Source organism: Cryptomeria japonica, chromosome 10 (assembly GCF_030272615.1).
Source record: "Cryptomeria japonica chromosome 10, Sugi_1.0, whole genome shotgun sequence".
NCBI classification, from domain to species: domain Eukaryota; kingdom Viridiplantae; phylum Streptophyta; class Pinopsida; order Cupressales; family Cupressaceae; genus Cryptomeria; species Cryptomeria japonica.
The window spans coordinates 429643205-429931562 of NC_081414.1; the positions used below are offsets into that span (position 1 = coordinate 429643205).

At 37.8% G+C, this 288358-nt stretch overlaps 1 protein-coding gene across 6 annotated transcripts; it reads right to left on the reverse strand.

Annotated features, from left to right (window-relative positions):
* Nucleotides 1-118288: 118288 nt before the first annotated feature.
* On the reverse strand, nucleotides 118289-221481 carry LOC131075666 (uncharacterized). 6 transcript variants are annotated; one of them, XM_058012523.2, is made up of 6 exons: nucleotides 221134-221481; nucleotides 175960-176183; nucleotides 175619-175705; nucleotides 154680-154752; nucleotides 119853-119979; nucleotides 118289-118633 (listed from the first exon to the last, which is right to left on the reverse strand). In XM_058012523.2, the coding sequence occupies exons 1-6, from the start codon at nucleotides 221356-221358 to the stop codon at nucleotides 118539-118541; spliced, it is 831 nt and encodes a 276-aa protein (XP_057868506.1). In that variant the 5' UTR covers nucleotides 221359-221481; the 3' UTR covers nucleotides 118289-118538. The 6 variants fall into 6 exon arrangements, with proteins under 6 accessions (XP_057868506.1, XP_057868497.1, XP_057868522.1 ...); XM_058012514.2 differs by having other exon boundaries at nucleotides 175619-175708; XM_058012539.2 differs by having other exon boundaries at nucleotides 119853-119955; nucleotides 221134-221477.
* Between the last annotated feature and the right edge of the window lie 66877 nt (nucleotides 221482-288358).

Below are 288358 nucleotides of genomic sequence, written 5' to 3' on the forward strand. Positions count from 1 at the left end.
ATGAACACCAACTCAAAGGAGCACCAACCCCTACACAATTAATAGGCTACAACCTAAAGGAGCTGTTGAACAATATATTTGAATTTAAAAAAATCTTCCCAAAGGCGCGAAAGCTAAAAGATCATCGGCCAAAATATCATGTCGAGCATCTTAGAATGAGTTTCACCGAAAGAATAGTTTCTTCGAAATAAAACACAAACTGTAAAATACTAAGTTAAGATGTCTTCGGCAGAATATCTCTTTCGGTAAATGAAGGAAGTCGCTCATCGATATCCCAGTTTCATCGAAAAGTGAAACGCCAACAAAAGGTGAAGTCGAGGAAATGAAATTGCCAAGGAAGCTTGAAAGGCATTCATCGAAAAGCAAATCTTATCGATAACAATATGTCGATAAAAGTAGAGGGATTTCATCGATAAAAGAAGGACATCGATGAAAAGAATATTTCGGAGGGCTCGCGTGAACTTTCACCGAAGTATAAAACTCATTGAAATATGATTTCGATGAGACTCACGAATAACTCATCGAAAAAGACTTCATCGAGGAAAGGATGATTTCGAGGAGAGTAGAGGATGGTTTTTTGACAAGGGCCATTCACTGATGAGTTGATATCGAGGAAAATGAACTTTTGATGAAAGGATAAAGCATTCAACCGAAGAAAGGGGTTTCATCGAAATCTCTATTCACACTCTTTTCAACTGAACAGTACTTCCCGTGAAGGAATTAAAAGCTCAAGTTGAGGATGTCACATCTGCAATTAAGTTTAAACATTTGAGTAGCCGTTATAAACACAGAGACATTAACTATCGCACAAGTTGCCCACACAGTTACAGTTGAATTGATCTAATTTTCATAAGAACCAGACTTTGGTGTAGAAGACGGAAAGTTACAAGGAGTTAGCTGAAGTTCGTAAACAACAGTCAGAAGAGCTCAACAATTCTCCAAGTAAGTGTGATATCTCTCATTGATTGAAATTATGGAACCATCTTCTTCTTCTAAAAGGAGTAGGAAAGGAAAGGAATTGAACCCTGAAGAGAAACCCAAATGACAGAAAAAGGAGGGTAGAGCTTTAGCTCAGGATCTGTTAGAGCTTTAGCTCAGGATCTGTTAGACCAGTGCCCGGCATCCAGTGTGAGGTCTAAAAAAATCAAAAGTGAAGAGGAAGGGTTGGAAGATAGATTTGAACATTTAGGAGACATATGGACTGAAATCAGAGGACATGAGTTGTTCTTATTTGGTTACAAGAGAAGGGATGCTCCTGAGCCCGTGAGTAACCTGTGGAAGAAAAATTTGGGGAAATTGGCAGTTCCAAATGTATTTGTGGATGTCGAATTAATGAAAGCCTTAGTAGATTGTTATGATCCAAAAACCAAAACCATATGTGACTACCGAGGGAATCCTATGGTGGTAATTAACAAACAGACCATTGATATGGTGTTTGATCTAGACTAGGATGTGGAAGAGAAAATTGACATACAAAAGCTATCGCAAGAGTTCTTCAATTTAGAGGACATCTATAGGAAATGGAGACTGCCCATTCACCGGCCAAAAGTGGAAAAGTCCTTAGTTCCATTCAGTAAAGATGACAAGGTGCCATTTGATGTCAACCAATTCCATCCGTATTTCAAGTATACATACTATGTTGCGGCCCAAGTATTAGGCTTAGAGGCTCACCCTCTCATGGATATTGGGGTTATGGTTCTATGTGTTGATCTTCAATCAAAAGACCCTACGTCGTTTGACTATGCCACTTATGTTGCAGAAGCCCTAAATCATGGGTTGGAAAAGTTAAAAGGAGATCTTGTAAATGTTCATTTCTCATTGTACTCCTTATTAATGCACATTATTCTTTATTGTGGACAAGAAATCAATTTCTGGTCAGACGATTTTAGCATCAGAACTTATGATAGAAATTGTTTGAAGAAACCAGTCCAGTTGTGGGTTTTTACATGGGATCATAGATTTATAAACAACCAATATTGGCACTTTCAGGAATATTTTGTAAAACCACTTAGCGCAGCCTTCGGACAACATAGAGATTATACTTTATCTCCTGAAATTAAGAGATTCCTCAGGCCAAAAGACTTCTCTCTAGAGTCTCAGATTGATCACAACTGGGGTGACAGGTATTGCCACCTTAATCATACAGAAATCAGGGTATTCAGGTATGAAGGAAAGCCATACATGCTTCCAATTACAGTGCCAAACAGGGTGGCTAGCCTAGAGATTGTAAGACAATTGTCTGCTGTCAGTGCCAAACATCTCACAGGTTTTGGTAAACAATCTATTGTGCCAGGGTTACTGGTGTTTTCTGATTTCATTGTTAAAAGTTCTAAAAGTTATCATTTACTTCAAAATAAATTAAATTATTATGGCATGACTCTGGGTGATCCTAGAGAGAACTTTGATCCTGAAGGATATATAAGAGTTGCAAGGGCATCACAGAAACTAAAAGCTGGAATACATGTGGCTCAAATGCCAGACGATTTAATCAGGAACCTTGAAAGGGAAGAGGCCAAGGTTTTGAGAGAGAGAAATGAGATGACTTGGGAAGCCTTCAAGTGGAAGAGAGCGAGAGGGATGGTGGATGGAGATCTACTTGGAAACCTCCAAGATCCTTTGGAGATAGCAAAAAAACTACTTCAGCATGAGGTAGAGATTATGCATAGAGTACCCCCACAGTTCCTCCATTTTGTCAACACTGGAAGAGATAGTAAGCCATTGGCTCACATGTCACCAAAATCGACTACTAGTAGCATCCCTGCTGACTCCCCTAGAGAAGATTATCTACCTGGTTTTGAAGTAGAGGTAGATGTGGAAACTGGTGATTTTAATATTAGGGATATAGTTGATATAAGGATGACAGAGCATGAAGACTTTGTTGTGGATGATGGATTCGCTTCCTCAAGAGAATTCCTTTCATTCTTATACCAATACAAGGGGGCTCATGTGAAACGAAGTATGGCTGGGAAATCAGAAGAAGAACAGATGAGAAGGCTGCAAGATGAGATAGATGCTCTCATGAAAGATATGACCCCTGAGAAGGGGAGGAAAATACTAAAGGAGGCTGGAGTTATCATATTTTCAGGTTGGGATATAAATTCAACACTTCTATTTGATGGATTCTTGAAGAAGCAAGACACAAATCAACAGGTATTGCCTCAAGAGATAGATAAATTGTTCATGGGCTCGGGGTATGATCCTGATCAAAAGGCTCTCCTACAATGGGCACTATATCCGAGAGGAAAAAGACCAATTATTGTGGATGTTGAAGAAACCTTTGGACACCTTATGGTCCATCAGGTAGGAAAGACTGACCCTAGGGTCACTGCAAAATTAAACTTGGATGTAGCCAAATTAAATTTGGATCAGACAGAGTTTTTAGTCAGGGAAAACATTACCTATAAGGGTTTATATGAAAGAACTAAAGAGGAGAATCAGAGGCTACAAACAAGGATATTGCAATTTGAGACAGGGACTCCTTTAAATGAATATGCTGCATATCCCACAGGATGAAGCTTGGATGATGTCTCTGATGTTTGTGGAAACTCAACACACATTGAAACTTAGCCTTTCTACTGGTTCTAACTCTACTTAATCTTCTCTCCCTTTGTTCTACTGGATTCAAATCACACTTGGTCACTCTCTATCAGGTACTGCTTCTTTTAGTTTGTCACCTCTACATTCTATGCTCACTCTATCAATTTGTTCCTTACATCGGTTTACCATGTTTCTCCTTGTCGGTACAATCTTCATTCACAAACACTTCAAGTATTTATCTCTTTGGCTCTCAGACAGTAATTTTACTCTCTCCTTTACTCTTCAGCAATAGCACTATTTGTCTTAGGTCGCCATATTTAAACTGAATCTTTCCCACCAAAAACCAATTCAAATAAAGGGTGGCAAGGGTTTCCTTCTACCGACCAAATTTGCATCCAATCTAATCCGATCCGCCTTGGATTTCACACCTACTTTGGAGGAATAAGCCATCACAGGTTTTCCATCTATCCAAAGTATGTTTGCCAACAATAACAAACCCGACCATGATTTTTGGCCTTGAAATATGTTGACTCATTTATAATCTAGTTGTTTCCTTCTCAAGGTCCTTTTACAATCTTATTTCCTTACTTCGATCCAGGCACTAACAGCTCCCTAATCTTTCTCTATCATTCATTCTTTATCAAGCCACATCAATCTATCATCGACCTATGATTTGTGGTTGTTTCATTTAATGTCTATTAACTGCTCCAACAACCATGTCGATGGAAAATTCACCGACCTCTGCATGCTCACCAACTCAGATCCACATGGCATCACATTGGCATACACTCAGCTCACCGACACAGGGTCAATCTAAACTTGAACATTTGACAACTCCTCATACCGGCACAAACCCTTACCGATAAAACCTTATCTTGCTACTATCGGCAACATACACTACACCGGTAGCTCAACTTCACCTCCAGTGGTTTGTCATCTCTTGGTCACTCTGCCTCTTCATCAAAGATATTAACACAAATAAACATCCAGCCTACATATCGGTTACAACTTTCCATGTGAACACACAACTTCTTATCACCTCTTACTGGTTATGTCACTGACAGTCTCAATACCTGCTTGTCTTCCATGCCTTCATACCGGTTTTGTCTTCCACCATACTGGTTGACAAGCCTTCATGTTAATATTCCTTATGTCGGTTTCATATACCCTATCGGTAGCCTGCAATACCGGTTGACATCAATGACAACTCAATGCCAACAATCTCCCCCTTTGGCATTGATGTCAATATTATCTATTTTGGTTTCTCTCCCCCTTTGACAGCAATGGCAAAGGGAACCTTAGTCTGACACCAGTAATCTCTCCCTTGTCTACATCTGATTATGACACATTCTCCCCCTGTCTCCATGCTTCATGATTCAAGAGTCATAAGATAGTAACAATTGTTGACTCCCCTTGAACCATACATCCTTCTACACATTTAAGTGATGTCTAATGGTGGGACTACTCCCATCTTTTGCCTCAAGTACTCAAATGGGCCCAAAAGAAGTGGCTTGGTAAATATGTCAGTAATCTGCTCACCAGTGGGAATGTATTCAACAATGACCTCCTTGTCTGCTACCTTCTCCCTCAAGAAGTGTTACTTGATTGCAATGTGTTTTGTTCTTGAGTGCATTACTGGATTCTTGGAGATGTTGATTGCACTTTAGCTATCACACCGGATTGGAATAGGATCCGGTATCTCCACCTGTATGTCCTTCAATTTCTGCTTCATCCATAGCACTTCTAAGAAACAAGTAGCAGTAGCTATATATTCGGCCTTAGCAGTGGATAATGACACTGAGTCTTTCTTATTGTTGTGCCATGATACTAATCGGTCTCCTAAGTAGAAAGCACCTCTACTTGTACTTTTTCGGTCATCAATACTTCCTACCCAATCTGCATCAATATAAGTCTGCAAAGAGAAGTCTCCTTTCTTTGGATACCACAGGCCATAACTGATAGTTCCTTGCAAATACTTGAGGATTCTCCTTACTGCATTTATGTGAGGTTGTTTAGGAGCAGCTTGGAATCTTACTACCATGCAAACAGATTGTACAATATCTAGTCTAGATGTTGTTAAATATAACAGACTACCAATCATAGACCTATATAGTGTTTGCTCAGCTTACAACCAGTAACCATGCGAGTACTTACCGGTTTGTTGTCCTCCATTTGAAATTTATTCAACATATCTTTCACATACTTGGTTTGGGAGATGAAAATTACTTCCTCCTGTTGTGAGATCTGCAAACCAAGAAAATAGGACAACTCACCTAGCATGGACATCTCAAATTTTGTCTTCATCTGATCTTCAAATTCTTTGCACATGATTTCCTTGTCTCCACCAAAGATAATATCATCCACATATACGACCACTATAATCATGTGATCTCCATTTACCTTGGCATACAAGTTACTGTATGCATTCCCTTTGTGGAAACCTTGCTCCTTCAAGTATTTATCCAACTGGGAATACCATGCTCTGGGAGCCTGCTTCAAGCCATACAATGAATTCTTCAACCGGCATACAAAACTCTCATCATCATGTAAAAGATAACCCTCTGGTTGTTCTATATACACCTCTTCTTCAAGGTTACCATTTATTAAACCAGATTTGACGTCCATTTGGTAAACCTTGTAACCTTTATAGGCAGAGAAAGCTATAAACATTCTTGTTGCCTCTAACCTAGCAACCGGTGCAAAGGTTTCTTCAAAGTCAATACCTTCCACTTGAGAATACCCTTTGCAAAATAACCTTGCTTTATGCTGGATTATCTTTCCTTCTTCATTCATCTTATTCTGATAGACCCACTTTGTACCTATGACATTCTTATCTATTAGTCTAGGAACAAGTTCTCGTGTTTTATTTTTCTCAATTTGTTTCAACTCTTCATCCATGGCATCTACCCATTTCTCACTTTTGCTAACTTCATCAAAATTTTTGGGTTCTAATTCTATCATGAGGCAGAAATTTACCTGCTAATCATTTTGGGTTAGTCTTCTTCTAGTCTGCACACCTTCATTTTAATCTCCTATGATTTGTTCTTTTGGATGGCTCTTCAGCACATATCGGTTGGATTTCTTTCTTGGTGCTTCTTCTACTCCTCCATTGTTAGATTGATCTTCATGCTCATCATCTGAAGCATCAATATAGGGTGTCAGTGTAGATTATTTCTTATGTAAGGTCTTCATCTATTCTCACATTTATTACTATCAACCATTTTTCTTAATTTCTTGTTGTAGCATTTGTAGGCTTTTCCCTTGGTTGAGTAACCCAAGAAGATTCCTTCATCACTTCTGGAATCAAAGCTTCCTAATCGATCAACATCTCTCTTGATGAAGCGCTTACTTCCAAACACTTTAAAATGCTTGAGTGATGGTTTCCGGTTGTACCATAGCTCATAAGGAGTCATTCTACTGTTCACTCTTAGTTGTACCCAGTTTAATGTATAGAAATTAGTGTGAACTACTTCCTTCTAGTATGTATATGATATGCTAGCCTCATTTGACATTGTTCTAGCCATTACCTTTACTGCCTTATTCTTCCTTTCTGCCACATCATTCTGTTGTGGTGTTTTTTGTTGTCGAATACTCTCTTCGGATTCCATTTTTCTCACAGTAGTCAACAAACTCATTTGAAGAATATTCTCCACCCTGGTCACATCTTAAACACTTTAACAGGTGTCCATTGTCATTTTCAACCATCCTTCTAAAAGTATTGAATCTTTCAAATGCCTATTATTTTTCATGCAAAAATGTCACCCAAGTCATCCTTGAGTAGTCATCAATGAATAGCATGAAGTATCTCTCACCGGTTAGAGCCCTTGTCCTTGATGGCCCACACAAATCTATATGCACTAATTCTATAGGTCTTGAGGTATTGTACTCTTTTGTTTTGCAAGTTACTTTGATTTGCTTGCCTCTGATACATTCATCACAAAAATTACTTGTTGGTTTTGTTATTTGTGGAATGTTTCTTACATAAAAGTTCTTGCTTATCTTCACTTGATTGTCATAGTTTACATGGCCTAATCTTTGGTGCCACAACTAGCTTTCATCAATATGTCCCATCATGCATTGGGACTCATAGCATTCCTTCAGACTATAGACATTACCATCTATTCTATTTTCTTTTGCCACAACCTGATCGGTACTATGCTTTCTTATCTGACAACCGGTAGAGTCAAATGTGAACTTGTACCCTTTGTTGCACATCTGACTTACACTCAATAGATTGTGCTTTAGTCCTTCCACGTAATACACATCATGAGCCTTAAGCTTGCCATCAATATTCAATATACCACGACCTTTAATCTTAATGGAGGAGTTGTCACCAAATCGGACATAACCACCATTCCAATCATCAAGCTTGATAAACTTTTTCTTGTCTCTGGTCATGTGATTTGAGCAGCCACTATCAACTACCCATAAATTCTTCCTTTCAGCATACAAAGTAGTCTACACAATAAAGCTTGACTCTATCTTGTTCTTCTCCTTCTCTATCCAGACCTGTTTCTCTTCTTTCTTCTCCTCTTCTGTCATCTTGTGTTCTGGTTTAGTCTCTATATTCTGATCTGACACTGTTCTATTTTACTTGCCAGTTCTCAGCTTACAATGCCTTGCTATGTGGCCAAAATTTTGACACTTGTAATATTTTACATTAGCATTGAAATATGTGTCCAAATCATTCTTGTAGGACATCTACACATTTCTCCTACACTAATAACTCTTATGACCAAACTCATTGCAATTATAACAAGTGACATTGGTACCTTGTAAAGCAGCAAATGAGTTTCTACTCTCAAAACTGGCGTTGACATTCATTTTCCTACAGTCTTTTATTTTATGACCAAACTTATTACACTGGTGACAATAACCATTAAAATTTGGAACATACCGGTTAGATTGTCTTGGTCCTGCAAATGACTACCTCACCAGGGGTCTTCCTTTCTTGCTACTGACTCTAGTGAATCCCTCATGATCAGCTCTTGCATTTCTCCTTGGATCTACATGTTGGTACATTTAGTATGGTCTCCGGTTCATTGATTGTGTATACCAGTTTGTGTGGTGGTTCTTAACAGCATCTGTATATGTCTTCTTACTGGTATCTTTACTTACCATGAATGTCTTCTTCTTTTCACCTTCATTTGAGGAAGTAAACAATATCTCCTTACTGGATGTGTCTTTTCTATTTGAACTTTGACCCTCTTCAAATCCTAAGCCACCGATATATTTGGATTGCTTCTGTTTTCTCAAAATCTTGTCTAAATCTTTGATGTTTCCTTCATATTTGCTTCTCACTTTCATTTCTTCCTTGCTTTTCTCTAATTCCTTTCGGAGCTTGACAATTTCTTCTTCTAGGTTCTGGTACTCCTTCTCCTTTTTACTCAAGCCTGTGCTAGTAACTTCATAGATCCTCTTGGCTTCTTCCAACTGAATTTTTAGATCTGCAATTGTTTTCTTGGAATCTTCAAGAGATTTATCCAACATCTCTTGTTCTTCAGCTGCAACCTTTTTCACCTTCTTTGGATCTCTTCTTGTTTTCTTCAGCTCTTCCAAGGCATTGATGAGCTCTTCTTCAAGATCTACTTCTCCTTCTTTCTCCCCCTCTTCTTCCTCTTCAGGTACCAGAACCTCTTGGGCCATGAAAAGGGTTGAATTGACTTCATCTTCACTCCTACTGTCATCTGAGACACTCTCCTCATCGGTGGTATCATTTTCATGTGTGTAAATATTGTTTGCTTCCATTTGCCTCTTTTACCATGCCGGTAGACATTCTTCTTCATGTCCTTACCATATGATCTACTACCACTTGATTGATCATCTTCATTCTTATCACTATAGGGACATTTGGCAGAAAAATGTCCAATACTTCCACAGTTGAAACATTTTAGGGGCAGCTTGCCTTTGTATTTGCCTGAACCCATCTTGAGTCTTCTGACAAAGTTTGCCATGATATCATCAAAGTCTTCACTGGTTCCATCATGAGAAGACTCTTCTTTTCCTTTTCTTGATGTTTTGAATGCAAATTCTTTCTTCACAACCTCAGTACTGGTAGTCCTCATTTCATAAGCAGACAAGGAACCATAAAACTCATCCATTGTAAAGACTTTCAAATCTTTTGCTTCTTCTATTACAGAAACATTTGTATCATACTTAGGTGTAAGGGATCTAAGTAGTTTCTTCACTACCACCTCATATTTTATCTCTTCTCCAAGCCCTCTAATGGTGTTTGTTGTTTCATCAATTCTTTAGAGATAGTCAGCAATCTTCTCTTCATCTCTCATCTTCAAACCCTCAAGCTATGCTCTCAATGTTTGTAACTTGGCTTCCCTTACTTATCATCGCCTTCAAATATTTTTTGTAACTTATTCCAAGTTGCTTTGGCAGATGAGCAGTGCATGACCTTAACAAACTCATTATTAGATAGCCCACTAAGAATAGAATTTTTCGCCTTAGCATTGTTCTCATATTCTTTCTTAGCATCTGGATCAGTAGGGAGATTATTAGGGATTGTATACCCATTCACAACCGACATCCATACATCACAACCTAGGGAGGACAAATAGGTTACCATTCTTCTACTCCAAAAGGCATAGTTGACACCATCAAACATAGGGGCTTTTGAGGAGGTTGATTCATTTCTTGCCATTGTGAACACTTAATAAGATCTACCCAAGCTAGAGAACTCTTTGACAAAATAGGGTACCTAGTCTTTGATACCAATTGTTGGACACAATGGATCACTGAGAGGGGGGTGAATCAGTGATCAAAATAATTTGCACTTAATCAGAGCTATACCAGTTTCTATATGGAATAAATAAAATGGAGACCAGTTATCAAAACAATGCAAACAAGGTGTGTATAATAAATGTCTAACAAATTAATACAACACACACATGAAGATGCAACACATAACATGAGATGTAAGAGGAAAACCCAATGTGGGAAAAACCTTGGTGAGAATAATTGTTGGAGATCTTCTGCTCTAATCCAGCACAATAAAAAGATATGATTACAAATTTTAGGGCACCAACCCTTGATTTATGAGCACCAACCCCTACACAATTTATAGGCTACAACCTAAACGAGCTACAACCCTTGCACTAAGAACCTACTTAGTAAAAACCAATATGAAAACTTAGATACACAAATGAGATCCATGTTGCAAATGAGGTTTTGTAACCCTTCAAAGCTTTACACTACTGATTTTTATCTTACCGGTTTGTGGCAACTCAACACACACTGCAACTTAGCCTTTCTATTGGTTCTAACTCTACTTAATCTTCTCTCCCTCTATTCTGTTGAATTCAAATCACACTTGGTCACTCTCTATTAGGTATTTCTTCTTTCAGTTTGTCACCTCTGCATTTTATGCTCAATTTGCCAGTTTGTTCCATACACCGATTGACCCTGCTTCTCCTTGCCGGTAAAATCTTCACTCACAAACACTTCAACTGTTTATCTCTTTGGCTCTCAGACAACAATTCCACTCTCTCCTCTACTCTTCGGCAGCAGTACTATCTGTCTTAGGTTGCCATATTTAAACTAAAGCTTTCCTGCAAAAAACCAATTCAAACAAAGGGTGGCAAGGGTTTGCTTCTACCGACCAAATCTGCATCCAATCTGATCCAATCCGCCTTGGATCACACACCTGCTTTGGAGGAATAAGCCATGATGCATTTTCCATCTGTCCAAAGTATGTTTGCCAACACTATCAAACCTGACCATGATTTCTGGCCTTGAAATATGTTCTCATTTATAATCCAATTATTTCCTTCTCAAGGTCCTTTTGCAATCTGATTTCATTGCTTCAATCTAGGTGCCAACAACTCCCTGATCTTTCTATTTCATTCATTCTTTCTCAAGCCACATCAATCTATCATCGACCCATGATTTGTGGTTGTTTCATTTAATTTCAAGTAACTGCTCCAACAACCATGTCGATGGAAACTTCACCGACCTCTGCATGCTCGCCACCTCACCTCCATGTGGCATCACATTGGCATACACTTAGCTCATCGACATAGGGTCAGTTTAAACTTGAACATTTGACAACTCCTCATACCGGAACAAACCCTTACTGGTAAAACCTTCTCTTGCTGCTATCGGCAACATACACTACACTGGTAGCTCAACTTCACCTCCGGTGATTTGTGATCTCTTGGTCACTCTACCTCTTCATCATAGGCATTAACGCAAACAACCAGCCTACATACTAGTTACAACTTGTCATTCCAACACACAACTTCATATCACCTCTTACCGGTGATGTCACTAACACCCTCAATACCTTCTTGTCTTACATGCCTTCATACTGGTTGACAAGCCTTCATGTTAATCTTCCTTATGCCAGTTTGACATAGCCTATTGGTAGCCTACAATACCGGTTCACATCAATGACAACTCAATGCCAACAGTTAAAACTTGTGTTACAGTTTTAGAGTGTGTTTAGCCATAGGAAGTTACAGATCCGGACCCAGTTTAGTCGCAACACACATGAAGGCTAGTCGAAAGTTACAGATCCTTGAGGATGTGGCTAACCTTCATCCTCGAGGATCTATAACTTTTGACCAAAGAAGAAAGTCTTGATTATTGCAAGGGGAATGGCCTTCTCGTCAAGTGTAAGCACGTATGGAACATTCTCTAAAAAATAGAGAAGACTGTAAATCTTAAAACCCTAGAATACCCATTCAAATTTGTTACACGTGCTGTGACTGTTGTTGATTTGGAGCCATTTAGCTACGGGAAAGTTACGATCGTGACTAAAATGGCTCAAAAACTGTATGTTAAAACTCGTGTTGCAGTTTTGGAGCCATTTAGTCGCGGCTTTGAATATTTGATAAACTCAATAACAAGCAAAAAGATGGATTGAACCCAATTAGGCATCTGACAGTGAGTTCTTTTAAGACTGCATATTTTATTTTCATGTCACCAAGATTTAACAAAATACAAAAATTAACTAACTTCTTTTGAAACCCACTTACGTACAGAGAAATAATAGCACGTAAACCCTAACATGTGAGGAAGAAAGGAAGAATTCCAAGATTTCTTGTATACGTACCTAAATATGGATTGGTGAATTCTCTTTCTGCCCTTGCCCACGTCCCCTTCTCCCCTTCGATCCCTTTCCCCAATAGCAGTTGTTGGCAATTGACACTCATTTGGTGATTTCTGATGCTTGATTGATGGTTTAGGGTTGTCATTGATGGAAACTCTTCTTAGAGATTTGATCTGGTGGTCATAATTCTTCTTATCCAGGAGAAAGTGTTAACCGATAATTCAAGGGTATTTCTATAGAGTTTTGGTCCCAAATATTTCCAATGATTGCAGTGATTTGTGGTGACTAAGTTCAAGGTAGAAATGATGAAGGCCGACATTGTTCAAGATTTTTGGGATATTGTTTTGGTTAGATGCTATGTTTTGATAGTAATTGAAGTCGACTTGTAGCTACACGTTCTATTTTTGGAAGCCGACTTGTAGGAGATTATTTTTTATATGACCGGATATATAAGATTGAATTGGTGATTAGTTTTTGATATAATAGGCATAATGATTTGTTTTGATGTGATTGAGTGTAGTTTCACATGCGCATTTTATCTAATAGCTGATTGAGATAAAAATAGAGCATGTTGTAGAGCGATTATAGTTAGAGAACTTGCACTTAACTGGAACTCATTCTTGCATTATTAGATGCTATTCCAGAGTTCTTTTATTGTATTTCCTTATTGTAAATATCTGTAAGGTAGTGAGCCTTCCTTGGGGTTGTTTCCCTTATTATAATTGAGCAGTGAGCCTACAAGTCAACTTCCATAAATGTAACGTATAGCTGCAAGTCAGCTTCAATTACTATCAAAACATAGCACAAGACCAAAACAATATCCCAAAAAGATTCAATAATGTCAACCTTCCTCATTTCCACCTTGAAATTAGTCACCACAAATCACCACAATCATCGGAAATCTTCCAGACCAAAACTCTACAAAATAACCCTGGATTACCAGTTAACTGGCTACCGATTAACACTTGCTTTCGGATAAGAAGAATTACGACCACCGGATCAAATCTCCAAGAAGAGTTGCCATCAATGAAAACCCTAAACCATAAATCAAGCATCAGAAATCATTGATTGAGTATTAATTGCCAACAATTTCCCCCTTTGGCATTGATGACAACACCTGTGGAAAAAAATGGCTAAGTGTTGAAACCTGTGAAACTTGTACACTAGATCAAGAATGAAAGAATTCTAAGGCTCCCCCTTAGATCAAAAACCCAAAAACCTATAGAAATCTGTACACTCCATTCACACTATACATTTTTCACCTTATCTCTCCCCCTTTGACACTTTGGTGTGCCATAAGATGGAATGTATTTAGAATATGACTCAGGAGACACCAAATGAGTTGCATGCAATAGAATTCCATGCTTATGTTCTAAACGGTTTTGTCTCAATTTTGGAAAAATTGCGGGAAGGTTGGAATACCTATTTTGGATTTCTTAATTTTTTACAAGTGCGTTTGTTGTTGCACCAAAAGATTGACCTTGTAATGCCTGATACAACCACTAGACTTATAGAATCCATAGGAAGCAGTAAAGCCATGTCACAAACCCGAGCGCTATGTTGCACAGGACAAGGAGACCAAGGGTGCACACCTTGCAACAATCACCCCAAACACAAGCGAGGGGTTTGAACTTGTGACCAAGCTTTGATACCACTTGTCAACAACAACCAAGAAGGAAGACTAAGAGGTGGGGTGAATCTTTAGATATTTTAGATATGGTGGCCAAAATTTTAGCTCTGATACCACTTGTTAGCTCTAATATTTTAGATATAGTGGCCAAAATTTTACCTCTTGTTTCTATTCTGGTTTTCAAAAGATCTTTGTTTACCATTAGAGCCACTTTGCCTTTATCTATCTCAACCATTAACTATTCTCCCCTTGTAGCACGCCTCCTCATTTGAACTTATTAGACTCATATTTTATTATTGTTTACTTTCAGTGGATACATTACCATGATGTGTTATTCAGACTTATATGACATTATTTCATGCTTTATCTAGATATGAGATGCATAATTTATTTGCAGTATTTCAGTACTTGTGATTTATGGCATTTTACGGATTATTGCTATGTACTAACACTTTACTTTATCTATGCAATGTGTAATTATATGTTGTCTGTCTGCGAGTACATTGGATGCAAGGGGACGATTTTCCCTCACTCACTCCAGTGAGACAGGGAACATTGTGATTCTCCTTCATCGGTGTGTATGTCATGTTTTCTATATTGTATACATGCATGTGTGGTTCGGTGATGCGGGATATTGCAGGTACAAGTATAGGGTAGGTACAGGGTATCGTCTCCACCTGGCTTCACAGGTTTGAGAGTGCCTTATATTTGTCTAATGGAAGTGGAGGAGGTAGTATTTGACCCTATTTTTACCCAGTTACACTCTTGTGAGTGTCGTCAGTTGGTCGTCCTGTCAGTTTGTTCGGCCTTCGTATTTTGTTGTTTGACTTTTTTATGAGTTTTTGCTTGGGGTTTGCTCAGTTTGTGTGTTTAGTGGATTTAATTAATTAATTAAATTTATGGAGTTAACTCATAGTTGGTATTTTTGGAATTATGTATTTTATGCATTGAGATTTTAAATTTAATTAATTAAAAGAAATTATTAAATTAGATTGAAAGTTGCATTGTATTCGAATTATATCTTATTTAAATTTTAGTGAAAAATAAATTAGATTAATTTCATTTATTGTTTCCTAGAATTTAAAATAAATGAATGAATAAAAGAATAAATAAATGAATAAAAGAATAAATTAGAATTAAAGTATTTCTTTATTTTCTTTGTTTAGAAAATTAATTATTTAGCATGAGAAAAGAAAAGAAAAACAAAAAAATAAAGGATTATGGTTTTTGCATGTTCATTTAATTATCTTTTTAAGTGGGAATTAAAAAAAATAAGAGAAAAAAAAATTATTACTAAAATTAAATATTAGGGTTTCTGACAGGGCATTACACCCTTTTTCTTCTTGTAATCTCTTTCTGCCAAAGCATGAGCTTCCTCTTCAAGTGATTTTAGTTGTTCACCAGCATCAACAACTAATTGTCCAATCTTTGCAATAGGGGTGGATAGATTAACTGTATCAGTCTTTGGTAGGAGACTTGATAAAATTTCAACAACAATTTGAATGGTCTCTATATCTCTTTTTTTCTCTTTCAATCTCTTGTTTTGTGCTTGGGATTGCATAGCAATAGCAATCTCCATTAATTCATAGGAACTCAGATTGTCCATGTCTATTGGACCTTTAATACTCACAGAGTCCTCATCATCATCATCGATCTTTGTTTTCTTCTCTTCATCCTTTTTATCTTCTGACTTCTTCTTAGGTTTCTCTTTCCCTGACTCTGGTTGTTCCTTCTCTATTGTTGTAGTGACCGGTGGTAGTTGACTTTCAACATGATGTGCCTTTACCGGTGGTGGTTGCATTTCCACACTTTGTTTAGTAGTCGGTGCCTCCTCAGCCTTCTTTTCCTCAGCCATATCCTTCTGGTTGTCATTGATAGCATCATTTACATTTGTATCTACGGTTGCATTTACCGATGGAGTTTGTGTTCCCTGTGGATTGAGCATTCACTGGTTAATCAATTGAGATTTTGTTTGCTTCTATCTCTTCTCCTTTATTCTCAACCTATTCCTGCTGAGTATCCAACATCTATACATCAACTTCAAAAACATCTACATTATCAATAGTATTCTCAACATTATTTGTGTCATCATTAACTGCATTACCGATGTATCATCATCTGGTATATTTATAGGGTTTGTATCAACAGGGTCATCGTGCAAGTACTTATTATCTGACTCTAAATCTATAGGCTTAACACCCTTAGGAAAATCTTCTCCCTTTAACTTATCAGGTGTATCATCCTTATCTTCTTCATCTTTTTCTTCTTCTTCAAGGATGAGACCTAAAGATTTCTTTATCAAAATTTCAGTCTCCTTTTGGACTGATTCAGTATCACCAACAAACATTATTTTTAATCTCTTCTTTGATCTGAACAAATATTTTGCATTTACCTTTATCTGTTCAATTTCCTCTTTAGTTGCTTCTGGTTGCAAGTGTTTAAGTGTATAATCAATAAATTCTTTATCAAGGCTAATTGCACCTTTCCACCTAGCACCAATCAAATTATATAAGGAATTTGGAATTTTCCCTTGTAATTCAATGAGGGATCTACTAAAATTGTTCATACTGAAGATGACTGCATCTTCAATCTCCCTTCATTGATTTTCAGACAAATGAGGAAATAGTATGTTTAAACCTTTGTAAATACCATACTCCTTAATAATCTTAATCATTCTAGTGAAATAATCTTCAAGTGTTAATATTTTTGTAGTTGCTTTACCTTTTTGAGTAGTCTTCTGCTTCTTAGCACTTGCCCTTAGTGCTTTCTTATCTTTTTCTTATTTTGTTTCATCTATATCCGTCACTAGTTTGTGAGCTTTCTCCTCCTTTCTTTTTCTGGTTTGGGTAGGCACAACAAGAGGTTCAACAGTTTTACCTTTCCTCCAGAATTTTATTTTAGAGGGTTTCCCTCTTTGAGATTCAACGGGCTTCACCTTAGTTTCTTCTGCTTTATTCTTCTTAGTTGCTTTAGCTGCTCTGGTCTTATCGATTGGTACACTGGAAGCTCCACCTTGTTGAGCCTCATATTTGGCTCTTGCTGCAACTATCTATTCTTTTGCGAATCCGTCCTTCTTAACAAAGGCCTCTACCTATTTTCTCACTTTCTTTGCAATCACCGATTTCTATAATTCAGAGTGCACTTTCAGTAGTTTCTCCTTGTAGGTTCCAAACCTCTCATCGATGGTATCAACCAGTTGAGCTAACAAATGATCAACATAAGAAACAAGTAGATCTTTATGTACTTCATAACCTATGGGCATTACCCATGTGGTCCTGGGAATAACAACTTCCATCAAGCATGTGTCTGTGTCAACCATGAAACAGATGGAATCCTCATATTTCTTTACAACTTCAGCTGGAATTCTCTCTCTTGCATGTGTTTGCTTTTGGAATTTCTTGAAATAACCCCAAATAATATCATTAAACTTTTCTTTGATCATCCGAATATGATTCTTTATTTGCAATAGTGCTGGAGTACTGGATATCCATTGAACATCACCAATATTGGGGAAAAAGTTTTGGAAATAAAAGGATAAACCCATGATAAGCTGTCCAAACTTGAATCTCAGTTTCTTGTCCTTCCTGACTGCTTCCAAATTTTCCATTAATTGACTTCTCATTGCTTCATAGAGATCAATATCAACATCCTCCTTAATCATTCAGTAGGCAATGTGAATAGCTGCTACCGTCATGTTGTTCATTCTTCTAGAGTACAAAACTTTGTAACCAATTACCATTGATGCATACTTAATAGCAAGATCATTAATCTCATTCATGGTCATGGCTCTTCTATCCCATCTAGATCTAGTTAACCTCACAACATCATCATTAGGTATTGACCTAAGAAATGGCACTTTAGTGGTTGAGCAAAATCCAGTTACAACATGGATTGCTTCCTTAGTGATTTTGTGAGGTTTGTCTAATCACATAAACTGATCATGAATACTGCTCAAAACAAATCTCACCAACTCGTCATCAAAATCATCAATGAAATTGATCGCATGATGAAAATCTTTATCGACTACACTTCTGAATTGTTCTTTCACTCTTCCATGTTCATTACACAAAGATCTATATTGCTCATAAATAAATGCAACTCCCAAGTCTTCAAGTTTGCAGTGATAAAAGGATCTTACATGCAAAACATCATTTGGTACACCGGATAGGGCACCGACAGGATCAGTTTCCTCTGACTTATATGGATGTCATTTGTATTCAGGTCTTGCCCTCTCAGTCACATCAACTAGATGTGGAGTATCCATACTACAATATGAAAATCACCAAGCAAAGAGTAGAATTTCTTCTACTTTGGTACTAGGGTTTCAGACTGTCAAAAACTTTCAATACTCGATCACCAAATCAAACTTCACTTCGATCACCGAAGATTGCTAGTAAATGATTTGAATGCTTCTTACACAAACTTACTCTCCTCTGCTCACTTCGCTAAGAGTTATCAAGATGCAAAGGGACAAATAAAATTCAAAAAGTTCTAATTATTTGCACTTTAACTACTACAATAAATGCATTTACCAACAAAACCCTAAAACGCCTTAGCAAACTCTAAAGCATATTACTGGTAGCAAAAAATCAATGGTTTTTACCGGTTTTGATCCACAAACACATCAAAACATAAAAGTGCATCAGAATATGCAGATTTAACTTACAGTACATCATCTAGGGGTTCAACTCAATATTTGGCAATAAGCTCACCCCAAGTTGTAGAAACAACTTAGTTTGCCAGAGAGGGATTCACCATATTAGGTGAAGAATCTAATTCCTCAGATCATTTCTCATCACTCTTCTTCTTCCAGGTCTTATTCATCTCAGCTCTGGTTTCTTCAATATCAACCTTATGCTTTCCTTTCCGGTCTCCCAGATGATTCATCGATTGGTTCTTCTTTGTTCTACAAAACTTGGCAATGTGTCCCGGTTTGTTGTAATGATAGCATGCCATTCCAGATGCTCTCCAAGGTCATGCATTTCCTCTCCCTATTATCCTTTTTCAGTTCATTGCTAGATGTCCAAAAATGTTGCAGATTGAACAAGTCACATTGACTCTCTTTTCCATCTTATAAGGACAAGACCGGTCAACATAGGGTCTTTGCCAATTTGTTTTTCTCCGGTCGATGAAATTCCTTCTCTAGTCACCAATAGGTCTTGGCTTCATGTGAGGTGTTGGATAATTATCTCCATACCTGCATTCAACTAATCTATTTCCATACATGTTGCATGTATAACAATATCCTTCAAATCTCCTAGGTACATATCTAGTATTAGGTCTATAACAAATGTTAGCATCAGATTTGCTTCTACAAATATTATCAATATGTCCTAGTTTATGACAGTTAAAGAAAATAGTTTTGTAAGCTTTCTTACTGGTAGGCTTCTTAAACTTAGGAGTAGTTATACCTTCATGCATGTCGCTCTTGGTACCAGAAGGTTCTCCCTTCTCATATGTATTGTATCCTAACCCAGATGTATCACCGTTCATCCTCTGAGATTGGATATGTTCATCCAACATAGTAGAACTCTTGTTGAATTTTGCAAGCTTCTCATTAGCTTCTATAAGTTCCTTTGAAAGATCTTCATTCTTTTCATGAGGGTCTCTCTAAGAGACATTGTTATTTCAAGATCTGACTTGATTTCTTCTTTCTCTTCTTTCTTCTCAAGCCAGTGTTCATACAAAGTTGCACTCTCCTTCTTGATTTTCTCCACTTCCTCAACTAGTGTATCAATGTTCGCCTCATCTGAAGAGCTTTTTCAGAGATTTCCAATAATTGCTTTGTTAGTTCTTTCCTTTTTGCTTGTGAAGCCTTGAATTTACCTCTTAGGGTTTCTAGCTCATCCTTAGTTTCATCAAGTTCTCTAGCCATCTCTCTATAGCTCATTCCTTCACCCATATTTTCCTTAGGATTAGAGATCCCTTCCAAACAGTTAAGCCTTAAGGAAGTTAGGCTCTGATACCAATTGATGAACTTATAAGGCACTGAGAGGGGGGTGAATCAGTGATAGTAAAAACAATACAAATCTGAATATCAATTTCACCAACTTAAAACTCAATAAACATGTAAGAAATAACACCGATTATGCAATCACCACATAAATCATAAACAACATGACACAAGAGTTTATACGTGGAAAACCCAAATGTACCATGGTGGGAGTTAGTCCCCACAAGATCCACTAACTATTGTATAGAGATCTGACCAGTTAAGAGCATTACAAAAAGGCTTGTGAGGACCACCCTATTATAACACTCGGTTAGGGGCACACCCTATTATAAGTGTCTAAGCTCGGTTAAGAGCATTACAAAAAGGCTTGTGAGGACCAACCCTATTAGGAGCTACCCAAGTAACTGGGATTTCCAAACACAAGCTAATGTGTCACCTAGTTAGAGGATTTAATTATCAGAACTGTTAGGATCTGACTACACCTTGTTAGGAGTGACCTTGTAAAAGGAATTTTTTGCTACAACTATTAGGAAGACAACAAGTAAAAATGATCTCAGTATAACACTTTTTGTGTCTGATAAGATCCACTTCAAAAAATTACATCACAAAGACTTCATCTCACAACTCCTCTGATCTTTGCACTCAGAAATACAATATTTTCTCATCATATATCACACTATCAAGCTCATGTATATATATCCTTTCATACCTCATCATAGAATAATAATTATCATAAGGTCAGCTAGAACTTTATTAAAATTCCCTAGGTTCAATGCATCTAGACAATCTTGCATTGCATGCTTTAGTTATGTCGGCCACCGACATAACAAATCCAATTTTGTGTCGTGTTACCGATTAGTCGTGTTTCTTGGTCTCTGCCTTGTTGGTCAAATCCCATTCATCTGATCAAATATGTGCATGCGGTCATGAAGTTATCTTCAACTGCTAGTCATCAACATTGCTGCAAAACCGCATTCCTTCATCCTTCATAGATTTCATGTACCGGTTGTCGATGTGAGACTCTGTCATTCATTTTACTGGTTGAAGTCCTAATTACCAGTTCAGATAAAATTGTCTCTTCTTTATCAGATAAGTCTAGCCAGTTGATCAGTAGGGCTTAGATGACTTAAGAAACATAGTTGCCATCAATGACAACATACAAAATAGTCATCATACATAAATCATCATCAAGCCAACAATTGTTTGTTTTAGTTCCAGTTGCTTCATAAGTTGGGTTTTCCAATTTGTGATGTTTCTATTTGCGTTTTTGAGTTCAACCTCAGAAACTCGAGTTTCCGAGTTACTGGGTTGATCTTTGTTTTATTTTGTTCTGTTGTAATTTAGAAACACAGGTTCCCAAGTTACCGAGTTGTGGATGGCCTGACAAGTTTAAGGAAGTGTTTGACATCGGGAATTCGAGTTCCCAAGTTTTCGAGGTCGCATTAATTGTTGTTTAGGGGGGGTATATATAGTGGTTGATGGCCCTTTTAGGTTCATTTGTGCACCCAAGCAATAGGATTCTGAGCTCTGACCCCATGATTTGGCTTTCCCAGGCTTCCGACTTCCTGATTTTGTGTGTTCATTCTGCTAGGTTGGTATAATTTCTCTTTCCTCGTCTTTTGATTTTAGTGCTTAGATTTCCTAGTTTTTCATAGATTAGGGCTTTTTCGGTTTGTTTATTGTTTCGTGCCCTAATTTTGAAACTCGGGTTCCTAAGTTAGAGCCCTTCTTTGCTTGCCTCGTTACTTCAAAAACTCAAGAATCCGAGTTTCTGAAGTAACATTTCTTTTTGTTTATTTTGGAGTGCTTTTGTTTTCCTTATCTTTGTTGTTGTTTTTCCTTCAGTTCGGAAACTTAGGTACCTAAGTTCCTGAGTTGAGGGTTTATCTTCGTTGTTTGTGTTAGATAGTTCAAATAATCAGAAGACAACTAAGAGGGGGGTGAATCAGTTGTCACAGATTACCGAAACCATTAGCAATTTAAACTTTAATACTAGAACCCAAAACATTAATACTAGAATAGCAGTTAAACCAATTAATCATAAACAATAATCACATAATAAAAGTCATCCACATAACACCAAGATTTGTATGTGGAAAACTCGGTAAAGGTAAAAACCATGGTGGGAAGCCTACCCACAGTCAAATAATACTTATGCAGTAAGTATGTGAATTAGAATTGAGGGGTCTACACTTGCAGGAAGGCCAACAGCCTAGAGCACATTGCTCATCACAAAAGGAGCCTCACTGACAACATAGAAATCCATACTACAATCTGGAGAAGTGTTGAACTGCAAAAGATAGCATCTCCTATGCCTGAGTATAGTTCCAGTTAAGCTCAATAGTAGAGGACTAAATCCTCTTACATACACCCAATTTGATCTCCAATGATCGACCAAATCCTTTGCCTGAATGATATTCAATTATTTGCACATTACATTCCTTGACCATGACCTCTAACCATAATCATGATGATCTACAATGAGATCTTACATCTATATATACAAACCCTCGACCATAAACAATCAGGTCGGCCACCAAATAATAAACCAATTACATAATTATAATCCATTTCAGCCTTAGACCAAACAAATAATATCCAACACACAAGATATCCCAGAAATACATCAAGAGGTCCAATCCACACGTTACATTAAAGCCAGTCCATAACCTAGATCAACTGAGACCCAATATAGGTCCACATGCTACAGTAATGATCTCCATCCGCCAAGTCTCAAACATGATCACCAACAGCATCCTGAAACTCAACTAGAAGTTGCACCAACACCACTTATGCAATTCATCAAAGATTTTCATCAAAAGCTCTATCTATCAAACCCTCGCCAGAACTAGAAACCAAGCTTCTAAGCAAGCAGGATAGCATTTGATCCCCAGACCAAAACCAACTGACCAAATATGAGCATGAGTATAATGAACAAGCCAATTTCATCACCAAACTATACCGAAGCCTACTAGATCATGTCGGATCCAAATCAACCAGAAACCACTCATCCTATCGGGACCAGAAGGGTGTCGATAAAGCATCCAAACAACTAGTGTTGGTATCAATGACAAAACATCAATGCAACACATAATCAATTCCACCAAATGAAAAATAGTTTGGTCAATCCAAAAATTCGGGTTTTTAGTTCCCGGATTGCCATTTTTGGTTTTTGCTTGTTTCACCTTGGAAACTCGGTATCCTGAGTTCCCAAAGTGGTGTTTTCCTTTGCTTGTTTTGAAGTCCCTTTGTTTTTCGTGGTCTTTCCTTCAATTTGGAAACTCAGGTTTGCTAGTTCTCGAGTTGAAGGTTTTATGTGTGTTTTGCCAATTCAGAAACTTGGGTTTCCGAGTTTTCGGATGACCCTTTTCAGGTTTGTTTGTTTCACCTCGGGAACCCAAGTTCCTGAGGCTCCTTTTTTTATTTTGTTTTTGAGTTTTAGCTTTCCTTTTGTCAAACCCGGGGACTCAGGTTCTCGAGTACCCAGGGTTGGTTGTTTTCTGAGTGGTTCCTCATCCCAAAAACTCGGTTTCCCGAGTTCCTAGGGTTTTGTGTTTTGTTTTTCTTCCCTTATCACTTTTTTGTTGGTTTTGTAGTTTTGTTTCTAGTTTAGTTTTCAACTTTGGTAACCTAGGTTCTTAGGTTTCCGAAGTTGCATTATGTCTTTTCTTTGCCGAGCTCGGTAACTCGGGTTCCCGAGTTCCCAAACTCAACTGTCGTATCTTAGTGAGTTCTACCTCGGGACTTCAGGTTTCCATGTTCTTTGGTTTGTTTTTTTTATTTTTATGTTTTAGCTACATCGGGACCCCAAGATCCCAAGATCCCAAGGTGAGTTTTGCAGTGTTAATTTTCTATGAAGTATGTGGTCTAATCCAACTTGTTTTCCCTTACAGGTTTAGTTATGTTGATGGAGTTTTCCCACAAAGCAAAATATCTTGAGAAGTTGTAAATCACCATGAAATATCAATACCAAGGGCGAACATATGCCTCCAAGTTGGAGGATACCATCCAAAGGGTTATAGATACCGAGATCGGGCACATAGAGATCGAAGACATCGAAAAATAGTTGGAGAAACCAGGGTTGAGTGCAGAGTATAGGCGGATTACAAGATTTGGCTTGGTAGAGGCAACCATCTTTCCACGATCGGTGCAAGCACCTAAGTTTATCATGCAAGGGGCGATTGATAAGTTGCTCGACAAGTGGGAGAAGGCAAAGAAAATTTTGAAGAAGTCTGAGTTTCAAATATCATATGTTGTTCATCCTCCTAAAATCACAGTTGTATGTTTTATCAGCAATAATAAGAGTTATAAAATGAGTAGAGGATGAACATATAGTTCCTACACATGTAGTTTTGATCTCTTTTTTGAAGATATTTTTGATTACCACAAAAGTTGAGAGTTCAACTGCTGCACCACACCGGCTTCAATTTTGAGAAAATTTTTGCATGGTTGTGATGGCCAATTTCGGGAACACATGTTTTTGATATTAAAAGAATTCAAAACTAGGGGATTGACCTAGGTACAGTCGAGATAACAACAGATAAACAATTGTTAGCAAAGAAACAACAAATTCACAGCCTCCTAAACTTTCCTCTATCAAAAAATTTAAACATACTATGCATATTAACAGAGTATATTACAGTCTTAGTTAAAATATGAAATGCGAGGAAAAAGATAGTTAAGTCCAGGATTAACCAATAACCATAACTATAAGTTGTAAGATCATTAGGGCCATTCAAAAAACCAAAAAACCAATCCATAGCGAACAAAGCTACTTATTTTTTTTATGGCTCCTCTTGGGAAGGAGCTTCCTTTCCCATTCCTTGGTGAAGAATTTGAAGAGGTCTTTCTAGTCGTCATCCTCCTTTCCTTTTCCTTTGAGGGTTTTTTCCTGCAAGAGACAAAGAGTGCCTACAGATTTGTGCATGACATTAAGCGCAAACCTAGAAACATCATGCAACTTATTCTCAATGGCATCTGTTCTGTTGGCAATTTCCTACAAGTTCTTGATCATGTCGTCCACTTTCTTCTCCAAATCCATTAGTTTTCCTTCCACTTCCTCCTTGATGCTGCTCACTTCCTCCACCACCACCATCTTTTCAAACCTGAGAGTAGGGGACAAAGAGTTTGCCTAGGATTTGGGACCAGCATCCGGGCTCATGGAATGTTTAGGGCTCTCAGACATATGGGTGGAGCTCGCAGAATGAGGGGCCGAGGTGGACTAAAACGGGGCCGTATTACCAGAGGGGATGGAATTCCTAGTATCATGGGATAAGGAGTCATTTAAGGGTTTCTCTTGGGGTTTGGATGTAGATCTCATAGAGCGACGGGGAGTGTTAGCTTCATTAGTAATCTCTACATCGAAGTCGATTTCCTAGATTCTCACTTTCTTGGGGTATTTTAAATCCTCTAAGTGGTAGGCACGCTTTTTATTTTTCTTACTGGAGGAGCCAGGTTCACGCAACCGAGGAGGTCTTATGTTAGGGTTAGCAGTGGCTATGGTCAGAGAGTGGCTTTCAGGCACATTTTGGACCGAAATCATGCGGAGAGGACAAAGGCCCAAGTGGAAATCATAAAGGTGGAGGATAAGGCCTTGGTGGAGAATAGTAAAGTCCTTTCCTTTCTTCTTGGATTTAGCAATATCTCTCACATTAGAATCCATAGAATGCAGCAAAAAAAAAGGGATGGAAAGAAGATCCTTATTCCTAAGATGGTTAAGGAAAGGGAGGTGATAGTAGTAGAAAACCCCATACCATCCTTCCAGAGTGATATACTTCATGATGATGTAGCAGACCTCATCCTAAGGTGGCGGAAGCTCTTCGCGGTTTCTTCCATTTTCTACCCTCCATGGACAGACTCATTGACTAAGAAATCACATCTTCGTTAACTTTGAATGAGATTCCACCCATAGTGACCCTTTTGTCCTCCTAGAAAACCACAAACTGCTTTGACAGTCTCTCATCATTTCCTTTCATGCTCTCCATGAATTTATCGATTCCTTCTTCCATGCACACAAACTAAACCGTCGGCCTGGATTTGAGTTCATATGTTTTATCAGGTTCAAGTCTCATTCTGTCACCCCCCATAATCATTTCTTTCATCTTAGAAGTGAAAAACAAAAATAGGGTAGCGAGATTATAGAGTCATTCAAGAGAAGAAGCAAAGTCGAGAAGCAAGCTCAGCAAATTTTAGAATAAAATCATGCAATAATCACCGTAATTATTGCAAGTTGTGTTTAAACAGATTTCGTGACAGATTTCCCCATCACAAAATCTATTACGCTCATGTGATCCATCAATCTGCCCAATGTGATTTAGCTAAGACCAGCTATTGCCTTCATCACCGCTAATGACATTCATCTGGATGATTAATAAAAAATTGCCTTTCCCAATATGGGTACTTTGCCCATAAGTATCATCATTATTTAAAGCCCCTTGAGACTAATGACAAGGCCATATGTAACTACGTGGCATACCCAACCCATAATGGGTGGGTTCCTACTCCAAATTCAAATTTTGAAAATTAATGCTCTTCATCAAATTACATTTAGAAAGACTCATCATTAAGACTTAGTTTTTTCTTTCTCCAAGATCTCCTTGGTGAAAACTGGCAGCAAATTAGTGTTCCTCCAACACCGCAAGCCATCTTGTAGCCTACCAACAATAGCCATAGAGTCAGCAGTTGCATTCCCTTCTCTGAAAAATGTGGTGGATATTAAAACTATCAAGGTTAGCAAGAAACATTCTTGCATCCCTCAAAATAGATTCCACTTTCCAACCCGCTACAGATCTACCATTGACATCTTCCACAATTACTTTAGAATCACCTTCAATTTCCAATTGTCTAATACCTATAGCAGTGGCAAACTTTAGACCCCATAGTAGAGCCATTCCCTCACCTTGAGTGATAGTATGATTCTTCAGGCTACTCGCATAGGTAGCAATAGTAGTCCCCTCATGATCACGAACAACTCCACCTCCCACTTGCTAGATATTTTGTGTTGACCCATCAAAATTTAGTTTATGCCAAGAGGGACTTGGGGCTAACCATTTGGTCATTTTTCTGTTGATCTTTGAAGTGTTGTTGAAGATCTTAAACTCTGAGGGGAGCTTCCTATGTTCAGCAATTATTCGATCAACTGGGTTAGGAGGATTGGAGGGGATTTTCCATCTAGTCATAGAGATATTATCCATAAGCATTTTGAAACAACTAATAAAAACATTATCAAGGGAGGTTTTAGCATCTCTGAAGATTTTGTTATTTCTTTCTTTCAAAACACTCCAACAAATATGAGGAGGGATCTGCCTCCATAGCTGAATAAGAAGTGGGTGGTGGGTAGGAGGTGACCATCTATTAACAAACTGGTGAATTTTATCATGAAAAACCCATTGTATACCACATTTTTCAATGGTAATGGCCCACAGGTACCAAGAAAAAGGGTAGTGGATAAAAAGATGACTAATAGATTCCTCCTCAGATTTACATAAGACACATATGCTGGGAAGTTAGAATCCCCTCCTCAAATTGTCCTGAGTCAAAAAAAAAATCATGCATAAGGGACCACCAGAAGAAATTAATTTTTGGAATAAGTTGTAGGTTCCATATCTTTTTCTAGCATTGAACATCATCAATGGGTCTCAAGAGTTGTCTGTAAGCAGACTTGACCGAGAACTCCCCCGACTGAGTCCCTTTCCAAATGAATTTGTCATCATGGGGAGATAGAGGTATCCTGCACACAAGCATAAGATCCTGGAGATCAAGGGCAATAGGCAATAGGTTAGGTTGATCAGTAGAGACCAGGGAGATGTTCTTCCACCTTCCTCTTCCCGACACAATGTAGTCCGCAATATAATCACCAAAGTGAATCTTTAGGGATTTCATTTATCATCTAGTCAAGAGCCCTCCCAGAACCTACTCTTTCTACCATTTTCAATCTACCACTTTAGTCCCTCTTTGATAACAGGTCTAAGCTTCAAGATGTTGTTCCATAATTTTGACCCAAGAGGTAAGCCACAGGAACTCAAATTTAAGAAAAATTGTTCCCTATCCAAATACTTAGCCCTGGTAGTGTTACACCAGTCTGCCTCACCTTTAGCTAGGATCCAACCCACTTTAGTAATTAAGGCCTTATTCAAGGAATTTATCTTTCTAATAGCAAGACCCCCCATGGTCTTGGGTAAGCAAACAATATCCCAATTAACTAGAGAGAGGTGTTTCTTTTCCTCCATACTCGTCTAGAGGAAAGTTCTTTGGATCTTCTCAAGCTTGTCCCCCATAGCTCTAGAGTTTTTGAACAAGGAAAGGAAGTGCATAGAGATGCCTTGGACGGAAGCAACAAAGAGTTGGAGCTTCCCCGCACTACTAATGAATTTCCCCTTCCATCCAAAAAATTTCTTCTATATTCTTCCAAGGATAGTATTCCAAAACATAGGGGTAACCTCTTTGACAGTCAGGGGGAGACCTAGGTAAGTCCCAGGAAGAATAGAAGACTTACACCCAAGGATATTAAGAATTTTAGTTTGAAGGTCTAAAGGGGTGTTGAAGAAGAAGAGATTACTTTTATTATAGTTGATACATTGCCCTGTAGCAGAGGCATAGTCAGCAAACAAATTATTCCAGTGTTTATCCTCAATCACGGAGGATTTACCAAAAAGAAAAGTATCATCCACAAATTGTTGAATCACAGAGGGGGGAATAGTAGAAGCCTCTTTGAACCCCTGTAGTCTTCCATTGACCATAAAATCTACCACATTCCTACCCAAAACTTTAGCAATCATAATAAAAACATAAGGGGATAGGGGATCTCCCTATCGAATACCTTTTCTAGCTTTAAAGGGGCCCCTAGGAATCCCATTGATCAAGATGGAAAACTGAACCGTAGAAACACATTCTTGTATCATATAAACAACTTTTTGATTAAATCCCAATTTTGAGAGAGTTTTGAATAGGAAGCACCAATTGACTTTATCATGAGATTTTGAGATGTAGAGTTTAAAGGCCATACCTAGATTTTTGCTTCTGTCAATGGAATGAATAATTTCATGAGTGGCAATGGCCGCATCCAAAATTTGGAGACCTGGGACAAAGCCTTTTTGGGAGGGGTTGATAAACTTAGATAGCAACGACTTAATTCTATTCGCCAAGACCTTGGAGATGATATTGTAAATAGAATTCTAGAGGCTTATAGGCCAAAAATCTGTCATGCAATTGGGATCTGGAGAGTTGGGGACGAGAAAAATGTAGGTGCTATTCATCTTTTTCAATAATTTACTAGTCCTAAAGAAATCCTTCACTTCTTTACTAACAATATCCTAGAATTCCTGGAAGAAATTTTGGGGGAAGCCATCTGGACCCGGGGTCTTGTAAGCACCCATCGCAAAGACACCCAAATGGACCTCCTTTGAGGAAATAGGAGAAAGAAGCTGACATTTATCCTCCACCCCAATGGGATTAGGAAGTTTTCTTAGGAGCTTGTCCTTTAGGACCTCATTACCTCTTCCAGACTCAGTATACATATGGATGAAGAAGTCAGTAGTAGTTTGACCGATTTGGGCTTCGTCGGTGATCTCCTGACCAATGTCATCTTTTAGGCATTTGATCAAGTTTCTCTTTTTGTGAGTACTAGCTGAGCGGTGAAAGTAAGCCGAGTTTCTATCACCCTCTTTCAGCCACTGAATTCTAGATCTTTGCTTCTAATAGATTTCCTCCTTAGAAAGTATTTCCTTCCAATTCTTTCTGCATTCTTCCTCCTCAATAAGGAGAGAGGGAGGGGGGTCACCAGAGGCCATAATGCTTTGGAACTGTTCAAGTCTGGAGCATAGATCCTTCTTCTTTTTGAAGATGTCACCAAAGGTTTCTTTATTTTATCCTTTCACTTCCCTTTGGATGAGGTTCAGTTTCTCAGCAATTCTAAACATTGCAGTCCCTTGGACAAAGGTGGCCCACCAGCCCTTACCAGATCTCTAAAATCTGGGTGGGAGGCCCACATGATCTCATATCAGAACAGCGGAGGACCCAAGGGGGGTCTATCAGTCCAATGGCAGAGAAGAGGGATATGATCAGAAGCAATCCTTGGGAGGGTCCTTAGATAGGAGTTGTGACCAATATCCCATTTGGCAGAGACTAGAAATATATCCAGTCTGACTTGAATTAGGTGGTTCCCTTTCCTATAATTTGACCAATTGAAGGGGACACCCTGAAGATCAAGATCAAAGAGGCTAGTAGCATTTATAAGATTAGCAAGATCTCCCATGCTATCAGAAAAATCCAAAAGTCTCCCACATTTCTCAGAGGGGTAGAGAGAGAGGTTGAAATCACCAGCCAGCATGTAATGAGAATTTTGATCCTCAAGGATGTACTCATAAATTTCCTCCCACACCATACGCCTTCCCACTTTGGAATTGGGGGAATATATATTGAATAGGTGGCAACAGAGATCACCATATTGAAAAGTAGTCGATGGGAAGTTCTGAGAGCTTACATAAACCTTTCTTTGGAACTTGCAAGGGTTCCAAAGTGTAGCAATTCCAGTAGACACCCCCAACGCCTCAACATACAAAAAAGAAGCCCTCGGCCAAAGTTTGCCAACAGTGGTTGCAAAAGTTTGGTAGGACATTTTGACTTTCTAAAGTAGACAAATATCTAATTTCATCTCTATGATATATTATTTTATATAAAATTTCTTTTGGGAGCTGTTGAGTCCCCTTATGTTCCAGGAGAGTAACTTTGTTTCTTAGTTTTGTTGATTCCATCAAGGGTCAACTGTCTGCCCCTTGCAATATCCCTTGCCATAACTTTATGTCTTAGAACTCTCTTGGTTGGTCCTCCAACTTTGCTATCAATGCCCACATCTACCTTCTTAGTCCTAGTTTTTTTCTTATGTGTCAACTATTTTTCCCCTAGGGGTGTGTGTTTCAATAGTGCATAATAGTATAGAAATGTAGTAAATATGACAGCATACAGCAATGCAAGTAAATAGAAGAACTCGGATGTATGTATTCATTAATGTCAAATGCCAGCACATTCAAAACATCACTTTGTTCCACAATAAATTCACCCTGAAATAGGAAACCAAGTACATATATAGGTGTCGGTGTAGGTTGTCTAGTGCCAACTGTCAACAATTATCACATAACCACTGACCCTTAACACACATAACGTTATAATTACAATAGTACATAATTACCCGACAACATCATCCCCCCAAAAAAAGAAGGTCGTCTCCTGACGACATACAACAAAATGGGCAATGACACTAACACCAAACATGAAAATCAAAGATGAGGGGGTACAGAGGGCGTCCCTGATGAAGAAGGGGCTAGTGGTGATGTTGCCACCAACTACTACCTCAGTTGATGAACCTATTGTGTCCTATGTTGGAGATCTCGCTCAGCTACCAACTGCCTCTCCCTGGGTCATTTCACCATAAAAACTACCTCCATCAGCTCCTTTTGTTTACCATCCAACGCCTCCAAAGTAGATGTGAGACGCGTCTCAAGGGTTGCTCATTCTGCTACCTCATGTGCACGCCCCACCGTCTCCTGGGCCAAGTTTGTCCTGGCACAAGCCAGCTCCTCCTCTAGGCTAGTCACTTGGGCTCTCTCTTGTGCCAGCTCCATCTCCATCGTATGCAGGAGAGTGGCAAGGTCCTCCTAAACTGTGATGGTCACCACCCGCTCTGTCTTTGGTGTCGAGGAACCGTGTTGGGTACGTCTGAGCTAGTAGTACCCATCCCTAAAAGCTTTCTCTACCCATTGTAGCAGCAAGTGTACTCCACCAACCTCATTCATCTCCTCATGCCTCCAATCTGAAAACATCTCAAAATTTTCCATAGCAGGCCAACCCCTACCCTCAAAACATCACCCAAACTCCTTAGCACACCCGTTGGTGGCAAAGGCAAGGAGTCCCTCAATGACAAATTGCCGGACAGTTCGCTCCTGAATAGAGACTGACAATCTCCATGCATTGGCCTCGACCTTTGTTGCCATCGTTCGCGCACTGGCTCCCATCTCTACCAAAAATACCTCTATGCCCTTCGATTGGCTCTCCATAGTGGCCTGCTCCTGTTGCTGCATCTCCGCCATCTCTTCCTCAAACTCAATGGTGTCCTGCAAGAAATCTATTGCCAACTCCTGTTGTCTGACCTCCTGATGAAAACTACCCTCATCAAGGTCCACAATCTCTGGAAAAGGACATGGTTGGGGTGAGGTAGGCGGGGGTCCCAGTGGTGTCATGGGAGGCATCTCATAGCGACCCAACCATGCATCCATGGTGGAATCATCATCTTTGGTCACCATACCCTCTACTGTCGAGACCTCAGTATGTATAGGTTCCTTCCGTATGGTAGATCCAATGCAAGGAGGTTTGCTTGGAACCAATGACACTGCAAGAATGTCCTGCGTGGTAACTGCTAGAACTGTTGTGGCGATCCTAGAAGGTGTAGGCATTGAAGGTCGAGGTCTCAACTACCAAATCCTTGGATGGGTACAGCTAGTATGGCTCCTACTATCACCCCCAAAGTTTGGAGAGGTGTCAATCCTCCATCCCGAGTCAATACCACTAGTGCATACACCAGTTGGCCTCCTCCTGCAGGTCGCACTCCACCTGTTGGTAATCCTAGGATTCCTCTCGTCACGTGTCCAAAAGAAATTGCATGGCCACTACTCTCCTCCGTACTCGGGGCTTTCTCTACTTCCTTCTTGCTGGCAAGGCAGAATGTGTCATGACTCTGACTGCTCTGAGAAGAAGTGTCCTCAGAATCATCCCCTTCCTCGACACTACTATCAGCCTCTTCTACAGCCTCTTCTTCTGCATCCTCGTCAACTATTTTCATCTCCTATTTTGTGTCTACCTGTGGTGGTCTTCATTTCTTCCTGCTAGAATGGGCTTCCCTGCTACCTACCATGGTATCTAGGTGGGTCCAATAAAAAATGAATGGTTGTGAAGGTTCCCTCGTCTCCTGAGGTTTCAAGACATGCTTCTCTGGCGACACCTGTGTGCGTACTACGTTGAGGAACAACCCTATGGCATGAAATGACATATAGAAAGTCTTGTGTCGCAGCATCAAGAATTTGTGGATTCTGTCACACAAAATTTTTGCCCAGTTATACCTCATCCCATTTCTCAGACCGTTCATCAGTGTAATCATGGGTACCATCGTGTCGGATGCCCTATTGGCTCTTGTAAGTCTTCTCTTCATAACATCCAACAGACACTGCCAACCTCTTGGAATGATGTAGGACTTATTCAACCCTCTGCCCTTGGGTGCCTTGATCGTATCCCATTCCCGGTCTAAGAGATCACTTTGAAAAATTAACCGCAGTAGTTGTTCTTTCCTTTTTGGTGACATCTTCATGGCATTCTTGTCTATTTTCTTGTCTTTGTCTGGGATGCCAAATACCCTAGTAAAATTGTCAGGTGCAAAGGAGACGATCACAGTGCTCTGCTGGTATGAGAAAGTAGATGCCCTGGTCGCCCTGTCATATGTAACCACCATCATCCGCAGACATGATTTGAAATCTCTAATGGAAAAGATGGGCATTTGGATTGCCCAATGTGTAATGCCCCACAAGGAAACCTCGAAGGGATAAAGCTAAAACATAAGAATAGAGTGCAATAATTTTTTTTTAAAGATAGACACAACATTAAGATACAACGAGATATCAAAATTCAGATTACATAGCGGAAACCATCAACTAACACCTACAGGGTTTTCCAACGTGATTACTTAATCCCACATTTCACTTAACTCACACTAATAAATCCAATAAGTTGATTATCTTATAACGAGAAAATTCTTAAACAAGGATAATTTCTTTCAGAAGATGAAAATATAATTCACAAACTAAAGTTCATCCATTAAGATTTATCTATACCCTTCTTTCATACTTTTCATTAAAATATAAGCCATGCATCTAATTTAACAACACACTTGAATTTTATCATAAACTAATGAGATATTTCCATGCATACTTAATTTCCTTAACAATAATTGAATATATTCCATTATCCTAAGTTACATTCTTTCATGATCCAATTTACTGCATCTAAGAGAGGACTACATACATGCATTTACAATAAATCTCGTCTAATCCATTTATACATTCTATCAAGATGCCATTCATACATGCTAAAACTGAAAAGGGAATCATAAGAGCATAAGCATCACATAACACCAAATTGATCTTGGAGTTCACCCCTAAAGGGCTACATCTTTGGGTCTGCTCAACTGCAAGACCCCTCTGATAATTAATAAAGTTAAGAATACATCAGGTTCTCATTATTTACAATCCTACCATCAAGGCGAAACATAACCAATATACAAACGACCACATCAGTCAATAAATACATAAATGATCCCTGAAAAGGAAAGGATCCAACTAAACATAATCAAGCAAATACAAAGGTCCACTAGACCATCAGAAAAACTAAGTCATCACCACCCAAGGTCTAACATGAAACCAGGTAGTCGCAAGGGCATAGACAACAAGATGATTCCACAAACGTGCTCCTATCAAGGCAATACAACCACAAACTAGAGAACGTAAGGACAAGTGCCATCACACAACTTGGTATGGTTACCATGGCAGGTCTTCATAGGTTCTAGCCCCATACACTGGGTTACCCTGGCAACCTAATCCAAACCTCTGGCCCATCCAAGCCTCATGTGGACCCACACACCCTTTCGTGAAGACAAGAATGATGGTTTGCCATTTCAGGCCTTCTCATAGCATGTCGAGTCTGTGTTAGGACTCCTCCCATGTGTGAGGCACAATTATCTTACTTAGAGATTAACATTCTAATCTACAATTAGGTTATCACTTATTAGACTCACTTTCAATGGGTTACCCAACAGCCACTTTGGGCGCGGCCACCAATCGAAAGCCACTTTCCCATACAACACTAGACTATACTCAACCGACCTCAGAAACCAAGGAACACACATGGTCAAGCAAACGGAGTTCAAAAAGGAGGGAACATCCATCTGGTCAAACATGACTCAAAAGAGGTACACTTACTGACGGTACTCTAACCAGAGACCTGACCAACTATGGTCAACCACAAATCATCATTCGACACCCGCATAAAGGATATGACCAATTACGACACCACCGCAAAACAATAGTCAAACTCAAAACCGAGGACTAAAACACGTACCCATAATCAATCATACGATAGGGTCCAATCAAACAAATCAAGGATTGCCATCGCATAAGCAAAAGCGAATATAGAAATGAAATTTGCATAGTCAATAACCAGCAGATACAATCTTTTTCGAATTGGTTTAAACATTAAATGTCGATCAAGTTTTCTAAATGATCTAAGTTTCCATTATACACTAATAGGAAATCATCATTACTAGGTGAATACAATACCACAATAGCAATAGTACCATTTGTCTATTTCTCAAAATAGAGGAAAAATATAATTAAACCATTTATTTTACTAAATGAAAATATCAGTAACTTAACAATTTTTCCAAAAGATGCTTCATTACATTTCCAGTAATGCCAATAGCATATCGTTTTAAATTCATAATATCCAATGATAAAATATCTCATTTTCAATTATTCAAATACCATATTATTTCATCTCTAACATTTGTAGATGACCTATTAACATTCAATTCTTCAAATAGAATATTCCTGAATAATATATTTTATCTCAAAAAAATTCCAATTAAAGTAATACTCTATCTTTTTCCAAAAAGATATTTTCCCATGATTACAGATCCAAAAATTAAATATTAATTCATATATATTTATTAATCCATGGTTAATAAAATATACACAATTAATAATTAATAATACACAATAGCCCAATTAAATATTAATTAATATATATTTATTAATCTTTATTAATAAAATATAAATTAATAATAACTAATATATTGCACAAATTTCAAACTAAATATTAATTAGTATATATATATATATATAAATATTTCCATTAATAATATATATTAATAATAATTAATAATTAATAATTAATTAAAAACTTTTTTAAAAAAACATTAAATTTAATAACTTTATTTATTTTTTAAAACCCTAAAAAAAATAATAAAAAAAAACTAAGGGCGGCGAAAAGGCAGTCGGGCCCACCTCCCTTTCACGGGGGTTTGGGGACGGTTGTGCCCAAGCCGCGGGAGGCGCCACCGCGATGGACGCAGGTCCTGCGGTGCCCCTATGGTTACCGCGGGGGTCGCAGTTCCTTGCGTCCACTGCGGGGGTCACAGTTCCTTGTGGCCACCGCGGGGGTCGCAGCTAGCTGCGGCCGCCACTGGTCGCAAACCCATGCAGGGGGAGGAGGCGGCGGGTTGAGCCTCCGCTCCCCGCTCCTCCAATCCCCAAATTAATATATTTTTTTTTTTAAACAAATATAAAATTTTGATTTTAAATAAAATTGATTTGTTATGCAAAAATATTTCTTTGTTTTATATTTTCTCTTTTCCTTTAACAACAAACCCCATTTTGTTTAAAACGGTCTCATAATGAGACTTAGAATAAAAATTTCCAGCATGATAGAGGTTTTCAAAATTGGAAGAATCTGTGGAATAACCATCCAAATAAATAATCTTTTTGGGCATAAGGAAGCTCATTTTTCATACAAGATACAAGCAATCAACCAATCTTAACTAATTTCCACAATAGTTCTTAATCTTGGGGCAATCAATGGAGAATATGAAACCAAAATTGCATGAAGAACATTCAAGCCCATTTTTTTAAAATTTAAACAATAACTAAATTGATAAACAAAATTCCTACCTCAATAAGAATTCTTGGAAAGGATCTGATGGAGAGCCCCAACCTGCAGCTCAAGAAATCCTTCTCCTTCCAAAATCCCCAAATTTTCCATCCAAACATATTTTCCAAAAAATAATTTTCCCCAAAAAATCCATCTCCCCAAAATAATTTTCAAACCTAGGTTAAATGGGAGAAGTTTGACCAAAAATTTTATTTTTGGATTTAAAATTTGAATTTAAAATAAATCACAAAAATCATTCTTTCAAACTATATCAATAAATTAACTTGCTTTTCAATTTAAAATTGATTTTTCCAACTAACTGAATTTAACCTTTCTATTTCCAAAATGCCAAGAAGATAAAATTAATTCTATTTCAATTAAATCTAAATCTTTCTTTTCCAACAGCATAAACATATTAAGTTTAACATTAAAATTAACTATTTAATTGAACTTGCTCCCAATTTAAATCGAGCAATTCAATTTAACGATAATCGCATAGAGAAGCCCTGTTTAATTTAGTCCATTAATCTTTAATGCACAAACACATTTTTAATCAAATTAAATACTAAGGACTAATTGCTCAATTTAACCATACACACAAAATATGCAACCCAAGAACGCCAAACAAACAGATGACCCACAACCCAACCAAAAGGGAAAACTGACGACGACTGATGATGCTCACTTGAGCACGACTATGGTCGAACGAGGATCTCATGACCACCTAATACAACTCTAAGGATTAAAGAGGTACACTCAAACCTACGAATCCAGGTGGAGATGAACCTTGCACCCATGTGGCACTATACCTGAAATCTCCTGCAACCAAGAGTCATACATGCATACATATATAAATTTAATGAAAGTGTTAGCCCGAGATAATAACACGAAATAGGAGAATTAATAACTTGCATACAAATTGGTGTGAAAACCACATTAACAGGTATGCACTAAAATCAAAACATCCGACTATAATCATTATATTATGATAAACTAACCAAGGTCAAACCGAGATTAGAAATTGATTAGGGCAGGGGTACTACATTCTTCCCCCCTAGGTTTTGACTTACTCCTGGAAGTCGTAAGGCTAGATGGAGAACATGTCGCACGCATAAGCCCTGAAACTCATTCAACAAATATTAAATTGCACATAGGAATCTTTCCATAAATAAATGAAACATTATTGCTAAATCATTTACGAATGCCATTACCCATTGGCAAGATACATCTAAATCCATACATTTCTTATAACATTATAGTAATTATCCACAATCATAGCGGAGAAACAAGAATTTTCTCCCTCCTATTACACCAATTTAATGAATTACAAAGAGGTAAGCAAATATTACCATACTCATCTATCAAACATGACAAAAAAACATGCCATCATGATCAATTTCTTTTACCAATCCATCTTTATCATAAAAATTTATCGCATAGAACTAGCTTCAAATATCAATTTCTACAATCAAATTAACTTTCATGAATAAGAGCAACGTAGATAACTCAATTGTTTACACTTGCCAAGCACACAAAAACCTTTCCAATGACTATGTCCCATAACATAGTGACAAGTTAACACAATTTACTCCATGATCACCCATAATAACCATCCACATAACTGGAAAGCACAACTCAAAAGGCCACATGTGAGCATGTCTAATGCTCGGTCAAAGATAACATGCATGATCAGCATCTCTATGCCTGATCTCATAACAAAAATATGATCATAAATATCCAATATCTCACTCAAGGCTCGATGGTGCTAGGCACACCATAGCGGTGCTACCTTCCATACAAGACCTTCGTGAACATCCCTTGTTGAGTAAGGTAGTTAGCCTCCAAGAGATAGTCACCACACATAGGTAGGTAGTGGATCCTAGCTGCATCACAGCCTCACATACCCCCATCATCAAGGTTCCTTACGTCTACTTCCTCGTACACACTCTACCAAGACCATCTCATACGTCCTTGGAGAGGAATTTCACATTTCAACACAAGACCAGCATATGAAAACAATAAGGATAAATCGGTTTAGCCACCAAAGTACAGATGAATAAAGATAATAAATCATCAATTCCAACAGTAAGGCAAGAAAATAATCCAGAATTTGCAACACCAAATCAAGAATGCAAAAGATCACAAGATCGTGGCTAAACCTTCAAAGTAAAAGTAGAATAAATTGCTGGTCCACAAAGAAATAAATAAGAATATCACAACTGCACATAACATCACTATGTGACTAGCATCTAGCCACCAATGAGGAAGGAAGGAATAATCATCTAGCCATCATAGTAGCTCATCATGTGGTGCGACATAGTCACACTACACTCATGGCATGGCGGTATGCACCTCGACATCACCCCACATCACGTCGTCACGCAGCATGGCAATACCCCAAGTGGAGAAGACATGCAATGGACGTATCCCGCATGGTAGTGTACCTCGCAGAAACAAGCACGCACATGTCACATCCCACATAGAGACGTATCTATAAGTATACTCATCGTAAGTCAGAGGTATACATGACTAAGGTCCACCCACATGCCCACCAACACATACTAATTGGAAGCTCATGTGGATAAACCTACCTTTCATGAAGACAAGGCAAAGGATCCTCCAAAATACACCATCACTATGCTCAAGAATCACCATCAAAATACTCAAATAAAGGAAAGGAATAGGCTACCACACATAAATCGATAAATAGATTCATCAAAAGGGAAAGTATTGAGTACACCTTTGATATAGTTTTATTGTATAACTATATCATTCCTCGAACTAGAGAAGCTAAAGTCGCTTCGCGCTGACATTACTCGTACGCCAAACCATACTATTCAAGGAATGGTGACTTCGAATACTACCCCTTAACATACTGAATTACCCACAACAGAGGTTTGGTACTCAGTAGGGAAACAAATAAACAACATCACATAAACAGTATGGTTTCCCATAGTCATAAGAAACATATCCTCCATGGTTGATTACTTCACTAGCCCATGGGCACATATAATAAGTACTGGTTTCTTACAATACACATGAATACACCAGTACTAGTTTAGTCACATTTACGAGGAGTACTTTTCAGTATGCTATCATCTACTCAAGGAAGATTTTAATTATGCTTCCCACATGAATAACTGAATAAAGGTTATTCTAGAAATAGGTACTGAAATTATTAACAATTCACAATTACAAAAGGAAATAACATCGTTCTCATATCTTTCTCAAATTTCACTAAGCATTCGAACTAAATTACTAACTATGCAAATTATTTTTGAAGCTTAAGACTTTCATCTTTCCATAAGAAGTCCAAAAGCAAACATACAATTTCATATGTGTTATAAACATTCTATTTAAATCAATGCATTCTTAGTAGCATTTCTAAAAATCTTATGATTTAGACAAAGAGAAGGGAAAGAGATTTTGATAACCAAACTATTTCCTACAAAGACACAAGATCAACAAGATCACGCTATATGCTAAAATTTCTCACTATAAGCCTATCATTTAAATGCACGGTTTTCATTTCACTACCGCTTTTTTTTTTTTTTAAGAAGAATGCCAAATAGCCTAACATGACGTTTCCAATAATTATGGTTGCAATAGAATGTTCTATTTTTCCAAACAACAGAGATCAAAACAGGCAATCTTTCAATAATACTAGACCTCTTAAGAACACTCACTATTTTAATACAACACAAACACATATCACAATTTGCAACCTATCTTTGAAAATCAAATTACGATCAGAAGGTAAGTGAGGAGCTATCACCAAAATAATACATATTAATGCATGCACATCAGACAAGCTTTTCATTCGCACTTTCTAAACATACTAAGGTAATTACATATACCCAAAAGCAAGTTCAATGGAGCATTGCTAAAATAAATCCTCAACCAAATTGGTTTAATGAAATACATAAAATAATCTTTCGTGGAACACATTAATACACTTTCGAAGCTACCATAATATGTTCCCTTTAATACCTCTTTTACAAACAAAGTAGTTTTCACATAACGGCTATTCGCATACTAATGCACATTACTTAAGATAGAATTTAATTATGTTACTTCTACAAAACACAAGGAGAATTATTTAATGTAAACATACAGTTTTCTCCCAACAACCAATATTAACTTTCAACCCAAAGCCCTTTTATTATCGAAACACATAAGCGTCATAGGGTTCACACAAGGGTTCAAGAAGTCACAACCTTTCTCTCGCACAAAGAAAACTCAAATCAAAGATAATTACACATATCCCAGACATTTTAATTTCTAAGGAGAGAGAGAGAGAGGAGGAAGGGTGATAATCATTCAATTTGCTACAAAATAAGCATTAAATACTTACCAGACTAGTCCTTCAAGAGAACAACCCTAAACTAGATCCTAATCTTAAACAAGCACATTTCACACTTTCGGATTCAAGACAAGCACGAACCAACCCCAAATAGATTAGTCCAAAGAGTACAACACTCAATAAGGAAGATACATACGGCTCTCTTTCAGAATATGAGTAATCATAGACCAAGACATCAATAAGCACATATAGCACAATCAATCACTCAAAACACCAACATCATGAAGGTGAAAACAAGGTGTGAACACACGCGTTACACACAAGTTATGGTCTGCTCAATCACTCACATACAAAGAGGAGGACAAGCATGCACATAAGGTCGATACAGCTCACACCAACTAAGGGCACACACGACACCAGAGATCCCAGTGTTTGCATCATGGGCTCTGATACCAAATGTAATGCCCCGCCAGGAAACCTCGAAGGGATAAAGCTAAAACACAACAATAGAGTGCAATAAAAAAATTTTTAAAGATAGACACTGATGAATACTAAGAGGGGGGGGTGAATTAGTATGTCAAAAATCTTTGCACTTAAACACTTTGCAAGACTGACAGTAAACCGGTAAAACAATTTAGCAGACAAACCGGTTAACAAACATGCAAACCAAATAGCTAATAATGCATTCACCCACATAAGCACAAACACCATAACACAAGAGATTTTGACGTGGAAACCCAAATGGGAAAAACCAGGGTGAGATGGAACTCACAAGTAACTATCTGCAGAATAGAAACCAAACCGGTTAAGGTCTTACAACATTCTTTACCAGAACAGATCCTATTAAGAATCTCAATCTCTGTTAGGAGATAAGTCTGATTAAAGACTACCTTGCTAGAGGATTTTAGATCCACAAATGTGAACCACCTTGTTAGAGGATTTACAAAAAGGCTTTTGGGCCTACCCGGTTAAGGGCTATAGACTTGTCAAAGATGTAAGTAATCAACAAGTGAGTGATCTAGCAAATAGCACAGATTGCTTGGTTAGATCCTTGATAGCTCGATCTTAATGCATTACAACATTACTTCAGTCTTCTACACATTCATACTCTGTCTAACTCCTCAGCTACCTTGAACCCTAGCAACAACATCGACCTCAACAACAACAACCTTAGAACCCTAGACATGATGTCCTTATAAAGGAATCTGATTTCATGTCGGTCCAATAGGATTACAATAAAATTTCCTAGGTTCAATGCATCTGGACATATCTAGTAACACGACACAAAATGCACCACTAGAGAGTCGGCATCGTCAAACAATCGGTGGATGGTAACTCATCACAAAGTGTTGGTTGGTAACTCATCACAGAGCGTTACCGGTTCATACAAAATACTGGTTGCCGATTTGTCAAAATGAAGACTGGTAAAAATGTGTTATGCCGCTTTAATCCCTCGTACCGCTTGGTATCCATAAACCGCTTGGGGTTGACATGCCACTTTAGACTGGTAAACACATTCTGCAAAACATCAATAGTCTAAAGACTATAATACAACATACCGGTTGGAACAAATATCGGTTGTGCTATAACTCACACATATAAAGAGGATCTTAATGCAAGTGTGTGTCCATCAATGACAATCACAACATGAACATCAAAAATGCCAACAGACAAGATACAACGAGATATCAAAATTCAGATTACATAGCGGAAGCCATCAACTAACACCTACAGGGTTTTCCAACGTGATTACTTAATCCCACATTTCACTTAACTCACACTAATAAATCCAATAAGTTGATTATCTTATAACGAGATAATTCTTAAACAAGGATTATTTCTTTCAGAAGATGAAAAAATAATTCACAAAATAAAGTTCATCCATTAAGATTTATCTATACCCTTCATTCATACTTTTCATTAAAATATAAGCCATGCATCTAATTTAACAACACACATGAATTTTATCATAAACTAATGAGATATTTCCATGCATACTTAATTTCCTTAACAATAACAGAATATATTCCATTATCCTAAGCTACATTCTTTCATGATCATAAACTCAGAGATTAACATTCTAATATACAGTTAGGTTATCACTTATTAGACTCACTTTCGATGGGTTACCCAGCAGCCACTTTGGGCGCGACCCCCAATCGAAAGCCACTTTCCCATACGACACTAGACTATACTCAAGCAACCTCAGAAACCAAAGAACACACATGGTCAAGAAAACGGAGTTCAAAAAGGAGGGAACATCCATCTGGTCAAACATGACTCAAAAGAGGTACACTTACTAACGGTACTCTAACTAGAGACCTGACCAACTATGGTCAACCACAAATCATCATTCGACACCCGCATAAAGGATATGACCAATTACAACACCACCGCAAAATAATAGTCAAACTCGAAACCGAGGACTGAAACATGTACCCCAAATCAATCATACGATAGGGTCCAATCAAACAAATCAAGGCTTGCCATCACATAAGCAAAAGCGAATACAGAAATGAAATTCGCATAGGCAATAACTAGCAGATACAATCTTTTCCGAATTGGTTTAAACATTAAATGTCGATCAAGTTTTCTAAATGATCTAAGTTTCCATTATACACTAACAGGAAATCATCATTACCAGGTGAATACAATACCACAATAGCAATAGTACCATTTGTCTATTTCTCAAAACAGAGGAAAAATATAATTAAACCATTTATTTTACTAAATGAAAATATCAGTAACTTAACAATTTTTCCAAAAGATACTTAATTACATTTCCAATAATGTCAATAGCATATCGTTTTAAATTCATAATGTCCAATGATAAAATATCTCATTTTCAATTATTCAAATACCATATTATTTCATCTCTAACATTTGCAGATGACCTATTAACATTCAATTCCTCAAATAGAATATTCCTGAATAATATATTTTATCTCGAAAATTTTCCAATTAAAGTAATACTCTATCTTTTTCCAAAAAGATATTTTCCCATGATTACAGATCCAAAAATTAAATATTAATTCATATATATTCATTAATCCATGGTTAATAAAATATACATAATTAATAATTAATAATACACAATAGCCCAATTAAATATTAATTAATATATATTTATTAATCTTCATTAATAAAATATATATTAATAATAATTAATATTTTGCACAAATTTCAAACTAAATATTAATTAGTATATATATATTAATTTCCATTAATAATATATATTAATAATAATTAATAATTAATTAAAAACTTTATTAAAAAAACTTAATTTAATAACTTTATTTATTTTTTAAAACCCTAAAAAACATAATTAAAAAAAAAACTTAAGGGCGGCGAAAAGGCATCCGTGCCCACCTCCCTTTCATGGGGGTTTGGGGGCGGTCGTGCCCTAGCCGCGGGATGCGCCACCGCGATGGACGCAAGTCCTGCGGCGCCCACGCGGCCACTGCGAGGGTCGCAGCTTCCTGTGGCCACCGCGGGGATCGCAGTTCCCTACATCCACCATAGGGGTCGTAGCTAGTTGCAGCCCCCGCTGGTTGCAGACTCACGCAGGCGAAGGAGGTGGCAGGTTGAGCCTCCGCTCCCTGCTCCTCCAATCCCCAAATTAATATTTTTTTTTTTAAACAAATATAAAATTTTGATTTTAAATAAAATTGATTTGTTATGCAAAAATATTTCTTTGTTTTATATTTTCTCTTTTCCTTTAACAACAAACCCCATTTTGTTTAAAACAGTCTCATAATGAGACTTAGAATAAAAATTTCCAGCATGATAGAGGTTTTCAAAATTGGAAGAATTTGTGGAATAACCATCCAAATAAATAATCTTTTTGGGCATAAGGAAGCTCATTTTTCATACAAGATACAAGCAATCAGTCAATCTTAACTAATTTCCACAATAGTTCTTAATCTTGGGGCAATCAATGGAGAATTTGAAACCAAAATTGCATGAAGAACATTCAAGCCCATTTTTTTTAAATTTAAACAATAACTAAATTGATAAACAAAATTCCTACCTCAATAAGCATTCTTGGAAAGGATCTGATGGAGAGCCCCAACCTGCAGCTTAAGAAATCCTTCTCCTTCCAAAATCCCCAAATTTTCCATCCAAACATATTTTCCAAAAAATAATTTTCCCCAAACAATCCATCTCCCCAAAATAATTTTCAAACCTAGGTTGAATTGGAGAACTTTGACAAAAAAATTTATATTTGGATTTAAAAATTTTATTTAAAATAAATCACAAAAATCATTCTTTCAAACTATATCAATAAATTAACTTGCTTTTCAATTTAAAATTGATTTTTCCAACTAACTGAATTTAACCTTTCTATTTCCAAAATGCCAAGAAGATAAAATTAATTCTATTTCAATTAAATCTAAATCTTTCTTTTCCAACAGCATAAACATATTAAGTTTAACATTAAAATTAACTATTTAATTGAACTTGCTCCCAATTTAAATCGAGCAATTCAATTTAACGATAATCGCATAAAAAAGCCCTGTTTAATTTAGCCCATTAATCTTTAATGCACAAACACATTTTTAATCAAATTAAATACTAAGGACTAATTGCTCAATTTAACCATACACACAAAATATGCAACCCAAGAACGCCAAACAAACAGACGACTCGCAACCCAACCAAAAGGGAAAATTGACGATGACTGATGACGCTCACTTGAGCATGACTATGGTCGAACGAGGATCTCACGACCACCTAATCCAACTCTAAGGATTAAAGAGGTACACTCAAACCTGCGAATCCAGGTGGAGATGAACCTCGCACCCATGTGGCACTGTACCTGAAATCTCCTGCAACCAAGAGTCATACATGCATACATATATAAATTTAATGAAAGTGTTAGCCCGAGATAATAACACGAAATAGGAGAATTAATAACTTGCATACAAATTGGTGTGAAAACCACAATAACAGGTATGCACTAAAATCAAAACATCTAACTATAATCATTATATTATGATAAACTAACCAATGTCAAACCGAGATTAGAAATTGATTAGGGCAGGGGTACTACACAGTGCACCTGTGCTTTTCTGAGAGATTCTTTTATTACATAATCATCTGGAGTTTCCAGCCACCAGGTCCTACAAACATTTCCACTCAATCCTTCAAATGTAATAGTGTCAGGTGTGATTTTCTCTGGCATTGCCTTCTTCTTGGATTTTCATGTATCCGCCGACCCTGCAATTTTTACTTCCGACTGCAACACTCACTTCCCCTTGTCCTTGGCTGCCATGCTTCCCTCTGCCATTTTCCTTGATTGCGACGGTTGGTCTAGCTACTGCAACCGTTTTCTCCAGTCTAGATTTCCTAATTTTCTTTTTCCTAATTCCATTTAAATGATTTAATTATTGGCACCAATACTTTAATATTTTCAAATATCGTTACTTCACCTTTGTATTTTATTTTTTTGCCAGCTACAGTGATGTTGGTATGGCGTTGTACTTCCTCATGGACTGTACGAAACCCTTGCCTTCATATTCGATTCTCTTTACTGACCACGTGTACGGATTTGGTTATCAGAGTACGGATTCCCCCTATGTAATGTATGGATTAACATTGTACGGATTTAAAACTTCGACTTTTAGGAGAACTCTTCTCTTTGGTCGTACGGTAATCGTGATTGCCTCCACTGTATCCCTTCAAGATGTATGGATGTTTGTTTGACCGTATGGAATTCCTCTCTGACACTAATAAGAATGTATGGCCCAATTTAATGCCTATCGTACGGTTCCAGTCCTTCGTCCATACGATGCCCTTCGTCATCTTCTTAGTCGTATGGGCCCTTCCTATTGATTGTACAGATTATTTCTTTGGATGAATGCTTCTACTTATTACCATACAGATTTCAAGTACGGACTTCAGAAGATCACCTAGCCGTACGGATTAGGCGTGGTCTCTTCTCATGTGTTGTCGTACAGGTTTTCTCCATAGTCAATTTTGCCAATGTACAAATTTTAATGGTCATACAATGTTGCTTAAACCATACATATTTTTGTGTCTGACGATTCCATTTTGCAATTTCCATATGGGTTTTTTTTTTCCTCCTGTCCTTCTTGGCGTATGGCAATGTGCGGTTGCTCCATGTACGGTTTTTTTTTTAATGAATTACATATGCCTATTTAGTACTCATTGTACCCTCCACCATACGGTGTACAACTTTTTTCGACTATACAGTATGTTAATTGTTTTTTGTTTTTTTTGTTTTTTTTTCAACTAAAAAAATCAAATAATTACCTTTTCAATTTGTCTAGCTAGGCCCCGCCTCCAGACGAACTAGATCATTCTGCTGCTACCTGTGGTGGTAAATCTTCAACTTCGAGTCATTTACCATCTCCTTTATCGGTTGGTCGACCAATGTTGACAACTTAATTGCTCCATTCGCAGCTACTTCGTGGATTTTAAATGGCCCCAACCATCAGACTTTAAATTTCCTAGGCTTAATCTCATTCCTCCTATTATACTTCAACACCCACTGACCTGGATGAAATTCCATGCGTTGGATGTGCTTGTCATGCCAAAAATTATGTCTTTGTTGGGCAGCTTCAGTGGACCATTGAGCCATCATTCTGTGTTCATCCAACTTGCCTAATGCGTACAGCCATTCCCGCGGGCTTTCCATATCTTCTAGGCGATTCTCGATCACGATCCTTAAACTTGAAACCATGAATTTTGTCGGCACAATAGCCTCCTGCCCGTACATTGGCTGAAAAGGTGTCTGGCATGTGGTGACTTTGTAGGTGGTCTTGTATGCCCATAGTACTAACGACAACTTCTCCTCCCAATCTTCCTATTCAACTCAGCAGGACTTATAGATATTTTGTTGCCACCACAATGTAATGACATATCCGTGTTCTGCTGACCTTCAAAGGTCCAATGAAATCCAAACCCCAGCGTTCAAACAACTCTTGGGCATGGGATGGATTGAGGGGAATAAAGTCCCATTTTAATGGTTTCCCTGCCCTTTGGCACATATCACAGCCCATCACCCATTCCCATGCATCATTATACAGGGTGGGCCACCATAGTCTGGCCAATAATACCTTGCGCGCGGTAGTGTCTAGACCCATGTGACCTCTTGAGGGCCCTTCGTGTGCTTCCCAGAGCACTCCTAGAATCTCTTCTTCCATCACACACCTTCTAAGGACTTGGTCAGGTCCCATTTTATGCAGCAGCCCATTAATTAGTTGAAATGTCCTGCTTCTCAAGACCATCTTCCTTCTCTCACTCGGTAACATTCTGGTTGGGAACCGAGAGGTAGACAAGTATCCCCCAATGTTCGCATACCACGATGGTAGTGTCATGATTTGGAACAGATGTGCATCAAGAAAATCATCATTAACTCCCTCTAGCGGCTCTCCCAACCTAATCCAGGACAACTAATCAGTGATCACATGGCTTTTGCCTGGTTGTACAATTATTGTGAAAGTGAACTCTTGAAAGAGCAATAGCCACCTTCTTATCCTGCCTTGGATAATGGGTTTATTTACCAGGTACATCAATGCCTAGTGATCCACATAGAAGGTGAAGGGTGTTACCAACAAGTAGTGCCGAAATGTTTTTACGGCATAGACCATTCTGAGGGCTTCCCTTTTGGTGGTATTGTAGTTCTTCTCGGCTTTCGACATCAACCAACTGGCAAAATAGATGGGATGATCCAACCCATGTTCCCCTTCTTGTGCTAGTGTAGCCCCAATGGCATAGTTCGAGGCATCCACGTGTACGTGGAATTCTCGATCCCAGTTTAGATAGGCCAGAATGGGTGTTGCCACCAATCTCCTCTTGAGTTCCTCGAATGCTTCCCCTTGTGTTATTTCCCATATGTACGATTCTCCCTTTCTTGTCAGTTTTTATAGTGGGAATGAAAGTTGAGAAAAGTTCTTGATGAACTTCCGGTAGTATCCTATATGTCCCAAGAAGGAATTTACTCATGTTACATCCATGGGAGACTCCATCTCCACAATTACCTGTACGTTATCGGGGTCCATTTTCAATCCAGCTTTACAAACGATATGGCCCAACAACTTCCCTTGTGGTACCATAAATCTGTATTTCCACAAATTCAAGTTCATCCTGGTCTTTCAGCATCTCTCCATGCACTCTCTCAGTGCCACCAAGTGAGTGTCTTTGCTACTGAAAAATTGACCAGTCATCCAAAAAGGCTTTAAAGTTTCCCACAGATATCTTATCGAAGATGTGAAGGACTATCCTCTAGAAGATTTCTGGAGCATTGCACAACCCAAACGGCATCCGGTTGTATGCATAGACTTCATCCTCCACCACAAAGGTGGTCTTCAACTTTTCCACCTCAGCTATCAAAATTTTATTGTATCTGTAAAAGTCATTCAGAAATGAGTACATTTCATGGCCATCCACCTCCTCCAGGATGTTGTCTGTGAAAGGTATAGGGAATGGATCTAGTTAGCCTCCTTCTTCAGTGAGATCACAATTGGTGAGACCCACTCACTTGTCTCCACACGAAATATGATTTCAACCTCGAGCATCTGTTCAATCTCTTCGTTCACCTTGGTCGTGTATTTCTTATTCATTCGATACGGCCTCTTCCACACCGGATGGGCTCCCAAAACCAATGGTTTCTGATGGATGCACAAGTCTGGCGGGACCGCTTTCAAATACTTGTAGGACCAAGAAAACACGTCCTTATATTTGATAAATATTTTAAATGTTTCGGTCTTCAGCAGCGGGCTCCAATCGCCTCCTACCCAGATATTTTGAGGGGTGGAAGTGTCTCCTAAGCTCATCTCCTTCACGGTGGGGTATTTGTACCTCATTGGTCTGTTCTTTGAAAATTCCTATGCCGGAACATCATTTACTTTGGCATCTTCCTCCTTATACTCCCTATATTCTAGCAAGAACTCTTCCTTCTCGCCTGGCTCTTCTTCAATTTACAGCATGTGACAAGTTGGGTGAAACACTTCATAATCTTCCATTTTCCAGTGGAAGAGTCCATTCAATGAGCAGATGTCATCTTCCAAGCAGCCATCGATTTCAAGCACTCCTTCATTGTTTGGTTTCATCTCATCTTTGCCTTCATAGGAATCCCACTCCCATCTATTTGAGTCCTTTGAATCAGAGTCGAATGATGCAAGCCCCTCATCGATAACCTGTGTCCTCAGGTTAATGATGTACTTCCACCCCCTTTCTCCATGGACAGGGTGTTCTTCTTCTAGTTGTGGTTCACTTTTGTTGAAACCATCCACCCTCTCCCTAAGATGGCATCATACCCCTTCTTCTTAAGTGGGATTACCACAAAATCTAGTAGGAAGGGTTGTGTGCCAATGGTCACGGGTTGGGCCATCAGGGTGTCGAGTGGCTTGATGTCGTGATGATTTGCTCCCACCAGATTGAATGTGGGTGGCCATAGTGTTGGCTTCTTGAGCTTCTTCCATGTATCCTTTGGTAGCACATTCACCCCAGAACCTTCATCCATGACGGTGTCCTTAAGGATAGCCCCGAGGATTCCCATTTCCACTACCACAGGATGCCGACCACTATTTAAGGCCAACAACATTGAATCCATTGAGGGGCTGATCAAAACTTTCGTCTAGGCCGCACCTAAAGGTGCATGTGTGATGCTTTGCATGGAACTGAAAATGGCGGTCCTTAGCTATCGTATTGTGTCTAAAAGGTCCTTCACCCTTATTGGCACCTCCATCTGCAAGACTTACCCAATTATTTTCTTTTCAGCTTCAATACGGGATGATGTACTCACCACCTCTACATTGTTCTATCTTTATGTCATCAACTCACACTCAATGTTGTCCTTTGCATCCCGTAATCTCTCCTTCTCTATATGAGGGTCGGGATAAGTGGCCTTTTTGGTCTGAGCACGGGTGATTTCCAGTACTTCTTTATCACTAGTCTTCTCAATATTCAAAAGATTAACCCCTGGCTTGAGGCAATTTGTCTCATCGTGGTCTCCAGGACCACACCATCTGTACAAGTTTTGTGATGTCTCCTCTTTCTGGCAATCCCGCGCAAAGTGTCCCTACTGGTTGCATGCCTAACACTGAATCATCAGTCGTCCTTTGGCATCATACTACATTCGACTCCGGTTATGTCTATTATTATTGTTTTCTCTTCCTCCCCTTCCGTTACCTCTGTAATCGCTAGATGATGTCATGGTATTGGCTTGAGGTTGTGATGTACCTGCTGTCGTGGAGGGTGATGGCTGCTCCTAGGTGAAGAGCACCCAATTTCCCCGTGTCTTCATGTTGTAGGTACATTCTTTGGTGGAGTGTCCTAACACTTGGCAAATGTTACAGAAGGCCTTTTTAGGATAGGAGCCTTTTGTGTGGCCTTCCTCCTTACATTTTGCATACCACACTTTCTCATTTTTGTTGGTGCTTCCCTTCACACTTTTGAATTCCTTCATCATGTGATGTATATCTTTGTCAAGGGCTTGCACCTTTTTACTCGACTTTTCGTCGCTACTACTTCCGTCGGAGGAGTCCTCCTCTCTAGAGGATATGTCTTTCTTCTTCCTACATGTCTTCCCTTCACTTTCCAGGTCCATTGCCTAATTATAGGCATCTTCATAGGATGTGGGGGGTACAATTTTCATTTTCCTTCTGAGTGATGACTTTAAACCCTCCACGAACCACCTTTTCTTTAATCCATCACTGGGCTGGTTGTCCATTTTTCCCAGCAATTCCTTCAGGCATCGGCTATATGCTCGGATGGTCTCTCTTTTCCCTTGCTTGGTGCTCAATATTTCTGCCATGATTTCATTATCATCTCTAAGGAGTCGAAACTTTGTTTCGAAGGCTTTGTGCAATTCATCCCAAGTTGTCAGCTTGGTTTTATTAGCATCTGAGTACCAATCAATGGCTACTCCTCATAGGGTGACAAGGAATTGCACCACCCATTCCGCCCTATTGGCCATACCATTGGCCGACCAGATTGTTTCACATGTACGACAATGTTGTACCGAGTCTTCTTTCCTGTCTCCATTGAACAGACAATTTTTGCCGATTCGCCATCACATTCCTTGGCGGCGGCCTAGTCTGTCTTCTGGAACTTGAACTTGACCCTCCAGGAACTCCTCCTCTAGAAACTAGTCCTCCCGAAGATACTCCATTGAGATTTGGTCCATTGGGTCCCACCAAGTTTCTCTGACTACCAGGGTGTGAGGAGACTGTACCAAACAGGTTGCTTCAACTATCGTGACCTTGTGTCCTCCTGACACCTTTGGTCGCACCGGTATCCTCTGCCTCTCTGTTCTTGGTCTCTATCTCCTCCTCCCTCCTGGTCTCAGCACCTCTGTATGGCATGTACGACTCTCTTGTACTCCCATCACCAATCTCTTCCAATGTTAGGGAAAGGTCCCCCAACCGCTTCTTGGTGGTTTCTATTAGTATTAAAACTTGGCCCTCAGCACCCAAGCCATCATTGCCAGTTGTGCTTTCTTCCACAAGTTTCTTCAGTCATCGCTGACATTTTGCATGTTGTTCTAACCTCAACGTTCTCATTGCTGCCTTGTGTGCATCTTCGTCCTCCCTCGACACATAGTTTCTATCCTTATTTATCATCATGGGCATCAATTCCTTCTTTTCATGGGGTTGAATGTTCGTTGATGTCTTTTGTCACATTCCTCCTCCTCTCGTCGACTCCTTTCTTCAAATTTTTGCAAAATATGTTGTCAACGGGTCTCACGGTAGGTTTCTTCCCGACAAGTTTGGAGAGCAAGGAATGCTTGTGCCAGCAAGCTTGGAAAGTTGTTTATCAACCGATTTACGGTTGGACTTACACCAAGGGCACTCCACACTATGCTCTTAGGGACATCCTCATTCGTGGCCTCCCTCCGTATGTAAGTTTCAATGGATGCTTGGAGAATGCAGATGAAATACCTTGTTAGTGCTCCCTCTCCTTTGAACAACTCTGTCAACTCTTCCTCGGGATTCTTGTTGGTCCCCTCGCTCACTAGTTGCCCCATTATTGTCGTGCCATGTAGTATTTTCCCATCATTCCAAGTTCAATTTGGCAATGACACCAGATGTTTTCCCCCGAGGGGTGTGTGTTTCAATAGTGCATAACAGTACAAAAATTTAGTAAATATGACAACATACAACAATGCCAGTACATTCAAAATATCACTTTGTTCCACAATAACGTCACCTTGAAATAGGAAACCAAGCACATATATATAGGTGTCAATGTAGGTTGTCTGGTGCCAACTGTTGACAACCGTCATGTAACCACTAACCCTTAACACGTAATGTTCTAATTATAATAGGACATAATTACCCAACAACATCAACCAGTCCTCATTATCCATAGAGGGGGAATAGGGTGAGGATAACTTCACATTAGATGATAGCAGGGGAGATTTAGCCACTTCCTCCACAATCCCCAAACTTCTAGGTGGACAATGAGGGGCTGTGAAACTTAACAGATTAGTTCCACTTGGGGAAGACTTAACACCACAGAGATTAAAGGGGGCTTGGGGATGCATGGGGTTAGCTTCAACAAAAGGCTTATGGGAGAGGTAGCCATCAACCATAGTCAAGGAGGGGGAGGAAGAAGGACCAAGGGATAGCCGTAGGCTAATCACCGAGGGAATTTCTCCATCTTCCAGAGGTGCCATTGGACTAGATTTTTTCACTGGATCAACAAGGGTTTTAATAATATCCAGGATCTTATCAGTGTGGGGGTAGTCTTCAGATATCTCACAGACATTAGGCAATACTAAAAGGGCTGAAGAAGAGGGTGCACTTGGGCTAATAGGATCATCCACAATAGCTTTCTCTTTAAGCTTGGGTTCAGTAGTCATCGGGGCCTTACAATCAGCAAACGTATGCCCTTACTTAGCACATTTTTGACAAAAAAGAGTAGCATTTTCATAGACAATGGCCTTGGACCATTTTCCCCACTTTGAGTTGAGGGAAACAAAGTTGGGAAGCGCTTTGTTAATAGCAACATTAACACAGAAATAGGCATAAACCGACCTAGATTTAGCAAGGGTGATCTAATCCACTGTAATATAGCTTCCAAATGAATTCCCAATCCAGTGGAAGATTTGTTCATCCCAAAATTCCAATGGGAGGATACGGAGCCTAACCCAAACAAGAGCCATACGGTTGAGTTTAGCTGAGGGGTTGAACCCGAGCTTCCATTTAGCAAGAGTTAGAATATGCTTACCATAGGCCCAAGATCTTGAAAGGATGAACACCAGGTCTTCCTCTGTAGTAAACTTGAAAAGGAAGAGACCTCCTAGCATAGCTGAGATATCAACACCTCCCTTTAACTTCCATCTTGCCTTAGCCCATCGCCTAACCATGCCAATAGATGGTCTGAAGGAGATGAAACATCAAACAATTTCTAGGTGAAGGGATGAAGCGATTTTATCCATGAAACTATCAGGGAGCTTGATCTTTATTCCCTCAACGTTTTGGGTAAAGTTAGCCAAAGCCATTTCCAGAGTCATATAAGTGGAACCAAGTAGAGCACCTTTCAAGTTGGATTTGGAATGTTTTTGCCTTCCTCCACATTCTTCTGACCGAAAACATTTTCCGATTCAGAAGAGGGAGGATTATTCATGTTAGCTTCAAGGTTATCCTTACATTTTTCCTCATCCCTCTGACCAGATTCCATCAGTATCGAAAATGAAGATCCAAAAGGAACACCATTCTTGACAGTCTTTTCCAGAAAGACCCGCAGATAGTAGGGTCCCAAAAGTGGAACCAAGAGCATGTGGAGCGACTGTGGTATTGGGAGGGGGGTCCGATTGCAAGGAGGAGGGAATCTCCCCAGAGGAGGCAGACATACAGGTGATTCAAAATTCGAATGATTGTAGAGGCGGGAAGGTTGCAGAGCTCTCATGTAAGTATGGTTCATTGGGGAGCACATGTTTCTTAGTGATAGTTCATTGGTAGTTTCGCTAGAGCTTAAGAAGAGACTTGCATATCAACTGCAGGTCGTTGTTTTTGTAGCATTTAGTTTGAATAGCTTTTAATTCCTAGAATTTAGGACTTGAAACTCTATAAATGAGAGATTTTGATTCATTGTAACAGTCTGCGAATTGATGATTTGAGGTCCAATTTAGAGATTCTTTTAGAGATTTTGCTGTAGATTTTTATAAGTTCAGAAGATTTTGTGATACTCTATGAAGTTTAATACAAAAAGCAGCTTGTGGATTGCCTAATCTACTTGTGTGTTCTATATGGTTATGTTCTTCATTATCTGGTAACTTCTATTATTTGGATCAGCAACTAGTTCTTTTGGATACTTTGTTATTTTAGGAATCATATTGCACATGTAAATGGTATATGAAGATTAAATTGATAGGGTGATTATTGGTTTGATGATATTCATTTCTGTTGGTATGTGAAGTTGTTTGACTTTATATATTTTTGGAGTTTGTCATTTGAATGTTGGTTTAGTGATATTGATAATACTAGGTTATGAAATTATAACCATGGATCATTCAGTTGTTATTGTGTTGATTTCATTCTTATTTCCTTGTTCCCCTGATCTATCTTTTGTTGTTTATTTTTTAGAGAATTCAAATCAAAAAATACAAAAAAAAGGTAATTTGAATTTGTTTCAACCAGCAGGCCCCTTGATAGGTACAATCACATCAACCATTGAGTTGTCCATCACCGTCGAGAGAGACCTTGGAGTAGTTAGTTTCCCAAAACTTACTATTTTTCAGGAGAGGTGGTGAGTGTTCACATAAACTACCTGATTGTTGGTGAGTGTCTCAAAACACTCGTCAACACTTTCCAATGAAAACCATTTGGCAAGCACCAAAGATGGCGCTCACCATATTTGGCACTCACCAAATCAAAAATTGTACTTTTTACATTTGGTGAGTGCCAAATTTGGCACTCACCAAATTTGAAAAGTGCACTTTTTGGATTTGGTGAGCACCAAATTTTGTGCTCCCCAAATGTTTTGCATTTGTAAATTGTAGATGTCGTGAATGGGCAAATATTCTAGTTTGAACACAAGTTATACCCAATCCTTAAAGAAGAATGTATACATGAAATATAACATTAAATTATGTATTTTTCTTATACTTTAAGTTATATTTCATGTATATATTGGTAGGATGTTTGAGAGTGGTTTCAGATCTCTAGGAGTTATAATGTAGATTCTAGGTTTTAGAAGATCATATAATTTTCAAACAGTTAAAAAACAGTAATCGGCATGCTCCTATTAACTTTTTCTCACTCTCTATCTCACTCTATCTACCCTAAACTGTAGACCTATAGATCTCTCTCTATCACTATTTCTATGTCCCCTTTCTACCTCTCTCTACCTCACCTTCCCTCCTTACCCCCATATCTATCCCTCCCTCCATCCCTCTCTCTTATTCCCTCCTTGCCTTATTGTTTCTCTCCCCTCTCTCTCCATTCTCTTGATCACTACCTCTCCCTCCCACCCTCTCTTTCCCCATACCTAGGTCTCTCCTTCCATCAATATTTACCTCTCTACCTCTCCCTCTCTATCTCATTATCAACCTCTCTCTCCCCATATCTCTCTCACTCTATCTCTCCCCTAAGTCTCTCGCCCCTCTCCCTAGGCTCTAGGAATTATATATCTCCCCTCTCTATTTATTTATGTCCCTCTTTACCTCTCTCTTTGCCTCATTACCCCTCTTTCTCTCTTTGTAAACTTCTCTCTCCTTCATCTTTATATCTCTCCCCTCTCTAGGTCTCCCAATCACTTCCTATATGTACCTCTCCCTCCCTCCTTATCCCTTCTTTTCTCTTTGTGCTTATATATCTTATTTTATCTCTCCCTTCCCTCTCTCATACATCACCTCTCCCTCCCTTGTATAGTATTTAGGGAATAGAGAGTGTGATATAAGGTTTAGGTATAGGGTTGATGATATAGAGTTTATGGTTGAGGGTATTGGTATAGGGTTTAGTGTACAAGATTATTGGTACAGGATTTAGGGTACATAGGGTTGAGGGTATTTCCCATATTGATATTTCCTCTCTATCCCTTCTCTCTCACCTTTCTCCCCTCTATAGGACTCTCCCTCTCTATCTCCCCCTTCCTTATTACCCTCATATATATATATATATATATATATATATATATATATATATATATATATATATATATATATATATATATATATATATATATATATATATATATATATATATATATATATATATATATATATATATATATATTGTAGCGTCTTAAAATTGCGACACTTGCAATTTCGACTGCATTTCGGTCTTCACGATGGCGACGCAACACGCAACCTGAATGGAGACCCTGAAACTTGCTCACAACACCAAAAACTGCATTTTCTTGCACCCTGGCCTGAACCTCCTTTGCACCCTGCTGTCTCGGGAGGTGGGACCAGAGCGCCCAGCGCGCCCAGCGCCCTGGTCCCTGGGTCCTATTTTGGGCCCGGTCTCTTTTGGACTTCGGGTCTTTATGTTTGCAAATTGGAAAATTATCTTTCCTAGTCGGCCTAAGGTTGAGAAAATCAATCTATTAACCCTAATTGACAAGTATATAAACTACATTTTCCTCTCTCATTTGGGGTAGATGGGAAAAAGGTGAAAGCAAGATTCAAACATTCAAGCATTCAAGCATTCAAGCATTCAAGCATTCCTTCTAAGTCTCCATTCAAGGCTAAGTGTTGCATTCAAGACAAGGATTCAACCATTGAAGAGGAGATCACTTACTACATACTACTACAACATACATCATCTATACCTTCACACATAAGGATACAAACATCCTTACAACAAGGTATTAGTACTTGTTTTACATTACAGACATTTACATTTACAGCATTGCTCATTTCTTGGTTAATTCCAAAACTGGGGTTTGACCTAAAGGCAAACCCCTAATCCCTAACCCCCCATCGTCTTCGCTTTTCTATGTGTAGGTTGCAGGTACGCGGCTGAAATTGAAGATCTGGAATCCTTGTGCAGAGACGAACAAATCCCCCTTCGTTTCGCGGATTTTTCGGAGGACCGTGGCACTCGGGCGCCACCGTCCCAGTGACTTTTGCTCAAATTTGCAGGACAGCGCCGTATCGACATTTTACTGCTAATTCCAGGTCCGCAGCTTCATCCTATATCCCTATCTCAGTTTATAAGTGAATCTTTCTCACTTTCTATGCATGCCTAGCTTAATTCTTCTATCAACATTCTTTACAAAAGAGGGTAGCCTTGCTTCCTTAACCCTTGAAACACATTTAGCATCCAATCTTGCATTGTGTGGGATTGGATCTTGTGGGTTTCAACCCCTCTTTTGAATGTAAAGTCTCTCCCCTAAGTGAAAACCATCAACCCTAGTGAATCTCCCTTCTCTCTCCTTGGAGTTGGAAGAGGGGAGAGCAACTAGGGTTCGATCGCGATTTTCCGCTTTACATTTTGGTGAACCCGATGTGAACATCCTTTCTGATTATTCATAGTTAGATCTGAAAATTGGATTCCTTGATTACATTTCCATGTTTGATCTTTTGCAAAATTTTAGAGGTTAATTGCATAAAAACCCTAAATTTTCTTTTTAAGTAATTAAACTTGTGAAATGTTTAATTGTTAATGCTTGTTTCAGATCTGCCCTTCTATTACAAATTGTCAATTCATATTTGTGCTTTGATTTTGAAAATTAAGTGGTTAAGTGTCAAAACCTTAATTTTTGAAACCCTCTTGATTCAACCTTTGTCCGACAATTTCACTGATCAAAACATTTCCAAATCAGCTGTAACTTTGGATTCCGCAATAAAATCACAATATCTTTCATCCCTAAAAATTTGGAAAAAAGTTGCGAGGACCGTGTGCACTCCGAGCGCCATCGTCCCCGACATTTTTTCCGAAATTTCGGGAGCTAGATCTTACTGTATTTTCCTGCTAAAATCCAAAATTTTGGCTGATTTTATCAATTTTAACACCTTCAAAATTACAGTCAAAGTTGGTCTTGTGATTGCTTGGATTAAGGCTTCTAAACATTCAAAAATCATCGAAATTGAAATTTTGTGTCAAAATTGTGTTCTTACTGTCCTAAATCTGAAAAGTGTGTTTGCATTCATTCGAAATTTCAGTGCTTTATTCAAATTTTTGCAATTTGTGACTTTTGAAATTAAGTGCTTGATTACAACAACTTTAATTTCCGCTTTCAAAATTGAATTTTGCGTGAAATTGAGTCAATTTTTAAATTTCAAAATTTGCATTGCTCTTGACATTCCCTCTAAAATCATAACATTCAAAATTTCAGTTTCCCTCTCTTTTTCAAAATTCAAATTTTTGCATTTTTCGACAATCTTGGTAGGGTTCAATTTCGAGATTGCAACTTTAATTTGGCCTATCTACAGATCGTAAAATCACTCAATTTTTTCAGATTAGCTCTAAAATCATCATAACTTTCATCCCTACGAATTTCGAAAAAAGTTGCTGGGACCGTGTGCACTCCGAAGCGCCACAGTCCCTGACATTTTTTCTGAAATTTCGGGAGATTGTCCTGATTGTATTTAACAGCTTAAATCCAGAAGATTGGCTGATTTTATTGAAAATTGCTACCTCTAAATTCAAAACTTTCTCTCTCTCTCTAGTGCATGAGTTTTACAACAATAAGCCCTACTTACACTATTCCCGTTAGACGAAGCCGTAGAATTAAGTCTTTCTGAGGTTTAACTACTGAGGAGATGGAACCGAATTTGAATAGGCTTTTTAACGAGGACATGGGTAATTCCTCTAATCCTCCTAATGATGAAGAAGCTCTCCATGAGGTTTCTGAAGAACAACTTTCGAAATTGGATAACCAATTTGATGATTTTCGACAATGGATGTCTCAAGAATACCCTGATAGTCAAGCTCTTCCTTTAATTGAGGGTCTAAAACGTATGCTTCAAAGTGATAAGAATGGAATTGATATTTTGCGTGGTATTGCACACATTGTGGATTCGAATGTGATGCCTATGAAGAGTTGTGCTGAAAATTTGGGTTATACACAACCTCCTACTCAAGTCAATCATTCTATTCCTTTGATGACTTCTATTGCTAGCATACCTACCTTTACATCAAACATAATGGCTACTTCTACACAAGACATTCCTCCTGTGATCACCAGTCATGGGGGAAACCCTTCTTCTTCAATTAACCCTCTTCCTTCATTTAATCCGACTTCTTCATTCATTCCTTCAATGAGTGTCCCTATTATATCTCCATAAATGAACATGATGCAAGGGGGCAATTCATTCAATCATTCCATTCCTCCTTGTAGTGTTCCTCCTGTCCAATCATCTCCTATGACTAATTATCATAGAGTCCCACCACCTTACTCTTTACCTTCTTTCAATAACATAACACCTTCATCACAATCCAACACATCTAATATGAATTCTTCGACTGAAGCGACCATTAACAATCTTGCACAAACTGTCTCTTCTTTACAGCAACAAATTGCCTCTATGAATCAATCTAAGTTTAGTGTGCCCACATTTGATGTTGCAAGCCCACTTTCTCTTGACATTGTTCGAGCTATCCCTCCTAAACATGTTGAAATCCCACATTTGGAGCTTTATAATGGTAAAGGTGATCCTCTAACACATGTTAAGACTTTTCAAACAATATGTACTGATTTTGCCTATGACCAAAGGTTGCTTGCAAAACTGTTCACTAGAACACTAAGAGACAAAGCCCTACAATGGTATTGCTCGTTGCCTTCTTATTCTATTACTTCTTTCGAACAACTTGCAAATGCTTTCATTCAACAATTTCAAAACAATATAAGTCCTAAAGTTACTTTGATTGATTTAATGCATTGTAAACAAGGTGTTAAAGAAAAAGTGACTGATTTCATTGGTAGATATAAGCATTTGTATGCTCAAATTTATTTTCCAGTGCCTGACAATGATATTCAAAGAATCTTTATTTCTAATTTACAAAAAGATATTCGAGACAAACTTCTGTTTTCTGAGTTTACTTCTTTCCAACAGTTGTGTGCAACTCTTCACAATTATCAACTGACTGTGAGTCAAATGGAACAATCACATCCTATGGCTCCGAGTGATAAGGGTGATAGCAGTCAACAACCATTTGGGAAGTTTAAACCGAACAGAGATTCCATCAAATTCAATGAAAACATCATCAACAACAATGTGAATGCAGCATCAGGTGTGCCTCCTATTTCTAAATTTTTCAAGAAAGAAAGAAAGTATACTCCTTTGAATGAATCATTGCATAGTATTATGAATAAGTTATTGGAACAAAATGTGCTTACTCTTCCTCCTATAAGGCAAATTGATCCTGCAAAGATTACTTCACCTTATTTTGATAACAAAGCTTTTTGTCAATTTCATCGTCAACCTGGGCATGATACTGAAAAATGTTTTGCTTTAAAGGGGAAAATTCAAGATTTGATTGATAATAATACTATTTCTGTTTCTGGAGTGAATGATAAAGGCAATACATCTGTAGCTCCTCCTAATCAAAATCTTCAGATTTTCACTGATCCATTACCTTCTCATACCTCTAATGCAATTGAGGCTAATGATTCCTCTCTCTCATCTGATGGTCTTGTGTCTATGACTCCGAATGTGATTAACTTTGTAGAGCAGCAAGAAAACCCTAAAGAACCTTCCATCACATTTGATTCCAGTGAAACCATTAGGGCACCTGATGGTCCTTTATACATAGTTGCAAAAGTCAAGAATACACCTTGCCGTGGAGTGCTTATTGATCCTTCGTGCATGGTTAATGTTATTACTAAAGAATTTCTTTTTACTTTGCAATTGAATCAAGTGATTTATGACAAAACAGATGTGATTGTGAAACTATTTGATGCATTTTCTTCTCCTGCAATTGGTTCTATTACATTGCCTATTGAGGTCCATAGCAAATCCCTTGATGTGAACTTTGCTATTATTCCTTCATCCGAACAATTTCGTGTGAAGCTTGGCTATCCTTGGCTATCTTCCATGAAAGCTATTGCTTCTCCTATTCATAAGTGTTTGAAATTTCCCCATAATGGTGAAGTTGTTACTGTCAATCATAGTCTCTTTAAACCAGCTGAAAGAACCTCTAGTGTTCCTCTTGATTACTTTTGGCCTAAACAATTCCAATCTCTTCCTCCGCGAAGTGATCATCTTTTCAAATCTTATCAAAAGTGGAAAACAGATATGATCTTATCTCTAAGTGAACCTAGAACACCTAAACTTGATATTCCTATCATTCTTGAGAAGGAAGTTTTTCCTTTGAAAGATAAAACTAATATCTTTCCTCAAGAAGATTCCCAACCCGTTCCCATGGATGTGATTATGTCTATGCCTAATAAACCTTCTAAGAGTAGACCTATACCTCCTCGTCATGATGGACTTGGTCTTCTTCCTAAACCAAATATTCCTCCTTTGTATGGAGCAGTCCCTCCTCCTTCCTTCTATAGAGAGAAGAGACCTTCTTCTTCTCCTATTATCCAGCCTAAGAGACCACAACCTAAACACCCAAGTGATAAGGATGAGAACATTCCTCCTCCTCAATCTCCTAATCTTCCTACTAAGACTAGACGAAATCGTTCTGCACGTGAACACCGACGAAAGCGTTGTCTTAGAGCTCAGGCAGCTGCTTCTCAAACTTTGCAATCCCCAAAAACACCTTCAACAAGCATTATTCCATTTTCTCCGAAATCTCCAAAACATAAGATGCATGATGGTCTTGATCCTGTGCGAATTAAAGACCCTATTTTTATAAATCTTGATGATGCTATAGATGAAAATGTTATTCATGATGAAAATGTTACTTCTCTTGCTTCTGATAGTGAATATGAACTTGTTGATATTGATAACCATTTATCTAATAAATTTTCTAAAGCACTTATCCTAGCTCCTAGACAAGAACAATGTGGCTCGGAACATGAACACAGCCCTTGTTTGGATCTTGTGATAGCTCCATCTGCTGTGTTGGATGTTCCTCCTCTAGCGTGTTCCCTACCTTCCCGAAACATTGATCAGCAAGATCGGGGGGTAGATGACGTGCTAGACTAGTTTCATTAGCATAGCAGATTCTCTCCTCCTCTCTTTTTTTTTCACTTCTTCTATATGTTATTCTCATTCTTCTATTTGTTGTCCTTAGTGTTGTCTACTTGAGGACGATGCAAAGCATTGAGATCTCTTTTGGTCTCTCTCATGTTGACTCAAAAGACACATGTGTTCCCTTCTTCTAGGTGACCTTCCTTGATTGGGGAATGAAGAACAATTATGCATACATACATATGATATACATGAATTATCATACAGCATACTGACCCCGAGGAAAGCGAAGTTACCTTGTGCTTTGTGTTTTGTGTCTATTATCCTTGGGTTTATCTCACACTTGGGGGCTAAATCCTTGCGATAACGTGCTCCTTTCCTTTCTCATTTCTTATGTGTGTCACTACGTTAAAACAATCACCCCCGTTGAGGCATGTGCAATCGCTTTAACGTAGGGGGGCATACACCCTGTCTATCCCTTCAAGATACTTGAAAATTTCTTGACAAATTTAGCTTTGCCTCAAAAAATTTTGATATCTTTCTTGCATGACTCATAGTGAGGGAACCTTACTACTGACAGTCATGGTTCTCCCTCGTGATCTTCCCTTTTACTTTGTCAATCGAAGTCGTAAGATCCTTAGTCCACTGGAGGCTTGGTGTGTCTTGCCTCCTTGATGTGGTGAAAGTTTTTCAATGTTGTTTCCTTGTACTTTACCCGAAGTATGAGCATACATACTCCCGCTAAAGTGGGGGCTAAATGTAGCATCTTAAAATTGCGACACTTGCAATTTCGACTGCATTTCGGTCTTCACGATGGCGACGCAACACGCAACCTGAATGGAGACCCTGAAACTTGCTCACAACACCAAAAACTACATTTTCTTGCACCCTGCTGTCCCAGGAGGTGGGACCAGAGCGCCCAGCGCCCTGGTCCCTGGGTCCTATTTTGGGCCCGGTCTCTTTTGGACTTCGGGTCTTTAAGTTTGCAAATTGGAAAATTATCTTTCCTGGTCAGCCTAAGGTCGGGAAAATCAGTCTATTAACCCTAATTGACAAGTATATAAACTACATTTTCCTCTCTCATTTGGGGTAGATGGAAAAAAGGCGAAAGCAAGATTCAAACATTCAAGCATTCAAGCATTCAAGCATTCCTTCTAAGTCTCCATTCAAGGCTAAGTGTTGCATTCAAGACAAGGATTCAACCATTGAAGAGGAGATCACTTACTACATACTACTACAACATACAACATCTATACCTTCGCACATAAGGATACAAACATCCTTACAACAAGGTATTAGTACTTGTTTTACATTACAGACATTTACATTTACAGCATTGCTCATTTCTTGGTTAATTCCAAAACCGGGGTTTGACCTAAAGGCAAACCCCTAATCCCTAACCCCCCAATCGTCTTTGCTTTTCTGTGTGTAGGTTGCAGGTACGCGGCTGAAATTGAAGATCTGGAATCCTTGTGCAGAGACGAACAGATCCCCCTTCGTTTCGCGGATTTTTCGGAGGACCGTGGCGCTTGGGCGCCACCGTCCCGATGACTTTTGCTCAAATTTGCAGGACAGCGCCGTATCGACATTTTACTGCTAATTCCAGGTCCGCAGCTTCATCCTATATCCCTATCTCAGTTTATAAGTGAATCTTTCTCACTTTCTATGCATGCCTAGCTTAATTCTTCTATCAACATTCTTTACAAAAGAGGGTAGCCTTGCTTCCTTAACCCTTGAAACACATTTAGCATCCAATCTTGCATTGTGTGGGATTGGATCTTGTGGGTTTCAACCCCTCTTTTGAATGTAAAGTCTCTCCCCTAAGTGAAAACCATCAACCCTAGTGAATCTCCCTTCTCTCTCCTTGGAGTTGGAAGAGGGGAGAGCAACTAGGGTTCGATCGCGATTTTCCGCTTTACATATATATATATATATATCCCCTACTCTCTCATATACTCTCTCCCCATCTACTCCCTCTCTCCATTGTCTACGTCATCACTTCTCCCTCCTACCCACTCTCTCCTTTCTAGGTTTCTCCCTTCCTCTCCACCTCTATAGCTCTCCATCCATGTCTCATTAGGAACCTCTCTCTATGCGCCTCTATCTATCTCTCCCCTCTCTCTCCCATCTAGGTATCTAACCATTTCTCACCCTCTAGGTATCTCACCTCTCTATATATCCCCTCTCTAGTTATCTCCCTCCCTCTCCATCACCCCTTACCCCTCTCCCTCTATGAACTATCTCCTTCACTTCTCTCTCACATCACCTCTTTATCTCCCCTAAACTCTAGACCTATTACTCTTCCTCTCTTCTCTCTCTTTATCCTCTCTCTCTCTCCCCTAAGTCTCTCCTATACTCTCTTCCCCTCTCTCGCCATCCCTCCTTATCTCCATATCTATCCTTCCCTCCCTCTATTTATCTTCTCCTTTTATTGTCTCTCCACTCTCTTTGTGTTCTCTTGATCACTACCTCTCCCTTCCATCATCTCTCTCTCTCTCCTTCCCTCCATCTTTACCTCCCTAACTCTACCTCTTTTTCGCATTACCCACCTCTCTCCCCCCTCTATCTCCCTCACCTCTATCTCTCCACCCTAGGCCTCTCACATATCTTTTCCAAGGCTTTAGATCTCTCACCTTTATATCTCTCTCCTCTCTAATTCTTTCCTCTCTGCCTCCTTACCCCTCTTTCTCTCTTTGTGAACTTATCTCTCTACCTCTCTACCTCTTTCATCTCTAGGTCTCTCAATCACTCCTTTCCCACCTCTCCCTCTCTCCTTATATCTCTCTTTATCTTTATTATTCATTCTCTCCTCTTCTCTCTACCTCCCCTCTCTAGGTCATCACCTATCCCTCCCTTGTATAGGATTTAGATAATAGGTTGTAGCATATAAGGTTTAGGGAATATGGTACAAGATTGATGGTACACAATTTAGGGTACATAAGGTTGAGGGTGCCAGTCATATTGATACTTCTCTCTATCTCTCCATCATCCTCTCTCTATATCTTCCTATCTCTCTCTCCTCTGTCACCTCTCTCTCCCGTGTCTAGGTCTCTCCCTCCCTTTCTTCCTCTCTCCCTCTCCATCTCCCTCCCTCCTTACCCTCATATCTATATAGCTCCCTACCCCACTCTCTCTTATTATCTCTCTCTTATTCTCTCTCTCCATTGTCTAGGTGATCACCTCTCCCTCACAACTTCTCTCTTTCTACTCTTTAGGTTTCTCCCTTCCTCCCTCACTACCTCTCTACTTATCCATCCTTGTATAATTACCCACCTCTCTCTATCCCCTCTATCTCACTACTCTCTCTCCCTATCTAGGTCTCTCACCTTTGTCTCCCCCTATATGTTGGCATTTTTTATGTTTATGTTGTGATTGTCATTGATGGACACACACTTATATTGAGATCCCATTTATATGTATGAGCTAGAGCTCAACCGGTATTTGTTCCAACCGGTATGTTGTATTCTAGTCTTCAGACTATTGGTGATTTTGCAGAATGTGTTTCCCGGTCTGAAGCGGCATGTCGACCCCAAGCGGTTCATAGATCTCAAGCGGTACGAGGAAGCAAAGCGGCATAACACATTCTTACCAGTCTTCATTTTTGTCAAACTGGCAACCGGTATTTTGTATGAACCGGTAATACTCTGTGATGAGTTACCAACCGACATTTTGTGATGAGTTACCAATCCACCGATTGTTTGACGGTCCCGACACACTGACGGTGCTTTTTGGGTCATGTTACTGAGTATGTCTAGATTCATTAAACCTAGGAAATTGTAATGAAATCCTATTGGACAGACATGAAATCAGATTCCTTTAAAAGGACATCATGTCTACGGTTTTAAGTTGTTTCTGAAAGGGTTTATGTTGTGCTAGGGTTTAAGGTGTTGTTGAGTTGTTGTAGGAGCGATCTTATCTGAGAAGATCGAGTTGTGACTGAGAGAGAGAGAGAGAAGACTGAAGTAATGTTGGAATGCATTAACAGTGAGCAATATTGGATCTAACCAAGCAGTTTGTGCTATTAGATAGATCAAACACTTGTTGATTACTCACATCTTTGACAAGTCTATAGCCCTTAACCGGGTAGGCCCAAAAGCCTTTGTAAAATCCTCTAACAAGGTGGTTCACCTCTATGAATCTAAAATCCTCTAACAAGGTAGTCTTTAATCAAACTTATCTCCTAACAGAGATTAAGATTCCTAACAGGATCTATTCTCGTGAAGAACATTGTAAGACCTTAACCAGTTTGACCTTAACCAGTCTGGTTTCTATTCTACAGATAGTGACTTGTGAGTTCCATCTCATCGTGGTTTTTCCCATTTGGTTTTCCATATCAAATATCTTGTGTTATGGTTGTATTGCTTTTGTGGGTGAATGCTTTATTTGCATTTTGGTTTGCATGTGTGATAACCAGTCTGTCTTTTAAACTATTTTACCAGTTTATCTTCAGACTATTTAAGTGTTTTAGTGCAGAGATTTTTGGCATAGCAATTCACCCCCCCCCTCTTAGTATTCATCAATTGGTATCAAAGCCTACCTTTCTATAAGTTTGACCACTTGGAAAGAGATATGGGGGAATACACCTTGAAGGAACTTACTCAATTGCTCACTCAGTCTGAGCAAGCCTATGATGATCTTATGGTCAAATACAAGGCATCTCAAGCAAAAAGGAGAGAACATGTAGAGAAGCTGATGGAGCTATCTGAAAGTAGTTCTGAAGATGAAGCAAATATGGAAGCCATGATTGCAGAAGTAAATAAGCTGAATGATTCAAACTCCAATCTGAGAAAGGAGTTGGAAGGACTGACTATCCGGTTTAGTCAAGAGCTTGAGAACAGGAGGAAAGCTGAAGATCTGGTAAAGGACAGAGATCATGAAATCTCCAAGTTGAAACAAGAGATTAGTGCACTGACTACTCGCCTTCATGAGAGCAAAATGGAAAAATAAGGAGTACAAGATGAACTGAACATAGCCATCTCTGAAAATGCAAGCCTAATGGAGTCAAATACTGCTATTTCCAAAGAACTCTCTGAGTCAAAAGAAATACTTGCTAAGTTTAGCAAAAGTACTGTCAAGCTAGAGAAAAATCTTGAGTCATCTAGACCGGTAAAGAATACCAATGGACTTGGTTTCTCTAGACATGAGGAAGGAGAATCCTCAGGAACAAATGTTGAAGCATCAAAGAAGCAACCGACACTCAAAGGAAAAGCTAAGCAAAAATTCAAACCTGTTTGCTTTAACTGTCTTAAAGAAGGACACACTGCCAATGTATGTAGGAGCAAAGCCTACAATAATTTTCCTTATTTTATCAACAATGTACCTAGATCCAATAAGTTCAATGGTCATTGTTATGCATGCAACAAGTTTGGGCATAGAGCATCTAAATGCAAGTCTATCATGAACAATACCGGAAGAAATCCTCAGAGGACCCAAGGAGCTGGTCCGGAATCTTTTGTGAACCGGAACCCTATCCGGTTTAATGCTTACAATTATCAGTCAGGCAACAATGGTTATCAACCGGCAACCGGATGGAGAGCAAACTGTTGGATTTGTCATGGACATGGTCACACTGCTGCTACATGCAGAAGGAAGAATGGAAACATGAACAATGGACCTTGGAGAGCACCTGGATTGGTTTGCTATCACTGCAACAAACCGGGTCACATTGCAAGATTATGCAGAAGCAGAAAGAGTATATCTGATGATATACTGGTCACTTAGAAAGGAGAAGTTGATGTTGAAAAAGTTCAAGTGGACATGAACAAAACCTGGAGGAAGAAACCAACAATGTTCGAAGAGGAACCGGTTTCTGCACCTAGTGTGGAAATATCGGAACCGGCAAACTAAGCTCCAAAGAGGCTCAGGGGGAGCAAATGGTGAAATGATTGTGAACCCCCGGTTACACCAGTAAAAGACCTTAACCAATATGTAATACCTGTCGCTTGGCAGAAGACCGGAAATGGTAAAAGAGGCAAATTAGGGTTTATGCCCTAATAGAGGAGCATTAATGGCGGTAGGTGGGAGACATGCATAAAAGCATATTTCAAATCATTTCTCACTATCTGTTTTTGAGCGAAGAAAAGTTTTTCAAAGTGTAGAGCGAAGAAAAGGCGATTTGAGCTAAGATTTCAAGAAATTGACAAATCTTGAAGGAGATTCAAATCCAATTTGCAAGCGGTCGTGGAGAACACATAGTGGTGATTTGGCAACCGACTGAGAGTGGAGTGAAGCAGAATCAGGAAGCCCTAAATTTGCATTTTAAAGGTATTTTTCGTGTTCTTGAAATACTTTACAATGGCTTCCGCATCTCATACCAGTTCGAGTACATCAATTGAGTCGAAAAGTTTCATTCAAAGGAAGTCCAAATATAATGCCTTATCACAAGTTCCGGCTGGAGTCATAGTTGAAGAGGGAATTTCAGATTATACTGATTGCAAAATAGAAGACCTAGGGTCTTTAGTGATTCACACCCAGTTAGGTTTATTTTGCGGCAAGGACAAGAAAATCAAACCGGAGTTTAGTATCCTAGAGAAGAAGAAACTCCATAATGCAGTATACTTTCTGGAAGACTTTACGGAGGATCATATCAGGATCATTTTGAGCAGAGTCCATGGTGACAAGATGTACCTGGAGAGGATGCATGATATCAAGCCTAAGGCAATTCATGCAGTCACCGGTTTCTGTAACACAGGGGAAGTGTCAGCCCTAAGAACAGTAAGAAAAACGGAAATGGCCAAGCTCACCGGTTCAACAAGTGACTCACGGGGTATGACAGTTAATCCTATCAAGGATGATCTGGGGAAATACGCCTGCATGGTGATAGGCTACAGAACATTCTCAGCCAGCAGGATTAATTTTGTATCTACTGCAGTGGTAATTGCCGCTTACCGGATGATTAAAGAGGACGCATCATTTGACTTATGCACCGGTATGCAGAGGCAACTCCTGTCTAATCTAAAGTCGATTAAACAGGATAATGCACTGAGATTCAATTTTAGACAACTATTGGTTGGGTTGTTCTTCTATTTCCAAGGCTTCTTTCCTGGAGTAGGAGATGTCCAATGGTCTCCTGACCAACTGGTAACCAAACATATTAAGGAAAGCATTCAAGCCATTGGAACCGGTTACCCTGATGTACTGAACAAATATTTTCATGAGTTCAGAAGGAAGATGAGTCAAAGGGTAAGGATCTCAGGTGACATCGTTAAGAAATACGAAGATGACATCTATTTCACCATCTAGGTGGACAAATGCTTAATGGAGGTTGTTGAGCCTAGAATGGAAGAAGTGGAGTCAATGGGCTATGAGGTGATGTATGATATGCTGGAAGGGTATGCCTCAACCCTTATTGCCTCGCCTCTTGATCCCAAGGCTAAAAGGACCGAAACCTATTTGGAGAGGATTGCACCGGTTGAGGAACCATCTGTTAAGAAAGGAAAAGAATCGGCAGCAAAGAAAGTAAAGGCAGTCCCTGCAGCATCGGCACCGGCTACCACTGCAACTCCAAGAGTGACCAAGTGGTCACCTACAAAAAAGAAACTGGAAGTGGCACCGACAAAAGTCTTTGAAAGAAAAAGAAAGACTAAGTCAAATGAACCGGACTCTGAAGAGACTGAGTCTGATGAAAAGCCAAAGAAGGACAGATAAACAAAGAAAATGAAGAAGAATGAACCGACAGCATCCGCACCGGTAAATATTGATATCTCCTCATACAAACCTTTGACACATTATCAAAGGACAATAAAGAATATTAGGAGAAAATTACTTCATGATTTAGTAGATTATTATGATGATTTTCGTGATGAGGAGAAAGAAGAAGTATTACAAGAAATCATTATTTATTTGTGTAAAAATGACCGGTCGCCATCAGAGATTAAATCTTAGACACCAGATTCTTTATATAAAGCATTAGATAACAAATGGCGCATTTCCATTGAAAAAGAACAGGAGATTAGGGAGAAAGTCTTTGCACAGTACTTTCCTGACCTCTCAAATTCAGAATTATTTGATGTTTTGGATCAGAATAAAGGACTCTTCTTCACAAGGAGAAGAAGACTCTGGCTGTTAGAGGGGAGAATTGATGATGTTGAAAAAGACACTCATCAGCATATGGACTATGCTATCAATTCTCACAAAGCACGAATGGCCAACCTCCAAGCGGAAAAAGAACCAGTTGTATCCAAACCGAATGAAGTTTTTGATGAAGAAGGAAACCTGGTGGAAGAACCAATCGACACTATTGATGTCGATGCACTAGACATAGAAGATGTCACTCAGGACATACCTTCTAAAGGAACAGAACAGGGTCAACAAGCTGAATAAGGCAGTGAGCAAGCCAAGGACACACAAGAAGCGGCTAAGGAACAGGAAGAGAAGAAGAAGAGGGATGAAGATGAGAAAAAGAGAAAAGAGGAAGAAAAGAGAAAAGAGGAAGAGGAGAAATGAAAAGATGAAGAGAAGAAGAAGCAAGAAGATGCTAGGAAGAAGAAAGAAGAAGAGGATAAGGAAGAAAAGAAGAAGAAGGAAGAGGAAGAAAAGAAGAAGAAGGAAGAGGAAGAGAAAGAAGAGGAGAAGAGGAAGGAAACAGAGAGGCAAAAGAAAGAAGAGCGAGACAAGAAACAAGAATAGAAGAAGGAAGCAGAGAAAAGGAAGAAGGAAGAAGCAGACAAGGCAGCGGAAGCAATGAAGAGCACACAGATGGAGACTCTGAAGGCAACCGGGAGTCAAGCCAAACTGGCTGATATCTCCAGTCTGCAAGTGAGTCGGAGCTTATGCAGAGCATTAAGGTTGCTCAAGAGCGCCTTGAAAGCATTCGAAGGAAAAAGGAGCAAGATATCATTCAAGCGGCTATAGACACCCTTACCGGTTGGATCCCCGGTACCAATCTTCCTAACACTGAATCATCACTAGCACAGCTCAAATTACTATGTGTTGTAGTGGATGATCAGGTGCAGAGTCTGGAAGAAGCAACTGAGGCAAATGTCAAGAAAGAGCATCAAAAGGCTCTTAATATTGCTCTGGTGAAAAAGTTGAATGAGCTCCGGTCTGAACTTCTGAAAAACCAAAAGGATATAAGGGACACTTTGGATGAGGGAAACTTGCTACTAAGCAAAATCTGTCAACCCCATCTATTTTGCGATGATGTGCTAACTCAGAAGCAAAAGCTTCAAACGGACTTAGAGTCCTACTTGAGCACATTTAAGCCACCTTATGATTCCTTTGCAACTTATGGGCAAACCGTTCACTGGTTTCAGATCCAGTCAACCAAGATGGAACAAGAAATCAGTACACGGTCTAGGGATTTGCAGGAGCTACAACTGGTTTTACTTCCACGTCTGCAAATTCTTCAGAAGTGTTATCTGAACCTGGATGCCTTGACAGTTATGCAGAAGCTGAGCACAGTTGATGCCATGGAGGAACAGGTATCCCAGATGCAAACAAAGAAAGAAGTGGCCACCTCCCTACTTGAGTCCTGGTCTCTATCCATGAAACAATTTTTGCAAGACTATAAATCAGTTTTTGACAAGTATTATTCATTGTTGTCATAAACTTTTATTATTTCAATATCAAATGGAAACAGGGTTGTTCAGCGGTACTTTGTCATTGTTGGCAAAGGGGGAGAAGTACTCTATCTATTTTGGAGACAAATAGGGAGAAGTATCTGGCTTTAAAATTTTGATATATGTTTTGATATATGCTATATGCTCTGATATCTCAATTTTTATGCTATATATGCAAAATTGCTATACATTGTATTGATTAAGGGATAGTGTATATGCCTAGGGGGAGCAATTTTGTTAAAGGCATGTTTTTGTTGTAAAACACTTAGATGTCAAAATTATATTTTCCTAAGTGTTGCCATCAATGCCAAAGGGGGAGATTGTTGGCATTTTTTATGTTTATGTTGTGATTGTCATTGATGGACACACACTTGTATTGAGATCCCCTTTATATGTATGAGCTAGAGCTCAACCGGTATTTGTTCCAACCGGTATGTTGTATTCTAGTCTTTAGACTATTGGTGATTTTGCAGAATGTGTTTCTCGGTCTGAAGTGGTATGTCGACCCCAAGCGGTTCATAGATCTCAAGCGGTACGAGGAAGCAAAATGGCATAACACATTCTTACCAGTTTTCATTTTTGTCAAACCGGCAACCGGTATTTTGTATGAACCGGTAATACTCTGTGATGAGTTACCAACTGGCATTTTGTGATGAGTTACCAATCCACCGATTGTTTGACGGTGCCGACACACTGACAGTGCTTTTTGTGTCATGTTACTGAGTATGTCTAGATTCATTGAACCTAGGAAATTGTAATGAAATCCTATTGGACTGACATGAAATCAGATTTCTTTAAAAGGGCATCATGTCTAGGGTTTTAAGTTGTTGCTGAAAGGGTTTATGTTGTGCTAGGGTTTAAGGTGTTGTTGAGTTGTTGTAAGAGCGATCTTATCTGAGAAGATCGAGTTGTAACTGAGAGAGAGATAGAGAAGACTGATGTAATGCTGGAATGCATTAACAGTGAGCAATATTGGATCTAACCAAGCAGTTTGTGCTATTAGATAGATCAAACACTTGTTGATTACTCACATCTTTGACAAGTCTATAGCCCTTAACCGGGTAGGCCCAAAAGCCTTTGTAAAATCCTCTAACAAGGTGGTTCACATCTGTGAATCTAAAATCCTCTAACAAGGTAGTCTTTAATCGGACTTATCTCCTAATAGAGATTAAGATTCCTAACAGGATCTATTCTGGTAAGAACATTATAAGACCTTAACCGGTCTGACCTTAACTGGTCTGGTTTCTATTCTGCAGACAGTGACTTGTGAGTTCCATCTCACCATTGTTTTTCCCATTTGGGTTTCCATGTCAAATATCTTGTGTTATGGTTGTATTTCTTTTGTGGGTGAATGCTTTATTTGCATTTTGGTTTGCATGTGTGATAACGGGTTTGTCTGTTAAACTGTTTTACCGGTTTATCTTCAGATTGTTTAAGTGTTTTAGTGCAGAGATTTTTGGCATACTAATTCATCCCCCCCTCTTAGTATTCATCACTATAGGTATCTAACTCATCCCCCCTTACCTCTCTCTCTCTTCATCTGGTATAGGGATTAGGGTATATAAATTCTTTAGGGTGTAGGTTTTAGGGAATAGGGTGGAGGAAATGAGAGACCTAGGGAAGGAGATAGATAGGTGGGGGAAGAGAGATAAGAGAATAAGAGAGTACATAAAGGGAGAGTGGTAAGGGGGGAGGGAGAGAACTAGAGAGGGTACAAATAGAGAGGTGGGAAACCTAGAGGGGGAGAGGGAGGTGAGAGACCTAGATGGAAGAGAGGGGTGAGATAGATAAAGGGGGATAGAAGAGGAGAGTTGATGAATTAGGAGAAGAGAGAGAAGAGGAGGGAGAGAGAACAAAGAGAAAGAGAGAACTAAGGAGGGAGGGAGTTAGAGGTATACATGGAGTGAGAGACCTAGAGAGGAGAGAGGTAGATAGGTGAGGGAGAAAGAGAATAAAGTGATAGAAATGTTCAAGAGAAGAGAGAGAGAGAGAGAGAGAGAGAGAGAGAGAGAGAGAGAGAGAGAGAGAGAGAGAGTTGGAGAGGGAGGGAAATAACTAGAGAGGGGAGAGATATAGAGGTGAGATACCTAGATCGAGTAAGTAGATAGGGATGAAGACCTATAGAGGTAAAGATGGAGGGATGGGGAGACTTATAGAGGGGGGAGAGAGAGAGGGTGGGAGGGAAAGGTAGTGATCAAGAGATTGGAGAGAGATGGGGGAGATAAATAATAAGAGAGGGAGAGTGAAGAAGAGAGAGGGAGGGATGCAAGGATGGAGATGGGGAAAAGGAGGAAAGAGGTAGTGAGGAAAAGAAAGGCAAAACCTCAACCATACATCATCAATCATAAACTCTAAACTCAAAGCTTTAATAGAGATAATGAGATATGAGACAGAGAGAGGTGGAGAGGTAGGGAGAGAAATGGAGAGGGGTTAGAGGAGAGAGAAACCTAGAGAGGGGGAGAGAGAGTATGATGGAAAGCTAATGATGTAGATAGTGGAGAGATAATAAGAATCAGTAGGGAAGGGAGAAAGTGAGAGAGATGGGGGTAAGGAGGGAGAGGGAGATAGAGGGAGAGGGGGAGAAAGGGAGGGATATACCTAGAAATGGGAGGGAGGGATAAGAGGAGAGATGAAAGAATAAAGAGAGAGAGGAGTAAGAGGGGATTGAGGGAGAGGTAGATATGGAGGGAGTGAAAGACCTAGGGAAGGGGGGATAGAGGAGGAGAGAGGGGAGAAATATATAGGTGAGAGAACTAGAGGGGAAAGAGGGATGAGAGACCTAGATGGTGAGAGAGGATTGAGATAGATAGAGGGGGATAGAGAGAGGTGGGTAATGAGACCCATATGCAGAGTTAGATAGGTGGAGAGGAAGGGAGGGATAAACATATAGAGGGCAGAGAGAGGTTGGGATAGAGAGGTGGTGACTTAGACAATAGAGGGAGAGAATAAGAGAGGAAGAGATAATTAGAGAGAGTGGGGGTGGGAGATAGAGAGGGAGAGGAGAAGAAAGGAAGGGAGAGACCTAGAGAGGGGGTGAGGGAGAAGACACGAGATAGAAAAATAAAGAGAGAGGAGTAAGAGGGGATGGATGAAGAGGTAGACATGGAGGGAGTGAAAGACCTAGGGAATGAGTAGATAGATAGGTTTGGAGAGAGAGAGAGAGAGAGATTTCATAAATGGATAGGGGAGAGGGGGGGAGAGAAACATGGAGAGGGAGGGAGAGAACTAGAGAGTAGAAAAATAGATAGGTGAGAAACATAGAGTAGGAGAGAGAAGTGGGTAATGATATAGGGAGGGAGAGGTAGTTAGGTAAATAGGGAGGTAGGGAGAGACCTATATATAGGGAGGGAGAAGATGGAAGGGATGGCTAATGATCAAGAGAATGGAGATAGAGGGGAGAGAAACAATAAGAGAGTGAGAGAAGAAGAGAGAGGGAGGGAGTCAAGGATAAAAATTGGGGTAAGGAGGGAATGAAAGGTAGAGAGGGTGGGATATACCTAGAGATGGAAGAGATAGATGAGAGAGACAAGAGAGGGAGAGAGATAGGTCTAGAGTTTGGAGAAGATAAAGAGAGAGACATACAAAGCAAAAGAATGCTTATAGGAGCATGTTGATTACTAAAATTTAACATGCTAATATCTAAAATTTGACTACTGATTACTAAAATTTGACTATCTAAGAATTTATATGATCCTCTAAAACCTAGAATCTATAGTATAACTCCTATAGAGTTGAAACCTCTCTCAAACATCCTACCAATATATACATCAAATATAACTTAAAGTATAAGTGTCACATTTCAATATGTCTTTTTTCTCTTATACTTAAATGTTATATTTCATTTATATATTCTTTTATAGGGATTGTGTTTGGAACATTTTCCCATTCAAAACCTCTCCTACAATTTCCAAATGTAGAATAAATAGGGCAAGCGCCAAGTAGGGAGAGTGTCAAATTTGATGTGCGCCAAATAGGGAGAGTGCCAAATTTGATGCGCGCCAAATTGTTTGCATTGGAATACACCAATTTAAAGTTTGAGATGTGTTTTTATTAGACGATTAAAAAATTTCACATATTTTTGTTTGTGCTATCCAAGGTTTGCATGTGTTTCAATGAAAATTTAAAAAAAAAACCATAGTGACCTTAAGATCTCTCTTAGCTATCCAACCATGTAATTTTTTTAAAATTTTGATTTTGTTAAGGTTTTCATCTTTAATTTCCTTTGTCTGTGTGTCCATTTTTGGTCAAAAACCAACATGTACTATTTTAGGTATAGTTTTTTACACATTCATTAGATTTTGAAACAACTTACATTTTTAGAAACTAGACTCCATTCTGCACACCTTGAAAATTAGTAAAAAAGAATATACTCATTAAAAAATTAGTCAATAAATCTGGCATAAAATACAATGTGTTAGCTAATTTCTCTCTAAAGCAATTTTAAAAAATCTTTTAAAAAAGTTAACATTTTAGGGGGGCACAACAAATGCTATGTTATGTTTTTGCATAAAAATAGGAGCACTTTTTGTGGCCCCCTTTTTGAAACCCTTAATCTCCACCATTTTCAAAACAAATTAGTAGTTTAGAAAGTAGACTCAAGGCACTTTAACTCTTGTTCTTGTTGCATCTTCAAATTTGGAGTGTAACTGTGTTCAATTTGTCATCGAAGTTTAGACTTTGTTGATTTCAGTAAAAAAAAAATGTGGCACCTTAAGACCCCCTTTTGGTACCACATCTTGGTGCATATACCTTGCTAATATAGTTTTTTTTTCATAATGTAAACCTTAAGGGAGGGTTGTTATTAAAATAAGGTTTACATTTAATAAGTTTAGTTAGTTAGTTAGTAGGATGTGAAGTTATTCCTGTAACAAGAAAATGAGACTATTAAAGCCAATTCAAATTATTGTAAAATCATCAAATTGAATCAATATAATTTCATATTTTGGTTTCATCTTTATATGAGGCGATGACTTGATTTCATTTAATTTATATTGGCTCTACCATTTCAAACAGATTTTTGTGAAACTCTTCAACCAAAGTGAACAAAAAAGGGAAACATAACAATAAATACTTCTTGGATCTCTTATCATTATTGAGGCAATAAATATCTTAAAATTGACAAATCATTTTGCAGATGATTAGCTAAATATGTTTCATATTCAAATAATGTATTGACATAGATGTTCTAGTTATTTACACAATATTACAATATTCCCATGTTCAACTTGTCATCTAGGTGCCACCCCAAGATTCAACATAAACCTTGATAAATGTCTTGGAAGTAACACTCAAATTGGTTGGATCTAAAAGGTTATACCTCTTAATGGAGAATAAGCACAAGTGGTGTATATCTTTTCCTAGGCTTGAAGCATGGCAACTTGCATATTTATAGAAATGATAGTCTTTTCTATATATAGTGGTCAAGATTTGCATGTTCAATGATACAACAAAATACTCCCTAAGACCAATTTCTTGTTAAGGGTAAATAATACATTTCTACAATTATCTTTAATCTATCTATGTTTTTCATCATACACCTTGCTAGCTCAAATTATAATATCTACAAAATAGTTTAGTATAATTGCCTTCGATAAATCAAATTGCAAGGTATTACTAATGGGTTTACACATATTTCTCATTTTAAACATCCTCATCAACAAATTTCATCATGAAATGGTTGTTAGCCCATCTCTTTATACCTTACTTGGTGTCTATAAAATATTTTGTGAGGATGGCTCCCTTAGAAATTTCTTTTTTATATTTCTTTGAAGCCCATGTGATGGTTTTAGTGGTGAAATCAATAATAGTTCTCTTATCCTTAGAGACAATTTTTACTTTTTGATTATCCTGTTCAGACCTTTTGACAACATGAAACAAAGGCAGTTGACAATGAAAAGCCGAACAATGTAAATAGTCATACAACCTAATGTTCCTATCCACATAATAGGGTTATGGACACCAATGTATTGATACGACACCCAAATAATTCAAAAAAATAAAAACAAAGGCCTTGACACATCATTTGGACTATAAAACCATGATTCTTGAAGGCATTTAAAGTTATTTTGACATATAGAGGTTTGGAATGGACTTACACAAAAAGAAGTAGTAATTAATACAACAACAAAAATTTGGCACTTGATTGGAATTATTTTCAAAAGACTTAGTTGCTCATAAACAAAATGCTCAACTGACACATACTTCTTTAAATAAGTCAAATTCTAACTAGTTTTTTTACATAGAGTTCTCTTCTTCAATCAAATTTCAATTCTAGAACCTTTGCTTGAAATATTTCACAAAAGTGATAGATAAATAGAGTTTTCAAGGACATGAGCCACTTCAAATGAATCCTAAATTTATAAGGAAATAATATTACAACATACAATAGTAGATTTTTCATTTAAAGAATGTGTACTTTATCCATGTGGAAGTCACTTCAAATGCCAAGGATTTTCAATTACCATATTTGATCAACATCCTATATTTTCTCTTGAAATGGCCCTTTGATCTAACAGTTAGTGCATAATGGTCATTCCAACCATACTAGGAGTAATTTAGTCGCTAGCCAATTACTTTAGTCAACAAAAGTATGCTTTGATTACTTGGACTTTGCATTTCAATCAATTGTTGAAATTACAATTAACATTGGTGGCAATTTATTTTTCATTTTAGACATGAAGCAACCATGATGTCATTTCCTTAAGAGCCTTGACCAACATACAGTGTCCATTTTATTTGCCAATAAACCTTGTCAAGCCCACAACATGTGTAACCCATGACTTAATGTAAATTGGAGCTCAACTCATAATAAGCTTTTAGAAATTGAACCTTCAATATTTTGTTATTATATAATGGTCATAGACTAATAGGAATCTCATCTTCCTCTAGGCAAAAGAGTAGAATTTGTTAAAATGAGCCTACCACATAGATAACATGGACCAATAGAATATTGACAACATGGAACATATAAGTGATAAATGTTAGGTAACATGTGATAGAATCAATGATAGACACAAGGGGAGGAAAGATTAGATAGTGGATGCACAAAAGGGAAAGAAAAGTAGAACACAAGAAAGTTTACTATCAAGGGAGGATTCCCCACTATCAAACTAACATGTCAAGTAATTTAGTGCTTGAAAGATATGCAACATGATAAAGAGGTAAGTGAGGCAAGAAGACCTAATAAACAAGTGTTGTAAATTAACACATGTTTTCACTTATGTTCTAAGAAGGTTAACAAGTGTCTTCGGGCGTGTAGTGTCGTGGTTAAAACACTTCGTTGGTGAAGCGGCCACCAAGGTTCAAGCCCCTGTTGGTCCACTGTGCTTGCAGGCCTTGTTTCTTTGCTGGGATATTGTGCTCGTGGGTTTGAACAAGTGAAGTGCGGGGATGAGGTCCCCCGTTTGTGGCCTCACCGGTTCATAGCTCTAGGTCAAAAGTATTTCACGTGGAGCCGAAGGGCGTGTCATGCCAACATCACCAGTCACCTTAAAAAGTTTACCAGACATTATTTTTTTTTAAAAGTAGGTTAACAAGTCAACATCAAATTATAAGGAAAGTACAACATTATTGACATAAAACCATAAAGAAAGGATTTTCTAGGGTTTTTAGCAAGTTTTATACATAGTGAATCTAATTTTGCACTTGAAAAATGATCTCAACACATGATAACACAAAAATTATAGGCATCATTGGTGGGAGTCCAATAAGTTCTCTACAAAATTAGCCTTCTTTTTCTATGGTTAATTTTCTGATTATTTTTTTGTATTTCTATTTTGTGTAAACCTTAATTGTATGACTATTCCCTTGAAAAGTGCATTATGACTAGTTTCTATAAACTCATCAAAAAACTCTAATGATGTCTAAGCATTGTTTTGGTTGTTGGGAAGGTTTTAAGAATTTGTTCTTGGTGTTTGGAAAGATTTATTTGTATTAGCTTGGTTTTCCTTGTTTGTATGTTTTGCAAGGAAGAAATTAATTGAAGTAAATTATTTGATTAGAGATTTTATGTTGTAATATGGTTTTGTTTCACTTGCATAATTCTTCGTTTATGCTCAAACCTAGTAATCAAATAATGAACTTTTCATTCTACTTGTTCTTGGTCTATATGTCTCAATGATGGGTGCAAGTACTTGATCATTGATGTAAGGTGAGACAATATCTTCCATACCAAACTTCATGACAAATTATCTTACATTTTCTTAAGTATTTCACTTGTGAAGCAATGCATTATTATCATATGTGACAACATTTTTTGTTGTGTGTGTGCATTATGACATGATTATGTTACAACTGTTAATGCAAAAAAATGTTGGCTATATTTCAACCCAATAATGTCCTAAGTAAAATTTGGGAATTACATAAACCAAATGGATAGATATTAATTCCATTGAAAAATCAATAGATTCGCAACAAAATTTTACACAAGTACCAAGAAGAAGAATAAAAAAAAAGTAATGAAATTGATGCATTTAAAAAAATGAATGACACGTCATAAGATAAAGCCACATTAAAAAAAAATCAACAAAACAAATTGACTTAAAAATAGTTTTGTCCATTTAAAAAATGATATAATACTAATACTATAGAAAAAATAATAAAACATGTTTCTCCTATAGTTCTAAATAACATGTTCCATAAGTTTATCTGGCATTCTAATGTCGTATTGTTCACTAAATGGGATGACATAGTATCTTCTTTAGAGTGTGTTCATTATTCTTTAAATTTTTATTAGAATATACTTTTTTATTAAGAAAATAAAACATACTCACGATTTTTTATTGGGCTTGACGTACAAACCTTTACTTTTTTTTTAGTAAATGGATATAATTTTATTATCCTCCACAACAAAGTAATCATGGCTCAGAGGACACTTGTGTTTTACATTCAAAACAAAACCTCAATAACATCAAAATTGTTCAATAGTTGGATTTTTCTATAAAAAATGCAATTTTAAAAAATAAGGCACCTCATTTGAGTCTATAGGCAAAAGTTGTGGCTTTCAAAATAAGAGCAAACTTTCTTAGAAAGTGGTGATTTGTTTTTCCTTAAAGGTTGTTTTGTAATAGCTATTATTGAAAAATAAAAATAAATTTTTTTTACCTATAATAGAAAATGATTCATTGCCTTTCATTTCCCTCAATTTTTTTTGACTTCTTTTGCCTCTTGTAATTTCTTTCTACATTTAAAGACAATAATAGATCATTGCAAACCAAAATCATTCATTTTGGGCACATTTTTAAGATCTAAAAGAGTTGTATGTAATTTGTGGGTTCCAAAATTGATTGTGTTTAAACAAGAACAAGACATTAACATGAGAGTGTTGTGGAAATAATAAAAAGCTTAGTCAAAATTGGATTAATCTTTGTAGCAAGTCTAAAAGGATTAATCTTGTAATATCCATTGGAGTGTGGATTCGAGTGAGTGGTAGCTCACGATTTGTTGGAGCTTTATGCCACATAGATTTATTTAGGTTATACTCTTTTCCATTCTCGTGATAACGTTTTAGTTCTCTTTCTTAGATATCTTGTATTCAATAATGCTTGGAATTGTTCTATTCGTGTTTATTGTCAAAGTAAATATCTAGTTTGATGTCTATATAAGGTATAGTAACCATAGTTTATGAATCAAAATTATCATATGTTAGAGTATAAAAGTATTTACCTAATCAATTGTTTAGTTACTTAGGTCAATTTTCACACTAGCAACTCAAGCTTAGGTTATGTTTTTTTTGTGTGTCTCAATTCATGTTATGAGGACACGTGTCATGATCTATTTTTATCCTCACCTAGGGTTTCTATACGGTTTTTTTTATATTCTTCTTTTTATAAGGATTCTTCATTGTAATCATATTGTGAGGTGGCACATTCATCATGATTCATGGTTTTTGGGGTTAATAATTCTTGGCCTGCATAGCTTTTATTTTTCTCTCTTTGTGTGGCAAGTATTTGGTTGCAGGTGACGCTTGGGAGCTGTATGGTTGAGGGATCAAATCCAACATGGCAGTAAAGCTCTAGATTTATAATATTTTGTTTCTTTGAGGGATCCATTCTTGAGAAATCAAATGTTGCATCGTGGAGCCAAATGGATCTCACCATTTCATTCAGAAGGCCCAAAAACTTCAAAATTGCCTATCCAAATGTTAAATCAAAGTAGTTGAAAATTTTGTAATTTTATTTTAGGGACACAGGTTTGAAAGATAGTATTTCTATACAATTGTCATACAAAACCTTTTGAAAGGTCCCTATGTCTACAACATTTCATGTACAAATTTTTGTAGTGATGAGGTTTTTTTACAAATTTTCAACATCATTTTCTACAACAATTTTTGTTTGGTTTGGAAGCTTGATATTTTTTTGATCCATTTATTCACCTAGTCATTGTTTGGAACTCCTTGATGGTGTTTTCTACGCTTTCATCAAACCACTTCACTCGTTGGCAACATCACATAGCCCAATCGACTTTTTTCTCATCCTCAACGATAACATCAATGACCTTCAAAAGTTAGTTGATAACCATTTCAATTCACATAATGACCAAAAACCATTTTTGAGGACTAAAAACTTTTTCCACCTTTCTAAAGTTTTTGGCCATTTTAGCTATTTTCTCACCTAATTTGTGATTTTTTTGCAACCACATTTTTTTTAAAATGCAAAGAATATTCTAATGACTCAACAACATATTTTGACACATAGTTTTGTTGACGTCAACTTGACATTAGTCTGTACGCGTTGTCCTCCAAACCTTGATTTTGTCTAAAGGGGCAATTTTTTTAATTTTTTTGCATAACTTGAACATACAATGTCAAAATTTGACAAATGAGATATCATAAAAAAATGGTTTTGAGTACTTTCCAATGGTGCAAGTATTTGTCTCATATTTTGATGTTGGTACATTTTATTGCTTGTTAAAGTTAGATCTTTATTTTTGGCTCTTGAGTTGATAAATGTTGAACATCCAGAATACTGAGAGGGGAGGGGTGAACCAGTATTCCTTTGAATTTATTAAAACTTTTAAACAACCATCTACATAGCATGACTAAATTACTTAAATGAAAAGAACAATAGCCAAAAATAGGATACACCACATGACATCAGCATTTTATACGTGGAAAACCCAAGATGAAAAACCATGAAGAGGATTAGCTCTCAATATTATGTAACCGGTTACAGAGTACAAAAAGAGGCTCACTACCGAATGGACTCACTGTCTAGAGTATAACGAATCACTGTTGGATAATGGCTTAATGCCAATATTACAAAAATTGAACTGTTATAATCGCATCTATCATATGCATGAGGTGCATAATCACTTTCACATTCGTTGTACATAATCACTTTCACATTCACTATATACATTTGCTATGATTACTTCTACATTCATTGTTCATACCAAAAAATGATCAAAATATCATTACCCTAATCATCACTAAGCAACTGAATATATACCAAGTAAATCTTCATGAAGTTGGCTTGGTCGAGGTAAAGGTTAGCCCAAAAGTCCTTTACACACTACTACAAGAACACATCTTCATCATATTGAAGATGTCAACCAAACACAAAAATACTTTCTCTATAACTTCAAGGAATAAGTAGGATAACTAATGCTAACATATTGTCGTAGATTCTGGAGGAAACCAAACCAGAAACTTCATATAGTACTAAGCCGAAAGATAGGGTACTTCATTACCGGACCCAAAACAATGCCACAATAGAAACATTACCACCTTAAATCTTGAATGTAGACATTACATAAGATATACAACATGATCTTGAAGCCTTGCAAAAATATTTGATAGAGTGGAGTGATGTGGACCCAAAAATCGGAATGGGTTGGACTAAAGAGAGTACCAAAGCTTGAAGAACTTGTAGCGGAGTATGTTGGACTCATTTTGCCGAATCATAAAACATCAATGACATCAATGACAATAATCTAACAATCTCCCCCTTTGTCATTGATGGCAACATGATAACTAATATAGCATATACAAAAAAGGTGTAATATACAAAAATTGTCCTTCTATACAAATTGTTTGTACTCTATACAACTTCTACATATTCACTCCCCCTTTGGCATCAATGACAAAGGGTGCAGGAAAAAAAAAAGTATTGTTACACAAAAACTCCCCCTGAGAGAAGAAACGGGAATTAACTGGAAGATTCCTTGAGCTTTTGAATGTGGGCAACCAAAATACCTATATTGTTATCCCATTGTTGAATGGCATATGTGACTAGTGCAGACTGAAGTTGGAGGGAGACAACAGTATGTTCTGCTTCTTCAATGGAGCTAGGCTTGGAGAAGGTGAATTGGTGTGCCTTGGATAGAGCACGATCCATCAAAGAGATGTAGTCACCGCACCTATATCTTAACTGACCAAGAGGGGGAATGATATTTTCCCTTTGTTGTTGAAGTTCAAAGTACCTCTTGTGCAAATCTTCAATGACTGATCTATTTGAGCTGGTGAGATCCTGAGCTAGCTAGAACAAATGAAATGCTTGCTGAATTTTTGACTCGATTGAGTCAATCTCCTAATGAATGCTTTTGGTGGCCTCTGACCATTGTAGACTATAAAGGTACACAATATTTCCAGCAGATTGACATGCTTGACCATGAGCAATGAGTTGACAGAGATTTCCATGTGCAGTTGCACATTTGCCTTTTAGATCCAATAACAATTTTTCTTTCTCATCTTCCTTTTCATGAGGCATTCTTGATTCCAAAGCATAGGAATAGTTCTTCAAGGATTTTATCAAGCTTTTGCATTTATCCAAACTAGAGTAGGATGGATCTACAGAGCTGCCTGGAATGACACTTTGTAGTGCAGACATTGCATCCTCAATTACCTTGTTCTTTTCCTTTAGTTCCTCAAATACATCCTTTTCGGTTGAAGCCTGAATGGATTTTCCAGTATGAAATTTCTGAGAAGAATCAATTTTGGTGAAGTCAACAAATAATGTGGAAGAAGCAATAGGTTGAAATATTAATGGAGCAGCAAGCAAATTTTTCAATGAGTCATTCAGTGTGTCGGAGCTGGTACTGGCTTCCACCCTTCCAGTGGTGTCAGCCAGTGAGGCACGTTCCTCAAATGAAGCCTTTTCTTCTGCTTTCTTCTCTTCCATTTTGTCCTCTTTTTCGTTTTCCTCTAAATTGTTTGAGGGGACATCAACAACATTAGGTGCATTTACCTGAAGGATTTCTTCCATTTCAATGACATCAAGAGTAGTGTTATCAGATACAATATCTTCAGAAACAACTTATTCATTGGCAATGTTGTCAATGACAACTTATGTAGATACATTTTTTGGAGCTTCAACAACCAGTAATAATCCAAGTTTGCTAGTGACGCCTTTAACATATTCTACAGTTTTTGTTTTTAATGTTTCTACATCTTTCGTTCCTTCCATAAGAATATCTAACCTTTTCTTGGTACGGAGCTCAATTTTACATCCTTGTACAAGTGTGGCCTTATCTTTCTTGGTAATGGTATTTCCAACAACTTCCAGAGCATATTGCCAGATTTCTTTATCTTCTTCTATTGCCTTACTTCTAATCTCATTTAGAATTTTCTAGAGGTCTTGTGGGATATCTTTCTTAAAATCTTCTAAAACGGCATTTAGTCTAAAGCAATACTGAATGAAGGCTTTTACTATTGTTTCTTTATCTTCATCATCAACTTCAATACATATTTATCCTACTTGCTTGAGCTATCCTTCTTCAACTATCATATTATACACAAATTATAATTCAAGGGGATCCATAACTACATGCTTACCTTTTCCTTTCTGGACCTTGATTCGGAATCCTTCTGCTTCAGATCAATGATTTTCCTTTCCACTTTATGGGCTTTCCTCGCTTAGATGGAGAAGGTGTGGGGATATCCTTCTTCCTCTTAGCTGGTTTTTCCTTCACTTCACTTGGAGATGCTTTCTCTTTAACAGGGGTACTGGAAGAGGCAACGATCCTGCTAGATCTTTTGACTTGTTCAATTTTCTCTTCAGTAACGCTAGCTCGCTTCATAGATTCTTTAACAACTTGTTGCACATTTCTCTTCCTTTCCTTTTGGGTTTGCTCCATGTGGATTTTCATCGATTTCTCTTAATGTGTCCCATACCTTTCTTGTGATTCATCAACGGGACTCTAATAAGACTTGCAATTCCTTCTAGCATTTCCCCAGAGACCTTGTAACCCAAAGCCGAAATCCACTTGGTTCTTGGAACAATGACTTCCATGATGCATTTATTAGTTGAAATTACAAATGTGATGGCATCCTTGTATTTCTACACAATGGATTTGGGAATCCTTTGCTTGTTATGCATCTTCAATTAGAAAACAGAGAAATATGCAGTAAATGCTTCTTCTTGTGCAGCATATTCAGAAAACCTCTCTAGACATTCTACAATTTGATGTGCTACCGGAATGTCTTGTAGCTAAAATACTTTCCCAACTCTGGGAGTCTCCTACGAAAAATTGAATAGAATGCACAGTGCTAGGGTTCCATATTTGAATGGATGCTTCTTCTATTGGTATTTTGGTATGGTTTTGTCATTGATGTCAAGACCTACTAACACTTATCAACTCTGGCACTTTGGAGAATCGGCAACATTCACCGGCAAGCAAATGACTCATGCACAGTCACCGGTATCTGGTACACCGGCAGGATATAATGATCACCGGCACTTGGAATGGCATGGAAAACACTTGGTTATGTCGAAGACATCGTTTGGACACTTTGTCTTGGAGATTTGATTATTGGTATATTCGTATTTGCATATTTGCTATTACCGGCAAATAGGTCCAGGTTATACACCGGCAAGTTTATCTTTTCCAGATCAGCATGGCACGCTATGGAGATGATTTATTATTATTGTAAATGCATTAAGATGACATGTTGAATCAGTTATTGCATCGGGCATTAATTTATTTATAAATTGAATTTATTGTAATATCCTTTAGAGCTGACCTACTAAAATTGGTCCTAGGTTATGATATAAATGTAAGATCTTATTTGTAAGATCGAATGTGGAATGCAAAGAAGAATTGTGAGAAGGTATATGCGAGAATAAGCAGAGCTATACACATAGACATCATTTGAAGGTGAAGCAACGTTTTTGTGAAAGCATATCAGAACTACATCGGTACTGAATCTAGCATATGAAGATGCTATTTTGAGCAGTACATTCTTATTGGATTTAACCATCCAATTGTAGTCAGTGTGACTCCTATTTTGTGTTTGAGCAGTGAGCTCTAGGCGCTTGGCCTTTCTGCACGTGCAGACCCCATTTGTATACACTTACTATCTGCAGTAGTATCATCTAATTGTGGGTAAGGTTTCCCACTGTGGTTTTTCCCCTTACAGGGTTTCCATGTACAAATATTGGTGTTAAGTGTTGTGGATGACTTTGTCTTTTTTGTTTCATGCATTAATCTTTACCGGTATTGCAATTATCTATTAAAATTGTCCACTGGTATAAAAGACTGGTTTACTGGTATTAAGCAGTAAGTTGGTTAAGTTGTTTTGGTTTGAATTTATTTGACAACTGATTCACACCCCCCCCCCCTCTCAGTTGTCTCCGGGACCTAACATCTTCTCCTTGCATTGCTTTAGAATATCAAGAAATTGTTTTCTCAAAATTTCGCACAAATCATAATCAACATTCTTCTCCACCATTTTATAGGCCACATTGACCGCAGTGGCTGAAATTGATTTTTCTCTATTGGTGTAGTAGACTTTGTTCCCAATCATCATTGGTGCATATCACATGACAAGGTTTGTAATGGTATCAACTTTCAGAGAATGGCCGCCATAGATTGCTTTGGTCATCATTTCAACCTCTTTATTCTTCACCAATTTTTGGTGTTGGGATGCCTCCTAAGTCACACAATCCGATAACCACCTTCATTACATTCTTAGTGATCTAAAAAGATTCTTCAAGCCATGTGAATTCATCATGGAAATGACTCATCGCTATTCTGACCCATTTGTTGTCTAGACATAAATTGGGGAAAAGATTCCATGTATTCAACCTTTTGCCAACTAGGGTTTCATACTCTGGTTTGATTTTAAAAATGTCACCAATTCAATGATCATTTCATAATTTTTGCAATTTCCCATGGTCATGTTCTTCCAATTTCACATGGATATATGCCCTAATATCCTCAGTGAACAGAAATCAAAAAGGAATGATTGAAAGCACACCCATCGGATCGTTTTCATGTGATTTGTTTGGGTATTTCTTTAAAATTGGATGTTCTTGAGTACTAACATCAATGACAGTGGGAGTAGCCATGGATGAAAAGTACTAGAAGTAACAATTTTGCAGTGAAGATACCTTTTGTCACTTCACCTATAAACCCTAACCCTTGATTTGCTTTTCTGTTGCTTGAATTCTCTTTAGCTTTGAGTGACAAATGACTTAGCGAGTTCTCCTTTTATCCTTCTTCAATCCACTCACTTGCAATAAATATGATAGGAAATAAAATATAGGTTTACCAAATATTCTTTTTGTCTGAGTTTACTGAGACCTTCCAGACTTCCACATTTTATCATAGTGCAATGTTTTTGTTAGAGTTTCCATCAACACACACCTCTCAACATGATGTCATCATAGCCTTGCGCTCTTTGGCGGGAGAAAGATATTTCTTGATTTGATCCCCCTAGGCCAAATCCCCTAACTCTTAATTGTCGAGACAAATATCTGCACCAAAGCGGGGTGCAACTTCAACTTCTTTCTTTCTCCAAATCTTCTTTATCTCTACCTTTACATCTTCCTTGTTGATTTTCTTTACTGGTCTATTTGACTTAGCTTCTCCTCTTATCCAATACCTTGCAATGTGTCCAGGTTTGTTGCACTTGTAACATTTGTCATATCCTCGACCTTTTCTTGACCTGCATTGGTTAGCCATATGTCCAAATATGTTGCATGTATAGCATCGACCTATAAAATGACTATTTCTATGATCTAACATTCTGTTTCATTCTATTTTTACAAAAGAATGCTTTGTGACCTAATTTATTGCAATTAAAACAATAGCCATTAAAAGAAGTGTTTCTTTTGCTTACCTATTGCTCGACTGGTGACTTACCTTTGTCATCTTTCATTGACTTATCGGATTCAACTTCCTTTGTCAGAGATGATCTTTACTTTCTTTCTGACTTGCTTTGCAAGATTTCACCTGTCTCAAATCCTAGACCACTTTTGTTTTCCAGAGACCTTTGCATAGCTAACATCTGATCAAGCTTACCTAAACTTACCTTAAGTTTTTCTTCTTGTTTCTTTGACTTTTCCATATCTGATTTCAAAGTTGTGACGTCTTGTTCAAGCTTCTTGCATTCCTCTAATTTGCATTTCACCATTTTATTCAAGTACTCAGTTTTTTTATCTTCTTCACTCTTGGTTTTTAGATATGCAATTGTGTTATTTGCCTACTTGAGTTCTTCATTAACTTCCTTGTGTTTTTTGCTAAATTTTCTGATTTTCTCTCCTAGCTTTCTAATACACTCATTTTCTAATTGAACATTTTCTCTCAAATGTTTGTTTTCATTCTCAACATTCTCAAGATCTTCGAGAGAAATCATAAGTTCTCCATTTGCATCCACATATCTATCATAATCTAAAGTAGACTTAGGCGACATATGTTCAACTTTTGGGATCTCCTTCGAGTTATTAGGCTCTTCTAAAGGAACTTTCTTTGATACCAATTGTTGAACATCCAGAATAGTGAGAGGGGAGGGGTGAACCAGTATTCCTTTAAATTTATTAAAACTTTTAAACAACCATCTATATAGCATGACTAAATTACTGAAATGTAAAGACCAATATACACCACATGACACCAACATTTTATACATGGAAAACCCAAGATTGGAAAAGCCACGGAGAGGATTACCTCTCAATATCATGTAACCGGTTACAAAGTACAAAAAATGGCTCATTGCTGGATGGACTCACTATCCAGAGTATAACAGCTCACTATCGAATAATGGCTTAATGCCAATATTACAAATATTGAACTGCTATAATTGCATCTATCATTTGCATGAGATATAGTTCCACTAAGGTGCATAATCACTTTCACATTCATTGTTCATAAGCACTTCCACATTCGTTGTACACAATCACTTTCACATTCACTATATACATTTGCTATAATTACTTCTACATTCGTTGTTCACACAAAAAATGATCAAAAGATCATTACCCTAATCATCACTAAGCAACTGAATATACACCAAGTAAGTCTTCATGAAGTCGACTTAGCCAGGGTAAAGGTTAGCCCAAAAGTCCTTGACACACTACAAAAATTGATCTTCATCATATCGAAGATGCCAGCCAAACACAAAAATAATTTCTCCATAACTTCAAGGAATAAGCACGATAACTAATGCTAACATATTGCCACAGATTTTGAAGGAAATCAAACTAGAAACTTGATATAGTACTAAGTCGGAAGATATGGTAATTCATTACCATACCCAAAACAATGCCGCAATAGAAACATTACCACCAAAAATCTTGGATGTAGACGTTAGATGCAATATACAGCATGATCCCAAAGCCTTGCAAAAACATATGATAGAGCGGAGTGATGTGGACCCAAAAACCGGAATAGATCGGACCAAAGAGAGTACCAGACCTTGTAGAACTTGCACTAGAGTATGTCCGACTCGTGTTGTTAGATCACAAAACATCAATGACAATATTCTAACAATAACTTGTTTGGATAGACCTTCATTTTCACTATTCTTACTATGTTGAAAAGGTATTTCAAAGCTCCTCATAGCTATCCATGCACATTTTCTAGATTCTACCCCAAGTACATTTTATTCAATTTGTCATTATTTCACATTTTGCTTGATTACTTGGATACTTTGACACTTGAAAACATTTTGTTTGCATGATAGTATTTATTTTGATTTGTTTTACATGTATTTACAACATGTTGTCCTTTCTAGGCATTTTGAGTATCTTTTGAATGCACTTTTTCATATGTAAATGCACTTAGATAAAATGTCACTATTGTGCATTCATTTTGAGGATTTTGTGTATCGTGTTGTGCCATATTCCATACTCATGCTACCTTATAAAGTTCCATGAGGGGTTTCTTGTGTGTGATTTCTTATTTGCAGTCACAACCTTCTCTACCTCCATGTGTGTGTCTTGTTTTGCACACCCTTTTTCAATTGCAAGGACTATCTTGTGCACATTTAAATGTTTCTTATTTTATGCACTACATTGTGACACAATTTTAGCCAATCTATCATCCCTCTCCTTTGTCAACATTATGGAGGGTTTCTCCTACAGTTGATGCTAATGCTTCATTGGATTCAATTTGGAGTGAGCTATATATCTATCTTTTGTTCCTGTATACTAGGTGAATGCAACAACTAGTTACCATTGTATTTTAGTGAGATGGAACATTTACCATATAGACAATCTTGCATTCTTATTTCATGGAGACAACCTTCCATCCTTAGTTGACTGATTTTTTCAAACTATTGGTCCTTGTATTTTTGACTTGGAATGTTATTTGAATTGGTTTAGTGTCATTGGGGCCACTTGTACATATTAATGTGCCATTTGTATCTTCAACTATGAGATTGTTGCCTTTATTTGGTATCTAATCATCGTTCAAGTAGTGTCAATGGGAGCACTCATTTAGGCATTTGTTCTTTTGATCTTGGTCATCATCTTGATTTCAAGGGAGGTTCTTCAATTTTAACTCTATTGCAATCATTGTTCTACAATTGTTTTCCCATGAGATTTTCTGTTTTTTTTTTCTCTAGTTATGAAACATCTTTTTCATTTGTACACTAGTACCTCATCAAACCTAGTTATCAAGACCCTTGTATTTTTTATGCATTCATCATTTAGAGCTTTTAGCTTCTTTCTAAGTTTCACTTGCGAGGGGGTGTTCGAGTAAAACAATATTTACCTAGTTAATTGTTTGATTACTAAGGTCAATTTTCACACTAACATCTTAAGCTTACTTAGGTCATATATTTTTTGTGCCTCAAGTCATATGATGAGGACACATGTCTCATCTATTTGCATAATCACTTATGGTTTCTCTAAGGTTGTTTTTATTCTTTTATAAAGATTCTTTATTGCAATCATATCATGAGGTTGTGCATTCATGATCTATTTGGATCAATAGCTCTTGGCCTAATATAGCTTTTTGTGTGGTAGGTGTTTAATTGCAAGTAATACTTGGGAGCAATAGGGTTGAGGAATCAACTCCAACATCATAGTGGTTTCTTTTATTTTGAAGTTGTAAATGTTTTATAGGTTCCAAGGTCACAAAAAGATCAAGTGGGTGAGATTTATTACCTTTACAAAGATACATTAAATTCCACTAGTGGAAAAGAAAATTGGGAAGAAGAAATTCTTGATGAATAAGAAAGGTTCCTCAAGGTGGAGTTAGCACTGCAAGCCTATCTTAATCAATGCAAATGATAAAGAGCCTAATGGAGAATTATGGAGAAAATATGTTCTTTGGAAGACCCTAAGGGCGAGGGGAATGCCCACTCCAATGAGGAATAAGAGCCTTCCAATGATGAGACAAGTCTTTCAAATAAACCTCTATTACAAGACGAGGCAATGATTAATATTATGCCATTTTAAGGAAATGTGGATACAAAGAAGCTTAATTGTCAATCGTCCCAACTAGAAGTGTACTTTAGCATTCTTACTTCAGAACAAAATACTTCCTTTCCTAGGTTGGGATTAGAAAACATGATTTAACTTGGTTTTACAGTTTCTTGTATTCTATGGCTTTGAGAAAGAAACCTTCAATTAGTTCATGAGATCAATCTAAAAACTTGATTAAGAAAAAAAGTTATCCTACTTATCATTGAGAGGAAAAATGTATGGAATGATAATTTTTGTAATAGAAAGAGAGACAGTTAATGTCAAAGAGTACACAAGTGAATTTAATAGAAGGATTGTCTAATTGGATAAAGATGTGCAAGATGATGCCTTGATAAAGTACATTGGAGACCTTCATAACCATCTCAGAGACTCGTATTGGTATCCAAACTAGTCAACGTTTATAAGGCATCTTTGCATGCTCCTTATCTTGAAGTAGATAGTCATCCATCCTCTCCAAGGATAAGTGGAGCTAAAGGAAAGGCAAAGAAAGTAAAATCTACAAGTACCAAGAAGAACCATGCAAGTCATTATGACCATTGTGCTAAAAATGCTCATTCAAATTCATGTTGTTGGAATTTATATCCTTTAAAAACCCCTCATAAACAAGGTAAGAATAGTAAGAACTATATGCCTACTATACATGAAGAGAGAATAATAATGAATAAGATTAAAGAGATTGATTGTACTCAGAAGGTGGATTCAAGACTTGCACAACTAAGAAAGTTGTTGGTTCAAGAAGCATTATTTAATATCAAAATACATGTCAAGGATATCAAGGTTTGTACAATTTTTTTACTCTTTTAGGTATGCTAACCTCGTTTATTAATATTTGGTTGAAAACCTTGGCCTAGTATCTTATCAACATCCCAAGCTTTGTGTTTTGGGTTGGATCAAAGCACGTGTTAATTTTCTCTAGTGTGCAATGTAGAATAATGTTTGTTGTTAATTTCAAGTTTGTTTATTAAGTAGTTGATGTTGCTTCTTGGGATGTATGTGACGTTTTGTTTAATAGACCCACATGTATGGAAAACAAGTACCATCTCATCAAGTGAGGAAGCTCTTCATATTGTGTGTTCATAAAGGCAAAGAGCGACATAGAGGTCTCATGAATCTTCATGAGGGAAGGATGTTGAGAAAAAACACCAAGATCATTCCCTTGGGGAAGGAAACAAATGTTGGTCAAGTCCCTTTGCATTTAAGCATTTTCATGTTATCTCATCATTCAGATAGTCAAAGACAAGTTTTCAAAATTTTGGTTAGTTTTCTTCTATGTTGCAAGGTAAGATGACATTTATGTCATCAATTGAGAGGAGTGCTCCTCTCTTATTGAGTCTAGGGACCAAGAGCCTCCATATTTGGGAGGTTTGATCCATAATGGATTCAATTTTGTTTTAGACATTATGGCAAAGTGATGACAAGTTAAAGGAACTTGTATTTCAAGTCCAAAAATAGGACTTTGAGGGCACCAAAATATAAATATTGTTTCACATTTGAATTCTCAAAAAATTGTGTTATTTTCTAAAATGGCACCTTGCTTTGAGTTTACATGTAAAAGTTATAGCTTCTAGATGATGGGTGAAAACCATAAAAAAAAATGGCAATTTCATTTTTCTATGTGCCAATTTTGGTTTTGTTAGGTGGCAATTTTGTTTTCATGAGGTGGCAATTTTTTTTTTTTCAAGATCAACAAGTTTGAGAAAATTCAATTTCATCTGTAACAAAATGGTTTGTGTCGTCCATTTTACTCAAATTCTCAACTCCATTTCTTTCTATATTGTAAGCTACATTAAACCATTGTAAACCTGAATGACTCATTATGGTGGCAAGCAATTGATCTAAGGTAGTTGTATGTTCTAGGTTCCAAAATTCGATGTGCTAAGACAAGTGTAGGATAGTGAGATGTAAGAGTGTTGTAGGGCTGGTGAAGAAACACAAGACAAAACGATGGTAGAGAAACACAAGACAAAACGATGGCAAACACTAGCGGTTGAATGCATACGACTTATAAATTTTACTTCAGAATAACTTATAGATATGTTTGACAGGTAATTTACAAGCATTTTCAAGATTAGTTCCTGATAAGGCACCTATGATGACAAAAGTGTTAACCCAAGACTATATTAACTGGTAGGGATCATCAACATTGTACTAGGGCTATATAGAATAGGTAGTTCTCATCATCACGAGGGAGTTTGAAGATTTTTTAGCTCCTTTTTCATGAGATTGTGGAAATTTAGGAATGACAAGGGCAATGGATCTAGACTTTTTCTCCTGATTAACAAGCCAATCTATTGACGTTGTAAATCATTCAAAGAATTATCTATTTTATCAAATCTACTAATAAAAGAGATATGACAAGTTTTTGAAGGTTGGACATAGTCAACTATATTTAGAATAGCATTCCCTGATTTATGTAGATTAATTAATATTTGTTCTTATTAAGTTTTGAGTTGTCCTAAAGACAGTTTGGTATCCTTCAAACTAATATGGTTATCTACAACAATGTTGCTTGTTTTTTGTACATTATTATGGACAACAATTGGATGACACTAGTGTTGGGGAGTCAGGGGGTGAGGATTCCAAATCAGACTCTGAGGCAGACTTTCCTCCCCCTCATAAAAAAGCCAAATCTGAGATTTCCCTAAAGGCCAAATCTTCTTTGGGTAAGGGTAAGGTTGTTTCTTCTTCGTCCACCTCGACTGGCAATGATTCCCTTGTGTCTAGTGGTAATAAGGCTAATTCTAAAGGCTCCACGGGTGGTAGTAGGGCTGGCATGAATCCTGATAGCCAAAACCTTGAGAAGCCCCCTTCGTCACCCCCTTCGCCGCCTCTGTAGAATACCATCAAAGACCTTATGCGAAGAGTGCAGAGCTGAGTGATAAGAGGGATGACTATGAAGATGTTCTTGGTATGGCCAGTGACCACGCCATTGATACTTTCAACATGTTTAAATAGCTCTTTCATGAGCTTAAAGAGGTCAGACTCAACCAGAGGACCTTGGGTAGCAAGATGGAAGCTATTCTGGTGGTCACTGCTCAAGATAATCTCAAAGGTAACAAGCAATGGACGAAAGATGAAAAGAAATTTGTGGTGGATTGCATCAAAAGAGTAGTTGAGGGCATTGATCAAATGCAAAAAAGATTTGAGGATAGGCTCACCCATGTGGAAGAGAACTATAAGACAATTCAAGCCACTCTCATCACAATCATGACCAGCAGTCACAAGATTGTCAAACAAATGGTGGATGAAATGAAAGCTATGGTGAATAATCTTGACAATGAGAAACAAGAGAAAGTTCTGATCAATATTGGTGATGATAATGAGAAGACTCGGGCTGATCAAGGCCCATGTAAGCGGACCCGGAGCAACATGAAGAAAAAAGTTGCAACTCAAAGTGTGGATTACAAAGAGATGAGGATGGTTGCTGACAAAATGAGCCTGCTAGAGGCTAAGGTCAATAAGACCCTTAAGAGCCCCATGTAATTGTGTTGTCATTTCTATATTTTTGTGTTTTGTGTTCTGGTTTCTTGCAAGTTTTTTGTCTGCCTGTTTGGGTGTTTGTTGCTGCTCTATGTATTGTCCTATCTCTTGTAGCTTGTTTTGTTTGAATCTTCTAATGCTTTGATTCTAAGTCTTTTAGAATCTTCTATGTAAAGGGTTTTAGGGCCCCTTAAAAACTTAGTTTTGCCTTTATCCAAAACAATTGAATCTTTTAAAGCTAAAATATCTACACAAAAATCATCTATATTTTGTTGTAAATGTTCACAGGAACCTTGAAATATAATCTTTGTTTAAATTTGTTAGATGGTTTTTTTTTTCTTCAGTCGTGCTAGGTTGAAAAGCATATTGGAAAAGAGAAATTGTCCCTTGTTTTGACTTATAAGTTCCTCTTAGAGGAGGCTATCTTGCATTCTTGTTATAGGATTCTACTTGCTCCTTATACCATTCAAGAGACTTTGCCCTTGGTAAAGTGTAAACCATATTACATAATGGATTATCTTTAGCAATTTTCTTTCATGTATCTTTGATTGGAGCTAGTTCTACCACATTCTAAAATGTATCTAGTCCTTTATTAATGGGGGTATCATTGACTGCAACAAATAATTGTGCTTTTCTTCGACTACGAGAAGAACTAAATGAAGTTCTAGCACTATGGAATCCTCAAGAGGATTACTAGATGTATATCTATAAGACAATGATCTGGGTAGAACAAGATAAAAAAGCAAAAGAGAGAAGGCTACATTATTTATTCATCAACGAATTACAACTATGTATATTTGTTGTAGACTCAACCATCTTCCTATAACATAGTTAATATACTTGACAACTCACTAATATAAAACTTTCATGATTGACATGTAACTAGACTCTTGACCATAGAAACAAGACTCAGACTCAAAGCGAACTTGACGAGGGTGACTCGACTTGAGAATCAGAACTTAGCAGAAAAACTTCGCGTAGACTCAACAAGTGGAAAACCCAAGAGATTTAGAGATTTTTAAGGATTTAAAACTTGTTTCATGCATCCTTTATTAAATAAACCTTGAAGACACAATAACATCATCAAGTAGAAACTAATTTGATCACGTACTCAAGTATACATTGATCACATAATTATAAATGCAAATTATAGATGAAGGAAATAGCACACTTAGATATATAAATATCGTCAAATGTATACAATACTCATGGAATATGAAATCCATGACATCAAAAGTTCCAAACAAATATCAAAACAATAACTAGAAGTTTATGACTCAAAAGAGATTGCATCCCTCCAACAAAGGCATCTATGGTAGGTCCCACTAACTAGTGGGGGTTTGGGAGTGGTTAGTGGAGGTGCTAATGGGTTTGAGGGGTAGCAATGATAAGTTGCACAAGGTGTTAGATGTGTGAAAAACCCAATGACAGAAGAGGTGTCGGCAAACGCACTTGCATTTCCACATGGGTCGGAAGTGCGTGTTTGAGGGCTATGCCCTCGAAAACATTTTTTAAGAGAAAAACATTAAAACATGTTAGTTTTTGTCATTTTTTGAGATTTAAAAAAAAATTGAGTTTGGCCGAGTTTGGGCATCAAGACTCGTCGGGTTCGAGCCAAGTCCATAAGTCCTAGGACTCACCAAAACTCGCCCAGAATTTGGACGAGCCTAAATCGGGACCCCTATGTAATGTCCCCATTTTAGCAGTTAGGAGGCGAGTTGTTGTTAGCCCGTTGTACCATGGTTTTGAGGGCTAACTAGGACTTCGCAGTGATCAGTGATGGATTTGGCCTAGGCAAATTCAGTTTCAGGCCAATCGAAGTTGATTTGATAGGGTTTCCAAGAACTTACTATTTATAGTAAGTCGGTTTGGGCACAATGTCTGGTAAATTTTGATGCAATTTTGGTAAGCGATATTTTGGTGCATATTATTCTTCACCTGGATTGCAATTTTAATGCGCCATTAATTTATTTGGGCATTTAATGAAAAGTACTAAAGTTAAATTTAAATATTTAACTCTAATATCTTATTTAATGTGGGGGACTATAGTTTAAAAGGAAAAATTAAAAGTACCCTCTCAAAAGGGAGACATAAGGTTTATTCTTATTTTATTATAACTTTCTATTATCCCACATTCGTGATGCATTGGGATTGGAGCCCAAATGAAGTAATAAATGAAGGCATTGATTGTCGGAAACTCGTCTGGGAATTTATGCTTTGATATTGGTGAAATTCTAGAAGTTAATTCTGGAGATTTTCTTGGCTTTTGAGGATGTCCACCCTCAATCACAGCAATTCCTATGCTTGTGAGAGACCAAGTTTGGGAATTTCAAAACACAAACAGCATGGGAAGAATCGATGGCATGTTCATATACAGAAATGGTTGCTTATACATGGATTGGTGAAGGTCATAGTTAATCTACAAGTAACACGTTATAGACATGCCTTATGAGTTGATATTATAGTGCTATTATGCGTGGATAGATTTCCAATAGCAGTGGAACGATTATCTTTTACAAGTACCCAGTAACAACAAGTCGCAAGGTTTAATATTTGTGTCAGTGGTCATTAGTGAGAGTTGGGCATGAGTTACTCCCTTGGGCTGAAATACAATGAACATCGAATTTCCCTTTTGCTGGGCGTGAACACTTCTTGTGGTTGGGCATGTTTTGTTAGTGCTAAAGAAGAGCGGACAGGTTTAAGTGAAGACCTCTTGGTTAGGGAAGCGTGGTTTGCACTTATTTCTGAGCCGTATTGTGTTGGGAGCAAGATACATAGCTTGTTGTTGAAGTTTCGACTATAGAGAGCAGTTCTGGACACACATTTGAGTTGGCAGCATGTCGGATTGAGAGTTGTAGCAGAACGAGCCAAGCACACACTGACATTTGGGCGTGGTGACTTGTATTTGACCACTTCAATAGTTAAACCAAGTTCCTTATCGTATCAATCTAAAAGTTGAGATTGTGTGTTGTATTTTGATACTTGCACATTGTATACACTATGTTATTGACCGTAAATTCTAAAAGGGAATTCAATGTTATAAGTCAATGCGATTTTCAGTTTGGTGTTAAATGAAAGTATAGATTTGTTCATGTATGTCAATATATTGTTTGTAAGTTGGCAATATCCTTGAATGAAACCCCCCAACATCAAAACGCACCAGGTTCAACTAAACCATAGCCACCCATAGGAAAAAGGAAAACAATCAGTCATTCATTTCCTAAGACAGGGCAATCTATTACAATGATATCAAAGCAGAAGATTATGCCATCCTGAGGGGTTAAGAACTCATGCATCATCAATATTATTTGAGGAGAAATGGATCCAACAATAACCTCAACAATCAAACTGGAGCAAGGCCAGCAGATCCACCTGTAATTGAAGAAATAGGTGATCATAACCCTATTAGAAATATGGGTGAGAGAAGAGACCCAAGTGAGGAGAGATTTTTACAGTTACTAGACATGCTGGTACAAGGGCAGCAGTTAGCAGAACAAAGGGCACAACAACAAAATCAACAATTGGATTTGTTGACACATATGATAGCAAGACAAATGGGTATAAATGTGAATAACTTAGGTGGTGGTAATGATAGTAATAATCAGCAAGGGGGTGATAATAACAATAATAACCAGCAAGGGGGTAATAATGGGCAAAATGGAGGTAACAATGGTGGGCACAATGGAAATGGAAGAGGACATGTGGCAGATAATTTTGGTCATGCAGCACAGCCCACTAGGACAGCGAGTTCTAGACCTCTCATACCCACCTTTCCACCTAGAGTTCCAGTTCAGCCAATTGTTGAGCCACAGATTGTGGACTTACAGGATCAGTTTCAGAGAGATTGCGAGAGTGGAGGACAAGATTTTTAGGCAACTATAACTCTTCGGGACTACATTGACATGAGGATGAGACACATGCCTCGTGCAGGTGATAGGAATCAAAATTATGAGCTAAGGAAGAAAGTGGGAAAGTTATCTTTACCTTATTTTGATGCTTCAAGTAAGACTACAACACAAGCTTGGGTCCAAAAGGTGGATACCTACCTTCAGCTTAATCCTATGCTTGAAGAAGAAGCTATTAAGTATGTTGCTATACATCTTGACAGAGTTGCACATGAGTGGTGGCACCACGGTATGGTGACTATAGGACATGGGCAGATTACTTCCCATGTGGAGTTCATAGAACGATTAATTGAGAGGTTTGACACCAAGGATCTTGAGTTGCATTTCAAAGAGCTAGCACAACTTAGACAGTGGTGATCAATAGATGTTTATATTGTAGAATTTCAAAGTATTTTAGTGCTAGTGACTGATATCTCAGAGATGAGGCTTGTTGTTTTATTAATGGATGGTCTTTCAGATCCATTACATGGTTGGGTCAAGGGACATGATCCTTTGACACTACAAGAGGCTATTAAAAAGGCTAAGGACTTGACACCATCATCTTACAAGAGCAAATTCAAGTCTAAGGACTCTTATTATAGGAAGGATAAAGATAAGAAAACATATCATAAGGATTCACATCAACCACATGAGGGTACTAAGAAACTGGATAATGACCAACTGAATGAACTCAGAAGGAAGAAATTATGTTTTCACAGTACGAAACCTTGGGATCCTTCTCATAAATGTCCCCTTAAGGCTAAGGCCAAGCAAATTGCGTATTTTTCAGCTGAAGAGAGCCTATGAGAGTTCAGAAAGTTCATCTTCTTCAGGGAACAGTGATAGTAAATCAGCAGCTGGTGAGGATAGCAATGATGATAGGGTGATAGCATGCTTGGCAGGCACTTAGAAGTCTATTACCTTTAAGGTGTGTGTTGTGATTCAGAAGCAGCGAGTGATATCTTTGATTGACACTGGTGCTACCCATAATTTCATTGATACTTCAGTTGTGGCAAAACGAGGATTACAAACGGAGGAGCACGATGGATTCAGAGTTATGGTGGCCAGTCGGCATAAACTCGTGTACACAAAAAATTACTAATTTGCATATGAGGATTGGTGATTATGAATTGGTTGATGATTTCTATATTGTAGACATGGGAGACTATGAAGTCATATTAGGCATGACTTGGATGACTTCTCTTGTTGATTTTACTTTTGATTTGGAGAAGGTGGAAATGAGATTTGAGCATCAGGGCAGGAAAGTGGTACTTCGTGGGTTATCGGATGGTGGTCTTAGAGTGGTATCACTTAGATGGATGGAGCAGTTGATTCATCATGATCAGGTGCAATGGGTTGCAGAGATATTGGTGATGCCAAAGGTGATAGGACATCAGAAGCAGGAGTATCCTCCACAGGTTTAGTCTTTGCTAAGTGTTTGGTGATATACCTTCAAGTAGACCTCCTGATAGAGGCATCAAGCAGGTTATAGAATTAGAGGGGGCAAAACCTGTTATTACTACACCCTACAAGCATCCGAAATGTATAAGGATGAGATCGAGAAGGCTATCAGAGAGCTTCTCAAGATGAGACACATCGGGCCTAGTAAGAGTGTTTGCTTCTTCAGTTGTGTTAGTTAAAAAGAAGGACGAGACTTTCATGATGTGTATTGATTACAGGGAGTTGAACAAGAAAACAATAAAAAACAAATATTTGATTCCCCGTATTTATGAACTCATAGATGAGTTGCATGGAGCCTGTTATTTCTCCAAGATAGATTTGAGATCCAGCTATCATCAGATTAGGGTCCAAAAGGATGATGTGGAGAAGTCAGCTTTTAGGTGTCATTATGGACACTTCGAGTTCTTAGTCATGCCTTTTGGCTTGACTAATGCACCAGCTACCTTCCACCCCTGTATGAACAAGACATTCAAAGATCAGTTGAGGAGGTTTGTGTTGATATTCTTTGACGACATACTTATTTACAGTAAGACTTAGGAGGAGAATTTGAAACACATAGATATTGTGTTGAGTATTCTTGAGCGTGAATCCATGTACACAAAGATGTCCAAAATGTGCTTTTGGAATGACAAAGTTGTTGTATTTGGGGCACATCATCGGTGTTGAGGGTGTTCATGTGGATCCGGAGAAAATCAAGGCTATTATGGATTGGCTGGCACCAAAGAATATTTCTCAGCTGAAGGGATTCCTTGGTTTGTGTGGATTTTACCGCCACTTTGTGAGGGGTTTTTCTCAAACTATTGCACCCCTTACAGATTTGAGTAGGAAAGATTCTTTTGAGTGGTCAGACAAAGCTCAACAATGTTTTGACAGGTTTAAGGAGTTGATAAGCACATGTCCAGTGTTGGCCATTCTTGACTTCAGTAGGCCTTTTGAGTTGCATTGTGATGCCTCGAGTGAAGGCCTTGGTGCAATATTGATGCATGATAGACACCCCTTGCTTTTGAGAGAAGGAAATTGAGGGGTCTTGAGAGGAGTTACAACATTTATGACAAGGCAATGTTAGCGAGCATGCACGCCTTGGCTAAATTCAGACAGTATCTGGTGGGCAATAAGTTTACAGTCAAGACAGATCTTCGAACTTCTTGGATTTGTTGTTTGGAGATAGCCGAGTACCTAAGGCTAAGGATCTCTTACAGGAGAGCTAGGATATCATGAGATCATTGAAGGAAAACATGTAGAAGGCTCAGAATCAGTAGAAACAATATGCAAATCAGCACAGAGTAGAGATATCTTTTGAGGTTGGTGACATGGTCTATCTTATGTTGCAGCCTTACCGTCAGTCCACTCTCAAAAGGAGTGGTGCGGAGAAGTTGAAGCCACGCTACTACGGACCTTTCAGAGTTGTCAAGAGGGTTGGTGAGGTGGCTTATGAGCTTGAGTTGTCGACAGACGACAAGGTACATAATGTGTTTCATGTGTCACTCCTTAAAAAGGTGTTGGGTCATAATGTGGTACCTTCAACAGAATTACCTCCTCTTGATGATGAGGGGAAGCTTATCTTGGTTCCTGAGGCCATTCTTGAGACTAGGGAGCGTACTTTACGGAAACGAGTCATCAAGGAGTATTTGGTGAAGTGGAAGAACTTGTCAGTAGAGGATGCTACTTGGGAGGGTGACCAGGTCTTACAGCATCCAGAGCTGAGATTGCTTGAGGACAAGCAATTTCAAGGGAGGCAGACTATAATGTCCCCTTTTTAGGTCAAGAGGCGAGTTGTCATTAGCCCATTGTACCATGGTCTCGAGGCCTAACCAGGACTTTGCAAGGATCAGTGATGGATTTGGCCTAGGCAAATTCAGTTTCAAGCCAATCGCAGTTGATTTGACCAGGTTTCCAAAAACTTACTATTTATAGTAAGTTAGTTTGGGTGCAATGTCTAGTAAATTTTGATGCAATTTTGGTAGGCGATATTTTGGTGCATATTATTCTTCACCTTGATTGCAATTTTAATGCACCATTAATTTATTTGGGCATTTAATGAAAATTACTAAAGTTAAATTTAAATATTTAACTTTAATATCTTGGGGACTATAGTTTAAAAGGAAAAAATTAAAAGTACCATCTTAAATGGGAGATGTAATATCCCAGTTATTATTTTTTTGTTTTTAGGCTAATAATAATCATCCACAAATAGATAACCCGTTAAGGTTAGAAAGCATAAACTGAAAAGTTGCTGAAAAATGCAACCCTTCCACTTTCTGATCACCAAGTGCCCAATGTGGGAAGGTGAGAGCATACGATGAATAGGGGATCATTAGATCTCAAATCTGTTGAAAGATGAAGTGGAATACAATACCGAGCGACAAGCCAGCCCCTTCCGCTTATCCAACGGGAATGCAAGAAACTTGGCGGTGAACCAGCCAAGAGAAACACACAAATCACTCTACCACGATATTTCAGCGGGAGGACTGAAATTACAAACAAACTCAACTCAACTGCTTATGCAGCGGGAAAACCATTACAATCAATCATCACTCAACCGCTTATGCAGCGAGAGGACTGAATTACAATTCAATTAAGATAGGCGGCAAGCCAACCTCTTCCACTTTTCAGCGGGATGAGAGTTACAAGCCAGAATTGGTTAGTAGTACTACTACTTAACCTTACAATAATCAATATAGGGAGAGAAGAAGAGTAATGTTGAACATCCAAATAATAAGCATGAAATTTCTGCTAACATCCAAATCTGCAGGCTAGAAATGCAAAACCAACAACCTATGGATTCACTAAAACGCTCATAACTCTCTCGTTACTCACCCAATTCACCCAAAATCAGTTCTAAACTAATGCTACACCAACCACAATGAAAACAAACCCAAAGGAAGCTATCAAAACACCCATATTTATTTTGCACTCTTCCCAATGCAATCACTAAACCCAACGCCTAACCTAGGAAGTTCGTTTTTCATTATAAAATTCCACACTCAACATAATATGTTAAAAACTTACAAAATGCATCGCCAATAGTAGGAAAGATGGATTAGCCGGTACCCAGAATGATGGAATCGCCTGGCCAAGAGGTATGAGCAAAATACACTTTCAATAGTTCCGCAACCAACAACCAGAAAACACTCCAATCTCACACAAAACACTCCACAATCTGCAACTCACTCACCAACAACACTTGAAATACATGGACACAGCTAGGTACTATCTTGCAAGTACGAAACTGAGACTTAGCTAGGAAGCCACACTTCAAAGCTCAGATTTTCAATCGCCAATTCGGCAACATAACGACGCAAATTCATATGATATCAAAAAAGGGAGCCCAAGGCTCTTATTTAAAATCTCCAACACCACCAAATCCAAATGCAAATGCTCACAAATGCGCCCAAATCCACCTTTTCCATTTGCATTTCATTTACCGAATGGACCCAAGGATGGCGTCCAAGCCATAAGCCACAATTCACACCAAGTAAGCATAAAATAACGATTTTGACTTAGCAAAATATTTTTGGTGAATGAAATAATATCTCCCAATATAAAATGGCACCCCTTTCTAGACATAATAAATCGCCTAGCACTTAGGAGACATTATGTGCAATTTCCATAGTCATTAATCAGTAGCAAAAATAATCAAATTAATTAAATATTAAACCTTAGGATAAGGAAGAAAAAATATTAAATTATATCACTTATGACTCCAATACTGATTATTGCCAAAACCAGGATCAAGCTGAGCAAGGAAGACCACAGAACTGCTGCAAGATCAGGACCCTATCCACTACCAAAAATAGAAATACGCCATACTGCCACTTACTAAAAATAGTAAGTCATGAACTACTGCTTCGAAAAGCATGATCTTCACACCCAGTGACAGAGCATGGAGAGCTCAGTAGGACAGTATCACCAAAATGGCCAACCCCTGACTTACTAAAAATAGTAAGTTCCCGCCTCATCAATGCTTGACCCTCATTCTTCATTCCACCTAGCCTACGGGTCTCAGGAATAGGCTAATGGACCACTGGAAAGACATCAACGAGAAGGGGACATTACAGTCCGCCCTCCCCAAAATTGCTTGTCCTCAAGCAACTGTAAGGCTGGATGCAGTAAAATCTCCTCATTTTCCCACGTAGCATCCTCTACTGGTAAATTTTTCCATTTCATCAAGTATTCCTTGATCACCCTTCTCCTCAAAGAACGTTCCCTGAAATCAAGGATAGCTTCAGGAACCAAAACTAGCTCTCCCTCCTCATCAAGCGGGGGTAACTCAGCTGAAGCAACAACGTTGTGTCCCAAAGCCTTCTTGAGGTGTGACACATGAAATACATTATGAATCCTACTGCTTGCTGGTAATTCCATCTCATATGCCACTTCTCTAATTCTCTTGCTGACTCTGAAAGGCCCATAGAATCATGGCTTCAATTTCTCAACCCCACTCTTCTTGAGAGCAGACTGTCTATAGGGCTAGAGCCTCAAGTAAACCATGTCGCCCACCTCAAAGGTGCGCTCAATTCGTTGTTGATCAGCTTACAACTTCTGCTGATTTTGTGCATGCTGGAGATTGTCCCTCAGAATCCTCAAAATATCTTGACTTTGTTGCATCATATCCTTCGCCTAAGGAGTTCTGCTATCACCAAATACTAAGTCAGCGAAGCTAGGAGCTTCATAACCGTATAGTGCCATGAATGGTGACATTCGAATGGACATGTGTTAGGAGGAATTGTAGCAATACTCTCCCAAGTCAAGCCATCTCACCCATGCATTCTGCTGCTCCGAGATAGTTTCTAAGATACCCTTCCAACCACTTATTCACTATCTCGATCTGCCCATCAGTCTATGGGTGATAACTTGTGCTTGGAGTGAGCACAGTACCACATAATCTGAAGATCTCCTACCAAAAGGCACTTAGGAACTTGTTGTCCCTATCACTCGCAATGTTCTTTGGTAACCCATGCAATCTAAACACATCCCGAAAGAACACCTCAGCAACCTGAGTTGATGTAAAAGAGCTGGTGATGGCGAAAAAATGAGCAAACTTAGTTAGCCTGTCTAACACCACATAAATACTATCCTTCCCTTGAGCCCGTGGCAACCCAGTGATGAAGTCCATGGAAATACTTTCCCATTTTTGACCGGGAATAGGCAAGGGTTGTAACAAACCAGCTGGCAAAGTGTGCTCATCTTTGTTTCTCTGACATGTATGACACTCCTTAATGTACTTCAAAACATCATTTTTAAGTCCCTTCCAATAAAATCTCTCTCGCATCTGTTGTATGTTTTGAAGTAACCTTGGTAACCAGCGAGGGGGATGTCATGGAAAGTCTTCAAAATCTTCTCTTTTAGCTTAGATTCAGCCACTGTGAAGATCTTTCCTTTGTACAATATCAACCCCTCAACCAATTTGTACCTTTCATCATGAAAAGTACCTTCTATAATGTTGGTTGCAAATTGATTTTTGGCATAATCAGCAAGCAACAACTCCCTCCAATCAGCAGTAAGCTCGCATAGTGAGCTTAAATGGGGCCTTCTGGATAAGGCATCCGCCACAACATTGTTTTTACCCTTAACATCCTCAATATCGAAATCGTAAGCCTGCAGCTTACTCACCCACTTCAATTGTCTTTCATTCAAATCCTTCTGATGCATGAAATGTTTAAGACTATTATGATCAGTCTTAACAATGAACTTACTCCCCACCAGATACTGCCTGAACTTCGCAAGGGCATGCATTATGACAAGCATTTCCTTGTCATAAATCAAATACAACCTTTCAGGACCTCTCAATTTCCTGCTCTCGAAGATTATAGGATGTTTATCCTACATGAAGACTGCACCAACACCTTCTTCAAATGCATCACACTGCAGCTCAAAAGGTTTGGTGAAATCAGGCAACGCCAAACAGGGTAGGAACTCATGATCCCCTTAAACCGCTCAAACACTATCTGTGCCTTTTCGAACCATTCAAAAACTCCTTTCTTCGTAAGATATTTGAGTGGGGCAGCCAACTGAGAATATCCTTTCACAAACCTCCGATAAAAACACAGAAACCCAAAAATCCCTTCAAATGTGTTATGTTTTCGGGAGGAGGCCAATCAATGATGGCTCTAATCTTTTCAGGGTCCACCTTCACACCACCTGCACTGATAATGTGACCAAGGTAGAGCAACTCTTCCATTCCAAACTCACATTTGGACTCCTTGGCAAATAGGGATTCAGATTCAAGTATGCTTAACACCTCATCCAAGTGTTGTAAATGCTCCTTCCAAGATTTGTTGAATATGAGTATGTCATCAAAGAATATCAAAACAAACTTTCTTAGTTGTTCTTGGAAGATTTTGTTCATACATGACTGACATGTAGCGGGTGCATTAGTCAAGCCAAAGGGCATGACTAGGAACTCAAAATGCCCAAAGTGGCATCTGAAAGCGGTCTTCTCCACATCTGAAGCTCTCCTATTCTAATGATACCCCGACTTGAGGTCAATCTTAGAGAAGAACACTGCACCATGTAGCTCGTCAATGAGCTCATCAATTCTCGGGATAGGATACCGATTCTTGATAGTTTTCTAATTCAGGGCTCTGTAATCCACGCACATGCGCATGGTCCCATCCTTCTTTCTCACCAAAACAACAGCCGAAGCAAAGGGGCTTTTGCTAGGCCGTATGTAACCCATGTCAAGCAATTCCTGGATTGCTTTCTCAATCTCATCCTTCTACTTCTTTGAATACCAGTAAGGAGTAGTCATAACTGGCTTAGCTCCTCCTTCAAGCTCAATGATGTGTTGGGCACCTCTTCCAGGGGGTCTACCAAGAGGTGGGTTTTCAAACACCTTACTTCTCTTGGTTATCAAGGCTTGAATGTCTTCAGGATAATTTCGATTTTCTTTTTGTGGCACTGAGGGCATTACCATGACCGACCTTCTATCCGTGATCATTGCTTGAATGTTTGTGGAATAGCTGCCCTTGTCTACCAATGGATTTGAAGGCATTATCAAACACTCTGCTGCCCACTCCACCTAATTATGGCGGATCAGCCTTTCCATCCTTTTCAAAGATACAACTTTAAGTCCACCATGAGGCGTTCCTCTCAATACTACCTTCTTCCCCTCATATATGAATTTCAACTCCATGGTTTGCAAGTTTAGTGTGATCTCACCAAGAGATCTCAGCCATTGAATCCCGAGGACTACATCATCAGTCCTACCAATGCTAACCACAAAGAAATCATCTCTGATTTCATGATTTCCCAACTTCAGAGACATGTTGGAAATTATCCAGTTGCAGGATATAGTGGAGCCATCTGCTACCATGACTTTGAAGCCCTCAACTTCCTTTGCCACTAGTCCCCTCTTAGCAACAATCCTTTCATCAATGAAGTTGTGTGTCGCTCCTGTGTCAATGAGAGCAATGACACGATGCTCTCCAATCACACCCCGAACTCTAAAGGACTCATTTTTGTGAATGCTTGAGAGTTGAGCAACCACTCCTCTATCTTCTGACCCAAATTCAGGCCCTTTGGGAGCCTCTTCATACTCGATGTCCTCAACTTCAGTTTGTTGTTCTGAAATTTTAGAATCTAATCCATCCGCAGAATCCATCTGATGCAAATTGCCCTTTTCATGACACTTATGTCCTAGGGCCCAAGGTTCTTTGCAAGAATAACAAAGATTCTTCCTTTGAAGCTCTTGACGGAGCTCATCGTCCATTCGCAGAGGGAACCTCTTCGTCTGATTTGTGAACTTCTTCTTATCCTTTCTGAAAGGAAAAGGCCTGGACTGAATTTTATTCCTTGGGGCAGTAAACTCCATGCTTTTGAGATTTCTTAATAGCTTCTGCCAAGGTGGGCGGATCAAATGCTTTAACCCAACCTTTCAAAGGTTCCTCAAGTCCTTTAGTGAAAAGGACAACTAACCGCTTCTCAGAGATGCTACTTACCATAACTAACAGGTTTTGGAATTCAGTTACGTAAGTGTCCAACGAACCTTATTGCTTGAGTTGTGCAAGTTCTCTAAATTTCACCTCTGGATCCTTGGTGTCGAATCTCTCAATCAACTTGTTGGTGAAATCAGCATAGGTGGTGATCAAGTTATGACCAAGGGTGATCAACCCATGGTACCACCATTCGTGGGCCACTCCATCCAAGTGCAAGGTAGCAAACTTGATGGCATCGTCTTCCGGCATAGGCCTCAAGGACAAGTAATTGTCCAACTTCTCCACCGATGCTCTAGTTGTGCTCTTAGCGCTTCCATCAAAGTGTGCTAAGGTCACTCTTCCAAGAGCTTGTTGATAATCTCTTGGGGCAGCAAACTTATAGTCATTCTTCTTTCCTCTCTTCATTTTCTGATTCATAAACTGATCCAGAGTTAGGATATCTCAGATCTCACCAGGGAGAGAAGCATACTCCATGTAGCTATTTCTTATTTCATCAGTTGTATGTATCTTTGTTTCAGCTTGTTGTACTTCTGTTGGCAGAAATACAGGTTGTAAAGGTCTTGGAGTTGAACCTCCATTGTTGCTCCCGTTGTTACTCCCATTTCCATTGCCTACCGGAGCATTAGAAGTGTTGGCTTTCGGTCCATTGTTGGGTTGGTTAGGGGTCCCAACAACATTCTGGATAAGTTTGGCTAGTAGTAGAGACATCATGTCCATCATGGCATTGAATTGTCTCTCAGCCTTCTTATCAGGTGCCTCATTTTGTTCTGTAGTCTTGTCTGACATTGAATCCACTGAGTCTAAAGAATCTAAATCCTTCCCTCTGTTCCTCGATACTTCTGAAAATGTGTCCTCTTCCGGCACTATCGGAATCTGAAACTGCTGCCTCTTTTGTTCTCGGTTGTAGTATCTGTCGTCTCTGTCACTCATGGAGACTTATGAACCCACTGAAACTCACAGCCTAGCAGGAAAACCAGCTCTGATACCACTGTAATATCCCAGTTATTGTTTTTTTGTTTTTAGGCTAATAATAATCATCCACAAACAGATAACCCGTTAAGGTTAGAAAGCATAAACTGAAAACTTGTTAAAAAATGCAACCCTTCCACATTTTGATCACCAAGTGCCCAATGTGGGAAGGTGAGAGCATACGGTGAATAGGGGATCGTTAGATCTCAAATCTGCTGAAAGATGAAGTGGAATACAATACCGAGCGGCAAGCCAACCCCTTCCGCTTATCCAGCGGGAATGCAAGAAACTTGGCAGTGAACCAGCAAAGAGAAACACACAAAGACACAAATCACTCGACCGCGATATTTCAACGGGAGGACTGAAATTACAAACAAACTCAACTCAACCGCTTATGCAGTGGGAGGACCATTACAATCAATCATCACTCGACCGCTTATGTAGCGGGAGGACTAAATTACAATTCAATTGAGATAGGCGGCAAGCCAGCCTCTTCCACTTTTCAACGGGATGAGAGTTACAAGCCAGAATTGGTTAGTAGTACTACTACTTAACCTTACAATAATCAAGATAGTGAGAGAAGAAGAGTAATGTTGAACATCCAAATAATAAGCATGAAATTTCTGCTAACATCAAAATCTGCAGGCTGGAAATACAAAACCAGCAGCCTATGGATTCACTAAAACGCTCATAACTCTCTCATTACTCACCCAATTCACCCAAAATCAGTTCTAAACTAATGCTACACCAGCCCCAATGAAAAAAAACCCAAAGGAAGCTATCAAAACACCCATATTTATTTTGCACGCTTCCCAATGCACTCACTAAACCCAACGCCTAACCTAGAAAGTTTGATTTTAATTATAAAATTCCATATTCAACATAATATGCTAAAAAAATTACAAGATGCATCGCCAGTGGTAGGAAAGATGGATGAGCCAGTACCCAGAATGATAGAATCGCTTGGCCAAGAGGTATGAGCAAAATACACTTTCAGCAGTTCCGCGACCAGCAACTAGAAAACACTCCAATCTCACACAAAACACTCCACAATCTATAACTCACTCACCAACAGCACTGGAAATACATGGACACAGCTAGATACTATCTTGCAAGTACGAAACTGAGACTTAGCTAGGAAGCCACACTTCGAAGCTCAGATTTTCAATCGCCAATTCGGCAGCATAACGATGCAAATTCATATGATATCAAAAAAGGGAGCCCAAGGCTCTTATTTATAACCTCCAACACCAGCAAATCCAAATGCAAATGCTCACAAATGCGCCCAAATCCACTTTTCCATTTGTATTTCATTTACCAAGTGGACCCAAGGGTGGCATCCAAGCCATAAGCCAAAATTGACACCAAGTAAGCATAAAATTACGATTTTGACTTAGCAAAATATTTTTGGTGAATGAAATAATATCTCCCAATATAAAATGGCGCCCCTTTCTAGACATATTAAATCGCCTAGCACTTAGGAGACATTATGCGCAATTTTCATAGTCACTAATCAGTAGCAAAAATAATCAAATTAATTAAATATTAAATCTTAGGATAAGGAAATAATATTTAATTATATCACTTATGACTCCAATACTGATTATTGCCAAAACCAGGATCAAGCTGAGCCAGGAAGACCACTGAACTTCTGCAAGATCAGGACCCTGTCCACTACCAAAAATAGAAATACGCCATTCTGCCACTTACTAAAAATAGTAAGTCATGAATTACTGCTCTGAAAAGCATGATCTTCGCACCCAGTGACAAAGCATGGAGAGTTCAGTAGGACAATATCCCCAAAACGGCCAACCCCTGACTTACTAAAAATAGTAAGTTCTCGCCTCATCAATGCTTGACCCTCATTCTTCATTCCACCTAGCCTACAGGTCTCAGGAATAGGCTAATGGACCACTGGAAAGACATCAACGAGAAGGGGACATTACAAGAGACAAGGTTTATTCTTATTTTATTATCTTTCTATTATCCCACATTCGTGATGCATTGGGATTGGAGTGCAAATGAAGTAATAAATGAAGGCATTGAATGTTGGAACTCATTTGGGAATTTGTGCTTTGATATTGGTGAAATTCTGGAAGTTAATTCTGAAGATTTTCTTAGCTTTTGAGGACGTCCACCCTCAATCGCAGCAATTCCTACGCTTGTGAGAGACCAAGTCTGGGAATCTCAAAACACAAACAGCATGGGAAGAATCGATGGCATGTTCATATACAGAAATGGTTGCTTATACATGGATTGGTGAAGGTCACAATTAATCTACAGGTAACACGTTATAGACTTGCCTTATGAGTTGATATTATAGTGCTATTATGTGTGGATAGCTTTCCAACAACAGTGGAAGGATTATCTTTCTGCAAGTACCCAGTAACAGCAAGTCGTTGGGTTTAATATTTGTGTCAGTGGTCATTAGTGAGAGCTGGGTGTGAGTTCCTCCCTTGGGCTGAAATACAGTGAACAGTGAATTTCCCTTTTGCTGGGAGTGGACACTTCTTGTGGTTGGGCGTGTTTTGTTAGTGCTAAAGAAGAGCGAACAGGTTTAAGTGAAGACCTCCTAGTTAGGGAAGCGTGGTTTGCACTAATTTTTGAGTCGTATTGTGTTGGGAACAAGATACATAGCTTGTTGTTGAAGTTTCGATTGTAGAGAGCAGTTTTGGATGCACATTTGAGTTGGCAGTATGTTGGATTGAGAGTTGCAGCAGGACTAGCCAAGGACACACTGACATTTGGGCGTGGTGACTTGTATTTGACCACTTCAACAATTAAACCAGGTTCCTTATCGTATCAATCTGAAAGTTGAGATTGTGTGTTGTATTTTGATACTTGCACATTGTATACACTGTGTTATTGACAGTAAATTTTGTAAGGAAATTCAGTGTTATAAGTCATTGCAATTTTCAGTTTGGTGTTAAATGAAAGTATAGATTTGTTCATGTATGTCAATATATTGTTTGTAAGTTGGCAATATCCTTGAATGAAACCTCCCAACATCAAAACGCACCAGGTTCAACTAAACCACAGCCACCCACAGGAAAAAGGAAAAAAAGTCAATCATTCATTTCCTAAGACAGAGCAGTCTATTACACCCTAGGACTTGCCCAGGGTCACCTGGCTCGGGACTCACCGATTCCTAGCAAGTTCTGGTGAGTCTCGGATTTCTACTCTTGATAGCTAACTAGATCTGAGAGACATATCTACAGTCAATCATTGTTTATAATTAAAACTCTTTGACACATAGCTCTTAATCAATACATTTTGACCTATACTAACACTCGCCCTTAAGGAATAACCGAATTGAGATGGACTCTTAACATATCTCTACATCTACAAACTTGAGACTAAACTAGCTAGCAACATAAACAAAACAATATATTTTATATAAGCTATTCTTCGAAAATAGTTCATAGACCAATCAGACTTCTTCAGGTTGCTCCCAACTACTAGTATGGTCATGCAACTATCATCCAAGTTCCCAACATCATTGGACACCATTTGCAGATAAGTGTCTCATCACACTCGCAAAGGTATGATACTGAACTTCCAGATTTTTGGATCTCCCCTAAACTATTAGACACCAATCCTCACATGTACGTCTCATGAGCATCTATCTAGCCTCTGTTGCATCCTTTCCCATCTTCAAAGCATTGGCCTCTTCAAAATAGAATGTTCTTCATCTTCAATGATGCCATCATCACTAACAACATTTGGTGGTTCCCCAACAATAGCTATATTTCCTGGTTCCTTACATTTGCCTTTGAGAAGGTCATTTGCACAAATTTCACAATTAATTGCAATATGACCTAATTACTTGCAGAAGTAACATTCAATCTCATTCTTACCTGACATTCTTTTTCCCATCCTTTTCTTTGAGTATAATGAAAACTCAAGTTGAGCATCTTCTCCTGAATCTCCTTTAATTGCACTCTTTTTTTCAACTAAAAGCATTGAAATCACATCTTATATAGTTTGTTACGACATCTAACTATGAGTAAATATAGCATTGTTATATTTTGAAGGCAAACTATTCAACAAAATAGCTTTAGCATCTTCTTTATCCACCACAAAACTGACTTCTACTAGCTGTTTAATGAGAGGTCTCAGATTGCTTATGTGGTTAGACATAATAATATTATCAGGCATCTTGAATCTAAATAATTGCAGCTTCAAAGAGAACTTTGCATTTGTTTCTTTTGCTCCAAACAACTAATTTATTCATCCCAAATTTCTTTAGATGATTTTTCTAAATCAACATGATGTAATTCTGAATCTGAAAGAGCAAGACCAATAATGGACTTGGCTTTCTCATCTCTATTTTCCCGATCAATCTTCTTTTTAGCATCTGAAGGTACTACTTCAGTACCATTAACTATACCCCAAAAACTTTTGTACATCAATTGCATTTGCAGTTTCACCTTCCATGCATGAAAATTATGACCATTATATTTTTCTAGAGGTACATCCATTTCCAAATACTTCTATGATGAAAGACAACAAAATACCTTTGAATGTTGCACAACAAGAAGATTTACATAGCCGCAAATTTACACCCTCACTGGCAGCAGCATCTTCTTCACCTTTGAAGGCTTTTCTTTTCTTCAATTGTGGCTCCTCTAAACACTAACAACATCACTTTTAATTGGTTTTGCAGTTTTCTTTTCTTTAGTTTGCAGCAAATAAATTGCAGACTTTTGTTTGATATGGTAGTTCTTGACTGAGGCTTCTCACAAGAACAGATGCAATTGCTCAAACCTCTTTTCACAATCAGCCTTTCGTACAAAATCAATACACTCTCTACAGAATGCACATGGACTGATATTCTCTAAGGACGATATGGCTCTGATACCAAGATAGAAAAGCAGAACAGAGAAGGCTGCATTATTTTTTCATCAACAGATTACAAGTATATATATATATATCTGTTGTAGATCAACCATCTTCCAATAACACAGTTAACAGACTTGAATTCTGGGAAACATTGTGTACTGGTTTGGTTGCTTGCAACAGCCTAGGTGCAACATATTGCATCCAGTCAAGTCTCCATGCTGCTGGAATATCTATTGTATTTATATGTCCTTTATGGAGTTGAAACACTCTTACATTTAGGATGCATTTTGAATTCATGCTTTTAGCAAACCTGAGAGGCTTAGACTTTTATTTTCAATTTAAGTATGGATTTGAGTGAGTGGTAGCTCACAAATTTGCTGGAGTTTTCTCCCATATGTGGTTTCACTAGTGTATGTCCTTTTTAATTCTTGCGGTGATGTTTCTGCTCTCTATTTCTTAAATTTCCTGAATTCAATTGTAGTCATGTTTGCCCTCAAGGAAATTTATAGCTTGATGTCTAGTGTATGGCATAGGCATCCTAGTTTACGGATCATTCCTTGTTCTCACAAATGACTATTTAAAAGCTATTTATTTTTATCTTGATAGTTTGAAATCCATCGAGAGTAAAGTTCTTTTTTCACCTACTTTATTAGAAAAAGGTTGAGACCAAAAACATCACTACTTCATGCCTTTCTTGAAAAGTGAAAAACAGGAGTGTTTGACAATTTCCATCATTAATTGATTTTGTTTTCCAACAATTTCTTATTTAGAATTGTGAATGAAACCCTAATTTGAATTGGTTTCTTTATACTCTTCCTACAACGTATTTTCCTTCTAAAAGGAATCTATAAACATGTTCTTTTACTATGTAATTTTTTTCTTGGTTTCCTAGTATGTGCATTTCTTTGACTTCTCGGTGTTTTCTCTAAAATATAAAATTTTATAAGCTGGTTTTCTATGCTTCTCATTCATACCTTTGCATACACCATTAGAAGATTTAAAATCTGTAATATAGAAATTACATCTTGCCTTGTAAATTTTAGCTTGACGCTTAATGTAAAACAGGAGAGATTGCAGAACTGAAGCAAGAGTCCTGCACTTACACACAAGTTGAAAAGAGCATGTCAAAATGCATTGGAGTTAATAACATGTTATTTCTTTGTTAGGTCATTAATAATGAAGAACACTATTTATGACCAAGTTGGCATGAGAAGTATGCTAAAAGAATAGAACTCCGGTAGAATCAGACAGAAAATATGTCTTAGATACTTCTAATCTGAGTTACCAGGTTCGCCTGTTTTGGTCCATGCACCTGAACCAGATTTGCTTGGGTTCGGGTTCGCCCGGGGGTTCGTCTGGGTTCACCCTAGGTACGTACCCAGGGGTTTGGGTTCGCCTAGTACGAACCCGGGCGTATCCAAAGGCACTAAGCACCAAAACATAACAAAAATAGACATTTTTGACCTTTTTTTGCATCCAAAAACTCTAAAATGACCCTAGAAGAACCCCTTTTATCATTGGGTTTTCCTCACTCATTGATCAATGATGAAGTGGCATACTATTAAATGTTGCACCCCTTCTATCGTTGGGTTTTCCTCACTCATTGATCAATGATGAAGTAGCATACTATTAAATGTTGCACCCCTTCTATCGTTGGGTTTTCCTCACTCATTGATCAATGATGAAGTAGCATACTATTAAATGTTTTTCTTCTGCCATTTTGCATTGTTCCATCTTCCAATTCAATTCTGAACTATCAATTGGCATTTGGCATTGATCAATAATGAAGTATCATACTATCAAATGTATTTAGTTTTATAATTTTGTATATTTCTTTAAATTTTGGTATATAATATAATAATATGTATATATATATATACATGTATGGACAAACCCAACCCACGAACCCAAAGGGCAAAAAAACATTTGCCCGAACCCACAAACCGGGTTAGCATGCTCGAACCCGAGCCCGAACCCGAACCACTAACTTAGCTTTTAATTATCAACGTCTCTCTATGAGGGCTGCTAAAACTCAAAAATTAGCAATGCCTTTCCATGATGCATTATTGTGATTTCAAATGAGTGCATTCATGCAGTTTTGATATATTGAACAACAGAAAGGGCTGTAGCATCTTAAAAATTAAACCACCATTACCTACCAAGCATGGTATGGAGGGTTGATAAGGAATTTGTTTAATCTCTATATCGCACTGGTTTTTTCTGATATCCATTTAATATATTTTAAATTTCATCAAACTACACGAACTATCCAGGTACATATTGAAGAAACCAATAATTTTATTCTATTTTTGAATACATGGTATGCAAATCATTACTTACTGTAAAATTGACCAGTCCCTGCGCTCTTGTCAGCAGTTTTATCTTACATCTTGCTCTTTCCCATAAAAACAAGCATATTCAAATAAAAGATGCAAGGGAAATCTAAATAAAATGATCAGCACAATTGATGGTATATCTCAAACTAGTTGGTGGTAGTATGTCCGCCAATCCAGCATTTGCTTAAATACTATCACCGAACATCACCAACTTGGGCCTTAACATTGAAAGAGAAAGAACCTTCTCTATTGCACAGGGCTTTGACTTGGAGGGTGTCGTCTATCCCACCTGCAAAGGAAAAGATAATATTGTTTACAAGAAAGAACGAATTAGATTACAAAAATGTGATTCAGCCCAGTTTTAATGTTCCTTCCATACTTTCCTATTCTTAGCCAACAAGCATGAGAATATGTGATTAACAGATATATGGAGAGCAGTAACAATATCTTTGTCACTGACTACATTTATAATAATTATCTAAGGAGAACTGAAATATTCCAGGCATTTGTAGTAATGGAACATTCTTACTCTTTGAAGAGAGAAAACAAAGGACAAAAAAATTGAATTCCTCCCAAACAACATTTTGAATAAGAAATCAGAAACACCTGAAATCTCACCTCTTTTTATCGCTAAGCATAGATTCAAAAAGGATGCTGAAAGGATAAATCCCACTGATATGGATCAAAAGCATATCATTGCAACAATTGTGATAAGCTGTCATAGAGTATTATAGTTTGTAACAACACAAATCTTTGCCAGTAGTCAGGAAACATTAAAGTTGTATATTTCAATTTTATCTGGAATGCTTTCCTAGGAATTTAAACATTTTACCTTCCAAACACAAACCTTAATTAATAGGATATAACAATTTGTTGATGGTCACAGACTTCGCTATTGAAGGTTGAGTTGATACTAGTTTTGTATGTTCCCAACTTCCCATAGACATATCAGGAACTGTAGTGTAGCTGCTTTAGGTTTACTCCCTTGAGTTATATTTTTAGAGTTAACGTATCCATCGCTTAAGAGATCCGTCTATAGTTTCTTATCAGAAACTAGCTTATTTTTACCATAGTACTTACCTAATATAACTGAATGTACATTTGAGTCCCACTGACCTAGATTGGTCATTTGTAGACATTGATATGATTAGTTTCGGTCTTTTACAAGCATTTCAGAAGATTATAGTTTCTTCAGCTTCTGAAAACTATGTCTGAAATAAAAAATCTGAAATGCTTGCTATTAAATCATAGCTGCTCACAAGCCTCTGAAATATATTTCGAGTTTCGACTAACAGAACTAGAGAAACAAAACATAACAGCAGAAATTTGTTGACACAAATTAAACAAAGCTTCCAACACCCACATAATATTTCACTATGAACATAAGGGCAGAACGAAAAAAGACAGCAGCAAGAATTGATAGAGTCAGAGCTTCCATATGCATATTCATAACTTAACAGGATATTCTAAGTATTTAAATAGGCAAAGAAGAATCTCAGTATAATTACTGTTGAATTGACGTGTCCAACTGATACCAGCTTGAAGTTGGTTTCCAAGTGTTACAGCACAAATAGGAGACAACATGTTTTTGTCATTGATTTTTTGAACCGCCTGCAAATATCCAAGGCAGCAAACCTGAGCAAAATATTTAGCAAATAGATTGATTTTATGCCTAAAATACATTACTTGGCAATTATAACTTCAGAAACAGAGATAAAATTATCCACTATCCCATCCCATAAATGGCCAACTTTTATAAAGTAATAGATCTAACAACAAGGGGTTCCAAATGAAAAAACAAGGCCAGAAAACAGGCGATTGTTATAGGTTCACAATATCATATTACTTGCTTGGAACGGTAAATTAATTCAGTGAAGGGGTACAAAGGGGTTGCCTTGTATTTCTTTCATTTCAGTTTTTGCATTTACTATGGATTATGTCATTGTGATGCTCAAAACAATATAACCTTAGTAACCCCACCTGTTAATTTCTTGAACTTGAACAATTTTCTTCTTATTCCTAGACTTAAGGACCAAGAAACACATAATGCATTAAATTTCATAAAGAATCTAAGATCCCATATGAAACTCAAATATTTCCTGCTAAGTTTAAAATCCCTTGGAAAACAATTATACATAACAGAGTACTGTCACCCAACAAAAGCAGGATATCTTTCACTCTCTCTCACTATACAATACAGCTGCAACCTTCACTTATATATGCATTGTGGCATCGGTTAGCCGTATTTAATATTCATTTTGAAGAACTTAGATGGAAGGAAATGTTTGGAAATGGAAGTGCTTGGTTGCAGCAGAAACTACTATGAATAACACAGCATGTTTCAAGTCACTCCACTGTTGGATCTTGTCTCTCCTTAAGAATCAGGTCTCCAAGTCCTCAAATGGAAGGTGCTCTCTGTAGGCCAGTTAATTAGTAAATAAGGCTTTTGTAATACTTTAAAAGAAAACAATAGTACTAAGTTATATCTACGGGTAGTTAGTTGCCTGACGGTTGATGGCCTAACCAACCGCGAACTCTTTATATTGTAAACTCGTAGCACATTTTGGACACATTGGATTGGAAAGGAATATAATATAGAAATTTGTGTTACATGAATATATCGTGGTATACTGTATTGTGTGTTCTTGATTCCGTGCTAATGTGTTACTATGCTCTGGTGTTATAATTTGGATATTGATGTTCTGTATACTACAACCTAACTCACTTAGGCTACTTACATTTTGGCGCCGTTGCCTAAGTCGAATCTGAAGGTCTCAAGAGGGAAAGCTGGCAGGATGGAAGTATAATGGGTCGTCCATTCGACCAAAGCATCCTGGTGACAGACAGTGACGTAAAGGATAATACGGAAGTAACTAGGGAGGATCAGTTGACACAAGACCTGATTCACACGTGGAACGTTTCCGTGGACCGGTACGTACAGAGAGAAGTGGAATTGAGCGTTGTCTCGGCTGGTACGGTACGGGCAGAACTCAATGTGAACCAGGCCGTGCACGATCTCCTGGGTAGCCTTCCACGGTTGTTGGCACGTGTACTCGTGGAACGTGAAGAGGAACGAGAGAACACAAGAAGGGAGCAACGGAGGCAACAAGTGCTTCAACGGTATAGAGAAAGGAACCGAAGGGAAGAAGAACAGAGGGACTTCACTCAACGACGAAATCACCGTAGTTCCAACAATTAATGCCAAATACACTCAATAAAGATCGAAGCCGACAACCCCCAGAGGAAGAAGAAGGGAGCCACGAAGACATAGTGAGAAGGTCCCTGCACATCCAGGAGCAACTGGAGAGGCACCTGAAACTCTACCGAGACAAGAGCCACAACAGCCCACAGGGAATAGAAAGTAGTGAGAATTGGGAGCAAACAACCACGCCGACCGAGTCAATCAACAATTCCCAAAGTAAAGCGGGGAGTACGAGAAAGATGGCACACAACCCCGAAAAACAAAAACTTCCCAAGTTCAACGGACTTGGATCAGAGGAACCTGCTCGCCACTGTAAAACCTGTGTCACCATATGGCAGGCCAATGGCGAGGATGATGAGGATAACTGGCTAGAAGCATTTCCGGCCACCCTCCATGGAATTGCCATTGACTGGCACACGGACCTGCCCACCACTTCAAAGGATACCTGGAAAAAACTGGCCAAAGCATTTGAGGAGGAGTTTTGGCTACTTAGGGACGATGACGAGATCGTCGCAGAAATATACAACACTAAACATGGCAAGACTGAGACCGTACGGCCCTATTACCGCAGACTAAAAGAATTAATTGGAAAAATGGACAATACGCCAGCCGATGGGTTGAAGAAGCGATGGTTCATCGAGGGTCTGCAACCATCCCTGCGGAAAAAGATGAAGGTAGTACCTCCATCTACTTTCATGGATGCTTACAATAGAGCCATGGATATTGAAAGCGAGAACAAGACATCAAAAGGCAAGAAGCACACAAGTGATGAGGATAGTAGTGATTAGGAAAGTGAGGAAGAATCACAAACCATACAAGCACTTCGGAAGGATATGAGACGGATGATGCAAGAAATACGGACGCAAAAGGAAGAAAGTAGGGAGGGCAGGGACCTCTGGTGCACGGAGTGCAAACTGGAGGGACACACAAAAACCAACTGCCCAAAGAAAGCTTTCTGTGACATCTGCCAAGTGTTGGGGCATGCTATTAAGAAATGCCCCTACAACTTGAGCGCCCAAGTACTATATACCCAAGAACAGGCAACACCACCAACTACACCCTCCAAGAACGCAAACTCAGACACATCACTAGGTGGCTATAGGAGTAACAACAACAGTAATAATAATACCCCACAGGGTCGCATCCAATACGATGCAAAAGGCAGACCAATGATACAATGTCGACGATGTAATGAATGGGGCCATTTTGCACGCGACTACCAGAGTGGTGTCGGACAAGGGGGAGGGCTACTCTGTAAATGGTGTGGGCCGGGCAATCACGAAGATGCGGAATGTCCAAGACAGAAAGGCGTGAACATGCTGGAGGTAGTACGGTCGGCACCAGAGGTACTGGCCATTACCCGATCCCATACAAGAAAACTAATATACCCTGACCCAGGTACATAAAAGGAAAGACTAAAGGAGGCGCAAGAGGAAGTAGAAAGGGAAATGAGTGAGGAACGGAGAAAGACAGCATCCTACAAAACCACCAACACCATACGAACCGACTCCGAAGCAACCATAATGAAACAGCTGCTACAAACCACCGTGCCGGTCCGCGTAGTGGATTTGTTGCAGACACTACCACAACTGCGGATAGCTATAAACCAAGTGGAGGAGACCAAGAAGGAGGGGAAGATGCCGAGCCACGGGGAGGGAATGGAAGAAAGGAACCACTCAAAGGAGACCAACGATCCTATGTTGATGACAGTAGGGGTAGGCAGGACACCAGCTGTAGTAGAAATGGAGATTCTTGGGTACAGACTTACTAACACCATTGTAGATGGTGGGACTGTTGTAAACGTGCTACCTGAAGAAACATGGAAAACCTTGGGAAAGTCGACGCTGTGGCCACCTACCTTCTGCCTAGTAGGAGCTGACCAGCATGGCATCAAACCATTGGGCACGCTTATGGGCCAAAAGGTAACCATCGGGACACAACACTTCTTAGATTTCATGGTCATATCGTTGGAGCGGAAGGGATATGATGCACTCTTGGGAAGAGGATGGCTTATCACAGCCAAAGCAGACCATAAATGGAAGAAAAGTACCCTTTCCATTGAAAGTGAGGGGAACAAATATGTCATTGACCTTCGAAACCAGCAGGTGAAACAAGAAGTGGCCTCAGATTCCCGATCAGAGGAGGATACCACAAGGGAAAAAGGCGAGATAGAGCCGAATGAAGAAGGGGCCTCGGCAATTGCTCAGAAGATGAGACAAGTTCTCTCAGTGGACTATTCCACTGGTAGATGAAGGACTATGAGATCTTCCAGCCAGAGTGCAATGTGTTAGAAATTCTCGAGCTGGAAAACGATGACACCTACCCGCCACAATTTGCTGAATACGAGGAAGGAGGGGCAGAGGTAGACAGAAACCCGGCACATCAATTTGATAAAGAGGTGGTACAATACGAGGAACCAAAGGTCCAAAGCACCAACCTAGGGGATGAAAAGGACCCAAGAGTAATAATGGTTGGAGATGACTGGGACCCTGTGCTAAAGACGGCGACATTCAAGATATTCTTGGAGTATAAAGATGTGTTCGCTTGGACTTATAAGGATCTGAAGGGAGTACGCCCAGAACTATGTGTTCATCGAATACCTTTGATGGAGGGGGCGAGGCCTATGCGGAAACGCCCCTATCGCATGAATAAGAACTATGCGGCCAAGGTGCAAGAAGAGATAGAAAAAATGCTAGAGGCTGGGATCATTTTCCGGGTGCAAACTAGTGAATGGGTTTCCCCCATTGTTATTTCCCTGAAAAAGGAAGGAAACCAGATCCGCATTTGCGTGGACTTCAGAAGCTTAAATGCTGTAACCATTAAGGACCCGTTCCCGATACCATTTACTGATAGTATCCTTGAAGAGGTAGCGGGGCATGAGATTTACTCCTTCATGGATGGCTTTTCCGGCTATAACCAGATCAGCATCACGGAGGAAGACAAACTCAAAACCACATTTATTGTAGAAGATGGAGTTTTTGCATACAACCGTATGCCATTTGGGCTATGCAACGCCCCAGCCACTTTCTAGAGGATCATACTCCACATTTTTGACAAAATGGCCACGGGGAACTTCAAGGCCTTTCTGGACGACTGGTCAGTATATAGTGATAAGGAGAACCATTTGAGGATACTGGGGGAATGCATGGACCGGTGCCGACGAGCAAGACTTGCACTCAATCCCAAGAAATGTCGGTTCCTGGTGCCACAGGGGAGATTACTCGGCCACATAGTCTGTAAGGCGGGGTTAAAAACAAACCTAGATAAGATCAGAGTTATCCTCGACATGGATAGCCCAACGAATGTTACAGGGATAAAATCCTTCCTTGGCCATGTTGGGTACTACCGACGGTTCATTAAAGGATTTGCAGAAGTGTCCCTTCCACTTGAATGCCTAACAAGGAAAGGGGAACCATTTGTATGGGACAAGGAGCAGAACGAAACCTTCGAAGAACTCAAAACCAGATTGGTAAGTGCACCTATTTTGGCATACCCGAATTGGGAGAATAAACTTCATGTACATGTGGACGCTTCTAACTTTGCAATTGGAGCCACCTTGACGCAACCTGGATCCTCAGGCTTGGACCACCCAATATATTTTGCTAGTAGGTTACTCTCAAAGGCAAAAAGAAATTATAGCACCACGGAAAGGGAAGCCTTGGGAATGGTATATGCAGTACAAAAGTTCCGCCATTATCTTTTAGCCACACCATTCACATTCTTCGTGGATCACCAAGCACTCATGTACCCGGTGAACAAACCTGTTATTCAAGGACGGGTAAGCCGATGGTTGATTTTGCTTCAGGAATTCACTTTCAATGTCGTGGTGCGACCAGGGAAAAGTCACGTAATGGTTGACCACCTATCCAGAATAAAATCCGGGGAGCCAGCGGAAAGAGTGAGCGAAGATTTCCCTGATGGCCATTTATTCAAGATAGCCGTGTTACCTTCCTAGTACGAGAAACTCAGGCAGTATCTTTCTACAGCAACATTTCCAGGCGACATGGCCCCAAGCGAGAGAAGGAAGCTAGCACTAAAAAGCACCACGTTTCAATTGATCCAAGGGCTCCTATATAAACTGGGCCCGGACGGTATCCTATGAAGATGTGTCCTGGAGGAAGAAATTCCTGGAGTTCTAAGAGAATCTCAAGAAGGACTAGCGAGAGGACATATGGGGCCGGATACCATGACACGGAAAATCTTGCTAGCAGGGCTCTGGTGGCCTACACTCTATGCAGATGCAAGGGAATGGGTGACCAACTGCGACACATGCCAAAGGGCAAGTAAGCCACTCAAACGAGACTTCATGCCTCTTTTCCCGTCCCAACCACAAGAATTGTTCGAAAGATGGGGACTGGATTTTGTAGGACCACTTAGGACGAGCAAGGTGCATAGATGCCACTACATTGTGGTGGCTATAGAATACCTCACTAAGTGGGCCGAGGCCAGAGCTTTACCCGACAACACAGCCTTGAGCACCGCCAAGTTTCTCTATGAACACATTGAGACCCGGTTTGGGATACCCCTACAAATCACGAGTGATAGGGGGTACACTTTGTCAATCAAGTGATACGCAATATGACAACAGAATTCAAGATCTTCCATGCATTGTCTAGTCTGTACTATCACAGGGCGAATGGCCAAGCGGAGTCCACCAACAAAGTACTCGTATCTATTCTCTACAAGACGTGTGGAGTAGAGCAAGGGGATTGGGAAGAGTGATTGCCTACAGTATTGTGGGCCTACTGGACAACGTACAAGGCGACAACGACACACACTCCCTTTCAGCTTATGTATGGACAAGAGGCAGTGATGCCAATAGAATACACTGTGCCAACCTTGCGGATAGCGGTACAGAACAGATGGGGGGATGAGGAAAGCCTAAAGGAACGACTCATGACCTTGCAAAAATTAGATGAGTGTCGCCTAATGGCACAATGGGCCATAGAAGTGGCTCAGAACAGAAGAAAAGCTTGGCATGACAAACATCTAAGGCGGATGAAGTTCTCACCGGGGCAGTTGGTACTCAAGTACAATGGCCGTAATGAACTCCGACCAAGTAAATTTTGACTTCGATGGCTAGGACCATACAAGGTAAGGGAGGTGGGAAAAAATGGAGCTATTAAATTGTCTAACCTGGATGACAGTCCAATCAAGGATCCAGTAAATGGATCAAAACTAAAAATCTACAAAGAAAGGGAATCGATAGCCATTAATAAAATGGTGGAACCCATAGGTGGTCACAAGGACAAAGTGATGGTGATGGAAAAAAATAAAGTAGTCGATTTCCACAAAGTCCAAACAGCAATATGGGAAGGTAGATTAAAGTGGGACAAAGAAAAAACGAAGAGAGAAGAGGACAGAGAGAGAAAGAATAAGAAAAAATACAAGGCAAAAATATTTAAAAATAAAGGGACAAGGCAAAATATCAAAAAATAAAGACAAAACATTAACAATTAAACCAAGGAAAAAACATAAGAAAATCGTGAAGCGCTTAGTGTACGCTAAAACCAAAAGAGTGAAGGAGAGCAACAAGGAGACAAGGCGGCACATCAGGCATGCCACCGTATGCACAACCGGGGGAAGGAACGGGAGAAGAACGCAGGCAGGAAGCGGAGCAGCGAAGGCCACACGCGGCATACGCGGGGTAAGGGAGAGCTGTGGTGTGCAGGGACGCAGAGTGAGCGTACGCGGGGTGAGCGTACGCAAAGGAAGCGTAGGCGGGGTGAGCGTACGCGAAGTGGGGGAGAGCCGCGGCGTGGAACAAGGACGCAGCGTACGCGGCGGCACACAGAGCAGCAGCGCGAAGGGGGAGAAGGTGACGCGAAGGGGGAAGCGTACGCAACCATCAACCGGAGGAGTGGCGTAAATAGGCTACGGTGTACGCAGCTTTCCGCGTGCGTAGTGTTGACGTGTTTTTTATGACAGCGTCGAACATAGAATAAAGTTGCCTAACGGTCACTTCACTCTCTCTTGATCAAAGTACGATTGCATGCTAAGATTGCAAGAAGTTCAAACAATCGACTCCAAGGTTCCTTCGATGCGTGGACGTGACTCAGTTGGCTGATGTGATTGCTGGTAATCCAAGGGGCCTTACGTGTGCATCGTTCTTTCACTTCTTTGTTGTGGCTGGAACTCCATCATCGGATATGGCAATTCTGCGATGCTGCTGCTTCGAATGAAATAAAATGAACTGAAAGTAAAAGGGAAAGGGTTCAGAAGGATCTAAATCTATTCCTAAGGGCAATGATAACAATGAATAGTGCTCTGGTGGACAAATTCCAAATAAACCAAGCTCTTCTTCGCCAAGATAAACTACAACTCCGCAGGAACCGGTGCAATCTTCTGAGGATGTTGGAGGATTTTCATATCGAGAAAGTACATTTGAATACCCAACACGGCGCAATCCAAATGACTATCCACAATCGAACTTAGCACGAATTTAGGGGGCTCAAACTAACTTTACACTGCAACTTACAATCAGCAAGATGCAAAAAGTATGAACCATGGAAATTCATCAAACACCATTACATTCTCCATTGAAATCAAAGCACTTTACTATTTCTAATCTAAGCGAGGAAGGTGAAACCATGCAAGCTTTGAAAAAATAATTTAAGTGGACACCATCAGAGAACAATGTTTCACTATTATTTTCTCAAAAACTTATCGCAACAATTTCATACAAAGCTCCCTCCTTTACAAATGAGGGGGTCACCCCTTTATATAGGCCTCGAGCCATGATTACATGCAAACCCTAATTAGGGTTTTCCCTAAAAGATTCTCCACACATGATGCAACAAGGTGGGAATCTCCAATTAATAACCCATCATGCCCATATACAATAAATTCAAAAGTACCCAAAATAGCATCCACTGTGCATTAAATGCACCACCCCCTTCAAATTCGCCCAACATGCGTTGAATATTCATCCATGCAAAAATCACCCCATTATTTCATAAATGCTCCATCATTTCCACATGCGGCGGCTGCATGCAAAAGTAATCTGCCATAAATTCAACATGCAATGACCAGGTTGCCATTTGGTCAAATATTCCGGCAATGAATGTGCCACCATACTGCCATGCGTTCAATAGATCCTCGCCATGCAAATGGACTCTGTCGTCGTATATCCGCTCCTGCACATCTGGAATTGTTGGAGGGAAAATTCGATTCAGGAAGAATTTTCTTGAAGTCTCCTCAACTTTCTTTGCTTGAAGAAGGTTTTTTTATCAATTCTGCACATTTCCTATTTTTTAGGAAAATTTCCAAATTAGGGTTCCACGGTCCAGGAGAGAGAAAATTCTCCTACGAATCCAAATCTGTAAAACTTTTGAAATTTGGATGTGATTTGATGCCCGAGAATGGATTTTTCAATTTTTTCCCTGGAGGGGAAATTTCTTGTTCAATTCATCCCAGATTCCTTCCTTGCCTTAGAAATTTTATGTTCAATTCATCCTTGGGTGTATTTCTTCCTTGCTTGGAATTTTGTCCCGAAGGAAGGAATTTCCAATACTTAGCCAAATTTTCATCTTTCTTGGAATTCTGCCCTGAAGGAAGGAATTTCCAATACTTAGCCAAATTTTCACCTTTTTCAGGAACTCTGTCATGAAGGAAGGAATTTCCAACACTTAGTCAATTTTTTACCTTTGCTGGAATTATGTCCTGAAGGAAGGAATTTCCATCACTTAGCCAAATTTTCACATGTCTCCTTTTCAACATCCCTATTTTTGGGGATCCTCCTAAAATTTAGGAGCCAGGTTCATTGGATGAAGAATTTCACCCCGATTCTGAATCTATAAAAATTTCCATATTTGGCCGGGATTTGATGTCTAAAAATAGCATAACTGAAAATTCGCCCGAGGGGAATTCTTCTTTTTATTCCTCCTTGACTCCTTGGATTCCGTGCCTTAGGCAGAATTTTGAATTCTTTGCTTGGATGAATTTTTTTTTTACCACGCCAAGGATTCATGAATTTTCTCTCTGTGAATGACTTCTTGGATTCAACGCTCCAGCCCAGACCTGGGCACATTTTGGCTCTATCCATGGAGAGGTGGATTATTGCACTTGTGAATTCATTCTTGGTTTTAGCGCCCCAGCCCATACCTGGGCACATTTTGGAGATGTCCATGGAGAGGCGGAAAATTGTACTTGTGAATTACTTCTTGGTTTTAGCGCCCTAGCCCATACCTGGGCGCATTTTGGAGATGTCCATGGAGAGGTGGATTTTTCCACTATTCCAGGCTCTTCGTCAGGATATATATATGAAGTATAAGTGGCATCTTCAATATGTCTTTTTCCTTTCTTATACTTTAAGTTATATTTCATATATACTTTCAGGATGTTTGAGAGTGGTTTCAAGTCCATAGGAATTATAATGCAAATTCTGGATTTTGGAAGATCTTCCAAATTTCCAGACTTAGTCAAATTTCAGGCCATTTTCGGATCAGGATGACATTGGTGGATTGATGTGAATTTTTGGACTTGGATGATCATGCTTGCTTTCGTCTTCTGGAATAGGAGATCCAAACTTAGCCAAATTTTGACCACTGTCTGTGCTGAGATGCCACTTTGGGATTTTGAAGGTGGATTTTCCAGACTCAGAACAATTTTGTGCCTTCCACTTCAGGGATGATTCTCATACTTAGCCATTTTAGACCCCTGCCTGTCTACTTTCAACTTTCCAGATTTAGAAGTGATTGTGCATGTTGATTCTTCGCTGTCTGCTAGCTTGATCCTGCCACAAATAGACTTTCCCGAAATAGAAACTTTCCAAAATGTCAGAGTTGGAGCCTAAAACAGGACGCAGGAATGACTTACTATAAATAGAAACTTACTAAAAATAGAAATTACTAAAAATAGTAAGTTTGATTTTTGGCAAAATGGCAACATTCCAGGACTCGGAAAAATCCCTAAAAAATAGGGACTTTCTAAAAATAGAAAGTTGCTCCGTTTGGGCTCAAATTTTACTGGGAGGTCCCTTGAAGGGTCCTGATTCCATTCGTATGCTTAGTTTTCCCGAAACCCTAACAGGAACCCCTAAAATCTAGGACAGAAGGCAAAAACCCTAAAATTCACAAAACGAGTCCTAGACTTAGCCGAATTCGCTCAAACAAAAAGCAGATTTAATCAATATGACCCCCAAACACTTGCAAAGCAGATAGACTGACGAAACTGCTGCGAAAAGACCACAAAAACGCAAGCCAAAAAAACCGGGAGGGCCTAAAATGAAGGGGGTCCCCATTTGCAATGGGGCGATGTGTGAAAACGTCACAACACGTAGCCCCCAGGCACAGTGTATACCTTGGGCGCAGGGTGGAGTTTCAATCACAGCGTACGCGGCACCTAAAGTACGCAACACCTCAGCCACAGAGTATACGTCCACAGCCCTCGGGTACAGCAACATACACGCACGAGATGGTGAAAGGGAGTCACAGCAACCCTAGAACGGGAAGTTACAACATAAATTACAAGGCCAGTACCTCTAACAAGCAAGCAATGGCCATGCCAGGAACCGGCAAGAAAAGCCAGGAGAGGGCATCAGAACAGGTGAATGTGGAGAATGTCATGTTTGAAGGAGTGCTTGGAAGCAAGTGCAGGAGGTGGTGGGAAAACAATGAGGACCACCCCCTAAAGAGTTCACTGAAGAAAGCAGAGGTTGATAAAATCATTTTTATGCCCATCTTCAACCTAAAAGAATTTGAGCCTATATTGCGTGCCATGGTCCATGGGTATGAGCAGGGCAAGCATAGATCAGTAATTGACTATTTGGGACAGACAGTGGTCAGTTCTTATGCACCCAAGGAATTCAGCAAGGTTTTCGGAATTCCCAGTAGCGGTGATTCAGCTATGAAACCATCAGCAAGGATGCCTATAGATGAAAAGAAGTGGCTGCTGGAACACATCTGCGGCGATACACTCACAGAAGAGCAATGAGGCAGTTTATGGTAGAATAGCAATAGAAGGGGCCTGAAGAAATCTTATCTCACCTCACCAGAGTGGAGATGTGTCATGGATATCCTGAAGAGTAAGCTAACAACAGCAAGCCGAGCATCCGATGTTGCAATATGGATGCTACGCCTCATGTACGGACTGAGTAATGGCAAAATTTACAACTGGGGCCGAGTCCTTTCCAGCTGGGTAAAGGAAGCCATGCTCCTCAAACACAAAACTCTATATGTGCCCCATCACCTCATTGCCCTCTTCTTGGAAACATTGAGAACTCAAGTGGCGTTGGAAAATAGAGGAGGGTTTGTGGCCTCAAGTCGGGTGGAGCCCTACAAGCCAGCCATGTATTATTGGCTACACCTGGACACTTTTACAGTAGTAGCCACAAAGACAACACCGAGGAAGAAAGCAAGGCAAGAACTAGCAGGGAGCATAGAAGATGAAGAAGATAACAACTCTGAGGAAGAGGAGGAAGAGGTAGAGACAGGGGAAGAAGAAACATACATATCATCTTCAGAGGAAGACGAAGGAGAATTTCGTATGGAGCAAAGCCACGGACCAGAAGGTGATAAGGAGGGTAGGACAGGACTTCCAACATTGGAGCCAATGGGCATGGAACAAGAAGGAGGACATGTAGTAGGTCGGCGGCAAGTAGAGACAGAAAGCCGTATGGGGGGCATACCAACCGTACCAGGATGGGGAGTAAGGAAAAAGGTACTTTTCAAGCCAGCACAGATTCCCACCACGGCACAATTGGTACCTGGGGTCACAGGGACCCCATCTCAGTTAATAGACTTGAGGAGACACAGTGCAGGGGCCCACACTCTCCATATAAACACACCCAGGGGCGTGGAAGCGGCTAGAGCTATCGCATTGGTAGTGGCACCAATAACAGATCTGCTCGCAACCGTGGAGGTAGGAAATACAGAAGAGGAAATACAACCGGAAGAGCTAGAGGGAGACAGAGGAAAGGGGACCAAGGAAACAGACATGGAGACAGAAACAGACAGCCTATTGGCCAGATTCCAGATGGACATAGAGGTTCCACCTCCTTCACCATGGCTGGGGCCTGACCAGCAGGAGGAGAGCCTGAGGATTGAAGAAATTGGGAAAGGGCACAGTATGTCCTCACTAGCAGAGGGGATCCGAGAGTGGGAACCAGTTGCGCAGCATTTTCTTTCCGAGTTGGAAGTAATGAGGACAGCCATGGAGAGGATGATAGATCATTCTCGAGGATCTGATATGCTTGCTATAGTAAGAGCAACAGAAGCACTACTGGCGTTTATGACAGAAGGCTGCGAGAGGGAGTTCTCAGAGAAAATTAGGAACCAAGGTTGGCCCGATACCAGAACTCCAGAGATAGTAGTAGAATGGGGAGTACCACAGATCCTTAGTGGGCATACAGGAGGTAATCAGGAAGTAATGAGAACCCTCACTTCCATGGAACGGACTTTCCGTACTACATTCTTACAGCTCCAAGGGATGACCTGGAAAGCGAGCAAAATGGAAGGAGACCACACCTTAGCCCTACAGCGCGAGAGTGAGCTAAAAGAAAGGATCAATGCTCTAGAGCAAGAAATGGTTCAAGAGAGAACCACGCGACTGGAAAAGGAACGGGAGTTGGCTGCCTTTGAGAAAGACCGAATGGATGCACTCAGGCTTCTGAAAGCAACTCGGGAGAAGCAACTCATTGCTGAAAGGGATCTGAAGATACTCCGAGAGCGGACCACTACGGGAACAGGGACGTCCTCTTGTCCCTCTACGTAGATAATTTTTGTTATTTTGCTCTGGTGTTCGTCTGGAAGACGAACAAGTTTTGGGGGGGGGATGATGTAAGCCAGTTAATTAGTAAATAAGGCTTTTGTAATACTTTAAAAGAAAACAATAGTACTAAGTTATATCTACGGGTAGTTAGTTGCCTGACGGTTGATGGCCTAACCAACCGCGAACTCTTTATATTGTAAACTCGTAGCACATTTTGGACACATTGGATTGGAAAGGAATATAATATAGAAATCTGTGTTACATGAATATATCATGGTATACTGTATAGTGTGTTCTTGATTCCGTGCTAATGTGTTACTATGATCTGGTGTTATAATTTGGATATTGATGTTCTGTATACTACAACCTAACTCACTTAGGCTACTTACACTCTCATTCAATGTGAATATCCAAAACTCAATTTTGTTGGTTGTCAAAAGACATCTTCAAAGAACTTGTTTTTGTCCTACAGCAACCATTTTAATTTGTAGACAAAAGACAAACTACATAAAATTGTTAAACTTTACATGAGAGCTTTGAATCATTTGAAGCTGAATTGAGAAACACAGTGTGCAATGTGCTATTGCATTTGAATACCTCCCTAATTCTGAACATTAAAATAACTTATAAATATATAATTCCTTGTGATACTTTAAACCAAATTACAGTATATTAAAGAATATTGAAGCCAAAAATGCTCTAGCACTTAATTTGTACCACTTTGTACTGCAAATGAAAATATTTACAATCAAACAATATGATCTTTAATATTAGCAATTTCCTGAAAGGTCATATTGTTGACCATATTGCCAGGAATGGGCCTGAAATGAAACTATCGATTCCTTCCTCCTGAGTTGCACAATTTATTAAATCTACTTCCCTATCATGTGTCTGTATCAGATGTAATGCTGATGCACCTTGATGACCTTGGTCCTTGATAAATTGGATTTTTAGTGAATACTGAATTCTATAAAATATTGATTTTCACAGTACAGAGGTTTACCCTTCCCCTGCTGCAGTTACATGTTGCCAAGAATTTTCCCGAGACAAACTGCCTTGCATCTTGTGCTGTTGCTGCCAAAATTTCCACTTTTGTATATTAAAGATCAGCTTGCAGTTTTAATTCATTGATTCATGACACTGCACCCAAACCAAGACTCAAAGTATTCCTTTCCATTGATTTTCTATTAATAGGTGTTGGCCCAATCAGGATGTGTATCCTACCGACCTAACTTAATTACTTTCGACAAATTCAAAGTCTATTTCAGATACCTGAAAATTTCTTTTGGTTACCCTCCCACATGAAACCCTAAATGCAGTTATGAACCTCCAAACCGTACAATAGAATATAAATCATGTGGTACTATTTAGATGAATCAACCATCGAACCATCCATATTATATTTAAAATTTCATACACCTACTTAATATTATCATTGGCTAGTTGTTTTATATCCCCAGAGACACATGAAGGACATACCCTACCATCATAAACTTCTCTATCAGCTCTTATTCACAATTGCAAAATAAAACCAAACAGTAATATAATAGATTGAGATGTCTCATGCAAATACTATAAGAGATTCTGCCTTCAATTCTTCTATTAATATCCCTTTACTACCTATAACAATAAAATTGTAAAAGGAAACCTGGTTCAAGCGGGAAGGGGTGGAATTCTAAGAGACTTGAGGGGTATAATGATATTTGCCTATGCTGTCAACCTAGGAATTCAATCTTCAAACTATGCTGAGGCTGCGGCCATCTTCCATGGTATTCCAATTGCCATAAATAAAGGTATAATGAAAGTGATAATAGAAGGGGACTCCAAAAATGGCATCAATATGTTGCAAGCTAAAGCCAATCCTAGCTGGTTCTATCAAGATATCATAAGGGAGACACTTTATAACATGATTAACTTAAAGGATCACTAAGTTCAGCATGTGTATAGAAAGGGGAAACTTGATGGCAGACCTACTTGCAAATATGGGATCCCAAACTAATTCGATCATGATGTGGAACGATGCCAATTTTCTCCCAGACCATGTTAAAATTAATACTCAGAACGAGGCGAAAGCTTTCAAAGTCCTTAGTATTAGAAGAAGTAATGGAACGCCCTATTGATATGATGGATCAAACACTTAAAAGGTTTCCTCATTATAAAAGATTATAGAAGGAGATTGATTATCCCTTCTCGAACTATCATGGCAAATTAAAATGCTGCCTCTACCTTGTTTTTGTCACAAAGAAAAGAAGTTTCTAGTTAGCTGCCTTACTTGACATTTGTTGAACCTATTCTCCTACCATCATCTTTCTGTTAACCATGGGAGGAAACCTGCAAATTGGGTCGAAAGACTGCAAAAGTATAAAGAGTAATCAAGCAATTTGGACTATTCTTCAAAAAGGCAACCTTGCATCATACACAGAAGCCATGAATAGCTATGACTCTATTCTTTTAGCAGAATTTGCCAATTCTTGGAAAGCTGGCACCATTTATGTTCACATTATTTCCTTTCAAGTTTCTATGGACTTGATTGCCACTACAACGGGGCTGTCTCTAGTTGGTGTCAAGATTCCAAAAATGGTCAAAGGTAACTACCGATAGGCGACGAGTAGGTTCATGAAATGTGGGGAGAGTGAATATGTTGCAGAACAGCTTCAATAGGGATGATCTTCTTGGCATGTGGAAGAAGATAGCAGAGGTGCTAATGAGGTACAAAATCCTTGAGGGCCGCTATAAGTGGTTCCATGCTTATCTCTTTCCAATGCTGAATCATTTTCGTCATAAGGTCAAAATGAAGTTTGCTTTCTGGTTGTTTTCTTTGCTTGAAGAATCTATCCAAAAGGTTTTGATCATTGGTAAAACCATGCCCCCTCGCCAAGGGTTTATTTAGTGTCTTTATCAGTATACCCTGGCCCTTACCCCAGCCAGCTCTGTTCATCCCTGCACTTAAATTCCTTCCTTAATCCAAAAGGAAGAGGGCCCTGCCTTTAAGAAATGGAAATCTAATGCTGCCTTCCCCTTCTGGCAATCATAGTACCCCCCATGAGGAACCTGAACCCATTGTTGAACCTTCTTCCTCGTTTAGGGCCAAAAAAGTTTCTCGATGAAAATGGAATCCTTGTCTTTAAGTCAATCTCATTCTCTTCATTAGAATATAGACATGAAATATAACATTTAAGTATACGAAAGGAAAAAGTCACATTTCAATATGTCTTTTTCCTTTCTTATACTCCAAATTATATTTCATGTATATATTGGCAGGATGTTTGAGAGTGGTTTCAGATCTCTAGGAGTTATAATGCAGATTTTAGATTTTAGAAGATTTATAAATTTTCAAACTTAGTCAAATTTCAGTAATCAGCAAACTCTTATCAACATTCTCTCGCTCTCTCTATCTCACTCTCTTTATCTCCTTTGAACTCTAGACCTATCTCTCTCCCTATCACTCTTCCTCTATCCCCTCTCTCCAATTCTCTCTATCTCACTCTCTTCTCTCTCTCCCCCCAAATCTAGACCTATCTATCTACATCTCTCTCTCTTAGCCCCTAACCCCTACAAGGGGTGCTACCATCAACCTCGTTTTGGTGTTGGCCCCAAACCCCCATGAAACTATAAATCTAAGCAACTAATAGGCCAATGATGAATCATGATCATAAAAGTCTACATAATACATATCCTTTGGTTGCAAATCTCTGCATGTTCATAGTCAAAGCAATAATCAAGACCCCCACAAGGGGCACTACACCTTGACCCCAACCTTCACCCACCATTCTTATTGTTTATGCAATCATTTCCACATTTTTTTATGTTTTTAACTTTTTTAATTATTATTTTAAAACTTTAAACTTCACTTAGTAAGCCAAAGTTTCATTTGCAATTCTTAATACTTTTCTTGGTTTGTAGTTTGCTGCCAAAGTTCCAAAACTCTGCCCATCATAGTTAATGTTCAAATTTCAAATTTTCAATGCAATCATTTTCATGTTTTTAATGTTATTTTCATGACCCCCCCCACACTAGCATCCCCCCATTGTCCCCCAAACATAAGGCCCTTACTACCCCTGTCCCCGCGCCCCCCTGTCAAGAAGCTCCATGGAACACTGTTCCAGCAACATAACTGTGTCTCTGAAAAACATTTCTCCTAAAATGCTCTAACACTGCAAGTATATATAGAACTCAAGATTGGGTGCCCAAGACTGCCATGTGTCATCTCCACAAACTCTGCATGCATGCAACTACAGAACGGAGAACATGCACAATTTCTAACTACACCTACTAATCAAATGACTCAATCCTCAACAAGTAAGGCATCCAAATATTTCCTTTATGCATAAAATCAGTTTACATGACATGAAAGGACTTTAGCCTTCACCTGCTAAGTCAATACTGAAGTATAATCAACATGCATAAGTTCTAACTCAACTTGCAAAACAAAAATTGAGCTTATCCTTATCCTAGGTGTACCTTCCCATGCAAATAGGATCTCATCCATATCTTGGACAGCTAAAAGAGATAAGACTAAAAAATTGCTAATTCCAACTCCAATCCTATAATAGAAACCTACACAACCAGACTCTTCAGTCAACGTAAGAATTTGCCAAATCAATTTTCGGTCCAAAATGGAAACATGTGACAACATCATCCTAAAATATAGCATCTTTGAAGTGGGCGCCAACTTCCTAAAAAATACATATTGCTCAATATCTCATCTCTCAAAAAATAGAAATAATGCCATCTCATCACCTATCATATGAGATGCCACATCTCCAAGAGGACCCACAAAGTGAATGACAACTTAGGAAGTTAATAACTTAGGATAAACAATTATGCACCAAATAATTAATTAAATCCAATAATCAATATTATGGCTCAAAGGTTGACGCACTTTAATCCCAACACACTCCGCACTTCTCAAAGAGGTTTGTCATTTTTGGAGAATGCCAAGTTTCAAATAGACATTTGTCATATGCACTTTTGGTGTTGGTGGTGAGATTGAAAATCACATTGGGCATATTTTAAATATTTTCCATAACTTTGATGGTTGTGTGGAAAATACTTAAAATACTAAATGATTAAGTATTTAAGTTGTTGAAAACTGCAAAATTAAAAGACAGTTTATATTTAATTATTTAGAAGACAATTTATCAAGTTTGGAAGTAAAAGTGTATTTCATTTTTCTTATTTTTGCTGATTTTTTTTTTTTTTTCCCCTGATCCTAACCCATTTTTTCCCCTAATCCTAACCCATTTTTTCCCCTTTTCCTATTTGATTCAATATATCTTTACGTTTTGGTTTCATGATTGATTCCCAACAAAGATTTTTGCTGTTATGATATATAGTATTGAAATCCTAAATATATTATACATGTATTCTTTTTAATCAAGCCAAAATTCATCATATTCGTATTGAAAATAAAAGAGGATAACATTATACCCATAAGCAAGGATGAAGCTCTAAAATCCCAATAATTTTTTGAAACATACTTGGAACATCAAGGTTTGGAATAAACCTTGAATAAAGAGTTTAGCTGCAGGTGCTCAGGAATCAAAATAATGAAAAAGGGTAGTTCATACACTTTACTAGGAAGAAGAATCTGCCAAAGAGCTAGCAATATTCACAAGACAAACAAGCACCAAGAATAAAACAGTGTCAATGACAAAAGACAAAGGACTACACCCTCATTTATTGCTCATCAATAGACAAGGGAGTCCTTTGGCACTGGAACCCCACCATATTATGTAAATGTAGATATATAGAAAATGTGGAATCAGAGGAAAAAAAAGATAACTGCTAGTGTGAATAGGGTTATGAATGTAACTAGTCATTAGTGGGAACCTATTCACATGTTAAATTAGGTTCTAAGTGTCATTCTAGAAGTTAGTTATGATGAGGCCATGTTCATCTCGTTTACTTTAGTTTCCTAGGCATTTAATGTTTTTCACAAGGTAGTTTTCCATACTACATCTTACCTTGCATTTATAAGCAGGGTCTCTTATACATTTGTAACATATCCCATATCTCATATCTCAATATTCAAGAAATCTCATTATGCATACCCTCTTGTGGAAGGCATCTTTGCTTTTGCTAGTGAACCTGGAGTTTGCAGCTCCTACATGGTGTAATGTCCCTTATTGGAACTGTTATCACAAAAGCTTGCACCCTTGCTGAGCTATCAACTCAACAACCTTGTGAAACATGGAAACAACCCCGAAGTGTGGGACCTTGCGCAAGGGGGTTGAATCCCCGAAGAAGGCCGGCTTCCGTCTCAATCCAAGTGCAAGTGTTGAACCAACTCAACACTCCAAATCTTACTTCTAAACCTATCCTAACAGCTTGCAGAGGAAAAGGGAAGAGAGAAATGCTTAAAATGAAAGGAGGTGATGCACCAAGATAAGAGATGTTTCTCTCCCACCAGAATTGGCACAAAGAATCAACTGAAATACCCAGGAGATGCACAAACTTCAGTTGCATGAATCAACACATGTATGGAGGTTAGAACTTGCTGAATGTCAAGAGGGGAGAAGGTTTCCCACAAGTCACACCCAAAAACAAGTTAACACAGCATATATGTGAAAGAAAACCACAAACATACACTTACAATGAAGGTAAGAACACATACACAACATGCATAAGTTGAAGAAGGCAAGAATGATGATTTCAATTCATTATAAGGCCAATGGCCAAACTTACAGTTGCAGAAATGCAAGATAAATACAAGTCTTTAAGATAAGTGAAAGAGAATAGAATAGCTCAAACCAGCAAGGAGAGAACCCTTTACAATGAGGCTTAACAGCCTTTATATAGAAAATTGGTCGCAAGGGAGAGACCATTGGTCAAGGAAGAGAAGCCTTGACCCTTGTGTGTGCAAGGAAATGTCAGTCAGGGAATGCAAGGAAGTGGATGCACCTGACATTGTGTACATGCAAGCTACCCGGCCATACTCTGACAACGCAATCCCAAGAAGAAAGGGACTTCCAGAAGGTGGATTGCCTGACATTCCAAAGTCAAAGCATGCAGGCATGACATAAGTAACCACAAATAAGCATGGCCATGTACTCCACCTGCAAAAATCATTAAATACACCCCTGTAGCTCCATGAAAGGTGTACAAGTCGCAAGAGCTGTTGGAGCATTAAGAGCTTTGAGTGTTGATCACGCCATCTGGAAGTGTTGCAAGCCGGAAGGAAGTTGGAAGACTTCGGAAACACAGGTTCCCGAAGTTGGGAAGACTGAAGACTTCGGAAACACGGGCTCCTAAAGTTGGGAAGACAGAAGACTTCGGAAACACAGGTTCCCAAAGTTGGGAAGACGGAAGACTTCGGAAACACGGGTTCCCGAAGTTGGAAAGATGTAGGCTTGGGATTTCGGGATTTCGGGATTCCGGAGTTTCGGGGTCAAGGACTTAGGAACTTGGGAACCTGGGGGTTCCGGAGTTCCAGGGTTGAGGAGGAGAAGACTTAGGAACTTGGGAACTTGGGAACCTGGGAACCTGGGGTTTCCGAAGTTCCAGGGTTGAGGACAACACTTCATGATTCCATTGTTTTCTCTTTGATCAACTGAGGCAGCGCTGGTCCATAGAACATATCTCTGATCGGTTCTCACTGATGGACCAAGGGTGTCATAAAATGACAACAGGAACATTGAAAGATATTCACTAAGTTACAATCTGTTGAACAGATGAACAATCAAAGATGAATAATAATCTATTAGATAACTAAGAATGAATACAGCTTTCTTGAATTTCTGATATAAAGTCTGATTTATGTGCACAAGAGAATAAATTTGATCCTTATTAGGATCTGATTTCTGTTACAGAATAATGTCCTTAAACTCATGCATCAATTTGATTACACATCTGCCTATATGGTGGTTTTCTGTTCGTGATTTTATGACTCTAAAATCATGCAATATAATTAAGTATATATCTGCCTTTATGTAGCAGATTTAAAGGTCTTTGATCTGGTTGCTTTTCCTGATTAGAATCCTTATGAACATACAAGCTATTTTAAGAAGCCATGTCTGATATAATACTAATTTTTTATGCTTCTAGGAATAATTCCTTGCTGCTCCTTGAGCGCTCCCCAATGGGAATATGGTAAATAAAGTAAATTCTTCACACACACCTTCTTCACCACTCCCGATCTTTATTTATACCTTCAAATCTTTATGAAGAGATTATTAAGAGCATAGGCTACGGTTGAATTCATTGCATTGGAACCGAATATTTATACAATAGAATAGGAGAAAACCTGTGGAAATTCCAGTATGACGGGTTCAACAATATACTAACGAATTCCTAAATATACCATCAAACAATAACAAACTTAAAACATGCGAACAATAAAACAAACCACATGGGTAATGATGGAGTATGCCAACATTCCCTCCTTATTACATCATTGCTTTAAAGTACTAATGAGAGAACCCTGAAAACTTTCAAAATTCACACGTGCAAGAGGCTTGGTGAAGATATCAGCACGTTGTTCCTGAGTTGAGCAGAATTGGAGTTGTATGTTGTTTTGTTGAACATGTTCTTGTATGAAGTGGTAATCAACTTCAATATGCTTGGTTCGTTCATGAAACACTGGATTACGAACAAGCTTGAGAACACTCTGATTATCACAATAGAGGACTGTCGTTGGTTTTGAGGTACCCCCGATCCTTCTAATATGCGACATAGCCAAATTGCTTCACAAACTGCTATATTTGCTACACAATATTCTACTTCTATTGAAGAACGAGCAACTGTGGCTTGCTTTTTACTTCCCTGATAAATAGGCCCTGAACCTAGGAAGAAAACAAATCCAGAAGTGGATTTCCTATCATTAATAGAACCTGCATAATCTGCATTATGAACCCTATCAAGAGGAATTGATCATTCTTTTTATGTTACAAACCATGATTCATTCTACCTTGGATATACCTTAGTACCCATTTTGCTGCTTTCCAATGACACATTTTTGGTTCTTGCATGAATCTTGATAGATAATTAACAACAAAACTAATATATGTTTTGGTGTAAGTCAAGTATATCAAACCTCCAATCATTTGTCGATAGAGAGTTGCATTCACCTGAGGAGATGTATCAGATGTAGATAACTGCAATGCTGACTCCATAGGTGTAGACATGGGTTTGGAATCTATCATTCTGAATTTCTCAAGTAGTGTCTTGGCATATTTTTTCTGACACAAAGATACGGTGATTTGTTTGCCATACCTCTTAGCCTAGACAATAATGTAGTAGCCCAAGATTTGTCATATCAAAAGCCATCTTGAGATCATTCTTCACTGATTCAACCATTGCTTCCGAGCTGCCTATGATAACCAAGTCATCAACATATACATTAATAATCACAATATCCTCCCCTTGATCCTTGAGGTAGAGATTTGGATCATATGGATGCCTATTGAAACCATGTTGTAGCAGATGTTCATCAATTTTAATATACCAGGCTCTAGGAGCCTGTTTGAGACCATATAGGGACTTAACAAGCTTGTGTACCTTTTCTTCTATACCAGGTGCAATATATCCCTCTATTTGGGTCACATAGACCTCTTCCTTAAGGTCTCCATTGAGAAATGCACTTTTTACATCCATTTGATACAATTTCCATCCAAATTGTGCAACTAAAGTAAAAATCATTCTAATTGTTTTAATTTTTGTTGTGGGAGCAAATGTTTCCTCATAGTCTATCCCTTCTTTTTGGGCATAGCCCTTGGCTACAAGTCTAGCCTTACTTTTATCTATACTACCATCTGCTTTATACTTAGTTTTGAATATCCATTTACATCCAACTGCTTTCTTCCAGGTGGTAGATCAAAAAGCTCCCAAGTGTTGTTTTTCACCAAAAATTGATAGTCTGCATCCATAGCCTCTTTCCAAGGCTTTGATTCTAGTGCTTCCTGAACATTAGATGGCTCAAAATTTTCAACAACTGTAATCATTAGAGCTAAGTTTACCTCATTGCGAGCCATGTTGCGAGTCCTGGGACCTGAAGTGGAAGTGTCTGGAACTCCATCTTGCTTTGCATCTTGAATGGTACTAGTATACCACTTTGGTAATGGTTTTGTGATATTGGTGGGTGTTGATTGACTATCAACGTTCCCATCATTTTTTACCATCCATGTTGAATATAGGAGCACTATCTAAAGTAGATGATGATATGGGAGGAGAACTTACATCATTCTTCTCATCAAAAACAACATCTCTAATGATGTAAATCTTCTTTGTGATGGGATCCATAAGGCAATATGCCTTAGATTCATCACTATATCCAAGAAGAATACATTGCATTGATTTTTCATCAAGTTTCTTCCTTTTTTGTTCAGGAGTATGCATATAGGCTATGCATCCAAACACACGAAGATGAGAGATAGAAAGATTTACCCCTATCCATGCTACTTCTGGTATGATGCCATCAAGAGCTTTGGTTGGTGCACGATTCAAAAGAAAAACTTTTATGTGAACAGCTTCAGCCCAACATGCGCGCTCTAGTTGAGAATCATCAACATACTTCTAACCATCTCCAAGATGATGCGATTTCTTCGTTCAACAACTTCATTTTGCTGAGGTGTACATGTTGTAGTCAATTGATGTCGAATTCCACTTTCCTTCAAGTATGTGGAGAATTTTGTGCTGGTGTATTCCCCCCCTCAATCTGAGCAGAGGACACGAATATGATGATCCATATCTTTCTCCACAAGAGAGCAAAAGTCTTTGAAATAGCACAAAGCTTCATCTTTATGCTGCAAACAATATATCCACATTTTCCTTGTGTGATCATCAACAAAAAGCTGAAAATACCTAAATCCATTATGACTAGGTGGCATGGAACCACACAAATCAGTATGCACCAGCTGTGATGGATGGCTTGCACGATGCTCACTAAGATAGAAGGGTGCACGATGTTCTTTTCCAGCAATACAATTGGAACAAATAGCCCTCGACTTCTCAAGATAGGGAAGCCCTTTTACCATGCTTTTCTTACTTAGTGTCAGCAAGTAATTACTGCTCAAATGACCAAATTTGTGAAGCCATAACATAGCTACATCACCATCCTTAGTCACTAAGGCTTGATGATTAGCAATTGTATCAAGCCTAAACATTTTTCCAATTTCAATTGCACTTGCAACAATCTTTTCATTTTTAGACTTGTCTTTGATAAGACATCTTTTTATCCTTATGGCTATCAAACTCAATCCTAAGGTTGTGATCAAGAAATTGATTAATAGAAAGAAGATATTTGGTAAGTCCTGGCATGTACAAGACATTAGTAAGCCTACAACAATGTATGCCGAACTTCAAAGAGATGTCACCAATACCTTTGATGTCATTATCTCCAAGAGTGACTATACCGCGATGGGGTTTCAATGTGACAAACCACTCCTTCTGTCCAATCATGTGCTTTGTAGCACCTAAATCCACATACCAAATTGAGGTTGATTGTGAACCATTTTTTGAATTGTGGGGTGAAAGCACACATTCGTCGTCTGGAGAATCTTTCACTTCAGCAACATTGCTTTGTTGTTTTTGCTTGTCCTTTTGCTCCCATCGTGGTTTGCCACTTTGAAATGGCTTCTTTGGAGGTGGTTTGTTGAATGATCCTTTGTTGAAGGAGGTGTACCAACAATTTTTCACATCATGTTCAACTCTTTCACATATTGGACACTTCTTTGGAGGGCTAGATGAATTACCAAATTTGGGAGGTCCACTGAATTGTTTCAAAGGCTTCTTGCCTTTATAATGTGTCGTCATGGCATGATCCTCCTCACCATGTTCCTGGCTTATAGACTCTTCCTTTTGAAGGAGATTCACTAGCTTCTCAAAAGTGGGTATTGTCTCTGTGACATTCAAAATTGTCACAAACACCTTGTATTTGGACGGTAGTGCCCATAGAACAATAGGCACCAAGAATGCATCATCAATTGTTTCTTCCAATGCTTGCAGGGAAGCTCTCAACTCAGCAATCCTTTGGAGAAAGGATTCCAACTATTATTCATTCCTCAGCTTCAAGCTGTGTAGTTGACTCTGCAAATTCAGGATCTAATTCTGATTCTTCGCCTCATACACCGTCTTAAGCTTGTCCCATGCATCTTTGGCTGTGGACGAGTCTCAAATGAAAGGCTGAACTTCATCAGACACACTAAATAAAATGATCAAGTTTGTCTTTTTGTCAGCTTGATCAAATTTTCTTTGATCATCAACATCTATCTTGTGGCATATTGTGGTACCACTCACCACATCCCAAACTTCCTCAAACTCGAGTTGAGTTTTGAGTTTGGTTTTCCATGCGGAATAATTATTTCCACATAGCAACTGAGAGTCTGGAAGTAGAAACTTTGGAGAACTTCCTGTCATTGTGGTAGAGAAGGAAGAAAAATAACACCCCCTTGGAATAGTTAAAAAATACACTAGTTTGTTTAAAGCATAGGCTTACAACTTTATTTTTATTTTGTTTTTCAGACTTCCTAAATCCAATAATATGCTTGGCACATTCCTATTAGCGTAATGACCCTATGCAAGAAGATAGAAAAATCTAACTACTGCTAGCAACAAGTATGAATGCATGTTGTCATACCACGGTGTAAATCCTGTGGACCTATTGTATTCTCATACATTTGACAGACTCTAGAAGGGAAAAAATAAAAATAAGCCACAAAATCTAGACAATGAAATAATATTACAGATCTATCCTCTTACATAGTCAAGCTGAAGAGGCCTGCCACTGCAATTGAAAAGAGTCGCCACCGCATTCTCTCATGCGGGAATGTTGCCAGAGATACCACCCCTACCGATTGTATCAAAGAAAGAAACCACAGGTTATTCAACCATAGCACATCCAATCGCCATGATAATAGTTACTTCAGGTAAAAACTTTGAAGACAGCGACAAACAAATCGATGCCTTCAAACGATGAAGGTACCACTCAGCAAATCGTCTCCAGAATGATTCATGGATGCTAGATAAAAGAGATCGTGAATGTTGCAACATAATGCAACAGGCTAAAGAGACTTCAAAGAGATCAAATGAATTAGAAACTAGCGAATCACCATAGTAGATTTGGTAGAGTAATGAACGGTAGGATACTGAGCAACTTGCAGACAATTTTATGTTCGTTGGCTGTGAAGTTCACCATCGATCGCGAAGAGGAATGGAGGAATCCAATTCACAATAGCTAGATCATAGTATTGCTAGCTTGTGCTTGTAACCAACCGTCTACAAATGTGGTGGTGGAGCCGTAGATGTGGTGGCCTTGTCCGTGAAGGTCAACCATCCACAGACGCGCGCGAACTTCGGGTCAAGTGGTGATTCTGATCAATCTACAGAGAACCCAAAAGAATGATTGCCACCAAGTTAAATATGTTAAACGAAGGCCACCAAATAGAGAATACACAGCACATGAGTACCTCTTTACACAGTCACAACATACACCACAACCTCCTCTTCTTCAAAACATCCTTTGGAAACGCAAAACGAACTGCACATCGATCGGTAAATTGATAATTCCAACATGGGCGACTCTAATGCAGAGTGCACCTCTGATGACTAGGAGTTCAAAATGAGATCCCCATCCCTGAGATTATCAAGGCCAAACAAATAATCCAGCACATCTAACGTCAAGGAAATGATTTAGCTTGTCATTACTAAAGAATAGGCACAAAAACGTTATCGCTTTGATACCATATTAGGAGCATAGGCTCTGGTTGAATTCATTGCATTGGAACAAAATATTTATATAATAGAATAGGAATAAACCCGTGGAAATTCCAGTATGACAGGTTCAACAATATACTAACAGATTCCTAAATATACAATCAAACAATGACAAACTTAAAACATACGAACAATAAAACAAATCACACGAGTAATGATGGAATATGCCAACAGAGATGCATCTCTTAAGAGAGTGATGTCTTTATTTAAAAGACATACCTTTTCATTAACACAAATCACATATTTTTTTATTATTCTTCCAAACTGAAACGTACTTCTTGTATTAGCTTTTCTTTTAACTAAATCATACCCCTTCAAATTGCCTCACTTCAAAGGGAATATTTTATCTATTATTATACTCACACCCTTTAGGAATCGCTACTGACTTTATTTGCATATACAAACTGCTTAGAGGACTTTAAGTCATAACTAATACATGTATCGCTTATGACAAGCCGCTGCACATTAATGGCTTAAATAAATCATTGTTTTGTTTGATAAAAAGAATGCTTCTCTTATGACCCTTTGCACTTTCTGATCGTTGCCTTTTGTTTACAATAATTACTGCCTTAATATCATATAACTGATTAACATGCTGATCACCAGTTGTCTTCCATCGATGGTTTGTTGTTTATAATTAAATCAATGTAATCACTTGTTCACTGCCTTTTATAGTTCGCTGTCAAAATAATGTCATCACTGATCATATTCTCTTATGAATAGCTACTACCTTAATACTATGAAGTTGCCATTCTTCATAAGACAATTGTTGCACCTTTGTAAATAGATTCGCTGTCCCATTACATGAATACCAGCCACTGATTTCTCTTTCACATTCTTTGTAATGATCATTATTACCAGCATCATGTTCGCTGTCATATAAAGTGTAATCGCTGCTTATCAATTTCTTTGACTTGGGTGATTGATATTTACTTAGTCGCTGCTCATCCTTTTTTTATTGTTGATTATTGTACATCTCCCATTTTGACATTCATAGAATATCTTCATCTCTTTTATGATATCATTAATAACCTTTTCAGTATTAATCACCAATGCAGCAATCATATTTTAATGATAAGAATGTAATGCCCCTATACTTGATCTTAATCATTTGTCCTTCATTGTATTGGCTATTATCATTTATAAAGATAGTACAAGGAGCTTTCTCAAAACAATTTGCTTGTTTGGTTTTACAGATTGGATGGGGACATCACACATGGTATCAAAGTCATGACCATACAAAACCCTTCTCAAATCTAAGGATAGAGCCATTGCCAAATGAGAGATTTTTTGTGGGTTTCATTGCAAGTGATTTTGGCATGTGTTGTAGGAGGAGGTCTAAGCTCACCGTTGAGTCCAAGACGGTTGATAAAGTCAAGATTGTCTTTCATTTCGTCTCAATCCAACATTTTTTGCTAAAGTTACGGGGGTTTAAAGTTTGGGCAAGTTGCCACATCTGGGAGGCAGCTTATTTTTTGGAGCACATTGGGCCAAAATATACTTGTCGGAAAGGCTCAAAAACCCTAGGAACGCATGTAAAATCATCAAAATACGAGACTGCCACCCATGGCATCAACGAAAATTTCAACATCACTATCATCATATAGAATCCATACAGCCATATGGATCCGTACCGTACAACTCCATAGTGTGCAAGCGTCTTCTCTATACAATCAATAGAATCTGGCACATTTTCAAGCACATTCCATTCTCCTACACAATGCTTGCACAATCATTGCATCACCTTGCATTAGTTTGTACGATTTTTGCATCACTATTGCATCACCTATACACTATCTAGTATGTGGGCCTATTTTTTTCAATAAAATAAAATATTTTATTTGCAGGTTTTTTAAAAGGTTGAGCGCTTAGTTCTTCTGACACAATCACATAGTGAACAAGGGCGTAGTTGTGTGTGTGTGTTGGGGGGCAGGTACTCGACACCCCACTGCCACCAGTTTTCCACCGCTCCACTTGGCAGTGCCGCCACCGACAAGCAGCACTTTTTTAAAACTCTCGGTCATATGTGTTGGTGTAACCACCCAGGAACAACAATCTACAAGCACAACCACCTTCACAATGCATAAGAGGAGCAATAACGCTATTTCACCAATGAGCAAATAATTGTATTGAGATGATAAACATGTACAGACACCCTATAAAAATAGCAAAGGTGTGATGAGGTAGAGATAACCAATATCCAACTACCAGCTACAAATATTAAAATGCACTATGCAATTATGAAATATTATGCAACTAATGTCTTATAAAGTATTATTTCAGCCACCTAAGTAAAACTTAAGCCTATGTAAATGGGAGAAAACCACATTTACTCCAACAATATGGACCTACCATGAGCTAAGTGCGATGAACCCAATTTGGCCCCCTTGAGCCTGAAATTGGACCTTTTTTTCAAACTATAGTGTCGTAAATCATAACCGATCTAATTTAAACCTCATGTTTGTGCTCCTACTTTAGTGTGTCCTATCTCCATCCCCTCTCTAGGTCCAGTTTGACCCCATTCTCCAACTTTCATGTCATGAACAGCATTTGGTGGGTCCCATCTTGGAGGTCCTGCCCCCATTTCTCTTTGTATTGGTCCTATTTGTTGGAGGACCAGGGCGTGGAGTGCTCTGGTTTGGACCAGGGAGCCCCAAAATGCCCTAGGCCCCCTCAAACAGGCCCCAATTTGAAATGGGACTGGTCCTTCACATCTTCGATGGTTTCCAGTCCCCTGGGCTACACATGACCGTTGGAGGTCAGCCTAATCGGTAATTTACCTAGGGAACCCTATATAAAGACATCATATCAATTCATTTTAGATCTAAGACTCCATCCATATTATTTGTGTGTTCGTGAAGCATTCATCATCAAGCATCTTCAAAGATTCAAGGCTACATATTCTGTTGGCATTCTACACTCAAATGAGAATAGTTGATGTTGTCATTGATGGCAACCAACTGGTAACACGGTTCACAGCTTACACCAGCAACAAACATCATCTACCGGCACCGGCAGGCACAACAAGATTATTCTCACCGGCACCCAGTCTACACCAACAGAAGATCTTACCAGCACCCCAGCCAACATGTAAATTCTATTGTTTTGTATTGTAATTATATTGTATAGCCGACATGATGTATTGTAAAGACTCATATGTATGAGATCTTATAGGTCATTTTGTAAGTGTGATAGGTATGCGAAATATGTATGGGTAATTAATGCAAGCGGTAAATGAGAGCAAATACCTGTATATGCATTTTGATGTAATAATTTTGATGAGCGAATAAGAGTAGAGCAGAGCGAAGAAAGGTTTATGACAGAGGTATTTGACAGAGCTTAACCCGGTACTGAATCAAGCATTGTAGATGCTATTTTGAGTAGTACATTGTCATTGGATTTGATCATCCAATTTTGTAGTCAGTGTGACTCCTTTTTGTGATTGAGCAGTGAGCTCTAGGTTGTTGGCCTTCCTGCATGTGTAGGCCCCTATTGTATCAGTAATATTTGTTCATATTGGCCAGTGAGTAAATATTGTGGGTCACAAATCCCACTGAGGTTTTTACCCTACCGGGTTTCCTCGCCAAAAATATATGTGTTATGGTGTGCATTGATGGTTATACTGTTATTTCTCTTTATTGCTTTATTGCTTGTTTACCGGTACATTAATTTGGGTTGTAAAGTTGCAAACAAGTTTAAATATTTCATTTACCGGTTAGACATTGATTCACCCCCCCCTCTCAGTGTCTTTGAGACTGATCAAGTATCTAACATATTCATCATTCAAGCATTGTGGAGCAAAGTTATATCAATCTTCATGCAAGCATGTGTGTGTGATTAGGGTTTTTCATGTTCATGTGTTTGTCATGTCATTACATTCATCATTTGTGATTACATTCAAAGAGCATTGCATCATCCTCAAGAATTGCAAATCTGAGGTATATCTCCTTAACATTTATTTCAATATTTGCATTATTTCATTCAAGGTTAATTCCTAAACTAGGGTTTGACTTAGGCAAACCCCTATCCACAACATCTTTCCCTCTCTTTCTATGTGCAGGAAATAGGTGCAGGAGTTGTACTCGAGAATTTCAGCAATGTCGACAATGACGAATACGTGCATCTTTTGACGACAGAAAATTTGGAGCACCAGGGTGGATCTATGCTACCTGGTCTTGAAAAATCAGGCTGAAATTCTGGGAATAGGTTCCAAATCTATTCTTTCGCCTAGATCTCAGTCTGTGGCTCCATGGGACATCTGTAGCATTTCGTATTCGTCAAGTTACTTCAAATATCTCTCATTTTGCCCTAATTTCGTAAATACATTCCAAATTCAACTAAGAAAGGGGATAACCCACAATAACCAGTGAATCCAATCAAAATCTCAACCCTTTCCCCATTGGGATTGAACCTATATCTATTGGGTTCAATCCTCTTTCAATGTATGTTGTGTTAATTGGGTTATTTAGTGGATGTACTTGGTGAAACCCTAATTCCTAATTTCCACCATTTCCAATATTGATCATATTTGGGAGTTTCTATATTCATGTTGAGAGTTCTTTGTAATTTTGAAGAAATATCACAATTTGTAATGGGTTTTTCATTTCATCCTTCTCTAATCATCCTAAGTAGAGGAAACTATAAACAATGGAGGGATGGCATTATTAAACATCTTAGATGGCTTTATTTGTTGCCACATTTGTATAATCTTATTCCTTCCTCTAACACAACTAGTAAGAAATTTGCTTGGAATTGTAAAAGGGATAATGTCTTAGGAGTTATAGCTATGCATGTTGATGATGACATATTGAAGTCTATTGTTGATTTTGAGTGTCCTCATGCTCTTTGGACTAAAATTTGGGAGCTATATGGAGATCTTGATACTCAACCATTTCCAGATGATCCTGTTTCAGATTGTGATGTGCCTCTTCACTTTTCAAAAAGGATACCCTATAATTGTGATGCTATTCAGGAGTTTGATTCTTTAGAGTACTTTGAAACCTCAGAAGATGAGAACGAGGTTGCTTTTAGAGACTCTTGATTCTTATTCAGAGATAGTTAATGTACCTTCACATTCATTGATTCTTTAGGCAAAGTCATCTATTGAGAATTCCATCATTCTTGTCTACCAAAACCATCTTTGTCTTTCAGTTTGGAAGACGCATTGGAGGGGTTAACACTCCTATTTGATGACAACCACTACACTCCTTTTGTCAAACCATATTCATCTTTGGAGCTTGTTCAATATCAATTTCCGTAGAGTTCCAGCTTGTCACCTTCTTCATTGATTGGGAAAGTACCTAATTGGATTGTGGAATCATCATCATTCATCGACAAGGAGACACATGAGCAGTTTTTAGAGGCATTATCATTCTTCTTCATGCTTCCATATTTCAATTCATGTCATGAATGGGAAACGTTCCTACATTTATACTTGGTTTCATTTCTACCTAAGGGGAGACAAGTTGCTTGTAAGCATTGGATCATGTTTTGCCTTCAGACACTTACCATTTTTTTAGGAGATTAAACATTATTGGGGGGCTTCTTAGTCTCTCTCTTTCCCTCTTATGGGGGGGATAATGATTGTATCTTCGTGATGAATGTACTTCTTGGGGGGTATTGATGAGACCTCCATACATCACTCATTCTATCAGTTGTATATGATCTTCTTTTTGCATTCTCTCTTTTGGGGAGGGGATTTTTCCCAAGTGGTTTTTCTCCTTTTCTCTATTTTTGAAAGATCATTTATACATGGGTACCTAACATGGCCTAGTAGCCAGGACCCATATTGCATCCTTGAATTTTGCATCATTTGCATAATAATTTCATCTCCCTAAGTTGCACATAAGGGGGGATCTTAGTCTGAATAAGGTTATGTACCTAACTAGTCATTAGTGGGGACCTATTCACATGTTAACTTAACTTAGGTCCTCGGTGTCATTCTAGAAGTTAGTTATAATGAGGCCATGTTCACCTTATTTACTATTAGTTTCCTAGGCTTTTAATATTTTCATTAGGCATTTAATGTTTTTCACAAGATAGTTTCTCATACTACATCTCACCTTGCCTTTATAAGCAAGGACTCTTGTACATTTGTAACATATCCCATTTGTCATATCCCAATATTCAAGCAAGTTCATTATCTTGCATACTCTCTTGTGAAAGGCATCTTTGTTTTTTTTGGTGATCCTAGAATTTGCAGCTCCTACAATAAATTCTTTATCCTCTTAACTTTCTCCCAATAGGCGCACCTACCATCCTATACCTAGGACCTTAATTCTCAATAAAGCATGTTTCAGCTCTTCCTCGAGTCCAGTAAAGGGCTGATAAGATAGATATTACATGAAGACACTTGTTACTTGCATATATATGCATGAATCCACCATGTATACAATGCACGTGTTTACATCCATGTATAAGGATGAATTTATACATTTCTACAGCATAAATCAAAAACAAGAAAACCACCAATGCTCAGACCCTACCCCCAGACAGAGAAAAAAGGAGCTATATACTCATTCAAAATCCTTATATAATTTTTTGTATACATCAGAGAGTTCACAAATATAGCTCAAATGAGCATCTAAGCCAACTAATACTGATATTTAGCTTCTTATGAGCAATAAAAAACTTATCTCCTAAGAGAATTAACATTTAGATAACAACTTTTGAAATCACCACAGAAGCCAAACAATGGAAAACCAATAGTCACCAATTACTTAAAATTTCACCCTAGATGTCACTATTTGGGGATTTGAGTGGGTCTCAACAATGAGAACTCAATTCTTTAACCACTTGATCTAAACCTCTTGGACATTCTTTATATTTTTAAGAAATTTCAAGTAGCCTAATTCAATTTTGAAACAATATTTAAATAAAAGTAAAATATTGCAATGTTATTTTTTTGCCATAGATATGGATTCTAGTGTTAACCACAATATTGAAAATAAATTTCCTTTTTGTGCATATGGTGAGCCCCTTTGTCTCTCTCTATCCAAAAATAGAATTGTCAATCATAAGTATAACTGAAGACGAATATCACATATTTAAACGCATATATACATGTAGAAACATGGCTCATCCAAAGTACTTGAACAAATTTTATTGGCCAAAATCAATAGATGAAAATTTATTTGTTTAGGTTGTACAAAGAGTTTAAGTGAAAGAAATGTCAAGTATTTTACAACCTATAAATATCACATGTGGACTCAGACAGAGAAAATCTTATATTCTTTAAATTTCTAATGATGTAAGTGCAGAAAGATTATTTTTTGTTCGATTTAAATCATATTCACCTAGAGATGTATAGGTGTGGATATGGGGACAGCAGCAGGAACGAGTGTATGGATACTTGTACAGGGACAGGGACAACATTTCAAATCAAGGTAGCAAGAATAAATAAATAAGGGAACAGCTATATTATATATAAATAATCACCAGAAGATATGGAAGCAAGGATGGGAACAAAGTCCTTATCCCAATAATAAAGTTTGCTGAGTCCTATAATGCTTTAAACATAAGCTTCAAAGGATGTTGTGTGAATAATGATGAGAAAAGGCACTAACCATCAACATGTAGATGCATAGATTAGAAGAAACCACTGAAGAGATTGTCTTAGCATCAATAAGTATTTTATAAAGGTGAGGTACTATGGTATATCCTCTGATAAAAACATTCACAGTGTTCAATCAAGTGACCATAAATTAGACTGTACCTGCAATATTATCCGTTTTCCAGAGGTCTCATCACAAGTGAATCTTGTGAAAAATGTCGACTTTTTGAATGGCCTACAAAATACACCAACACAGTCAAAGCTTATTCAATATCACACGTAATGATAAAAGAGGGAATCTCAAAACCAAAAGTGATCATTATCTCACAAATGTTACAAATTCTTACAAATATTACTTTTCCTAAGCTATCGATCTATCACGATTTTGTAATTGTGCACACACCAGCACCAACACATACAAAGTGATTAGAAAACAAGAGGTATAGAAGCATAAAGAGAACAAGTCTAGTTCTAACAATAATACAATCTATAAGCTGGCATGCAAAGAGATAAAAAGTTTTTTGATTTGTTAAAGGAAAAAAGAAAATGAAAAATATCTACACAGGGTTGAGAATGGACCAAATTAAAAAATAGGTAAAAACCATAAAAGGAAACAGCATCTCTAAGAAAAAAAACCAAACGCACATGATGCAGCACACAAGGGCGGATAAGCAAACTGTGGAGTTTTAAGACAGTGGGAGCACAGAGTGATCAATGATGGTATACACTTCAGAAAGCAAGATGACAGGACAAAATAGCTGTGGTAAAGGGGAAGCGAGAAGGATACAAAAAACAAACCTTAAAAAAGGGGAAGCATTTCTTATCAAAGTTAACAGTCCATGATTGTAGGCAGCTTGGAAAATATGCTAGCATTGACAATGGCCCAATGCGTTAATTCTGTGGATTCCAGCAACCTTTATCCAAAACACAAGTTAAGTGGCACAAGCTCTTAAGAATCCAAATGCAGGATAGTGCAGATTGGCACATTAATTCTTGTCTGGTTTACAAATCCTATTGTGACTAATTATTCTACCATCAAGCATTACTTCTACTTTTATGCACCCATAAGAAAGAATCATATATCAAAGTTAACAGTCCATGCTTATAGGCAATTCAGCAAATTTGCTAACCCAAGATACTAGCCCAACGCATTAGTTATCTGGATTCCATTAAAGTTTAGCCATAATACAACTGCAATAGCACAAGCTCTTAATAGTCTGCAGGCATGATAGAGCAGATTAGCAAGTGAATTCTTATGTCTGGTCTATAATTCACTTTGTGACTAATTACTCTATTGTAAAGCATTAGTTTCATTCACATTTCATTTTTTCATAAACCTACCTTGTCCAATTGATAAGGGGTCCTCAAGAAAGAAATTGTAAAAGTATGCCCTATTGTATCTAATTATTTTATTGTCAAGCATTAGTTATGATATAGAGGTAGGGCCAGAAGCTATAGAAAGTGGTATTACATATAGATGCCTAGGTGGTGGGGACTCAATGATGGCCAGAAAAGAAAGGGGTTTTGGGGGCCCATTAACTCGAACTCGATGCAATCATCTTTTTCATTCTTTTTGGGTGTGATATAATCTATTAATGTTCACATTGCGGCAAAGCCTGGAATTAAAAAAGAAAATGCAATGCTCGACTGCATCTACATGGGCGTGACTTTCACGGATATGCTTCCTAGGATTTTACTTAGGATGCTGCTCTTACTTAAACTGCCTTCACGTTTCATTCTGCCTTCCTCGAGAAGTACCCCTTATTCCACTCACAATCAATGTGTGTTTGAACTAAAGGAATTCAGAGTGCATACAATAATATAATTTCTATTGCAATGTCATTTTCCGTTTAATACATAACAAACTTATATAGGAGTTTAATCTCCTACATTATAGGAACCACTCCCTAATAATATGAGTTGTTCTAACAACTCACATACCTATAATCTCTCATACAATTAATAATATATTATCCTATAATATTCTAACAAACCACACTTACAATATTATATTCTAACAATAATATTAAGTTGTTTGTCAACAACTCTATAGCTAACCTAAACACCTATGTGAACACTAATTCCCAACACCCCCCCCTTAGTGTGAAAATGGGGAGCAAGTACATCACAATACTTGATGACCACATTCATTAGCTCATCAAAAATATAAGGTAAGTGTAGGGCCATACACATTTGTTCAGGACAAGTAGTAGTGGAACTAGCCTCACTATGGTTGGTGTACTTTCATCCAAGGATAGGGACAAACACATCTACCCATGGAACCAAGGATAGGGACTAACGCATCTATCCAAGATCTCACATCAAGTTTGGATAAGGACAACCACATCTATCCAACATCAAGGTTATGAACAGGGGCACTAATGCAGGAGCATCCCCGGTTCAGAACAATCTTGCATCAACCAAAAACATTTCCTTTATGTTTTGCTTTTTGTTTGCAGTTTCAGTTTTCCTTTCTATGTGTCCCGGTTTTGGCTCACCGGATCCTGTGGAGTTGGATTCTACTTGAAGACTTGATCATCTTTCTTGCTTTCAGACGACATCGCATTTGGATCACTTTCCGGCAAGATATCGCTACCAGTTATGACAGTTTCTTGTTACCGGTTGTTCCTTTGTTACCGATTGCCTGAGACCTATTCTGGTGATCTACCGGAACCCATTTCGAAGCTTGCGGAGCCTTGGGCGTTGATTTCGATGTTCCTTGGCGTGTGGCCGACCTTCTACGTTTCATCCTTTGGATTTTCTGGAGGAATCCCTTGGCGGAGGCCGACCTTTGTTATTTTCATGTTAGATCTTGTTCTTCGTGTTTTGATCCCTTTTGGGCCAACTGGATCCTTTGGATCGATATATATATTTGTAATTAAGCTTTAGAATGTAATCAATTTGAGAATAAATCAGAGAATCAGATAGCTAGTTTGTACATAGAAGATAGATCCTTCGATTCAAGGTCCCCGTTGTGACCTATTCTACCAGGCCTGTGTGTCGGTATGTTGTAACCGGGTTGTTACCGGTTGGATGTAATCAAATTTCATGCAATCAAATAACCTGTTCTGCATTGCCTCCATCATATTTGTGTGTTTTCGTTGTGTTTACTCTTGCTGACTGGTCCGGATTGATCTGTTTGAGATCCCTCCTTACCGGTGACTGCTTCAGGCACACACATGCTCACAACAATTATGATTGGAGACACACACATCCAATCATAATCACTCAACATCTATGAAAGGGGACAAGCACATCCAATCACTTACATCATCCTATGAATGGGGACAAACACATCCATTCAAAAACAATCAACAATTGTGATTGAGGACAAACACATCCAGCCACAACATAAAAAGTTTGAGAACCAAGTCCTTGTTGTCACATATGCAGAAAACATTATAGATCATTGTCACTCTGATTACAAATGATTTGAGACGGCTACCACTACCACTTGGAAATCAATCCTGACTTTAGTCATTTTGGCACAATAGTTTTGTCACGAATGTAATTTCACAACCCCGTCACTAGTGACTAACGAGAGGATAATCACTCTCAGGGAACCCCTACCGAGGCAAAAAGTGAAAACGAAGAAGAGAATTGTTTCCTCTTATTTGATGAGCTTCCTTTCTTCTTTAAGAATGAGGAAGAGGACATGTCCACAACTGATGAGGTCTTGGATCATCAACAGATGGAAGTCAAGGACGTTGAGGAGCTGCAACATGAGCATGAGACTGAGTTGAAGGTGGAGGAGCATACGGACAGTCTTGTCCTTGATGACAAAGAAGCTGAAATACATGAGGTTGTTTCCCAACCCATGTATGATGCTATAGCAAAGCCTACATTTCAAGAGAAGGAGCCTTTTGTTTCTTCAAGCTATCATGAAGACTGTTGTGAAGTAGAGACATTACATGTCATGGGAGGAAACAGTGGAGAGATTGATGAAGAGTACAACTTTTGCGATGAGTTGGAAGTCTTTTGTTCATCCATTGATGTCAAGTTACCAACCCCTAAATCAAAGACTCATGAGTTGCAGCAACAGCAAAAAGCGGTCCACATACCATCAGTTGAATCGTTAGAGCTAGCCTCTGCTAGCCAACAAGATATCAAAGCATCAGAGCATAGCACTGAATCCAAGGTTGCTTGCTTTGATTCAACATTTTCAAGAGGGTGTCTAATCAGGCATCTAGCACAGATTGAGATCTGTAATTCGTCCCTAGTCATGCTTACCTCTGAGCATGAAGTTGAGCGTCATGGAGAGCAGTTTCAGTTCACCCATTCATCTCAAGAGGATAAAGTTCAAATGTGGGAGAGCTTCATTGTTCTCAATCTTTGGGAGGCATCCCAACAACTTGTTGGGTGCCTATCATTTTTCTTTTTCTGGTTGGTTGTCCAAAAGCATGAAGAGCATCAAAAGCTAGTCAAGAAAGGCAACTATTTTGATAAGCCAGTCAATGGCTTTGTTTAAACTCTTTTCCATATAAAGCAATGTAAATATTAGATTAGAGGTTGTTTCTTCTTTCATAAGTGTTTTTGCACTTGTTGCATTCTCCTTAAGAGGGTGCTTGCTCTAGTTTCCAGCTTCCCTCCAAGTGTTGACACGCACATGTTGTTGGGTCCTTCTAGTGACTCAGTGCCCAATGGATGCCTAAGGCTTCTGGATTTCATGCTTAGCAGGCAAGCATCACGCAGAGGTCGTCAAAATGTTGTCATTTTATGACACCCTTAGTTCATCAGTGAGAACCAATCAGAGATTGTTCTATGGACCAATGCTGCCCCAATTGATCAAGGAAAGAAATAAGGGAATCCTGAAATGTGAATCGTTGTCTTGTAGGGAGGCGAAAGTCTTCCAACACCAGAAACCCAAGTTTCCCAAGTCTTCCAAACCCCAGAAACCCAAGTTTCCCAAGTCTTCCAAACCCCAAAAACCCAAGTTTCCCAACTCTTCCAAACCCTGGAACCCTGGAATCCCGAAATTCCCAAGTTCCTAAGCCTTTTCCTCCTCGGACCCCGAAATCCTGAAATTCCCAAGTTCCTGAGCCATTTCCTCCCCGAAATCCCGAAATTCCCAAGTTCCTAAGCCTTTTCCTCCCCGGAATCCCGAAATTCCCAAGTTCCTAAGCCTTTTCCTCCCCAAAACCCCAGAATCCCGAAATTCCCAAGTTCCTAAGCCTTTTCCTCCCCGAAACCCTGGAATCTTGAAATTCCCAAGTTCCTAAGCCTTTTCCACCCCGAAACCCCAGAATCCCGAAATTCCCAAGTTCCTAAGCCTTTTCCTCCCCAGAACCTCGGAATCCCGAAATTCCCAAATTCCTAAGTCATTTCCTCCCCAGAACCCCGAAATCCCGAAATTCCCAAGTTCCTAAGCCTTTCCTCCTCGGAACCCTGAAATCCCAAAATTCCAAGTTCTAAATCCCTTTTCCTTCCAAACTTTGGAAACCCAAGTTTCCCAAGTCTTCCAACTTCCGACAACTTGCAACAATTCCAGATGGCGTGATCAACACTCAAAGTTCTTAATGCTCCACAAACTCTTGCGACTTGTACACTTTCTTTCATGGAGCTACAGGAGCGCATTTAATGATTTTTGCAGGATTTCCATCAAGTGGAGTACATGGCCATGCTTATTTATGGTTACTTGTTGACCTTCGTGTTAGGCTTGCATGCTCTGACTTTGGAATGTCAAGCAATCCACCTTCTAGAAGTACTTTTCTTCTTGGGTGATGGGAATGGGTATGGGATAGACTAGCCTAGTCTATGCTCTTTGATCCCTTCCTTGGATCACCAAGTGTTCTAGCTACACCCTAGGGTCTCTATGACTTCCCTTTCTTGTGGAATCCCCTGACCTTGCCCAATCCACCCACCAACAACTTGCAATGCTTCTCCTAAGGTCTCACCTACTCATGAGATTCAATAGAACCCTTATTTAGGCTCATAAGGGTTTGGCTTGTCCTACACCTTCTTAGGTCCTAGCAAGGATAGGACAGGTTTTAGGCATGGTTTACCATCCATTCATGTGCCCCCAAGAGGTTTAGGCCTTCCTATTTGTTACCGATCTCACAATTTTGCCTCTATCCTGCAAAATAGGGCTACAAGGAATGAGCCCAATTAGGCCTCCATTCCGGACTTTTAGGGCTCCCTCTTGCAAACGATGACCCAACTTGTGAAACTCCCCAAAAGGACTGTTGTTCAATTGGCAAAAGCTCAAAGATTTTCCAGGTTTTGGGACTCCAAGTGTCCGTACACTGCCCTGGGTAAATTTTGGGGTTTTTAAGGGTTTTTAAGAGGGTTTTTTAGGCCTGCCAGGGTCACAGTGAAGGTTTAGTGTTTTTACCACCTTGTCTGGATTGGTGGAAGCTCCTCCTTCTCACCAATGGTGCTCCACACACCCCTCTACAACTGCTCCAAAGGGTGCATCCTCCTCTGACCTTCCTTGCTCTCACGGACCTCTGCAACCTTTACCCTTCCTAGCCGGGCACTGTCCAGTCTCGCCTAGGAGTGGGTCTTTGGATGGCTTCCCTACATCTTCAAGGGCCTTGCTTGCTCTGAGGTAATGTACAGGGTCTGCACTCCTATTCCCCATGGTTTCATGGTGTTTCCACAATGGGGATAGGAGTTGTTAACCCATAGACTCAAAACAGTCCAAAACTGGACAGTGAAAGAGTGTTTTACAAAATATTTACAAAAGACTCAAAACCTGCACAACACTCTAAAACTAAATGCTCAAAATGGAAGAGTAAACACAACACAAAGCTTTCAACACAGTTTAGTCTGCAAATCAATCCATTATCACTCTCTGATGCTCCATTTGTGCCGACTGGCAACCAAAATTACAGTCACAGTCAAGGTCTCTTTTCTTGGGCCGTACAAAACTAACATCCAACCCATCATTTTAGGGTTTGAAACTATATATAGTATCCTTTCCTCGGTCTGTGTGCCAAAATTAGGGTTCTCCACGCTAAGCTAAGGGTTTTGACCTATTAGGTGGAAAAGTTGCTTGACAACTTTGAAAAGTTGTCATGCAACTTTTTGCAACCTTTGAGCAACTTTTGCAAAGTTGCTTTTCTTGACTCCTAGGCCTACATTGGGTTATCCTCTGGACACCACTATGCTAAAAGGACCCCAAACTCATCAATGGCACACATAACCTCTCCTCCACAAGAAAAGAGAACCTAGGACCTATTTAAGACTAATGAGCTCATGGCTCTTATTATATTTACAATGGCTTCTTAAAGAAGCAAAACACCAACAAAAACCAAAAGGAGGAGGACCTTAGAAGGGTGCTCCTGCACCATTGGGATTGCCTTGTCAAGGTATGGTCGGGTTGCTTGCATGTACACCATGTCAGGTGCATGCACTTCCCTGCATTCGTTGACTAACATTCCTCTGCACACACAAGGGTCAAGGCTTCTCTTCCTTAACCAATGGTCTCTCCTTTGCGACCAGTTTTCTATATAAAGGTTGTTAAGCCTCATTGTAAAGGGTTCTCTCCCTGTTGGCTTGAGCTATTCTATGCTCTTTCACTTCTCTTGAAGACTTGTATTTTTCTTGCATTTCTGCAACTGTAAGTTTGGCCATTGGCGTTATAATGAGTGTAAATCATCATTCTTGCCTTACTTCAACTTATGCATGTTGTGTATGTGTTCTTACCTTCATTATAAGTGTATGTTTGTGGCTTTCTCTCACATATATGTTGTGTTAACCTATTTCTAGGTGTCACTTGTGGGAAAACTTCTCCCCTCTTGACATTCAGCAAGTTCTAACCTCCATACATGCATTGAGGTCATTCATGCAACCGAAGTTTGTACATCTTCACGGTATTTCAATTGATTCTTTGTGTCATTTCGGGTGGGGAGAGGAACATATCTTATCTTGGTGCATCACCTCCTTTCATTTTAGCATTTCCTTCTTCCCTTTTCCTCTGTGAGTTGTTAGGATAGGTTTAGAAGTAGAATTTGGAGTGTTGAGTTGGTTCAACACCTATACTTGGATTGAGAAGGAAGTCGGCCTTCTCCGGAGATTCAACCCCCATGCACAAGGTCCCACACTTCGGGGTTGTTTCCATGTTTCACAAGGTTGCTGAGTTGATAGCTCAGCAAGGGTGCAAACTTTTGTGACAACAATAATCAAACACTCCAAATATTCACCAACAGCTGAACACCGCTTCTAAAGTATGTGCACTCTCCCTTATGACACTCGAGCACAACATGAATGATAACACCTCTTAATATAACAACACACTATTTAGCCTCTTCTTATGCCAAATTTTGTGTGGAGAATCTTGTCCTTCACTGAAATTGTCCTGCCAAGCAAGAGATGTGCATCAACCACAAGCTTATCATCATTATCATCTAAATTTGTGAGAATGATGGCAAGTCTAATGGCGACCTCAACAACTACACCTTAACGTTAGTCCCGATCGCTCAAAATAATCTAATCTATCACAAGATTAGGATCCAGTCCTTGCATGCATAGTTTTAATTTATGCGCTAAAACGTCTAGCATAGATCAAGTCCAACATCCCCAGGGAAGTGTCGACCCAATGGAAAGTGAAAAATCACAGATAATCTTCGCCATTGGAACTTTAAGCTCTACAATTTATTTCTGAATACAAAGATGCAGAGCATTGAGATAGTGTCTTCGATCACATTCAACACAAGCAAACACTTACATCACCTCTGATATATGATACCTCTCTCCACCACTAACTTGTGAATTTCAAATGCTAAGATTTTTGGCCCAGCGCTATACGGTTTGCTAGTGGGCACTTATATTTGGTAAGATGGCATCATTTTTGCAGCAGCAATCACCACATTTAGTAATTAATAGCTCTGCAGGTTGTGGCAACGACACAAATCTAATATATAGCTGCTCCAATAGAGTCAATCTAAAATGTACTTGGCTGTATATTTCAAAGTAGGAGGGATTGTTAGTGGGATCCAGAAAGCACAAGATATTGTGATAAAAGAACAACTCTTCTTCTCAAATAACAATAGACGGAGCCTCAAATAAAACAATGGACAGACAAAAATAACAATGGACTCTTAATAGCTAAACAACATAAAAAAATTCAATACACTCACCTAAAATATCAGCTATCAACTATCAATTACACTATCTTGTAAAAGTTACATCTTGCATACTCTCATCTTCCCGAGCATTCCCTTGAGGGAACTAACCTAGTCCTGCTCTGATCCCATATTGGATTTTGGAGTGCACACGATAATATAATTTCTATTTCAATGTCATTTTTCGCTTAATACATTACAAACTTATATAGGAGTTTAATCTCCTACATTATAGGAACCACTCCCTAATAATATGAGTTGCTCTAACAACTCACATACCTATAATCTCTCATACAACTAATAATATATTATATCATAATAATCTAACAATAATATTAAGTTGTTTGTCAACAACTTTATAGCTAACCTAAACACCTATGTGAACACTAATTCCCAACCTGAACTTCGGGCGTACTTTTATAAACCTACCGTGTCCATGTGATAAGGAACACTCACAAAAGCACTCATCAATATAAATGCATACTAGCAATTGCATGTTCCTGCCATGACAAATTGAAAATTTAAAAGAAAGTCAATTACCTAGGTTTAAAGTGGTAGAAACCTATAAAAAGCTCTCAAAATAAAAAATTACAAAATATTCTTAAAAAATAGAAAAAAGCCTCGAGATGTTGACAAACTAATACAATAGAATCGAATTTATTATATAATTTCAATCAAGCAATCTCAAGTCTAGAGTATAGACTTTAATGTGCCTCAAGGATATATCCCTTAGGTTTATATGCGTCCCCCAAAATGCAAACATCTCATGAACAGCATGACAAGGACAAAATGTCTCCTTGTCATTCCTACCACCTAGACCCCAACAAGGGGACAACCCTAAGGACATCTCCGAGAGATGTTCGGGGATGCTTTTCCATTCTTGGAATGGTTAGGGGACCTTGAAACATCCCAAGGAAATCAAGGCATACCCAATGTCCAAAATAAACAGCATTTAATTTATTTATTTTAAAGCAAAATATTAATTATAAAATCCTACGCTACACCTAAACCTAAAAGGAGAGCCCACCAAGGCCCCTCAACCTAAAAAACCTTTAAAAATCCCAACCAATATTCCTTTGCAATCACAAGAGAAGAAAAATAGAGAAGAAAAGTATAAAGAAGGGAAAGGAAGAGTAAAAACACAAAATCAACTCCCTCAAGTATGTTCCCCATTCCCATTGATCACTCATATTCACATTTTCGGGAATCCAATTCAAAGTTCCAATTAATTCATTTATGAGGCCCTTTTTTTGTTTTTCTTTTCAATTTCCATAAATACTAGATATTAAATAATGCTAGATAGAATTGCGACTTTTCAGTATCCTTTGCTTCTATTCCTCATGCAACCTTATGTAAGAAATACAAAAGGAAAATCCTTGTGTTTGTAGCAACCAGTGATTTTTTCTTTACTGATCAGTGGGTTTTATTGAGACCTCATCTATAAAAAATGAAAAAAGATGATTAACTAACTGGACAAAATTAGATAAAAGCCAGAACAAAACATACAGCTTTGACCAAAAAGCTAAAGAAGACCTGACTAGGCTATATGATTGAAAAAATGAATAATACAAAACACAATGATGACCTGGCCAACAAAGACAAAAACAAACATTAGACTGCATTCTAGGGCTTTTACAGCCCAACCCTACGCACCAACACCTTGAGTACAAACATCACCACCACTGTGCGCATAGCCACCAATCCCACCTACAAACCCACCAATGCCTTCTCCCTACCCTAACATAGATTTATGCTTGCAATCATCCAAATGCCTGAATTATACCATCGACATTGTCTCGGTTCTTTTAGAGGTTCAAACTCCTTCTGTTAGAGAGGGCAAAGATAACAGACTAGTGATCACTAGCTTTCCATGCTTGTGCAATGCCACAAGATTTTTAACCACCATTGCTAGGTCCATGTAGAAGTCAAAAATGTTCCCATGGTTTCTCAAAATAGCCAACAACACCTGCTTGAGCACACTGGAATCAACATGCCAATGATAGGAAGTTCCTCAGCACTAGAAGAAGATAGAGGTACTTCAAAGTTAGGAAGCAAAACCTACAGCACAAAATCTTTGATTTGTTTGTGCAGCAACAGCATCATCAATCTCTAAATGAAATCAGAGGCAATTGATACCTAGGAAAGAAAATACATGAGTTCCATAAATCTTTAGTGCCCAATCCAAATTTAAGCAATTTGCGAACCCCCATATCCAAACAACAGAAAATGTTGCATAAACACCTCAAAGATCACACCTATAGATAGACAGGATTGCAAACTCACCCCAAAGTCCTCATCACCATTCTTACATCCACCGTCAAGAAATAAGGTAGATTTTAGCAAAGCTACCTAGTTTGTTCCTTTCTTTTACCTCATCATTTAAAAACACATTTATGGTTATACAGTAAGATTTTTAGTAAGATAATTTTTCTCCTATTCTATAAAGTTTATAAGTAGATATTAAGAAATAATATTTATATTATTAAATTATAGTAAATAAATGACTAAAATTTAATATTTTGTGGCACTATGAATTGAATATATTTGGAAACTATACAAAATTTTGTTATTTTTACCCTTTAACTTTTTGGCCCATATTTGGGGAAAAAGATAAGCATCTATTTATTTACAAAAATAAATTAAAGCATCTTTAATTTAGAAATTTTCCACAAGTATCTTCTTCATTTTGAAAAAGTTTTAAAGCATCTTATAATTTAGAAAAATGTAAGCAGTTGGTAAGACGATCTCTATCCAATGAAATTTTTACCAAAATAGTTATTAATTAGAATTTTAAAAGATATTGTATTAGATTTACGAATAATAATTGTTTGAGGGACAATTTTAAACCATTCCACATTTAAAAAGAACACAATTTAAAAAAATTTATCATAACAAAGATTCAAATTTTTTTGGTATTAAAGTCGGATGCCATAGGCTCAAAGTTTAAAGTATTTAGAATGTTTGCATTTTTAAAAAATTATTATAAAATAGTAAGTTTTTAAATTTATCATCTATCATATTTTTTTAATTGACCTTTTTTTGTCCAAATTTATCGTTACAATATAAACCATTTTTTATTAAAGTTGCTACCTTGCCTGCAACAAAACAAGCACCATTGCACAAAAGAAAAGAAAATGAAACATACTCCCAAACAAAGAAGACCAAATAAATGCAAAGCCCAACAAGACATTATTTAAAATCAGATCCATCTAAAGCCTTCAAACACACAAGGAGAATGATAATTCATCCGTCCTATACTCAACTACATTAACTCTGTGTGTGTGTGTGTGTGTGTAGAAAAAGAGTGCCAACCAAAAGATAAGACTAGATCTGAAATCCCAAAACCAATAAGTACTACAAACACAACTTAAGGAGGCACATCTAAAGTAAAAAGACGACCTAAGGCAGACCAAGAATTTACACAATCACTAACCAGGGCAAAGAAGGGAGCCTGATCAATCTCAACATCGGCAAGAAGATCAACAAACTTTTGTATTTGCTAAGGCAAGAGGTGAAGAAAATGCAATTCAAACATTTTCAATGACTGTTATCACAAAAGCTTGCACCCTTGCTGAGCTATAACCTCAGCAACCTTGTGAAACATGGAAACAACCCCGAAGTGTAGGACCTTGCGCAAGGGGGTTGAATCTCCGGAGAAGGCCGGCTTCCTTCTCAATCCAGGTGCAGGTGTTGAACCAACTCAACACTTCAAAACTTACTCAGCCTATCCTAACAACTTGCAGAGGAAAAGGGAAGAGGAAAATGCTTAAAATGAAAAATGCACCAAGATAAGAGATTGTTTCTCTCCCTACCCAAAATGACACAAAGAATCAACTGAAATACCCAGGAGATGCACAAACTTCAATTGTATGAATGACCCCAATGCCTGTATGGAGGTTAGAATTTGCTGAATGTCAAGAGGGGAGAAGGATTCCCACAAGTCACACTCAGAATAAAATTAACACAGCATATATGAGAGAAAAGCCACAAAACATACACCTATGATGAAGGTATGGGAGCATACACAGCATACATAAGTTGAAGGAAGGCAAGAATAGCAATTTCAATTCATTCAAAGGCCAATGGCCAAACTTACAGTTGCAGAAATGAAAGATAAATACAAGAGAAGTGAAAGAGCATAGAATAGCTCAAGCTAGCAGGGAGAGAACCCTTTACAATGAGGCTTAACAGCCTTTATATAGAACATTGGTTACAAGAGTGATCATGACCCTTGTGTGTGCAGAAAAATGTCAGTCTGGGAGTGCAGGGAAGTGCATGCACCTGACTTTCTGTACATGCAAGCAACCTAGCCATACCCTCAAAATGCAACCCGGAGAAGGGTGGATTGACTGACATTCCAAAGTCAGAGCATGCAGACATGACATAAGTAACCACAACAAGCATGGCCCTATACCTCTCTTGATGGAAATCCTGCCAAAATTATTAAATGCACCCATGTAGCTCCACAAAAGAAGGTGCACAAGTCACAAAAGTCATCGGAGCATTTAAAGCTTTGAGTGTTGATCACGCCATCCAAAAGTGTTGCAAGCCGGAAGGAAGTCCGAGGACTTCGGAAACTCAAGTTCCCGAAGTGGGGAAGACAAGGAAGGAACTTCAGAACCTCAGGAGTTCTGGGGAACTAGAGAGAAAAGGCGAGGAGGGAAGGAACTTCGGAACCTCGGGGTTCCAGAGTTCCGGGAAGGAGAAAGGAGATGCTAGGAAAGGAACTTCGGAACCTCGGGGTTTCGAAGTTCCGGGAAAGGAAAAAGAAAGAACTTCGGAACCTCGAGGTTTCGGAGTTCAGGAGAAAAGAAAGTGAATCCTAAGGAAAGAACTTCAAAACCTCGGGGTTCCGGAGTTCTGGGAAGGAGAAGACTAGGAGGGAACTTTGGAACCTCGGGGTTCCGAAGTTCCGGGAAAGGAACTTCGGAACCTCGAGGTTCCGGAGTTCAGGAGAACAGAAGAGGAGGGGGAAGGAAAGGGAGGAACCTCGGAACCTCAAGGTTCCGGGGAACATGAAAGAAAAGGAAGCAAATGGAAATTCAGAACCTCGGGGTTCCGGAGTTCTGGGGAAGAAAGAAAAGGCTAAGGAAGGAACTTCCTCCAAGCAAGAAAACACTTCACACTTCATAACTCCACTATCTTTCTCTTTGATCAACTGGGGTAGCGCTGGTCCATGGAACATATCTCTGATCAGCTCTCATTGATGGACCAAGGGTGTCATAAAATGACAACAATGACCAAGAGCTTCCTTCTAGAGATTTCTATATTCTCAGCTAGGACAACATATTTTATTAAGTCCTCTAATCACAACCAAGGAGTTGCCTTTGACAATAAACTTCATGCATCCAATCAAATCAACTAAGGATAGATCTTCAACCACCTCCACCTATTTCGCTTCATTATTGGTTTTGGGGCCAAGAAAGAAAGATCCCCCCTTACTCACCCTCCACTTGAGAGTATTGTATAACACACCTCACCCCAACTAGACCAAGTTTACCCCTCAAAGCTCCATCAAAGTTTAGCTTAAGGAATCAAATTAAGCATTTCAACCAAGTTGCAGGACTTGCCAGAAACTCACTACTAATCAGAGTCCCCAGGTCAGCAAGGCCAGGCATGTCATGTACCCTTTCTAGAATTAAGTTATCTAGGAGTTTGTAGCCTACTTTTATTTCCCATTGGCTAAGGGTTAAATTTAGGGAGATAAATTAATAATAATATTTTAGGTGGTCCAATAACTTTATTTTGTAATTTTATAAAGGAATGACTTAAATATTATTATTTTTCTCTAAAGTGGGCCAAAATTATTTATTTTATCTAAAAGTATATTCGAACACCTTTGGATATGATTTTTTGTGGGAAAAGATAAATTGATAATTTTTAAAAAAGGAAGGCTATAAGAAGGGTTGGAAAGGAAAAAATATTCATCCTTGCTATTGGTATCAAACGCTTTTACAAAGCTTGAGCATTTTGTTCATCTCCACTCTTGAGGATGAAAACCCCCTCAATTTCCAATTGAAGTGGTTCTACTCAGGATTCACATTTGTGCAAAAAGGGTGCAATATTCCAATCTAAAGATTAGATTATATTCCTTTTAATATTTTAATGGTAAATCATTTATTAAATTTTGGGCCAAACTAGGGTGGTCATACCATTTACCATATCTACCATAATTTGTATATTCAGCATAGCAAACAGTAGTAATTATTTTGAAAGTTTCTTTAAGCATTTTGTAATATCCCAGTTATTTTTTTTGTTTTTTAGGCCAATAATAATCATCCACAAACAGATAACCCGTTAAGGTTAGAAAACATAAACTGAAAACTTGCTGGAAAATGCAACCCTTCCACTTTCTGATCACCAAGTGCCCAATGTGGGAAGGTGAGAGCATACGGTGTTGAGGGGATCGTTAGCTTCAAATAAATGGAAACAATACAATGCTTGGGCGGCAAGCCAGCCCCTTCCGCTTATCCAGCGGGAATGCAAGAAACTTGACAGTGAACCAGCTAAGAGAAACATACAAAGGCACGAATCACTCAACCGCGATATTTCAGCGAGAGGACTGAAATTACAAAACAATCTCAACTCAACCGCTTATGCAACGAGAGGACCATTACAATCAAACATCACTCAACCACTTATGCAGTGGGAGGACTGAATTACAATTTACTTGAAAAATAGGCAGCAAGCCAGCCTCTTCCACTTTTCAGCGGGGTGAGAGTTACAAGCCAGAATTGGTTAGTAGTACTACTACTTAACCTTACAATAATCAAGATAATGTGAGAAGAGAGTAATGTTGAACATCCAAATAAGAACATGAAATTTCTGCAAACATCAAAAATCTGCAGGCTGGAATTGCAAAACCAGCAGCCTATGGATTCATTAAAACACTCATAACTCTCTCATTACTCACCCAATTCGCCCAAAATCTGTTCTAAACAATTGCTATACCTGCCACAATGAAAACAAACCCAAGGAAAGCCATCGAAACGGCCATATTTATTTTGCACACTTCCCAATGCATTCACTAAACCCAACGCCTAACCTGGGAAGTTCGATGTTCAATATAAAAATCCACACTCAAAATAAGATGCTAAAAACTTACAATATGCATCGCCAGTGGTAGGAAGGAAGGATGAGCTAGTACCCAGAATGATGAAATCGCCTGGCCAAGAGGTGTGAGCAAAATACACTTTCAGCAGTCCCGCGACCAGCAACTAGAAAACACTCCAATCTCAATCAAAACACACCACAATCTGCAACTCACTCACCAACAACACTGGGAATACATGAACACAGCTAGGTATTATCTTGCAAGTACGAAACTGAGACTTAGCTAGGAAGCCACACTTCGAAGCTTAGATTTTTCAATCGCCAATTCGGCAACATAACAATGCAAATTCATTTGATACCACAAAATGGAGCCCAAGGCTCTTATTTATAACTTCAACTCCCCAAAACCAAATGCAAATGCACACAAATTCGCCCAAATTCACTTTTTTCATTTGCATTTCCTTTACCCAAGGATGGCACCAGACTTAGACAAGGAATCACGCCAAGTAAGTCAAGGACCACGACTTGACTTAGTAAACATGTGAGGTGAAATAAAATAATATCTCCATTATCAATTTGACGTCCCTTTCTAGACATAAAATTCGCCTAGCACTTAGGAGATATTATGAGCCATTTCCAAAGCCAATAAATCAGTAGTAAAAATAATCAAATTAATTAAATATTAAACCTTAGGATAAGGAAATAATATTTAATTATCACTTATGACTCAAATACTGATTATTGTCAAAACCAGGATGAAGCTGAGCCAGGAAGACCACTGAACTGTTGCAGGATCAAGACCCTATCCACTGCCAAAAATAGAAATATGCCATACTGCCACTTACTACAAATAGTAAGTCATAAACTACTGCTCCGAAAAGCATGATCTTCGCGCCCAGTGACAGAGCATGGAGAGCTCAGTAGGACCGTATCACCAAAATGGCCAACCCCTAACTTACTAAAAATAGTAAGTTCTCGCCTCATCAATGCTTGACCCTCATTCTTCATTCCATCTAGCCTACAGGTCTCAGGAATAGGCTAATGGACCACTGGAAGGACATCAACGAGAAGGGGACATTACACATTTGAAGGCGTAATATAGTTGATGTCATCCATGCTGAAGGGGATCACAATATTTGGGAGAATAAAAAGTCTATATACCAACTGCTTAAATTTAATGTTAAATTTGTTAATGCATAAATAGCTTCGGTAAGATAAATGATTGAATGAGAGATAAATGAAGTCTCTCATTCAATCATTTATCATATCGATTATTAAAATGAATAACCTCAAGCCCTCAATTGATAAACATTCTTTATTTGTATATGATGCTTAACTGTTCATTATCATAGAATCCCGATTTGATAATCTATTACACTATTTGCATTCACTGATTATCAAATCGGGTTAACCATTGCAAATCCAATTTAATGATTATCGGGTAGACCGAACATCAATTAGTATCGATGTTAATTTATGCTTGCACCGATTGTTATCGGGTAGTATAATAAACACACACCGATTGATATCGGGTGTTAAGGCAAGCTTTTGAAGTGCTAAATATAATCATACATCGATTGGTATACATCGATGGTTATCGAGTGTTGAAATATAAACATACACCGCTTGGTTAATAAACGCCATATACTATTTGTTATAGCTAAGGGGCACGATCAAGTGATGTCTTGATCGGCCATGTCCAAAAGACATGGTCGGTCAAGGCATCGCTTGACCGTACCCAGCCCGCTATATATGTCAAATGGTATGTGTGAGAATGGACATTGAAATTTATAAATGCTCCTCTCACCTGCCACACAAAAGAAGATAGTCAGATTCATATGTTAATTCAGTAATATATAGAACAAGAAAAAAATATAGAATATAACTTGCATATTGAATGTAAATTGAACATCATTTACAAAATTGTCATACTATTCCTTAACTCTCCTATAGACTTTGGCTGTCGTGCGATAACACTTCCAAATTTATGATGTTGCGAGAGTCTTACCTGTCTATTGTACTTGCTAGAATGGGCTATATAGCTTGAAAGGTTACCCTTGTTTATTCATAGTAATTCAATTGATGCTGGTTGGATTGACGTAAGATAAATTGGATGAACTTTATTGAATACTGAAGGGGGCTGTTTCCCTTATGCTGATGTAGCTGAAAAGGGAATCACATATTTTGTTGTTTATTTTTTGAGTGGCCATTTATTGGAAACATTGTCATTGATGTCAAAGGTAAGAAGACATTGTTATCATTGATGACAAAGATGGGAAAGTAAGATTATTGGAGATTGTCATTCATGTCAAAGTTGCATAAACAAGATTGTTGCCAAGCAAAGCATTTTGTCAATAGAAGAAATAGTAAATCATAAATGGCCATTGACCAAAAATCGATATTCTTGATGGTTGAAGATGCATATTCACTTAGCCAACCTCGTGAGGAAGTTTATCATTATAAAAGACCACTTTGTATTTAATCGTCCAAGACAAGGGTTACATTTACATATAAAAAGGCAGTGATTAAATTAATATAAAGACAACAGTCTATATTTAAGAAGTTGCAACTATGTAAGGAAGTGAATGGTTAATAGAAGGCAGAGTTTAAAGTATTAATAAACAAGCAATAGCTAATAAGGAGCAATGATTAAATGAGTTTGTTTCCTAAAGGCAAGAAAGAGACAAAAAGGAGAATAAGGCAAAGTTATATAAGCCAAAACCCATATAAGACAAAAGTGAGCAATTGGAGTTTAATAAAGGCAAGTTAAAGAGCTGCGATCATTTATTAATAAGTGGAGTCTCCTATTGGAAAGGTAGAGATTCATTAAAAAAAAGGGGATAGAGTTTGTAAAGGGCAGTAATTATGATTACAAGGTGTGAATATAATTTGAAGGGCAGCAATTATTATTATGAAGGAAACAATTTAAATGAGGGCAGTGATAATTTTTATGAAAGAAAAAAATTAACAGGTTTGTACAAAAAGGTCATGTCCATTCATAAGGTCAATTCTTTTTGAAGTGACATTTCCTTTCATATGTAATGTCCCCTTCTTGCATCTGATCAGTTTGGTAGTCCATTATCCTATTACAAAGTTCCTGTAGGCTAAGTGGAGTTGGTTAGGGGACTCAAGGCCTGTGCAAGGTCTAGTGGTGGTTTTCAGTGCTTTTTGGCAGGGGTTACTATTTATAGCAATGGCCATTTTTAGCACTTACTATTTATAGTGAATCTCAATGTATCTCAATTTGGGCCAGTTTGGTGTTTGGACACAATTACTATTTTTAGCAGTTGGGCCAGCCTCTATTTCTCCAGCAATGTAGTATTTCATATTTGGACGATGGGTGAAGTTTTATTATGTTCAAAGAAATATAATTTGATTTTAATCACCCAAGTCTCTTTTATTCTCACTTTATGACTTAAGTGACTTGTACTCCTTGGCCTAGTTGCACAACGTTGTTTTAAAAGGGGGGCCTTTTATGTCTTAATGGAATGCCATGAATTAAGAAATTTATCTTTTTCAAAGGTTAAATCTTAGCCTCCAAAAGTGGATGCCTAGGAAGGGAGGCATATGAGATTAAAAATAAATTAAAAAGTCTCATGAATGGGCGTGGGGTTTCTTGGAGGGAAAAGCAATTTCAATTTTGGTTGCCCTAATTTCCTTCCCTCTCCTATATAATCACCTCTTGGGCTCTCATTTGGAAATCTTTTCTTTGACAACATAATGGGATGTTGTTGGATTGTTTCCAGGTTTAATTTTCTGCTAGTTGAGGATGAAAACCCTCATCTTTGCTTGCTCGTTTCAGTGGTGAGAGATCCACGCTAGCCGGAAGGAGCAATTCTACTTCAAGGGTCACATTGATATTCAGAGTTCCTGATTTCTATCATTTTGATGGAGTTAGAATGAAAATTTTCAGTGTTTTTTGAAGTGGGTTTGCAGATTTCAGTGTGGTGTGTTTGGGGTTTAGAGTGTTTGATGATTTGCTTCTTTTGGGTGTTTGTTTGGAGATGTTTGCACACTTTTTCAGAGGTCTGATATGTATTTTATTATTCTGGAAATTCTCTTTTTGCCATGGCTGGAAGTATTAATTGTTTGTAGCTCCGTTGGTAATTGAAGATCGGTTCAGGGTGTTGTTTCCAAAGATTCCTCACAGCTGAGCGCCATCTTTGAGTATTCATTTGTGTTTTTGAAGAAGGTCTGATTTTCCAGGAGAAAATCACCCCTCCTAGGGAGCCATGCCAATTGTGGGATATTGCATAATCAGGCATGCTGTTGTATAGACCTGAAAATATGCCCTTAGATGAATGTACCAAGTCTGATTTGCCTACTTAGGTCTGAATTTCAGAATATTTTATGATTTGCATCATTTATGTTATGATTTTCACATGAAAGCGAAATTACTTCTTTGAATATGCAATGTATCTCTTGCATCTCAAACATGATGAATGAAAACAAACATGAAACCCTTTCTGCATCTTCTATCTAGTCTGAAAGAACACAAAGAAAAATCATAACATAGTTTATTGAAATAAAAGAAACAGGGCAGCAACTTCAGTGTTTTCAAACAAAAAAAAATCAGGAGTGGACATCACATCATGTAGAAGTATAAGGATATAAAAAGGTATAAGAATTATGTAGAGAAGGTGTGTGTGAAAGCTTCTACTACTATATATAGGACAGAAAGCTCCGTGTGTACTTTAATAGCCATCAAATTGAAAGCAAAGAGCTATGACTTACCTCAGAAAATCCTGTATCCCTGCAAGAATTGCATTGGACTATAGTTTTCCTATGGTTTCTATATCAAATTCAGTATTATGTAATGGGCCTGTTTTTCTATTATTTAACCTTTCATTTTTCTGAAACTAAAACACTAGATAGCCTTGCCATTCTTGTATATCTGATGTACTATCCTTCCAATCACGAATAACATAATGGATACATTCTCATAAATAACTTCAATTGTCAAAATGTAAAAGTTGCACTTACCTATATGAGTTGGCAAAACCCCAGGATACCCCTGATCCGAAGTCAGAAGATACAATGGATGTAAATGTTAAACCTTTCTCCTCAGACCTGCTACCAACATTAACAAGTAAAACCAAATTAAACAGGCATGCACATAATATAAACAAATATTATTATAGGAAACAGTACTCTGCTAACATATGGATTCAACAACATCAGTTTATGATATATCAACCTTCTATGCTAATACATACATGAAAGGCAATGCAGCAGGACACAACCAAATGGTATACTTCAGTAATGATATAGACAAACACTATGAAGTATGAATATGCTAGCTTGTTTTACACAAGAAAACAAACCCAAAGGAGAAACAGTTACTACACCCCAATATGCTCTCCATTGAAACTCGATGTTGGAGATTAAGATCTGTTCCAGCAAAGATTGTGATTTGACCATGCTTCCAAAATTTGCTTTCCTTGGCATGTTGTGAAGCAGCAAAGGTGTGCAGAAGTGTTAACCGAAGCTCCTCCAGCTGAATCTTTGTGCCTTGTAACAAAGTCTCTATGCAAGTCCTTGGCCCAATCTGCATGTTACCCGAAAAAATTGACAACCATCCAAATGGTTAAATCACCTTCACAGCATTACAAACTAGATATAACAAATCATAGATGTCTAGGCTCTCCCCTAATCATCTTTCATACTCAAACATGCTGGGTGCTTAGGAGTTTGAAATTAGAGGCTATGCTGGGTTTGCAAATGAAATAAATGTGATCCTTTGAGTGCTGGAGTTTTAGGAGGAAAGTGAACCTATACAAATAGTTATACTTCATAAAGCATTCTAAAAGATGGGACTAGCTAACAATTCAGGTACAAAATCGAACCCATTAAATTTGCACAAACATATTCTTTCTCTGAATTGTGTATTTAACATCAAATAAACTCTTGGTCTGATGCAATCAGATGATATGGCACCTTCTCAACAGATTCTTGTACTCAGGAAGTGTTACAAACATATTCTTTCTCTGAATTGTGCACTTAACATCAAATAAACTCTTGGTCTGATGCAATCAGATGAGATTGCACCTTTACAACAGATTCTTGTATGCAGGAAGTGTGTGGCACCTGATGCACCATGCCCAACAGCATTCAGGCTAGATGTAAAATATGTCAAAAGGAAATATAATGGAGGATGTTTAGCCGTCATGTTGGAAAACCAATGATGTAATGGACAAATGAACCTTCTATTGTTTAATATATAAGGATTGAGAAATATAGAGTAAATCATCACAAAATTCACTGATTTTTATGACTATTAAATCTAAGATGTTATTATGTTAATGAGTGCTAACAAGAAAATGATATTTTATTATTTTGAGAAAAGGTTAATTATTACATCAGAGTTTTGAAAAGTAGGTTACAACATCCGGCTCTAATCAAACAAGATACAGGATGTTTGTAAGTTTCTCTAGATGTTACTACTCCAACTCAGCAACGTAGAGGGCATACTACTCGATGAAATTTAAAATCGCGTCAAAAAGGTGCCCTTCTATCATGCAACCATGCCCTTCTGTCGCTTCAAAAATCATGTGAAAATGGTCCCAAACTCCTATCAAAATGGTTGCATCTAATAGAACCTTTTAAGAATTTAGGTTTTTTTTTCCGTCAAGTTTTACTGCCGATTCAGGCGATTTCCAGCGATTTTTTTTCAATAAATCGCAAAGAGTTCTTTGTATAACTTGTCGGTGAGTTTATTGGCAAGTGACTCGCCACCAGTTTTGGCATGCAAGTTTTAAGCGAGTTTTTCAATCTTGGTCTTAGGCCTTAGAATCAAAGTTTGTTGATGTTCAATGTGGTACAATACACAAGATACTAAACTCATGTCAGAGGAATGTCTGGGGTGATCCAGAGCATCTCTTAGATGTCTTGAAACAAAGATTTTAGATGAAAAAATGAAAAAGAAAATTAATGGTGAAGAAACTGCCAACTTCCACAGCAGGCTAACTCAAAATTGTCATGTCGACTTCAAAACTGCTGCTTTGCTGAAAGTGGTGATTTTGTCTCTGCTGTGGTGAATATAAAAATGCCCCAGCAATTTCAAAATCACCTCTCTACAGCAAGCAATGAATTCAACACAATTAAAACAGAGCAAGGAGTGTAAAGAGTTTTTTTATGTTTCTATTAAGTTTCTCAATGTGGGATCTTTCTTTTGGTGCAAGAGAAGGATGTTGAGATAGCATCAAAAACTTTTATACGTTTTAGTGGTTAGTTCTCATTGTAACCTTCATCTTAGCTCATTTTGATTGTTGTAAGTTCATGAGCAGATACTTGTTACAAATGTTTTAAGCTTTTTGCAACTATTGTAATAGCTCTATTTCACCCTCGGGGCATGAAGAACACTTGCATTGAACTGAAAGATTGGCATGAAGCGCAAAAGTTCACTCTTCTAGAGCTTTCTACCCTTCTGAGGATTTCTCCAGGTGTAACCATGTGTCTCAGTTTGTATCTATACTAGTTTTGCATTGTTTGCTCTTGTTTCATGTTTCCTATGAGTTTGCAACTGATATTAACATGTTAAACTGTTTGGACATCTTTTGGTAGTGGAAGTTCTATTGAAGGTGTTTGTAAGACTCATAAACAAAAATCTGTGGTTGGTGATTGCTAGGAGATCATCTCCAGCATTTTACAATTCAGTGGTATCAATGCAGGGTTGTAAACTTGTAGACATTCTTAAAAATGTTTGATAGGTTATGCCATCAACAAGATCAAGTGGAATAGACAGTCTAGTCTCTTTTGAGCCCAAAATTGGAAGTTGAGAGTGGACAAGGACAAATGGGAAGAGAATAGGATGGAGAAACACAGAGTAAAAGATTAGAAGATGATGTGGAAATCTCTAACATATTGGGTAATATTGATTGGTTGGAGAGTATCATACTTGCATTGACGAAGAAACTTGAATTCTCAAGAACACGAGAAAGAAAGAGAACCTGAGAAAGCCAAGTATGAACACAGGTAAACATTTCATGGAGGATTGTTCAAAGTTAAGCCAAAGATTGGTATACAACCGTTTGATGGTGAGATTTGTGCTAAGGAGTTGGATCAATAGATGTCACAAATAGAGCTGTATTTCAGTCTACATAAGTTGTCTCCACATAATAAAATTGCATTTGCAAGACTTAAGCTATTTCGGCATGCTCTCTTGTCATATGAAAGCTATATTCATTCTTTCAAATACCAAAAGGTACCATCTATCTCCAAGTTGAAGGATTTAAAGGGCTTCTCAAAAAGCAATTCTATTTAATTTGCCATGAAGAAGAAAGGGTTATGCAATGGCACTACTTTAGACAAAAGCAAGGGCAGAGTGTTCAAGAATACACTGCGGAGTTTAGGAAGAGAGTGGTACACCCCTACAAAACTTGTCTCCTTATAAATTGTTTAATCGTGTCTTGCTGAAATCATCTATCAAGGTGTTAGCCTGTTAAGTATGAAGGCTGAGTGTATTGTTTTTTTTCCTTGATGCCATTGTTACTTATTCTATTCTAAGCAAGGTTGATCGTCTTATTCTGCTCATTTGTTTGATCATGAATGAAGCAGGAAACAATGGATTCTCCTAACTATCAAAATGACAATACAAACAACCGAATAGCACACCAAAACAGGTCTTGCTGTGTTGGAAGTGTCAATAAACTCTGAAAAGCATGCCTATCAGCGAAATGCTAATTGTTTAGTGGTAGCTAGCAAGGAGGAGCACGCCTCTCAGCATTTTGACAAGTGTTGAAGTGGTTCAAGAGTGCAAGAATGTACATAAGGAATAATTGATAGAGTGATTGGCAAAGACAATGCAAGTGCGTGCCCAATAGACCTTTGCCAAGTCTTTGGTGGCTGAGTCTAGGAGCGCACTTGACCTTATCAAAGTTTTTAAGTGACTAAAACCACAAAGAAGTGCACCTAATGAAGTTCTTCCATGTTCAAGTGGTTGCAAGGCTGCTTAAGTGCACTTGTATATTGACAAAATGTAAGTGGCATAAACCCTTGAAAACTACACCTCATGTAATTTTGACATGTTTGGGTAGTTAAAGTTGTGGAGGACCATGTCTATCATAGTTAAAAAAATTGGACTCGGCAATGACTTGACAGGCCCAAAAAATTTAAAAACTCTGGAAAACTCGACAATAGCTTGGCAATTTTATTGAACATTTTAAATACATCACTGTTTAAAAATATTCTTCAAAAACACACATATCACTAAATTTTTTGTAATATCCTAGATATTTTCTTTTTCTTTTTTGGACCAATAATAAACATCAACCAACAGATAACCCGTTAAGGTTAGAAAACATAAACTCAATAATTGCTGAAAATTGCAACCCTTCCACTTTCTGATCACCAAGTGCCCAATATGGGAAGGTGAGAGCATACGGTGAATAGGGGATTGTTGGATCTCAAATCTGCTGAAAGATGAAGTGAAATACAATACTGGGCGGCAAGCCAGCCCCTTCCACTTATCCAGCGGGAAAGCAAGAAACTTGGCGGTGAACCAGCCAAGAGAAACAAAAGACACAAATCACTCGACCACGATATTTCAGCGGGAGGACTGAAATTACAAACAAACTCAACTCAACTCGACCACTTATGCAGCGGGAGGACCATTACAATCAATCATCACTCGACTGCTTATACAGCGGGAGGACTGAATTACAATTTAACTGAAATAGGCGGCAAGCCAGCCTCTTCCACTTTTCAGCGGGATGAGAGTTTACAAGCCAGAATGGTTAGTAGTACTACTACTTAACCTTACAATAACAGAGAGAGTGAGAGTAGAAGAGCAATGCTGAACATCCAAATAAATGGCATGAAATTCTGCTAACATCAAATCTGCAGGCTGGAAATGTAAAACCAGCAGCCTATGAACTCACTAAAACACTCATAACTCTCTCATTTCTCACCCAATTCACCCCAAATCAGTTCTAAACCAATACTACACCAGCCACAATGAAAACAAACCCAAAGGAAGCTATCAAAACACTCATATTTATTTTGCATGCATCCCAATGCACTCCCTAAACCCCACGCCTAACCAAAGAATTTCGACTTGCATTATAAAATTCCACACTCAACATAAGGTGCCAAAAACTTACAAGATGCATCGCCACTGGCAGAAAAGATGGATGAGCCGGTACCCAGAATGATAGAATCGCCTAGCCAAGAGGTATGAGCAAAATATAGTTTCAGCAGCTCCGCGACCAGCAACCAGAAAACACTCCAATCCCACACAAAAACACTCCACAATCTGCAACTCACTCACCAACAGCACTGGAAATACAAGAACACAGCTAGGTACTATCTTGCAAGTACGAAATTGAGACTTAGCCAGGAAGCCACACTTCGAAGCTCAGATTTTTCAATCACCAATCCGGCAGCATAACGATGCAATTTCATAAGATGATCAAAATAGGAGCCCAAGGCTCTTATTTATAACTTCTAACGCCACCAAAACCAAATGCAAATGCTCACAAATTCGCCCAAATTCAACTTCCCCATTTGCATTTCCTTTACCCAAGGATGGCGCCATACCAAGTCAAAGAATCACGTCAAGTAAGCCAAGGACCACGACTTGACTTAGGAAATACTTTTGGTGAATAAAATAATATCTCCCATTATAAAAATGGCGTCCCTTTCCAAACATAATAATTCACCTAGCACTTAGCAAACATTATGCGCAATTTCCATAGTCATTAATCAGTAGTAAAAATAATCAAATTAATTAAATATTAAACCTTAGAATAAGGAAATAATATTTAATTACATCACTTATGACTCCAATACTGATTATTGCCAAAACTAGGATGAAGTTGAGCAAGGAAGACCATTGAACTGTTGCAAGATCAGGACCCTGTCCACTGCCAAAAATAGAAATATGCCATACTGCCACTTACTAAAAATAGTAAGTCATGAACTACTGCTCCGAAAAGCATGATGTTCGCACCCAGTGACAAAGCATGGAGAGATCAGTAGGACAGTATCACCAAAACGGCCAACCCCTGACTTACTAAAAATAGTAAGTTCTCCCTCATCAATGTTTGACCCTCATTCTTCATTCCACATAGCCTACGGGTCTCAGGAATAGGCCAATGGACCACTGGAAGGACATCAACGAGAAGGGGACATTACAGTCCACCCTCCCCAAAATTGCTTGTCCTCAAGCAACTATAAGGCTGGATGAAGTAAAATCTCCTCATTTTCCCATGTAGCATCCACTGTTGGTAAATTTTTCCATTTGATCAAGTATTCCTTGATCACCCTTCTCCTCAATGAACGCTCCTTGAAATTAATGATAGCTTCAGGATCCAAAACTAGCTCTCCCTCCTCATCAAGTGGGGGTAACTCAGCTGAAGCAACAACGTTGTGTCCCAAAGCCTTCTTGAGGTGTGACACATGAAATACATTATGAATCCTGCTGCTTGTCGGTAATTCCAGCTCATATGCCACCTCTCCAATTCTCTTGCTGACTCTGAAAGGCCCATAGAATTGTGGCTTCAATTTCTCAGCCCCACTCTTCTTGAGAGTAGATTGTTTGTAGGGCTGGAGCCTCAAGTAAACCATGTCGCCCACCTCAAAGGTGCGCTCAATTCGTTGCTGATCAGCATACAACTTTTGCTACTTCTGTGCATGTTGGAGGTTGTCTCTTAGAATCCTCAGAATATCCTGACTCTGTTGCATCATATCCTTCGCCTGAGGAGTTCTGTTATCACCAAATACTAAGTCAGCGAAGCTAGGAGCTTCATAACCGTATAGTGCCATGAATGGTGACATCCGGATGGACATGTGGTAGGAAGAATTGTAGCAATACTCTCCCAGGTGAAGCCATCTCACCCATGCATTTGGCTGCTCTGAGACATAGTTTCTAAGATATCCTTCCAACCACTTATTCACTATCTCGGTCTGCCCATCAGTCTGTGAGTGATAACTTGTGCTTGGAGTGAGCACAGTACCACATAATCTGAAGATCTCCTGCCAAAAGGCACTTAGGAACTTCTTGTCCCTATCACTCAGAATGTTCTTCGGTAACCCATGCAATTTGAACACCTCCCGGAAGAACACTTCAGCAACCTGAGCTGCTGTAAAAGAACTGGTGATGGCAAAAAAATGAGCAAACTTTGTTAGTCTGTCCACCACCACATAGATATTGTCCTTCCCTTGAGCCCGTGGCAACCCAGTGATGAAGTCCATGGAAATACTTTCGCATTTGTTACCGGGAATAGGCAAGGGTTGTAACAAACCAGCTAGCAGAGTGTGCTCATCTTTGTTTCTCTGACATGTGTGACACTCCTTGATGTACTTCAAAACATCATTTTTAAGTCCCTTCCAAAAAAATCTCTCTCGGATCTGCCTGTAGGTTTTGAAGTAACCTTGGTGAACAGCAAGGGGGATATCATGGAAAGTCTTCAAAATCTTCTCCTTTAGCTTAGATTTAGCCACAATGAAGATCCTTCCTTTGTATAGTATCATCCCCTCAACCAATTTGTACCTTTCATCATGAAAAATACCTTCTATAATGTTGGTTGCAAACTGATTTTTGGCATAATCAGCAAGCAACAACTCCCTCCAATCAGCAGTAAGCTCGCATAGTGAGCTCAAATGGGGCCTTCTGGATAAGGCATCAGCCACAACATTGTTCTTCCCCTAGACATACTCAATATCGAAATTGTAAGCCTACAGCTTACTTACCCACTTCTATTGTCTTTCATTCAAATCCTTATGATGCATGAAGTGTTTAAGACTATTGTGATCAGTCTTAACAATGAACTTACTCCCCACCAGATACTGCTTGAACTTCGCAAGGGCATGCATTATGGCAAGCATTTCCTTGTCATAAATCGAATACAGCCTTTCAGGTCCTCTCAACTTCCTACTCTCGAAGACTATAGGATGCTTATCCTACATGAGGACTGCACCAACACCTTCTCCAGATGCATCACACTGCAGTTCAAAAGGTTTGGTGAAGTCAGGTAAAGCCAAAACAGGGCAGAAACTCATGATCCCCTTAAACCGCTCAAAAACTGTCTGTGCCTTTTCGGACCATTCAAAAGCTCCTTTCCTCGTAAGATCTGTGAGGGGGGCAGCCAACTGAGAATATCCCTTCACAAACCTCCAATAAAACCCACACAGACCCAAAAATCCCTTCAGATGTGTTATGTTTTCAAGAGGAGGCCAATCAATGATGACTCTAATCTTTACGGGATCCACCTTCACACCACCTGCACTGATAATGTGACCAAGGTAGACCAACTCTTCCATTCCAAACTCACATTTGGTCTCCTTGGCGATGCATCACACTACAGTTCAAAAGGTTTGGTGAAGTCAGGTAAAGCCAAAACAGGGCAGAAACTCATGACCCCCTTAAACCGCTCAAAAATTGTTTGTGCCTTTTCGGACCATTCAGAACCTCCTTTCCTCGTAAGATCTGTGAGGGGGGCAGCCAAATGAGAATATCCCTTCACAAACCTCCGATAAAACCCACACAGACCCAAAAATCCCTTCAAATGTGTTCTGTTTTCAGGAGGAGGCCAATCAATGATGGCTCTAATCTTTTTGGGATCCACCTTCACACCACCTGCACTGATAATGTGACCAAGGGAGAGCAACTCTTCCATTCCAAACTCACATTTGGTCTCCTTGGCAAACAGGGATTCGGATTCTAGTATGCTTAGCACCTCATCCAAGTGTTGTAAATGCTCCTTCCAAGATTTGTTGAATATGAGTATGTCATCAAAGAATATCAAAACAAACTTCCTTAGCTGTTCTTGGAAGATTTTGTTCATACATGACTGAAATGTAGCAGGTGCATTCGTCAAGCCAAAGGGCATGACTAGGAACTCAAAATGTCCAAAGTGGCATCTGAAAGCGGTCTTCTCCACATCTGAAGCTCTCATCCTAATCTGATGATACCCCGACCTGAGGTCAATCTTAGAGAAGAACACTGCACCATGTAGCTCGTCAATGAGCTCATCAATTCTCGAGATGGGATACCGATTCTTGATAGTTTTCTGATTCAAGGCTCTGTAATCCACGCACATGCGCATGGTCCCATCCTTCTTTCTCACCAAAACAACAACCAAAGCAAAGGGGCTTTTGCTAGGCCGTATGTAACCCATGTCAAGCAATTCCTGGATTGCTTTCTCAATCTCATCCTTCTGCTTCTTAGGATACCGGTAAGGAGTAGTCATAACTGGCTTAGCTCCTTCTTCAAGCTCAATGATGTGTTGGGCACCTCTTTCAGGGGTCTGCCAAGAGGTGGGTTTTCAAACACCTTACTTCTCTTGGTTATCAAAGCTTGAATGTCTTCAGGATAGTTCCGATTTTCTTTTAGTGGTTTTGAAGGCATGACCATGACCTTACTTCTATCTGTGATCATTGCTTGAATGTCTGTGGAATAGCTGCCCTTATCTACCAATGGATTGGAAGGCATTATCAAACACTATGCTGCCCACTCCACCTGGTTATGGCGGATCAGCCTTTCCATCCTTTTCAAAGATACAACTTTAAGTCCACCATGCGACATTCCTCTCAATACTACCTTCTTTCCTTCAGACATGAATTTCAGCTCCATGGTTTGCAAGTTTAGTGTGATCTCACCAAGAGATCTCAGCCATTGAATCCCGAGGACTGCATCATCAGTCCCACCATGCTAACCACAAAGAAATCATCTCTGATTTCATGATTTCCCAACTTCAGAGACATGTTGGAAATCATCCGGTTGCAGGATATAGTGGAGCCATCTGCTACCATGACTTTGAAGCCCTCGACTTCCTCTGCCACTAGTCCCCTCTTAGCAACAATCCTTTCATCAATGAAGTTGTGTGTCGCTCTTGTTCCAATGAGAGCAATGACACGATGCTCTCCAATCACACCCCGAACTCTAAAGGACTCATTCATGTGAATGCTCGAGAGTTGAGCAACCACTCCTCTATCTTTTGATCCAGTTTCAGGCCCTTCGAGAGCCTCTTCATACTCGTTGTCCTCAATTTCAGTTTTCTGTTCTGAAATTTCAGAATCTGATCCATCTGCAGAATAGCACTCCATCTAGTGGAAATTGCCCTTTCCATGACACTTATGTCCTGGGGCCCAAGGTTCTTTGCAAGAATAACAAAGATTCTTCCTTCGAAGCTCTTGACGGAGCTCATCATCCATTCGCGAAGGGAACCTCTTGGTTTGATTTGTGAACTTCCTCTTATCCTTTCTGAAAGGAAAAGGCTTGGACTGAATTTTATTCCTTGGGGAAGCCAACTCCATGCTTCGAGGTTTCTTAATAGCTTCTGCCAAAGTGGGCGGATCAAATGCTTTAACCCAACCTTTCAAAGGTTCCTCAAGTCCTTCAGTGAAAAGGACAATTAACCGCTTCTTAGAGATGCTACTTACCATAACTGACAGATTTTGGAATTCAGTTACGTAAGTGTCCAACAAACCTTGTTGTTTGGGTTGAGCAAGTTCTCTAAATTTCACCTCTCGATCCTTGGTGTCGAATCTCTCAATCAGCTTGTTGGTCAAATCAGCATAAGTGGTGATTAAGTTGTGACCAAGGGTGACCAACCCATGGTACCACCATTCGTGGGCCACTCCATCCAAGTGCAAGGTAGCAAACTTGATGGCATCCTCTTCCGGCATAGGCCTCAAGGACAAGTAATTGTCCAACTTCTGCACCCATGCTCTAGCTGTGCTCTTAGTGCTTCCATCAAAGTGTGCTAAGGTCACTCTTCCAAGAGCTTGCTGATAATCTCTTGGGGGCAGCAAATCTATTGTCATTCCTCCTTACTCTCTTCATTTTTTGATTCATAAACTGATCCAAAGTGAGGATATCTTGAATCTCACCAGGGAGAGAAGCATAGTCCATGTAACTGTTTCTTATTTCATCAGCTGTAGGTATCTCTGTTTCAGCTTGTTGCACTTCTCTTGGCAGAAATACAAGTTGTAGAGGTCTTGGGGTTGAACCTCCACTGTTGCTTCCGTTGTTACTCCCATTTCCATTGCCTATAGGAGCATTAGAAGTGTTGTCTTTCGGTCCATTGTTGGGTTGGTTAGGGGTCCCAACAACGTTCTGGTTAAGTTTGGCCAGCAGTAGAGACATCATGTCCATCATGGCATTGAATTGTCTCTCAGCCTTCTTATCAGGTGCCTCATTCTGTTCTGTAGCCTTGTCTGCCATTGAATCCACTGAGTCTGAAGAATCCAATTCCTTCCCTCTGTTTCTCGGTACTTCTGAAAATGTATCCTCTTCCGACACTACCGGAATCTGAAACTGATGTCTCTTTTGTTCTCGGTTGTAGTATTTGATGTCTCTCTCACTCATGGAGAATTCTGAACCCACTGAAACTCACAGGCTAGCAGGAAGACCAGCTCTGATACCACTGTAATATCCCAGATATTTTTTTTTGTTTTTTGGACCAATAATAAACATCAACCAACAGATAACCCATTAAGATTAGAAAACATAAACTCAATACTTGCTGAAAATTAAGACCCTTCCACTTTCTGATCACCAAGAGCCCAATATGGGAAGGTGAGAGCATACGGTGAATAGGGGATCGTTAGATCTCAAATCTGCTGAAAGATGAAGTGAAATACAATACTGGGCGGCAAGCCAGCCCCTTTTGCTTATCCAACGGGAAAGCAAGAAACTTGGCGATGAACCAGCCAAGAGAAACATACAAAAGACACAAATAACTCGACCGCGATATTTCAGCGGTAGGACTGAAATTACAAACAAACTCAACTCGACCGCTTATGCAGCGGGAGGACCATTACAATCAATCATCACTCGACCACTTATACAGCGGGAGGACTAAATTACAATTTAACTGAAATAGGCGGCAAGCCAGCCTCTTCCACTTTTCAACGGAATGAGAGTTTACAAGCCAGAATGGTTAGTAGTACTACTACTTAACCTTACAATAACAGAGAGAGTGAGAGTAGAAGAGCAATGTTGAACATCCAAATAAATGGCATGAAATTCTGCTAACATCAAATCTGCAGGCTGGAAATGTAAAACCAGCAGCCTATGAACTCACTAAAACACTCATAACTCTCTCATTTCTCACCCAATTCACCCCAAATCAGTTTGTAATGTCCCAAATCCGCAGTCTATTAAAAAACATATAAACAATGCAATTCAACATTTGTTTGCGATATGAATGATTGATCTAAAGTGTAGTTAGCAAATTCTCTAATGGTTACTTGTTATCAATAAGTCAATTCCATATTTAGTTCCTAATGAGATCAAGAGGACTAGATGCAATAGGATGCCCGTAGCGCTTGTCAGGCCCAAGAGCGGTACACTCCCCCTTGGCCCAACTAATGGCAGACCTTTAGTCATCTGCAGTGGGTGGCCTACCTGACAGAGGCCTCGTTCCTGCTATCTTTGTTGCTCTATTCTTCATAAATCTCACTGGGTTTTGGATATGCAATTGCCTCATTCATCATCATGATAATATCTTAATCCATTCCTACTAGTCCTTAATCGAACAATGCCATTTATTCTCAATTTGTAGTTGTGATTCATTCATTAGTTAATTAAGCATATGGAGATTCGTTCATACACATTGTATACCCATATGTATATATATATATATATATATATATATATATATATATATATATATATATATATATATATATATATATATATATATATATATATATATTTTATGTGTTAATGTATTATATTAATATCCATTATATTAATCTCCATTTATATATAAATGTATTTTTGCCACATCTATGTATATGCAAACGTATTGAATTAATAACTACATATATTTATGTACTAATGAATTGATTGAATATCTATCTATATGTATGTAACCCTACTGATTTATGAAACCCTACTGCCAAAATAAACAAAGGCGGGTAAGTGTCTTACCTGTATCCCTTGCCGCTTTTTTCCTTTGTCGCTATCCTTCACACCCCCCTTTCCTCCTCACAGTGTGCCCTTTAATACCTGCGGGGGGGGAACATGTTGGAGCGGACCCATCCAAGGGTCGTGGCCGCTGAAGGAATGGTGAGCGGTGGTGACTGTTGGAGTCACCGCTCCCTGTTTGACCCGCACTTCCTCTCGGCGCCTTAGACTAGTCTTCATCGCATTTTATTTAATGCTTTCGTTTAGAAGTGATACGCTCTTCCTTAGTGTGGTTAAGGAGAGCGTTAATTGTAGTATCATAAATAATTTATATTGTATATCGGTTCTATTAATGATATCGTATTAATATGATATTATTCCAAATAATAATTATAATGTATTTTGACAATTTATGTTATATTTTATATTTATTAAATAACACGTTATATGGTAAATGAAATATTATATTATATATCAATATATCTATTTTATGTTTATTTAATTAATAATATTTTATGGTAAAGCTTCTTTAATAGTTAATATTAATAATTGAAATATGAACGTTACATTAAAATAAAACAAGAAGTCATCTCAAATTAGGTTACAATAATGGTAGGAATTAATTACAACCATCATATCTATCCAATAAACTAATCGATTATTGTCATTAGTTAATGCAATCAGTGTGGTCAATCCTTAACCATGCTCGATATCATCCTTAGATAGAAATCAATAATCAATACTTATTGTTTCAATGGCAACATATTCTCCGTAATTGTCTGTCCCAGTCCGAGATGAAGACTGTGTATTTAACCCACGAAAGGTATCTGTATCTGCTGATTCCCCCATGGCATACTATTATCGATGATGCTCGTGCTAGAGGAATCAGGTATATTATCGCTGTCACATGGTATGACTGTGTATTCGGTTGTCTCTTCTACAACTTCGTCTCTTTCAGAGACTTCACGAAGTTGTTCCTTTGCGTCAGAGACTACATAATTAACTCCTATGAATACTCCACCCACTTTTAGGTGTCCTTCACATTCGTTCCTTGATTATTGTCCACTTCCACCTTGTCGTATTCACACTGCTTCTAATACCCTAATCCGTTATTCATTTAATAATTTTGGACATTCTTGGGTATGATATTGTATTAAATTAATATTTAATGTTGATATGATTAATATTATTTTTATATTAATGAATGATTAATATTACTATTAACATCAATAATTAATTACCTAATAAATGATAATTTATTATTATGATTAAGAATCACAAAATCTATTATTAATTACATCACCAGGATGTGGGGTTATGATAACCCTCTCACTTTAGAGGAAAATCGTGAAGTCTCATAAATGAGACGATTTTCCAATATTATTAAATGTTAATTAATAAATGTTTTAATTATCATATTTATTTAATCACAATAATCCAATGTCCAACGAGGGGTTATGACACAGTTCTAAACCGATACGACACCAGCCACAATGAAAACAAACCCAAAGGAAGCTATCAAAACAATCATATTTATTTTGCACGCATCCCAATGCACTCCCTAAACCCAACACCTAACCAAAGAATTTCGATTTGCATTATATAAAATTCCACACTCAACATAAGGTGCCAAAAACTTACAAGATGCATCGCCAGTGGCAAGAAAGATGGATGAGCCGGTACCCAAAATGATGGAATCGCCTGGCCAAGAGGTATGAGCAAAATATAGTTTCAGCAACTCCACGACCAGCAACCAGAAAACACTCCAATCTCACACAAAACACTCCACAATCTGCAACTCACTCACCAACAGCACTGGAAATACAAGGACACAACTAGGTACTATCTTGCAAGTATGAAACTGAGACTTAGCTAGGAAGCCACACTTCGAAGCTCAGATTTTTCAATCACCAATCTAGCAGCATAACGATGCAATTTCATAAGATGATCAAAATAGGAGCCCAAGGCTCTTATTTATAACTTCTAACTCCACCAAAACCAAATGCAAATGCGCACAAATTCGCCCAAATTCAACTTCCCCATTTGCATTTCCTTTACCCAAGGATGGCGCCATACCAAGTCAAAGAATCACGCCAAGTAAGCCAAGGACCACGACTTGACTTAGCAAATACTTTTGGTGAATAAAATAATATCTCCCATTATAAAAATGGCGTCCCTTTCCAGACATAATAATTCGCCTAGTACTTAGGAGACATTATGCGCAATTTCCATAGTCATTAATCAATAGTAAAAATAATCAAATTAATTAAATATTAAACCTTAGGATAAGAAAATAATATTTAATTACATCACTTATGACTCCAATACTGATTATTGCCAAAACCGGGATGAAGCTGAGCAAGGAAGACCACTGAACTACTGCAGGATCGGGACCCTATCCACTGCCAAAAATAGAAATATGCCATACTGCCACTTACTAAAAATAGTAAGTCATGAACTACTGCTTCGAAAAGCATGATCTTCGCACCCAGTGACAGAGCATGGAGAGCTCAGTAGGACAGTATCACCAAAACGGCCAACCCCTAACTTACTAAAAATAGTAAGTTCTCGCCTCATCAATGTTTGACCCTCATTCTTCATTCCACATAGCCTACGGGTCTCAGGAATAGGCCAATGGACCACTGGAAGGACATCAACGAGAAGGGGAGATTACATTTTTTGAGCATATTACTAATTTCCTTAAGTTGTCAGTTTGGGTTCAGGCACTGGTTCAGGTTTGAGAACCCGATTTGCCAGTTCGGAAAAATTTTGAAAAAGGATTTGGGTTTGTTTTGGGTTCGTTAGTACAGAAACAATGTAAAAATCATATATTAAGATTAGGATGTCACATAGCATCATATAAACAACAAAACCACCATAAACTTGTCAGATCTTGTCTGTGACTTACAACTGAAGAAGTGTTGAATGTATACAAATCATGTCAAACTATTGATGATCATGAAAGTGGCATGGGAATAAGAAGCTAATTTCAATTTAGCTTATGTTTATTTTAGGAGAAGATTGGGACTCTAAATCTGTGTGGTGATTAGCTGTTCTATTAAAAGTATTGTGTATATCTCAAATTGTACAGTCTAATACAAGTTTAGGGATGTATGTATTTAGTGAGTCCAACTGCTTAAGTGTGTAAATCATAAGTGAGCTCAGGGAATTGAATATTTATGTTTCTGTTCATAAGCCTAGGATTGTAAATCACAATGAGCTAATGCATGGGTATTTTGCTGTTGTGATTGAGCACTACTCTAGTACATTTTTGTATAAGGTTAACAATTTTGTTGTTGTTCTTAATAATTTTAAGTCTTAAACCTGCATGATAACTTGCAAAACAATCACACAAATCTGCAAATCTGAAACACATATCTCTACAAACAAGAAACCCGCATTGCTATAAACTTTATAGAATTTTGTAAAAGAAAATAGTAAATTTGGGTGCCTAGGCATCGAGGTTCACCCTGGTTTCGCCTCAGCTTTGCCCTAGACGAACCAGCTCGCCCAAGCACGAACCCTGGCCGGACCCAAAGGCAAACCGGACCAAGACCTGAACCCAAACCAAACTGGACCAATACCAAGCCCTGAACCTAGCGAACCCTACAACTTAGCTAATTTCCATCATATATAAATCAAAATTAGAATTTAATACATACCATAGACCAAAAAACAAGTTCAATTCTAAATGAGTTATAATGCCACTTCCACTGGCCATGTCATATGTAGAAGTTGCCTCATCTAAAGAGATTTTCGGCAAGTTGTGCAATAATAATGTCTAAGTAGGCACACTGAAATACACCTAACTAGGGGTAATAGAAAAATGACAAAAACTTCTGCAAACTAGGGCACAAAATATCTGAAAATTTACTTGCATAAAAATATTTTCATAACAACCCAGAATTCTGATCAGAATTCAGATCTGATTTGTGCAGCTAAAAGATATAGATATTAGATTACTTCTAAGCTAGGAAATACAATAAAAAACCCTTATTACTGCCCAAAATTTACAAAACTGAGATACAATGTCTTGCAGAGATAAATATGCAGATTTAATACCAAAAACACCTCAAAACTGGTTCACAATAATTTCCAAACTCTAGTAGACCCTCAAAGTGGCCCTAGGCTTCCAAAATGGTCAATACTAGGTTTGTCTTATGTGCTCTTCAGTAGCCATTTGTAAAGTGTTGATAAATTGATGGTTTGCAGTTGTAGATAATTCCAGATCTATCCATCAAATAAATGTGCAAATCTCATACCAAATTAGTCCATATCTGGGTCAGAATATTTTTCTAACCTTGGCCATCCTTCCAAAGTGATGCTAGGTTCCCAAATTGACCAGCTCTAAGTCTGAAATTGATGCCCTTTAACAGCTATCCGTAGAAAACCTAGAAATGAAGGATTTGCAACAGTAAACGTTCCTAGATCTGAGTCTCCAACACTGATTTTATCCTCAATCCAAGATGCAGCAGCAATAAACAGAAATCTCAGATCAGAAGATAACCTTATTACTGTTAAATTTGTCTTCAAATGAAGACTTCACAAATTTGCCCTGATGTAGAGTCCATTGCGAATCCACCCCTTAGGAAGAACTACGTTTTCGTCCAGTCCTTCTGTCGAACTCCTTAAGATTTTCGTCTCCAGAATTCACCAAAATATTTATCAGATCAGAAACATCATATCAAGCATGCCTCTTTCTTTCATTCAGCTTCCTTATAAAGAACTCCAAGAAGCATCTAGAACATTAGGCCGACCTGGCCAACTAAAATATTTATTATAGTCTGGAGAACTTTATTTAATAAAGTGACATAATAACATTTAATTAAATTTATTAATATTAAGTCATCATTTAAATACTTTATTTTCTTTTTGATATCTTAATAAAAATTAATTTAATTAATTGTCACTTAGAAAATTGGGGACATTACAGTCCTCCCAGCCCAAACATTGCTTGTCCTCAAGCAATTCTCAGCTGCACCACCAGGACCCCAAAGCAGCCGTATGAAGAACACTATATCGCTCTGCTACTCCACTCTAATGCATTCAACATTACCGGCCCAAACATTGCTTGTCCTCAAGCAATTCTCAGATGCACCACCAAGATCCCAAAGCAGTCGTATGAAGAACACTATACCACTCTGCTGCTCCACTCTAATGCAATTAACATTATGGAAATCTGCGGCTCTGCCTTGTGAAAGTATTTCTTCTGTTATGCTTATCCACTCTCCTTCTAACAGTGACTCATCATAATCCCACCATTGCATTCGATTAACAACATGCTGCATATTCATTCCTTCTACATACTCCAATCTATCTACCATAGATGCATAAAAGATAGGACATTATCATGAAATGGCATATCTGAAAAATCTCTTACATCAACATTATTTCCACACCTTGAAAAATCAACTAGAAAGGCTGTCCCCATATTCCCATCATGATCATGCATTGTTGTGCTCATCCTTGCTGTCATAGCTGCTGGTTCTTCATCTACCAAAGCTTTGAGTATTATTTTCTTCTCATCCATAATGAACTCTAATTCCATTTGCTGAAAATCTTGAATGTACCTCCCAAGAGAGTGCAGCCATTGGATTCCTAGTATGACATCAGAATCAGTAATTCCAATCACATAGAAATCATCCTTGATGGTGTAGTCATCAAACTCAATGTTCAACTATGGTATCCTCTTGTTGCATCTCATCTTAAATCCATCAGCCATCATGACATGGAATCCTGAAAAATATTCCAAAGGCAAACCACTCTTTACTAACAAACTATCACTCACAAAATTGTGAGTTGCACCGCTATCCACCAAACATGTCACTTGCTGTCCATTCACAATTCCTCTTACCTTGAATGGTTGATACTTGGGTATACTTGGAAGTAGGGAAGTAGCTACATGTGCTAAGGCTGTACCATCTTGTTCTTCATTGCCAATCTCTGAAGTATCATTAATGGTGTCTTCATTGTCAGATGAAACTTCAACATAATACATTTTACCTTTCTCAAGGCATCTATGACCGGACACCCATGGTTCATGACAGTGGAAGCACAACTTCTTCTTACACAGCTCATTCTTGCTCACAAAATCCAACTTCTTCTTATCTTCTTCTTCTTCCCTACTTGGTTTGGATGGAATGCTTGACTCCTCTTGAGATGATTTCTTTTGCTTCGTATTTATATCCTCATGATAGTGCTTACTCTTAGGAGTAGAAAATTCCATATGGCATGCTCTTTTAATGGCATTGGCAAGAGTAGGAGGACTAAAAGCTTTGACCCAACCCCTAAGAGGTTCTGTCAAAACCTCTATGAACCAAGCAATCAGCCTATTCTCAGTCACATCAGAAACCATTACTGACAAACGTTGAAATTCTGAGATGTGTGCATCAAGTGTCCCCACTTGTTTCAGCTGAGCTAACTCCCTTGAGTGTGCCTCTGAATCCTTACGGTCAAACTGCTCCATCAATGTAGTGCAAAACTGATCGTATGAAACTATTGAACCATGACCTTGTGTGACTAATCCATGATACCACCACTCATGTGCAACTCCTTCAAGGTGAAGAGTAGCAAACTTGATGGCTTCACTCTCCTTCATCTTATTTAGATCAAGGTAAGTATCTAATTTTTTAATCCAAGCTCTAGCTGTACACTTGGATGATCCATCAAATGTAGGTAAGGATAGATGTTCCAATCTTTTCTGCAACCCATAGTTCAACTTCCCTTGATCCCATTGTTTCTTCTTTGGCTTTGTGCGTTTAGTGACCTCCAAGTAGTCTTTAAAAGTGATTGCTGCATGAAAATCTGCCCCTAAAGCTTGATACTTAGCCAAAATCTCAGCATCCTCATTATCTTTAATGGGTTCCTCTTGTGTAGGCCCATCCTCTAGTATAAAAGTAGACATAAAAGGTCTGGATTGTGATGAACCCATGGTTTTGCTGGTAAAATGTTCCTTGTTCTCTGCAGCTTTGCTACTTTCTTCCCTTTCTGTATGCACCAAGGTCCTTCGATATGCTGTGTTATGAGCCAACTGACTCAAATAAAGGTTGTTGTCATTCAGCAGTCTTATCATGTCTGAAAACATTCGTTCTGCTTCTTCTTCACTTGATGATGGTGGCTGGTCTGCATCTGCCATTACTCCTTTATGTTTTTCCAAAATATGACCACCTTTTCCACGCATGCAATCAACCCAGACAGGCTGCCAAGACTTGCAGCTCTGATACCACTGAAATATACCTAACTAGGGGTAATAGAAAAATGACAAACTTCTGCAAACTAGGGCACAAAATATCTGAAAATTTACTTGCATAAAAATATTTTCATAACCCGGAATTCTGATCAGATTTCAGATCTGATTTGTGCAGCTAAAAGATATAGATATTATATTACTTCTAAGCTAGGAAATACAATAAAAAACCCTTATTACTGCCCAAAATTTACAAAACTGAGATACAATGTCTTGCAGAGATAAATATGCAGATTTAATATCAAAAATACCTCAGAACTGGTTCAGAATAATTTCCAAACTCTAGCAGACCCTCAAAGTGGCCCTAGGCTTCCAAAATGGTCAATACTAGGTTTGTCTTATGTGCTCTTCAGTAGCCATTTGTAAAGTGCTGAGAAATTGATGGTTTGCAGCTGTAGATAATTCCAGATCTATCCATCAAATAAATGTGCAAATCTCATACCAAATTAGTCTAGATCTGGGTCAGAATATTTTTCTAACCCTGGCCGTCCTTCCAAAGTGATGCTAGGTTCCCAAATTGACCAGCTCTAAGTCTGAAATTGATGCCCTTTAACAGCCGTCCATAGAAAACCCTGTAATGAAGGATTTGCAGCAGTAAACGTTCCCAAATCTGAGTCTCCAACACTGATTTTATCCTCAATCCAAGATGCAGCAGCAATAAACAGAAATCTCAGATCAGAAGATAACCTTATTACTGTCAAATTTGTCTTCAAATGAAGACTTCACAAATTTGCCCTGATGTAGACTCCATTGCGAATCTACCCCTCAGGAAGAACTAGGTTTTTGTCCAGTCCTTCTGTCGAACTCCTGAAGGTTTTCGTCTCCAGAATTCACCAAAATATTTATCAGATCAGAAACATCATATCAAGCATGCCTCTTTCTTTTATTCAGCTTCCTTATAAAGAACTCCAAGAAGCATCTAGAACATTAGGCTGACCTGGCTGACTAAAATATTTATTATAGTTTGGAGAACTTTATTTAATAAAGTGACATAATAATATTTAAATTTAATTAATTGTCACTTAGAAAATTGGGGACATTACACACACTCAAGAGTTATATCCCAATTCCTTGTCACCCCCTCACTGTAATCAAGTTTTTTATTTGACAAATTCCAATAACTAATGGGGATTTGGGAGTGGAGACCCCAATGAGGTTAAGGGTTAGTGCCCCTCATGAGGGTCAAGGGGCAAAAACTCTTGTGGATTTTTCCAGGCAACACCCCCAATGGGATCAAGAGGAAGCGCCCCTTGTGGGGGTTTGGGGGCAACGCCCCCAACAAGGTCGAGGGGCAGCAAATTAAGGCCTTTGAACCTTTATCACCAATAAAAATCATTTTTTTTTACTTCAAGCCAGAAAAAATAAACTATATGAATTTGAACAATTTTTTAATACAAAACTACGGATTTTTTGCATTTACTCATGAGCTTTATAGGAAAAAATTGCCGTGTTTTTCAAAAAATCGTGAGTCTTGGCAATTTGGCTCAGGAATACTCGTGAGTCAGAAGAGTTTTGGGAGAGTTTTTCAAAAATGGTGTCTATGTGATTAACCAAGTGTTAAGCGGCAAATAAATTCTAGGAACATGCCTCATAGTAGTACGGCATTTTTTAAGTGTAACATGCATAAGGAAAGTGTATTTTCATTGAGTGTCATTCCCTATATAGATAGATAGATGGATATAGAAGAGTTGAACCCTCACTTCACATTTCAATAGAGGAGCATTGAAAGAAATTAGTTTGGTAAAAGGATTTGCAATTCCTATAGGTTATCAACAAGCTTCAATGGCACCATACTGGGTTTTCATCTTTGTTGTACTCACGCAAAACTCTCATATTGTGTCAAGTTTCAAGTAAAAAAAAGATTGTTGTTTTTTCCCACGTGTAAGTCATGTTTTAAAATTTGCCTTGTTTTCTTTATCTTATCTGTGGGTGTCAATCCTTGTTGTGTATTTGTTTTTGGATCTTTACAAAAACCATGGAAGGAAGCTATAGAAGTCATTCATCACAACAACAAAAAGGTGTCGAAGAAATGTGCCAAGGTAGGAGATCAACAATGCGCCTATATGGAAAAGCAAAGTAAGAGAATTACAGTTTTACATCCATTGTCAGAGGCACATCTCTGTGAAGGAAATGACAAAGTCAAAACTGCACTGTCAGGAATGCATCTGTATGAGGCAAACACAGGTATACTATTCAAAGAACTAATTTGTATTATCAAGTGTGTACCTATATAGAAGAACGAGTTTAGTTTTCAAATTCATGAAATGCATTATCAAGTGTGCGCCTATGTGACTAAAAATCGCATTCAAAATCAAGTTCACGAAATACATTATGAGGTGCACACTTGTGTAAAGAATATAAACATTCAAATCAAGAATTGAAATCACCCTATTAGGTGTGCACCTACATGAAGGAAACAGGGCAAAAAAATCAAATTCTCAAATCAAGCTATCAGGGACACACCTTATAAAGGAAAATGTGTTTGATTTTTCAATGATCATATTTACACTATCAAGTATGTATCTGAGTAATGGAAAATGAGATCTGCATTTCGAATCAAAATTGCATTAGCGGTTGCTCACCTGATAAGGCAAAACAAGGTTCACTTGTCACAAGAATTGATTTGTATATAGAGATGCACACCTCTATAAATGAAACGAAGTATGATTTTTCAAAAGGCAAAACTGCATTGATAGGTGTGCATTTGACAAGGTAAAATTAGCATTTCAGTTTCAAGTTCTAAACTCCATACACAAGCACACCCTTGACAAAGGAGGATTGGCATTTTGAAAATAATGCAGAAAATCCTCATATAAGTCTGTACCTACATTTAGGGCTGACGAAAAGAAAAACCTATATTTGGAGGGTTGCATCCATTCAAAGGGATTATAGCTTTTCAAAATAACATGCTATTAAGAGGAATCAGCTATATATAGTTATCTACCCTTACAAAGGAAAATCAAGTTTTAATTAGTGAGGTGAAGTCAAAAAAGAGATAAGGCAGATTATATATATAGATGATCAAGCACTAGAAATAGCACTGGTTAGTGTTTAAATAAGCTTCTATACTCCTTTGTTTTACATCAACAGATCAGCATCAAATTTCATCAGCATAACAGTGGCAGAGTATCTGGCAGTCAGTGTTCCATGTCAGCAGAGCAGGGTTTGGCATATAACATCAACAAAAGTAAATTCATTCTTTTTGCAATTTTTTCAGCTGCAGGAAAATCACATTTAGATGGCTTCTAACAGTGAATTTCCTATAATATCTTTACCAATAGTAATTCTAGCATACTTTTCACCAATATTCAACAGGATTTCATCCTTCGGAAAATTCAAATTTCAGTTAGGGTTTTGGAAGGATTTTCATGGCTTAACAAAAGGGTTTTCTCTCATTGATTTGAGATTTTCAAACATATTACCTGCACCTATGTTTTTACTAATTTGCAGACATCCACATTCAAACCAAAAGTTGTCCTATCAAATTACTTAAGAACAAGATATCAGCGACATAACATCACATTGGTGCTTTTCAAAGGATATTTTTCTCTATTTTTGTGATTGATTTTAGTGAGGCTTGATATAGTCTTATCAGTTTTACTGCAATATTGTTAAAGTTTTGGCCAGTAATTTCATAAATCAAAAAATATGGAACAACTTGCTATCAAGCCTTAAGGTTTTGGACCATTCAGAGTTTTGAATTTCTTTTAAAGATTTTCAAATTCAAGCATCAAAGTGGATTTCCAAAGTTCTAAACATCTTCAAAGAGACTGCCATGATCAAAATGAAAAGCTTGGTCAAAATCATCATTCACACCTGCCTAACAAGATTCATTATCTTTAGCCCAAGCTATTCGTAACTAGTGCTATTTTTAGCCATCATCATTTTTCAAGGAAAAAAGGATATTGTAAGAAGTTTATTCTTAGCCAAAGTAATTTATAGCCCATACTACTTTTAATTGTATCTAATTTTAGCTTGATGTGCTTTTTGATGACTCTAATTTTGGAAGTTTACTTTTAGATTTCTTATCATGCAAGAGGTGAGAGTTCTGGTGTGTGTTTGTGATAATCTTTACCAACAGTCTAACTAAAGATAATCCAGGTTTAAAGTTAGTATTAGTGGATCAAATTTGGTAATAAAGCTTACATTGAATGCAATCAAGCTATTCTTAGAGTAAAAGTTGCAGTTAGCTTTTTGGTTTATTTCTCATGCAAAGTTTTGTAAACCTTATAAATAAATGTTATTTGCACTTAAATTCCTAATGATCATTCCCGTACTCATTGAAATTGTTGTTCATAGATTTATTAACTTTGTGTTAATTGTCCTCTGAATCAAATAAAATTTAATAATTAAGGCAAGCATTGTATTCTAAATTTTATTAGAGGAACTATAGTTGCTTTGTATGCAGTTCTTCGTGCTTAATTCATAATCCTTAGTGTTTATATTCATTTCAATACAATAAAGTTTTACTTGTAATTTTCAATCTGTGCTTACAATTGAAATTTGTAAGCATTAATTGTGTTGGATCACTTTCCAAAGTAGATAGTGATGACTCATAATACATAAAATCTGCTATAGTGTAGAAATGTTGAATCACCTTTTCCCCTAGGTGAAACCTAAAAGACATACATTTACTTTTGTTTAGCATGAGCATAAAATACCCAAAAAAACATTTTACAAATTGTAAATAGCAAGCACATATTGCAATGTTCCACAAAGTTTCCTCAAAAAGAGATGGAGGTGCACAGGGACGGGTTTCAGGGATGGGTGAACCAAGGACCTGAGTTTGGGGATGACGAGGGGATGGCGGCGAGGGGGTGGCGCTGATATACATATACTACTTGAAAAAATAGTTATAAAAGATGTATGAGAATTGCAATTTTGAGTTTTCAAATGGAACTTTGGCAAATTAGTAAAACAGCAAAATTGCAAATACTAAATACTAAAATACTTGCCTACTACTAAAATTTGACAATGAAAATGTCAAATTGGAGATTTATATTATATCCATGATATCATAAAGATGACTACAATGAGTACAATGATATCAAAATAACAAAATGTAGTGAAGGGATGCCTCTAATAATCCCTAAACTCCTCATCTTTGGAACTCCGCCAAACTAGTACCAACCAGCCCTATCCTTGTAATTGTAGCATCCTCATCAATCTGTGTTGGCTCCTTTGGCTCTCCATCCCATCGTGTTGCTGGACTCTCTTTGTACACAAGTGTCTTGTGGTCAATGAGACACAAAGCACTATGTACAACCACAATCTTCTATGCTCTCCTAGAGGTAAGTCTATTTCTCTTAAGAGAGTGGATGAAGATATAAGTAAACCAATTCCTCTTAGCAATTGAAGAACTAGAAACCTCAGGTAGCAATCTGGCTAGAGTGGTAGTAAAAGAATTCGGTCCATGGCAATTCCACCACAAAATTGGGTCCTCCTATACCATAGTTGCCATATCCATCTTGGCCGCCTCTGAATAACCCCTAAGAGTGGCAAATTTGGTCCACTCAATGTGAATCATGTGGGTCTCTACAGGATCACACATCTTCTCAATGGCCCTAAAGAACCCTACCTTCCCCTCAGCATTCTATATCAGTGCAACTCTACCAAGCCTATGCTTGTACCACTTAGGATTCAATGCATAGGCAGCCATGTGCAAGGGAGTGTTGAGCTTCTCCCATCTCCGATGAAAGATTAAATGAATGTGCTCATTGTAGAATGCTAATGTGGGGTCCTCTCACACGGCATCCCTCATTTGGTCAAGCATAGAATCAATGCACTCATACACCTCTCCAAGATTAGGTGCATCAGCATCCCCATATCTAATGACGTAGACAACTGGAGTAACGATGGAGACTTTATATTTTGCATCACTCTAAAAACATCACTCTTCACTATAACCTTCACCCTACTACCCTACTCTATCTTAGACTAGGCCCACCGATTCCATTATGTTGCCATAACCATGACTTGTAATGACTCTTGCAACTCAATCAATCTCTCCAAAAGAATGAGATAGGATGCATATCTGGTGTCAACAAATTTCAAGAGCTACTTCTTAGAGAAGCTCCTGAAGATTGCATGTGAAGTATGGTGGTTGCAGATAAACATTTGCACATCTCTAGCATCATTGACCACTACTCTAGTCCACCCTATCTTCCCCATGTCCTTGAGTGCATTATTCATGGCATGCACATAATGAGGTGTCCACCAAATATGTTTGTAAGCTGTCTTAACTAATTTCCCCACAACTTTGCACACATGGGTTGCATCTATCACTACTTGGACCACATTTTGTGGCCCAACCTCCTCAAGAGCATCCTTGAGGATCCAAGACTGAAAATCAACATCTTTGTGATGCCTTGAATAATCAATTGCCTTAAGAAAACATCGGCCCTCTATACATGTAAACATGATATTGATGAGTGGACAATGTGTAATGTTCGTCCATCCATCCATGACTATATTGCATCCACTCTTCATCCAACATTCCTTCATTTTCTCCATCAACACATTTATCTTGGAATAGTTCTTATCCAAGATCGTGGTCCTCAATTTTGTCTCCCCTAGTGGCACATATGATTGTCCTCCCCTTGCTACCATCAACATCATCTCCTTATAATAAGGAGATTGAGCTACATGACATAGAATGCCATTAGAAAAGAAGAATTTGCCAATGGCATCATCTATATCATCTACGCCATTAGGGTTCAGCCCTTTGCTCATATATCTAAAAAAAAGATTTTTTTAATTTTGTTCTTTTTTTGGCTGCCCATGGATGGGAAACGCCTACGTGTCCTTGAGACAGTCAATGGACACCTAGGCATCCCCGAGACGTCCTCTCTATCTCAGCTGCATCCCCCACGTCCTCGTGACGGCGGCGGTTTGATGGGGGGCCATACCCTCCTTGTCCCCCGTCCCCAAAATGTTTGGGATTTGGGGGGGACGCATCCCCATGGTTCATGGACATATTGTCTATATTTCATTAGTTTTTGCTTACAACAAGGTTCCCCTTCTAATTCAAATAGTAATTCTACCACATCTATTCCTTTTTGTGTCACACTAAAAGGTGGAAATCAAAATGCTAAAAATATTTAGGAATCATTTTACAAACTCTTGCTAAGGTACTTTACAGATTTAAAGCTATTTGTTTTAATTATTTTAGATCATCATGTGTAGATTTCGGTCTTTTCAAGCATTTGTTTGCAGCTTTTGTGAAGCATTTTTGGTAAATTTCTTGTGCTAGAGTTTGTTGTTTCATACGTTGCCAGTAACCTAGGGTTTATATTTTGTGTGCAATTTTGGGGATGAAATATTAGGAATAAGCAAAAAGTTTCCGATTGTTTATTCCACTAATTTTTGTAGCAATTGTTGTGTTTTGTGGCCGGCATCATCAAATATAAGCACTAGGGTTTTGTCAAATTGTTTTCCAAGGATTATAATATACACCCCTAAATTATTTTGAAAATATTGTAATTGGAAACAAGATACAAGCAACTTCCTTTTCAATTTCTAATCACCCAGATTCTGGAATGGGCAAGGTAAGACATATGGTGTTTGGGATTACAATAAAACTAAAATGCAGCAGCTAAAAAGAAAGCACCGGATTGCAAACCAACCAATACTAAACATCCACTTATCTGGTGGGAATTACAAGGGCAATTCCACTTTTCAGTGGGAAAGCTTATACATTACTGAAATGAAAACAAGCTTCTTCCACTCATCCAATGGTAAGAGAAAAGGGAGCACATCCACTTATTCAATGGAAAATATTAATACGATTAAACCACTTGTGCGGTGGGGTAAGTACATCAGCAAATATCAAAGGCAACTCACTGACGGTACTACCATCCAGTGTTACAATATAGAATACATGAAAATAATAACTTTTGATGGTATGACCATCTGAAGCATTACAGGATTAGTACATTTGCATCATAATCATCAAAATGAGAATATTAATTGCTGATAACAAGTGTTGATGTTATTGGGTCGTGGGGATACCTTGGGTGACCAAAAAAACAAGTGTTGATGTTAGACGGATCTACTGAAACACCCCACAATAGTGTCAAATAACATGTACTCATTAACCCATCTTGAAATAACAATGTGATACCTAAGTGTATGAAATGGAAAGCTGGTACAGGTTTGGAAACAACCTCTGCCATCCGGATAAGTCAGAACTGATACACTGCTATTTATGCTCTGGAAACTCAATGTAGATGCATATATACAATCCCACATGCATACTATTGAAAGAAACTCTTCAAAACTCCAACAAACACACCTCAAAATACTGCTGATCAAGAAAGATTAAACTGAAACAGAAACAACTGCTGCAACGGATCTGGAAACAGCTTTCTAAGTTGCTGATGAACATGAACAGCAAGAACAAATATATTCAAAACTCACCCAAACCCATGGAGTCCACCCTATATATGCTTGGAATGTTTTTACAGACCTTAGGCACCATCAATCATGATAAAATCTGCACCAGAAACTAGGCACTTGAACGGCAACCTCACATGTCTCCCAAGAAAGGATATGGCCCAGCAAAGACAGATGATGCAAGGACAGATGGTACGGCCCATTAGTATTTTCTTCAACTTCCTCCAACAAATGTGATGTGCAATGACATATCTATGGCATCCAAAGAGCAATACTAGAATAACAAACCCACCCCTTCTGCCTATAATGAAGTTGGCACTACCAAGCATGAAGTGTACGGCTCTACGGATGGTATGGCCTGCCAACACCAATTGGTATGGCCAGCATGGAATATTCACCAAATCACCATTTCAAAAAAATTCACAAACAACCCAAAATCTGCACCTCGAAATACGTCAAAAAACTTCAATCTGTAGCAATGGTGATTCATGGATGAACTCACACGAACTAAGCTAGGGGGGGCTTTCATCCCAAAAACTAGTGCTCTTGAAAGGGTTTTCATCCTCAAAAGATCTAGAAGAATTCAATTTCATTCCAACAGCATAACAATAGCATTCACAAGTCTAACCCTTCAAATGAGCCCACATCCTCCTTATATAGCTTTTTGGAGGGAATATTAATTTAAAATTATAATAATCTCTTTATCACCCAAAATGACTTTATATAAAATTAAGAAGATTTCATTGTGTATAAAGGCCCCTCCATGAACTAGACATCCACTTTTGAGCTAACTTTATACCTTTTTAAAAAGATATTACACTTGTCACTTTAATAATAAATATAACCTTAGAAACTTCAATGAATATTTAAATTATTTTACCCAAGTTACGAAAAGCACTGAAGCAGCATTAGAATCAAACTCTAATCACATCATCATGATATTGAAGACTTGGGTTGATAATCAGAGTTAACCAAGTGACTTACTAAAAATAGATTGCTCCTCTAAGAAGTTTGGAGAGCCCACTAAAAGTCAAAAATTTGGTTTTGAAAGTGTCACGATAATCCACATTGCCAACTAAACTCATTCCCGTAAAGAAAAACCCTACAACATTGAACTTGTGCACTCCAAGAACTTTGGAGTTTTACACCAATTAGCCTCCTGAAAGAACTAGGAAAATAGGCTAATTGTCTAATAAGCTACCCAATTTGCTACTAATATTTTTGCACTTCTACCTTAGAGTAATTTCATCAAACAGATTCCTTGCAATGTATTGTTTTTCACTTTGATATTGATTTCATTCAATGTTCATCAAAGAATTGCATAATAATAATAGAGAAAGCACAAGATTGCAAACTTAATACCAATTATGCACACAAATAGAATGTAACAGTTGAATGTAATTCCTGAACCGATTTGCAATGACAATTTATTGCACCAATATAGATATTAAATATGGATCTGAAGAGTGCAACACCCAAGGAAAGTCTAGAGCAATCATACAATAAGGAACTAGTCTATGCCCAAGCCGAAGAGCTAAAACCAAGGAAGAGGACCCCCACGTTAATGGAGGAGTTGAATACTGAGGGAATGACCACGCCTCTTAACGGCAGATTCAAACAATTATATAATTAGCTACTCAAGAAGCTCCCAATGTCTAAGAGTATCTAAAATGACTGCACCAATGTTGTCCAAGTGATAAACTCAAGTTCCCACACCAAAGCAAGATATCCAATCCTCCATGCTATGGATGCCAAGGAAAGAGAACCAAAGGCCAAGCAGAAGTTAAATACTCTCTCCACATTCTGAAATTTCAATCCTTTATGATTCAAATTAAACTACGCAGCGATGAATCACAAAGCTCTAGTAATCTCACGCCATAAAGAGATCTCACAGCTCTCAAAAACTTCCACGCCAAGAAGATATTGAAGTGGCTAGGACATTCCAACTCCCACATCCAAGCCAATGAATACCAAGTGCCAAACTTCCACACCAAAGAAAGGTATAGCCATGCCAAGAGTGAAAATATAAAATCTCAGAGGAATAGCGACCAACAAGTCTCTTTGGTTCCACATCAATTTCACTAACCCTCCAATTCTTGGCACCATATTGATATTTTTTGTGTTTGTCCCTCTCTAAATCTCACACCCAAATTAGACTTGTTTCTATTATTAAGAGGTTTTATCACCTTTAATTAAATCGGCTCCTTTTTTCTAAATGTATGCGCCAAAGTTAATGTTCCATGAAATGTAAAATCATTTGATTCTCCTTAACAGCGACTAAGAAATATGGGCCAGGCTTTTGTCTCATTCAGCTTTGTCTTTAGTGCCAATATGCCAAACCAAGAAATCCACGACCCTTCATGATTTTATTTTTGAATGATAGGGTACAGCTTGGGAAATTCAAAACTCACAGCATTAAAAAATATTAAATATTCTTCAACAAAGTACACAGGCACACAGCTCAAAAACTTCCACAAATCTAGTCTGCAAATCTAATAAACTGAACCAAGAAAACTTCTCTAAATGTATTATGAAATACCTATAAGATATCTCCAACAAATTACCAACCAGGGTAGATCTTCTCTGAATGAATTGTGAAATACTTGTACTTCTCTGAATGAACCAAGAAAACTTCTCTAAATGCACTGTGAGATATCTGTAAGATATCTCCAACAAATTACCAACCAAGGTAGATATTTCACCACCGGAGCTAGTCTTCTCCAAAAGGGATTTTGTCCTCATGAAGGTTGAATCAAACCAAGTCCAACTCCAAAAACCACACAAGGTTTTCTTCTCAATAGAGAAATATCAAAAATAATAAACTCAACATGTCTCAAATGAGCTCCAAAAACCCTTTTTATAAACTCCAAGTACAACACCCTAATTAGGGTTTTTGCACTTTTAAATTTAATTTTTAATTCACCTTTTGTCTCCCTAAGTTGGCGCCCACTTTTTAAAAAATCACTTTATCTGATAAATTAAAATACACCTTATAACTCCTTAGGCGCCCAAATAAAGTCACTTCCTTAATTTAAATAGCATAAAGTTAAATATTTAATTTAACTTTAATAATTTGATGTTGTTTAAAATAATATCTCTAAACGGCACTAGTCACCAAGGTGTTATCAATTAATGCAATCACCAACCATCCCGAAATAGAAGTATTGTCAACTAACCAAGTTAGTGACCAAACTAACACTTACTATTAATAGTAAGTATACATAAATTGTCCGAAATCCCTCCAGAAAGTGTCATATGACTCCATTAAACTATTTGAGCTCATTGGTGACATTGAAATACTCCTCTGATCAAGCTGATATGAACCCTGAAAATCAGCTCTAGCTGCACTGCAACAGAACCAAAAAAAGGGGACATTACAAATTGTGCACAAAACACTTATACTAAAAATGGGGACATTACAAGGGCTTTAACCACAGTTTTCAGCATCTTCAAACCCTATGATTACAATTGTCGGATTGTGAACAATCAAGGCAATGTTGATTTTGGACATGGAGTTCCAAGAGCATGTCAACCAACTGAAGACTATCCTAGTGAATGGATTTTACTTCGTTCATGACACCTTGCTAGGGCACATAAACATCCCTCAATCCAAACACTACTTCATCAAGACCCTATAGAAAAGATCTTTTAAAATGAACCACCTTGAGCCCTAAGTTTTGCGATCTATACTACTTCATCAAGACCTTACAAAAAAAATTCATTCAAATGAACCACAGCTCACTTTCGCACCAAAGACATGTCCCTGATAAAAAGTTGCAATTTAAGGACAAATAGAATTGTGATATTAGAATTAACACAATCCATGTCAACCAAGCCTTCCACAAGATCAACAACCCAAATGACATGGTAAGCATTTTTAATCTCCTTCTTTGCAATCTTGAAAGCTCTAGCCATTCTAAAGCCAATAATCCTTGTAGAAAAATGCATCTCTCTGTTACATGAATAGAGTTTCACACTAAACATGTTCACCATTGAAATTTCACAAGAAGGCAATGTTCATTTGCTACAACTACAAAGAGGACAACCCCACTAAGATCAATTTGATGACAAACAAATGTGAGAGGCAACATCGAATAAGAGCCATTACTACAATACAATCATTAACCTGCATCAAAAACATGTTAGTAAGAACTATTATATCACATAGGCTTGATGCAAATCAGCATCGAATTATTAAGATCACATGATAATTGTGCGAAACTATATCCTTTTACATAGGATTTCCACTCCAGAGCACTTAAATGTACCAAGCAATCATTTAGAAGATTGGCTTCCAAAAGGAACCACAAATTCATTTCCCTTAACCAACTCCATGTAGAATACATCCTTTAATTTTTCCATCATTCCAACTATACAAAGATTTATATATAATGAAATCAAGTGGCTTATCAATGGCGAGGTTGGCAAGACAATTTGCCAGCCTATTGCCTTCTCTATAGCAATGAAGGCAATTAAATTTACCTAGAGCATTCACAAGCACCCAAGCCTCAACCAAAATGTTCTTCAATTTCTAGTTTTCCAACAAATGATGCTTAATAGCATTAACAATGACCATTGAATACCCTTCAATCATCAAATCTAAGCAACCATACTTAGAAGCCATCAAAAGGCCAAGGATCAAAGTCTAAGCTTTATCCTTGTCATTAATCCTTGTAACAATTTATTGGATGCTGCCACCATAACTTCATCGTTCTTGTTTCTAAATGACACGTCCTATACCTAAAAACATGGATTCCCTTATGTCGCACCATTAAAGTTAAGTTTCAAAAATCCATCCATTGGAGAAATCAAGTGTACAATAGATATGTCCACCTTCATCTAAACACTAAAAGTCAAACAAAGAATATTGGATTAAAATAAAAAACATTGAAATTTTAATATATTAAATAAAATTTAGAAATATTATATTAAATTAAAAATAATAAAATTTAAGTCTGGTATATTAAAAAAGAAATAGTAAATTAATTTTTTATAATTTTAAATATAACATATTTAATTAAAATATTAAGATATATATTAATTTTATAATATATGTTAAACTTTAAAGGACATCCAATGGCTCAAGAGCTCTAGGGCTAAGAGGAGGTGGTATGTGTGTCCTACTTTCGAACATTAACAAAGAAGATGGGATGCAAGTATTGTAACCATCATCATTTTGGGGAACACCATAGAAGCAGACCTAAGAGCATTAAAGGTCAACCTAGTATCAATTCCTACTATTGTGCAGGCTGACAATAATAGGTATTCATCCTGGCATCTTGCTATACCCTCTCACGACCACCTCCAAATCTCCATTGCTAATGTACTCCATCATCTTCCAAAGGCTGACATCCTAAAAAAATAAAAATGGCAGCAATCTATTGTCCCTAAATCAAATTTTAGAAATCAAATTGTAGGGACAAAGCCAACCAAAAATGACAAAATGATATTAATACAGCTGAAAATATCAACAAATTTTCTTTGCTCGAGCGAATATAACAATGAAATTTAATGATTTTATTAATAATTATTGGATTTCCCTCATTCATGGGCCTTTGGGTGTTCATTCTTCTAATTTTGCAACTCAAAAATGAAATGGGTGACTTCTCTAAATTTTTATTTGAAGCAAAATTTTGGTGGCACCTCTATGTGTAATTTGAGTCCCTATGGCATTGGTTGCTTAATAAAACATTAAAATGGTTCCATCATCTTCACAGCTTACAAGAAACTCAGATGGTACCAAAATCAAGGTAGAGGCCCAAGCCTTGGTCTCGGGCATCTTAGTAGCAACAAAATGCACCCATTTCAATTTCATCATCCAAGGGGACACAATGATCGCTACAAATGGGATAAAGACTGAGAATACTGCTAATTGGAAATAGTGAAATATTTTGTAGGAAGCCTGAAACCTACTGGAGGGTATCACTAGCTATGAGATTAGACATTACTTTAGAGAAACAACAATGTAGCAAAAAGATTGGATAATTTGGTTACTGAAGACATCAAGGTAATTGTGGTCTCAAAAAATGCAAATGATTAGCCTTTTGATGAGGCAATATGGAGCACATAACATTTAAATGGTAATTAAGTGAGGTGTGGGATGTTTGTCCCATGATCGTGTAACAGCCTGCACATTCCATTAGTATCAAGCATATGAGGAAGTTCCTACACACATGCAAACCATTATTTGTAGAAGGCTCTAGGTTGGATTGCATTGATCCTCAGTTTTCTGCCACTTTCCACCTACTCTTTGCTTTCCAATCAATTTTGTCAAGAAAATGGCAAAACAAAGATGCCCTTCAAAGCCAAGGTCCCAAAGCATAGGCTTGGTCAAGTCCTTGCAAATTGTTTAGGCATGGTCAGCCTAGCCATAGCCATTGTTCTTGGTGAGGATTTCATGTGAGTGATGATAGGGCTTGTGTCAAAATAGACAATTCATTACGAAGTTGTAGTCCTATCTTTGTGAAAAGGCCACAATTAGCATGTTTGTTGTGTGCTACTTCAAACTAGATTGACAAAGGAATCTTGAGCTAGTCCTAGATTTTGCTAAATTGATGTCTAGTGGCTTAAACACAAAAGCACTCATCCCAATGGGGATCTTTCTAGAGCTCATGGAAAAAATTTATTCCTTGATCAATGAGGTGGAATGAGTGTCTCTCCATCTTGCTCTCTACAAGGGCCCTCTCCAACCTAGGGAAAATTTCATTGCCATGAGAGATCCCTTGCGAATGACTTTGGAGGTGGCAAGGGTGGATAGCATGCCTAGGGTCAAGGCAATGATTAAGACATTAATTTGCGGGGCTACACTAGAGTTGTTGGTGGTGGTGGATGATGGTAAAATGTGTATCCAATGGTGCCTCCAAAGACCAAGCCAACTTAGCTCTATTTGGGTTGGGGTTTAAGTTCTATTATTTCTTGTTTTGACAACTAGAAATGTATACATGTTAATATGTTGCTAGATTGTTGTCTAGGCTCTAGGTATAATTGAGTTTGTCATCTAGCTTTGACATGACATAGGGTTTGTATATGTTAGGGTATAGGGTTGCATCGTTTTGGTTTAGGTCTGATTTCTCTCATCTAGTTCTAGGATTCAATTGATTAAGGATATAGCTATGTAGCCATTTTGTAAACTCTATATTTGTAGAGCAAGCCTATGGCTTATGTATATGTTATTCTATGTTAATATAATGGGATTGGGACCTACTCATGATTCGCAGATCAAAAAATAATAACTGTTGGATTATGAACATATTGGATGAAATCCAACAAACTTTATGACTTTGTGTGAGACATGGACCAGCTCTGATACCATGTGAGATTTTTCCAAGATCAAGAGACAATGGAAAGCACAAATAAAAGAGAACAAAATATATGATAAGAATAAACTGTATTCTATCAAGATGAAAATACTGATCAACTGGATCATCAATCGTTCAATTACATACAATGAATATGAGCCTCCTTATATAGGTAAGGCTATATGGATATGTGAGCACACAAACATGACATGTGGCTCAATAAGGAACAAGGGTAGGTAGGAAATAGGTGTGGGTAGGTAGGAGAAACAATATAATATTCCACATGAGGTGGATCACCCACTGAATGTGGAGTGTAACAACAAGATCACACCATAAAAGGTGGAAAATCTCCTACACACACTATCCCAATGTGGCACAAACACCCAAGTGTCTCATACCCAAACTACTATGAAATGCATTTCCTAAGTAAACTTAAGGTGTAATAATATCCATGATGAATAATTATTTACACCAACACCCCCCCTTAAGTCAACTTAGGGGAATGCACTAAAGTCTACAATGCAACTAAGCAATGCAAGATGGGTCCCGGCTACGAGGCCATGTTAGGTACCCATGTACAAATGCAAATGCATGAAAACCAATGCAAAGAAATCTCTCACAAAGTGGGGAAAGAGAGAAAAACCCAATGGGAAAAAACCCTCCCCCAAAACAGAGATGAAAACTAGATACAAAGAACTCTCATAGAAGTATGTGAAGGACAAAACCCCATGTGAGGAAAAAGTCCCCCCCATATGAGAGAAGAAGAAGAGAGACTAGGAAGCCCCCCTCAATCTGGAATCTGCACCAACGATAGAAGCTCGAAGATGAATGAAAAAACTACTCCATGAACGTCGAACAACATTCCTCCCCTTAGGAAGAAACAAAACCAAAGGTGTATCCATTAAGTTTCCCCAACCATGAAGGGAAGATGAAGCAAAAATACTCATGACGAAGGGAATCTCTAAAAACTGCTCAAGTGTCCCCATGTCAATGCTGAAAGGTACCCCCTCCAAAGGTGGTAAACTGTGCCACACTGCTGAAAAAGGCACTCCAAGATCTAGTGGAGATGAATGCAGAACAATATCCAAAGACTCATATGTCTCCTCAAAAGCTAAAGAGACCTCCTCCAAGTGTGGTACAAAAGTATCCACAATCATGTCAACCTCTAAAGATTGATCATGTAGAGAATGCACAAGAGGGTCAGAGTGATCCCTCGCAACAATCAAAGAAGGATCATCTTCATCAAAGAGAAGATGAATGTCATCAATGGTATCTCCCAAATCTGCAATGTAGGAGTCCACAAACAAACCTGCAATGTCTATCAAGTAGGCATCCCAATCAACTGAAACTGGAAGACATGAAATATCCTGTTGCACTGAATCATAAGAAGGCAAAACTGTCGCACTAGCTGCATCATCAGGTGCAATAGGTGGTGTGATATCAATAGAAGGAGATGAAATGCAAGGCTCAAGAATGGGGTCACATGTGAGAATCCCCAAGTTCAGATGCCCAAAGTTCTCTTCAAAATCTGAATCATCAACATAGGAAGAACCAACCTTATCAATAGGACCAAAATCTGAAAAAGAGTACAACCGAGATGCATGATCAACCACCTCAGTCGCAATGATAGCTCCACTCTCCAAGTCTCTAATGAGAACTGAATCACGTGTGAACTCCACAGTTTTCCTAGTTGCCCCATGTGTGATTTGATAGATGGAAAGAAGATTATTTGTCAAGTGGGGTACACACAACACATCATTGAAGGAGTTATCGCCAATGTCAATAGATCCTTTCCCAATCACATCCATGTATGTATGATTGCCCATCAAAATCTGCGGCATGTGGCAAGGCTCAAATGTAGAAAACATAGACTGTGAAGATGCCATATGATGAGAAGCCCCTGAATCTAGAAGCCATCTCCCTGAATCATGACTTGTAGTAGCACAAAGAGCTTGTCCCTTTCCTTTATCTATCCCAAAAGAGTGATCCTTTCCTTTATCCTTGGAAGAAGAAGCCAATGTAGACATTCTAGAAGGTAGGTTGATTCTATTCTTCTCAAGAAGATTCTTCAACTCATCAATATCCTTCTTATAACAATGATGTTCATCATGTCTTGACTTCTTGCAATATCCACAAAAAAGATTGTCCTTGTATGATTTCCTCTTAGGTGAGAATGGTGAATCACCTTGTTGTGGAGAGGAAGATTGTGCTCCATCTTGTTGTGGTTTAGACTTAGGTTGCTTTTGATTCTTGCCTTTTCCTTGATTACTTTGATTCTCTTTGTTAGCCACCAAAGCTTGTGCCTTTAAAGATTTGAGAATTCTCATCGTGGTCAACTTAGATTGCTCAAGTATCAACATCTCTGTAAATGAATCAAATGAGGGAGAAGTGTATGAGGAACCTTGAGCTAACCTATGGTGTGAAAGCTAGATGCAAAGGCTCCATACTCTGAAGGAAGCTTGTCCAACAAGTTATAAACCAATTGAGCATCCTTTTTGTCAATTCCACAATCCTTTAGCTTTGCTCTTAACTCAGTTGCTTTTGTGATATAATCTTGGATTGTATCAAAATCCTTGGGATCTAAAGTTGTGAGTTCACTATCAAGCTTGTAGCCCTTAATCTCATCAACTTGACCGTACAATTTCTTAAAAGTATCTCAAGCCTCTTTAATTGTTGTACACTTATCAATGTGAAAAATGAGGTCATCTGATACATACTTTCTAAGTGTTCCAAGTGTCATAGCATTCTTAGTAAGCCATTCAATTTGAGCATTAGGATCAGCCTTAGGATCAGGTGGTGCTGTAATAGTTTCATTTACATAATGAATGAGTCATTTTTCCATTAGTTTACTCCATGCCTTAATTTTCCATGATGCATAATTATGAGGAGTTAAAAGTGGAAATTTAGGAGAACCCATAGCACCAAAATGAAAAAACACAAGATAGAGAGAGGCACAATCACACAAGACACCCCCCCCAAAATATTCAATCAAGAAATCCCCCCAAAATAGTGATTTTGGCACTTTATACTTAGTGCGTATACAATGGGCCACTTGCAAAACAAGGCAAAGTGGACTTCTGAGTTCAATTTACAACTTCTCAAAAATGAGATCTAAGAGACTTCAACAAATACTGCTAGTGATCTAAACTGAGATCCAAGCAAAATGCAAGTACCAAATTTGCCAAAAATGGCCAAATACTGAAAGTACTATTTCTACTTAAAATCACTGCAAATAGATGGCAGATTATGAAAGTAGATGAAAAAATATGCACTTTCAAAAAAAACGGCACCTGAAAAGGAGTCCATATGAGCCCAAACGAAGCCTCCAAAGTTGTAAAAATCGGGATTTCATGATTTCCGAAAAACCTATATCCGAAAATCAGAAAACTCCTGCACCACTGTCCAGATCATGAAATTCTACCCCAAAACAAAAAAAATTGCTCGAAAAAACGAGTCCGAATGAGTGAGATATCGCTATTTGAAAATTGCCTACAAAATTATAATTTCTGGAAAATTTCCGTCGCAGCGTCAAACTTCAAATGCCTCTAGATTTGGCCTCCGAAGTCTGATTTTGATGAAACAAAAGGCAAAACTGACTTTCTTGGACCTCCTAAATCCAATGGTAACCTCAGATTTCACCCATCAAGCTTCAATAATAACCTGCAATAGAAAACTCCAAAATACACAACCCCAAATAGCATCAAATTTCTCTCAATTAGCAAACCAATGACACGCTAATGGCTCTGATACCATGTGAGACATGGACCAGCTCTGATACCATGTGAGATTTTTCCAAGATCAAGAGGCAATGGAAAGCACAAATAAAAGAGAACAAAATATATGATAAGAATAAACTGTATTCTATCAAGATGAAAATGCTGATCAACTGGATCATCAATCGTTCAATTACATACAATGAATATGAGCCTCCTTATATAGGTAAGGCTATATGGATATGTGAGCACACAAACATGACATGTGGCTCAATAAGAAACAAGGGTGGGTAGGAAATAGGTGTGGGTAGGTAGGAGAAACAATATAATATTCCACATGAGGTGGATCACCCACTGAATGTGGAGTGTAACAACAAGATCACACCATAAAAGGTGGAAATTCTCCTACACACACTATCCCAATGTGGCACAAACACCCAAGTGTGTCATACCCAAACTACTATGAAATGCATTTCCTAAGTAAACTTAAGTAAGGTGTAATAATATCCATGATGAATAATTATTTACACCAACACTTTCTACCACAATGAAAAAATTGGAAAAAATCCCTAGAAAATCAGAATATTCAATTTATTGCAGAGCTTATCACAAAACTTAGCAATTTTATTAGTTCAAAGAAGGAAATAATGGTGCATCACAATTTAATGAAAAACCCATGATTTTTTTATAGGAAAAAATTGGTTTGAGATCCAATTTTTGAGAAATTGCAGTTTCTCATGTTTTATTCCTGTTAATTGCTATTATGGAGCTCATTGCTCAATGTGATCATGACACTCTAAGGCCTAGCCTTATAGATGTCATGGCATATCCAAATTTAGGGCTGCCCCAAATACAAACTTGCAAGGGTACCATGTCATTGATTAGAGTGCCATTAATGCCATGTCTCTCACTACTCATCAATTTCTTTTTGTGCTTACATGTTTTTGGAAATTTTGTTGTAACAATTGGTATCTGCTATAGTGGGTCATTTAGGTGCTTTTATTTTTAGAATACTAGCTTTGTTTATTAGAGGGGTGCGCTGAAGTAGCAATTGAATAGACTTTGTGTTGTAATCAAGCTCAAAAATAAGAGTATTTGTCCAATTTATTATGATCTAATTTTGTTGTTTGTTTATTTTAATTCCCTGCTCACTCTTATGAGGCTGCAGCTAGAGCTTTTCTAGCAGATCAAAGAAAAAACTGCATCAATTTTAGTTTGAAAGCATCCTGCGATGGGGAGTAGAGAAGTCATGAGGGGAGTTCAAATTAGCTCAAAGGAGAATTGAGGTTATGGCTGTAGATGTAGAGATGGAGTTGTTTCAGGATGTAACAAAGAGAAGAACTTGGTTGAAAGAAGAAACGAGATAAAGGAAGAGACAAGCAAAAGAAATTGCCAAAGTTGGAATTTAGTTGGAGGAATTATACTGGATGTTGGAACATTATGAGGCAAGTAATAATGGGGAAGCAAAAAAACAGAAAGCTGAAGCAAAGGCATTCAAGGTTTGTGAGAAAACAAAAGAGATTGGTAGGAATAAATACTCACCACATGAGCAAGAGTTATTTTCAAAGAAGAAAGTCATAGAGTCTAGGATTAGCAAAGGGATGGAACTGTTTGAACAGGGAAAGATTAAATCCTTTGAGGAGTTGCCTGAATTACTAGTGGATAGAAGGCCCTTAAATGTGCTCTACAAAGATTTTGAGAGAGGGGAGATAATGAATTGGATGAAGATTAAGAGGATGAGTGGGAATGAAGATATTGAGCTGTGTTACCCACATTAGAGATGAAGTAACATTAAAGGTTCCATCTTTGGAGGCCTCATATTTGATGATGGAGAAGAAGTCCTCGTTAACAAAGATGACAATGTAAATAATAAACGTGAAGAGCCTGATATTGCGAGCATGCCAGAAGCTGATATGTTACTGAAAATAGATGAATACAAAAATGGACTCTTGACAGTCTGCAATACAACAACAAACCATGGAAAAGATACAAGCTACAAAGAAGAATTGGAAAGCATGCCTAAATGGCATAATGCAGAGGAGGAAGCACCTATGTACAAAAATTATTCCCTTTAACCTGATTTATGTTTTTGGCTATTTGTTTGCAGGTGCAACAAAAGGTTGGACAAGCAATGAGGAAAGAAAAAATGGCTTGTGATAGAAAAAGACCGGTAGAGATGGGTCTAAGCCTACAAGAAAATGGTAAAATAGAAAGTGAACAAATGAGTAGAGGTAAAGGATTTATGGTGTAACATGAGGCTGGAAGTAGAGGAACAAATTATGTGAAAAATTGCATAAGTATCTAACGTGGTGAAAGGGCAAGCCATGTCAGTTGGATTCTTGAGTTCTTTGAACTAGGAAGTTCAAAATTTCTACAAGATGGGGAGGATGACATAGAGTGTCTTTAATGCCATGTCTCCCACCATCCATCAGTTTCCTTTTTGTACTTAGATATTTTTGGAAATTTTGTTGTAACTGCTATTGGTGGCAGCTGTAGTGGATCATTTAGAAGCTTTTCTATTTAAAAATATCAATCTTGTTTAATAGACCCACATTGTTTGGAGAATTTTAGGGACTAGACTCTGATAGCCATTGAATAGAATTTGTACATAATCAAGCTCAGAAAAAGAGTGTTAGTCCACTGTTATGAGCTGCAACTAGAGTATCCTTGCAAATCAGAGAAAAATCTGCATCAGTCATAGATCACCTCATCCTTGTATGGTCTGATGGAATGGGGCAGGCAGCATTTTCAACTGAAAGGAATCTCTCTACCCTAATTTATGCAACTGATGGAGTGTGGCTATGGGAGAGGTCCCACTGATAAACATAGTCTCTTAACTGTTTCCACAAACATCATGTTCTTTGACCACCACTATCCATGCTGAAATCTAGAGTCTTCCCATTCACTTGCATCTATGAGTGGAGGAGGAGCTCCTTGTCCTCTTGTGGCAGCACTGGTGTAGTGACAACAGTGGAACATGGATCTCCATCTGTGTTGTACTTTCCTATTAGGATAAGTTAGTTAGTTGGGAAGTTATTCCCGTAATGGGAAAATAATGGCTTTGTAAAGCCAATCCGTTGAATGTAATAGGACTACAATGACTAGAATAAAATTATTTTTATTTTTGTTATTATTTGCAATGTAAATTTTCAATATTGCTCTATATTGGTATCAGAGTGGTTATTTTTGAGCCTGTGAAGTGAATGGAAGACGGTTGCCTAGAGATATTGATGCTGCAAAGATTTAGGACACCTATGTGAGACAGTGCATCATTTTGAGATTAAATTGCATGAAGTTGCAGATAATTTCACTAAAAGTTGCAGCAGTGGCTCTCATTATGGAGGAAATGATGTCTCAGATAATTACATGAAACTCCTGTTTTTTGCTTTATGGTATATCAATTTTATTCTTGTGATTGTTGTTTCTTGGTCTTCAATGCACATTTCTTGGAGATAAAAAGCCAATAATCTTAAATTTAATGATAAGCATAGTTCTTTATGGCAATTTGATAAAAATCTGTTGTACAAAGGATGTATGGGAGAATAGAAGAAGTTTGTCCATCTGCTGAAGCGTGGAGGCATTGAAAAAAGAACATCCTAGGGTTTCATTTGGTGAAGGATTTTTAAAAGAAAATTGGAATTGAGTTCATTTGTTTATTTCATCAAAATCAAGGTATGTGCTAGTGGCCTCTCTATTGCCTTATAACAGGAACTTAATATTAGTTCCTATTAAATAAAAATGAGTGATAAATGATTAAATTGATTTTACATAAAATGGAGAAACAATATGTTATTCCAAAGTTGAAGGTCATGAATTTCATACATGGCGAGTTAAAGTGCAACTAGTTTTGAATTTGGTAGAAAAAGATCTCTAGGATATTGTCAATGGAACTATAAAAAACCACAAGATGCAGATGAAGTATTAAAATAGGTAGCAAAAGATAATAGAGCTACTAGGGTTATCTGATGCATATTTACATCATTTTGATTTGACAAAAACCTCTAACCAAATATGGGAAGGCCTAAATTCATTATTTGGTTCATAGGCTTCAAGTGCTAAAATGGGAATGATGCAAAGACTTTTTAGTTTGAAAATAAAAGACGGTGATAGTATTGTTCAACATATTAGTACATTTTGTTCTCTTCTTGATCGACTTGCTGAAATAAAATGTACAGTTGATGATGATGATGCCAAATCCATTTTATAAAATAGTATGCCTTCAAGTTTTGACAATATCGTGTTTACTTTAAACAAATTGAATCAGAGTCCAAGCTTAGAAAATGTGATATCTTACTTAATTGATGAAGAGAAAAGAGTCACTAAAACTCACTCAATTTTTGAGGAAACTGCTTTGTTTGTCAAAAGGGAGACTAATGTTTCAACGGGGAAGAAAAATTTCAAATGCTTCTATCGTAATCAAAAAAGACACATTCTAGTGAATTGCATTCGACGTGCTAGAGATCTTATTGATGGCAAGTTAAAAACAGATCATGATTGCTATTGAAACAGAGGGAGAAAGGTATAATGTTGCAATGTGTAATCAAGAATCTCCTCACAATGACTACGAAGATGCATATCTACTCTAAGAATTAAATAAGTAGAATTGGAGGTTGGAGAAAATGGAGGCAGGAGGACATCAATCATCCCGAACTAGCTACTCATTCAGAGATAATTCATTGTATGAGAAGCATCTTTTCATCGCTAGTCCTTTCAAGAGCAAGAGGGGGCATGCAGTGATTTGTTGGTTTGTTGATAGTTGAATCCACAAACTCGGTGGGTTGTTGTTGGTTTGTAGATAATTGAATCCATAGATTGGCCATGGATAGTTGAGTGCTCAGTTGGACAATTAGAACATTTGTCCAAACATGAAGAGTCTCGGTTGATGCTGATGCAGTCGGGTAACCAAAACATTTGCCAGACAAGAGAAGTTTGGATTGGTGTTGATGCAATGTGGATGATCAAGACATTTGCCTAGACAGAAAAGTTTAGGTTGATGCTGATGAAGAGTTGGATAATCAAGACATTTGCCCAGACAGAGAAGTTCAAGCTGATGTTGATTAGGTTTTTTCCTGTTTTTCCTTTTTCATAATGTAAACCTTAAAGAAGCGTTGTTAGGAAATAAGGTTTACATTTAATAATCTAGTTATGAAGTTAGTTAGTTGGGTGGAAAGTTATTACCTTAACAAAAAAAAATAATGGCTTTATAAAGCCAATCTATTCAATGTCATAGGAGTAGAATGACTATAGTAAAATTCTTTTTATTTTTATTATTTGCAATGTAAATTTTCAATATTGCTCTACACTTTCCTTCTCTCACACAGTAGGAAATGAGGACGTAGAAGCTTGCAGTGTGTCTAAGTCTCGCAATTCTTATCAACAAAGATTTCATAGCATAGCATTCATCTGTTTTGCGTCACTTACTCTTGTGGTTCTCACACTATCTGCGGGTGTCTTTGTGTGACTTCTTTCCTATGCCATTATTCTTCAATGTCTACGTCTGCTCTTGCTTCTAGTGAGGAGAATATTTTCCTTGTTCCCTGTTGGCAACCAAAAAGTCTCAAGAAACTTTCCTATCACCATATTTGTTGTTTTAACTGTAGATTGACTGTTAAAATAGCTTACATGTGTTTTCATGAGCTCCAGATTATGTTCAAGAATTAAAAAAAACAAATGTTTTTCTCTGTTAGTAACAGATTTCGGCGTTAAAGTTAAAAAATTTGCCCAGATTTAAGAGTAGCATCTTCCTGATGCAGAATTTTCCAGCTATAACAATAGATTTTCATTACGAATATAGAAATTTCCTGCAACGCCTCCATCCAATCGCCAAATGACTTCTACAGGCTCTAAGCATCTCATCATTGCATTTTCCAGTTTGAAGCAACAGCACATATTCCACTCTAAGAAAAATGAAATTATAGCATAGAGAGTTATTAGATGAAAGGTGTTGTTTCAGCAGAAAGTGTGGCAGCGAAAGGCATAATGGAAAAACTTACAGGATGGGAACCAACTAGCTGGAACTGATAGAGGTCTCTGGATAGCGGGGAAACCTGAGAGAAAGGCTCCCATGCCTTCTTCGCATGCTTACTTTCTTTCTTTGTGGGTTTAAAAGAATCAAGATAAGCAGAGGGTAATCGACATTCTTCCTTGTGAAGAAATCGTTTAAGAGAGTCTGCTGCTGCTGATTTGGCGGACTTCTTTCGTGAAAATGAAGTACTCATCTCGCTTCTCGAATATAAAACTCGCTTATGGCGACTGTTTATTGAATATAGCCAGATTCAACAGCCTCTTCCTACAGGAGGTAAACATGTTTTCCAATCTCTATTAAATTTATTTTTATTTTATCGTTGTTAGTTTTTTTCAATTGGATTGGTATGTGAATGATGAGAAATGGGATCTTAATTTTGAGAAAAAAGAACCTAATATCTCAAGTCAATATCAAATTCATTAGGGAAATAGCCAACAAGATTTAACTTCAGTTCTGAAAGAGAGATGGCTACTTCGTGTGATTATTTTTTCATTTTGATTTGATGTGAATATGCAAGAACTAGGTTAAATGATGCAAAATAGACAATATTCAGCATAATCATACATAAACAAATCAAAAAGCTAGCATAAAAGGACGGATCTAGAAAACAAATATAGAAAAGACCCTGTCACTAAAATCTAGAGCTAAAGGTGTCGATCAAGTGTGCTAGGCAGCTTAAACCTGGAAATGCTTTTGTCAATTAAAACATTGGATTCTAGAACAAGATGCTTTATAGATCACTTCCTCTCAAATACAACCAAAAAGTGTTGGACTATAGCGCTAATTTTTGTAGTCTAAGGGTTTTCGCATGTTCAAAATCTGGAATTGTATGTCTCAATCTGCTCTCTGCAAATTTGCAACTTTCGGTAGTTGGATCTATTACCTACACACAGAAAAGAGAAAAAATGTTGTGTTGTATAGGAGTTTTCCTAAGTCAAACTCGAGGTGTGTGTGTGTGTGTGTGTGTGTGTGTGTGAGAGAGAGAGAGAGAGAGAGAGAGAGAGAGAGAGAGAGAGAGTTGCAATAATATGACAAATCATAACAAAATCCATCATGAAAACATACTTGAAGATAAGTTGTTGTAGTTTGATGCTCCTTATACTTAGATCTGCTTAGGAATTCTTGTGAATGAAAGTGCTAGATATGAAAAGATGACCAAATGAATTAGAGATGATGCCTTTATATAGGATTCTCAAGGTATTTTCACTTTTAGACCAACTTCTGACAATCATATCAAAATATCAAGACCAAATCACAAAGGGCAAAAACCAACACTCCAACATATTCAAATTTGGGCCCCTTTTGGAGGGATTTGTTGAACACAAAAGAATGTTGAGAGAGAGGGGTGAATCAGCATACACTAAAATTCATTCTTTCACTAATCTTCAAAATATTGAATCCAAATTTGTAGAAGTAAAGAAAGAACAAAGCATGCACCACACAGAGACACCGAAATTTTTATGCGGAAAAACTAAGGAGGGAAAAACCACGATGAGGATCAGCTCACAATATATATAAACAACTATTGCAATATCTATTTTAGGCACACTACCAAGGAGGCTCACTGCCACCTGGACTTGTAGGCTAAGGCACACTACCCTAGGGCAAGATACAAGGACTTGCAAACCAAAGATCACTTCTCCATGACAAGATAGAATAAAATAGCTATCTCAAATTTACAATGAGCATTGGTTGAACTATTGTACATGAAGCATTATAAAATGTTGACATTGCAGTCCTCTTTGAAGCTCATATCTAATTTTGTCAAACTAATTATGCACACTTCATAAACTTCATATCAATTTTGATATTCACACTATATAATTATCATATATCATATATATATTATTCGATAATGACTTGATTCCCTATATATATCCTTCATTGTTGGCCATAAAACATAACTTAACATCACAAAAATAAGTTGTGGATCAACCCAACACATGTTGGCCTCAAAAACATCACATTGCACCATAAAAAATGTGTTCAATCCAAAAGGAATCGATCCAGACCATTCACAATCACAGGAGCTTACTAGGTCAGCCACAAATATCGTAATCGCTTCTAATAGACTAATCTTCAACACAACCAACTACCAAAACATAACGTGAACCACTAGAGAAGACATGTGGCCCAACAACAAACACACTACATTCATCTCCCAAGGTGGTTGACCACAAGAAATCAATACGCGAGTAGTAGATCACTGAACTATCAAGCGCTTTGTAGTACCTATAGACTGTGGAACAACAATAAGTAGCAACTCTTTCACCATATCACCAAAGGACCTTAAAAATGTATCATAGGTCCAAGACATTGTCCACAAACACGTTCCTAATTTTGCATTATCACAATTGTCCATGCGAGAGAAGGCGAAGCATTCTTCTGCCTAAATTTTCACCTCTGACAAATTGGAACCAAAAGATTGACAAGTATAACTTCTTATGTAGGTTACCAAATCCGCTGAAAACTTGATGTCATGCACAAAAAACATCACCAAAATAAATTCTAGATTCGCACAACAACCTTATGTAATGTAAAGCAAAATACTAACCCACAGACACAAGTAAATTCACAAACTCAACACTTAGATAGTTTTTCCGTCAACTACCAGATGTGAAACTGAAATAACACAATCACAAATTCTATTCCAAATCAAGTAAGCTTAACACAAGTATCATCAATATGAATTTATGACACAACAAGAGATGTAACACAATTCATGTGCTCTGGGAAGATATGCAATCATCACTTGAGCCCCCAAAATGATTGTTGCACCACAAACAATCTGTCACCATGTCTTCAATTTACTGACATCTGAAATAATGCCTTCAACATCACATCATTCTGACATCTAATATACCAAAAATCATAATATATATTCATCTCTGTCACAAACTAAGTGACAACACAATCACAAATTAGTGTTGATGTCAATGATGACATACATTGCCAAAATACACATACTCAAATCAACAAATCTCCAACAATCTCCCCCTTTATTATTGATGGCAACACTATGTACATATCTACACAAAAATCAATATATACTCCTCCTTAGCTTATTTATCCCCTTTGAAATCAAGGACAAAGGGCGTACTATTTACACTGATCATTCTCCTCCTAAATATGTGCATATTCTTCAAAAAATTATCCCCTTGATTGAGTTATCCTTTTATGAGCTATAGGTAAATGCACCTGAAAATGACAAAACTTTATCACAACATAAATAATTTCTTACTGGAAAAATAACTCACTAGGATGGAGACAAGATGTCCTTGTAGATAACTTTGAGTTGTGCTAAGGTGGATATCCACTCATTACAAGCAAAGACAAGAAGATGATTCTGACAATCAAGCTTCAATAGGAGATTTTTTGCCTCAACTATAGAGTTGGGAGCTCTCATCTCTTGTTCTATTTTCTCTGATTTCTCCAATAACTTAGAGAGGGAGGTAAGCCTCAGATCAACAATGTCTCTAAGTTGATTATACTATTTTTTGATTTGTTCCTTTTGATCTACATGTTGTTATACCTGCAAATGTAGATTCTCAATTTGCACCCTAGTCATTCCATCCTTATCCTTCTTTAGATCATGAGTGTTGGAAAACTAAGCAATTTCTGACTCAAGAGAGTATTTGATCTTTTATATATTTTTAGTGGATACCGGCCATCTGTGACAAAACTAGTACAATGCAATAGATTCACTTATACACTTCTAAAAAGTTTTCAGGTTTTCCTGTAGTATGGTATGTGTGACAACACATTTGTTAGAGACATTACTTAATTTATTCTTTGCATCCTTCTATGTATTTGACTTCAATTTTCATATATAATCTTTAAAATAAATGTAATGAGCAACTTCAGTTGCTAAGTACTTGGCAAGGATGTGTCAATATTTACTTTTGGGAGGCCTTCTTGCAAGACCTTGTCTGCATCCTCAACAAGGTTGGGTTTCTTCATGTGTTCATGCATGTATTCCCTTCTTGGTAGATGTACTTAATATATCACTCAATTCAAACTTTTGAAGAGGGGAAATGGCAAACAGGTCAATTAGCCCCTCATGAGTTGGTACCTTCAATTATTGTGGAGCCATAATTGATTCAAATTATACTTGAAATAAGTCTTTGAAAGAATTTTCAAAGGGATATGGTCATCCTCAACCAATCTCTGAGATACTTTCAACTTGTTTCTTATCCTTCTCCAACTTTGTACCTGCAACAACATCTGAATTCGTGTCGCTAATCTCTATGTTAACACATGAAGTGTTTAGTGTTGGCAATTGACACTCATCCGGGTTATAGGTGTTATCATTGCTGACAACACACTTCATTGGAGATCTGGCAATCAAGGTAACCAACATTCACTTCACCGGCAGTTAGGGAACCGACAAGCATGTAATCGGCAAACTTGGAACCGATATTCTAAGGCCGACATAGGAGATTGATCTGGCAAGCGTGGAAGCGGCAACGATCATATTGTTTCATGTTTATATTTTGTTTAGGCTGACATGTGTCTTATCATTTGAAACATGGTTGTAAGCCGACATAAGGCATTTTGTGTTTATTCGTGTAATTGGGTATATAAGTCGGTTTGGGTTAGGTCATTTTGTGGATATGACAGATAAGAGATGTGATAGGTTATGTGATGGTATGTGAGCGAGATCTTGATTGATAGAATGTGAATGTAAAGATCTGTAATTGGTCTTGATTATTTGTCTAGAGGTTTGGGAAGCGATCTAAGCTACTGGTAAGGGAGGTTACAGTATAACCGGTATAGATAGTGCTTTAACCAGAACTCATACAGCATAGCAGATGCTCATTCTAAGTTTATTTTTTATTTGTAATCCAGTACTTTGGATCTGTAGTCAGTGAGGCTCCTTTTGGGATGAGCAGTGTGTTCTAGGCAGTGTGCCTTCCTGCATGTGCAGGCCCCTCTTATAATATTTATTCAGTTGGTCAGTGGATAGATATTGTGGGTCTCCAATCCCACCGTGGTTTTTCCTCTTTGAGGTTTTTCACGTATAAATCTTTGTGTTATGGTGTTGATTCATGTGGTTGCATTAATATTACTTGATGTTACTTTCTTTTATACATACCGGTTATTAAGTGGATTTGTTTTTTATTAAGGAAAATCAGGTTTTAAGGGACCCGAAACCCACTTACAATACGAAGGAAAAGCATGAAAGAAACTAGAGAAGACAAGACCTAGACAGAAAAGCTGCAAGAAAAACCAGCAGCTAGGAAAAAAGGACAGCACAAAGCCAGCGAAATACTGGCAGCCAAAACCAGCATTAGATATCAAATAAAAACTTTTATGGACTCCTCTGTATTCTTAACCAACAGCATCATGGCCTTAGCGGCTTCTCTCAGATCTTTGTTCTCTTGCTTCAGCTGAATGTCTTTCGTCTTAGTCTCCAAATCACTGGTCATCTGCCTGGTCCTTCGCCTAGAGATTTGTGGAGTAGAGGTGGAGGTCGACATATCATCAATGATTACCATATCCTTATTCTGTTGTTTCCTCTCCAAGTAATCCACCAAGGCATTCATATTTTGAGACGAGATCCTCAAGACCTCAAGACTGTGATTCATAAAATTCTTCAATGCCTTCTCAGTTTTAGCAACCCAATTGATGATGATTTCATTATCAGCCTCGGTCTTATCTTTGACAATTCTAATCACATCTTCCAGATGTTTCAAATCACCTTTTATAAGTTCTTTTTTCGACCAGTCCTGCATTTCAATTTCATCCTCTACTTTGCCGGTTTCCACCTCCACACTCTTTTTCCCCAAATTAGTATCCTTGATCAAATTGTGAATCTTATACTCCAGGTCTCTTTGTTTGCTTTGTATGTTGGTAATATTTTCAATAACCCACTTCTGAAAATTGAAAGACTCCAGCATGCAATTTCGAGCGGCATTCAAAATGGTGTTCGCCGTATCCCTTCCCTGCTCAGAGCTCACAGATTTAGGGTTAGCTTCCTCCATGGAATTCTGGGCAACATTCCTCCTATCTGATACCATAGGGTTAGAATCGGGGTTTTCAGTATAAGCATCTCTTTTCCCTTCCTCTGCTTCTTCAGCATCCTCTTTCTTCTCACTCTCCACTTCAATATCAGCCTCCTTCCCCTGTTCCTCCTCCATACCATCATCCACATCCATGTCCACTTTATCAATGTCAACCCTCCCTTTTTTATGGATAGGAACATTAGACAAATCATCTTCAGACTTAGAGTCATTACGACTCTCTGAAATATGAGCATTTGTCACCAGATTATCATCCTTGCTAACCCTAGCTTTTTTCTTCAAGTGTTCGTAAATGAGCAGATTAAGCCCCTGATGGGATGTGGGGTAAGATTTGGACTTTTTGGCATGGTCAGCCAAGCTCTCATTCAAGGAGGATGCTAAATAAAAGGGCAGAGAAATCTTAACCCCATGGCGGAAATGATTATGTATAGCAAAATGATAATTGTAAACTTTAGTAAATCTACCATCAACAGTCAGGAATTCCATCAAAACCCTTAGCATCTTCTACCAAAAAGACTTTACCTGATGAGGGAGGTAGTAAGAAACGTTGTCTTTCTTGGCAAGCCGAGCCTTCTCATCATCAGTTTTCGGGAAATTTTTAATTGCTTCAGCGACAAACTTTTGGTCTCTATAGAACTTTGTGCCCTCCTATAATCCCATGACCTCCGCAACCAAATCCTCATCAATCTTTCAGGTCTCCCCAAATGAAGTAACTTTGTTGTTGTTCCAACCCTTAGCAAAGACTTGAGACACCGATTTTTTGCTTCCATGCAGCTTTTCCATGTAGTCTGTGAATCCATGTCTATGGAGCCTCCTCCACACTTTCCACTCACTTTTCCATTTCTCACAACTAGAGGGCTCATTCCGGTTTAGGTTACCTCCCATGTTGAAAAGCAGGTCAAAGTCTTCAATAGTATATCTTACAAATTGTAGACCAAGACTTAAAAACAGGCTCTTGAGCAAAATACTGGGTTCACAAAATAGAGTACCTTCCGTGATTTTAAAAAGGTAAATAATAATGGCCACAGATATCCAACACTTATTATTATAAGCCCCGTCACACCATTGATCATAAAAACGTTGCCTAAAAACAATCATTAACTGACATTTCGCATACCCCCAATCTTTGTCTTTGATTTCTGGACCCTAAGAGGTAATCATGATTTTAACTTGAACCATTAATACGATCAAATGATAATTGCTCCTGAACATCCCTTTTACATTGGGCTTCTCCAATATATTTAGCATCCACCTCTAAATAGACCCCCTCATTAGCTAAAAGGTCTGCAACCTTATTGCCTTCCCTTAGAGTATGGGTTATAAGAATACTATCATAGTCCTTTAATAACTTTTTAGCACTTTCAATAGTATTAGTTATATTCCAAGAGGAAGAACTAGTACCTTTAAGAGCCTGAATGATATTGAGGGAGTCCCCTTCCAACCATATTTTTTAAAAATTTGAAACCTTGAGAAAGTTGGAGGCATTTCAGCATAGCCTGAGCTTCAGCAACATGATTATTTTGAACTCCAAAGGGAGAAGCAATAGCAGCAATGCAGACACCTTGAGAATTTCTGATGACTCCTCCCCCTCCGGACTTCCCAGGGTTGCCTTTAGCAACCCCATCAAAATTCACCTTGAACCAGTCATAATCGGGAAATCTCCAAACAACATTTTCTCTCCTAGTCTTATTGTCAGATTTGCAAACTTTGTGAATCAAATTCCATTTAGTAAGGATGCCTTTCTCAATATCATTCATGTCAGCAAAAAACCATTGCTTGTTGTTTTTGTGAGGAATATTTATGTTTTCTTTTATAGCCCTGCAAATTTTTTCAAAGACCACCTGAGATGTGCACTTAGCTTCCCTAAAGATTCTGTTATTTCTCTCTTTCCAAATATACCAGCAAGTCATGGGAAGGATCAAGGACCAGAGGTTCTTGATAAGAGGAAATTTGGTGGGAAATGTCCATTGCCAAATAGTTTCCTTGAGACTGTTGTGCATAACCCAATCAACTTTCCATTTCACCCAAAACTTACTCCAGATTTCCCAAGTGAAGGAACAATGGATGAACAGATGATCTACTGATTCTTCCTCTTTCTGACATAGCTCACACCTATTAGGAAACATAAAACCTCTTCGGGCCAAGTTATCAATAGTAAGAATCCTATTATGAATAGCAAGCCAAAAAAACATGTTAACTTTAGGAATAAGAATTCTATTCCAAACTTTACCCCATATTGGGTTGCTGATCTGGGTAAATGTGTTTTTATAGGCTGAGGCAACAATGAAGTTACCCCTAGGATTACTCTTCCAGAGGAACACATCATCAAAATCTTTATTAATAGAAAAGGACAGCATATCTTACTAAAGCAGCGAAAACCCAACATAAATAGCATCAAGCCTTACCCATCTATTCTCCTTCCAGTAGTTACAAACCATAGACCCAAACCTTCTTTTACATTCATCAATGAATTGATTGCAGTCTTGATTAAAGAGAGGTTCATCTTTAATCCAAGGATCCTCCTAGAACCTAATTTTGTCACCTTTGCTAAGGACCCATCCAGCTCCAACTTTGGCAACTTTTGTGGATTTGATAATACTATTCCATATGAAAGACCCAACAGGGATGTCTTCAAAGTAGAGGAGAGACTGGAGAGGTTGATCATGAATATATTTATCAAACCAAACCCGGTTCCAATCTTTCTTAATGCCATAATCCCTCCATATATGTTTAGCAAGCAGAGCTTTATTAAAAGTTTTGAGAGCTTTAATACCTAGAGCTCCCTTGCTCTTTGGCTTACACACTTTGCCCCAGGCAACCAAGGCAATCCTTTTTTTTCCTTCTACCCCTAACCAAAGAAATATTTTCTAAATCCTCTCTAAAGCTTCAACAAATTTAGCTAGAATACCAAATAGACTGAGAGCATAGACAGGGAGATTTTGAAGAGTAGCTTGAAGGAGCTGCAACTTTCCTGCTTGAGATAACATGGATCCTTTCCAGCCAGCCAGTTTTTTGTTGAGTTTGTCAATTAACAAATTCCAAAATGAGTTTGGGGGAACTAATCCCAAAGGGAGACCCAAATAAGTGGAGGGGATCATTTCCACCTTGCACCCAATGATATTAGCAATTATTTGTTGTCTTATGATAGGAGTATTCATGAAATAGATAGCAGACTTGTCCCAATTGACTTGCTGGCCTGTCGCCAATGAATATGAGCTAAGAGAACCTTTAAAGGCAGAAGCCTCCCAACAGAAGAATATCCCATTAAAATTGTATCATCAACAAATTATTGGTGAGTACAAGACACATTAGCAGAGGAAGGTTGAAGACCTTTGATAGTTTTATTCACTTTCATTTTTTGGATCAATTTGCTCATGCTCTCCGCCAAGATGGTAAATAGGATAGGAGATATGGGATCTCCTTTTTTGATCCCCCTAGAAGATTTAAAGAATCTAGATGGAGACCCATTGATGAGAATTGAAAATATTGGGGTGGAGATCAATTCTCTGGTAATTTTGATTATCTTCTCATCAAATCCAAAGGCCTCCATAATTCTGAAAAGAGCTTGCCATTCCACTCTGTCATATGCTTTAGCCAGATCCAACTTTATCAGAAAGCCTTCTTTATTGGCAGCATTAAGAGAATGAATATTCTCATGCACAAGGATGGTAGAATCCAAAATCTACCTACCAAGGACAAATCCTTTTTGCTCCTCTGAGATAATAAAGGGGAGGACAACCAAAAGTCTGGAAGTCATAACTTTAGAAATGATCTTATAAAAGGAGTTACATAGACTTATTGGCCTGAATTTTCCCATGGAATCCGCCCCAGCCACCTTAGGATTAAGGCAATAAAAGTAGAGTTGATTTCCTTAAGGATTCTTCTTGATCCAAAAAATTCTTTAACAACATTGACCGTGTCTTTCCCACAATATGCCAAAATTCCTAAAAAAAAGAACATGGGGAAGCCATCAGGTCCCAGAGCCTTATCCCCCTGAAAGGACAAGACCGTTTTTTTAATTTCCTCAGCAGAAGGGATAGCAGAAAGGGCCTTATTCTGGTGAGGTTCAATAATCTTGGGGATGTTGTCAACCAAATCCTGTTGCTTAGCAAAATCAATCTCCTTACTACCTGTGAGGAGCTGAGAGAAGAAACTAACAACTTCATCCCCAATGTCATCATCCTTAAGAAGAATTTTATCTTCAGCAATTAATCTGGATATTCTATTTGTAGCTTTATGTTTCATAGAAGTCATGTGAAAAAATTTAGTATTTTTATCCCCAACTTCCAGCCAAATAGCCCTGGATCTCTGTCTCCAATAGATTTCCTCCCTAGATATAATGTTGTGAAGTTTGACTAAAATATCATCTTCCTTAGCCTTGGGATACTTTTTATAGCCATCTTTCTGTATAGAGTTTTGGATCTATTCTAATTCCTCCTTCATCTTTTTTTTTAATTCAAAAATATCACCAAAAACCTTCTTATTCGAGATCTTAATGTTATCTTTGATGTTTCTAAGTTTTTTAGCAACTTTGTACATGGTTGTTCCATCCACATCAATATTCCACCAATTGGCAATGGATTTTTCCAAAGAGGGGTGAGAAATCCACATTTTCTCAAACCGGAAAGGGAAACATTGTTTACTCTTAATAGACTCAGCAACAAAAGAAATGGGATAATGATCTGAGCCAATTCTATTGACAACTGACAGGGAACATCTATGAGAAAGGATCCAGTCATAAGTAATAAGGGATCTATCAAGCCTTACTTGAATGAGGTCTTCTCCATCCCTTTGATTAGACTACGTGTAAGAATCTCCGGTGAGATCAGTATCAATAAGAGCATTGACATTGATGAAGTCCATCAAATCAGTTTTGCTATCCAGTTGGGCTTGAGTTCCTCCAAATTTTTCAGTTCCTTGCAATGGAGTATTGAAATCTCCCATCAACAGCCAGTTGTCCTAAGAGAAAGAGAATCTTTTCTGCTGGATTTTATCCCAAAATGTACTCCTAGCAGCTTTGGAATTAGGGGCATAGATATTTGTAACCACCCATTCTTTTCCTTCAGTGATGCTTTTAACTTTCATAGATATAATATTACCATCTTCATCAATCATATCTCCTAAAATATTTTTCTTGTTCCAAAAAATAGCCACCCCACCCGAGGCCCCATTTGAGCTACTACCACAGACTCCTCCATTTTTACAGAAATTTAAATTCTCAACTTTCTCCTTACTCATTTTGGTTTCCTGCACAAGGATAATATCCGGCTTATGATCTCTAATGAGATTCTATAATATATCATGTTTATTGAGACTATTTAGGCCTCGAATGTTCCAGGAGATTACCTTCATTTGGAAACCTAAGAGCAGGATTCCTGTATAGTTCGCTGCCTTCCATCAGCTATGTTTTGCTTACTCTCCTAGTCCCTATGCCATTTCATGGGTTTATGACCCTGCAGAGATTTGGAAAGACCAATATCTGCCTTGGATCTGGTCCTAGTTTTCACCCCATTAGGGCATCCTACCTTCTTATTTTTCTTTTTTCCATTCCCTGTTATTTCTTCCTCATGTTCATCTTTGAGATCAGCTTGCATGTTATTCCACAGTTCTCCTCTTTTCCGGGATGAAGTGGGCGTGTCAACTCCAACATTCTGAAATAAAGAGTTTAGGTTAACCTTAGGCGATCCGAACTTGTTCTTCCTTCTATAATTAACTTCAGGTCCTTCAAAATCATTTGGGAAATCTTTATCACTTTTCATTACTAAAACTTGAAGGGCCTCATGTTGGGATTCAATTATATCATCAATCTCACCTTCTTCAAGAATCTCTTCAATGATTACATTCTCTTCCTCCTGAGTCTGTAAGACTTCAAAAATATTGATTGTTTTGATCTCAAATCCACTAATTTCATCCTTTTTATCTTCCTTCAAAAGGGAAACCTTAAGAGGGTTAGCTTTTCTATCATCTTCTGACAAGTCTTTTAGGTTACTAGGAATTCCGCTTCCTCCTTCCACTCTACTATCTTCCTTAATATTATTCTTTTCTTTCCATACTTGTTTATGAGGATTATTAACCTTCATAGGTTTTTTGGGGTTACTAGGGCAAGCCTTAGCCCAGTGTCCAGCTTTCTTACAGGAAAAGCACACAAAGGGGAGGGACTCAAACTCTATTGTTTGTTCCCATAACCCAAGTTTGGAGTTTATATCAATAGAACTAGGAAGATCCATCTTCTGCGAAATATTGACACAAATTATCGCATAAACCAGTCTCTTTCGAGCTACAGTCATTGGATCTATCGCAACAAGCTCCCCAAAGGAATTCGCTATACCTGAAAAAACATCCTCAACCCAGAATTCAAGTAGCAAGTCGGGTAACCTTACCTAGACCGGAGCAAATTCAAAGAAGGAATCACTGAGTTCCATATTTGGAGACCATTTTATTAGGGATAGGGAAGATTTACCAAACATCCATGGTCCACCGCTTAATGTTGCTTCCAGATCTTCCCCACAAGAAAAGGAAAAAACAAAAAAAACCCTTGACAGGGCTGAAACATCAACCTGACCTTTCAGCCTCCATTTTCTCTTAAGAAATGATCTAACATCCTCAATATTGGGTCGTGGTCCAACAAAATTTCCCACTAGAGAGAAGGCCATTAAAGAAATGCTATGATCAATAAGCAAATCTGGAACATCAATAGCTAATTTACCCGTTTTTCTATCAGAGATGTCTTCCACAGAGGGGAAGGATGATTTTCCAGTAGGTTTGTTTGCAAAAAGATCGCTCCAGGGTTTGAGAGCCTTCACCTCTATAGTCTTTTCCAAGTCATCTTTCACGCCCTCGGGACCCGATTTTGGAGAATCTTTCATCTTTTTACGGTCAAGAGGAGGGTCCCAATGTCGTGGGTCCCCATCCGGTCTCCCATCCTCATCATCCATCGCTTGTCCTTGAGCTGCAGAGGCAACAGAACCAGAGGAACCAACCTCATTGTTCCCTCCATTTCCAAAATTCAAATTTCCCTCTGCTTGCGTTGTTCCCTCCATTTCCTTTGAGTTATGTGTATTAAGTGGATTTGTTAATAAGGTTAAAAGTATTATATCTGGCAGAACACTGATTCACACCCCCCCCCCCTCTCAGTGTTCTTGGATTCCAACAATTGGTATCAAAGCTTGGTGCCTCAGAATAAGTCTAATAGCTTGAGGAAGATCATGTATCTGAAATCCATGGAGATGAGTCTACAAAAGGAACTTGAAGTAGCACTTGAAGACTATGATGTTGAAAGGTTGAAGAACTTGAAGTTGCAAGATGAGTTGAATTCTGCAAAGGAATTCATCCTTACCCTGCAGGAGAGGTTATCATCTGCTCAAGCTAAAAGGAAGGAACTTTTACAAAATTTGGATGATGAAGAGAAGAATGCGCTTAAGGAATTATGTCAGAAGTTGAGTCAGGAGAATAATGTCACAAAGAATGAGATGCAAGCCATGACCATGAGGATGTCCAAGGAAATTGAAGACCGGAATAAGAATGAAGAAAATCTTGCCATATCTCTGAAAGACAAATATGAGGAGTGCATTATTCAGGGTTAGTTTTGCAAGGCTTGATGAATTATTGAAGGATCAAAGAGACACTAGAGGTCTTGGATTTGAGCATGGAGAAAGCTTAGGTACTGCAAATCAGGGGAATCTACCAGACAACCGGAATTTGAAATCATTGGTAAGGCAACCCAATGCACATAAATTTAATGGTAGATGCTTTGTTTGTAATAAGTTTGGTCATAAAGCAAGTCAATGCAGGAATAGAGCAAATCATAATCATAATGCAGTTCCTAGTCAGTGTTCAAATTGTAAGAAGTATGGTCATAGGACAAAAGATTGTAGAATGAATGTGAGATGTCATGCATGTAGAAAGTTTGGACATATGGCTAATCAATGTAGGTCAAAGAACGGTCAAGGACTCAACAAGGCAATTCAGAAGAACCATGTTACTTGCTATGTATGCAACAAAATAGGTCACATTGCTAAATATTGCAAAAGCAAGAATACACCAGAAGGAAATGACACATCTAATGAGAAGGAAAAGAAAAAGGTTGATGAAATGCAGCAAGCTCATGCTAAACAGTGGGTTATGAAATCTGATGATCAACTGGCAGAGGCAAATTCACCAGTTACTCAACCAGCCGAGCAGAATGTTCCTGCAGCGATAGGGAACGCATCTAGTAACTAAGGCATTAGCCTTAGGGGGAGACAAATGAATGACAAATTCTGCAATACCCCCAGTACTGGTCTGAAAGCTTGTTTCAAATCTTGGTGAAATTAGTTTGGAGGATAACCGGCGCTGAGATAATGGATTTTGAATCCGGTATGATATGTCGACGTACATTAATGTTAATAAGGAATTAGGGTTTCGTAGGATAAAAAGGATAAGTTTCTTCATTTTTGATCACACAACACTTAGAGTGAAGCAGAGCAAGTTTTAGGCGATAAAGGCGATTAAGATCATTTTCCAGCGATTTCCAGTATTTTCTGACCAGATTTTCAAAGGTTTTCACCGGCTTAGGTTGAGAGGTATTTTCTCTATTTTTCATGCTACTTTTCTGAAATCATGATGACTTCTGGATATGCTTCTGCTTTGGTAGATGTGGCTACCCCTATTGTGGTGGATATTAAGGATTGTCCACGTCCGAAATTTAAGCAATGCCCTCAAATTGCAAAGGTTGATGACTTAATTGGCGCATTTTCTAGGGTTCCTGACGAAGTTCTTTATGTGTAAGATGTGATGAGAACATATATTCACTATACTCTGGAGGATTTGGGGTCATCGAAGATTAAATCAATGTACTTGTCCACTTTGTTGAACAAGGATGGATTGATCAAACTGGAATTTCAAATTATGAAGGATCAGGGTTTCACCGATATTCTGGAGATGCCCGAGTTTAAAGATGAAATGACTTGGTACGTGTTGAGCCGAGTCCATGGCGAGTTCATATGGCTTTACCAACCCTACAAAATCACCAAGGAGGTGATTCATACTATCATTGGTTTACCCCAGGTTTTGCTGAAACTGGGTAGGAGGAAGATTTTGAACATGAAGTGAACAAGCTAACCGGTGCCACCTTTGACAATCGATCAATGCGGATTAGCACCATCAGGGATAAAGATGTTCAATTCGCAATCATGGTGATCGGATACAAGGTAACCCAATCCAACCAGTTGAACTCTATTTCTAGTTCCCGTATCTACTATTCACACAAGATGGTAAAGGAAAATATGAAATATGATCTATGTCAATGGACGTGCAATGAATTGATGCCAAATTTGGGAATGATTAAGGGAAAAGTGAAAGGTACATTCCGGTATGGGAATCTCATTGTCTGTTTAATGCTTTTCTTTTTGAATGAGATACCGGGATCCGGTAAGAGGCAATGGGCCTTTGATATACCGGTAGGAAAACATATTAAGGATGTCTTGAGGAATTTGGGATAGGATCGAGAGTCCATTATGTGGGGTTATTTCAAAGCATTTCAAAAAGAAATGAAGAAGAGGGAAAGGATACCTAAGCATATAGTTGACAAATACTCTATCGACATATGCTTCATGGTGAAAAAGGATGAAACTTTAATGGAGGCAGTGCAACCTAGAACTATTTGGGTTACTAAAATGGGCTATGAGGTTGATGCACAAATCTTGGATCTCTATGCCAAGATGCGTATAGATGCCCCGATTGATGAGAAGGAGAAAAATTTTGGTACTGCAAAGCAGAAGGAATCTAAAGTGAAGATAGGTTTCAGTAAGAAGAAAAGAGAAAGAAAAATAAAGAAGGTTGGAGAGGTTGTCCAGAAGATGTCTTCTGAGATCAAACAAATTATTGGTTTGGCAGAGACATCTCCTCCAACAGCTATACAAGCTTCTCTGGAAGCAGGAACCGGCAAGGGTATATCGAAGAGGAAGAAACCAGAGACCTTTATTGCTCTTGTTGAATATGGTTCTAAGACTAAGGATGAAATTCTGAAGATTCCTAAGATCTAGATGAGGATTCAAAGGAAGAAGCCCGAGGAAGGGAAGTTGTAGAAAACCAAAGTCACTCCTCTGGCAACACTAAAGAAAATTTTGAAGGAGAGGAAGCCTAATAAGAAAAGAAAACTAGTCAAGGAGTCTGCTCCCACCCTCGGTAAGAAGAAGAAATCAGACCTAGATAAAACTCTTCAATCTTGAAAAAGTATTAAGGTTATTGGTCCTCTTTTTGTTGCTGAACTAATTGATCAAATCACAAAGGATGGTATTTTGAGGAACATACAACATTATTATGGTGATATGGATGATAAAGAGAAAAAAGGAAATAGAAGAATCAGTTTTGTTATACTTAGACATATATAAGAAAGCTTTACTTGAGATTGAGAAGAAAATACCGACAGATTTGTATAATAAGTTAGATACTAGGAGGTTGTTTGCTATTGATGAAGACAAACATATAAAGGTTTAGAAATTACTAACTGTTTGTGGTGATATTACTGAAGAAGAGATGCGACAGTGTCTAGATTTTGCTAACAAAACAATTTTCTGCAGTATACACCAACACATAAGTCTTATGATGGGCAGAGTAAATGATATTGTCAAGGAAACTCATGAGGCTTGGGTTAAGTTCTTTGTTGATAAACCAGGTTTCTTTACATCATCGAATACACTGCCTAAGTCTAACATTCCAGACATCCCAGTTGATGCTAAGGGTAAAGATATACTAGGTGGAGATCCACCGGTTTTGGAATAGAAACTAACTGAGGACATTCCTCTGGTAGTAACACATGTACATGATGTAGAGATCAATATACTAGTAGAATATAATCCTCCTCCGGTAATTGATGTTGATTCAATTGAAATTCATGAAGTAGAGGCTGCAAAAATAACTACACCAAGTGGCGAAGCCACCGGTGCTGAGGAGAAGATAAAGGATGCAGTTGAACAGAAGGAAGAAAAGAAAGGTTAGGATGAATAGACTGAAGTCAGGGTACCGACACCTTCACTAGCTGTTGGTCCCTCATTGTTGGCACTTGACTCATCCAGTCAATAAGATTTTGGTTGTTTTGGGAATAAGAATATTGAGCAACTGAGCAGTTTTGAATTGATGTTTGTTGCGGCTCATAAATTGAGGAAGGAAGGATCAGAGGATAAACAGGTTATTGAGCAGGCTATTCCAATTTTGCAACAACTTGCACCAAAATGCAAGATAGATCAGGTTGCTAGTCCATCTGGTAAGTTGAAAGGTTTGGCTGATTACATTGCAAAAGAGTATAAAACTCTTCAACAAGTGTCAAACCAACAATTGGTGAAAAGGTATAATATAGCTGGAAAGGTCACCTGTGATAATATGATCACATCCGATAAAGCTAAGCTAACAGAAGAGATGACAAGGATTGATGAAGCTCTTCATCAATGTAGTTGCATATACCAGTCTTGCACTAACACAACAAAACTAATAACAAACCTGGATAATAAAGTTAAGGTGGATAAGGACAAGTTGGAACAACTTGTAGTCACTTTTGATGGTACTGAATCATTGACCAGCTCTGTTGATGGTCAAATTTTGCTTTTAGAGTATGAAATTTCAGCCTTGTAGAATGAAAAGGACAAATTAATTCGGCGGGCCAGAGAATTGAGAGGTTTGGTAAGTCCTCGACTTAATACTTTGTTACTTCATAAGCGAGAATGTATGGACCAAATGAATATGCCCACACTGGCAACCCTAACAGAAGAAGAACTACATGCTTACATTCTGAACGGGTTTGTATCAATTTTGGGAAATCTAAAATCCAGTTGGGATACTTATTTGGCATTTTTGAAGGGTTCTTATCCAGATATTTTCAAGTACATTTAGATCTGATATTCACAATTTTGCTTTGTACATAATTTCACTCATTTCTTTTTTTTTGCCCCAGCCTTTGGCATTACTGTCAAAGGGGGAGAGGTGGATGTGAAAAATGTCAAGGTACATAAGAAGTAATGTATAGCTCAGGGGGAGAAGCCTTCTGAGATCAGTTTTGGGAGATTAGTTTTTGGACAGGAACCGGTACAACACTTCAACGATCCATTTTTCACATGAGTGTTGCCATCAATGCCAAAGGGGAAGATTGTTGGAAATTGACACTCATCTGGGTTATAGGTGTTGTCATTTCTAGCAACACACTTCATGGGAGATCCGACAATCAAGGTAACTGACATTCACTTCACCGACATTTAGGGAATCGACAGGCATGCAACCGATAAACTTCGAACAAGTATTCTAAGGTCAACATAGGAGATTGATCTGGCAAGCATGGAAGCGGCAACAATCATATTGTTTCATGTTTATATTTTATTTGGGCTGACACGTGTCTTATCATTTTAAACATGGTTGTAAGCCGACATAAGGCATTTTGTATTTATTCATGTAATTGGGTATATAAGTCAGTCTGGGTTAGGTCATTTTGTGGATATGACAGATAAGAGATGAGATAGGTTATATGATGGTATGTGAGCGAGATCTTGATCGATAGAATGCGAATGTAAAGATTTGTAATCTGTCTTGATTATTTGTCTAGAGGTTTGGGAAGCGATCTAAGCTATCGGTAAGGGAGGTTACAGTATAATCGGTACAAACAATGCTTTAACTTGAACTCATCTAGCATATAAGATGCTCATTCCAAGTTCAGTTTTTGTTTGTAATCCAATACTTTAGATCTGTAGTCAGTGAGGCTCCTTTTGTGATGAGAAGTGTTCCCTAGGCAGTGTGCCTTCCTGCATGTTTAGGCCCCTCTTGTAATATTTATTCAGTTGGCTAGTGAATAGATATTGTGGGCCTCTAATCCCACCGTGGTTTTTCCTCTTTGAGGTTTTCCACGTATAAGTCTCTGTGTTATGGTGTTGATTCATGTGGTTGCATTAATATTAGTTGTTGTTACTTTCTTTTATGCATACTAGTTATTAAGTGGATTTGTTAATAAGGTTAAAAATATTATATCTGGCTAAACATTGATTCATCGCCCCCTCTCAGTGTTCTTGGATTCCAACATTTAGCGGAGGAGGAAGATCATATTTCTTAGCTCTTGCATGCTCTAGAACATTCTCTTTTATCTTCATTTCTTTTTTAGCTTCATCTTTTTGTTCATTTGTTAGAGGAGGATTGACATATGTTTTTTATTGTTCATGTACCTCCAAAACAGATCACAAGAAGATTTCACATTTGCATTCTTTTCATCACTATTTGGAGTAGAAGTCTTCTCATCTACCAAAATGTCACCTAAGATAATGACAATCATAGGGATTAAGCTTTGATTAATTAGCCTAATGAAGGGGGTTAAAAGGTGGGTTTGTAGGAATCGCCAAATTAGTTTAATTAATTGTGAATTAATTTAGCTAATTGGGATTAGGAGGGAGATTGAAATATTGCCTAAGGTTGAGTTTGATTTATTGAAATAAATCAACTTTAAAGGAAATGAGACAAATATGATTAATTAATAAATAAATTATATGGATGGAAGGGGGTAATTAATTTAATATTACTTTTATTAATTTAGGATAATAAAGGGCTAGCATGATTGATGAAATTAATTATGTTAATTAATTTAGGATAATAAAGGGTTAACATAGAGTGCTCTGAGGAAAATCATAGAGCATAGCTTGGTTGTGATGAAGGTGACTTCCTAAAATATGAATGCGTTGGTTGCCTGCCTGGAGAAGGATAAACAAAACAAAGATATTGTGATTGTTGATGATGAGTCGGGTTCTAGCTCTGTCCAGCATTCTTCCAGACGCAAAACTAGGCAAAATGCTAAAAAGTTGGAGTTGAAGACTAAAGGTAATCAACAGGTGCAGGAAAGCAAAGACCTTAAAGAGGCAGTAAATGCAATGTTGATGCTTGTCAAGGATGCTGAGGAGACCATAAATATTTTCACCTAGATGTCCTAGTTTTGTTTTAGGTGTGCCAGTATCTCGCTGGTCTTTTGTTGTACTTTTCTCTAGATGTTGTCTTTTGTGCTGATCTTTTGTTGCATTTCTTTCTTCATTTTGTCCTTTCTTGCTTCTCTAATGCTTTTCTTTATAATATGTAAGTGGGTTTTGGGTCCCTTAAAACCCATTTTTCCTTAATCAAAAAATAAAGGGTTAACATGATAAATTAAATTAATTATGTGACATTGGGGAATTAACTAAATATTAATTTAATTAATTTTATGTGTCTACATTTTGCCCCTCTTTGATATAGCATCATGAAGTGGTGTTATATCAAAGAAGAACAAAACATAGTGGATAGAAAAAGATAAGGACTAATAGCATGATTCCCTAGTCACTGGTGGGGTTGAGGAAGGATGACGAGGAGGTAGTGGTATGCCCCCTCGAGAGGACATGTCGGTTCCAAGAACACGAGTGTGCTCTCGAAATGTATAGGAGGACTATAGGATGAAATGGAAAAGGGGAGACAAAATGAAAGAGGATACAATGTGTTTAATGGAAGGATTATGAACAAAGAGGATTGGATTGTTGTTATTGTTGGCAATTTGGAGGAATTGATTGTGTTGCATTGATGTTTGTCATTGATGTCAACACTAGCTTGTTTGCCTGTCTACCAGGTTCTGGTAGAGTGCTTGGATTATGATGTTGATATGGAGATCATCTCCAATATGCTCTGGTATGTTCAGATTGGTGGAATTGGTTTGGTTCGGTCATTCATGTTATGTAGATGCGTGTCACATTCAGTTGTTTCAGGATTTGGTGATCCAGAAGCTACCATATGTTCTAGTAAGCCCTTTGGTTACCAGTAAGGGTTTTACTGACAGAGCTTTGTTGAAGATCTTTTGATGGATTCGATAAGTGGTGTTGGTGCGACTTCTAGAAGGTTCTTAGGATGCTGATGGTTATCATGTTCGTGTTCCAGTTGATTGGTAGTGTTGCATTTAGCACCAGACCTAATGCTATTCTGTTAGGTTATGGACCAGTTTATGTAATGTGTTGGTGGATGCTCCCAATGTGTTATCGATTGGATTTATTATTTGGTTAATGTTGTTTCAGTCTTAGGCTGACTTGTGTTATCATTGGCTTATGGGTTTATGTAATGGATCTATTATATTATCTTTTAGGTGGACGACCTAATTTTTTAGGTCCCGGGTTTGTATAAATATGATGTAAGATCTCTTTTGTAGATTGTGGTCATGGGTTATATGATTATCTGTGTGCGAATAAAGTTGTAATCATATGCAAAGGTTTTGGTTGATCATAGGTGATTGAATTGGGTTTTCGTAAGAGGTTTAAGACCTCTGGCATTGAGATTAACCAGAATTGTACTCATGCATAGGAGATGCTATTCTTGCAGTTCAATCTTATTTCTGGATTGTAGTTCGAAGTATTCTATAGTCAATGAGACTCCTTTTGTGATGCGAAGTGTGCTCTAGGCTATTGGCCTTCCTGCATGTGCAGGCCCCTTATATGTAATATTTATTCATATGATCAGTGGATAGATATTGTGGGTCTCCAATCGCACTAAGGTTTTTCATCATTGATTTTTTCCACATATAAATCTCTATGTTATGGTATTCATCTGTGTGGTTGCATTATTACTTCTTGTTATCTGCTTTTATGCATACCAATTAATAAGTTGTTGTGTTAATAAGGTTAAAATTAATAATTCTGGTAGAACACTAATTCATCCCCCCTCTCAGTGTTATTGGATTCCAACAATTGGTATCAGAGCCTAGTGCCTCAGAGTAAGTCTAATAGCTTGAGGAAGATCATGTATCCAGAATCTATGGAGATGTGTTTGAGGGAAGAGCTTCAAGTAGCTCTTGAAGAATATGATGTTGAAAGGTTGAGGAACATGAAGCTACAAGAGGAACTGAGATCTGTGAATGAATTCATCTTTACTCTGCAAGAGAGGTCATCATCTGCGCAAGCCAAAAGGAAGGAACTTTGTGATCAATTACAAAATCAGGATGATGGAGAAAAAAATGCTTTAAAGGAACTATGTCAGAAGTCGAGTCAGGAAAACAATGTCATGAAGAATGAAATGCAAGCCCTAACCATGAGGATTTTCAAGGAGATTGAAGACCGAAAGAAGAATGAAGAAAATATTGCTAAATCTATGAAAGACAGATCTGAAGAATGCATGAGGTTGGTGCATGAGAATGATATATTGAGAACTGAATTGGTACAATCTTAGAACAATGAGCAAGAGTTGGAAAGAATGATAACAGTTCTAAGAGGTGATCTGGATTCTACAAATGAGTACACAGATAAGTTCAAGGTCATTTCTGCAAAGCTTGATGAATTATTGAAGAACCAAAGGGATAGTGGAGACACTAGAGGTCTTGGATTTGAGCATGGAGAAAGCTCTAGTGCTACAAGTCAGGATGATACATCCGATCAAAAGAACAATTAGGAGAATCCACTAGTCAATCAGAATCAGAGGTCATTAGTAAGACAAACCAATGCACATAAATTTAATGGTAGGTTCTTTGTTTGCAATAAGTTTGGTCATATGGCAAGTCAATGCAGAAATAGAGTCAATCAGAATAATAATTTAGGTACTGGTGAGTGTTTCAATTGCAAAAAGTATGGTCATAGGATAATAGATTATAGAATGAATGTAAAATGTCATGCATGTGGAAAGTTTGGACATATGGCTAATCAATGTAGGACAAGTAATGATCAAGGTTACAACAAGGCAGTTCAGAAGAACAATGTCACTTGTTATGTATGCAACAAAGTAGGACACATTGCTAAATTTTGCAGAAGCAAGAACCTACCGGTAGGAAATGACAAATCTAATGAGAAGGGAAAGCAAAAGGTTGATGATATTCAGAAGGAGCATGAGAAGAAGTGGATTAGAAAATCTGAGGATCATCTGGCTGAAGCATATACCCCGGTTACTCAACCAATTGAGTAGAATGTTCCTGCACTGGTAGGAATCTCATCCAGTAACTAAGACAATCACCTTAGGGGAGGCAAATTGATGACATATGTTGCATTGCCCCTCGTAGTGGTTTGAAAACCCATTTCAGACTTTGGAGAAGTCAGTTTGAAGGTTAACCGGTGAAGATTTGTTGGATCTTGGATCTGGTTTGGTTTACCGATAAGTCACTTTATGAGTTATGATTTGGTCATACATATTTAGTTAAGTATTTCAAAATCTTTGGTAGTGAATTGGAAAGTCTGATCCTAGATGTGATAAAGGAATATTTCTTGGTTATTCAAATGAAAACAAAGCATATAGATGTTATAACAAAATATTGCAGAGAATAATGGAGAACACTAATGTCAAGATAGATGAGTTGTACAAAGGTCAAATCAGAACTTATGGAATAGAACCAGAAGTGGAAATGATCATAATTGATCCGGTAACACCTGCACTGAAACAAAATGTTGAACCAGTTATCCCGACAGTATCAAAAAATTCAATAGTTCCTGAAGATCAAAGCAAAGAAACAGAAAGTCAGAAGACTCCTAGGTATGTAAGGTTGAATTATTCAGAAGATCAGATCATTGGAGATATGAGCAAAGGAGTGATGACAAGGAAAAGGTTGGCAGCTGAAGAGGTATGCTTAATTTCTCAAATTGAACCAGCATCAGTAGAAGGAGCATGTAAGGATGAATGTTGGATGAAATATATGGAAGAGGAATTGGATCAGATTGAAAAGCACAACACATGGGTTCTTAGGAATAAATTGAATGGAGATGGACAAGTTGTGAGGAACAAGGCTAGATTGGTTTGTAAAGGATATTCTTAGAAGGAAGGAATTGATTATGTTGAATCCTTGCTCTGGTAGCTAGTGTTTCCAGGTATGGTTTATGATGACTTTACACTATGTGCATATACATATGCAGATTGGGCTGGAGATATAATTGATCGAAAAAGCACATTCGGTGAAGTTTTCTTTCTTGGAAAGAAACTTGTTTCATGGATCAGTAAGAATAGTCATGTACTTCTTTATCTACTTTTAAAGATAAGTATATTGTTGTTACTACTAGTTGTACACAAGTTCTATGGATGAAGCAAATGTTGAAAGATATAAGGGTAGATTGTAATGAACAAGTAGTTATTCACTATATTCGGTATTTCATTCTAAGACAAAACACATATCAATCAAGTATAACTTTTTGAAAAAAAAGGTAGAAGCAAATGAAGTCAAACTCGTTTATGTGAAAACTAAAGAGCAGAATATAGATATCTTCACTAAGCCTTTGCCCAAGGAATCATTTGAGTACTTTAGAAACAGATTGGGGGTCTCCGCCCCTCTGGTTGAGACTTAATAGTATTCATTATCAGAACTACAAGTTATTTCAGATTGATGATGATGGTATGATGAAAGAATAAGGATCCAGTCAACTACTAAGAGGGGGGGGGGTGAATCTGTAGATGGAAAACTGATATAAACTTTCACCAATCTCAAAATCAACATCTCAAAGCAAACTCTAAACTAACTGGTTTAAACACTAAACTTCAAATGCAATATTACTGATAAGTTAAACTGGTTGACTGTAATAATAGACTAATAGTAAAACATCTCTAAAACTCACAAAACCTTTTAAACCAAGACATCCAGATACTTTACTGACATAAGTAAACCATATTTCAGATTGTTGTCGGTTAACATATCATATCAAAGTGTATTTAGCAGTTAAGCAATTTAACCATAGTAAACATAACCACAAAAACATTCACCACTTGACACAATATTTTTGATGTGGAAACCCAAATGGGAAAAACCACGGTGGGGGTGAATACCCACAAGTATTCTGAACTCTTTTGAAGTTCGCCCTGTTTGGAGCCAAGCCTGTTAAAGCTTTACAATAAGTCATGTTAAGAAAAAATCCTGTTAGGGACCACCCGGTTAAGGGATTGACTATAATGCCCTATTAGAAGCAATACTTTGTAAGGATTAACCTTGGTAGAGGATTTAAAATCCAAGCTAATGAACCACCTGGTTAGAGGATTTGAATAACACTAAGCTTGTTAGAGCTTACCTGGTTAGGGGATTTGACTGTCGTAATTGTTAGAAAACAACAGGGGTTTGCTGATCTATTTGAATAGCACTACACTTTCTTTTTCATATCCTTTTCATGCTCCTATCTACCTTTACACAAACTGCAGATACATCATCCGATTCAATAGCCACACTCTTACTCTCAACTACAAATTGCCAACTCTTCAACAAAACAACTCATCGACCTTATAAACAAATCATCAGGTCGGTAACATATCACAAACCTAATTAGCTCATAGAGATTACAAACAAATCATTTCAAGTATGACCATTGGATTATTTAATAATCACTACACATCATTCAAGATATCCTCGATCGCTCCTTGGTCACTGCTTCATCGAACACTATAACTCATCACACGGTTTGCATTACATGCAATGAACTTGCTCATTCCCAAGATAAAAACCATTATCTCTATGCGCCAAAAACCATTTGAAACTCTTCTCATACAACGTGCATACGTGTCATAATCATTACCGCTCATCATTAGATCATAGACCAATACAACCGATTCACCAAAATTCATCAGTTAGGGTTTATCATATCAACAGGTAGGGTTTACTGGTTCATCTTTCCATTTCATAGCAATACTAGTTCCTCCCCAAATTCACCTACCGGTTGTAGTTCCCTTCACTAGCTCTTCCTACCGGTTAGAAAACAACATTATAACAACATCATTACCGATTAATTGGCATCAATGACAACATAAAATTTCATTAATGCAATCATCATGCAAATGCCAACAATCTCCCCCTTTGGCATTGATGGCAATACAAGTATCAATACCCTTGATTGCTATGATTATGAATAGGAATCTTGGTTTACATTTTACCATGTACTCTCCGTCTTCAGCTGGTAACTTGCTTTAAATCAAACATACAATTCTTCTCCCTCATAATCACATAGTTCTTCTCCCCCTTAATCACATAGTTCTTCTCCCCCTTTGACAGCAATGCCAAAGTGAAAGTAAAACATGCAATGTCAAACTTCACTGCTAAGCATCATCAACCTGCAACTTGATGCTCCCCCTATGGAATAACTCCACTCTACACCAATCCTACTGTAAAATTCTACAAGTAGCTTTGGGACTGATGTACTCTATATCATGCTCAATTGACCTCGTGTAGGGGTACAACCCTTAACTGACTTCTAAGATACTCAAAAGTAGTCTTAGGTAGAGGTTTAGTAAATATATCTGCAAGCTGCTCCTTGGTAGAAACATTCTCCAATATCACATCTTTACTCTGCACTTTTTCCCTCAAGAAATGATATTTCAATTCAATATGCTTGGTTCATGCATGCAAAACAGGGTTCTTTGAGATATTTATGGCATTGGTATTGTCACATAAGACATTTACTGGTTTTGTAAACTTCATATTGAAACCTTCTAGAATGTGTCTCATCCAGATAGCCTGGGTACAATTCATATAAGCTGCAACATACTTAGCTTTAGTAGTAGACTATGATATACAACTCTGCTTCTTGCTACTCCATAAAACAAGTCTTCCACCAAGAAAGAATGCTCCACCGGTTGTGCTTTTCCTATCATCAACATTACCTGCCCAGTCTGCATCTGTATATACTTTCAAATCAAAGTTACCTACATATGGATACCATAACCCATAGTCAATAGTACCTTTCAAATATCTGAATATCCTCTTGGTTTTTATCAAATGTGTTTCCTTTGGATTCTTCTGAAATCTGGCAACTAGACCAACTGCATGAGCTACATCCGGTCTATTGTGAACAACATAGTGCAATTTCCCAATCATTGACCTGTACTCCTTTTCATCAACAGATGTGGCTTCATCCTCTTTAGACAATTTACAACCTGTAACCATTTGTGTCCCAACTATTTTACAGTCACTCATACCAAATGTCTTCAATACCTCTTTCACATATTTAGACTGTGTGATAAAAATACCACTCTTCATTTGTTGTATTTTCAAGCCTATGAATTTTTTTCTCTCTCCCACTAGAGACATTTCAAACTCACTTTTCATTTCATTTGTAAAGTCATTGCTCATGTCATCATTACCTCCAAATATGATATCATCTACAAACACTTCACTAACTAGTATCTTATCTCCTTCAGATTTGAGATATATGTTGCTATTTTCACTGGTTCTCTGAAAACCTATCTTCATCAGATGTGAATGCAACTTTTCATACCATGCTCTCAGTGCTTGCTTTAACCCATATAGTGCATTGTGCAATTTGCATACCATGTCTTTTGCATCAGTCAAAGCATAACCATCTAGCTGCTCAATGTATACTTCTTCTTCCAGTATTCCATTCAAAAATGTTGTCTTCACATCCATCTGATATACTTTGAATCCCTTATATGCTACAAATGCAAGTAAAGTCCTGACACCTTCCAGTCTAGCAACTGGTGCAAAAGTCTCACCATAGTCTTCTCCTTCTTCTTGTGCATAACCTTTGCAAACCAATCTAGCTTTGTTTCAGACTACTACTCCATCTTCATTTAGTTTATTCCTGAATACCCACTTATTACCTATCACATTTTTATTCACAAGTCTGGGTACTAGGGTCCATGTATTGTTCCTCTCAATTTGATCAAGCTCTTCCTCCATAGCTTTGATCCAATGATCATCTCCAAATGCTTCCTTAGCAGTTCTAGGCTCAATGGTGGAGATCATGCAAGAATTCTCTCTAGTTCTTCTTCTGGTTAACACTCGAGCATTCTTATCTCCAATAATCTGGTCAGGATTGTGATTGAGTCTCACATACCTCGAAATAACATGATCATTATCTTCAGGTTCTTCTTCTTCATTATCATCATCTTCTTCTGAATCTACCTATTTCGATTGAACTAGTACAACAACATTCTCTTTACCAATTTCAGGTTTCACCAGTTCTGGTTCCAAAATCAAAATGCAAGAATCTTCATCCTTTTTCTCCACATTGGTTTCCCCTGAGACTTCAGGATACACATCCACTCGAAGATCAACACTCTCAATGATTCTTTGTGTCCGGTTGTTGTAACATTTGTAGGCCTTGCTCTTGGTGGAGTAACCAAGAAATATGCCTTCATCACTTTTAGCCTCAAACTTACTAACATAGTCACCTCTCTTAATAAAACATTTACTGGCAAATATCTTAAAATAACTGACATTAGGTGATCTACCATACCAGTATTCATTAGGAGTTTTATCCTTACCTCTCTTTACCAATATCGGGTTCATAGTGTAGACAGTTGTGCTGACAGCTTCTCTCCATAAATTTTTTGCTACACCTCCTTGTATCAGCTTCAACAACTGACCGATTATTCCTCTCTACAATACCATTCTGTTGTGGTGTCCTCGGTGCAGAAAGTTGTCGTTTGATAGCATTTTCTTCACAATATCTAGTGAATTCCTCAGAAGTGAATTCATCACCTTGATCAGTCCTTAGACACTTTATCTTCTTACCACTTTCCTTTTCAGCTAAGGCCCTGAATGCCTTGAATTTACAAAAAACGTCTGACTTATCCTTCAGGAATGTGACCCACATCATTCTTGAGAAATCATCAGTGAAGATCATAAAATATCTGTCACCTTGAATACTTTTAGTCCTTATGGGTCCACAAAGATCTGTATGAACCAAATCTAACATATGTTCTGCTGAAAAAGATTTTCTCTTAAAAGTTGAGGATGTCATCTTTCCCAATTGACATTCCTTACATAGAGCATTAACCAGTTTGTCCAATTGAGGCAAACCTCTCACTGTCTTGGACTTACTCACTTTAACAATGTTATCAAAATTTATATGACAAAATCTCCTATGCCAAAGCCAACTATCATCTACTTTAGCAATTAAACAGTTGTTGACTTTAGGATTCAGGTGAAACAGGTTACCTTTAGTCTGCTTGCCAGTTGCAATCAATTCACCTTTGCTCCCATAGATTTTGCACATTCCATTCTTAAATTCCAATGGATATCCTCTGTCATTGAGTTGTGCAACACTCAAAAGATTGTGCTTTAATCCTTCAACCTAGTAGACATCATCTGCACTGCTCTTTCCATTAAGAGAAATAGTTCCCTTACCTTTTACCATGCAGGGTGAGTCATTACCAAATCTCACAACTCCGCCATCAAATTCCTTCAATGAAAGAAATTTGCTCTGGTCACCGGTCATGTGATGTGAACAACCACTATCAATGATCCAATCATCCGAATTATTTATGCAAGAAACTAAAGCTTTCTAATCAGATGTCTCCTCTTTATGGATACAAAGACAATGTCTTCATTAGCATCACCCTTAGATTCCTCATCAGTGATACCACCATCAACTACAATGAGACAATCTCTTTTGCCTTTTCCTTTGTACTTCTTGAACTTCGCTCGCTTGTGCTCATTGTCACCATTAAGACAATTAGCTACAATGTGTCAAATTTTGTTGCATGCAAAACATTTCAAAGGTAATTTACCTCTGTATTTACCGGTACCTCTAGGCAACCGCTTGGCCAACAATGCTTCAAGCTCAACCAAACTATCTTTATCATCAACTTCTCTATTGGATCTAGATTCATAGTTGTGACTGACATCTTACTTTTCCTCATAGGAGGGTTAGAAACTGAAGCTCTAAATGCAGATTCAGATTTCTAAACACTACCATCATAACGATTTAATTCAAAAGCAGTAAGCTTACCAATGATGGAATCAAGAGTTACCCTAGTATTGTCAATAGATTTTAGCTCCTAAATGGTCGCGACTCGGATAGCGTAGACCAGTAGAAGGGTTCTCAATGCCTTACTAATTATTGTGGCATCTTCCACTTTACCACCAGCACTCTTGATCTCACCAACTATCACTTTTATCCTTTGACCATACTGTTGGATATTCTCACCTTTAACCATCTGTATGTCATCAAATTTTCCTCTTAGGCTCTCTTCTTTGGCAATCTTCACATGCTTATCACCCCTATAGATCTCTTCAAGTTTCTTCCATACCTCATAGGCAGTCTCCAGACCATGGACATCAACATACTCTGCATCAGACAAAGAACTGATAATAGCCTCCAGTGCTTGATTATTTTCTTGTTGCTCTTTCTTCTGATCATTAGTCATAATCCCACTAGGTGCAACATATTGAGTACCAACATGTTCCCAGTATTGACCTCCTAGACTCTTGATATAAATTTTCATTCTATCACTCCATATCATGCAATTCTCTCTATTAAACTTCTGACCTTCCTTCTTCATCATGTTCAACAAGATCTTTACCTCAAGATGTTAGGATTAGACCTAAAAGGACCTGAATAACTCTGATACCAATTGATGGTATGATGAAAGAATAAAGATCCGGTCAACTACTGAGAGGGGGGTGAATCAGTAGATAGAAAATTGATATAAACTTTCACCAATCTCAAAATCAACCTCTCAAAGCAAACTCTAAACTGACTGGTTTAAACACTGAACTTCAAATACAATATTACTGATAAGTTAAACCGGTTGACTGTAATAACAGACTAACAGGTAAACATCTCTGAAACTCACAAAACCTTTTAAACCAAAACATCCAAATACTTTACTGACATAAGTAAAACATATTTCAGATTGCTACTGGTTAACATATCATATCAAAGTTGCTTTAGCAGTTAATCAATTAAACCATAGTAAACATAACCACAAAAACATTCACCACTTGACACAATATTTTTAACGTGGAAACCCAAATGGGAAAAACCACGGTGGGGATGAATACCCACAAGTCTTCTGAACTCTTCTGAAGTTCACCCTGTTAGGAGCCAAGCCTATTAAAGCTTTACAATAAGTCCTGTTAAGAACAGATCCTATTAGGGACCACCCGGTTAAGGGATTGACTATAATGACCTATTAGAAGCAATACTTTGTAAGGAGTAACCTCAGTAGAGGATTTGAAATCCAAGCTAATGGACCACCTGGTTAGAGGATTTGAATAACACTAAGCTTGTTAGAGCTTACCCGGTTAGGGGATTTGACTGTCGTAATTGTTAGAAAACAACAGGGGTTTACTGATTTGTTTAAATATCACTACACTTGCTTGTTCAGATCCTTTTCGTGCTCCTATCTGCCTTTACACAAACTACAGATACATCATTTGGTTTGACAACCACACTCTTACTCTCAACTACAAATTGCCAACTCTTCAACAAAATAAATCATTAGGTTGGTAACACATCACAAACCTATTCTCTCATAGAGATTACAAACAAATCAATTCAAGTATGACTGTTGGATTACATAATAATCACTACACATCATTCAAGATATCCTCGATCGCTCCTTGATCAACGCTTCATCGAACACTATAACTCATCACGCGGTTTACATTAGATGCAATAAACTTTCTCATTCCCAAGATAAAAACCGTTATCTCTACGCACCAAAAACCATTTGAAAGTCTTCTCATACAACATGCATATGTGTCATAATCATTACCGCTCATCATTAGATCATAAACCAATACAACCGATTCACCAAAATTCATCGGTTAGGGTTTATCATATCAACAGGTAGGGTTTACCAGTTCATCTTTCCATTTCATATAAATACTGGTTCCTCCACGGATTCACCTACCAGTTGCAGTTCCCTTCACTAGCTCTTCCTACCGGTTAGAAAACAACATTATAGCAACATCATTACCGGTTAATTAACATCAATGACAACATAACATTTCATTAATGAAATCATCATACAAATGCCAATAGATGAGTTGGTTCTACTACCCAGGGGGAGTAGTTAGCTGTGTGGTTCAGAGGATCTATGGTTTTTGTTTGATGTTTATGTCATATTTCTGGCATTGATGTCATAGGGGGAGAGATATACACATGAAAAACAAAGATATCAGTCAAACGGGGAGGAACAAAATTTCAGGTTGGTTGTATCCCACTGGGGGAGTTTGGTTCAGGTCTATGGATGGTTAATTGGTACAGAGATAATTGATTTAGAGCTTCATTGCTATATCATTTGGTGGATGTCTTCCATTGGGGGAGACTTGTTTGGCACTTTGCACTTAGATGCTTTTCACATCTAGTGTTTCCATCAATGCCAAAGGGGGAGATTGTTGGAAATTTGGAGGAATTGATTATGTGTTGCATTGATGTTTGTCACTGATGTCAACACTATCTTTTATGGCTATCTACTGAGTTCCAGTAGAGTGCTTGGATTGTGATGTTGATCTGTATATCATCTTTGCTATTCTCCGGTATGTTCAGATTGGTGGAATTGGTTTGGTTCGGTCATTCATGTTATTCAAATGCATGTCGCATTCAGTTGGTTCGAGATTTGGTGATTCGGAAGCTATCATATGTTCTAGTAAGCCTTTTGGTTACCAGTAAGGGTTTTATCGACAGAGCTTTGTTGAAGATATTTTGATGGATTCAATAAGTGGTATTGGTGCAGCTTCTAGAAGGTTCTCAGGATGCTGATAGTTATCATGTTTGTGTCTGGTTGATCAGTAGTGTTGCATTTAGCACCAAACCTAATGCTATTCCGTTAGGTTATGGACCGGTTTATGTAACGTGTTGGTGGATGCTCCCGATGAGTTACCAGTTGGATTTATTGTTTGGTTAATGTTGTTTTGGTCTTAGGCCATCTTCTGTTATCATTGGTTTGTAGGTTTATGTAATGGATATGTTGTATTATCTTTTAGGTGGCCGACCTAATTGTTTAGGGCTCGGGCTGGTATAAATATGATGTAAGATCTCTTTTGTAGATCGTGGTCGCGGGTTATGGGATTATCTATGTGCGAATAAAGTTGTAATCATATGTAGAGGTTTTGGTCGATCACAAGTGATCAAATTGGGTTTGTGTAAGAGGTTTAAGACCTCCGACATTGAGCTTAAACGAAACTGTACTCAAGCATAGGAGATGTTATTCTTGCAGTTCATTCTTATTTCCAGATTGTAGTCTGAAGTTTTCTGTAGTCAATGAGACTCCTTTTGTGATGAGTAGTGTGTTGGTTCCCAAAAATGGATGGGTTTACACTACCACTGGGCAGAGACCAAGCCGATTCCTCCAAATATCTATGGAGAGCCACGTCCAACTATCAATATTCATCAAGCTTGGACCAACATTAACAAGGATGCAAAATCCTTCTACACTTCGGGCTCTGTAGAACTCGGGAGGGTGATCCCTTCAGTAAATCTCCTTCTCTTTGCAACAATACTCAAGAATTAACTGAAAACAAAGAAAATTATCTCATGAAAGGACTCAATAGAAAGGGAGAATGCTCAAGGATGGCAAGTCCTTCAGCGATCCTCAACATTAAGCTGGAGTATGAGAAAGGGCAAGACAACTTTAAGAAAATACATAAAACTTAACAAATGATATTCTGATATTTATGAAATCTATAGAGATTCATTAGTTGAAAACAAAACAAGGCTGATAAATAAAATTGATTACAAGCATTGATTAGTGCCTTATTCCATTGGGCACCTGAGAGATATAATATATAGACTTGAAAGTGCGACAAAATTTGATTTGATAACATAAAATCTGAGATGGTATTGCCTTACAATATATCTCATTTATTTCCCTAACCCAGAACTACTTACTAAAATCCTTGCATAAGTCTTATCATTCTACAACTCCATTTAAGCGATTTAATTGACCCCTTGGGCCAAAGCATAAACAAAAAGCTACATACATCATAACAATGCACTAAATGAAACAAACCCTTGATTCATTTCATTTAAAAAAATGATAGAATCATGCAATAAAGAGAAAAGGGTCGGAATTCTATTTTTCTTTAAACAAAATGCTATCTTTGTCACAAGATAAAATTTATGCATAACTCCTTCAAGAACCTATACAAAATTTGACACTAAAACATTTCTTTATTTGCTCTTAAAAAGATTTTACAACTTGTTTGCTTCACTTTGACTCACTACTAGAAACATACTAGGAAAAAACCCAAGGAACAAGAAAACTCAAACTACAAGACATTTCCAACAAATTTGAACCCTTCTTTTGGCCATGATTTCCCTTTTTATAGAATTAAAGGGAGCGACAAGCTTCTGGCCAGAAGACACATGTTAACAACAGATTCATTCTTAACAATTAGCCCTAAAAGGCTGTATGCAATTCTGTTACAAAAATGTTTACATGTCCATGCGCCGACACCTATGAATCATCGTTCTTAACTGAAAATTGGTAGGGGCAAAAACCATTTGAGCCATGCCATTATCGCCCTGACACCTTCAAATGGAGTGTGAGATGTTGTGCTTTTGTCCTATTGAGCATTTCCTTTCTAGGAAAGGAAATGAGGTCCTGAAAAGAAGAAAAGTCGCCTCTAAACTAGAGGAGGAGCTTCAACCTTCATGCCCAGGTTCAAAGGCAGTGGGAGGGGGAGTTAGAGGGTAAACATAATATGTTGGGAAGGGTTCGCAACTTCCATGCAACTACATGGATGGATTGTTGCCACTCCCTACCCTGACATGTTCCTTTTTCATTCCTCTATAGGCTCTCTCTCAGAACCCCCTGCCACCTAGTGACAGAGTAGACATAGAGGTTGTGCCATGCATGGCCTTTCTTCATAAGAAAAGGATTTCACACCCCCTCTGGCAATCCTCCCAACTTTCACATCCCCTATTGCAATAGACATACTCACATATGAGAGAAAAAATCCATCCAGTATCACGGAGTATATTACAACTCCATCTACAAGCTTGCTCAAACATCATTCCCTTTGCAGAAGGAAAAACTGCATTCAATAATGAAAAGGCTTCATACTCTCCTACCAGTTTGATCACCACCTTGTTGTATTTATAGTTGAACAATACTTCATCAAGTAGTGCCTGTTCGCAAAACATCATCACTCTGGTGCTCTTAATTCAATTTGCCAACTATGAACACTAGAATTCATGTATATCACATCCATTGTATTCTTCTGTCAAGGTTCATCTGATACGAGTGATTTTATCCTAATTTTATTCTTCTATGGGTGTACATTCTTCTGCTATAGGATCCATGTCAACAAGCAAATCTCTGAATTCATCAGAGAACTCATGATCCATCACACTTGAACTGAAAGCTTATCCAAATCCTTTCACATCTCTGAGATATTGTCCTTGCCTTGTCGAATCAGTCCTTTGCTCAATAGAAAATTTGATAATAATCCTCCTAGACTGGGTCGGCATCAAAATCTACCAACTGGTACTAATCATCCTAAGTGGATAAGTTTGTATCCCATTCATTTTGCCTTTCCTGCGCAAGCTATGACCGGTGCCTTCTATGATCCCTCCTAATTTCTTATTTGAAACTCAACCGTAAATCTCACCCAGCTTGGCAAATCTAACGGTTATTTTATGCTGACGTGACATTTTCCCTTCCATCTGTATCCACGAACCCACCAAATCCTGACTAAACAGTGCCATATCATCTTTCAATCAAACTGCGTCAGCGACCTCATCGTAGGTCTTCCTGGTCAGCTCGGGACACGTGACATCACATCGCGATGTTGTGGTTCGTAACATCCTTGAAACTTCCATCGTGGGGATACGAGGGCCGTCAGATCTGTTCAAACTTTACCGCTTTGCACAATGCCCGTTAACTCCTCCAGAATTAAAGATCGAGCAACTTTTACCTTAGGACAAAACATCTCCATTCATTTTAAACATGTGCAAATTGATAAGACTATTAGTAAACCGACCTTTATCACCTGAGAACCGGTAACATGATGCTTCAAACGGTTATACTGCCAACCCTATCGGTTTCTGCTGAAAACATGTGGCACAATCCCGCGATGCCACGGTCTTTATAATCCTTGCATCTTTGATCACGAGGAAGCGCGAACCAGTGGATTCATTCTTTCTTTAACAACCTACAAAAATACTTAGGACTTTTGGACTTAGGAAAACATAAGCACAGACACAAATATTTAAAAGGGAGACTGGTCATAGGGAAATTCTATGTGCATGACTTAGGAAAATCATATTTTATAAAATGGTTGACCATCGCTTAATACTTAGGGAATGAAATGGCCCCACCCATGGTAAACAACACTTGGCCTTTAAGTGGGAAAAAGTAACAATAAAATATATCATTGCTAGGGTCATTGCTAGGATTTTCTTCACAAAATGTAAGAAACTTTGATAAACCCTAAACCCTAGACCCTGGATCATTTACAGAGGATACAAATAAAGCCAGAAAATCAATATTTGAGCTCAAAATTGAAAATTTCATGCAATCAATTTTCAGAGCTATCACAGTGCGCTCTAGGCTATTGGCCTTCTTGCATGTGCAGGCCCCTTATATGTAATATTTATTCATCTGATCAATAGACAGATATTGTGGGTCTCCAATCCCATTGTGGTTTTTCCTCATTGAGGTTTTCCACGTATAAATCTCTGTGTTATGGTGTTCATCTATGTGGTTGCATTATTACTTCTTGTTATCTACTTTTATGCATATCGGTTAATAAGTTGTTGTGTTAATAAGATTAAAATTAATCATTCTCATAGAACACTGATTCACCCCCCCTCTCAGTGTTCTTGGATTCCAACAATTATGCATTATGCGGAGAGAAATCCTAGGTTTGATATTGCAAAGTATTATTGATAGCACTAATAATAAGAATCGAGATATTATGAAGATCTCATGCATGGACTAAACCCTCAGACAATAGGTTATCTGAATGTATGCAAGCGTACATTACATTAGGATCAAATATATGAGATATATGAGTTAGATGGCGTCCTCATACACTCAAGTCCTTTACGGAGACTTGATTGTAATATGCAAAGGTTGAGCCACACAACTATACCAACATACTTAAAGTTAATTCGAGACTTGTTAAATCAAACATGAGAAACCACAAACATGTCATACCACAAAAATTATACCCCAAGTACACCAACTAAAACATACCAAGATATAGGATGATCAAGGCAGCCATTAATAGGTATAGTCCTAGGACAAAAAATAAAATCAAAGAAAAAAGATCATTCAAGCAAACAACTCGTTTGGCCAAAAAACATCTCTTGCCAAGAGTAGAACATGGATTTGGATAGGTTGCTAGACATGGGAAGGATGCATCCCGATGGGAATGATGATGGGATAGATTGATGGGAGGCAATAGATAAGCTAATTGAGAGAGATGATAGTTAAGAGGATCTCTGCTTGGATTTGGTTAACACATCATGGATAGGTGTTTGGATTATGCACAAGTTAAGAAAGCTCAGATAGATGGGAAGGTTAGTTTGATGGGGGGATAAGCTTAGTGTGATGGGAATATCCTCATTCATGACAATGGATTAGGTCATCATCTTATGTGGAAGGAGGTGGTGATAGGATGAAAGTGGTTTGTGTTGAAAGTGTGTGACTAGGGTGAAGAATGCATGCACAAATGGATAGAACTAGAGTTGTGATGGAAGATGGGATGACTTGATAAAATGGAATGTGCGTGAAGGAATGAAGGCATGACTGAGAATATGATAAGCATCGAAACAGATGGTGGATTTGACTTATTTACCTTGATGCCTAAAAACAGGTTTTCACTAAGGTACTTGCCCATAGCACCGCAAAGTGGTTTTCACTGATGGACGAAATGATTTTTTTTTCTTTACTTTTTTGCATTTTTCAATTTTTTTGTATTTTATATGCTTTTTCATTTTATTTTTGAAAGTTAGGATTCCCTGAAGATTTAGGCATAGAATCTCTTTATATGGATGATATTCATGGGTTCATCCAATGGTTCTCCTTCAGGTCATGTAGCCAACTGATAGGTTCCAGAGCCATATTTAGCAGTGATAACATAGGGTCCAAGCCAATTAGGCTTGAACTTTCCTTTCTTTTCTCGATCCTATAGATTTATATGATTTTCTTTAAGCATAAAGCCACCAAATTCAAACTCTCACACCTTGAATTTCTTTTTGTAACTAAGACAAAGGTGGTTCTAATAAATGTTGAGGTGATTCAAAGCATTAAGGTGTTGTTCATCCAAAATTCCAATTCTTGAAGTCTTGCTAGGCTACTCTGTATTATTTGTCAAAAAGAATGTTTTGGAGTAATATCATTAGCAAGGGGAGCTCAATCTCAAGTGGTAGGACAACTTCAGAACTAAAGATGTGGGAATATGGAGTGTCTCTTATGGGTGTGCAGATGCTTGTGCGGTAGGCCCAAAGGGCAGGGTGAATTTGCAGGTGCCAATCATGACCAACTTCATTGATTGTCTTTTTGAGGATTTTGATAAGGATTTTTTTTGAAGCCTCAGCTTGACCGTTGCTTTGCGAGTAATATGGGGTGGAAAAGTGATGTTGGATACCAAATTTGTGACACAATTCTTTGACATATTGATTTTTGAAGGGTTTTCCATTGTCAATGATAATGGCTTTTGGAATGTCATAACAACAAATGAGATAGTTCAGGATAAATTTTCTATTTTGGTGTTAGTGGTATAAGTAAGTGGAATTGCTTCCACCCACTTAGTGAAATATTTGGTTGTGGTGATGATGAACTTATGGCCATTAGCGGAAGTGCGCTAGATTGTACCAATGAGATTGAGCCCCCACTGTGAAAGGGCCAAGGTGTGACGAATGGCTATAATGTTTGAGATGGTGCATGGATCTTGTCACCATGATTCTGACAAGGTATGCATTTATTTACATAGTGATAGACCTCTTGTTCCATAGTAGGCCAATAGTAACCCATTTAGAGGATTTTTTAGCCAGCATGAGGCCACTTAAGTGTGCTTTATGGATACCTTCATGTACTTTCTCGTAGTCCTCGGTCAACTTCTTCATTGTCTAAACACCTAAGGAAGGTTCCATCGAAGTGCCTTCAGAATATAAGGTGTCACCAAGGATAATGTAGCGAGAGGATTGACAGATGAAAGTTTGTTGCTAGGTTTTAGTGAGATGGGGTGGGATGATTTGATTGTTTAAGTAAGCGTATGTGTCTTGATACTAGGGAGAATTAGGGTCAACAAGTTCGTAGACCATTTCCAATTTTGGCATATCGTATGTAGGCACCAAGAGATGTTCGACCAGGAACTCACATTTGGTATTGTTCTTGGGTATTTCCAACAAAGATCCAATTATTTCCATGGTGTTTGAAGCTCTATTAGTTGCTCTAGAAATCTGTTCAAAATAGAGTGATGTCAATGTTGTTTAAGGTCTTCAACCATGCAGCAGTATGGGAGCAACTAGTCAACCTTTGTTTGATACTCATCATTGACTTGCCAAATTACTAATTGAGAGTCTCCATAGATACATAAGTCCATGATTTTCCATTTTATGGTCATATATAGTCTTGCAATGAGGGCCTCATACTTAGAGACATTGTTTGTGCATGGGAAGGCCAACTTAAAGGACTTAGGAATGCAATCTCCATGCGGGGTAACAAATAAGATTCCTACTCCTGATCCCTGTTGCATGTAGGAACCATCAAAATATAGCTTCCAGGGAGTAGTCTCTGCAACTATCATTATGGCATTGTTAGGGAAGTTTGCGATGAGAGGATGTTCTATTTCAATGGGTGCTTCTGCTAGCTAATCTGCAATAAATTGTCATTTGATTGCTTTTTTATCTACATAATCAATGCCAAACTATCTTAGTATCATAACCCATTTTTCCATTCTACCTGTTAAGGCTACCTTTGAGGGCAGGTATTTCAAGGTGTCGATTTTGCAAATGAGCTTGGTTTTTTTATTGAGCATATAGTGTCGAAGCTTCTATTTGCTAAAGACTATGGTGAGGCAATCTCGTTCAATGGATGTGTAGTTCATCTCATAAGCCACTAGGGTGTGGCTTATGTAGTAGACAAAATGTTCTTTTCCTTTATCATTTGCTTGCGCCAAGAGTGCCCCCAGTGCGAAAATTATTGCTGATATGTGCAGGAGGAGCGGTCTGTCTAGGACAGGAGGCATGAGGACTGGTAGAAAAGTGAGATAGTCTTTGAGTATGTCAAATCCTTTTTGGCATAAACAGTCCCACTAAAAATTTGTGTCTTTGTGAAGAAGATGAGCAAATGGGTGGCATTTGTCAGCAAGTTGAGCAATAAACCATTTGATAAACTGCAACTTACCTATAATACTATAATACGTGATGTTCTAAATTCAAAAGGTGAGATAACTTAATTAGTTTCACTAAAGGATAGCTCAAGTGTCATTAAGAATGGGTTTCTAAAGTGAGTGATAATTTATTTAATTTAATTAGGAGACTTAGGACTAATTCCCAACTCCTAAGCGATTTAATAAATAAATTAGATTTTAATTTACTTAACAATTACACTAATTACCATTATCTAAACTGAATAATTTAACCCTATAAATTCGTCACAACCTTTATAATTAATTAATTCACCCAAATAAATCCTCCAATTTTAATTACATTTTATTTCTTATAATATTTAAATAATCCAAAATCAATTAAATTAAAATTAATACAAATTATTTGTATTAATATTAATTATTTAACTAAGTAAAGGAATATAAAGTTTCCAAATTGTCGTTAAATTAACTAATCCGTTAATAATGTTGCCTAGAAATTATATTTTCCATTATTGATATCTAGCCTCTAACAGATTTAAATAATCATTCACAATAGAAATACCCCCATAGTGATTAAATAAACATTATAATTAAAATACCCATTAATGAGAGTTTGTAGAAAATATGTATATATAAATATATGGTTATCCACACAAGAAAATATAACTTCATTTATTCTACTATACTTAATCACTCAACACCAAAATAGAAATACCTCTTATATAAAAATGAGTCCCCATAAGTTATTATAAAATAACTTATTAACAATGGGGGAATTTCCCCCCATAACTTTACTTTAAAATTCAAATCCTTCCTTAGTATTTTAAACCATGTCAGAATAACCCTATTTAGGGTTTCCCTTTTAATTTTTAAACATACTATCTATTTGTTTCTTATTCTTCTTCTTTCTTCTTTTTAATCCCTAACCCTAATTCGGTTTAGGGTATTCATTCTAAACATTATGCTTGTTGCGGGGACTGGTTTTCATTCATGGCGGCAGAGGGTTTAATGGAGATAGGCGGAGAGGGGGAAGTGGAGGCCAAGGCTTGCACTGTGGTTAGCCATAGTGGCGGATGGGCTGCCACAGTGGCAGCAGTGCCCATACACTATGGTTTAATCACAGTGGCGGTCGTGGGCGTCCACTGTGGTTTAGCCACAGTGGCAGCTGAGCCATCCACTATGGTTAACCCACAGTGGCGGTCGAGCCTCCACTCCGGGCTACCCTCAAAGAGGCGAGGGTGGGGTAGAGCTCTCGGCCCCCCCATCCCTGAGCTCTAAGATTTTATTTATTTATTTTTAAATATATTTTATTTATTTATTTACATTTGTGATATATATATATATATATGTATACACATATGCATATACATATATACATATATATATATGTATATCTATATGTATATACATATATATATATATATGTATATACATATATATATATGTATATGTATATACATATACATATATATGTATATATGTATATGTATATGTATATACATATATATATATATATGTATATACATATGTATATATGTATATACATATATATATATATATGTATATACATATACATATACATATATACATATATATGTATATGTATATACATATACATATACATATATACATATATATGTATATGTATATACATATACATATATATATACATATGTATACATATGTAGATATACATATGTATACATATGTATATATATGTATATACATATATATATATATACATATATATATGTATATATGTATATACATATGTATATGTATATATGTATATATATATATATATACATATATATATGTATATATGTATATATGTATATGTATATATATATATATATGTATATATGTATATATATGTATATATGTATATATATGTATATATGTATATATGTATATACATATATATATGTATATATATATATGTATATATATATGTATATATATATATACATATACATATATACATATATACATATATACATATATATACATATATATACATATATACATATATATATATATATGTATATATATATATATATATATATATATATATATATATATATATATATATATATATATATATATATATACGTATAGAGTATATACTCTCAGTTTAAATATGAAGCTTATTCTCCTTTTTTTATATATATAAAAAAAACAACGTGATGTATGTATATATACATCTATATATATATACGTATAGAGTATATACTCTCAGTTTAAATATGAAGCTTATTCTCCTTTTTTTTTATATATAAAAAAAACAACGTGATGTATTTTATTTAACAACAACATTGCCTATTACAATATATTTCTTCTTACAACTTTAGTTTATAGGCAAGCATTAGAAATTTCCTTAGATGTACATAAAACCTATGTATAAATATGTATGTATGTATATTTGATTGTACATTTGTAATAAATGGGTGTGGATATTCTCATGGAAATATACACTCATTGTGTAGACACAGTGACTTATTTTCTTCTTATTTTTCCAGATTGATGTTTTATAACAACATTGAAATAAATTACATGTAAAGCATTTATTCATTCATATAAGCCAAAATATTTATATTCTTAGAAATTTATCCCCTATAATATTCCAGAACTACTTAATTTACAACATAGATTTTCTTTGTTTAAATACTAACCGGCAATATAAGTGAATGCAAATAACATAATATTCACAAGTTTAAACATATGAAATATATTTTCTGTGGTATCTTTCTTTCTTAACTAGGAATCAACAAACAAATGAAATAGCAATGAATATAATGAAATAAAAAACATTTCCCTTTCTGTTTTTAAATCATAAACTAACCTTCATTATTATGTATGTTTAACCTTTTTCATTCATTGACAAAAAAAACAAACCAACAAATCATAATGCCCTTTTTCAATAACATATAGAAATAATATTTGAATTCTTCTTTGATTTCAAAGTAATGAATAAACAACAAAGTAAATAAATTTTTTTTTCATTCTATATCCACTTTACAATAATAATAAAATTACAACTTTCAAGCCTCTCTTTTGTTTTACAAGAATAAGGAGCTTTGCTACAACACTTCTTTTCATAATTCCAATTAGATCTAATAGGAGACCTGCAAATGAACTTGGCTTTTCTTCATCCTTTAACTCAAATGTAAACCTGCAACAAAACTTATAGGTTGTGACCATGGAGGCTCACATCCCAACCTAGGTTTACAAGAAGCCACCCCCGAGCTAGGAGAACCAAGGCTAAACGGGTTACAAACAAACTCAACAATACATGCAAGAAAAACTTATACAAAACATAAACTCCCAACCCAAGGATTCACATTGTCACTATGCGACTAATTTTGTGGGGTGAAGGTGGACCAAGCACCTAGAGGAGATTTGCATGACAAGAGGAACAAATGCCTTCATAAGGCTACCAAAATACAACCAACTCAAGGTCACATACTTGACCCAAAACTTACCTTATGATGACCATGGCTTACAAGCCCAAATATCCCCTTATGACCCCCTTTTTGCATAAGAATAAAACAATGCAGCAAGGGTCCCATAACCCTTGTGTATCTCTCTCTTCCAAGAAGAGAGTCTCTACACTCTTAGGTTGTCAAGCAACCCTTCACCCCAAGGCTACTCTTCCCTCCCAAGGGTGAGTATGGCCTTGAAACACCCATATAACAAGATAAACACAAAATAACACAAAAGACAATCACAAAGAAGGATTTCAACAACCAACACCACAACTCATATATACAACAAAATCTACTACGAAAGCAATTTTCAGTCACATATATCCTAAGTTTGAATCCCTTCCCTAAGTAGGATCACCTCACACTTTCCAACTTCCTTGGAAAGGATGTGAGGTCCATAGGTTGGTCTTCCCAACCTCTTACATAGTTTCTAAAAATGGAAACTAAAAAAGGTAAGCGAAAGTGGGGAGAAGCAACTATCACTTAAATGGAAGGTTATCTAACCAAGGAGAAATCCTCAAAAGTTGAATTTTCGTCCATCTTGGAAAACCCACTTTTGAGGTGACTTGAAAGTCACATGTGAGTGGTCACATGACTAAAATTGAGCTTTACCCATAGGTATATGATATGGGCCTTCAAAAGTGCCCTAAACCTAACCTTGGGAGTTAGTTTCACCCTCCGGGAACCCACCTAAAATTTGTCTACAGGTCAAACTTGGGTTGACCATTCTAATGGCTCTCTAACCAAGACTCTATTGGGACCACAACAAGATATTTGTGTAATGCATTGGTTACACAAATTTCCTCCAAAGGACATGTCATTGCCAACTCACATCAAAACACAAGTGTCAAGGAGCACCATAAAATACACATCACTATAATACGGTTGGCATGTCCTTTTTTGGAATTAACAAAATTAACAAATACAAATTGAACACACATTCAAGGATTCAGATTTATGAATATAAACACATCACATACGAGGTGTTGTCTCTCCAAATAGATAACCCTTGGCTTTACTAATGCACATAGGTTTAGTTTGATTCTCCGAGTAGTTTCCATGGTTACATGGATTAGTTTTCCTGCACATCTCATTTTGCACATTAGTAATCTCAAATAATCACATGCAATATTAATATATAAAAAGAATACAAATCAAACACTTTGCATACAATTTAAATCATAACACTCAAATTATCAATTATCCAATAGAATCCACATAAAATAATTTGCTCAATGATATCATCATAATCATCATGAAATTCAATCATTCATAAGGCATGCATCCATATTTTCTAACAACATAATTAAGTACTGCAATTCAGAAACAAATGACATGCATCACATCAATGTTATCCAATCACTGGATCATCTAGAATCTAAATCCATAATGCATCAAAATGTGCATTGCAAGGTAAAATGATTTAATAACACGGTTCAATTACTTTTCCCAATAATTCTCATGTGGCCATATATTAATTTGCAACACCAATGACATCATATAATACAATTGCCAGTTAGGCATGCACAATGAATCACAACATCATCAATCTAAGTACTCAAATCAATCATAATATGGAATTACGTCTTATCCACTAGTCCCATGAGGATCCTATGCCAAAAGGATCTCATGTCCATGCTGTATCAAGGTTCTATCTTGAAAGATAAGTCCATAACAAAAATGAAAGATATTCTTATGATGGGTTCGTGATATGACTCCAAACCCCTAACATATATATGATACACAAGCAAATTACGTCTAATTATCCCCCAAGGGGCGAACATTCACTAATTTATCCATCTAACATAGCCCATCCCATTGAATGAAAGTATCTTTACATAATGTACCAACCATCCATGAAAACTATTAATAAGGTCAACCATGGCTAAATTAGTTTAACCAGAGCTTGATCGGGGAGGGGTACTACATCCTCCCCCCTAGGGTTCGACTTACTCTTGGAAGTCGCATGGTTAGGATACAAAAATAGGGACATAATATTCTCAACAATTCTACTAAATTACTCTAAATCTTGTCTTGCCTACTTAGAAGATGCAATACTAAAATCAACCTACTATCATAACAGCTATTACCTCCATAGGGTACTTATCTTAGCATTTTTATTACATTTTCCTTCTAACTCAAGTAGGTGTTTACAAGTTCTACTTTACACCTTTCTTAATTACTTTAAGTTAATGCACTATCCAAATCATATCAATACAACACATCATCTTCCATTATCTAGGTTACACATATTAGTTCACTTATTCAATTTCGAGGAATCATATTTTCGTTAAGGATTTGTTCAAAACATGTTTATTCTATTGAAATTCTCATCCATTGCATGTTAAAAAATAAAATTGACATGGTAACTTACTTTATCCAATGTGAATTTTCTTATTTTACATCAAGGTGCCTCATAAGGGTGTTAATCACATATTTGTTAAACCACCCTATGTGCTTGATTTCTTCCCACATCATAAGGCAACAAGGTATATTCAAGTTTAAGTTCTTAAAATTCGCCCATAATTAGGGTAGTTTTTGTTGGCAATTGACACTCATTGGATTCATATGTTGTCATTGATGGCAACATGGCAACATGGTTACTTGGCAATAATATTCATAAGGAAGCTTACATCGGCATGCACCGTTACTAGGAGGCATTCACCGGCATTGGAGAATCTAGGGTTACACCGACACCAACATCCCGCACTTCAGTGAAGCCGACATCAGCCTTGGAACTGAAGGAAGTTTTATTTGTAAAATCATTTTGTAATTATTGTATAAAGCCGACATTGTATATCTTTTTGTAATACATTGCAAGCCGACATAAGGCTTATTGTTTGTAAGGGTATATAGGTCAATTTGCTAGGTCATTTTGTATATAGTGATATAAGAGAATAATAACATAACTATATGATGCAAATAATATGTATGTAGATCATTTGTATACGAATGTTATATCATGAAATGATCTGTAGATAGTTTGGAAAGCATTCTTGGAGGAGAAGAGATACCGGTAGAAGTATTCATGGTTTATGAACCAGTACAGAGCAGGACTATAACCAGAACTCTTTTTGGCATAGCAGATGCATTTTGTGAGTTCATTATTAATGTTTTATTTCAGCAAAAGCTCATACTCAGTGAGACTCTTTTTGTGATGAGCAATGTGCCTTCTTGCATGTGCAGGCCTCCATTTTATGTAATATCCTTTCATATGGCCAGTGAACTGATATTGTGGGTCACAAATCCCACCATTTTTTTTCCTCTTTGAGGTTTTCCACGTATAAATTTTGTGTGTTATGGTATTAATTTATGTGGATAGTTTATTTGTTTCAAGTTATATGTTTCTTCATTTACCGGTTTATATGTGTATGTTATAAAAGGGTAAAATCATATCTTATCGACAGAATACTGATTCACCCCCCCTCTCAGTGTTCTTGGACCCCAACAAATTTCTACCTCTAGGAATTACAATATTTAGACATCTAGGCACAAAGGTTTAATTTATATAGGTCACATCATTCGCAACCCCAAATATTAAGGTATAAAACAATCCCATTCTAAGGGAGTGGTGAAAATAACTACACTTAATTTAAATAGCATCCATGTAAACATCTCAATGCATGTGCCAACACAACGAGTCTGCAATTTATTGTTGGCCATTTGGTGGAATTAATTATGTAAGCATTGATGTTTTGTTATTGATTCCAACACTAGTAGTTTGGATGCTTTAACGACACCCTTCTGGTCCCGGTAGGATGAGTGGTTTCTGGTTGGTTTGGATCCGACATGATCCAGTATGATTTGGTTATGGAATTGGCTTATTCATGATACTCATGTTAATATTCAGTAAGTTGGTTTTGGTTTGGTGATCGGATGCTATCATGTTTTCTTGGAAGCTTGGCTTTTGGTTCTGGCGAGGGTTTCACCGATAGAGCTTTTGATGAAGATCTTTGATGATATGCATAAGTGGTGTTGGTGCAGCTTCTGGTGGAGTTTTAGGATGTTGTTGGTGATCATGTTCGAGACTTGGTGGATGGAGATCATTGCTTTAGCATGTGGACCTATATTGGGTCCCAGTTGGTCTAGGTTATGGACAAGTTTAATTAAGCGTGTGGATTGAACCTCTCGATGTGTTTCTGGGATGTCTTATGTGTTAGATATTATTTGTTTGGTCTAAGGTCGACATGTTTTGTAATTATGTAATTGGTTTATTCTCTAGTGGCCGACCTGATTGTTTATGGTCGAGGGTTTGTATATATAGATGTAAGATCTCATTGTAGATCATATGGTAAAGAAATAGGAATGGAAAATGGATATGTAATGTGTGAATAATGTAATATCATTCAGGTAGAGGATTTGGTCGATCATTGGAGATCAAATTGAGTTTATGTAAGAGGATTTAGTCCTCTGGTATTGAGATTAACCGGAACTGTACTCATGCATAGGAGATGCTATCTTTTGCAGTTCAACACTTCTCTAGATTGGAGTATGGATTTCTATGTAGTCAGTGAGACTCCTTTTGTGATGAGTAGTGCGCTCTAGGCTATTGGCCTTCCTACAATTGAAAGCCCCTCAATTGTAATTCACATATTGCAGAAATATTATCTGATTGTGGGTAGGCTTCCCACCGTGGGTTTTCTCTTTACCGGGTTTTCCACGGACAAATATTGGTGTCATGTGGATGGTATTTATTCTGTGATTACTATTTATGCTTAATTGGTTTAACTGTTATTCCAGTATTTGGTTTAAGCATTCTAGTATTAATATTTTGGGTTCCAGTATTAAAGTTTTAAATGCTTAAGGTTCTAGTAATCTCCGACAACTGATTCACCCCCCCCTCTTAGTTGTCTTATAGTTATTTGAACTGTCTAACAATTGGTATCAGAGTGTTGGTCCTCTATGTAGAAAGCTTAACCACTTGAGGAAGATCCTATGGCGTCTAACAGTTCAAGTTCATCTGGAGCTATCTTTCAGAGAGATATTCCTAGGCTTGATGGTACAAATTACATAGTATGGAAGATTCAGATGGAGACTCATCTGAGATGTCTTGGCAAGGAGAGTTGGGAGATCACATAGAATGGTGTCACAGCTTACAATTTGGCATCTGGCAATCCTCCTTTGGTAAACCTGGATAAGGAGCTTGAAAATGATTGTAGAGAAAGAGAAGCCCTCTTGTGTGCACTTTCTGATTAGCAAATAATGGGATTAACCGACAAATCATCTGGAAAGGTTACATGAGATAAGTTGGAGACTCTTAATGAAGATGGACCTATAGTGAAGATTGCTAAACTTGATGGTTACTGGGTGAGATATGAAAACCTAAAGATGGAAGAAGATGAAAGGATTACTGCATTCTTGGAAAGGGTAAATGAGATTGTTATGGGAATTTAATATTGTGGTGGAACTCTGAGTGAAGATGAAATTGTTTCTAAAGTCCTAAGAGCCCTACCACCAACATACAAGATGAAGGCCACTGCTATTAATGAGTTGAGAACAATGGCTAATACATCTATCAACAAAGATACATTGGTTGGGAAATCATTTGCTTTTGAGCTTGAAGAATTTGGACCTTCTAGAGCTATGAAGATAGAACCTACTTTTCATGCATCTGCATCAGCAACCGATAAGCAAGATTGGAAACCTTTATATGCAAAGGAATTGGAAGATATGAAGAGAGAAGATGATGAGTTTGAGAAACTTGAAGCACTATTTGCTATAAGAGTACCTAAAGGACCGATAGGAAGTAAGTATGAAGGAAAATAACCTTTTAAACATTTTGCATGTAATAAGATTGGTCATTTTGCATCTAGATGTCCTGAAAGGAATTCAAGATTTGAATAAAGAGTTAAAATATCTTTTAAGCCTAACCCTAGATATTAGAACAAGTATAAGTACACAAAAAACAGAGACAAGTCATGCTACATAGCGAATCATGAAAGCATTACTGATTCTGATGATGAACCGACAGAAGACTTTGCTGGTGGTTCCAACAATGGGAAGGAATGGGTGTTCCTAGCTATCAAGGAAGATGTTTCAGTGCTAGAAGAGAATGTACCTGAAGGGAAGACAAGGATGGATGGGTAATTGACAATAGTTGTTCACATCATATGACTGGAGATAAAGGGAAGTTTCTATCTTTGCAAGAATTTGATGGTGGTCTAGTTAGATTTGGAGATGACAAAGCATGTAGGATCAAAGGAAAAGGAACTATATCATTGGACGGTAAGAACAATACTGACAATGTTTATTATGTTGAAGGTTTAAGGCATAAGCTTTTGAGTGTAGGACAATTGGTGGATAAGGGATTTCAATTACAGTTCAAGGATGGAAAATGTAAAATCATTAACAAAACTGGTTTGGAGATTGCAACCGGTACACAAACAAAAGGTAATAAATTTCATTTGAACTCCGATGAGAAGACATGCTTGATTACAAAAAATGATGAGAGTTGGCTATGGCATAAAAGGTTGTCATGTGAATTTTGATTGCATTGTAAAGTTCAGTTCAACTAAGGCAGTTAGAGATATACCTAAGATTATGAAGCCCTATAATCCAGTATGTAAATAGTGTCAAATGGGTAAACATGTCAGAACCTCTTTTAGGAGTATACAAGATAAATCTAATGATGTTCTTGATCTTATTTATATTGATTTGTGTGGCCCTGCTAGAGCTAAAAGTTTTCAAGGTGATAGATATTTCATGCTAATCATTGATGATTATTCTAGAATGATGTGGGTTACTTTTCTAAAGGAAAAATTTGAGGCATTTGAAAAGTTTAAAATATTTAAGGCTAAAGTGGAAACTGAGACAAGATTGAAGATTAAATGTTTGAGGTTAGATCATGGTGGAGAATTCACATCTGGTGAGTTTAATAACTTTTGTGAGAAGCATGGTATAAGAAGATAATTTTCTTCTCCCCAGACACCTCAACAGAATGGAGTTGTGGAAAGGAAGAACATTACTATCTTGGATGTTGATAGAAAAATGATGATGGAAGCTAGTCTACCTCATATCTACTGGAGAGAAGAAATGATCATAACAGTTTATTCATTCAACAAAGTACATATCAAAGGAGAAACCGATAAGACACCTTATGAATTATGGTTTGGCAATACACCTACAGTTAAGTATTTCGGAATCTTTGGTAGTAAATGTTATATCAGGAGAGATGATATTATTAGCAAATTTGATCCTAGATGTGATGAAGGCATATTTCTTGGTTATTCTAATGAAATCAAGGCATATAGATGTTATAAAAAGAGATTGCAGAGAATTGTGGAGAGTGCTAATGTCAAAGTGGATGAGCTGAATAGAGGTCAAATCAGAGTTTATGAGAAGGAACTGGTAGTGGAAATGATTATATCTGAACTAGTAGCACCTTTACCGAAACATAGTGTTGAACCAGTTATTCTGATAGTATCAGAAATTCTACAGTAACTAAAGAATAGGGAAGAGGAACAGAGAGTCAGAGGACTCCTAGGTATGTGAGATTGAATCATTTAGAAGATTAGATCATTGGGGATAAGAACAATGGAGTAATGGCAAGAAGAAGTCTAGAAACTAATGAGGTATGTTTAATTTCACAAGTTGAACTGGTATCAGTAATTGAGGCATGTAAAGATGAATATTGGTTGAAAGCTATGGAAGAAGAATTAGATCAGATTGAGAAAAATAATACATGGACTTTGGTTCCCCGACCTAAAAATAAGAATATTATTGGAACTAAATGGGTTTTTAGAAATAAATTGAATGATGATGGTCAGGTTATAAGGAATAAGGCTAGATTGGTTTGTAAAGGATATTCTCAGAAGGAAGGAATTGATTATGGAGAGACTTTTGCACCTGTAGCTAGGATTGAAGCTGTAAGATTATTTCTTACCTATGTTGCTCGTAAGAACTGCAAGGTTTATCAGATGGATGTTAAGTGTGCATTTTTGAATGGGGATCTTGATGAGGAAGTTTATATTGAGGAACCTGACGGTTTTTCACTATTAGATGATATAACATGGTTTGCGGGCTAAGGAGAGATTTATATGGATTGAAACAAGCACTTAGAGCTTGCTATGCAAGGTTGGATAAATATCTTTTGAAGCTTGGTTTTACTAAGGGTAATGCTGATAGTAATTTATATTATAAGATCATTGATGATGATATACTGATTATTGAAGTATTTGTTGATGACATCATTTTTGGAGGTGAAGATAAGTAGTGTAAGGAATTTGCTTACAATATGGAGAAAGAATTTGAAATGTCTATGATTGGGGAAATGATATTTTTCTTAGGTTTGTAGATTACTCAGACTGATAAAGGTATTTTCATCTATCAAACTAAGTATGCTAAGGAATTGTTGAAGAAATTTGGTATGGGAGATTCTAAACCGGTAAGTACTCCTATGGTTACAAGTGAGAAATTGACAAGGAAAGATGTTTCTGCACCGATAAATCCTACAAGATACAAATCTAGATTGGAGGTCTGCTTTATTTGACTCAGACTAAGCCTGACATAATGAATGATGTTTGTATTGTATCAAGATTTCATAGTGATCCTAGAGAAAATCATGAGTGCAGTGAAAAGGATTTTTAGATACTTGCAAGGTACATCTGAATATGGTTTGTGGTACCCTAAGGATGATAACTTTAATTTATGTGCATATACAAATGTTGATTGGGTTGGAGATGTTGATGACCGAAAAAGTAATTTTGGTGGAGCTTTTTTTCTTGGAAAGAAGTTGGTTTCATGAATCAGCAAAAAACAATCATGTACTTCTTTATCTACTGCTGAAGCTGAGTATGTTGTTGTTGCTACTAACTGTACACAAGTTCTATGGATGAAGCAAATGTTGAAGGATATAAAGGTGGATTGTAATGAACTGGTAGTTATTCACAGTGATAACTCTGCTACTATTGATATATCAAAGAATCTAGTATTTCATTCTAAGACAAAGCACATATCTATCAAGTACAACTTTTTGAAGGAAAAGGTGGAAGCAAATGAAGTTAGACTAGTTTATGTGAACACTAAAGAGCAGATTGTAAATATTTTTACTGAACCTTTGCCCAAGGAATCATTTGAGTACTTCAAAGATAGATTGGGGGTTTCTTCCCCTCAGGTAGAGAACTGATTGATGTGGTTTGGCATCAGTCTAGTATGCATTATCAGAGATACTATTCATTCTGACACTAATGTGGGGATGCTACTACTCAGGGGGAGTAGTCAACTTTGTGTTTTAGTGGTTTATGTTTTTGCTTTGATATTTTTGTCAGATTTCTAGCATTGATGTCAAAGGGGGAGAGATATTGATGTGAAAAAGAAAAAGAAAGAGGGAGAGATATATGTATAATTCAGAGCTTTATAGAGATATCATTCATAGGGGGAGTTTGGTCTTTATTTCAGAACTTCATTACTACATTTGTATGTGGGAGATTGTTGGCTGTCTTCCATTGGAGGAGACTTGTTTGGCATTTCTTGGTACTTAGACATTTTTCACATCTAGTATTGCCATCAATGCCAAAGGGGGAGATTGTTGGCCATTTGGTGGAATTAATTGTGTTGCATTGATGCCAACACTAGTTGTTTAGATGCTTTACCGACACCCTTCTAGTCTCGATAGGATGAGTGGTTTCTGGTTAGTTTGGACCCAACATAATCTGGTAGGATCCAGTATGATTTAGTTATGGAATTGGCTTATTCATGATACTCATGTTCATATCCAGTAAGTTGGTTTTGGTCTGGTGATCAGATGCTATCCTATTTGCTTGGAAGCTTGGCTTCTAGTTCTAGTGAGGGTTTCACCGATAAAGCTTTTGATGATATGCATAGGTGGTGTTGGTGCAACTTTTGGTGGAGTTTCAGGATGTTGTTGGTGATCATGTTAGAGACTTGGCGGATGAAGATCATTGCTTTAGCATGTGGACCTATATTGGGTCCCGGCTGGTCTAGGTTATGGACCAGTTTAATGAAGCGTGTGGATTGAACCTCTCGATGTGTTTTTGGGATGTCATATGTGCTGGTTATTATTTGTTTGTTCTAAGGTTGACATGTTTTGTAATTATGTAATTGGTTTATTGTCTGGTGGCCAGCCTAATTGTTTATGGTTGAGGGTTTCTATATATAGATTTAAGATCTCATTGTAGATCATATGGTGGAGAAATAGGAATGGAAAATGGATATGTAATGTGTGAATAATGTAATATCATTCAAGCAGAGGATTTGGTCGATCATTGGAGATCAAATTGGGTTTATGTAAGAGGATTTAGTCCTTTGGTATTGAGCTTAACCGGAACTGTACTCAGGCATAGGAGATGCTATCTTTTGCAGTTCAACACTTCTTTGGATTGTAGTATGGATTTCTATGTAGTCAGTGAGACTCCTTTTGTGATGAGCAGTGTGCTCTAGGCTGTTGGCCTTCCTGCAAGTGCAGGCCCCTCAATTATAATTCACATACTTATTGCAGAAGTATTATCTGACTGTGGGTAGGCTTCCCACCATGGTTTTTCCCTTTACCGGGTTTTCCACGTACAAATCTTGGTGTCATGTCGATGGTATTTATTTTGTGATTACTGTTTATACTTGATTGGTTTAACTATTATTTCGATATTTGGTTTAAGCATTTTGGTATTAAAGTTTTAAATGCTTAAGGTTCTAGTAATTTGTGATAACTGATTCACCTCCCCCTCTCAGTTGTCTTCCGGTTATTTGAATCATCTAACATTTATTAGCTTACACAATTCACTAGGTGTAGATCACACTTTTTGTTATTAATTTTCCTGCTTAGATTAATCGCAAGAGAGTTCCATCATAGAGGGTTTACTTTTCGTTATCTTAATTTGATATAATACTTATTATTTATTCTTTCGCCTAACTTCACTCCTTGTAGTATTCCCCCTTGACACTCTATTAGAGGTTCAATGAACATGATAGACATTACACTGATCACATAACTAGGGATAGCTAAATCAAACATTCATAATGACCACTTGACACCTTAAAAGATAAAAGTAAAAGGTAAATTTGCCAAGACCAATAAGAAAGAATAAAAATGTCGGAAATCAAAAAATATTAAAATTAGCAACATGGAAAGTGCCAAAGCTCAAATGAAAAGAAACAAAAATTTAGTGGTCCTTCCATCATAAGAAATATCAAAGAAAGTACTAGCCCCTAGGTCACAATACACTATTCAAAAGACAGTTGAAACACCGTCGAAATCAAAACTCAAAACAAGGTGACCATTTTAGCCATACTATAGGGAGTAACCACAACACATCACCCAAGATCACACGTCCTGAGTGCCTTAGGGACTGATTATTAGACACTTAAGGCTATTAGATTATTTATATTTATTTATTATCATGAAATATCTTATACACAAGAGATTATAATCATTGTATAAATCATGTTCCATTTGCATCCACTTTATTACTATTACAAGTTGTTGGAGTCCAATAACACTGAGAGCCGGGGGGGGGGGGGGGGGGTGAATCAATGTTATACCAGGAAGTCCAATTTTAACCTTATTAAAACATGCATATACCAATCGGTATACCGGTACATACAAAATTGAAAGAAGTAAAGCAACTAATAAGCCAATCACATAAATGAGAACCATAACACACAAAATTATATGTGGAAAACCTCAAAGAGGAAAAACCATGGTGGGATTTGTGATCCACAATATCAATCCACTGGCCATATGAAGAGATATTTTAAACTATAAGGGGCATGCACTTATAGGAAGGCTTACAGCCTAGAGCACACTACTCAATAAAAAAAGGAGCCTCACTAACTACATATAAATCCAGACTACAATCCGGAGAAGTGTTGAACTGCAAAAGATAACATCTTCTATGCCAGAATATAGTTCTGGTTAAGCTCTTTCTGTTACGGTCTGAAACCCTATACCCTTTACCGGAATAACCCTTACATAAATATCCTCACGTACATAATCTCTCTGATATATTTTGCATCATTTCACATCCACATATCCATGACCATGTCTATATAAAAATGATCTAATCCAACTGACCTATATACCCTATACAACTTATCATGCCTTATGTTGGCTTAAAAATATTATTACAATATCAAATTACATGTCTGCCAGATAACATAATTACATGAATAACAAAAAAATTTCCGATGCCAGATCCAAGAGATGCCAGCCTCCAATACCGATAACCATATTCTAAACCATGTCGGCCTGAATTGCCTATAACCAAAGAAATCCTTCTATCCTGCCGGTGCTAGTGTAGTGTTTGTGAAGTGCTTGTCGGTACACAACTGAACCAAAATATGAATCCAAAACAAAATACCATGTTGCCATCAATGACAACATAGTGAAACCAACCAATTGAGTGTCAATTGCCAACATAAGAAATAATTTCCAATGTAAACAACTATCCACTTAGGATTATCAACAACCATAGTTATATTCTAATGGATGGATGCACTAATTCTACCATCCTTCATCCGTTCTTATTGGAATTCCATTAACCTAACAAAATATTATAATTCATTTGTTCAATATTACACAGTAACTCATGCATGAATATGCCTCGCTTGCTAATGTGGTAGCTAGTTGAGTACGAAATCAATACCTGTATACTTAGAACCACTTAGGATTTGTATAATGCAATCATATAATTTCACTAGGGACATCATTTGTTTTCTTAGAACCTTTTGCTAGCTTCTTGTATATTCATATCTAATCATCAATTTGTTCCCATCAAGTAGGAGCTTGATGCCAAATTACTGACAATTATGGTTAAGAACAAACCAAGGGTGGAATAATCACCAAGTACAATCATTAATGCTTGACAACTAATTTCCTACTATCACACATACCATGTTCCTTCTTTAGTGATGTGGAAATTTGAATTATTCTCACCTACTCCACTTATGAAACCATGAGAACAAGGGGGTGTGCACTCAAGAAGTGACAAGCATAGAAATCAACACCCTCCTTTTAATTAAATTTTGACTAAAAGGAAATTATCATTTTCCATATTGCTTCTTATATATTTACTTGCTATCTTACCACGACATAAACATTTTTTGATTATCTTCAAGCCAATAAAAATCACCTTACTATCATAATATCAAGTTATCCCATTACTGCATAACATAAAGGTGTACCATAATTACCAATGTCTTAAGACTCCCATAATTTTCAAGTTCTTCCTTAGCTAACCACATAAATAGGCTCCTTAGCATTGTACTCATAAATCCTTGCATTAGAACAACATATTACACTTCCAACTAATCCTCATTAAAATGTTGGTACTAATTTTACTACCATACTATCTCCTTCCATATGCCTTATCCAATTTGTATGTTGAATCGTCCATACCTAATATTCCTCAAACTTTCACACTCAAGTGCCATTATTTTGCAAACCTACTGTTGGGGCTTCAAATTTTTAAATAATTTCAAGAACCCTACTATTAAAAATGGTGGTCACTTCATGGAGATGACACATAATGGATGATTAATGATTTGAACAACTAGAGTAAAGGAGGATATGAATAAATTAATTCCAATGGACCCCATGAAAGGCTAGTGTTTTTGATTTGTAGAAAAGATGATATGAAAAGAGAATTAAAATGAATGAAACATGAAAATATAAGAAATACCCATTTCAGAAAATCAATTTTCCAAGCTCCAATAAAAGTATTAGATCTGTACAATGTGTTTTTGGCTATATACCATACAGAAGACCGTAAGAAGGCTGAAAAGCCTGTTATTTCGACCTGCATGAAAGAAGATGTTGACTTGGAATGAAAATGTATGAAAATATCAAATCTAATGAAGACCCATTTTATAAGTGGATGTTTCCTACCACCACATAAATTTTGAGATTCATATCTAAATTTTAAGGCAGACGACCAAACAAAAACCCGAAAGATAGCTTAAAGCAAGGTTATTGACTAACTAGTTTGCATATTAATTTCAAAGGGTTTTGTTAATTTTAATGTAAAATGGTGACTTTTCACCCCAAAATGGGTATGGTTCCCATTCAACCACAATATAAGTGGTTAAAAAATGTAGATATGAGGGGGAGATTATTAGAAAAAGATACGATAGCCTCTGGCATACTATTGTACCATTTTGAAGTTTTTTAATAGAGTCAGTCATTTTCTTCTGCATATGTGCTGTGGATTATCTCATTTTCTGTAGGCAGTTTTTTGTGATATTATCTAAAGGAGATAATTTTATTTGTGTTCTTACAGTGAAGTCTATGTTCCTATGTTATAAATTTGGATAAAAAAGATCTACTCATGGATTGTAATTGTTCCTTGTAGTTCTTCCTTGAATGGTCCCTTAAGGTTAGGGTTAAATTCATTCAGGCGGTTTATGATATGAACATTTAATAGATCTCATAAGAAATAGTAACTGACAGATTTACCAAAGGGGGTAGGTTTAAAAACTGTCTCACAAATCATACATTAAGTCCTAGAGAAATATATAGACTCTGTAGCCCAAATAACAGGAAAGACACTGGCCATTCACAAATCACAACCTTTATCATATTAATTACTTTTACATTAAACCACTAGGACTAGTTGAGTAGGACACATAAAACCAATTAGCAATAGTATACATACTTATAAATTTCAAGTACAGAGATCAAATAGCTTCCACAACAACAATCATGAACTCATCTAAAAGCCACCCATCCTAGGAACCTATGCCGTTATGAGATAGGAGGAAGTGAGGGAGTTAGTCATTGAAAGCCACTAGCAAATAGGTATACCCACCTAGGTCTTGCAGAGCTTGAAGTGAGGGAGTTAGTAACCACATAGGTTCACTCTATAAGTTGGCCAAGTCAATTGGAGGGTTTGATCATAAGAGTTGGCATTTCCTTAGAACCTATCCAATATGTTGATTTGAGACCCAACACCTCCTTTGGTTGTGCCAAAGTAGTAAGAATGTTCCAAACTGACTTGTATCTAGTTACTAGTCATGATTGGGTTGCACTTTCTCTTTAGGTTCTGAATGCATATAAGTTACTCATTACCTGATTATTTGATCATGATTCTTATACACTCCTTGTACTTTAGTAGGGATTCTACATGATTCCCAAACCATCTCTACTCTCTCCACCATTTACTTACTCCTCTCAAGATTATTTTCCCATAAAGGAGCTAGTTGTGACTTTACTTTGCTTGATCTCCAATTATTGGACATAACTACGAAAGGACTTAGGATTCATTTGCAATTACGTGATTTAATCCAAGGAGGTTCATGTCTCCTTGCTTCTCATTTCAATTTATCTATAGTATTACTAGGGTTCCTTTATCAAGGAGATTGTCATTCACCATTTCAGCCCTCATCCTCAAAGTTATCCACCACTAGCTTCTTTGCATTGATATGAGAATTACCTAACAAATGATCTCAATAAGAGTAACATAGTACGGTCACATGCTTAAGGTACCTATCCATTAGGATAGGATAATGCTTCTACCCAAGATTTATAAAGGTACCTCTTAACTCGCTCTTCATTGGTGCCTCATATGGCGATCATGGTTTTCAAACCACCACAATTTCACATAGTTTTAAATGTTAACTAGAACTATCTTTATCTCAATTGACTTGTTTACTGTGCCTTCATCTCATGTCCATCTAGCTTGCTTGACTTGCTACGTCAAGAACATACCTCGACTGATGGTATTGCCTTAGTTACTATTATGAGTATTCTATTGTAGAATTAAATCCTCGTACTCGATTTGACTAGGTACAATTGTTGCAATTAGGTTCCAATTGAATGCCAACCTCATATGTACTAGCGAGCTAATTTCAATTATGAAACATTGAAAATATTTTTATATATATACATTTTTGAAATTTCCGTAGTCTTTGGGGTCTTATTATGCCATAACCATTATGACTATTGAGTTTCGAATCTTAGGGGTTATGGTGACCCTTGGATCCCCCTGAATTGATATACGCTGATCCTTTGGTTAAAATGAATTTCAATTTTGTCTCACTTCATTATTTCGCAGGTTTTCACCTAGGTGTTATATTCCAAAGTCATAGTTCGGATCAACTACGTTATGAATATAGCCCATGTTCTCCAGTGTATGAAGCTAGGGCTCTGATACCAAAATGTCATGCCCAAACTTTTGGGCAAAAACACAACAACAATTTATTATTTAACTACACTATAATACTTGATGTTCTAAGTTCAAAAGGTGAGATAACTTAATTAGTTTCACTAAAGGATAACTCCTAAGCGGTTTCATAAATAAATTAGATTTTAATTTACTTAACAATTACACTAATTACCATTATCTAAACTAAATAATTTAACCCTATAAAGTCATCACAACCTTTATAATTAATTAATTCACCCAAATAAATCCTCCAACTTTAATTACATTTTATTTCCTTATAATATTTAAATAATTCAAAATCATTTAAATTAACATTAATATAAATTACTTGTATTAATATTAATTATTTAACTAGGTAAAGAAATATAAAGTTTCCAAATCATCGTTAAATTAACTAATCCATTAATAATGTTGCCTAAAAAATATATTTTCCATTATTGATATCTGGCTTCTAATAGATTTAAATAATCATTCACAATAGAAATACCCCATAGGGATTAAATAAACATTATAATTAAATACCCATTAATGAGAGTTTTTAGAAAAGATGTATATATAAATATATGGTTATCCACACAAGAAAATATAACTTCATTTATTCTACTATACTTAATCACTCAACACCAAAATAGAAATACCTCTTATATAAAAATGAGTCCCCATAAGTTATTATAAAATAACTTATTAACAATGGGGGAATTTCCCACCATAACTTTACTTTAAAATTCAAACCCTTCTTTAGTATTTTAAACCATGTGGGAATAACCATATCTAGGGTTTCCCTTTTTATTTTTAAACATACTATCTATTTGTTTCTTATTCTTCTTCTATCTTCTTTTTAATCCCTAACCCTAATTTGGGTTAGGGTATTCATTCTAAACTTTATGCTTGTCGCAGGGACTGGTTTTCATTCATGGCGGCATAGGGTTTAATGGAGACAGGTGGAGAGGGGGAAGTGGAGGTTGAGGCTCGCACTGTGGTTAGCCACAATGGCGACCGAGCCATCCACTATGGTTTCACCACAGTCGCGATCGAGTCGTCCACTGTGGTTTCACCATAGTGGCGGTCGAGCCTCCATTGTGGGCTACCCTCGAAGAGGTGGGGGTGGGGTAGAGCTCTTAGACCCCCCATCCTCGAGCTCCAAGATAAATTTCTTTTTAAAAAAAATATATTTATTTATTTACAGTTTCAATATATATATATATATATATATACGTACAGAGTATATACTCTATTTTTTTAAAAACTATGCTTGGTAAAAATTTTAACATGATCGGTGATGCTGACAGTATATACTCTCAGTTTAAATATGAAGCTTATTCTCCTTTTTTTTATATAAAAAAAAAAACAGGATGTATTTTATTTAACAACAACATTGTCTATTACAATATATTTCTTTTTACAACAACTTTAGTTTATAGGCAAGCATTAGATATTTCCTTAGATGTACATAAAACATATGTGTAAATGTGTATGTATGTACTGATTGTACTTGTATAATAAATGGTTGTGGATATTCTCATGGAAATATACATTCACTGTGTAGACACAGTGACTTATTTTCTTCTTATTTTTCGAGATTGATGTTTTATAACAACATTGAAATAAATTACATGTAAAGAATTTATTCATTCATATAAGCAAAAATATTTATATTTTTAGAAATTTATCCCCTATAATATTCCAGAACTACTTAATTTACAACATAGATTTTCTTTGTTTAAATATTAACCAGCAATATAACTGAATGCATATAAAAGAATATTCACAAGTTTAAACATATGAAATATATTTTCTGTGGTATCTTTCTTTCTTAACTAGGAATCAACAAGCAAATGAAATAACAATGAATATAATTAAATTAAAGCATTTCCCTTGCTGTTTTTAAATTAGAAACTAACCTTCATTATCATGTATGTTTAACCTTTTTCATTCATTGACAAAAATAAATAACCAACAAATCATAATGTCCTTTTTCAACAACATATAGAAATAATATTTGAATGCTTCTTTGATTTCAAAGTAATGAATAAACAACAAAGTAAATACAACTTCTTTTGTTTCTATATCCACTTTACAATAATAATAAAATTACAACTTTCAAGCCTCTCTTTTGTTTTACAAGAATAAGGAGCTTTGCTACAACACTTCTTTTCAGAATTCCAATTAGATCTAATTAGAGACCTACAAATGAACTTGACTTTTCTTCATCCTTTAACTCAAATGTAAACTTGCAACAAAAATTATAGGTTGTGACCATGGAGGCTCACCTCCCAACCTAGGCTTACAAGAAGCCACCCCCGAGCTAGGAGAACCAAGGCTAAACGGGTTACAAACAAACTCAACAATACATGCAAGAAAAAATTATACAAAACTTAAACTCCCAACTCAAGGATTCACATTGTCACTATGTGACTAATTTTGTGGGGTGAAGGTGGACCAAGCACCTAGAGGAGATCTACATGACAAGAAGAACAAATGCCTTCACAAGGCTACCTAAATACAACCAACTCAAGGTCACATACTTGACCCAAAAACTTACCTTATGACCCCCATGGCTTACAATCCCAAATCTCCCCTTATGACCCCCCTTTTTGCATAAGCATAAAACAATGCAACATGGGTCCCATAACCCTTGTGTATCTCTGTCTTCCAAGAAGAGAGTCTCTACACTCTTAGACTGTCAAGCAACCCTTCACCACAAGGCTGCTCTTCCCTCCCAAGGGTGAGTATGGCCTTGAAACACCCATATCACAAGATAAACACAAAATAACACAAAAGACAATCACAAAAAAGGATTTCAACAACCAACACCACAATTGATATATACAACAAAATCTACTACAAAAACAATTTTGATTCACATATAACAATGGTAATCAAAATGCATGGAAGAACACTACCAACATTTGATCCTGAAAATGGTATGAGGGATGGTTGACGAAGAGCTGCCCAATACACTAATATTTTCTTCCAAAAACCCCAAAAATGCATCTCCCATCCCAAATTTTCAAAACAACTCTAAGTCTCCAAGATTGGAGAGTGGGTGGTCAAAATCCTAAGTTTGAATCCCTTCCCTAAGTAGGTTCTCCTCACACTTTCCAACTTCCTTGGAAAGGATGTGAGATCTCATAGGTTGGTCTTCCCAACCTCTTACATGGTTTCTAAAAATGGAAACTGAAAAAGGTAAGAGAAAGTGGGGAGAAGCAACTATCACTCAAATGGAAGGTTATCTAATCAAGGAGAAATCTTTAAAAGTTGAATTTTTGTCCATCTTGGAAAACCCACTTTTGAGGTGACTTGACAGTCACATGTGAGTTGCCACATGGCTAAAATTGAGCTTTATCCATAGGTATATAATATGGGCTTTCAAAAATGCCCTAAACCTAACCTTAGGAGTTAGTTTGACCCTCCAGAAACCCACCTAAAATTTGTCTACGGGTCAAACTTGAGTTGACCATTCTAATGGCTCTCTAACCAAGACTTTATTGGGACCACAACAAGATATTTGAGCAATGTATTGGTTATACAAATTCCCTCCAAAGGACATGTCATTGCCAACTCACATCACAACACAAGTGTCAAGTGACACCATAAAATATACATCACTATAATACGCTTGGCATGTCCTTTTTTGGAATTAAAAAAATTAACAAATACAAATTGAACACACATTCAAGCATTCAAATTTACGAATATAAACACATCACATACGAGGTGTTGTCTCTTCAAATAGACAACCCTTGGCTTTACTAATGCACATAGGTTTAGTTTGATTCTCTGAATAGTTTCCATGGTCACATGGATTAGTTTTCCTGCACATCTCATTTTGTACATTAGTAATCTCAAATAATCACATGTAATATTAATATATGAAAAGAATACAAATCAGACACTTTGCATATAATTTAAATCATAACAATCAAATTATAAATTATCCAATAGAATCCACATGAAATAATTTACTCAATGACATCATCATAATGATCATGAAATTCAATCATTTGTAAGACATGCATCCATGTTTTTTAACAACATAATGAAGTACTGCAATTCATAAATAAATGACATATATCATATCAATGTTATTCAATCACTGGATCATATAGAATCTAAATCCATAATGCATCAAAATGTGCACTGCAAGGTAAAATTATTCCATAACATGGCTCAATTACTTTTCCCAATAATTCTCATGCGGCCATATATTCATTTGCAACACCAATGAAATCATATAAAATAATCGCTAGTTAGGAATGCACAATGAATCACAACATCATAAATCTAAGTACTGAAATCAATCATATCGTGGAATTACATCTTATCCACCAGTCTCATGAGGATCCTATGCCAAAAGGGTCTCATTACCGTGATGTATCAAGGTTCTATCTTGAAAGATAAGTCAATAACAAAAATAAAAGATATTCTTATGATGGGTTCGAGATATGAATCCTAACCACTAACATATATATGATACACAAGTAAATTACGTCTAATTATCCCCCAAGGGGCCAACATTCACTAATTTATCCATATAACATACCCCATCGTATTGAATCAAAGCATCTTTACATAGTGTGCCAACCATCCATGCAAACTGTAGTACCCCTTCTCGATCGAACTTGTTAGACACATTTTACTACAGTTGACTTTTCACTTGATACATTACTGCTATACTTTATTTAGACTTATTCGATGTTATTTCATGTTTTAACTGGATATGTGTTGTATGCTTTCTTACAGTATTTCAGTACTTATGATTAATGCTATTTTTATGGATTATTGTCATGGACTGACACTTTTACCTTACATATGTGATGTGTTATTTATATGTTGCGTGTTTACAAGTGTATGGGATGCGAGGGGATGATTTTCCTTCACTCACTCCAGTGAGATAGTGAATGTCACAATTCTCCTCCATTAGTGTGCGTGTCGTGTATTCTATATATCTCTATATGTGAGTGTGGTTCATTGACGCAGGGCATTGCAAGTACAAGTACCGTGTAGGTACGGGGTATTTTTTCCACCTGGCTTCAAAGGTCTGAGCATACCCTATTTGTCTAATGGGAGTGGAGGAGAAAGTTGTTGACCCTAATTTTTACCCTCAGTTACTCTCATGTGAGTGTCGTCAGTTGGTCATCCTTTCCATTTGTTCGGTCTTCGAGTCTTGGTCATTTGACTTTTTCAGAGTCTTCGTGTGACTTTTCTCGGTTTGCATACCTCCATTGGGTTAGAATATTTAATTGAGTATATGATGTCATTTCATAGTTGGTGTATTTAATTAATTTATTTAAATGCCTTTGTGTTATGGTTTTAGTTTTTGATTAAGATAAAAACAGGTTTTGAAGGGGCCCCGAAACCCTTTACAAGCAAAACTTAATCAGAAAAAGCGATAAGAAACAAAAAGGAATAGACCATTGAAAAGCCAACAGAAAACCAAAGAAAACTGGCAAAAGCCCCACAAAGCCAGCAAAGCTAGCCAGACTCCAGAAGAGAAACTAGTTGATTTTTTCCAGGGCGTTCGCCAGGGTGTTGCTAATTCCATGCAACTCTTTAATGTTATCCCTGAGATTAGGGAGATCCTTTGCAGAAGCAGCCACAACTTTCTTAACACTAGCCCTGGTCCTCTTCGCAGTGCCACCAACCGGAGTAGCTTCACCGCTACCAGTCTGGATAGTCTCTTCACCCATGTCAAGTTCCACTACCAGTTTAGGAGAGCTGGTATGATCAAAGACCTTAGCAATATCCTCCAAGTTTTTAGTGACAACTGATAGGATACTTGGGATAATGCCCAACATATTTTTCATCGCCTCTCTCCCTTCTTCCAGTGAATTAACCTTCTCCTCCATATTCTGCTTCCATTTTATCTGATCTTTGTTGTCATCCTCCCTCTTCTCATCCGTATTTTTCCCCTTTTTTTCCAGGTTCTTCAGGAGTTCATAGGTCCATCTGTCATAATCCAGTCTCACCTCAGTGAGTTTTTTGAGGTTATCCAAGAATAACCCTTTACCCTCACTTTCCTTATCCTCACTTACCCTATCCTTAGTCAAGTCCTTCTCAGAATACTTGTTCATGTCCCTCTCGGAATTCATATTAGTTTCCTCATTATCCTTGAAATCCACATCCTCCATTGGATGGCTATTGTCCTTACCAGGGCAATCACTGTGGATAGGGCTTTCTTTACCAGACTCATTATCACCACTTTCTTCCTCATTACCCAGCTCCTCATCGTTCCAGCTGTCTTCACCATTGGAGTCATTTGTCTCCATTTCGCTACTTTCCTTTTCAATTTCCTCTGTTTCCATCCCAGGGGCACTTTTTGTTTTTTGCTAGAGGATGCCTTCTCCTTGCTGGAGTCGCCTCCCTCCATCTTTCTCTTTCCCAGAGAGGCGGATATCCTCTTGTTTTCCAGCAGGGTGAGGGTTTTACAGTGCTCATAAATGAGCAGCAAAAGCCCGCAATGGATAACCGGACTAGAAGGATTTTTACTGTGTTTATTGAGGGACCTACAAAGGGACCTAAAAAGGTAGTAGGGCAGGGATACCTTTTTGTCATGTTTGAAATGGTTTAAAAGAACAAAGTGGTAGGTGTGGGCCCTGGAGAAATGACCCTCAACCGTGATGTATTCCATTATTGCGTTCAAAACCCAACTCTACAGTTTCTTGATATTGGCAGCTTCATAGTAACCCCCTGTGGCTTTGCCAATTTTGACCCTCTCTTTCTCTTTCCGTGGGAATAGATTAACAATGTTCTTGGAGACTTTGAGGTCTCGAAAGAAATTAAGCCTAGTGTGGGGCATGCTAGTCACTGTAGCTATGAGCCCAGCGTCCAACTTGAACTTAACCCCATAGATTTTAAAGGACCCATTAGACCAATTTTCAGAAATCTTGGAAATGGCGAGATTTACCCTACCTTTATCATAGTCCACGAGCTTCTCCATAAAGCTTGTGAGAGATCCTTTTTCCAGTTTCGCCCACACTTTCGGAATCGCTTTCCAAGTCGACGTATTGTCTGGTTCCTCCCTCCTTAAGTCTCCTCCAATCTTCGGATTCAGATTATCAGCTCTGTTTCTCTGCAAACTAAGCCCTTCTTTCCCGTTGTTGCTCGAGATTTTGAACTAGGTGACCCACAAAGCATGCGGCGAATTATTAAAGATTGTTGGGGATCTGCCACTTTTCCAAGTAATAATGACCTTTCCATCAAGGCATAAAATATTCATATTCCTTTTCATGATTATGCGGTCCTTCTCTCCCCATATATTGGTCCTTTCTAAGGAGCTCTTTAATGTTTAAATTGAGATCTTCCCCATGCCAGATCGTTTGGGAGTCAGAATTAGCCCCTATGTTCGCTAGACAATCCGCCACACTATTTTTCTCTCTAAAGGCATGTTGAATAATTACTTCTTTGAAACTTGCAATGATCTCCCTAGCTTTTATGATAATATTTTCAATTGACCATGATGGCTCCGACTCCCCCTTCAAACACTTAATAATATTAAGTGAATCTCCCTCAAGCCATAATTTATCATAATTAAGACTTTTGGCTATAATTAAGGTGTTCAGAGCAGCTGAGGCTTCGACAAAATGACTAGTATGATTTC

Bases quoted from the DNA above. Each gene is read 5' to 3' on its own strand.
- LOC131075666 (XM_058012514.2), bottom strand. From the start codon at position 221,358: ATGAGTACTTCATTTTCACGAAAGAAGTCCGCCAAATCAGCAGCAGCA. The intron at 175,709-175,959 runs GTTTGTTTTCTT...TAATGTTGGTAG, and splicing joins AGTAACTGTTTCTCCTTTGG to CAGGTCTGAGGAGAAAGGTT. The intron at 119,980-154,679 runs GTACAGTCTAAT...TATTTTGCTCAG, and splicing joins GAAAACGGATAATATTGCAG to GTTTGCTGCCTTGGATATTT.